This window comes from Lichenostomus cassidix, chromosome Z, assembly GCF_008360975.1.
Source record: "Lichenostomus cassidix isolate B80296 chromosome Z, HeHo_3.0, whole genome shotgun sequence".
Taxonomy (NCBI): domain Eukaryota; kingdom Metazoa; phylum Chordata; class Aves; order Passeriformes; family Meliphagidae; genus Lichenostomus; species Lichenostomus cassidix.
Window position 1 is genome coordinate 27,843,090 of NC_139511.1, and position 286,461 is coordinate 28,129,550.

The 286,461-nt window shown below is 44.8% G+C and overlaps 9 protein-coding genes and 3 long non-coding RNA genes across 20 annotated transcripts in view; 6 read left to right on the plus strand and 6 right to left on the minus strand.

Annotated features, from left to right (window-relative positions):
* Positions 1-10,954: 10,954 nt before the first annotated feature.
* Positions 10,955-13,442, plus strand: SPINK4 (serine peptidase inhibitor Kazal type 4). The gene is made up of 4 exons (XM_085042465.1): positions 10,955-11,074; positions 12,103-12,137; positions 12,438-12,550; positions 13,271-13,442. Exons 1-4 carry the CDS (start codon positions 11,014-11,016, stop codon positions 13,323-13,325), a joined length of 264 nt encoding a protein of 87 aa, XP_084898591.1. The 5' UTR covers positions 10,955-11,013; the 3' UTR covers positions 13,326-13,442.
* Positions 13,443-20,415: 6,973 nt separating this feature from the next.
* On the plus strand, positions 20,416-25,527 carry HEMGN (hemogen). The gene is made up of 4 exons (XM_085042681.1): positions 20,416-20,618; positions 22,965-23,058; positions 23,475-23,779; positions 24,917-25,527. Exons 1-4 carry the CDS (start codon positions 20,537-20,539, stop codon positions 25,024-25,026), a joined length of 591 nt encoding a protein of 196 aa, XP_084898807.1. The 5' UTR covers positions 20,416-20,536; the 3' UTR covers positions 25,027-25,527.
* Positions 25,528-37,852: 12,325 nt separating this feature from the next.
* Positions 37,853-38,875, minus strand: FOXE1 (forkhead box E1). The gene has a single exon (XM_085042578.1). It carries the CDS (start codon positions 38,790-38,792, stop codon positions 37,914-37,916), a length of 879 nt encoding a protein of 292 aa, XP_084898704.1. The 5' UTR covers positions 38,793-38,875; the 3' UTR covers positions 37,853-37,913.
* Positions 38,876-38,938: 63 nt separating this feature from the next.
* On the plus strand, positions 38,939-47,669 carry LOC146424577 (uncharacterized). The gene is made up of 3 exons (XR_014846817.1): positions 38,939-39,130; positions 44,702-44,819; positions 46,806-47,669. It is a non-coding gene; the product is annotated as an uncharacterized LOC146424577 (long non-coding RNA).
* A 15,762-nt stretch (positions 47,670-63,431) lies between these two features.
* Positions 63,432-93,804, minus strand: LOC146424578 (uncharacterized). Of its 2 annotated transcripts, none has more exons than XR_014847099.1 (3): positions 93,225-93,556; positions 92,487-92,588; positions 63,432-64,420 (listed from the first exon to the last, which is right to left on the minus strand). It is a non-coding gene; the product is annotated as an uncharacterized LOC146424578 (long non-coding RNA). The 2 variants fall into 2 exon arrangements; XR_014847100.1 differs by lacking the exon at positions 93,225-93,556 and adding an exon at positions 93,677-93,804 and having other exon boundaries at positions 63,434-64,420.
* Positions 64,399-67,797, plus strand: LOC146424579 (uncharacterized). Its single transcript, XR_014847101.1, has 2 exons — positions 64,399-65,608; positions 65,902-67,797. It is a non-coding gene; the product is annotated as an uncharacterized LOC146424579 (long non-coding RNA).
* XPA (XPA, DNA damage recognition and repair factor) lies at positions 93,648-101,807 on the plus strand. Of its 4 annotated transcripts, XM_085043692.1 has the most exons (7): positions 93,648-93,668; positions 94,768-95,056; positions 95,401-95,526; positions 97,601-97,706; positions 99,302-99,467; positions 100,105-100,222; positions 101,580-101,807. In XM_085043692.1, exons 1-7 carry the CDS (start codon positions 93,663-93,665, stop codon positions 101,726-101,728), a joined length of 960 nt encoding a protein of 319 aa, XP_084899818.1. In that variant the 5' UTR covers positions 93,648-93,662; the 3' UTR covers positions 101,729-101,807. The 4 variants fall into 4 exon arrangements, with proteins under 4 accessions (XP_084899818.1, XP_084899816.1, XP_084899817.1 ...); XM_085043690.1 differs by lacking the exon at positions 93,648-93,668 and having other exon boundaries at positions 94,132-95,056; XM_085043693.1 differs by lacking the exon at positions 93,648-93,668 and having other exon boundaries at positions 94,753-95,030.
* Positions 101,808-106,314: 4,507 nt separating this feature from the next.
* Positions 106,315-139,172, minus strand: NCBP1 (nuclear cap binding protein subunit 1). The gene is made up of 23 exons (XM_085043543.1): positions 138,967-139,172; positions 138,764-138,849; positions 137,954-138,054; positions 136,621-136,777; positions 135,448-135,555; positions 134,799-134,920; positions 134,253-134,322; positions 132,671-132,886; positions 131,667-131,764; positions 130,295-130,358; positions 127,267-127,377; positions 125,965-126,029; positions 125,166-125,228; positions 123,780-123,854; positions 122,591-122,694; positions 121,627-121,749; positions 120,306-120,408; positions 118,886-118,979; positions 116,315-116,418; positions 115,526-115,640; positions 110,199-110,342; positions 109,682-109,795; positions 106,315-108,767 (listed from the first exon to the last, which is right to left on the minus strand). The coding sequence occupies exons 1-23, from the start codon at positions 138,998-139,000 to the stop codon at positions 108,654-108,656; spliced, it is 2,385 nt and encodes a 794-aa protein (XP_084899669.1). The 5' UTR covers positions 139,001-139,172; the 3' UTR covers positions 106,315-108,653.
* Positions 139,173-139,219: 47 nt separating this feature from the next.
* TSTD2 (thiosulfate sulfurtransferase like domain containing 2) lies at positions 139,220-153,602 on the plus strand. The gene is made up of 9 exons (XM_085043545.1): positions 139,220-139,367; positions 139,446-139,750; positions 140,643-140,751; positions 142,402-142,527; positions 144,387-144,492; positions 145,771-145,889; positions 146,535-146,693; positions 147,611-147,749; positions 149,101-153,602. The coding sequence occupies exons 1-9, from the start codon at positions 139,266-139,268 to the stop codon at positions 149,358-149,360; spliced, it is 1,425 nt and encodes a 474-aa protein (XP_084899671.1). The 5' UTR covers positions 139,220-139,265; the 3' UTR covers positions 149,361-153,602.
* Positions 153,603-153,800: 198 nt separating this feature from the next.
* Positions 153,801-179,539, minus strand: TMOD1 (tropomodulin 1). Of its 4 annotated transcripts, XM_085043549.1 has the most exons (11): positions 175,619-175,977; positions 168,730-168,893; positions 166,465-166,621; positions 163,025-163,144; positions 160,319-160,408; positions 159,721-159,851; positions 158,042-158,149; positions 156,396-156,539; positions 155,805-155,949; positions 154,575-154,640; positions 153,801-154,014 (listed from the first exon to the last, which is right to left on the minus strand). In XM_085043549.1, exons 2-10 carry the CDS (start codon positions 168,847-168,849, stop codon positions 154,606-154,608), a joined length of 1,050 nt encoding a protein of 349 aa, XP_084899675.1. In that variant the 5' UTR covers positions 168,850-168,893; positions 175,619-175,977; the 3' UTR covers positions 153,801-154,014; positions 154,575-154,605. The 4 variants fall into 4 exon arrangements, with proteins under 4 accessions (XP_084899675.1, XP_084899674.1, XP_084899673.1 ...); XM_085043548.1 differs by lacking the exons at positions 154,575-154,640; positions 175,619-175,977 and adding an exon at positions 179,522-179,539; XM_085043547.1 differs by lacking the exons at positions 154,575-154,640; positions 175,619-175,977 and adding an exon at positions 179,301-179,459.
* Positions 179,540-184,120: 4,581 nt separating this feature from the next.
* On the minus strand, positions 184,121-229,555 carry TDRD7 (tudor domain containing 7). Its single transcript, XM_085043542.1, has 17 exons — positions 229,433-229,555; positions 224,411-224,632; positions 217,082-217,223; positions 215,763-215,976; positions 210,621-210,706; positions 209,251-209,468; positions 196,384-196,964; positions 194,510-194,696; positions 192,781-192,892; positions 191,905-192,107; positions 191,630-191,764; positions 189,883-189,966; positions 189,586-189,720; positions 189,144-189,254; positions 187,203-187,693; positions 186,715-186,875; positions 184,121-184,592 (listed from the first exon to the last, which is right to left on the minus strand). Exons 2-17 carry the CDS (start codon positions 224,615-224,617, stop codon positions 184,372-184,374), a joined length of 3,288 nt encoding a protein of 1,095 aa, XP_084899668.1. The 5' UTR covers positions 224,618-224,632; positions 229,433-229,555; the 3' UTR covers positions 184,121-184,371.
* A 15,708-nt stretch (positions 229,556-245,263) lies between these two features.
* The window catches only part of DGKQ (diacylglycerol kinase theta), a 91,668-nt gene continuing 50,470 nt past the window's right edge, over positions 245,264-286,461 (minus strand). For both annotated transcript variants that reach the window (XM_085043276.1, XM_085043277.1), the window contains exons 8-23: positions 282,366-282,466; positions 280,626-280,849; positions 279,700-279,790; positions 277,520-277,574; positions 276,318-276,379; positions 275,904-276,054; positions 275,043-275,081; positions 273,307-273,422; positions 265,434-265,585; positions 263,928-264,076; positions 263,152-263,333; positions 261,591-261,691; positions 257,323-257,469; positions 256,020-256,131; positions 254,345-254,497; positions 245,264-252,942 (exon numbers count right to left, since the gene is read on the minus strand). In XM_085043276.1, the coding sequence (XP_084899402.1) occupies positions 252,844-252,942; positions 254,345-254,497; positions 256,020-256,131; positions 257,323-257,469; positions 261,591-261,691; positions 263,152-263,333; positions 263,928-264,076; positions 265,434-265,585; positions 273,307-273,422; positions 275,043-275,081; positions 275,904-276,054; positions 276,318-276,379; positions 277,520-277,574; positions 279,700-279,790; positions 280,626-280,849; positions 282,366-282,466 (1,934 nt within the window). In that variant the 3' untranslated portion in view covers positions 245,264-252,843. The remainder of the gene's footprint in view (positions 252,943-254,344; positions 254,498-256,019; positions 256,132-257,322; positions 257,470-261,590; positions 261,692-263,151; positions 263,334-263,927; positions 264,077-265,433; positions 265,586-273,306; positions 273,423-275,042; positions 275,082-275,903; positions 276,055-276,317; positions 276,380-277,519; positions 277,575-279,699; positions 279,791-280,625; positions 280,850-282,365; positions 282,467-286,461) is intronic.

Genomic DNA, 286,461 nt, shown 5'->3' on the forward strand with positions numbered 1-286,461 from the left:
AGTTGACTGGAGAGTAATTAGTGGGACATCGGTGACTCACAGGGTGAGACTGACAGCTGACCAGGCAAAATCGCGCTCGTGGTCTGGCAGACTTGTATGTATCTGGGCTTCGGAGTGCTCCAGGTACACCGCGCGACACTCAAGTGGTTTTCAAGTGCAATAAATAACTCCTGCTAGTAGCCCTTAATGCTGCTGTTCATTTGCTCTCACGAAAGCAAAGCAACTGCAGGAAGAAAGAGAGTCGACATTCCTCTCATTGGTTAAAAGTACTTTGCTACACACACACATGCACACGACGCTCCTACTGTCCTCAGCCCTTGCAGATCTGCTGATTTCAGCGGGCTCTGGTGCTGCCTGGTGGGCTGCCAAAGTGAGGAGAAAGAGTTATCCTGCTGCCAAAGTGCATGACCGGAGACATCTGCTTCCTCTTTTCTGTTCACTTACATGTTTCTCAGTTCTTTCGGACACGTTCTGCAAGTCAGTCCAACAATCACCTTGTGCTTTGTTTAAACCTGATATTGTGAGCAACACGATGGCAGTGCTGGTGTCCAAGACACCATAGTATCATCACTGATGGCACTGATAATCTCAGTCAACATTCAGGCAAGGTTCAGTTCATAAATTGCCTTCTTCAATGAGTAAACCCAGCTTTCAAAACCTTCAGGCTCTCCAGACATCTTTTATAGATCAATTGGCAAAAGTCGAGGCACAGTGTGAGCCAGCAGAAAATCCATTCTTCAGAACTAGCATGTCAGTCCAGCATTTCCATATTTCACTGCTGTCAGAAAATACCTGGATTTGTGCTGGTGATATTTGTCTTTCCCTTCTTTCAGTTTTGAACTGTCCACTTGTAGGGAAAGTTCCCTGTGGTGCATTGTGAATCAGACACCAATTGTGACTCAAGACAGAGTCATTTTGATTTCCCATGACACTATTATGTACGTCTAATTTCAAATTTGTCTAGCAATAGCAAAAGAAGTGACTGCACAGTGTTCAGTAAAAACCTCAGAGGGTTAGGAAATGTCTTAACACATTTTTCCACAGGTCCACTGTAGCTCCTACTGTGAATGCCTGCTATGTTTTATGTGAATCCTATGAAAATATTGCCTTTTTTCCATGGGACGACTGTCTTGCTAGGTCTCAACATGGCTCTGGAAGTAGAGCAAGGCTTTGTGATTAAAGAAGGCTCTGTTGCTGGAAGGGATCATTCACACTGCACCACTCAAGTGTGCAATGGTGTGTGAAAAGACAAATATAGACTTACAGATCCAAGCAGGTAACGGCACACCTATTTTTAGTAAAGAGGTTAGGTGTCTTATTGAATCCATGAACAAGGAAAGAGAAATATAGGCTTTACAGAAAAAATAAAAATGAGCAAGTGCTTATGCAAGGTGTGGTTACTCATACTGCATGTCAGCCCTCTCCAGCTTTTCACTATTGCAGTACACACACCAGCCCAACCTCCAAGGAGTCCTTGGAGATCTCACTTTTCCAGTCACACCGTAGTCCACTTCTAGTTCTCTGACCTCATCATGTTGGTGATGTTCTTTTACAGAAAAGCTGATTTTTATTCTTTTTTCTCCCTACTGCTTGACTATAATGCTTTGCTACACATGAATATATCTGTCCATTCATCATGCCTAATGACTTGTATGTCTGATTTGAATCAAACTGGGCAGTTGGAAGATATTGTAAACATCTGAAATGTGAAACAAGCCATCAGGGTGCATCAGAGTGAAAGTTCATTGGTAATGTGGCAGACATTTATAGTTAGGAATCAAAGCATGAGGAGGAAGAGGGAGGTTATAAGCTCCACAGTCTTAGAAGAAAAGCACTGCTCTCAAGGAGCATGGCAGAATCCAGAAAAGGATGTAAATATTAACCAAATGGGGGTTTCTCAGTCAGGCAGCTCATGGAAGGATTTGTTTCTAGCTTTCCAGGTTTGTGCTGGGGCCACTATTTTAGCCAGAGGGGTAGCATCGTGTATTTCCTCTGGGCAACAACTCCTCACCTGAAAAGCAGCATGTGGTCACCATCAGCACTGCAGGGATGTATCCACATGAAAATCTGCTGCCTCACAGCAAAACATGCCTCATCTGTGTGTGTCTTGCAAAGCTGAAGGTGGCTGGGACAGTGGAGGTGCAGTAGCTGTTCTAGCCTTTCTGAATCAGACCTCATAAGACCTGACCAGGGAGGGCACAGAGAAGCACAGCCCCACAACAGCTCTCCTGTCAGCTTATTCCAAGCTCAGCATGCATCATGTCAGCTTTTCCAGAAAGAATGGGAGTTTGGGCTTGTGACTCTGCTCTTCTGTGTGGTTGTGGCAGCCTTGAGAATCGCTGGGGCAAGAGCAGGTCACACATGTGTGAGCACATCTGGATTGCTCTGGGGTGAAGCCCACAGCCCTAGGTCACTCAAATAAAAGCAAAAGGTACACAATGCACATCTCCAGGGCACGAAAGTGGTGCCTGGGATGAGCACGGCTTGGGCAAGAAGGAGGCAGAGGAGAGGCTGGAAGGTAATATCAGGATTTGGGGCCCGGCCAGACGGAGAGAGCTTTTGGAGAGCAGTGGGTGGCAGGCTGGCGTGCACGCTGCGGTGCGTGGGGTCCATGCAAGGGGTGCCCCGCGTGGCAGGTGCCCTCTGCTGGCACCGTGCTCCCGGGCTCTGTGCTGCGCAGCTCCCCGGGAAATCCAGCGCAGCTCTCTCGCTAGAAATGCTGCTTACAGGGATGCCAGCAGGGCAGAAATAAGCCCCCTCCCTAGCGGTGTGGGCTGGGGGACACAAAGCCTCTTCAACATCTTTGATTCTCTGATTTACAGGACTTATGAAAGTGGTCTGGTAGCCTTCCCTAAGGTATAGCTTTCCTTAGTATCAATACTGGAGTAGCCCAGATTAATGATACTGGGAATTTGTTTTGGCTTTATTTATTTCAGGGTGTGCTTTCAGCCCAGAAAGCTAATTGTACCATGGCCTGTATAGAAAGAAACGTGGCCAACAGGTTGAGGGAGGTGGTTCTCTGGTTCTACTCTGCTTTGGTAAGACCTCACCTGAAGTGCTGTGCCCACCTCTAGGGGCCCCAGAACAAGAAAGACATGGACCTGTTTAGAGCAAGTCCAGAGGAGGCCATGAGGAAGATCAGAGGGCTGGACCACCTCTCATGAAGAGAGGCTGAGAGTTTTGGAGTTGTTCAGCCTGGAAGAGAAGGCTCCAGGAAAAGCTTGGAGCAGCCTTTCAATAGTTAAAGAGGGCTTTAAAAGAAAGAAGGGGACAGATTTTTTTTTTTTATCAGAGCCTGTTGTAATAGGAGAAGGGACAACACTTTTAAACTGAGTATAGATTTATACTGTACTGGAGGAAAAATTTCTTTTTCCAGTGAGGGTAGTGAGACACTGGAACAGGTTGCCCAGAGAAGCTGTGGATGCCCATTGCTCAAAGTGTTCAAGGCCAGCTTGGATGGGACAGCAATCTGGTCAAGTGAAAGGTCTCCCTGTTCATGTCAGGGGGTTGGATTAGATAATCTTTTATAGGTCTCTTTCAACCCAAATAGTTCTATGGGGTTTTTTCTATTTCTCCCTTTAAGGCTTGCAGAAGCCCAGGGATATCCCTAGTGCCTGTCTCTCACTCACCCACTCTGGGGCATGCTGTGAGGATCAGTGGGTGGCATCCCTGCTGCATAGTGCAGCACCATTCAGGCACATTCCTCTGTTTTTTTCCTAGTGCTGTCGTGGCAGCGGTGCAGAGCAGTGTACTTCCGCAGGGCAGGGCCCCAAAGGCATAGCTCCGTGCCTCCTGCAGGTCACCCTGCTGCAGGGACACAGCCTGAGTGTCCCAGCATAGTCCCCTGCTCCCAGGATCCCACTCCACAAGATCACTGCTTGCCCCTGTTTGTGCTGAGGAGCTCTTCTGCCAAGGCACTGGTTTAGGAAGAGGATTGGGAAGGGCTGACTTCATCAGGAGGGACAGGTAGCAGGCAAGACAGACAGACAGCAGAGGAACAAGTAAAGAGAGGCAGAAAGCTCTAGAGATCCAATCACAACATCCAGCTGCCTTTTGCTGAGAGCCCAGAAGAGTCAAATCAGGAGCAGCACTGTCTCCATGGGAAGAAGTCTCATGAGAGACCAGGCCACAAGTCTACAATTTGTAATAATCATTACTTGAAATAAAGACTTGAAGACTTGAAAAAAGAAACTTGGATCATCTTACAATCCTGGAATTCTTTTTGCACTGTTCTGCTGCCAGCAGTGAACTGTTTTTGTGGGGTGTTTTTGCACAGTGCAGCAATTTGGGAAGGGTCCCAAGCAGCCCTGATACAGTGCGTGCTGACGCAGACCAGCACATGCTAATCTCCTTGCCTCCTGAATGGTGCTGGCTGGTTCTGTTGTGGACTGAGAGCATCCCATCTTTGTGACAGGAAAGATGCATGGGGCCTGTACCTCCTTACCCAGCCCTACGGGGCTTATTCCCCCTTTCCTTTCAGTTGTATCCAGTCCTGTAATATTTTTGTGTCCAGTCCTGTGTCTTTATAACCACACAGTGCTAAGCTGTGCCCCATGTCTCTTGCCCCATTTTGTGTATTTGCCTCAGCAGCAAAGTGAGAATAATCCTCTGCATGAGGCATAGAGTCAGGTCTGTCAGAGCAAAGGGAGGTAGCTGCAGAGCTTTGGTTGTGTGTAGGTTGAGGAGAACAGGAGAAAAAAATAACTTCCTCTGCAGAAAAACTCATCACCAGGCAAGAAGACATGTTCTACACATGCAGCTATATTCATCTAAGTAAAGAGAAACTTCCACCATTTCTTATTTATGATAGTTTGATAGTTTTTCATCTGAAAATTTTCTTTATCTGCTTGCATGTTTCTTGGTGTCATAGACATCTTTTTCTAATCACCAGAATAAAGTTAAATGGGCCTTGACAAAATCTGGCTCCAAAGCCATTTCAGGGTTTGTTACTGATGCACTTTCCCAGTTCCTTGCTAGGCTCATCTTCTGTTGGTTTGGGTGGCTTCTGCTGAAGTGCCTAACATGCAGCCTGATTATTCATCATAGAAATTTAATATATTGATCACATAAATACATTATGGGTACTCATGCTTTGTGCTTATCAGCAGTGCATTTGTCTTTTATGCACTGCTTTGCCTCCCTGGACAGACAGCAGCAAGAATAGCATCTGTCCAGAGGTGCCAGGGCCTGGCTGGACCCTGGGACAGTGTATTTTCTGGAGCAGAATCTGGGATGGCAGTTAGGGTTTGTAGTTAGGGTTTGTTGCCACTGTTGAGCTGATTTTGCCTGAAGGTTCCCAAAGGAGAAACTTTGCATCAGCATCTGGCTACTCAGGAGTAAGCTGCTTTCAGTACTTCTAGTTCTGCTGTGATCTGCCAGTACACATCTAGATGATTGCAGTGTTGGAGCAAAAAACAGAGCTTCCGTGAGCTAACAGAGGATATCACTATCTCAATGCAAATGAGATATCTCAGAGATTACAAAGTTCACTCTATAACTTTTAAGAGAAACTAAAGCAAAGGCTGCAGGAATGTGTTCCAATGAACAGGATGGGTGAATGAATTCCAACAAATAGGATGTGTTTCACTGAGGGTGACAGTGCCCTTCTGTTCAGTGGTGTCTATTGTTTCTCCTTCCTGGTGTTAATTCATACATACCCAAGTAGTTAATAGGTCATTTGGAAAAAGTTACAGCTGCACAGTAGGTGGTGTCTGAAGTCAGAAGAAGCAGACAACATCAAGGACACACATTTCTGCTCTTAGTGTCTATGTGTAAACTTGCATCTTCCTTCCCTGGCAGCTTAACTAATGGGGAAGTGCCGAGAAGTGTGAGTGTCTGCACATTCACTGGATAAACAGGACACTAGAGAGCGTTTTATTCCCTGTTTTTCTTCGGAAGGATGCTGCACCCGCAGATGTGTAGGAGAAAGTGGAGACATGGGAATGTTAACCAGGGGCAATGTGGAAAGGTGGCCAGGCATGACTGGGTGACCCTGCTGTCAAAGATGTATGCAAATGCAGCATCACAGAGCAACATCCCCTCAAAATGCAAGGAGAAAAAGAAAGGCTTCCGTGATTCTCTTACACAGTGTCCCTTATTACATAATTTCACCCTGGGGTACCTTTAGGGATTTTAGCAATTGGCAGACTGAGAAGGCCAGGCCTTTCCTGCAAAAGTCAAGGGACCTTCTCTACAAAACTCACCAAGAGCAGCTGTCACTTTGAAGGAGGGAGCTAGCATATGTGATACCCGTTTTTCTCCAGCATGGTGCTAAATGCAGGGTGATGACAGCATTCAGTCCCACACAAAATGGAATTAGCAACACTGTTCTCAGAAGGTATAAAAGGCTGGGGCCCAGTACAGATTTGTTCATTCAGAAACTAACTCCATGGCAAAAGAGGCTGAGAAATCTAATTTTTCTTTTTGTAAATTACAGTGGGTGTGAGTTCCCAGATAAACAAGACTGAACATCAGTGTGCAGGGAACAGCATACCTACCACTGCTGCCAGCATCCAGGTCATCTGTGTCAGCTCAGAGCAGGAGGGGACAGTACCACAGCAGCAAGGGAGCTCTGCCCACCCAGCCCAGCCACATAGCCTCATCCTATCCCTGACACCAGCACTGGGGCTTTGTGTGCTTTGTGCCAAGCATTTACTGGGCAAAAAGTAAATCTGTGGTTTTCAGCTGTTCTATCTACTGCACTCAGGATTTGGTCACCCAGCCCTCAAGTGCGAGCATGTGGAGAAAGGCAGGTCAACACCATCCTGCCAAGGAGCCACAGAGCATTTGCAACTGCAGATGCATTTAGAGCATGTCTTGAAGAACAAAGGCCTGAGCAGGCAGAGGTAAACACAAGGAGAGGAGATGCTGATGCCCTTGGAACAGGGCAAGTTGCGGCAACATCTGCCCAGGTACAGCTGTAAACTGCAGCAGGGGAAAAAGTGTGCAATGGATGCTGTCTCAGGTTGTTGCACTTCTGAGGTTCAGTGCACAGCCTGGCTTGGGGGGAAGCTCTAGTCTTCTCCAGATTGATGCCACCTTGGCCTCGACTGCATCTGGTGAGAGTGTCAGCAGGCAGGATTAATCCATGTACTCACTGTCTTGTGTTCTCGCAGACGACAGTGTCAAAGCGAAATTTTCTATCATAAAAGACATAATGATCACTACTCACTGCCTGACACGCTGCAATATTTACTCACAGTAATAAAAAGGAGGAAGGTGGCCAAAGGTGTGGTGTGAATCTGGAAATTCTTGCAAAACTCCTGGGAAGTGGTGACAGCTGGTTTCTGCCCCAGTGATCGACAGAGATTTCAGGTGCAGGCTTTTGGATCCATGGTGTATCCAAAGGCAAACTTCTGGTGGTCACTTATGTCTCTGGAGTTGTTTTTGGTTTTGTTTTGGTTTGGTTTTTTTTTGCATACGAAGGAGAACAAATTGCTCCTTCTCTCTCTTACTTATGTGGAGATGTCAGAGTATTCAGAGGAAGAGAACAGGACTGTTATCCTCTCTATAAAAATCATCTGGAAGACATGAGCTAAAGATGAAAACAAGCATGGCGCTTGCCCTTCTTTTTGCCTTGCCCCACTGTGCAGCAGGAGTGTAGATGGTGGGCTCTGGGTTGGCTGCATAAGCAAGGCAGCACTCAGCTCTCAGTGCTTGCGGGACCCAGGCATCTGCTGGTAAGCCAAAGCCCTGGGAGGAGCAGCAGAAAAAGTTAAAATATCAGTGTCAGTGCAGAACGCAGGAAAGCCAAAAACAGACATGAAATCCAGGAAAGGTAACAGATAACAGCAAGGAAATGGCAGGTGCTGGATCGAGTGGTGACGACACCAAGGCCACACCACTGATAAGGCCACCAGGCAGACGTGGGGCAAGAGCGATGTGATGCAATCCATTTTGGCTGGCTACCATCTGTGCCCACTGAGATGGAAAGCCTGCAAGCAGAGCTGCAGTCCCCTAGGAGGGGAAAGGTGTAATAAGGACCCGTGATGCAGTGAGCAATCCTGGATGAGTGCACAGACATGGGCCAGTGGGTGCTGCGTGGAAACAAGTGCAAAGGCAGGGGCAGTGCTGCGAGGGAGCAAGCCTGGGATTGGTTTTGGAAACAGAAGTCTCCTTGCTTGTTGCCACTGTCTCCAGCAGACTTTATGTGCCTTGCTGGTGGTGAGACTAGGTCTCCAGCTCTGCAGGCCAATCTGGAGTCTTCACATCTGCCCATCCTACATCTTGAAGCCTCCTACATCACCATCTTGCTGGTGGAAGTGCAGGGAGAAAATGGCAGAGCCAGCTGAAGCTGCATAGCCTATTCAGGGGGAAGCAGCCACCAGAACTCCGCCTGCCCCTCCTGAGGAAAACTTTTCCCACCTCTTCTTCAAGGGGTAGACTAGGCAGGACTTTCATTAGGGGTTCTAAGTTTGTGCTTGGCAGAAAAGCTTGAAAAGACAAAACCAGTTTGCAAGAGGTCATTTGCCCTTTGTCATCTCTTCACATATAGTTTTAATTTGCTTTGTGAAGGTGGTGGAATTTGAATACCACTGAGGAACAGGGTGGAGGAAGATCAAGCCTTGTGTCATCCAACTGCTTTGCTACAGCACCACTGACCTTGCTGCCTCCAGCAGAGAGGGGATACAGATATTTCCTATCCAAGGAGAGTGATCTAGAGCACACAGTGAGTCCCAGCAGTACAGCCCCAGCCTGTTTCTCCTGAGCTGCTGCTGGCATGACCAAAGAACCAGGCCATGCTTGGAACCAAAGGCATCAGAGGTGGCACCAGAGGCATTACTATCAGCATTTTGATGTTTTTCTTGGTGGTAAAAACTTTGAAGAAATTTTTGAAGGCCCAAGACAGCCCTCACCCAGAGCTGTGCAGTGTGTTTGTGTGAGCAGCTTACAGAAGGGGGCTCTGTGTTGTTTGTGTTGTCAAGTGTTGGCTAGGACAGGATTTGCAAGATGTGAATATAAGGACATACATCTGTGTGTGCTGGAGACTGACAGCTGCTTGTCCCATGGAGCCAGGGACTTCGGGGTTCACCCAACAAACCTTGTGCACAGCAGGGCTTGATGAGGTACACGTCCTGCTGAGGCTGGAGATGTCTCACCTCTCTGCTGGTTTGGGTTGTTTACCCTCTGGGGTAAGGTTTCTTTCCTCACTCCTGACCTGATCATCTCAAGGCTGCAGTTTGCGACAGTTGCTTTTTATTCTGTCATCTGGCATCACCAAAAAGAGATCGGCTCCATCAGCTTCCCTTCCAGCAGTTGTAGGCTGCTATCAGATCCCCCTTGGCCTCCCTTGTACTAGACTAAACAAGACTAACAGAACCCCATGTGCCTTGGGAACAACTGCTAATGCAGTTAAATATTTACTTTAGTTGAGGGATTTCCAAAGTGGAATAATAATAAAAGCCAAAGGTTATTGAACTGTGTAAACTCCGTGAAGAGGGAATATAAAACATGTGCACAGCTGCCTCAGCAGTGCAGAGGAATGATTCTGCAAAGGGAAGCCCTGAGCTGGTTCGTTCCTGCTTCCCCAAACCTGGTCACAGCCCTGCCAAGTTGCGTGGAGGGAGCTCCACTGGCAAGAATGTAAGCAGCCTCTTGCAGAGCCCACACCTCTCTGGCCACACGGCGTGCTGAGGCAGTCTCATTTTGTCTCAGACAGACAGGGCCAGTGTGTACCTTCCTCTGAGAGGAAACATCCTAAGCACAGTCATGGTCAGATCCTCAGCAAGTGCAAATATGTGTGCCCCCGTGCATCTGGAGCTCTCCCAGACTGCTGGTGGTTTCTGTGGGACACCCAGCCCCTGCTCACTCCTGGCCCATATGATACATCCCATCTGCTCCTATGGGGAGAGGGGAGGGTCACTCTCTGTCCCTTCTGGCCCAGACCTCATTTCAGCAAGTCTGATCCAAAGGAGTTTTTAGTCAATATTGGCCTTACACTGACTTTATGCCCAGTGGTTCTCTTTCCCACCCTTCACCCTTCACTAAGTGATTTTGTTTCACCGAAAGAAAGTGGGGAAGGATGTGGAAAATCCAGCTTCTGAGAAAGAGGAGATAAGGATGCTCACACTGACATCAAGTGTCCAGTCTTGTAGGCAAAGCAGATGGAATATTTTGGGGTGGAGATTCTTGTTGAAAATGTGGTGTTTCTTACCACTGAGGATCATCTCCAGTCTCTCTGCTCCCTCCCTGCTCTGTGTGCCACCTCTGTGTATTTAATCTGGATATTCATGGACACAGCCCCCTTCCAACACCCTGAATTTTATGATGAAGGTAATTTTGCTCTGTCAGTCTCAGCTGCAGCCAAGGTGGTGAGTGGAGTGAGGTATTAAACCACATCTGACTATGTGGCTCCTCTGAGCACAGGCAGTGACTGCACCTGCAGCTCCCTGCTCCCAAGCAGCTGAATTTTGTAACCCCTAGCCCCTCTGCACCCTCAGTCCATCCCATCCTACCCCACCCAGTGACTGGATGGGCTTGCTGCAGCATGATGACAGGCCTCCTGTTGTGTTTGAGGTCCTGACCAGTGCATCAGGCAGCTGAGTATCGACCTGTCTGGGTCTCATGGGATAATGCTCATTCCACAGTGCCGCCACCCAAATCAGCCTGGATTTGCTGGCTTTTCTGTTTCTATTCTCACAGTTCAAGTGGAGATCTGTCACATATGAAGAACAGCAGCTGCAAGGCTGAAGGGATGGTTTGGGTGAGATACATTCAGAAGTAACTGGCTGGGGTAAGTGGAGAAGAGCAGCTCTGCACAACCCTGACTAGGGTGCAAAGGGATTGTAAAGCAGCCTCCAGTGCTGCCACCTGAAGCTGCCAAGGGGCATGGGGGGGAAGCTTATCTGTTGCATGAGAGTGCCCAAGTGATCCCTTAGGGTGTACAGTACAGCTGCTCCCAGTACAGATCAAAATGCTGCTTTTCCCAGCATTCCTGAGATAACGCAGCGCCGTCCCCTATAAAGGCAGCCATGAGCAGAGCAAGGTGCACGAGCGGGTCTGCCTGAACCAACCATGCCTGCAAGGGAGCTACTGCTGCTGCTGGCAGCAATGGTGACTCTCATTGCTGCTGGGGGTAAGTCTGTTCTGCTGCTGGAGGCTACAGGTCATCGGTGGTAGGTTGGGAATGACCAAGGGACAATGTGGGGGAAGGAAACGCATGGTTGGGCAGAAAGACCTAGAAATTCTGGTTTGGAGAGGAGGTGAGGTGAGGGCAAACAAACAGTGGCAGCATGGTGAGGAAGAAGAACTGGAGCAAACACACCATGCCCTCCTAACTAGTAGTTTGGCGCAAGGGTTACAGGTTGGTTCATCAAATGTATTTCACTTGGGAGAGGTCTGGGGTAGGGGAGAGTCCACAATGTGAACAGGAATCAGGTCCTGGGAGGACAGCACGTACACTGCAACGGCAGCTACTGTAGTTCCTGCCTCCATGAAAACTGGCAAGTCATTGCAAGAACACTATGTGCTCAGCATATTTATGCAGGAAGCACCTGTTTGTAGGTGCTGGAAAGCCATTGCTACCTATGTGCAGGTAGTGATGGTCCTGCAGCTGCCTGTGTGTGAGCCTTCCTGCTCCCAGGACATTTGTGCACCGCACAGGTGTGCTGTGACCTGCTGCTATTGCTCTGCCTGACTGAGAAAGAGGACCCCACCAAATGCTGGTCTCCCTGGAGGTGGCAGTTGTCCAGCTGTGCAATATCACCAAGCCTCAGCCATCTGAGGATATTCCATTCCACATGCAGCATTGCATGGTTTCACATTTCCTGAGACGTGTTGGATGCTCTGTGGAGCTTCTGACCCAGAGACTGGGAGAGAGGGCTGTTGGGAGAGGGTTTTGGGGTGGGAGCAGCCATTCACAGTTTTGTCCCAGCCAGCTCAGCTCTGGATGGAAGCTGTGCATTGTGCTGCTGGCAGGGAAGGGTGAGAGTGGCATGCAACAAACTGATCCCCCCAATGAAATCCAGGGAGCTGATTCAGTCCTGAGTGGGCTCTGCACAACACTGCCTTCCCTTTGGTTTGGATGTGATCGTCTGCCAATATCTTGTGCTTCTGCCATCAGTCACAAGTGTGCCATGCTGATGGGTCTATGCTTTGTTTCAGGGGCAGAGCTGAAAAAAGGGAGTGGCCTGAGAAAGGTAAGAGGTTTCTGATTTTCCTTGTTCATTGCTTGAGATGGGTATGCCTGAAGTGCCTGGGAGACTGTTGCCAGCAATCACCCCCAGCCTCATGGGCGCTGGTGCTCCAGCACCAAACCCACACCAAAATCCAGGCTACAAGTCCCACTGAGGGATGTGCTGGCCCCTGCTCCTCTGTGGGCACACCCTGCTCCATCTGAAGCAGAGGGAACCTGTGGCACTTGCTTCTGCCTGAGTGTTCTGGGAGGAAGAGACGAGTGCTGCTGGCACTGAATGTGTGCTCTGATTTCTCCTTTCCAGCCCGTGTGTGAAGACCTGGTTAATGTGCAGGCCTGCCCCCTCCTGTACTTGCCCATCTGTGGGACCGATGGGAATACCTATGCCAATGAATGCCAGCTTTGTGTGGAAAAAATGTAAGCTCATGCCCTCAGCAGAGACCTCCTGGGTGTAATGTTGGCTGTCTGAAGCTGGGTGCTTGTGAAGTACCATCATTCAGTCTCCTCAGTGCCTGGGGAAAGCCATGGCACAGTGCACTTGCATGGCTAATAACACAAACCACACACTGGGCTGCAGGAGGGGAGGGATGACCAACTTTTCAGGCAAAGCTGAAAGGAAGTGTAGAGGAGCTGCACCCAGCCAGTCTGAGGAAGGGAATGCCTGGGGATACCCAGCAGCAGCCTACAGTTGCAAATGGGATGGAGCCACACTCTTCCTGGTGCAGGTGGTACCACATGGGGCAACAGCCACAAACAGCAGCCCTAGGAGGGTGCAAATTTGACACAGGCACCAGATCAAATGGGTGGTGCACCATGGAGGTGTGAGGGGGGGATTTCCCTTCTTGGGGAGTGGTGGTTGGGGCTCAGATAGAGCCATGGCCACCATAACCTCACTCTAGGGACAGCCCTGCTGTGAGCAGGTTGGGCTGCAGATGTAGCACCAGTGCCACAGGCCCTGGGAGGGCACATCTGCAAGCCGGGACATTGCAGTCACCTCAGCTTTTTAAGACAGGAAAACGAGCAGGTCAATTTTGTAACAGTCAGCTTCATTCCACTTGATGGAATGCATCCAAAGTATGACTCACAGAGTGGTTTTTTTGATCTTTTACTGTATTTTCCTATCCTATATTCTTCTAGGAAAACCAGGCAAGACATCCAGATTTTGAAAGATGGGGAGTGTCAAGATACCTGAGTTTTCTGATAGCTTTCCTGAGCCTAGAAGCAGGTGATTAATTGATCCTGTGTGCTCTGTGCTGATTGCACACTTAAGTTAGCTATGGTGAATAATAAAATGGCATGCATAATCTTATTTCAACAGCACTTTATTTATTCACGGCTGGAGGAAAACAGCATAAGCCAGTTCCCACCAAGGACTACTAAAAGTGCATAGTCAAAACAGTAATTTCAACTCCATATAACAAATCAGGGTGCTCTGCATAGAGTATTATCTCACTCACATTCCTGTGAGAAAGGCCATGGGGGAGTAGCAAGAAACACTAAACAGCAAGTTCTGGTGAAGAAGACGCTGAGCAAATGCACTTTTTTTCTGTAAGAGGCCATTTAATGAAGGGAAAGTGAAGTTTCTCTGGCATGGGAGAAGATGACTCCCTGGCCCCCTAGTAAACTGCTTCACTGCTTCCAGAGCTCATGTAAATTGAAAATAGTAACATCTACATTTCTCATATTAGATGTTATTCTGCTTTTTATCAAAGGCTCTTTCACAGAGCAATCAGATCAGATCAGATAATACATGGGAGCATGGAAGGAGCCTAAGTAGAGATGCTGAAACCAAGGGATCCCAGATGTTTGCTCCAGCACTTGAGAAAAAACCCCAAAGTGAACAATTTTCAGGTCTAGTTTGCTCCTTGTGTCAGGGCCATCTTAGAGATTGTGGCAGGGCTCAGTCCCACCAAGGGAACAGTGTCAGTGTACATCAGCAGACTTTGGGGCTTCCTCTGCTCTTTCATCTCCCACTTCTAGCACATGGACACAACTCATCTTCCACAAAATACCTGCAAAAAGGCCATACAGCTTGGGCATTCAAGGAGTCCCCTTTGCTCACAGTGGCAAAGATCAGAGGCCTCTGGCTAATGCAGGGCTTGTCGCCTGAGTTCTGTTCAGTCCCACATCAGATCTTGTATTTGTACAGAATTAATGGCTGAGATTTCTGATCAGCTTTGAATAGTGCTTCAGGGTGAATTGAAACCTTCCAAGGATAGGTCTGTGCTCACCCACACGAGATCGTGCTGCTCTGACTTGCTGCTATTACTAGTATCCTCTACAGCTCTCATTTGCAGGCGTCTGAGTAGGAGTCCAGGGTGCATCATGTGGTCAAGTGAGCGCCCTGAAGTCAGTGACCATCCTCTGACTCTGGGAGATGTGCCAGTATGATGACTACTGTGCTTGGTCAGCTGGAATTCACCCTCTCACCCAGTTCTGCACCTTGCTGGAGCCACCAGGTGGGACACTCATAGCACCACACTGAACAACAAAGCCACTGCAGACAGATTTAATGTTGCAGCTGGAAATATTATTGAGGAGCATAGAGCAGCCATGCTCAGTCAGATGGATTGCATCCACTATTTTCTGTTCCAGAGGCAGCTGCTGTCATCAAAAGCTTTTTTCTCCTTAGAAAGTTCTCTCCTGGGCTGAAAAGTCCTAGCCTGGCTAGTTGCCCAGGATTGTCCAGGGCTTTTTTCCCCCTGTTTTCCTTTCCTGGACCCTTTCCACTTCTGTAGAGGAAGGGACACCTGTCCATGGCTGCTGCTCTTACACCACCTGCTCATTTTTCCCAGGGCTCTGTAAGCCTGTTTGTCCCCAAATAGCAAGGAAGAGGTGGTCTGGCTGTGTGCTACTCTCTGTGTTGCCAGTCCTTCAATACAGACCTTGTTGTCTCCCCTGCACCATAGGGAAGGGCTTTGGTAAGGTTACAAATCCCAAAATACATCCACGGTGAACAACACAAATGTGTCACACACACCTGTCCTGAGGTTTTCTGCTTCTGCTGCTGCTAAACCAGACAGAGGCAGCATTAATTTGGGCAGCTCTATCCCAGCTTTCTGCCAGGGGAAGGTTATGCCCAGCTTGGCGTGGTGCATAACTGGGGCCCATTCTCCCCTGGGGTGGGTGGGTGGGTGTCACCATCATCTCAGCCCCACGGCTCGAGATGCACAGGCAGATGGCTGCAGCCTGAGAGTGAGTGTGTGCTCTGTATGCCCTGAGAGCCATGACTATTTATGTGCAGAGGCTAGGAAAAAACAACACAGACGATCCAGAAGCTCTTCTGAAGAAGAAACCACATGCCTCCAGCACAAAGTGGAGTGTTTATTCAGAAACTGCAGAACCAAAGCACAGAGTAATAGGCCAGACCTGCAAGGTCAGAGCATGGGCAGCCACAGGACAGGGTCAGTGTTGACTTTACACACAGCAAATTCAGAGATACTGATCCTCCCCAGGGACTTGTGGATTTGCCTGTTTATTTCACATGGCTCAAAAGCAAGTGGCAGACCAAGGGAAGGGTGAAGGCAGTGATTTAACACTACCACAGACCTCAGGGCCTGTGGGAGACCAGCCTGGTGCAGAGAGCCTGACTCCAAAGCCTGGCAGATCTGTGTCTGGCAAGGTCAGGTGAGACTCAGGAGGCAACTGGTGGACACCAAGATGCCTGCAATGCTCTGATCTGTGCCAGAGAGTATGCACATGTATTTGCACTTTTGCATATGCTTTTGCCTATTCAGTTGATCCATCCATTTCTCATCTTTTCATGCTTCAGTCAAGGCAGGGAAGGAAAGGGATTATCTGCTTTCACAGGCAGCATGGTTTGTCACACAGAGCAGTGAGTAGTCCTGCTCCCAGAGCAGTGTGTTGCAACCAGGCATTTCCTCAAGTCACGTAGTGAAGAACAAGCCTGCAAGTTGCTTCTCTGTCATTGTCATGTGAGACAAAACTGGAAGAAGTTCCCTGACACTCTGCAAGGGTGGCAGGGGTGTAGCTCTCCCAGCTGCCCATGTTGATTGGGGCAGCATCTATGACTGCAGGGAGGGATATGTAAGTCTCTGGATATTGCTTTGCAGTAGCCTGGCCAGATATGGGGATCAAATACCCGTGAGGATCATGAAAACCTTTGATTCACACACAGATCCAAAGCCTGGTGTTGTGTCTACAGTGAAAGCAATCCTACCACTGGCAGGATCCAGCCCTAGGAGTGTTTGTGCCTTGGACAAAACTTTCCAAGGACATTTGGGTGTTGAAATCTGTGTGGGGGACTGGCACAGGGAGATGTACCCAAGGCTGGGGGTGTTTGCCTACTGAGCAGCTCTAATGGCATTTGGGGAGTGTGTGACACTGGAGATGCTTAGGTTGCTGAACACTCAGGAAACTGGATGCACCACTGAAAATGGCCCAGGGCTAGCTGAACTCAAATGTGAGAGAAAGGGGAGGGATGCAGCACTTGGCACACCGTAAAGTGTCCAGCTACTACAGTTCATGCAGCTGAGACTGGCCTGAATGTTTAACCTACTTGGAGAAATTCCTCTATAGCAAAGGGGGTGCAGCTCTAGCCACATCTGCAGGAGAGCTCTGATGGAGAAAAAGAGGTTGCTGCATTGCTGGTGCTTGTGGGACACAGTGTCCCTGGCACTGTGGGTGAGACTCTGACTCTCAGTCCCTCTACTTCAGAGCATAGACAACTCAAAAGCGGGCGGTGGGGCCTGTACTTTTCACACTGCTAACTATTACCAAAGTCTTCCTGGTCTTCCTGTGGGATACTAAAATCACTTCCTTGGCATTTAAAGTAATTTACACTCAAAAGAGAAGTCTCCTACAGAGATTTCCTTCCCAAGAGATGCAAGTGCAAGTACTGTAAGATTTTAAAGTCCAGCTATTCCATTAAACACCTCTGAAGAATCTGGGGGCACAATGGCTTCCTTTTACAAATGCTCCCTTCAAGACAGAAGACAGATGAAATGGAGAAACATTCACAGTACCAGCTCTGCAGTGTCTTGGCAATGTTTTGCTGAGTCAAGAGTCACTTATCAGCCCTCACCAGGCTTTAGAGTGACTGAGTAGATGGTAGGTGTGAGAAGATGAGTTAGGCACAGCCTGAGCATGCACCCAGTTCCCATGGAGCACCAAAAACAAACAGGGATTTCCACCCTTTCTTCCATGTTTCATACCACCTACAAGCAGTGCAGAATATAGAATCATAGAATCATTTAGGTTGAAAAAGACCCTTAAGACCATAAATCCAACCATTCATGTATGACCATGTGCAGCAGGAAACCATGTCCCTAAGCACACATCTTTTCATGTGTGCCTACGGGAACAGTGACTCCACCAGTGCCATGAGCAGCCTGACATCCAACCTAAACCTACCCCAGAGCAATTTGAGGTCGTTTCCCCTTGTCCTATTTCTTGTTACTTGGAAGAAGAGATGGACCCCCACCAGTCTACAATCTACTATGAGACAGCTGTAGATAATATGGTGTCCCCACGGCTTTCTTTTCTTCAAGCTACACCCTTGGGTCTCTCAGTCACTCCTCATAGGACTTGTTTTCTAGACCCTTTGCCAGCTTCTTTGCTCTTCTTTGAACACACTCCAAGCACCTCAATTTCTCCACCTGGGATGGGGGAACTCTGAATGAGCCTATAGACTGGGGAATGAGAGGCTGGAGAGCAGCTCATGGAAAAGGATCTGGGCCATGGCAAGCTGAATATGAGTCAGCAGTGCCCTGGCAGCCAGCAGGGTCACCCATGTCCTGGGGGGGCATCAGGCACAGCATCACCAGCCAGGCAAGGGAGGGGATTGTCCTGCTCTGCTCTGCACTACTGCAGCCTTACCTCCAGTGCTGGGGGCAATTTTGGGTGCCACAATATAACAAAGACATGAAGCTGTTAGAGAGCATCCAAAGGATGGCAACAAAGATGGTGAAGAGCCCTGAGATGAAGCCATATGAGGAGCGGCTGAGGTCACTTGGTCTGTTCAGCCTGGAGGAGACTGAAGGGAGACCTGACTGAAGTTACAAGTTCTTTGTGAAGGGAAGAGGAGGGACAGACACTGATCTCTTCACTGTGGTGACCAGTGACAGGACGTGAGGGAATGGCCTGAAGTTGAGTCAGGGAAGATTTAGGTTGGATATCAGGAGAAGGTTGGGCACTGGAACAAACTCCCCAGAGCAAGTGGTCACAGCACTAAGCCTGACAGAAGCTTAGTGCTGTTCAAGAAGCATTTGGGCAATGCACTCAGGCACACGGTGTGATTTTGAGGTGCTCTGTGCATGGACAGGAATTGTACTCAATCTTGCTGTGTACTTTTCAGCTCGGCGTATTCTGTGTTTCTGTGATAATGTGTTTTTTGTAGCGAGGGATACAAAACAAAAACAATGTTCAAGGTCTGATATGTTTCCCTCCTCCACAAGTAATGTTTTGCAGAGTAAAGTATACTGCCAGGATACAGTTTTCAGATGTCTGCATGACCAGGGTGTCTCTAGGGCTGTGCAGTGTCTCTCAGTGTTGGAACACAGACACCCTTGCCAGTTTGGGACACCTTGCCTTCATTTTTGACCGAACTACAAGAAACTGTTCTGTGAATGACTTGGTAGCTCCACATCTCCTTATGCCATCCATGTTCCTGGCCCACCCTCCCATATCAGGGCCTTCCCATATCTGCTCTGCTGCCACCACCCTGCTGCTTCTTTTGGGGCTGTTAGACCTACCCCACCTCTCTGGAGGTACCATGTAATCTGCAGTGGACACAGGGCAGGAGCCCTAGAGCAAAGTGGTAACTCAGGGGATAAGAAGAATGGTGGCAGAGATGACCATGGACCTCCAAAGTTAAGAAGTCCACACGTGTGAAGTTTAAGCTCTGGAGCTTCTAGGGACCTCAAGAGAGATCCTGCTGAGAGCAAAAATACACTAAAAATAACTGGCAAAGATTGGAGGCAGGCCAGATCTGCTAGTCCCTGAGGAGCTGCTTTGCCTCAGGGCTGGTCCTCAGACTGCCCAAGGAGGTGGGATCATCCCTACCACAAAGGGCAAGCAAGTTCCAGAGGACCTGGCGGTAGACATATTACCAAGTTCTTCTACCAACCTTTGAACCACTTTTGAATTCATGGGGGCAGGGAGGGAAGGAATTGGGGGCACTAACACCTCAGCAGTGCATAAGTAGTTGAGTGTCTCATGGAGAAAAGTGCTGATGGCAGCTGAGTGCACTGGAAACTTTCTACAGAGGTGTCTCTGGTCCATTAGAGTGTTATACACAACACAAGCTCGAGCTTTTCTGTGCTATCCTGGCATAAGAAACTATGAAGGCAGTTTTCAGGGGAGGGTAAGACTGTCTCCTCATCTCACATGCACTGATCTAGGGGTCTGGCCATTCCCAGAGAGCGAGGAACAGGCTCTCAGCATTGAAGCCATTGTACCAAGCAGCAGCTTCCCCTTTGCAGCAATACTGGCCCTGCAGATGGTCCTGCAGAGGCTGCATGAGCCTGCAGGCTGTGCAGGGCTGGTCTGAGAGGGGCCACCAGGAGCTAGGAACAGCCACTACAAGAAATCATCCTGTGGGAGCAAGGGAACATCTGTGTCTTCCCCATGGTTTCACTGGGGCTGCCCATGGCCATGCCCATGGCCATCCTGCTTTATGACTGAAGTGCTTTGTTCATAGTCCTGATCCACCAGCGACTGGACCAAAGGGTCTTTGGGAAGGCCTCAACATGCACAGACAGGCTGGCATGGATTGATTATTCTTTCTGTATTTCAGGAAGGTGGTACAGCTCTTGGACAGGTAACATGACTTTGGCAGTCTCCATCCTTAGGGGTTTCAGAAGAACATGAACACAGAACAAGAAGAAGTTTTGGAAGAACAAGAACACAGCCATCCTGACCTCATGAAGCAGCCAGTCCTGCTGTGAGGGGAGCTGGAGGTTGTCCCTTCCCACCAGCACTGCTAGGATCCTGTGCAAACACCTTCACACAGCATATGTCCCATTTCAGACCTCTCAAGGGGTCCTTAAAGACTAATAACACATCCCTGTATCTCACTCTGGAAAGGAGCAGTGAGGCAGTGCCACATCCTGCGCTGCTATGCAGCTTCTGTCCACTACAAAGGAGAGCTTTTGAGTTGCAGTTTAGCAGCAGTGAGTGTAAATTTCCCATCTGAAGTGGAATTATTTGCAGTATAGAAGCACTAACATGTTTTGCAATCCACACAGTAGATACTGGACAGAGACTCACACACCTTTGCACTCCGATAAGGAGAATATTATTACCCTCCTAGTGGCCTGGCCAGATAAGAGGTTTGGGGCGGGCAGTCTGCATTTTTTTCAAGCTGTCATTATGCTACACCAGTATCTCCAGATGCTATTTCCAGGGAACTAAGCTGCTTTCTAATTAAAACTGCGAAGAGCAATGGAGAGTTTAGGCGAAGACCGTGCTGCTTCGGACACTTCCCTGCCACCCTCTGCAGCCCTTGAGGAGTGTGCTTTGCCAGGTAATGATGAGAACATTCCTAACTTCAGTTTTTGGAGAGAGGAGAGAGTTATTTTTGTTACCAGTGTTTCTAAAAAAGGAATTACTAATTACTAGTTTATGCTTGGGGGTGGAGGATGCACATTTAACTGCAAATACATGTGTGTTTTTACATGTTATATTTCAGATCACAAAAGCAGAAGCATATGTAAAGGCTTTTCCACTAAAGTCCTCCAGAGAGCATCAGTAGATTGTATGTTTGCAGACTCACAGCACTGTCTCGTTTTCATAGCTTGATTTTTTTTCCTTTTCATTTCATTTCTGCATTTTTGTATCCTCTACTAAATATTTTTTTCATCAGGTTGCATAAGTTTTACTGTGATGTTTCCTGCTTAGTGCTGGCAGGTGGCAGACAACTTTTGAGCTGTTGTGGGAGTGCTTTTTTGAGCCAGTTAGAAGTGAATGAGGGGTGTTTTCTTAGAATGGACTGGGAAGGAGACTGATTGCAAGCAGCTAAAATTGCTTTTACACCTCACAAAGGTATTTTGAAAGGAAAAGTACCTTGGCTGCAGATGGGATGTGCAAGGGATTATGTACTTCAGTAGCTGAATTGAAGCCCTGTGCAGATCCTGCATCTGCAACTTGTAACCTCATCTTCCCAGGCAGTTTACTGCCTTTTTCTAAGTGGATAGCAGAATCATCTCCTGCTGGCTGAGTCCTGCTGTCTCTGTTACTCCTTCATGACAGAGAACAACCTCCCATGTGTCTTGGAGTATTCTCAACTTCCCTGGACAGGGTCCTGGGCAGTGTGATGCAACTTTAAAGCTGACTCTGCTTTGATGGGGACATTGGAATATAGACCAACATAAATGCATTTCAAGCTAAATTTCTATAATATTATTATTAATTATTAGAATTAATATTAATTATCAGTCCTATGTAAAAGTCTACTTTGGGTAGAGACTGGCTCCTGCTGTCAGTTTTGCATTATTCTGTCCTGGACTACAATTTTTCTTGCATTTAATAAACACCTGGGATAAAAGAGCTGTAATCCCAGCTCATTCTCAAAAGTCTTTCTCACCTTGCACTTCTCCCATCTGATCAAGGGAATGACAAAATGACATTTTTTCATTGATTTCACTACTTTAGTGTGAGCTGAGGCATTTTGTGAAAAGAGCTGGATCTCCTCCTTTCGAAGGAGCAGGTCATAGTTTTGCTTTTCCATTGTGTGTTTTGTTAAAACTATGAAAATCTGCTCTTTTGTCATCTCTTCAGTGTACATTTGGGAAGAATTCCCTCTCCCTCAAGGCCTCAGAGCAGTGGCATTTCTCCTGAACAATGCCCTTTGTCTCATGGGATTGGATCTCATGCTACTTGACTTGAGACAAGTTTTTACTATCACAGCTTAGAGTCTAAGCTAGAAGTCATCAGGGATTGCTGTCTTTTAGGACAAAGACATGGAGAAGTGAAGTTCAGACCATTTGCCAGGCTGGTCTTTGCCTCAGGAAGCCATTTGGAGCCCTTTGTAAACAGTGAAATGGGCACTGCTTAACATGGCTGAGGAAGGCATGTCACAGGGTGACTGGGATCTGGGGAGTGTTCCTCTCTGCTGGTGGCTGAAGGCAGCCTGCACATCCTGCCCAAATAATAAAGCCAGCATTGGAGCTTTCTCACATCAGTTAGTCTTTCTTCAGCCCTGCCATGGTCTTCCTCACAGCTTCAGACCAGCCTGGGGCTGTTTGGTGTTTGGGACCAATCTTCTCAGCCGCAGCAGTGTGTACTAGCCCTGTCTTGGTCTCTGGTTGGATCATCATCCCCCCACAAGGTCTCAGCCTAATGCATGATCATCATGTAGGGTAAGGCTGTGTCCTGTGGCTCATCCTTGCCCCCACAGGGCTGCTCCTGTGTGGAGGACTGTCTGTTCTGTGGGACAAGGCTTCCTGCTTGGCTGTTAGATAAACATCCTAATTTCAGCAGAAGCCAGTTCCAGCTCTCAGGGAAAAAGGGTAACAACAGAGCAAACATGAAGAATTACCTTGCAGTCTGTACTGATGTTTGACCAAAGGCACCAGGCCTCAGGTGCCTACAGCAGGGGAGTAGGTTGGACAAGGGTCACCCCAAGGAATTGCAACTGGAAATTTAGAGTGATTGTCAGGATAGGAGTGTGTGAGTTTTGGGTGCTGTGTCATCACGTCTTACCCACTGAGGCTTCACAGGAAGTACAGCACTCAAGTGGTTTCATACCAAGACCCATTTGGTGACAAAAAAAAATCATGTCCTCTTGTATCAGTGCTCTAGTACCAGGCACAGATGGATCAAATTGTCCCTTGACCAGAATGCCATGGTAGCACTCACTTTATCCTTTCAGATGTTATCATAACCCATCGTCTGAGAGACCGGGAGTTGCTCAGGAAAAGAAAAGCAGAAGCCCTGGAGAAAGATTCAGCTCAGTGGGTTCTGAGGTAAATCTTGCTTTTTTTGTGAAACTGCTTTTGTGGTGCACTGTGGCTGAGCTCAGGCATGGCCCAGCCCCTCCATCTTCACCCAAGGAGAGAGCTGTCAGTCTTCAGTGGGGAAAGGTGACCTGCAGCCAGCAGCTGCTCAAGGTAAGGGGGGCAGAGATGGATGAGGGGGTGGCAAGCAAACCTCAGCCATAGTGTGGGGCTGAGGAAAAATGTGTTGCCCAAGCTCTTGCCCACTGGTGCAGCTGCAGAAGGCTGTAATGCAGGGCTCAGGAGGGGAGCTGCAGAGAGGCAGCTTCTGCCGGGATGAACTGGGTCACAATCACCACAGGGGACCCAGCAAAGCAGCCTTAGGGCAGAAGGGAAAGTCCTTTGCCCTATTCCCAAGTCATCACTCCTGTGAAATCCCCTGGCAGAGACTACAAGAACAGCCAGCAAAGGAGAGCCAGGAGAGCCAGAAGAGCCAAAAGAGGACGGGGCCATCAGGTGGTGGTGAAGGCTGCCGTGGAGCCAGAGCCAGTGGAAGACCCCCAGCCTGACTCCCAGACTGACTCCCAGCCTGACTCCCAGGAGAAGGCTGAGCCAGTGCCCTCTGAGCCAGCACTGCCTGAACCAGAGCAAGTGGAGCAGCCGCCTGTGCTGGCTGTCCAGAATGCAGTCAGTGGGATGCTACCGGCGGCAGTGGAAGGGGAGCTGGCAGCCGGGAGCTCGGACCCTGCTGGTGAGTTGCCGCAGAGCTGCTGGCCCCGTGGTGGCTCAGGGGGAAGTGCAGTGCTGCCTCTCAAGGACGGTCGGCCAAGGGTGCCCACCTTATCAACAACGATCCCACAGCGTCCCCAGGGCATGTGTCCCTTCCCCACAAAACCTGGGTAGCTGAGAAAGGGCGGGGGGATGGTGGGGCTGTGGGGACAGACATCCCTCTCCAAGTCACAGGGAGAGTTAACAAGTCCACTATTTTCAGTACAGTTATTGGGATGGGGTTATGGATCTTGGTCCTTAACAACTCCTTGTCCTAAGAACACTGTGGCTCTGCCAAGAGCCACGTTAGTGCAGAGGAATATCTCTGTCAAGATCTCTTCTCTGTGGAGAGAAGATGTGGTTTTTTGGGGTCAGAGCTGGTCACGGGAGCCAAAGTCCAGACATGCTGTGTCCACAGTCCATCCAGTTTCAGGACTGACATTGGGATGGTGGGAGAGAAAATGAGCACTGGGGCAAGAGGTGGGTGTCTGAAGGTGACTACACCTTTGAAATCTGCCAGGACTGAGGCATGGAGGGCATTAAGCTGGTCTGAATGGCAGGCTGGTGTCTGGGCTGAGAAAAGCCATTAACAGCTATTGCAGCAGGAGTTGCTCCCAGATCTGGCATGGCAAGAGTAGAGCACCTTCACTTTAGCAGTCAGGAGGTCAAGCATGCAAGTTGCTTCAAAACCAGGAAAACTTAGGGTCTGCTTCAGAAGATGTGAGAATCCTCTGACCCTCAGTTGCTGCATTTCCTGCAATGTGCAATGGGGAAGAAAAGGCCTCTTGCTCCAAGGCATGCAGTGCACTTCATGCATCCTGGGCTCTGGGACTGCCTGGGGCACACCACACCAGTCCAGCTTCCAGCCCTGACAATTTGAAATGGGCAACCATCAGGGTTGTGTTTATTGCCTCTGGCTTTAAACTCACCAGGGCTTTCTTTACCTTCTCTAACTCTCCCCTACAACTGGGACTGCCCTTGAAAAGCAGGCAGTCGTCCAGATCTACCCAATATCTTCTCCAGGCAAATGCAGGAGACTGGCCATGGGGACTTTAGCGTGGGACAGAGGGGTATGAGAACCTCCCAATATGAAATGATCTGTCTCTTACATGCCATACAGGTGAAGAGGATGTGCTGAACCCAGCAGGAGCAGATATACTAGAAGAGTTGAATACTCCTCTGGAATATGACCACCAGGATAACGAATTCAACACACATGTTCTGTTTTAACTTTCTGATTGATTGATTTGGGGATATTTTTCTTTTTGACTTCTGCCTCACAAACTTGATAAGTATTGCACAAGTGATCTTGAGCCACTGCTTTCTTGGGAGTAACAAAGCCTGTACTCTCCTTGTCACTCTGCTTTCTATGCTTCTTTCAGGCTAGAGAGGCAGCCCCTAGGGAGCTGCCCATGGCTTAAGAGCCCCCTGCTCTCTCTGCAAACACGCTGCTTTACTTGGGCCCATGGAAGGCTTCACGGTGCTCTGCCACACTACAGTTCAAGCGTACATTCCAGCATCCATCTGTGTTTCTGAAAGGTATTATTTGTGTAAATATGAGTGGCATTGCAAAGCTGACACCCACCATGATTTTTAGCTGGCTGGAGCAGCCCGAGCTTGGGCTTTTCACTGCATCCCATAAACCCTACCGCCCTTTGCACTGTTATTTTGAATCTGAAAGTTTTTCTCATAGCCTGTTTTGCTCTGCAATAAACAGCTTGCTTTCCTAAAGCTGGAAATATTTTTTGTTTTCAGTTTCTGGGCAGCTTCACTCCTACCTTGTTGAGCCACCATGTAAGACAAACAAAAGATGTTTGAAAACAGCTAAGTGTGTTGGGCTGAAACTTGGCTGAATCGTACACTTTTGTCAGGAAAATGCCTTTTTGGGCAAAGACAGGAGACACTCTGCACAGCCATTGTGTTCCTTGCTCCCCTGTCTTCACATAGGATTTCTCCTTAAGCTGGGAGGTAAGGGGCACCCTGTCTCTCTCCCCATGTTTTGGGTGTTGTGGTCCTTGTTCCTGTGCATGGCAAGGGGAGTGGCTTTCTTACATTCCTGTGATATCCTGACACAGAGGATTCTTCTCCTCTTGAGGAGGAGTGGAGGTCATATTGACATTATCTGACTTACCAAGTGCCTGTCTCCCAAAGCACAAAGCTGGCCAGGCCCTGAGGTCACCCTTGATTTGGGGTACTTTTTCATGGCTTTGGACATGTTGCTGCTGCTGTCCCAGAGCCCTCCAGGCTCTGTGTCACAGCATCTGTGGCACCTCACCAGTGACACCAGTAACAGTCTCTCCAGTGACAGGATGGACACCCTTGACATCCCACCCCTGCTCTGGCGCTAGGGATGTCACATGAGGGGCAAGTGCTTGCCAGCTCTTAGCACAGCTGCCCCACACTGAAATGCTGGGGTGACCTGTAGAGATAAACTGCCAGAAGCTCTAAAGCACCTGGTGGGTGTCAAAGCAGAAAGCATTCAGCAGCACCATACCCAAGCAAATGCAGCCCACTCCCCAAGTGCAGATCCTGGAGGGGTGGGTTTCCCCACACAGGTATCCTGACACTGTTTTGGTCTCCACAGACATATCAGCTAACTCAAGGTTTTGCTTTCCCCTTGAGTTGCTGATACCAGTGCCAGCAGAACAAGAACTCTCAGCTTCTGCCATGAACCACTCAGACCTCACCCATAACCTCAAATACCTAAGGTACAACTGGAGGGCCTTGTGGAAGCCCAGCACGGAGCTTCTAGCTGGGAGGTTTGCTCCTCCTAGACCAAGGCACTGGGGAGGGCAGATGAGGCTGCACTGGCCTGAAGTGGTGCCAGAGGCCAGAGGTCATGTTATGGTTGAGCACCATCACAACAGTTGTGCTGGTGCTGCTGGGGTCCTCCTGCAGGTGTGGTGCAACACCATGTCACAGGAATGCTGCGCTGTGGCTGCTGCCAGGCAGGCCAGGAGACCCTTCCACCTGGAGGAGCCCAACATGTGCCATGGCAGGGACCAGCTGGAGCTAGTTCCCAGCTCTCCAATCCTCTGTAGTACTGACAGGGAGGGGGAATCAGCCATGCTGCCCATGCCACATCTGCAGATATTTAGACTCTCCTGGTTTCCAGAACCCTTTAGGTTTTGGGGAGAAGAAACTTCTGGGAGGCTTTAGATTCATGTTACAGCTCACATCAATCAAGGAAGCCACAAAACAACCACATTCCACCTTCTCCAGTGTGAAGTGGAGCTGTGGGAGGTGGTGACAGCCTGGCAGAGTGAGGTGTCCATGAACACGGACAACACTCTCTGCTGGAACACACGTGGGCAGCAGTGATAATCCTTGCACTGGAAGGGCTAGGGGAGCTCCCCGAGGGCAGAGGTGTGCAGGAACCAGAGCAAGCACCTCTGTCCATCTCTGTGGGGATGCCTTTGGCAGCTATGAAGTCCTGGAGTCATCCCAGGTACAGCACACTCTCTCTTAGAACTGCTCTTACTCTGTCTTCTTTGGCAGACAGCAAGAAAGGTGTGCCGGCAAACAACAAATCTTATCGCAAACTAAACAAGGGAAAGATAAAGCCTTTCTAATCGACACTTTAACTTGCCATGCACTGTTTCTTCCTCTGATGAGAGGACAGATAAGAGAGCTCTTGCTTATACAGACGGGGTTCAGGTGTGGAGCTGGATTTGTGGTGCTCCATGTGTATTCCTGAGATAGGTTCTGCTGCCTGAATGGAGCTGTGGACAGGCTGCTGTTTTCCAGGTGCAGCAAATCACGTTCTCCCTCTCTTCCCTCATTCCCTAGTCCAAGACAGATGTCTTCACCTAGACCCATTGACAGAGAGTCCAATAAAGCAAATTTTCACCCTCTGGAATGACAACTATGGTCTGGGTCTGACATGAAGGGGAAGTCTGGGGGAGGCCAGACCTTTAACTGACTGCAGCCTCCTTGACAGCAAAGACGAGGATACAAGGCAAGGAAATGGCTTCTGAGCTATGGGGCCAGCACAGAGAGCCAGGTAAGTGCCTGACACAGTGATCCTTGTGGTGCTGTATGCTGCCTGAGGCTCCTCCAGGATGCTCTGACCTGAGACACACAGACCAAGGCATGTTGTGGTACACAGTGGACACAACCACTGTGGGTGTCTCCTCACCAGAGAGATTCAGCAGGATCGTGGTTAACACCAACTGGACTGGACTGACCGTGCTCCTGTGAGCTTTTCTCAGGGCCTCAGGTCCTCTCCCCATATCCTGCAGAGCATGGGAAGCCACCCTGAGTGCTGACAACCATGACATGACAGCTAAGGAGAGGAAACCGAACATCATACCGATTACCTTTCAATATCCTTTCAGGAAACATGCTTCCAGCTCTGTGGGAGAAGGGAAGTTTTTTAGTTTGTCCACCCTGGCTTCCCACTTCTCAAATTGCTCTTATGATACAGGGTCCCCCACATCTGCAGAAAGTCAGGGGTGATTTGTGGCAGGCTGTTGCTCATCAGTGATGTTTTGAACCAGAAAGGTCTTCCAGTCCTTAGCAGAACTGAAGTCATAGCTGAACCTCAGCAGAAAGAAGTGGGCAAGCAACTTAGAGCAAGAGGCCACCACAGGCCAATGAAAGCCATTCCAACCCATAAGTGCCTGGTCTCACAGAGATAAGAAAAATTTGCTGATTAATTTACTAATATTGACTTTAAGCTGTAAATCCTGGAGACTGCAAATACCCACTCCCTCTTTTGCCACCACTTCCTGCTCAGAGCTTGTTAGCTCTACTCCTTCCCATCCTGTGTTCCCCATTTAAATAAATACCTCTATAATGCTGCCAGGGTTGCCACAGACCAAAGCTGTGTATCCAGCTAGGCTCATCGGTGCTCCACCACATGGCCTGACTTGTTTCACCAGGAAATCATGTAACTGTAGAAAATGTTAATCAAGGAGAGACTCCTGGAGGTCTTAAATCCACCTCCTCAGAGCATGGCTAACTCTGACCAGACTGCTTTGGGCTGTCTCCAACCAAGTGTTGACCTTCTCCAAGACATGAACTCATTCCTCTCTTGTCCCCATCCCATGCCCAACTTTCAAGGAAAGAATATTTTTGCTTACATCTCACCAAGCTTTCCCTCAGCACAGCTTTAGCTCCTTGCCTCTTGCTCTGTCTTGGTGCACTTCAGAGTAGACCCCAGCTTGCTTTCTTTCTTCCACCTTTCAGACTGCAAGTTAGACTCCATGCTCACCTGCTCCCCAGGAGAACAACCCTGATTCCTTCAGCCTGTCCTATGCACCAGCTCCCTGCCTTGACGGCCTCAGCTGAGCTCCAATATAAGAATTACTTTCTTGCACTGGGTTACCCTAACTGGATCCAGTATTCCTTCCAGGTGTGGGCTCTCATAAGGCAGGGGGAATGGCCAGTCATCTAAGCCCACCGGCTGAAATTCAGTCCATCCAGATGGACTTGGGGTGTTGAGCATGAACTGTGCCTGTGACTCGCTCAGACAGCTTGAGGATTTTCACTCAGACACTTGAGGATTTTCACTCAGGACACAGAAAACACAAAGGAACCAGGATAGATTCTGTGGTAAACAGCGTGATCTGAGCTTTGCAGACATAATAATGATCCTTTTTACAACGCTCTCCTCTACAGAACATCTCCCTGGGAACTCACGAAAGCACTAAAATGAAGCTTGGGCACAGTTTTAATTACATGCCCCTGGACACGTCTGCTCGCTTTGTCCAAACTCAGATCGCTGGCTGAAGGCGCAGTTCTCGTGTGCGCCTTTGGAGCTCAGCACTGCACTCTGTGAAAGAACGAGCCTCCGTTCACAGGGGCTCAAACCGGCCGATCTGCTTTTCCAGTGGCGCTCCCCGCTTCCCTCTCCCGGCTCCGGTCTCCCCTCTCCCCGCTCCCCCCTCCCCGCTTCCCTCTCCCCGCTCCCCTCTCCCATCTCCCCGCTCCTTCTCCCCTCTGCCGGCTCCCCCCTCCCCGCTCCCGCTCCCCTCTCCCGGCTCCCCTCTCCCCTCTCTCCTCTCCCCGCTCCCCTCTCCCCCTTCCCTCTCCCCGCTCCCATCTCCCCGCTCCCCTCTGCCGGCTCCTCTCTCCCGGCTCCCCTCTCCCCTCTCTCCTCTCCCTCTCTCCTCTCCCCGCTCCCTCTCCCCCCTTCCCTCTCCCCGCTCCCTCTGCCGGCTCCTCTCTCCCGGCTCCCCGCTCCCCTCTCCCCGCTCCCGGCTCCCCTCTCCGCGCTCCCGCTCCCCGCTCCCTCTCCCCGCTCCCCTCTGCCGGCTCCCCTCTCCCCTCTCCGCGCTCCCTCTCCCCTCTCCGCGCTCCCGGCTCCCGGCTCCCCGCTCCCCGCTCCCCGCTCCCCGCTCCCCGCTCCCGGCTCCCCTCTCCGCGCTCCCGCTCCCCGCTCCCTCTCCCCGCTCCCCTCTGCCGGCTCCCCTCTCCCCTCTCCGCGCTCCCTCTCCCCTCTCCGCGCTCCCGCTCCCCGCTCCCCTCTCCCCTGTCCCCGCTCCCCGCTCCCCTCTCCCCTGTCCCCGCTCCCCGCTCCCCTCTCCCCTGTCCCCGCTCCCCTCTCCCCCTGTCCCGCTCCCCGCTCCCCGCTCCCCGCTCCCTCTCCCTGTCCCCGCTCCCCTCTCCCCTGTCCGCTCCCCGCTCCCCGCTCCCCGCTCCCCGCTCCCCGCTCCCCGCTCCCCGCTCCCCGCTCCCCGCTCCCCGCTCCCCGCTCCCCGCTCCGTCCCGCCCGGCGCGGCCGGCAGTGCTCCCTAGCGGCAGCACCGGATAGTATGGGTTGAAAAGGACCTTAAAGATCTCTTTTTCTCTAGACCAGGTTGCTCAGAGCCCCATCCAGCCTGGCTTTAAACACTTCCAGGGATGGGGCATCCATAGCTTCTCTGCCTCACCATCCTCACAGAAATTTCTTCTACCTGATCTACAATCTTCATTCCTTTACTTTGAAGTCATTCCCCTTTGTCCTAGGATACTGCTCTTGTCAAAAGTCCCTCTCCAGTTTTCCTGTAGGCCTCCTTTAGATAGTGGAAGGTGCTGTGAGGTCTTCCCAACTACATAAGTCTTCCTGGATTTAACTCTAGCTCCTGTTGTGGCATCCACTCAAGTGGGAAGGCATGAAACCATTTTCCCTGTTTTTTTCAAGAGGGCTTTTCTTTTTCCTTTTCTCTAGAAGGGAAGGGACAGAGAAAACCTCAAAGAAAACAAAATACAAAACAAATTACCTAAGAAGGAGCACTTTTTTAAAAACAAATGTTTCCTGCACAAAGGTCAAAGCCCTGAATCATTCTCTTTCTCCTCCATGAAAAAGCCACCAATATCAACAATAATACCCAGGCACGGCATCTCACACCATGGCAGGGTGGCACTTCTCACTTAAGCTTTTATTCTGTGTGGCTTGAACTATCTGTTACTCCAGGGTCCAAGTCTATTGCAGTGGTCAGTCACCCAATGCTGCAGAAATGCAAGCCCATGTTATTCGAGTAGACAATTTTAGAGAAAACAAGAAAAACAAAAAAACCAACCAACAAACAAACAAAAAAAACCAACCCCAACCAAAAAAACCCCAAGCTACCAAAACAATTTGGGAACCACTGAAAAACAATACATGTACAGAAATAAACTCAAGTGTTGCCAACAACGGAGAAGGAAATTATCAGCATCAGTATCATGCCTCCTGATGAAGAGAAGAAAACCTTCTCTGAGAACATCATGGTCTGCCTACTGAAGACATCATGATGCTGATACTCTGTAAGTCTTCCTGTCCCCTACTCTTGCAGCCATAAACCTGAGGACACAGGAAGGGTGGCTAGGGACTATTTAATCGGCCAGTTCTAGGGCCAGCATTCCAGTGAGCATTAGCAGGCTATGTGCTAAAACATAAGGTTGGGGAAGTGATATGAGGCCTAGGACATAGTTTGTTAACCTTAGGTGACAGCCTGGGCTTGTGAGCACCTTGTCCCAAGTGGAAGAGGTGAATGTGAGATGCAGATAATCTCCTTGCAAGAGCCAGCCACAGGAATTATTGACTCAGAACAGTTCATGCACTGAGGAAGCCCTGTCTCAATGATCAGACCAAGAGCTCTGCTGCTGGCCCTGAAAAAAAAGAAAAGAAAGTCAGAAGCTGCTCCTTAATCAATTAAGATCTCTTTGCACAGTTCACACCAGAAAACAGCTATGAAAATTCTTAAATGGCTAGTGAATCTTTCTGACATCAGAGAAGGGATAGCAGTGAGCTCAGTAAGCTTCTCTGAGCCAGCCCACAGTTATTATTCCTACGACCTCCATGGCCATTTCCAGCCGGACATCCGACCCTGAGCATACAATGACCCTGTGGACTTCCTATCATCAGAAGAGGCTAGGATACAACCTCTTTTTCTCTTAGCCCAAACAGTGTGGCCAGCATACTTCACATTCTTCGCATTATTGGTTCCTATATGGCCTAGGGACCACCAGCTGCATCTTGTGTTCAAATGCTGCAGAGACTGTGAGAGTTCAGTCTGGCAGCCCTGAGCTGGGCCTCCCTCCCCCTGAGTCTGCCCATACAAAGAGAGGTTGGAGGACTGCACCACATCCAAAAGTAACTCCCAGAAACAACACCAGACTGCTACCGTTATACCAGGTGGTATAGTGGATGCCACCATCTCCCACCTTGACTTCTTGACCTTGGACATGGTGAAGACATAAATTGTGCCAGCATGGGCCACTGTATTCCCATACACCAGACTCTGTAAAATCAGACCCCCATGAGCCTACCTATGTTCACATTAGCTCACATCCAAGTGCTGCACAAGTGGGATGCCCTCTCTGAGCACTAACACTGACATTGCAGTTCTAGGTAATGGATACAGCTAAAGCCCAACTGTGGCTACACAGACTGACCTCCAATTACAATTCACAAAGCTTTGGACTCCCTCCAAGCTACTCCCTCCTGGCCAAATGGCAGCTGCCTCCCCTGCCTACTCTTTCTCATAGATTTAAACCACTTCTAGTCACTTTCAAACGCAGATAAATCATACTTGGGAGTCTCAAACCTATTGAAGAAGACTTTCCTATCTGCTCTTTGGTAACTTGGGAGACTATCTGTTTCCATCTCATTCACAGCCCTCCAGGCAGCTTGGGCTATTGACAGGGCAGCAGCAGCAGAATTCACTACCCCTCAACACCCTCGAGAAGCCAGTCACCACCCTCTCAGCAGGAGAAGGGGCAACGTCTGGCATCATCTTACCCATGTGCAAGCCAGATCATCATCCTGGTGTGTGGAGCTGCCCCTGAAGGCCTGCTGCACCTCCATTAGTTATGGTTGTTGCTTGATGAATTGTTCCCACAGATCTTGCTGTTGCATAAGGTGAACACAGTGTCAGCCTGGGGCTGCGGGAACTCCATCTCTGCAGCCAAAAAAATAACTGGCCTGAGGTGCAGGAGGCAAGACCAAGCATTTCTGGTGCTGCTGCCACAGGACAGGCAACATAATGTTTCCAGTGGTAACACCTCCTCTAGCTGGCCCAGCTCCATGTTGGAGCAATCAAGGAGTAATTAATGCCAAACACAATTCCCTTGCCCATCTCTGAGCTTCTGTTCCTCTCACCAGTAGTAGCCCTCCCTACCTGTCCCTTTCTCTAGCAGAGGCACATGGGTGGGATGGAGCTTCATGCATTGATATCTGGGGCACACATCACCTGACAGGACACCTTCAGAGAAGACTGGCGACTCTAGGGGTTGCAGAAGTTTGATATGCCACCTCTGCCCTGGCCTTGCTCACCAATCCCTCCTCCTTCCTTCCCTCTAATGTCTTCAGCAGCTCAACAAACCAAAAAAAGCCAAGGTAAGACAGGCAGGGTGAAAAGCAGTGAGCAGCACATGTCACACATCTTGCTCTGCATCCCACCCCATCTCAGGAGTACAGGGAAGGCTTGAAAAAGTAAACTCAGAGACACTTCATCACAAACAAGATAAAGGTTTATTTCCACTTTAAGTAGAAGAGTAAATACAAAAAAATCTCCAATACAGAATATTGTATTCTCCTAGGCTGTACAGTCTAGCTCTTTCTCAAAGTCTGCTCAGGGCCTGACTATACCAGAACTCAAGCAGAACAGGAATTGAAAGGCTCCATCCTTTGAGGAATGAACACTTTCAAAGCCACACTCTCTTCTCATCAGTGCTCACACTTTAGAGTTTCCTGCAGGTTTACAATCCAAATTTATTGGACTCTTCTCACAGAAATCAAAGTATTAATTTGAAACTTAGACTAACTTTGCTAAAAGGAAGGCTCTCAGATATTTACAACAAAACTTACAGAAATAATTTTTTTTTCTTATTCTTGGTGGTGCCTGAAAATTACAAGCAAAGTGCCAGCCAAAAATACGTTGAGATCCAAATGTTTAACATATCCCCATGGCACAAGCATACATTGAGATCCTATCATCTAACATATCCCCTTGGCATATCCCCATATCCTCACACAGAGATCCAACCCCATGGCTCCCCAAGGACATGACAAGTGTATTTCATCTGCCAGTGGTCAGGCAGTCCCATGTCACACATGGGCACAGGCTCAGAGGCAGCACATCTGACTGCCACAAGGTACAGCCTGGACAGACCTGCAATGTTCAGCACACCCTTGGTGTCTGAGCATACATGACTGCTCAGAGAGGTTGGAACAGCCACAAAACCACAGCAGGGCAAGTGGGAAGGGATCACTGGAGTCTTCAGGCCTGCTGCAAGCAGAAGGTTGGAGCACTGCCAGCACTAGCAAAGGGCAGGTTTTTGTTTCAAAAACCGTGAAGTACAGACACCACACAGATCTAGAGTCCCTTGAATGGTCCCAGTAGTTCTTCACAGTTCTGCATGGGGTTTCCAGCTGTTTGAGACAGAAGTTTAAGTAGTTTTTGACCATGTCTCAGGTTCTTGATGCAGCAAGCTCATCACTGTACATGCTGCAAAAATTTTACCTTCTAGATATCCCAATTTCCCCATTTGTAGGTATAAAAGATCCAGAGAGAAACAAGAACAAGCATCTAGACTTTCTCTGCAGACAACACACAAATGAATCTACCCAGTTTGTGCATTCTGAGTCACCAAGATCTATCAGGCATGTCCTCCAGACATTCAGTTTTGCTCCCTGGACTGCCTACAGATACTATCTGAGCTCAGAAGCATCTTCCCCAAAACCTGCATCATCACTGGTGACCTTTTTTTAGACTGAACCCTAGACTAGCACGAGGGCTGAAGCAGAGAAGAAAACCAGAGGAACAAGGACCAGAAGACATCTAGGCTCTTCACTCTCATGACCAGTGACCAGACTTGTGGAAACAGCATGAAGAGAAGTTTAGGTTGGATATCACCCTAGATGGTGGCTGAGCACTGGAACACGCTCCCCAGGGAGTAAACACCAAGCCTGACAGAGTTCAAGAAGCATTTGGACAATGATCTCAGGCACTTTGTGTGATTCTTGGGGTGTCCTGTGCTGGGACAGGAGCTGGGCTTGATGATCCTGATGAGCCTCTTCCAATTCAGCACATTCTATCATTCTATGAAAATTATCTGGTCCACATTGGTAACTGCTTCTACAGGAAGGAAGAAAAGTATTAAAAGGCCAGACAGTTCTTCTGCCAGCTACCCCCAAATGAGCAAGGAGGTCGGCATGACTTGCTGTCAAAGTGACACAGTCCAGTCCTTGCAGGCAATGAAAACAGAGCCAGCAGCTATCAAAAATAATAGGGGAAGGCTCAGCGAGGTGAACAGCTCCTCTTCCAGATGGTGAGGGGAGAGCTGGGAGAGCTGTTAGCACAGCTGCTGAGGAGATCTGCCCGTGGCTGAGACAACCAGGCTGCAGACAGGACTCTGCTCTCTCCAGGACGGTAGCAGCTTCTGCATGTGCCAGGACCAGGAAGAGCAAGGAAGATACAACACAGCTCTTCAGAAGGGATAGGAAAGGAAAGACCTGGGTGGCCTCGGCACAGCAAAGATCTGAGTGGTGTTTGCACTTGCTGTCTGTGCCCGCCCCCCGCAGGTGACAGCGCAGCCTCCCCAGCTCCGGGCACTGACAGCAGCTCCCTGCGGTACCACGCACAGATCTGCACCGACACGGGGCACAGCCATCAGGCCAGCCCCAGCCTCCCAGCCCAGCAGCTGTTTCACCCACCACATGCCATCCCTAGCACTCTGAAGCCTTGAATCCAAAACTCATCTCCTACCTCGCAGCCCTGGGAAAGGCAGATATACAACTTCTCCTGCCCACCTACTGCAGAAGGCTATACTCTTCTCCACATCAAGCTGTGCTGTGAAGACAGCCAACCACCTTTCTGCTCCACTCCATTTCCTCTCTCATGTACATGGATGTGTGGACCGTAGCACCCAGAGAAAGCAAGGAAGCTGCCTCTACACAAATTTCATCCTACTGAGGACTTTGTCTGAAAAATGCCCTGCAGAGTGGAAGGTACAGGTGTTTTCATGGGATCAAAAACTCTTTGCAGCAAAGCACAGCAGTGGGAAAAAAGACACTAGACATGAAATGAGACTAGAGAAGTGCTGAATGGAGGATGCAAGGAGAAACTTCACCCCCACGAGGACAGCCAGGCTGCCCAATGAGACTGTGCTGTTTCCATTATAGGAAGTGATGAAGATTCAACTACATGGGGCTGAGCCTTCTGGTCTGAGTCATAGCTGACCCTGATCTGGGTACCAGATTGGAACAGAAACTTCCCAAGATCTCTTCCAACCTGAGTTACATTATGATCTAGACCCTTCTCTGGTGAGAGAGACCCTAGTGTACATGCAACATGTGTTCTTCCAAAGCTCCTGTTGAGGCTCTGGCTGCACCTTCTCCCTCCCTCTCCTCATGCAAGGCCCCAGCACACTGCAGGATTTTCTCACCAACCTCTTCCTGGCCCTGGATACACATGTTTTCCACCTCCACGGGAAAAAGAAGCTGTATAAGGAGACCTGGGAGCAGGGCTATGTCAGCTCCCTCTACACCCACAGCCCCAAGCAGAGCCCTGGGCATCCACTACTGCTCCAGGCCACTTCCAGGGTGGGGGGATCTGTTGGGAGGGGTATGCTTGAATTGCCCCACGGATCTAGTTTCAATCCTTTGCCTCTCACAGACATTCCTATTAGTTGTTCCCTCTTCCATTAGTCTCTTTTCCATCCTAGTAAAGCTCGAAAGTGGAACAATTAAAGATGAAAAGGCACCATATCCTGTCTCTTGTGTTCCAGAAAAGAAAGTTTTCCCCTGTATATGCCAGTTTCTCTAGGCTACAGACAGAGCTGGGCTGACCTTAGGATCAAAGTAATTTATCAAAGTACCTCCACAGACCTCAGGATCAGGTCTCCACTCAAAACGCTGGATACAACTTCAGAGGCAGATCAGGCTCTGTCCACTCAAGCTGGGAAGACCTCCAAGGGCAGATGTTACATAGCCTCCCCTATGTCCCTCTTCCAGGGGCTGGGCATGTTCATGGTAACAGTTTTTATAGCTCCAATCCCAAGATGTTTCCCACCCCTGCAGCACACAGCATGACACCTGGAAGGATCTGACTTGATGCAATTTCCTGCAGCCCCAGCATCCAAACCTTCCCCAGCCTTGGCCACATTGCTGATGTCAAGCCCAGGGCTAAAGCAATAGCCATCAGGGACATGACACCACATTAGGGCCACACATTCTGCTTTTACAGCTTTGCCTGCACGAGGCGAGGGAACACTTCCTCCTGTCTCCCTCCTTCACGTCACCAACAGACATCTCATTCTCTAAAAAAAAATTAGCAAGAACGGAGAGACTTTTAGGAGTGAAATCTTCCTGGATAAACCAGAAGGGGCCCAGCTGGGTGTGCCGGGAGGGTAGTAGCCTGGCAGGAAGCTCTGAGCACCTGCCCGAGGAAACGCTATAAAAGAGGATTAGACTGTTTGCCCCATCCAGGCACTTGGGAGTTGCTTAGACTTTCTGTTCAGAGCGGACAGGGCACCCCAGGTCCCCAGGGCTGACTGCGACACTCCTCACCAGGAATCCCGGGAAGATGACAGAATGTGGAGGCGCAGCCCAAGGTTCTCTAGCATCTTCCCGGACGGCCCCGGGAAGATCCCCGCAGTCCGCCCTCTGTCGGGCTCCGGTCCGCGCTGTCGGGCCTCTCCGGGATGGCTCAGAGCGCCGGGACGAACCTGTCGGGGCCTCCAGGGTAGGTGCCGTGCCGCGGTGCGGGCTCCACAGCGCCCAGCTGCCCTCCGGCGCCGTAGGCGTGCGGTAGCGGCGGGTAGGGCGCGGGGGAGCGGCGGCCGTAGAGCGCAGCGGGGCCGGACGGCGAGGCGGGCAGCACGATGCGCCCCGACGGCGCGTACAGCGGCCCGTGGCCTCCCGGCGCGTAGGGCCCGGGGGCGGTGGGCAGCGGGGCGTAGGCGTGGGGCAGGGCGGCGGAGGCGCAGCCCTGCGCGGGGAAAGCGGCGGCGAAGGCGCAGGAGGCGGCGGCGGGTGCCGGGGGCAAGTCGGCGGGGGGCGGCGGGGCGGGCAGCGGCAGGAGGCGGCAGGGAGCGGCGGGACGCTCGGCGAGGAAAGCCGGGTAGGTGGAGAGGTCGCTGCGCTTGAAACGTTTTCTGCGGCGGAGGAAGGACCCGCTCTCGAACATGTCGCGGGCGTGAGGGTCCAGCGTCCAGTAGTTGCCCTTGCCGGGGCGGCCGGGCTCCCGTGGCACTTTGACAAAGCAGTCATTGAGGGTAAGGTTGTGGCGGATGCTGTTCTGCCACTTGCGGGGGCTGTCGCGGTAGAAGGGGAAGCGCTCGGTGATGAAGCGGTAGATGCCGCCGAGCGTCAGTCGCCGCTCGGGCGCCTGCCCGATGGCCATGGCGATGAGGGCGATGTAGCTGTACGGCGGCTTGCCCCGCTCCGCCGGGCGCTTGCGGCGCCGCCGCCCGCCCCGCGCCCCCGCCGCCGCCGCCGCCGCCTCCTCTCCCGGCGGCACCGCGTCCGCCTTCAGCGGCGGGGGCGGTGGCGGGGGGCCCGGCGGCAGCCGGCTCTCGGCTGTCATGTGGCCGTCGGAGCGACTCCGCGCCGGACCGAGCCGAGCCGAACCGAGGAAGCGCAGCGCTGCGCGGCCGCGGCTTTTATGCGGCGGTGTCCGGCGGCTCCGCGCCCGGGCGGCCGGCACTCCCCCTGCTACGCCCCGCCGCCCGGGAGGCGCGGGCAGGGCCGGGCGTGCCGCCGCTACCGACGCGGGTAGGGGCAGCACCCTGCCTGGCACCCACCGCCCGCCCCTCTCCGCTGGGGCCCGTCCCCAGCGCCGTCGGGGCGCCGCGGACCCGCCGCCGTCGGGAGCGCGCAGCTTCGGAGGACCGACGGGCACCGACCGGAGCGGCGGTGTCTCCGGTATCCCGGTGCGGGTGTCTGGGCACGGGCATTTAACGCGCCTCCCTGTAGGGCTCCCCGCCGTCGGGGCAGGTTCTGCTGGCGGCCGCGGGAGAGGTGGCATCGATGAGTGGCCGCCGCTGTCGGAGGGGATGCTGCCGGTCCGCGCGGGACGGTCGGCCCCGGGCAACGTCACCCAAGGAGCCCCACGCTCCTTTGCGGAAATCAAGCTGTTGAAACAAATTAACTGATCTGTTAATCGGTGACAGATCTGCGTGGGGAGAGATAGTAAGTGTGGGCTTAGGCTACGCAGTTTGCTTGCAGTGCTGCTCTATCGAATGCCCTGGGGCTGGGGCCATCATCGCTGGTCTCTAACAACGATTTGGCACGGGGCTGGGCTCCCGTGACCCTGCTTTCCTCCTGAGCTGATCTGCTCATCCCTGCTCCTTATGCCACAGGACCCCACAGCTACACGATCCAAGCAGGAAGAATGCCAAGCTCTCCACAGGCTAATGCTGAGACATACCTGCCCACTCTTTCATGTTTGCTCAGATATTTGGGGCTGAGGGTCAGACCCCAAGCTGAGTATGCCAGCTGGTGAGGAATGCTTGCCCAGGACTTGAACACCTGTGACACACACCCACAAGCCTGAGGACGGCACAGCTGATCAGCTGCTGGCATGATGTTCCTTGAAAGGCAGAATATAAAGGAGATGGCAGGTGGTCCTAGAGGTGGGATGAAAAGTGTGTGCAGGTGTGCACAGGTATGTGTGTGCATGGAAGGGTGGGCGTGCACAGCTGAGTGGGTGTGCAAGGGCACTGGTGTGGGGGTGAGGATGTGAGTGAGAGTTCATGGGTGTGCACTGACAGGCGAGTGTGCATACACACAAATGCCAGCACACACAGGTGTGTGGCTGGACTCAGGGCTTGCATGTGGGCATGTGGGCAGATGTGTGTCCAGAGAAGAGAATGTGCACAAGTGTACAGGTGCTGTGCATGGCTGTACAACTGTTCCTGCCCATGTCTTGCTGTCTCCTGCCAGTTCTTCCAGAACTCAAATCACCCGTGCACTGCTGAGTCTATCGTCGTAGGAAAAGCTTCCCCAAAGCCCTCTTGGGCATTGCACAAATGATTTTAAGGGAGCAAGGGGAGGTAGGAGCTGTTTATCCCAGTGAAACACAGCTCCCCTGGAGGTGTCCACCAGAGCTATTTATCTGCTTGGAGAAAAATCAGTGTGTGCGTGTGTCTGTGTGTGTGAAGATCCATTTCCATGCTGCAAACAAACCACAGCCCTGATTGCTAGCTAAATAAGGGACCCAGGAGTCACTGGCCACCTGCTTATTTATGCAGCTTCCTGGCAATCTGGGAGATACCAAAAAATCCTGTGGAGCTATGGAGAATTAACCGCGAAGTGGCACTTGCTGAGGACCCACGTGTGCATGTACTGTGTCCAGTAGCTGGATGCAGACATGTGGCAGCATTTCAAATCACATGCTGCAGAGTTTATGACACGAGAGAAATCAACCTCCTGCACCAACACCCACGTTCTTGAAGCGCACAGCAGACTAGGGTAGTATTACCCTGTAGGAACCTAAAACCCAACTCCTTCAGCATGAAGCTGCCTCATCAGTAATGCTCTGCCTTCTGACTCGTGGGAAGCTGCAGCTGGGAATGGATTTTCCTATCAGATGTTCCCAAAGGCAGTAGTTCAGTCACCTCTGGGGCTGTGTCTTTCTGTGCCATGCCAATTCTGTGCCTCCAGAGGGCAAAGTCAGATCGTGCTTCGCTTTGCACTTGTAGAGAGGATGTGGAATAAAAGAGGTGTATGCTGAGGAGGCTTGGTGTGCTGAACAGCTGCATTTGCCCTCCCTGCTGGTGGTGAAAATCCTTTTCCAAGTAAGCACTTTCCTTGGCAGAGCCCAAAGCAGAGTGAAATGGATACCCAAAGAGTATGTGCTGGCTCTTGTCCCTTCTCCTTTCCACATCACACAGCTTAAACTGTGGTGCCAATATTTGTGAGTGAAGTGGGAGTTGTATAACATGATGCCCTGAAGAGTATCCTCAATCTGACATTATAAGCCTATTTTAAAACACTTTTAACTCTCTACTTTGGGAGCAGGCATATGCATTTTAAGCACTGGTGTCTCCTTTGAGTACCAGTTCCCATGGGGAGTGAGCTATGGAGAACATGAATTTCCGACTCACTCAGGTGGTTCCTAGAGTGCAGATCTCCTCCATCTGTAAATCAAGTGGTGCATGTTGCTGGAGCAGAACGATTGATGTTTTTTGTGTTTGTGAAGCATTGTTTTCTTTTCTGATTTAGCTGGAGGAGGGACAAAGGTAAGTAAGACAGAAAACACCATACATTGATTAAACATTTGGGGTTCATAATGCCATCAAAAATGTATGATATCTATATAGCATTACCCATACAAAATATCCCTTGAACTGTCTTTTGGTGTCTGGGACACAGTTTAGAGTAAGCATTTTTTCTGTCTAAATTTCTCAGCTCATATCCTGCCAACACTAAGGTCTGCAGCCTTCAACTGGGCAAAGTGCTCATTGATTGTGAGGCCACTGCACTGCAAAGTGTACCCTGCACAAGGGTACTGTGCCTTGGCCTCTCAGGAATGGAGTTTGTTCTCTAGCACCTACTGGTACTAGAGAATTACCCCAACCAAAATCCCATCTGCATGGATCGCCAAGAGCAAATTCCACCCATGGAAAAAATCCAGTTTTTTAGGCTTCACTCCCTACTCAGTTGCCTTGTTACAAACCACAAACCATTGAGATCCCTCAAGGGTAGACTACTGGGACACCCTACTCTTTGTTATTCCCATTACCTGAGCTGTGTCTTCCGCTTCAACCAAACTAGGGGAAGTGGACATTAAATATGTGGACAGCGCCTTCATGTGCAGCACCTTGCTAGTTTTGGTTCCACCATCAGAATTCCTCTCCTTTTTGAGGTGAGGAAAAGTTTTGCCTCTTGTGTCCTAGGAAGAGCAGGGTTTTTAATGTGCTCTAAGTTAATGTGTTTTTAATGTGCTCTAAGTTAAGGGTCTGGCAGAGTCAAAATCCTAGACTATATTGGCAGAATACAAATCAAGTGAGAACACATACCCATGGCACAGCCACCACCCCAAGCTCAGCTGCATCTGTGATGGGATGGCAAGTTTGGGATTTTTATTGGCTGTGTGTTTGGTGCCAGGGCTTTGCTTTAGAATACGAAGAGCATCACAGCCAGATACTTCATGACACTTTGTGACAAAGAGTTTAACCCTACCTGCAGCTCGTGGTTAAGATCTGAGAGGGGACCATAAGCCTGAGCCTTTTGGAATAAGACAGGTGATGGCATGACATAATTCATGCACTTTCAGAGCATGTTCCATGAAGAAGTATCCAAGGTGACTGAGCATAAGATGTTTGGCACATAACTGGAGTTAGTGGGAGACAAGAGCAGAGAGGTGACTGCATGGATTTGGGAAACTTTGTGGCTAGACTGTGGGAGGACCTTGGTATGGGGACCAAGGTGAAACCTCTGAGGGAGAACTGATGTGCAGCTGAACATGGAGTATGACCACATGGCAGAAGAGTGACTGGAAAGCAGAATACAAGCATACTGCATATTTTCAACACCTGTTCACTTGCCTTGTCTGGTGGGAGCAAAGTTTCACTTTTCATCAGTGGCCTGGTTCTTTAGTATCAGCTTTATTATGCAGCTTCTCATCCTTTGGTTGAGTTTTCTGCTGCAAGGGAGAAAGGGCTGCAAGGGAGAAAGACATGTTTGCTGAGAGAATCACATGTATGTAGCCAGGTTCATGCAGGAGGCTTGAGTTAGCTGTTGTGATCATTCTTCTGTAGAAAAACCAAAACATTGTGGTGGCTTTAAAATAGGCCATGTCTCAGGCCAGAATTTGGAGCTAGAGCCATGGGCAGCCTTAGCCTCCATCCAGCAAGGTTCCACCTAGGCAGAGGACTAAGCATGCTTGCCTGACAGCCCAGCAGGTTCCCTGGCTCTTGGAGGGAAACAAGACCTGCAGCAGTGAGTTGCAACAGGGGCAGGTGCAGGCGGGCAGGGCAGGCTCTCTCTGAGCAGAACACCACCTCTGACCATTCCCTCAGGATCCTGCCCCACTCAGGGGAATTCAGTGTGAGTGTAATGGCAAAAGGATTGGCCATCCAGTATGGGAGATGTGCAGGGTCGGTGCTCTGGGGTGATGGTAGTGCTAAACTAGACAGAGTGGCTGACACAGGAAGAGGCAGAGCTTCAGCCTAGTGAGGCCACCAGAAATGGGAGCACTGGACTGTTGGAAAGCTTAGGAAGCCCAGCAAAGGAAAGATGCGAGTGGTGCCCTGGGGCAGCAGTGCCCTGTGTGCCAGTCCCAGCTGGGAAGTGATGGTCAGAGTGGCGGCACTGCTGCAGAGGCTCCAGGGAATGCTGTGCATGAGGCTGGACACGGGCCAGGAGTGGCTCTTGCAGCAAATGAGGTGCACTCCGTACTGGGTTTCCTGAGGAGGAGCTTTTCAGGCAAATCGAGGTCTGTGCCAGCACTCCTAAACAGTTAAACATGAAAATTTGCTGTGCACACTGGCAGCAAGATCCTCATTTAGCTAAGACATGGAGCCACAAAACAAAGCAGAAGAAAACACCACATGCGATGTGGGCAGCAAGGAGCAGGCACCTTCTTGGTGGAAGCTGAGTGGATGCAGCCTGAGCTGGATGGGCCATAACACATTCATTTGTTCTCCTCCCAAAGCAGATTTTGGGGTTGGTTTCCAAGAGAATAAGCTGCCCATTCTTGTCTTTGCACCACCAAGATATCATTGGGAGTAGTGTAGATCTGTCAGATGCTTCAAAAGGAGGAGCTGCCTTTTTCTGGAAACATGCAAAGCAGAGTCAGGCTCTCTTCTATAAGCTGAAAATCACTTGCTGTGCTTTTTGGGGTTTTTTTTTTGGTGTGCAGGTGTTACAAAGTTTGCATGGCTCTTGCTCCCCTGAAGCCTGTGAATTTCAGCACCTCATGAAAATCTTCCGGATGGATATCTTTGAATAGCCGTCAGACACTGTTGGCATGGAAATAAGTTCTTTCTGGTTTGCCTATCAAATGCCCTATTTGGGCAGTCATTCAACAGTTTTGAGAGGTTTAATCTCTGGCAGGGTGAACATCTCCTGCTCAATATTTCCCAGGTGCCCTGCTGGGATCTGTCTGCTCTGCTGGCTCACAACAGGCATCACTGGCATCTGACAGAAGCTCCTACAAAGGGCCCACAGGGTCAGAAAGACCCTGAGGCTTGTGGACAGGAAGTGTCACCTGATGACAAATTTTTTTAAGACAAATTAGTATTTGCCAGAGTAGTAATTCAACCCTCTTTGCAGCTACTAGTGAAACCTGATGCTTGATAGAAAATGATGGTATACACTGGTTTAGGGGGAATTATTTATTTCTTGCTTTGGAAGCTGGGGGTTTTATTTAAGTATAATTATTTAATTAATTGCTATATTGTGAACAAACTATATTTGCAAATATCCTGCTTTACTTCAATAAGCTGTGTAGAAAGAAGTATTTTTTGTTTTCTTTTTTCTTTGTTGCAGACAGAACTACACTGTCCTGGATACCGGCTTTTTCTAACTCATGCTTAAGCATGGGATGGAGAGGGGAAAGGTAATTTTGGCCTAATTGTAGAGTTAAGAGGTTAATTTCCCGATGCAGGTGAGAGAAATTTCTTGGTGTTCTTCGTTGGCAGTGTTCCTCATGTTGTTTCACCCAAATATGGATAATTAAAAGTCTCTAACAAATTGCGGTGGAATTGTGCTATAATTTACTAACTGATTTTCTGTCCCAAGACGTGTTCTGCACTGTGGTCTTTGCTGAGCACTTTCCCTGTGGTCACAGTACATCAGCCAAGGAGGGAGACAGAGGAGAGCAAAGGTGTTGGGGGAGCTAGTAGATGGGGGCAGTGGGGTAAGACTGGGAACACATGAAGGAGGGGAAAGAGAAAGAGAAGTGCTGTGGAAAAGCAAGGAATGTGGAGAGGAAGGGTTGGGGGTGGAGCTGGAAGGATATGAAGAGCCTTTGCTGGAACACTGCTTGGGAGGTTTGTTTTGTGGAGAGAGTCTTGTATGGATAGACAAAAAAAAACCTCACCTAAGTTTCTTTTCCTCTGGGTCTTGGTCTGGAATCAAATACTCTCAGCATGACTTTGGTAGAAGCAAAAAAACATGAAAAGAAATGTCACAGCTTTCTAGGACTGGTCTACACAGACCACGAAAAGGTTCTTTTCATCCTTATTTTGTTCTTTAGATCAAGCAAAATCACTATTTAAACTGTATTACTCGGCATTATTAAACAAAACAATTCTTACCCTTACTTCCCTGGAAATTGCAGCTTTTAGCACACTTTCTGTGACTCGATTAACAAAAATAAGGTGTTTCAGTAGGTAGGTTCAGGTACCCAGCCCTTTTTATGTGTCAAGTTTCTGACTCTTTGAGTTTTTCTGGGGAAGCCCTTAGCGACAAGGCAGGTCAGAGGCAGAGCTGGGGAGCAAAGACATCGGGTCAGAGCCTGCATCAGGGATTGCAGGGAGAGACACAGGCACAGCCACAGGATGGCCCTGTGGCTGGAGGCAAAACCCCCAGCTTGAAAATAACTCCCAGTTAAAGGTGAGGAGCCTCTCTGGGCTCCTTCTTGGCCTTGGGCACAGCCAGGTGGATGCCCAGGCTGGGGAGTGTGTCAAACACTGATCCAGGAAAGAAAAGTTGCACTTTAAAAGGCTCCAAAAATGCAGTATTGTATGTGTGCATGTGCCTGAGCACCGCTGGATGTTAAACCATGCCTGGCAGTAGGGTGAGTTGTGAGCACCACTGCCGCGGACGCATTCCTGTCGGGGTGATGCTGATGGGCAATTGGTAGGACCCAGCGCTACCCTGCTGTAATTCCATGCCTGTGGGATGTAAATAGTCTGTATTTGAAAAGCAAAGTGTAAAGTCGGGATAGTTTGAGCTTATTGGCACTGGCAGACAAAATCTGAATACTTTTACAAAGAGCTCCTGTTTTTTTCCCTAGGCCCCTTTGTTCTCACTGCCTCTCTCTGACCCTTTAGCAATCACCATGGTAATTACCAAGTAATGCCCTATTTACAAGTACCTTCCGAAATCTGCTGGAGTTTTGCTTGAGCCTGTAGCAAAAATGTCTCTCCCCAGATGAGAAAATGGGTTATTTCTCAAATTCCAAGCTTTTTTTAACAAGACTGAAAAGGCAGTGAATAGCTGGCATCCTGCTGAAGCTAACAGATCTGTGGGGATTTACACTAGATAAGCATCTGCCCAGCGTTTGCCTGAGGCAATACCTCTAACCAAAAGTGTGTAGGTCGTGGTAATCTGGAAAGAAAGTAGTGTTTTTAAGTTTTGGGCTTCTAATAAAAAGAGGCAGAGCACTGCGTGTATTTCCACGGACAGCAAAAAGTTTTAGAAATCTCTTTTTTATTTTGCGCAGTCTGATCTTACATGTTCTGTGACCAATCCATATTTCTCTTGTGAAGCCTGTGCCATGGGATAGGTTTCCCAAAGAGATTATGGGATCTCTGTCTGTCAGGCTTTTTAAAACTTGACTAGTCGTGGCCCTGAGCAAGCTGATGTAACTTGGGGTATAACCATGCTTTAAGTTTTTGCTGGACCATAAACCTTGTGATTTCTGCAGGTCTGCCTGTTCCTGTGGTAGAAACACGATTTCCAGGAGTTTCTGTCAAATCAGCTCAATTCCTGTCAATGATACAGGAAAGTGACCTGACAACACAAGCTAAAGGACTTCTCAAAATGCCAGGTGCTCAGATTTTCTTTCTTCCAGCTGGCTCTGATAGTTTTGCTTATGCAGTTTGGGTATTCATATGCAAATCAGAGATTTGCCGACCACGCCGGACCATTATCAGAAAAGAGATCTTCCAAGTGATTTAACAATCACTTCCAGGATCACTTCATGTTTTGGACCTGGAAAGGGAAAGAGAGTGGCATCATTTTGAGACCTTTGAGATTCCCACCCCTTTACTCTGCTGTGAGACAATGCAATATTTGCTATGTGAGAGTGGCCTGGTTTTGGCTGGGATCGAGTTAATTTTTTTCAATGGTGGCTAGTATGGGGCTGTGTTTTGGATTTGTGCTGAAATAAATGTTGGTAACACAGGAATGTTTTTGTTGCTGCTGAGCAGGGCTTATACAGAGCCAAAGCCTTTGCTGTTTCTCACCCACAGGACCAGAGAGGGGGCTGGGGGTGGACACGGAGCTGGGAGGAGACACGGCCTGGATATCTGATCCCAACTGACCCAGGGGTATCCTACAGCAAATGGTGTCATGCTCGGCAAAAAAGGCTGGGGGAAGAAGGAGGAGGAGGGGAGAGGTTGAGAGTGATGGCGTTTGTCTGCCCGAGTCACCCTGAGGCACGATGGGGCCCTGCTGTCCTGGAGATGTTAAACACCTGCCTGCCCGTGGGAAGTGGTGAATGAATTCCTTGTTTTGCTTTGCTTGTGTGTGTGGCTTTTGCTTTACCTATTAAACCGTCTCCATCTCAGTTTTCTGGTTTTTGCTCTTCCAAGTCTCCCCCCTATCCCACCGGGGGGAGCGAGTGAGCAGCAGTGGGGGACTCAGTGGCTGGCCGGGGTTAAACCACAACAGAGAGTGTCTTTATTACTTCAAAAAACAGAACAAGGGAGAGGTGGAAAATTAAACGTGAAAATAATTTTTAAAAATACTATTTCTTCCTGTAAGAAGTGTTCGCTTAGATGAACATAAGAAAAGGTCTGAGGGCAGGGACAGGCTGAGATCTGCTTCTAGTAAGTGAGCAGGAAACTCTCTGGTCTGAGCAAGGTGCTAAACACAGGAGGTACAGGACTGACCTCTGCAGTCAGCAGAAAGAGGGGGCGTCCAGAAGGTACCTCACCCTAAAGGCAGGAGACCACAGCTGCTGCAGCCTCCCCGATGCTCAGACAGCAAAAGCCAGGGCAGTGCACCCCATGGGCATCACATGGTGCCCCATTCCTTCCTAGGGGCCCTTGTAGGTCATCCTGGGGACAGCGCCTCTGGCGTGTGGAGCAAACCGGCATCCCTGTGTGGACTGCAGTGGCGAGGGGGAATAACCCAAAGGAGGGGGGCACTGGTGCACCCCCTTGGCTGAAGCTGCCAGCCCGGTGCTGTCAGCAATGCCGTGCCATGCTGAGGGCTCAGCTGTGGTGGAAAGATGGGGTGGTTCTTGCTGGTTCAGTGCAAATATCTGAGCACTGAAGGTAATTTCTTTCAGTCACTTCTTACACATCCTGAATGGGGCGTGTCAGTTTTTTCTCCTCAGAACTAGTCTGGGCAACACTGAGAGAGGAGTTGAAATATCAGACCTAATCCTGCAGGAATGACTCATTCTGGCATAGGATTTGCAGAGCAAGATGAGAAGTTCAGGTAAAACAAAGGGAAATGGAGGCTGTAGTAAAACACTGTGGTTTGGAGCATGACAGTTTAACTGCTACGAAGTCAAAGCTGGAAACCCCCTCCCAACAAATTGCTGTACTCACAACCTTGGCAATATCTGGAGCAAGTCAATATTCAGGCACACTAGTTCCAGAAACTGAGGCTCTTTCCCATGGGAGCTGTAGGTTGGATTGCTAATTACCATGGGTCTGGAAAACAATTACTATTATTTCATTATTATTTTTAATTAAACACAAATAAAGCAATGGCTGTCCCTTTAAAGTTTGACTTTGAAATATTTTCTGCGTTTTTTAGCTGGGTTTACACTGGCCAAGTCCAAACAGAGAAACACTGGAATTTTGACAAAGGTTTAAGGTCATTTTCAACCAGATTTCTCTAGTGAGGATAATGCAGTAGTTGAGTTGAAAGCACAAGCCCAACCTAAATGTCTGGGCCTGGGAAAGGACAGCTGGATTTCTTGAAGCTATAGTAGACATACCCTTTCACAAGTCTTTTAACTACTTTAGCTTGCTTTCTTCACCTGGTATCTTTGCAGACACATCCAACAGATTGCAGACCACCAGGTCAAGAGAGTTCACCTCCAGAGTGTGGAATAGAGAAGGTGATTTTTCCATTATTGTTTAAAACATTGCACCTTGTAAGATAAATAGGTTGGTGTGGTTACAGCAAAAACATAAATCATCAGGGAGCCATAGAGAAGAGGACACTTTTCCATCTCACCCTCTCCCACTCTTGTTAGTGGAGATGTGGCATTTGCAGGAAAGTTATACTTAGGTTAAAGGATAAAGACTAAGTTTTAAAGCAAGATATTTTTGAAATGCCCAGAACACTGGCAGAAGCGTAACAGCCTTTCAGTAGATGCGGGTCCTGTTCTACAAGCCAGGATGGGAGAAAACCAGCTGACCTTTATGGATAGACCAGCTGAGACCTGCTGGACCTCTTGCTGCTTATGCCTGGCAGGCAGTGAAATGCTGGAGTCCCTGCAGCAGTGCTTTAGCAGCGACAGTTTGTGTCCTGCTGCTCTTCTGACTTCGCTATGGGCATTTCTGAGCTGCATAAGGGTCCCTGGCAGCAGCAAATGGGACAAGGCTTGCTGGAGCTGTAAGCCTGCCCAGGGACTGGTGGGGCTGGGCCAGGGCCAGGCGAGGCCAACGCGGGCTCAGCCGTGCCTCTGGCCAGGCTGGTGCAGCTTGGGGCTGCTGTGCATGCCGGCACATTCTCCCGAGGATTAGCCCTGCAAGGAATGTGGTGCCGGAGGAATGTCCTCCCGGCGCAACCTGAAACCCTCCGTCTGCGACAGCCTGAAAAACAGGGTGGGTTGTGGCAGCTCTGACAGCACCATGACCCCTGAGTTCGAGGCTGGGGGCCGCAGGGGATGCTTTCTGGACTCTAGTCCAGACTCTAGTCAGGACTCTAGTCCAGTTTGGACTCTGGAGAACCTGGACTGGAGCACTGGCATTGCATGGTGCGTCGCTGGGGTGGAAGCAGCTTCTCCCAAAAGTGAAGAACCTCAGGTGAGAGTACTGTTGGCAGGCTTGGACTCAACTCCTGGTACGTTCTGCCAGTTTGTGTGGCACCAAGGCTCACTGCCACTACAGAGCAAGCCACTACAGTGCTTATGGGGAAATGGGCTTTTACTTCAACAATTTGGGGCTTGAGGTTTCTCTCTGCTCTGTCTTATACTCAGCTGCTTGGCACACCTGTCAGTGTAGATGCTGATGTAGCTCTGGAACCACCAGTGCCCTTATCAGAGTGGCATCAGGAGGTGTGTGCTGCTGTGTGCCCTTTCCTACCACACCCCTTCGGCAAAGAGGGTGTCACTGTGGCGAGGAAAACCACATTAGTTCGTATTGCTGTTTTAAGGCCAGCTGGCAAGTCCAGAATAAGACTTGGTCCACATATAATGCTCATCCAAACTGGTTCCAACACTGAGTTCAGCCCCTCCCCACAGTGCTTGCTTCAGACACTGACCACAGCTGGCTTTCTGGTCCCAAGCCTTCCTCTAGCACCAGGTGTCACATGGCTTGCATGGCAGTGAGATAGTGCTGCCTCACCTCTCCACTGAGGGAGGGATGTTTCAGCACTGCGTGAGCCTCCAGGGCCATGGCAGGGTGTGGAGGGAAGCATATCTCGTGCGACTGCTGTGCACAAAGCTGTTTTCCAATGAGCTCATGGCGGGGTCAGTGCCAGAATGAGGGCAAACGGAGCGTAAAGAGGGTTTGCAACCACACGCTGGCCCGATGCAACCTGGATTTGGTAACTGGGACTTAACTCCTGATCAAATTCCTGCCAGGTTATTGCTCAACCTCCTTGCAGGGGCAGGAGCTGTGTGCACGAGGTGAAAGCATTTGGCCTCATGCAGCTACAAGGCAATATCTTTTCTGGTGCTACTGCTTTGGGGTTTTTTCCTTCTCCTTGTCTGGAGTTGCTGCCAGACCCCACTGGGGATCCTCTCCCCATGTGGGCAGTTCAGCACATTCCTGGCAACACCCAGCTTTGCCTGTGACTAACCCAGCAGATAGCTTGTCCTCCTGCATGAACCAGAGACTTAAGAGCTAATCCAGTGTTAAATATGCTGGGGCCCTAAAGCTCAGAGCTTCCTTGTGCTCCAGACTGATGTAGCCAGATGAGATGTCATAGCTGCCCAGCTCCTGTCTGAGCAGCTAAACACCAAGGCAAAGACCCAGCTAGTAGTTTGGAGACCCTGTGAGATGGAAAGCTGCACATTTGGCTCATGATTTGTGTGAGCCCACCTCCAGCCCTTTTGCACTAAAAAGACCTGGGGGCAGGTGACCCTGCAGAAGCAGGTAGAAAGGGAAAGAAGGAAGGAAGCTCCGAGGACACCATAGAAAAGCCACAGCAGACTCAAGGAGTGCCATTTCTGTCATGGATGGATAGAAGGAACAGAGTGTGGTTCTTCCTTCCTTGAAATACAGCAGCAGTTGCACACAGCCATGTGCTCCAGGATGGCCCTGCTTGAGCAATGAGGTTGGACGCTAAGACCCACTGTGGTCTCTTCCAACCTGGCCCATTCTGTGATTCTATGAATTTGGAGTACCAACCATCACAGGTGACCCTGGGACTTGCCAGTGACAGGAGCAGCTGGACTGAGCTGCCCCCTTACATCTGTGGCCCCAGGCACACCAAGCACTGCCAAAGAGAAGTGGAGTCTGACTTAAAACTGATGTGCAGAACAAAGCCTGATAGGGCTGGGGGCACAGCCACAGAGAGGCTGAGGCACTTGAACAGGATGGCCCCCAGAGGCCTCAGACAGATCTTCCAAGGCAGATCATTGTTCTTTTGCTCTGCCCTCGTTCCTTTACCCTTACGAAATGGTTCTGCATCACTTTCGCTTTTCACCCTACCTTCCCTCCCCTGCAATCCAACAGAGCAGCAATGGCTATGAGATGGTGATGAACAGTTTTCCATCTCCCACATCTTACATCTCAAGGAGTCTGAAAACTGTATGTTTTCACTCCAGACCCTCAGCCAGTTCCTGGCATTATCCTGAGCATATATTCCTGCTGCTCAGCTGCTGTTTCCTTTCTGTGAAGAGGGATGATGGTTTCCCTTGTCCTTCCCCAAGAAGGTCTGGCACATTGGGCAGGTACTAGGTAGGAAACATCTGAATCCAAACCTCAGCATTGACTCATTACCAGTCAGGCCCATAAAATGTTCCCGTGCAGCGGACTGTTCTCCCAGAACCTTTCCCAGCCTTCTAGGCATTAAGCATAGATGGCACAGTGCCGGAGGAAGACACAGTACTTTCCTAAATGGTGCCTGAGGTTCTTCTCCATTTTTTCTGTTTTCATCATATTCCATTTCTTTGATTTTTTTTTTCTTTGTTTGTTTGTTTTGGAAGCCTAGAGGGCTTTCAGGAGAGGTCACTTAGGGAGAGAGGCAGCAGAAAGACAGACATTTCTTTCTAGTTTTATTCTGAGCCAGAGTAGGATGTTCAGTGCAGAGATTTTTGAAAGAATTTGGGACATAAGTCTGCTGCTCAAGTAATTCCCTGGGCCCAGTGATGGAAGCACCTGAAGCTCGTAGGCATGTCACTTCTCCCAAGCAGCTATACCCTATACTGTGGTGCAGGGTAGCTCTTGGGCAGATGGAGAGCACATTACCACTATCTGAAGTCCTGGAGCTGAGCTGGGAAAGACCACCTGCTCCCAGTGCTCAAGGCAACTTCACTGGGGGTGCCTGCCACCTGCAGCCTCCAGGCCTCTCCCCCTGTAGGAACAAGGACAGGCAGGTACTAGGATTACTAGGGCTTCTGGCCTCGTGGGTGGCTAGATTTATGGCAGGTCCTGTGGCCTCGGGGGTCCACACAGGGCACAGGGTGGTGACCAGATTAGCAGCAGCACCATGAAATGCACACCCCAATGGATAAGGATGAACCCAGCAACAGTTCAGCTCTTTTGGCAGGCATGGGGGACAGCAGCTAGCACTGCTCAGTGCACTCACAGACCACAGTGGCACTGGTGGTAGGTCCCTGAAGTAGCTGGAGGAGTACAGGAGTGGCTCTTCTGGATTGGCTAGCATCATCCTCCTCACCAGGCTAGTGTCCACTGCAGAGGAACCAGTCCACCCCACCATGAGCTGTGCTGTGTGCTGCTCCGGGCCTGGAGGAGCTCCTGCCTCTTCCTGGCAGGACCTCCAGTCATAGTCCAAACAGCACAGAACGCTGGGGGTGTGCCTGGCAGTCCCAGCTGCCCCTGCCAGAAGAGGTCCATTGTGCCTGTCCTGCTCCAAGGACTGCTGGAGTTCTGTAAATGAAACCGCCAGAGCATGAAATATGTAAATACTCCTCTGAGCAGTGGTGCTGACCCTTGGTCTCTCTTTCTGGCCCACTGATCTTCAAATAGCTTAGCCTTAATGGAAAGGGGTCTGACACCACCTCCTTATGCCCTCCCACTAAGAGGGCAACATGTAGCCTGAAGGAGCAGGAATTGCTCTGTAATGGGGGGGAAGGTGGGAATGCCTAGAGTTCCCCTCGGGCAAGAAAAAGGGTTGACATGGGGGCCCAGTGCACGGGCTTCTGGAGTGCTGGGTTTAGGAAGGAGAGTGCTTTCTGTTTAGGAGGCAGAGCAGGATTAGCCTGGGGAGAGGGCTGGTGTCCGTCTGACAGAGTGCAAGTTTGCGCTGCGGAAATGCTCCTGGGGTTCCCTGTTGCCCAGCAGAAGCTGGGTCCACACGTCTGCTCACACCAAGAGCACCTCAGGCTCCACGTGCCCCAGCATCTGCGGGGGAAAGGCCTGGTTTGGGGCTGGGCTGGGTTCTGACAGGGGAAAGTATGCACACATCAATGCCTGAGTTTCATCCGCTGTGCTCAGGCTACCATTACCAGCAAGCTGCTGAGTAACTTCTGGGTAGCATTAAACAATATTTCCCAAACCAGCCCTGCTGTGATTCATCAGAAAACTCTTATCTTCGCCTTTCAAAAGCTTTTGTCATTTTAATGAAGAAACAACTTCCTGCTGGCTGGATGGGCGATTACCCAACACAAACTGCAGATATTCAGAGGGAAGGGCCTGTGATCCATTAGTTGGCTAAGGGCTATTCTTTAGCCCGAGAGCCAGGATAATCCTAGGTGGGAACATCCACAAAGGGGTCAGCTGTTAAAGGAATTTAAGTGCCTTTACATTGGCATCTAGAGCCCTGCTGGGAAGCTCAACCCTATGGAAGACCTCCCGTGACCTTTTTCACAAGTCTTGGGGGAAGGCTTCTAAATCACTGAGGCACGTCTGAAGGCTTCGCTCTCTGTTTTCTCCATCACTGGGCTTTCAAACAATTGCATCCTTGTCACACATTTGTCAAAGAGAAAGGGGGAGATGAAGAAAGAAATTTCAATAGTCTCAGGGCTTTGCTTACGGCTGTGTTAATGCTGAATAGCACGCGGAGGTGGAAGGGATATCCTGAACAATGTCTGGTCTCCAGGCAGAATCCGTTTCCCATGACAGTGCCTTTCTGAAGCAGGAATGCCAGCATGAAGCAAAACTTGTTAAAGTAGTAAAAGAAGAGGTCTCTATTGTGTCCTGTGTGACAGAATAATCCTCCCTCAAGAGCAGACTGCTGTCTTTTTCCCTCCCATCTGTGAATTTTGGCTTCAATCAACTTCGTGATTTTCACAAGGTATAAAATTAAAGTCCTACCCCTTAAAAACAGCCAGCCAACCTTGCAGGATCTTCCCACAGACATGCCCACAACTGTGAACATAGTTTTCCTGTACAGACTCTAAAATGTCTGACTGCATTAACCTGAAATAAGGTTTCCTGTTAGGAGTTACATTTGCTAAGAAGAAACAAACATTTTTGATATCTCCATCCATTTCACTGGTTAAACATCATTTCCCTTTCTCAATGATTTATTCATAGGTTATCACTCTGCTCCTCAATTTTCTCCTTACATTTCTCCTAAATTTTCACTTTAAAGCTTTTGTTTCTGAAGTACCTGTGAAAACCAGCAGACAATTATTTAGACTTACCATATGAACAAAGCTATCTTGCTCCTCTCTTTCCAGCTCCTTGTGCCCAGTGCTTGTTCTACTTTTCCTTATACCCCGGACAGAGGTGTCTCATCTCACAGCTGAGCCTCTTAATGATTGTATAAATAATTAATCCCAAACGTCATCAGTATTGTCAGTATACCTATACAGGAGCTGAAGATACCAAATTAAAAGTGAAACAAGGCTTTAGCCAGGGAACAGGGCTGTTCTACTCTCCTGTTTTATTTCAAAAAGCTACTGATTGTCATGTCCTTTCCACTTACCTTCTTTTTTAATTCCAGCAACACTCATTGGAGGCTGTTCATAATATGCCTGTGATTTTGCCATCAAAGAAAAATGGATTTGCTTTTTCCTGGGGATGGATAAAATCCTAGTAATAAGTCTGGTACTGCAATTAAACAGTCTCCACTGGAGCAGAGCATCTCTCCAGGTCCCTGACCACAATGGAAAGGAGGCACATAGGGGATGCCCAGCTATTGGAATCCATACTCGCAGCTCCGCAGACCTAATAAAAGATCCTGGAGGCAGGGGTTTTAACTTCATGTGCCCATGGTGAGTGCAAGTCCTGGACACCAGCCACCACAGAAGAAAGGGGACCTGGCCGCCGTCACGTGCAATCACTGCCCAGGAACCACTGGGCAGGTGCGGTGCATGTTTCGGTGTCCTCACATTCCTGTCTTGTGAGATCAAGTGGGGGATCTGTAGCCTGGCATATTTGGAGGGAGACTACCATGTCAAAGACCAGTGCCAGTGTTGGTGGGACCTTCACTTTGCTGGTAAGTGCTACCCAGATGTGGCTCTGGCACTTGAGGCTTAAGTGACTTGTTACAGCCTTTGCACTTAAACAAAACAATTCCTCCTACCTTTCACATCTCCAAATCTGATGACAACTCTGCACTGTTTACTAAGGGATTTCTTATGTTTTTGAAACAGAAGTCTATCAGCAAGCACTCAGACTATGGATCTTGGTTACTAGTTTATCAGTAATTTAATTATGTAGCCTTAAGGTTCAGACTGCCTCTTTCTGAAAGATGTGCTCTAGCTGAAGCAGGCGGGTTTGGTAAACTGTACCACAGTTGGAACTTGTCCATTTAGCTTCACATATAGGGATGCTCATAAACAACCCCCTCACCACACACAGGAGCACTGTGATGCCAGACGAGCAGGGTCAATATCACAGCTGGAGTTTCCAGATGCATGCTTCAGACTGTAAAGGTGTGCTTTGGTGGCAAACTAAATTACTTCTTGAACTCGATCCAAACTGACAAATGCCTTTAATTGAAAAGAGGAGAGTAAAAGTTCCTGAAAGCAGAAACAACACATTTTGACACTTTCCAAAGGAATTCCTTTGCTTTCTTGTTTCATGGGGAGCTTTCAGTTTGAAACAGACCCTGACTGTTTTCTTCTTATTATTATTTTTCTTTTTTTTTCTTTTTTTCTTTTTTTTTTTTTTTTAGTTAGTGGAAAAAAAACCCCTCAACCCTCTGATAGGAAGAGGAAAGTTTCCTTTTGGTCCAGGTGAAGTGGAATAAATACTCTGGCTCACCTGCTGCCATGCACAGCCAGAAACCTACCCTGCACAGGCATTTGCATGCTGTGAATAAGTTTTCAAGTGCTCTCTTCAGAGGGAGAAGAGAGTTCAGGAGAAGCAGGGTGAGATGGGTGCACCTCTCAGGCAGGGTGTTGTAAAAATTGTTCTTTAAAAACTCTTTAATTACCAATTTCTTCTAAGTGTGGAGGGATGTAGTTTCTGTTCATAATCCCACCACCACTGTACTGTTGTTACAAGTAGGCTGGTCTATCTGTACTGAAGAGTCCATCCATGATACTCTTAATTTAGAGCTGCACAGACAGGAACACCCACTCCCGTGGCTCACCTGTGGGCTGAAGTGGTTTCACTGAATCATTCTTATGCATTTCAGTGAGTCCCCACTTTCCAAAAATTGCTGACAGTAGTGCATCCTCCATGTGTGGGAAGTGTGACACAACACGTTGTGTTTGCGTAGGTACCAGTCCACTTGTGCTTCTATCAGCTGTAAACTTCACAAGAGACAGCATCTTCTCCTACCTAGATCTTTGGCTACTTTACTTTGGAGCAATGCACCAAGAACAGATGTCTGCTGGATCTGTGTCAGAAATAGTCAGAAAAAGAACTTTCCACAGAGTTATTTTTTATCAGTTGCTTGCTTTTTAATCCATGTGACAAATAGATCACAGATCTTCAGGGGATACTAATTAGGCACTTAAAATGAGATTAAGTGGACTGGCAAAGCCATTTGGCTGCTATAATTATCATCCTCCTATTTACATTGCATCTTTAGCTGAAGGTTGGGTAGGACTGATGAGAAACCAGGATCACTCATGGGTGTAAGTTAGTGTTAGTCACACCTCCCTGATTTCTGCATGGCTGCTGCAGATTTCACATGGAAGCCAAGTGGAAAGGAGATGAAGCTTAGTTCTGCTTCCTCCAAACCAGGCACTCTTACACAGTCAAGATGTTTCAGCACTTCTGAGGCAGTTCATACATCCTTGGGGTTGTTGTAGGTCTTCACATGTGATGTCCTGGCCACCTTCATTGCACTATGAAATCTCTAGTTCCTGCAGTTTTTTTCAAAGGAAGGGGGGAACCCATGCCCCTCTGAGGAGTATGCCATGGGAATAAGCTCAGATAGCAGTTGCTTGGCTCAGTTTATGTAAGTGAAATGCCATACATCATGATGGAAGAAGTATCAAATAGAATCTTCTTAACGGAGTTAGCCCACTCTGACAATGATGTCAGGTGATGAGATGGCAAATGGGGTACTGAGACCTAATTATAGCTTTCTGTTTCTTTTGTGCTAAGACACAGTTTTGTTTCAGAGGAGATTGGGTTGCGGTGCATGGACACAGTCCCTACGCTACCCTGCTAAGGGTGAGCAGCAATGGGAGTCCAATCTGAGAGGCAGTTCCTAAAATCAGTGGACTTAGGAGAATGGTGCAAGACTGGTGCCAAGCTCCACTTTGTTAGCCCTGGGTTTATTAGGTAGACAGAAGAGTCCTCAAAATTTGTCCAGAAAAGTTTGCATTTGGAAACAGAGGCCTTGAATGGAAAAACTGAGATGTCTGACAGAGAGTATGTCAGCAAGCAGAAGGGATGACTGCACATGCATGGGGGTGTGTGCATAAATTTTCCATTTACATAAGGACAGTTGGCAAAGGCTCTCTGGGCTCTGGAAGGATAGAGGCCCAAAAGCTCAGATGACATTTGCTGGAGAGAAGAGAAAGGATCTTGTGGGCAGGCCTCAAACACATGCAGTGTATTTAGCTTGTCATCGTCATTTCTGGTGCATTTTGGTTGTGAGGGGAGAAATCCTGGGGACTGGAAGGCAGCTTGTGCTTGTGATGCCAGGCAAAAGTGAAAGACAGGTATTGTACTGAAGTACCTGTAGGTGGGTCATCACCCTAAATTTGCCTTGGGTGCAAACTCCTTAAATTTGAAAAACAAAAGAAGTGTAACAATCTGTCCGATTAAGACTTCATAGCAGCAAGGATTACTCTGTGTGTATGTGCCACTGTGCTGGGAGAGCCGACAAAGAGAAACTGGCAGCAAATCTGCAATGACCAGCCACAACAGCAGCCTGGGATATGACAGCAACCAACCCCAAGGACTTCGGGGAAGCAGGTGAGGAGAGCTTGAAGTTACTACACTTTAGGAAAGGACTTATTACTCATTACGTCCTGTCTCTCTGTTCTCCACTTCCTTTGTCTCTTCTGGGCCATGGCGCCCTGAAGACTTTTGAGTTTAATTTCCCTGAGACTGAAGCCAGCATAACATCAACAGCCCTAAAATCTGATTTTTGTGCTGTTGCAAGCAAGAGATGCCAGCTGCTCAGTGCTCTACGCACCCAAGCAAGGCACTGGATGCCTGGGTGCTATCTACCAGGGCAGACTGCCCTGCAAGAGAGCATGTGGTGAGCCTCCCTGGCAAGGTCTTCAGATGCCCCATTCCCCTCCAGTGTTATTGTGTCACCTGTGTCTGCTACCCCCAGGAAACCACAAAATGATCCTCAAACTCCTTCCCTCTGGTTTCTGTCTCATGGCACTGAGATTAGAACATGTTTCAGCTTAACATCCTGCAATTTTGCCTGGCTTCCCTCCCAAGGAAAAGGGGTGGAACAGACATTCAGAGAAGTCTAGGAAAGGCTCAGGGGGAAGGGGAACAATCCATCACTTTGTTGAGAGGGAAGTTCCTCTCAAAAATGGCAAATCCTTTGTTAAAAGGTGATAAAACTTCATGGGGGTGGTGTTAAAAATAGTTGAGAAATTTTGTGCAGAATTTTTTAAAAACTATTTATTGTTGAAAGATAAATGTTTAAAGACTAGTTTAAAAAAATAAAAAAGAGGTCTTCTACTGAAGCTTGAATTCAGCCTTACACACTCATGGAGAGCCAGAGAGCCACTTCCCAGGGGACTGAACTAGCTGCAACTAGGTACTGCCAGATAACACCCTGTGTTATCTGGTGCTGTGCTGTGCTCTGCAGTTTCACAAGGACGGCTAACACACAATTCTGCGTCGGGGGATTCCCGCCTGGGCTGTTCCTCCGGCTTGCTGGTGACTCACAGGCATGAAAGACAGAGTTGCGAAATACGCTGCCAGTGACAGCCCTCATTACCTCCAGACCATCTCTGTAGGCCTCCAGAGCCTACCTAGGTCATGCCTGATTTTTCATTTGGCTGTTTATCTCCACCCTTCCAGAGATGTGCAGTGATGCCATTGCTGGTCAATCTGCTGCTAAAGCCTTATCTTTTTCCCATCTTGGAAAAACCCCATCTGGGTTTCTCTTCCAGGAAAAAGGATTGCATCTGGTTCCCTCTTGAGGAGGCAGGGAAAGCCAGACCCCTCTGCTAGTGCCTCTCACACTACATAAGCCCAGGAGGAGGCCATTCTTCTCTGAAGTAGTCTGTTAGCTTGAGGCCTTATTAAATAGTGGAGGAACAGAAGCACACACCTACCACAAGGTTTGGCATTCAGCCAATTAGCTTGGACAGCAGCTTCTACCTGTGCTCTGTGCAGCAGAGACAAAACCTGCCTAGGTTTCCTGACTTTCATTCCATATGCAGCCTGTAGTGCAGCATCCTGCTGCAAGCTCAGCGGATCATTTCCAAGTCAATGGAAACTTCCAGCTCAGCAACTTCACTGCTGCCTTTCCTGCTCTGCAGAGCCCTTGCTTCTCCCTGTTCTTCATACCTCTTCTCACCTGCTGCAGAGCATGGAGAAATCACCAGCAGCTGAGATCTAACACTATTTTGGCTGTGTCATGGCTGTTCCTTCAAAGATCAATGATGTGACAGGCTTTGCTACATACAGATCAAACACCACTAGCATGCATGACATAATATTTTTACATATGGCCATGAAGCACCTGTGGTGAAATGTTTAGCTTTGCTTTCTGAGGCCTTTGCAGCAGTCATCAAGGGGGTGATGGGAATGACAGCAAAGGACTGTGTGGCACTTCCCCTCTCAGCAAGATGTATGTACACACCTATATCCCTACATCTCCCCAAGGTCCAGGCTCTATCCTCATACAGGCACCTGTGCAACATTTTGTTGCTGCTCATGGGATGGGGAGATGCTGCAGAAGGATCACTGTGGAGTTCCTTGAAGAATTGCAGAAAGGTTTACATCTGGTGTAAACCTTAAGCCCAACTACCTGATCAAAGCAGTGCTCACTAAAGCTGGGTCATGTTGCCCAGGGTGTATCTGGAGACTCTCCAAGGACAGAGATCTCACCACCTCTCTGGTGCCTGTCCCACACCTGCACTACTCTCATTAAAAAAGGAGTTTTTCATATGTCCAACCAGAATTTTTGCTGTTGCTACCTGCACCTATCGCCTCTTATCTTTTCCCCATTGATCTTGAGAATAGTCTGTGTGTCTCTCTCCAAGGTAACCCTGTGGGACAGTAGAGTGGATGACAGCAGCTTGGTACCCTCTTGACCTGCTCCTGTCCAGGCTGAACAAGCCCAGCATCCTTCTCTTCTGCCCCTTACTGTTTTTTAGGCTGTGCATACTCTCTCAGACATTAAAGTTTTTTGGAGGTTTTTTTGCCACCTCTTCCTTGTGTAGTTATCTCCTAAACGCCTCTCCCATCATGGGTCACTCAAGTGCAAAGAAGTTGCTTCTGACCACTTTCAATGAGAAACTGAACCACCCTGAAGAAACAGCCCAGAGACCCCGCCAACACCCCACCGTCAAGATCAATGGAAATGTGCTGCAGAGAAATGGTAATCCCGAGAGAAAGCCCTCAATCTCCCTGTAGATCTCTTTGGTCCTTTATTTTTGTCCTTCTCAAACTCCTCTTGCTGGTGCTTAGCTCTGAAGAGATGCACTGCTCTCAGGGCAACAGGCTGCATTACCATCCTAAGGACACTCTGTCTCCAGCAGATCCTCTCTCCAGTCTCCACTTCCGTGAGCTGTTGAGTGGTTAAGTGTGGATTCAAGCCTCCTTGTCATAGCTGGCTGGGAAGGCATTTCACTGGCGACGTCAGGTGCATCCTGCTGGAGAGGTGAAGGCCCTTGAGACAACTGGAGTGGGGGAGCACACAGACTGCAGAGAATTCTCTTTTCCACTGCACTTGACTACAAAATGTGCCCTGGCCCTAATCACGCACAGCTTGTGTCTGTGACACAGTAGGATACAATGTGACACACAGCCTTTCTTGAACCACAGAACAACTGTTAAGACTGTGTATCTGCAGCTACTTTTCCAGGATGAACCACAAAATATAACCTAGTTAGTGAATGGGAGGACTTAGCTGGTGTCGATGCTTGACAGCAACTCATTTCTGCTGAAATCATTGGAGACCCCCGCTGCCACATGGATCAGGCATCCTAAGGCCATGGTTCTCCATGCTAAGATTCTATAATAAACTATCCTGATGCATCCTGGCAGCCTAGGTGCCAGGTTACTAAAGACTGCGTGCCAAAAAGTTCCAGGTACTTGCTGATGCTGGACAAATCAGTGGGAAAACCTGAAAAGACATTTTCATGTAAAAATCTTGCCTTTCTCATCACTTTTTTGTGCAGGCCACATTTTGTGTTGTTTGATTGTCCAAGGAAAGAAAAGTACTGAATATTCAGTGATCAGATCTAATGCAAAAAATGGATTTTTGGGGTTCTTGAATTAAATTGAATAGGAAAGTGGATATGCTCTGCAGAGTGTTGTGGATATCAGAGGCAGTTGCTGCAGGTTTCTTGCACGTGCTGTGGAGAAGGGGATGCAGGACTACAATGCGCTACAGAGGGACACAGCTTTTCTGACTTCCCTGTTTCCTAGGTTCTATCCTCTTTTCTGTGTTTTTTGCTTTGTGACTGCAGGAAAGACAATTTCTTTGAGAGGGTCTTGAAAACTCAGAAACATGGATCTTTCTAAACTTTCCAGTTAAATATTTACTGTCCCGGACACAAAACACTTTATTCATCAATTGTCTGAATGTCCCCACCTTGAAAAGAGGCACAGAGCCTCAGAGATCTTTCAGCAAACAAATTCCTTCTCATTACTGACTCTGTGGGCATGACTGCTCTCAGAAAACTTGAAAGTCAAGCTGCTCGGGAGTGCTGCCCATACATGTTTACCTTGTACTCCAGCTTCCCTCTTCAGACTAAATCAGGTACTTTTTGTCTGGTTTGCCTAAACAAGTTCAGCTGAGGAACGAATTCTGGAGCATTCCTGGGGGTTCAGCCAGGCTAGCCCCGGGTTTCTGACACTCATTTCTGTATGATTCCTGTAAACTCCAGGTTAACCAGCAACACCTGCATGCTCCTCAGCACCACACAGAGATACCAGAAATGCTTGTATATGTGTATTTTTTATGTACTTGACCTTACTCCTACACCATGCTTCAGGCTTGTTCTTTCACATGAAGTACAGCTGACATCTGCAAAAAGCTACTTTTTAACCCAAGGTCAGACTGTGGGCTGCCCTGCCTGTGGAAGCAGGTATTTGAGGCCTTGAACTTGAGCTGCGTGTCTCTGAGAGGCCATCAGGCTAAGATGGATGCTGCAAAGGTGGCCGCGAAGGGCAAACCATTTCCCCTGCAGCCTGGACTGGTCCTGTCCGAGCTTCACAGGAAGCACAACCCCATGGTGTTCCACAGAGGTCTGGTCACCATCCCCTGAGCATAACAGGCTGAAAGATGCTGCGTTTAGCAGGAGTAAATAACTTTGCAATATGCTGGGTGGAGGACATAACTGCAGTGTGATGAGAATATTTAAAATATTGAATGAGAGAAATGAAATCAGTGCAATAGGCTAGAACCACCCAGCTAGTGAATTTGTGAACAGTGTGTGTGCTGTGTTAAAAGTCAGCAGTTTCAGTGAAATTTCAAAAATTCATACCAAATGTTTTCCTTTCTCAGCAATTCAGTTTATTTCATGCCTCAGACTTTAGGTTGTATTGACATATTTCAGAGCATCACAGACAGAGCCTGTGTATACTTCTGCTCAAATGATAACGTGAATTCATATGTGTTATGATTACTGTGGTATTGGCTGGCTGGAGTAGCCCTTGGGATAGATCTGGCCCACAGATGTTGCAGCATTGCTCAACAAATTTTGCAGCATTGCTCAACAGATTTTGCAGCATTGCTCAACAGTTACTGTCTGGAGCTTGTACTTATACTGGAAAGCAAATGGCAATACTGCAAGAAAATGGTCATTTTCCTAAGCCAGGCAGATTTATGTGCAGCTGATCAGTACTTGGAGCCAGAGCATCATCATCATTACTCCAATAGCCAATGCTTATTAAAGAAATGTACACAAGAGCATTTTGTCAAAAAAAAAAAAAAAAAAAGCAAATAAAGGGAAAAAGATAAGAGAAAAGAAGCCAAATTAATAAAAGAGAGAGCAGGACATGTAACAGAAGAGTAGCACACCTTATTTATATATTTGTTCAGTACTGACATGGAAAGGGATCAGATGAAGGTTCTGCCCAAGTGCCAGGATGAAGTCCTGCTTCTAACCTATCACCAGCTGACCACAAGGTCCTGTGCTGCCCACACTCCCTCTGCATAATGCCTTGCATGGCAAGCAGCACTTCTTTCCCATGTGAGCTCCCGCTGTTCCCTCTTTCAGTCTCACATGCGAGAGGACACAAGCCATCATTGCAAGGACCAGTTCTAGTCCATGAACAGACTGGTACCTACAGCCATAGAAGCATTAGAGTATCATCAAAAGAACGTTTTTGTGTTCTCAGGGTGGTCACAACTCCTGTGTACACATCAGGGGTGCAGGCAGACATCACTTGTTGGCAGACTGACATCAGTGCAAGGCCATGGAGATGGTTGGTGGGTCTGGTGCATCTGATGTAGAGAGGAGAGATGGAAGGAATCAGGCTTTGTTAGCTTGGAGAAGGGGCGTCTCATCAAAGCCCTAACTGCAGATGTCCACTGACTTACAGACAGTTACCAACCTTCTCTCAGAAGTTCACAGGGATATCTTGTTTTTAAAAGTCTTGTTTTGATCCTTGTCATAAGAGACAAAAGGGACACATTGCGGCATGGGAAATTCTGTTTGCACATAAGGAGTAAAACAACAGTGGTACAACCCTGGGACAGCTTCCCAAAAGAGGTGGTGGGATGACCATGGCTGGACATGTTCAAAATTTAGCTGGTCAAGGCCCTGAGCAAGCTGACCTTGCTTTGAAGGCAGTTGAGCTTGGAAAGGGGGGTGGGAACAAAGACCTTCAGATGAGCCTCCCCACCTGAATGTTTCTGTGATTCTGTGTGCACAGCCTGCAGCTCCCAGTCATGTGTTAATCATGCCTTAAAAAATAATTTCTGAGTAATCCTGAGGATTATTTACGTGACCCTGGGGCTCACTCATGTGAGTACCAAGTGTAGGACTTGCTCTTAATTGAAGAGCTAAATATAAATGAGCAGCCCAGCAGGATTACTCAGTCTGCAATAGTGTCTGTCAAATGAGCATGTGTGCTTTCCATTCATTCCTTTCAGATGTTGCTCTGATCTAGCATTTTCTGCAACACAGTGTAGCTACATAAGAGAATGATTGAAATAGGCAATTTTTCATTTGTTCCTGGTAGGAAGGAAGGTCAGGTATACTATCAATGTGTGTTTCAGGTTTGTTTCATGTCAGGTTAGAGAAGTGCTACAAATCAAGTTTTACTTCATTGACCTCCTGTTGATCTCTATTATCAAAATGTTTGGATGCACACAGAGGAATCCCTAGTTCACCTTTGCTGGTGGTTTGTGATTGCTTGGCAGTGGGTCTTCTCAGCACCTCTGCAATCAGTTGATCTGCCTCAGCTTTTATGGACTAAGAAAGTCACTTTAATTCTAAGCAAACTGGTTTTACTCACTCATTCACAGATTTTCCCCTACCCACTCTGACACGTGTGTTCACAGGCACAGAGAGTTCTAAACCCAAGCAATCTGGTCAGGATCACTTGAGATGGCACAGTGGATGAAGCTTTTCATTTCATGAATCAAGATTTTCCTTGAGTCTCCTGCAGCCCCTCTTGGTTGGTGATGGTAAGCTGGTTTTTGGGCAGGTCTTGTGTACTGTCTAGGATACATGTGTTGCTGCAGGGGGATAGTTTTGCCTCAGCATTCTGCTTTCTTCAGCATAATTTCTCCTTGGTTTGGGTATGATGAGGTATCACAAAGAGGCAAGACAGAAGCATGTTCTGGGCCCTTGTTGCCATCTTCCTCTTGTCAGGGAATACGGTCTCTTTGTAAGTCACTGCCTAATCTCAGCACAGGCCTCCTGGGCATGGCACAAGAAACTGCCTTCAATCAACCCAAATTTTCCATCTCAACTTTAGGCCTGCTACAAGAGTCTTGTGAAAAGCAAATAAAGGAGCTCAGCAAAATTCAGATTGGAAGGTACCTTCAGAGGTCCCAATTCCAACAATCTGCTCCAAGCATGACTGACCACAAAACTAGATCAGGTTATCTCAAATGATGGAGATAACCCTGATCCAACCACCTCTCTGGACCACATCCAAGGACTGTACCATGCTTGTGTGATGGTTTAATCTCTATTTTCTCAAAAATTCTCATGGACTGAATTTAATTTGGGATGCTGCCTGATCAATGCCACTAGCAGTGGGAGACGGACTTCCCTCTGCTGGCTTTCAAGGACCACCCAGGCACTGGTCAGCCACCAGGGTCACAGCTGATGTTCCTTGCTGACTACCAGGATTGCAGCCCTTCTGTCCAGACCAAGGGCCTCATTCTGCACCACTACTGGGCTCCTCCCAGCCACGGGCAGGACACATCCTTTGCTCAGGCTGTGCTCCAGGAGGTTCATGGCATGCCATTTCTGCAGCCTGTTGTGGCCTCTCTGAAGGGCTGTGTTCCCCTCCAGCTGCTCCCCCAGTGTGGAACAATCCCTAATGTCCTACATCCTATCTTCTAGGTTGTTGATAAAGATGTTAAAAATATTGGCCTGGTATTAACCCCCGAGAAATGGCACATACAACTGTCTGCCAGCTACTCTTTGACTGATGGACTTCTAACCCTTGAACCTGACAGCCCATCCATTTTTCCACTCACTTAACAGTTCACCTGTGAAATCCATAATTTCATCAGTTTAGCTGCAAAAGCAATGATCAAAAATTCCAAAGTAACTCTTGCAAAAAGATTTTGCTTCCTAAAACATCATTCATCATTTCCAGATAGAAACTGTGTTTTTATCAGTTTGATTCTTTGGTGTTGGCCCAACCTTGGAATCAGCATGTTGGTTTTGTGCCTGCTGCTCTGAATACCCTGTTGTTGTCAAAAACTACACCCACTTGTCATTTAATACTGGCACCAGTAAAAGGAGTTTGTCATATGTGAAAACTAGCAGGGAAATCCATCTTTTGTAAACTCCTACAGTTAGAAAGTTCATGTATTGTTGATCAGACAATAAAACAGATATCATGAAGGAAAGGGACTCACAGAGCCTTGTAAACATGGTTTTACTAATTAGAAAAAAAGTAGCATTCATGCTTTTATTATCTTGGGACAAAAAGTGAGCTACTGGAAGGAGTTACAGGCAGCAAAGAAATATGGCTTTATCTGCAGGTTGGGTGTGCTTTAATCTGACATCCTGACAATGCTGTATGGTGAGTAATACCTAGAGTATGTCTGCCAAAGCTCTAGAGCCAAAGCACAGAGTCTACCTGTCACTCCAAAAAGGCCCAAATGAATAGCAGGACGCTAATCCCTCGGGCACCACACAGCCTCATGCATCTGTCTGCTACAGTAGGGAGGAGATGATGCTTCCTTTCAGATTACTACAGGTGTGGAGCTCCCACACACAGAGAAGAATGCACCACTGCTAAAGCTTTCTGGTAATGGAAAGTAACATGCTTAACCTCCCAAGGCACTTGCAATTCACTGTTTCAGAACTAAAACTTGCCTTTCCCAGGATGATCCCATACCCCCATGCATTTTGAAGTTTTCTTTGCTATGATGAAGTACTAGGTGAAAAGTTTAGACATTATTTCTCTGCATGCTTCTGTAAAAGTTTACCTGGTTTTTAGGAAAAAGCATTATACTGAAAATTCCATTACTAGCTCATGTAACTACTGAACACCATAAGTATTAGATCTGAACCAATAAATGCCTTTTTCAAATTATAGATATGAAAATTTTGATTTTGCTTTACGGGAAATGTATCTGTAATGCTTTTTACAGCACAATAAAAGTTAAGAGAAGATGTTACCGCTGTATTTGGTCTTTTCTGTAAGTCATTATTGTTTCCATACGGGTGCTTACTGAGCAGGGGACCCGCTCAATCAGGGGTCCTTCACAGGAGTTCCTGAAAACACCCAGCATCACCTTCCTCCTGAAGGGGTCCTTCAGCTGGGCTTTTTCTATCAGTTTCTCACTTCAATCACCTTTATTTCCTTAACTAGCTATGAGTACTGTGTAAGCTACCTGAATAGGTAGGAATCTCTGCTAGTAGCTAAAAGCTGTGGATTTCACCTATTTTGAAAAGACAATCACATCTAATTGTATCTAGAATGACTCCATTGCAAACTAAACAACAAAAATAAGCACTTGTTTTTGAGAATTTTCTGAGTTATATCACTGTAGACACAGTATTGTCCTATCAGACAATATTTTGGAAAAAGTGTTTGCAGATGGATAAAATGAAAAAACTGGCTCAGTCACTGCTCAGTCACTGGGTACAATAGATTTCAAACCCATTAAATAGCAACAGGGAAGTTTTTTTGCAATTTTTCTCAGAACAGAAGAATTAATTTTAGTGCAGAGTCAACTTTTGATCTCTGCTTCTTCCACTGCCTGGAATGGCAGGACCTGGATTTGTTTGGATCATTTACTTATTGTTTTGCGTAGGAGAGATGGAAAGAGGTGTCTTTCGGGAATGATCAGGCACATATTTAAAATTGAGTTCTTTTTGTTACCAAATCAATGAAGTATATATGCTATCACGGAGCAAAACATTTCAGTGAAAAGGGTGAGGCTGGAACATTGTACCTGCCATCAGGATGAGCCTCCCTGACTCGCGTTCCTCCCTACCCAACCCCAAATCTCAGGAGTACAAAAATTTTGAATCCTGCTTTTGGGGTCACAGATTTGAGCTCTCTGCTCGTTCAGATGCAAGAGGTGTGAGAGATGCAAAGCTGAGGGTCATCCGCAGACACTGACCTTGAGTGGCTTACCCCCACTAAACCAAAAGCCCTCTCTGTTGAATACTTATTTAGTAGATCAGTGACAACAGGGTACAAAGGCTTTACTGGTCAGAAGGCACATTTCAAACTCCACCCTGAAACCAGAAGCATGCTATGCTGTCACATGCACGCAGAAAAATACCCAGCTTTTAGCATGGAGCTGCCATATCCTGCCCCATCTTCAGTTTTCAGAGTGATTTAAGGTGGAGCTCACGTGGAGTGGCTGTGAAGTTACATCTCCAGGTGATAACTGCCCTGCTGATGAAATGCAGTGTCAGCACCTGAAAGCAGTCTATTGGGTAGTAGGAAGAAAAGAAGAATCGTTGCTACTCATTGCTACTCAGCCCTCCAGGAACAAGAAACCCAGCTCCTTTGCCTGGAGAGAGCTGCAGCTGCAAATGCAGACACCTCTCAGCTACAAAGCAGATAATGCTTTATCCCTGTCTTCCAGGAACCAGCGAACGTCCCGTCTATCACAGCTGGATTAAGCTTTGGCTTGTTTCTCTCTTCTAGCCCCCAAGCTCATCCCTGTGCCTGTGTTTGGCAGCTGCAGTAGAGCTTGGCGCTGCTGACAGTACCTGGAGATAGTGCTGAGCCATGCAGAGGGAGAAGTGGGAGGGTAAGGGGGGAGAGGTGGTGACTGCCGGAGTCTGCTTCACTGTGACTCCCTGCACTAGCAAGCTCCCTCTAACAGGAGTGCTATCAGCTCTCTTGGACAAGGAGGGATGTGACAATTAAATTATTGGCCCCTCGCAGATCGGTGTCTGCACGTGGACTGTTATAACTTTTGGGGTTACTTAAACTTATCCCATTCAACAGTTTTAATTGTTGCACTGGAAATATGTCTTCTGCTTATCTCTGGAAGCATTCCTCCACCCCTCACCCCACCCTCCCCTGAATTTTCAAGACTTAAGTTTCAAGTTCACATCTATCAGTACGAAAAAACAGCAGGACATGCCCTATCATGTCCTGGACACCCTAAGCCAAAAAATGAGGGAGCTGCACCCTTTTCCCCCTCATTAAGATTCTATCTTTTATATGCACTTAAAACGTTCACATAAAGCTTTATCACGCCCAAACCATTTCCGAAGCAATGAGCAGTCACATTTACTATTAGAATTTTGAAGGACTGTAATTCCAGGGTAATTTTACCACTCCCTCTGACAGTCTTTTGTATTTCTGATACTGTATGTGCCTCATAAACAAAACAGCCCAGAACATATCAATCACATTATCAGCACAGAGAGGATTACTTAGAAAGGCACTTAGAATTTGCTCTGCACTCCTGGCAAGTCCAAAATAGCAGGTAGCCCATCTTACTCTGTAATAGGATTAACACTGATGGAAAAAGTGTTAGTAGCTTTCTGGTGTCCATATAACTCAATTCTCCTATGAAGTTTGAGATGAATAAAATAACAGATATGTAAGTTGGATATGTATTAAAAAACCCTCACATTACCCACCCATTCTTTCTGTAAACTTCAAAGTTTGAGCTGAAATGGTATTTTCCCTTGAGCAGACTTCAGGACTGTATGCTGGTTTGGTTTGTGAGCCCTGAAGTTTTACTACTCCATGTTTTTTTCTGCCAGATAAACGTTTTATTTTGCTGTATTGTGGACCATTACTTAAAATGGCTTAATAGCTTTGAGGCTCAAAGCTACTTCTAGAAAGCCTGTTTTGGGTACATACACACTGAGGATCTCAAGCACCAGGGAATTCAGTCCCTTCTCAGTTTTGTAACCACAATGCAAAAGAGCCCATTGAGCTTTAACTCCAGGAGCTAAATAGTTGTAACCAAACAAGTGGAATTTAGTTTTTGCTGCCTAGTTATCACCTCAGGCACATAAATGTGAGCACTTTCACAACAATGAAATTAAGCTGAGACACAAAAAGTCATAAAGACCTTGTGACTATGGAATAGTTAAAGTCAGGAGAAAAGTGATTCACCCCAATCAAGCCCAGAGACGCTTCAGAGACCAAGTCAGAGTAGTGGGTATTTGCTTTATTCGATGCACCGGGTGTGTGGGAATTGTTTCCACCAAACACACACCTCAGTACCCACAAAGACACAGTGTTAGAGGTAAAATTCATGAATATTCATTGCATTCTTCAGGATAGGAGTGGTTATATAAATCATTTCTCAGAAGTCATTAATATCATTAGCATTCTCTATATGTCCTGGTGGTCTTTGGAGACCCCCAAAGCCCCCTCCAGGGTGAAGGTCTTTCATGGGATGATTCAGCGGTTTCTGTGCTGGTTTCAAATGCATGCATAGCTGATAAGCCATCAGGCCAGAGCTGTTACCTACAATTTGAATTTGAATTAAGAGTTCAGCCTTCAGCCCTGGAAGCCATGGACAGGCGCCTGTGCTGGTGGAAGGGGGGCAAAAGCTCAGAGAATCTTTCTCAAAAGCATTACCTTCCTCTCTACGTACAAGCAAAATTTAATTCAAAACCCATGGGGAGTATTTTCTTAGAACATGGCTGCAGTATTGCTAGACACAAGTCACACCCCAGAGACAGAGGCATGTTCTTGGATTGGGAAGTCATCTTCAGGTCCTGAAGACCCCACAGGGTCCATCTGTTAATCATCAGGTTATTATCAGACAACTATGGTAAAAAGGCATGACAAAAGATATTTCTTGACTGTGTAGCAGACACAATCTTCAGGAAAAAGCCTTACAGATTTTTGATTTTGATCCGAAATGTCCGATCCAAACAGCAGCAAGGTTTTCCTTGATGTGCAGAATCCCACATGTAAAAGTCAGAGCAAGAAGTATCAAAGAACAGTTCATGATTCCCTTTCACCTTTCTCAGTAAGAGATCAGGGCTGCAGGTCAGTGCCTTTCTGCTGAACACCTGTGAACCTTGTGCACTGGGTCATCATAGGTGTATTTCCACTCTCTCCTGAGCAGGACTTTTGCACCTTGGAAAGGACAGGGATGACCTTGGTGATTACACCTGGAACCTGACTGGAGGCAGGATCACTTGCAAATCATGTCTTCTCACATGGCACCCTGTGTGCTGCTGGTACATGTCTCATGAGCTGAATAACTCTCAGTGGGGCTCAGTCCATATAGGCATCCATCAAACAAGATGTGCTGCAGCATTATGGCAGCCAACACAGGTTCAGGGTGTGCTGCCACAAGTTCTGCCAGATTTGTTGGAGTCTCACATTGCTCCATACTTTTCTAAAAGCCATGTTTCCGTGGACATAGGAGTACATAAGGATTTCCGCTTCCAACTAGTGGTAGGGAAAGCATGACATTTGAACCCAAAGATTTGGAGGAAAAAGAACTTCAAGTCCTGTCTTGAATGCCTAGTGGTATTCCATGATGGAGTGACTCCATCAGTGGATAAGGGAAGGGCTACAGATAACATTTATCAGAATTTCTATAAAGCCTTTATAGTTCCCCACAACATCCTTCTCTAAATTGAACAGAGATGGATTTGATGGTTCGACTGCTAGATACTTAAGAAAGCAGTTGGACTGTTGCATCCAGAGGGTAGGGGCCAAGAGCTCAGAGTCCCAGTGGACATCAGTGACAAGTGGTGTCCCTCAGGGGTCTGTATTGATTAATAACACAGATAAACAGATCAAGTGCATCCTCATCAATTTTGCAGATGACACCAACCTGAGTGACGCTGTTGACCCTTCTGAAGGACAGCATGCCATCCAGAGAGACCTGGAAAAGAATGAGAAGTGTGTCTATGGGAATCTCATGAGATTAAACAAAACCAAGTTCAAAGTGTTGCACCTGGGACAGGGCAACCCCCAGTATCAGCACAAGCTGGGGATGAACAGAGCAGAGCAGCCCTGTGAGAAGGACTTGGGGAGCTGGTGGGTGAGAGGCTGGACATGACCCAGCCATGTGCACTGCCAGCCCAGAAAGCCAAACGTGTCCTGGGCTGCATCCAGAGCAGTGTGGGCAGCAGGGAAGGGAGGGGATTCTGCCCCTCTGCTCTGCTCTGCTCTGGTGAGACCCACCTGGAACTCTGCATCAGCTCTGGGGTCCCAGCACAGGAAGGGCATGGATCTGTTGGGAGAGAGTCCAGAGGAGAGGCAACAAGATAATCAGACAGCTGGAGCACCTCTCCTATGAGGAAAGGCTGAGAGAATAGAGTTTATTCAGCCTAGAAAAGCACAGGTTTTGGGGTGACCTAATTGCAGCCTTCCAGTACCTAAAGACAGCCTACAAGAGAGCCGGAGAGGGACATTTTATAAGGCCTTCTAGTGACCAGACAAGGGATAATGGCTTCAAACTGAGAGAAAGTATATTTAGATTAGCTATTGGGAAGGAATTCTTTACTGTGATGGTGGTGAGGCAACAGGTTACCCAGAGAAGATATCGATGCCCCGTCCCTAGAAGTGTTCAAGGCCGGGTTGGATGAAGCTCTGAGCAACTTTGTTTAGTAGAATGTGTTCCTGACCATGACAGGAGGATTACTTTAAGGTCCCTTCCAACCCAAACCATTCTATGATTCTGTGACTATTTATTAAAAATTCATGGTTACAAAACAACACCTTGCCTTTCAATATGCCACTGCTTCGTAGAAGAAAATATAGGGCATAATGTCACAATCAGATATGGCTGTGCATGCATTACATTACAAAGGGAAGACACACATCCAATTTAACTACAAGCAATTATGCGTAACTGCGCACTCTTCTGGGAAGATGCATTTATGTGGAGTTCACTCTAGATGCCTTTGCTGCTTATTTGTGAAGCCTGCTTGTACAATAATGAACTACCCCAAACACACAAACACAGCTTGACATGACCATCTTCAGGGCATCTGATCTGTTTCTGGCATTCAGAGATAAAAGGCACTGCCAAAGCACAAGGAAGGAAAAGAATCAACTTGTTACATATTCTTAATAGATAAGGTCCTGGGATTTCAGCCATTCTTGAAAATCTGTTTAATGAGAATGGATGAATGATCTTCTCTTCTGACTACTCAAAGCTTGAAAATAACCAAGAAGTCATTGATTTCCAAAATGTAAAATAAAGGTGCTCCTAAACTCCACTTCCCTTGTGCAATCCTGAAAAAAAACCAAACTTGGATGCAAGAAAATATACATCAACTTTAATACTAGAGAGCTCAGCAAGATCACTTCCAATCACCTCTGGGGAAATGCAAACTTGCTTTGCAGTGTACAGAATTTAGTCAGCTAGCAGCTTACAGAAGTGCCTCCTGGTTTTGGACTGAAGAGCCAAATCTCTTAGCTATTTCTGTTAGAAAAAAAATATTTTCTGCATTAAAAAAAATTATTGGGGTAAATGGAGGGAAGCAAGAGAGCTGTACAACAGACTTCATCCTTTTTGGTTTTGGTTTTGTTGTTGTTTTTTGTTTGTTGTTTTGGGGGGGTTGTTGTTTGAGTTTTGTTTGTGGGGGGGTTCTTTGTTGTTGTTGATTTTGTTTTGGTTTTGCTCACGGTGAGAGCCTTTCACCTCTCAGAGACAGATGAATCTCCTGGAACCTTGTCTCTTCCTTGTCTTGTACCACTACATAAACATGAGACAGTGAACTGAGAGCTGTATGAGGAGGCAAGTCTCCCATTCAAAGGCTGTTTTAACCTCCTCCAACAACCCATTTGTCGTAGTGGAATGAAGCAGAAAGACCATCTTTCCTACACATAGGTTAAAGAGACAGCTATGACCATGTAAAACCTGTGCCATATACAAAATCCCTGACTCTGGTACATCATCTATTGTTTTAACAGAGGGCTGAGTACACAACTGCTCCTGCTGCTCCTCAAGCAGCCTCAAGCTGTGCTTCTCTGAGGAAAACCAACTGAAAGCTGGGAGCAGGCTTCAGTGTGCTGTGCCACTGAGAGTTGGTCAAATCTAACTGCATACACGGGGAAGTGTATCCCGCACTACAGCAACCAAAACCAGTGGGAAACAGAAAAATGTAGGTGCAGCTATTTCTTCCCCACAACCTTTCCTAATTAGGTCTAGAACTGTCTGTAAGGCAAGCCCTGCCCCATCTTTCTGAAACCAGTCACTACATGTGCTTGTCAAAAGTACTTGCATCCTGTTCTGTAAATGAATGCCAGTTAGAAAATGCAAGAACATACAGTGAAACAATGTAAATATCAAATAATACAAAGTCTTTAAGAAATGTTTCTAAACATAAGGAGAGTAGCAGTATGTCAGGCATATTGTATTTGCACAGAGGATTTCTAAAAAACAGTTCACGTATGAGTGTAAGACAGAATATATGAATTGGGCAAGAAATACAGCCCTGTGCTGCTAGAGGTTTGTACAGAACTCTCAAAATTCATACAGCAAACAACAAGAGCTCTGAGCCAGTGTTGTGTCACTGTACAGGAGCCTAATCCACTGTTCCTAGATGGCTTTCAGCAGCAGAAGGCACAAACTGTGAAGATGTGCCATCACTTTCCTTTCTGCACAGCTCCCAGACCCAGCCACAAAAGATGATGGCAGCACACATCCTGAAGACTACCTAGCTCAAAGCATACCCAAACACTGCAGAGAATGACTGTGCCCCTCTGCTCAGCACATATGGAATTTTAAAGACAAGTTTTGGGTTCCCCAAGAGATGAGAGATGTTGATAAGCTGAGGAGTTCAAACACAGGATCACAAAGATGTCCCAGGGGCAAGAGTGCAGGACATTATAGGAAGAAGTGGAGGAAACTGGTCTTCTTCAGCCTGAGAAAAAGGCTGCAGTTGGATCTATTTCCAGTCAGTCATAGCCTACTTGAGCAAGAGGCACCACTTCTCTGAGGTGCATGAGGAAATGGTGAGACAACAGGCATGAGTTGCAACAAGGGAAATTCTAGTTGGATATAAGAAAAACATTCTTTCCCTCATTGAAGCAGACAAGGCCCAGACAAGAGGTGATGGGACCTCTGTCCTGGGAGGTACTCCAGAGCTGACAGGACAAGGCAACCTGACCTAGCTTTAATGAGTCATGCTTTGAGCAGGGCATTGGACTGGGGGCCTCATTATGTTCCTCTTCTAATTCTAAATTTTTCCGTGTTTTTTATGACCCTCAGGTGTGGATTTTACAGTTGTTTGATTTGGGGATGAAGCATTTCTGAGCTTCATAGCCTTTGGAGTAATTGAAACAGGGCCTGTTTTGCATGTCTCTGAACTCAGCAGGGATCTGAGCATCCTCTCACTCAGCCACTGCTGCTGTTTGCTGTGAGGCTTTCAGAGCCAGACCTTAATGAGCATTTTGGACATAAGATACAAGTTTAAAAGCCCCCACTCTTTCCATGGCCAAAATGAAAATTACTAAGTTGTTTGTCCTCTGCTGTTCTTTTGCTAGCTCCAGTCCCTACTTTCTGCAGTGGCCCTTTGCATCTTGGTCTGCCCACCAGACCCAGAAGAGCCTGTCCTGAGCCTCCCTGGCAGCCAGCTTGGCCAAGACAGGGACACAGACCCTGGTGCTTCCTCCCACCCCACTGTCCCCTGTCCCAGATGTTCAGCAGCAGGGCAGGATGGAGGTGCACCATGGTGGTGTGGGGCAGTGCCATTCCCCTCACACCCCTCAGCAGTCCCCTCATGAGAGGTGGCTGTTAACAAACCAGGCTTTTGGAGCCACTTTGGGCTACCCAGGGAGTAACAGTGTCCAGGCGAGTGAAGCTGCTGCTGGAGAGATGTTATCTCTCTTAGTCTTTGTGGTCCATGCCTTCACTCAGGCCTTTCTCTTCCCTCAACCCCACTCACACATTTCAATGCCCTGCTGCAGCTGAGGCACCTGCCTGTGCTCTTTTCAAAGAGAAGAAGCCACTCATCTTTTGGCTTTTTACATGTGTTAACCCACTTAACAGCACTGCTGAAAGGAGACCAAAAATCAAAGTCTGGAAGGGAAATACCTCTCTCACTCATCTGTAGTTAAATTTTTTTCAACTAGAACATCAGGCACGTGCTAGTCTCCCTCTTCCTTGTTTAACATGAAGCAGAGTTGGAATAAACTAGTAGGACACAGTGCAGGAAGCTTGTGGGCAGAGCCACTGGCCAGAAAGATTTGGTTTCAGAGGTGTGTTTCTTTGACTTGAAACATTATTATTATACTCTAAACGGATTGACAATGCAAACAAGCACAACTGCTTTGTAGGCAGTCAGTATGGATGCTGAAAGCAGAGTCCCTTTGCCCATCCCTTCCACAGACAGCTACTGCCTTCCCACAATACTCCCAGTACAGAGCCTGTCTAACATGTTATTTTGTATGAAGAGTTCAGCCAAATGAACCATGAAGCAATGAGACAGGCAAAAATGAAGCAAGTACAAACCATGCCCACAGCAGCAATCAGACAGGTTGAGAACTGTCTGCTCCTCCTTCATGGATGCTGTGATGAAGACCTGGCTGCACCAGTGCGGCAGAAGGACTCTCTCATGAATGTTTTTCTCACCAGGAGCAAAGAGGAGAATATCAAAGAAATAAATACCCTCCTTTGCCCTTTTTCTCCCTTGCTGGCCCAAATTCCCTTCTCTTTGGTTTTCAGCTCCAGACAGAGCTAAAGAGCATCTCTGCCTCCCCAAGCAGCCAGCCAGCACCCACCGTGGGCCAATCCTGCACAGTGCCATTCCTGCAAACTAAACGGTTGTTTGGGCTGCCAACAGACTGGCAGTATAGACAAACCTGTTTTCACTATCCTTATCCTAATATTTCCTGCATATTCCCAAGAGCTGGGCTACACGGCAGAAGAGCTGAAGCTGTCTGGCAGCTGATCATTTGTGTGGCAAATCTTACATCTGTGGAAGGCACCACAGCTGTCCTTACCTGGGCAAGAGCATGAAGCCTCCAGACTTCCTTCCCTTTGGTGGCTAAATCCCCTATGATGCACAGGAGATTGGGAGGTTGCAGGGGTAGAGACTCTCAGCCAGCTCCAGGGGATAGCCCTGGAGGATGCACCTCAGCAGGCCATGCTATTCCAGTGTTATCAACACACTGGTGTTTATCAGTTCCCCACAACCCTGGCTGGCACGTGTCCTAGCTCCTGCATGATGCTGACTTCAGGGTACCCCTCCTAACAACCTCTCACCAAAATACATGTAGACACTCACACCATCTGTTTTGATAGTGTTGGTGCTTAGAGGCTGGCTTCAGTCAGTGGAAGGAAGAGGGAAGGAAACGGTGCCCAAGGGCTAGTTCAGGTAGTCTGCTGGAACACCTGTGCGACTGGGACCTTATGTGGGATTGAAATGGGCCTGACTTTGAAGGGATACATGTGAGGATTGTTCCAGGAGTTTTCTAAAGGTGCTCCCAGGCCTGGGTATTGTTTGGGAGTGTCTGAGCCTAAGCAGTGGGAAAGACAGTGACAGACACTACACAGAAGGAGTGGTGGTGGTGTAGTCAGGCCAGAACCCAGGTCCTGCCACACTGTAAAACACCCACACCCTGAAAAGTGCAGCTAATTCTCCCTTCCTCCACCCCAGCAATCTCCATGGACTTAAAATGGTGGTGGAACTGCTACCACGCATGGTCAGATAGATACACAGTTGCAGAGACTGTATGAATTATACATCCCTGCACCAGTCATCTTTCCTCCAGCCCTGAAAGTCTGAATGCCACCTGCCCCAGTGTTTCCTCTCATGGCATGTCTTTCACTTGCTTCCAGGAGAAGCAACTTTGTCCTGCCAGGACTTTGAAAGAAGGTAAATCTCCAATGACTCCTTAATCAAGAAAACAACTTGATTCCCCCTGTGGACATGCATTTGCTGCAGGGAATAATAAGGGAGCACAAAACCTCTGTCCACTTTCTGTGTTTGTTAAAACACATCCTTTGATATGCAGCCATTGGAAGAAGCTTTCATATGCAGAGGACCCCCTGCAGGATTTGGTGGAAGTTAAAGGAAACACAGAGCTTGTATTTAGGTGAAGGTTTGGGTCATGAAGCAAAACGGGGGGGGATGGGGAAGGCCAGATAGAAGGCCAAAGCATACCTGTCAGGTCTTTTCTTATCACAGATGCATATCTGATTGCACTACAGAGCTGCCTATTGTATGTGTACCTAAAGTTGTATGTGCATCTAAAGTATCACAGTAATGGCTGTACCTTGAACTGTGGGGGTAGCTCCTGGGCAAAGACACCAGAAACAATGGTTTCAAAAAACGTTTTACATAAAAATTTGCTCTTTGGTGCTTTCTGGGCTATTCTTAAAGCACAGTTTTACCTTGTCAGCAGTATTATATGAATTTGAAAGATAAAATATTGTAACAGCAAGAGAGGATAATTCTGTAAAAAGCACAGGGCATCTCACTAGCATAACATTCCTAGTAGAAAATTACAGACTACTGCTTCATCTGTTCTCCTGCTGCCCCCCTGAGTGCCCATGGCTTATTTTAGGACAGACACATCTGCACAAAGAGCAGCTCTTGCTCTGAGTGCCACAAGCCTCACACAATAAGCTTCTGAGCTCTGGGCTGTGCCAGCAAAAATGGTGGCTGACTCCTACGCCAAGTCCAAAACTGTGTATTTACAAACATTTAAGAAATGCTGAAAGCAGGTAGAAAATCCTGCCAGCCTTCACCCATCTAAAAGCTGAGTGCTTTTCAGCCTGAGCTAAATTTCAACACTACTCTCAAACACTGCATCTCCCTCTCAGTGATTTCTTTTGCAGAGAGCAACTCAGAAAATAAAATAGCTCAATTTCTTCCAAAGATGTTTGAGAAGCCACTTTCTAACAGTAAAACTGACAGATTCAGCTGCTTTAATAACTGTGGTATTACCTTGACCTGAATTGCTTTCAGGGCTTGAGGATTCTGCTGTGACCCTCACACATGAAACTGCTTGCAGGGGGAATGACTCCAATGTTACCTGCTGTGGGGCCTCCAGGGTCCATTGCAAGCTGCTGCAAGAACTCTCGTCTCCTGCCAGATGTTTCTCCAGCAGCCTCACTTTATGGGTCACATCATCTCCAAAGGGCCTCTTCTACTTTCCCGTCTTCCTAGTCCCACTGTAGAGTAGCTCTCATGGGTGCCCCTGCCTTAGAGGCCACCACTGAAATGCCCTGCATCATCTCAACACCTGGACCTGACAAAGCCATTTCCACACATGGGATCAGTCTGGACCCTGAAACTGGCCCTGGCCACAGATATGGAAAACAACTCCAAGTACATCTGTGGCGCCATCTGTGTTACTCTCCTAGTGGCAAATGAGTGAGTATTCAGAAGCCTTGAGCAGTACCTTTTCACCTTTGTAGGCAGGAAAGAAGAAAACTAAATAAAAGGAGCAGTTTTTCCTCAAAAGTGCTCTCATAATACAATTCTCCTCCTTGGGGAAGGGGGAGAGACTGTCTCTGTTTCCAAGTGCATCTTGGCAGGCAGAAAATTAGGTAACATAGAAATGGTCACAACACTACTGAGACCTTCACTGAAGATGCCTAAACTACCAGGGCCTGGGCAAAGGATACAGTGACAGTGGTGCTGGTAAATTCTTTTCCAGGTCATAATTTTTGTCTACATCATTGAGAAGCCTTTGGACAACGAGATAAAACATTACATAAACAATCAGCAAATATCCAGTTCTCTCCTCCTTGCTAAACATACCCAAACACCTCCTTTTAAATCTCCTCTTTCACATGCCTCTCTCAATGCCAATGGAGTAATATTTAACTTTCAGAAAGGAGAGGGAAGTACTGGAAAAGGACAGAAATACATAGGGAGGATAATGAGAAGTAAGGAATAGCCAAATATATCAAGACATAGTGGTCTAGAAAAGAGATGACTAGCATGAAAGCAGATCCCTTCAGCACTGAGAGGCAAAGAGAAGGTCAACAGGCAGTAAGTACTCATGTGTCTCTCAGTACAAGAATAAAAAGGCAACAAATGAAACCAGCAGACAGTAGCTTCACATTCAGCCAGAGCATTAACTTCTTCTTACCATACACAATCCAGCTGTGTGACCCATTATTGCTAGTTATTGTAGATCCAGTTGTCTTGCCTGAATTCAAAACCCACAAGACAAATTCACAGAAACAGACAGACGAAGTAACAGGAAAAGACAAAATTCACCAAAGCAAATATTGCTGTGATCGAGAGGATCCAGAAAAGAGTAAGGAAGAGCATGAGACCCTCTCCTGGGGCAGCACCCAAGGTGAACCATTCAGTGAGAATTACACACAGCTGGATTGTGTACGGTAAAAAGAAATTCATCCTCTGGCTGGACGTGAAGCTACTGTCTGCTAGTTTCATTTGTTGCCTCTTTATTTGTGTTGCCCCTCTTTATCCCTGTGCATTATTAAATCATTACTGCCGTCACTGAAAACTGGCCGTGGTAAATTCCAATCAACACATTGCCTCATGCCTTCCAAAGAAAATGTGCCCTGCCTTCACATTACCTGCTGCTAGCTCCTGATTGGAGGTTAACTTATTCTTGACTGTGCTAGAGAGCTGTTCTCTGCTCAATCCACTCTCCAAAACATATTTTGCTTAGCATGGAAAGGAGACAGCTGAGGAGAGTCCTAGTTACAGTCTCCCACTGCCTACAACGCATTATAGGGAAGGCAAAGCCAGACTCTTCTCAGAAGTGAATAGTGCCAGGGCAGAAAGTCCTTGGGGCACAAGCAGCAAAAGGGTTTGGATGTGAGGAGAAAACTTCCCTGTGAGAGCACTGCCCTGGGACAAACTGCAGAAAGGTGGTGGGATCTCTGTCCTTGAAGATGCCAAGCACTCAAGCTGATGAGGGCTGATGAGCTACCTGATCTAGCACTGTAGTGAGCCCTGCTGGGCACACAGGGATGTATTGAACACTTACAGAGATGTCTCCTGACACAAATCACTGTCAGATTTTGGGAACCGTATTCCATCCAGCGTGACCAGCTTGCAAGACAGAACTGATCCTCCATGTTTAATCAAAAGCATAAGTGCTATTGACAGGGGAACAACATCCTCCATGCATGATTGTGACAGCAACTCACAGACTTCATGGGTGGTTCAGTGCTCAGTCATCACCTCCTTTACTCACTCAGCACCTCTGTACTGCTGTCTGCCCTGCAGTATGGGAAAGGATCTGCATGAGGGAGGAGCTGTACCTGGCAAACATCTGAAGCAACTTCAGACACCTTTCTCACTGTATCATTGAAGAATTACCTGTAATAGTAATTCACACAAATGTCACAGGTGTTGCCTTGTTCATGGTAAGGGCAAGAAGCTACCAAGAATCATCTTTGGGATACTGCATGTAGCAGCAGCCTTCATGTGGTGCCCTCTGGGGAATACCTGAAAGTTTCAAGCAGAAGCAATCTCTCTTGTTTCTAATTACTCTTTAAACAAAAGTATCACTACCAGTTTTCCCCAAGCTCAGTGACACATTATGCCAGGTGCATGTACACCATCATTTCCACTGCTCTGAGAAACTGTGGCCCAGACAGAAAAGGTGGGAACCAGCAATCCTGCTGTCCTACATGGAATCAAGTGGACAGTGGAAAGTGGTTCACTTTCCACCCCTAGAGGAGGGAAACAGGCAGCTCCTGTGATTCAGCCCTTCCTACGACACAAATTCAAATCATCTCCCATGGACTCCAGGTAACAGTCCCATAGATAGTTTAAAGGACCAGCTTTGATGAGAAGCCTGAATTTTTGCATGGCTGAAAGAAGTGGGCAAAATCATCACTTCAGAGACATTTGTTGGAGCTAACAAAAGAGGTATGGTATGCACATGAAACGCAGATCAGCAGCCTTAGCTGAATCCCCTCATAAGAATCCCCTCTACCTTCTCAGTAATAACAACAATATTATTTTTCTATCTCTCTTTCTCCCTCTTCTGTCTGTAATTTGCTCTTGCTGGTGGAAGGAAAAGGAAGCATAAATTGTTGCAACACTGACAAGTTCTGAACAGCATCTTCTGTCACTACCAGTAAACCTTAGGAAGCAGAACAGACCTCTGACAGGGCTTTAAGGAATGTGGAGATGCTATCCATCTGCTTCTTTACTGACTGAAAACATAAGCATGAAAGCAATTCAAAGCATGTCCCTCTTTTTCTGTCTTTCTTATTTCCCCAGTTTCTGACACATCTCAGGTATTTACTAAACAAATTCACAATTCTTTAGCAATGAGTGTACTGAGATCTAATTACTCAAGCAGGCAAGCTAAGGTAGATTTGCTGTGTCCTTTTGCAATAAAGAAACTCAAATCACTTGCTCTTCCTGTGCAGCTGGAGGGCCCAGAAGTAATTCAAACTGATCTAGCAATGTGTAGACTGCAGTCTCACAATGGTGGTCAAATGTTGTTATCTTGTGAAAGATTCTTTACATGGTTGTGGCTGGAGACAAAACGCGTCAAGCAGAAATCTGACACAGGATTTTTTCATCCTCAATCAGACTCTCAGTTGGGAGTAATAACATAATAATCACTAACAATTTTTATAAGGCTCCCGTATTTCTACCAGATGACAACAAATTTGTGCTGTACAGCAGTTCTGCAGTGAGCACTACATACACATCCTGGATTTACTGAGCACACATGGGAGGATTTTACATGTGTGCCAAGAACACACAGGACTGTCTGAGCACAAGCAGTTGACCCACAGAAATCATGAACCAATGTTTTGCAGCTTCCAGGTCAGTTTGGATTCACTAGTTGCACACAGAAAAAATAGGTCTGCACACGTGTCATGGTTGCCATTCAGGATGAGTGGATATTGACCATGCCTTCAGAGATTATTGCTGCCACAGTACCACTCTTCCAACAATCTACCAGACACTTACAAATGCTGTAAAAACAGCCCAGGTTGTGGCTTTTGACTTGGACAAAATTTCTGCATGGGAGAAAGGGCATTGATTAGGCATTGATCAATGCACATATCAATGATGATCAATGCAAATGCAATGATCAATGCAAAGGGCATTGATATACTTCCCATATACTGAGGTCTCCAAAACTTAAGAATGGCTACACTTACATTAAACTCATCCTGGGTGGTTGTGTGCTTTGCCTCATAAACTGGACTACACACTACTAATCAACCAAGCTGGTGTATGAAGAGAGAAAAATGATAAATGACAATCCACCAGGGAGCCGCTTCCCACAGAAGGTGATAGAAGGTTGTGGTGTCTCCCTCATTGGAGATACTCAAAAACTGTCTGGATACAATCCTGTGTCGTGTGCTCTGGGATGACTCTGCTTTAGCAGGGATGTTGGACCAGATGTGACCCCTTGCAACCTGACCCATTCTGTGGTTCTGTGATTTTAATGTAAGGATTTCAAGTTCTTTATGGTGCTGTGAGCCAGCAGGAGGACACCCAGCACAGGCTCTGTTTGATTTATTGGTTCCTTGCTTCTCACAGATATCCAGAGATTTTTACTAGAACTGTGCCCCTAATCTTTTATACCGTCTTGTATCATCTTGCCAGCAGCTGTCTTCACTGGTGTTAGACACTCCCAACACAGAGGTCACTGAAGAGACATCCTGGCAGCTGGAGAACGCTGAATTATGTGCCCATGACTTATGCAAGACTTCTGTGCTGACTGAAAGTTACAGAGGGATACATCACTGTTTGCTCTGTGGCATGCACAGAAAGGATGCACTTTGCTCATCTGTTTGCCTAAAAGACCTGTTTTTTTAAACATTAGAGAAGGTCTGGGAAATATGCTTCAACAAACAAGAGCCAAAATAGACATAAAGTACTGATATGGACTAATGAATGGACATTTTGGAGTAGCATCAGGTCAGCAGAGCCATCTCTAACATGGCAGAACGACTCTGCACTGACTATCCCTAGCACTGCCACAGCCATAGGCACAGCACATGTCCCAGCACTGGCTCCCCAACATTGCTGCAAAACTCTTGGTAAGGATGGGACAGAGCCTGCACTGCATTGCCATGCTAGGTGGCAGCTTTAAAGTGCAGATAAGCCATGGACTTCTGACTCCAGAGTGACATAGCTATAGTTTGGGTTAATTCAGCAGTGCAGCAGCTTTCACCCCAGTTGCTGTCCTCCCAGGGCTGCCTCCTTTCAGTTTTAGAGAAAAAGAGGAAAGAACCAGCCAGAAGCCGGCTGTCTCATTCAAAACTGCACGGTGTGACTTACACCGGGAGTAAATTTCATCAGTTTCAATTTCTACAAAGGCAAAAGTCTCTTCTTTTAATCTTGATGATCTTTTGTCAACATCATGAACACACAGAAAACTGAACGTTGCTGTCATTATTTGAATCTATTGTTCTATGAATGGCAGACTCAGAGGAACAGTATTTTAAAAAAGAAAAAAAAAAGAGAAAAAGGAAACAACCCAAAGGTCTGTCAATTGTGCAAAATGCATTGCTGCACTGCAAGGTGGGTGGTCTGCTTGGAAGCTGTTACGGTTTCAGCACAAACTGCCACAAAAGATTAGCGATGTGTGCGCAAATATAGCAGTCTGATCGCCGCATTTGAAATGAAGTGGCTTACCTGTGTATTGAATTATGTTTAACACAAGCACTCCACTAACCGGCCATCAAGTGGGAAGCGCCACTTCATGCGAAAGTGGCACTCTAACATCGCATCCATTCTCTGTCAGGAATTTAAGTGGCATTTTAAAACCGAGATGAATACGCTCTCATTTCCCGCACACAGAAACAGAGGCATAAAGCTCACAAAAAATGATGGATTCGGGAGCGGAAAATGAGGAGTCTTTCAAGACGGGACAGCAAGTTAATTGTCCAGCTTTACTGATTAAACTACTAACAAGGCGTAAAGTGAAATCAAGCCAATCAGTAGGTCGTTTAGTGCACAAACCCGACTCAAGTACTTGCAGTACGAAACACAGAAATTATTTTTTCTTTTTTGGAAAACGTCTGAACATATTTTCATTTGGAAATTGACTTTTTTTATCAAGTACGAAAAATTTTATTATGTACTCGGTAGGTATGAGAGCTGTTACTAAAGTAAACGAAAATTCTTGCTATTCTTACAAATACAAAAATGCAAAGAACACACAAGAAAGAGAAGATGAAGATATTGCCTGGTTTAGCTTCAAGTTACAGGAAAGTGTATTTGGGTGGGGATTATACGGTCAAGCATTATGGCTGGTTTCAAATAACTTCGGTAGATTCCACTTATGACTAATTCACCTAATTTTTTTAAATATTAAAATTAGTTGTCCCATTGGCTCTGAGGATTGAAGTCCAACGGCACTCACGGAACAGTAATTAAGAGCACCCTCTTGTGGTCATTATTATGGATGTTAATTAAGCCTTTTATGGTAAGTGTTAATAGAACTGCTCTCTCATGCCAATACGGTATGCAGAAAGTTTATTAAAATATGCACATGAATGCGCTGTACATTATTCTTTCCATATCAGCCCAACACACACAGCTGCAAGGCTTTATCTTGCTCATTCACCAAAAATTGTATGCTTTTAAATAAAAATATTTTAACATTTCATGCAGTTTAGGGCAAAGTAGTTCCTTTATTTGCCAGTTTGAAAATTGGTAAGGAAACCCTCAGAAAGGATACAAAAAATGATAGAGCAGTAAGTTTGGTCTCCATACCAGAGAACTTAACAAAAACTATAACAGAAGGTGGAATTATTATACAGCTGCACGAACACAATCTGTTGAGAAGGAAGCCATGTGGCTACTGTAAAAGTGAGTCATGATTTACTGATCTTTACAGATCTGTTGCAGTGCTCTGAAGCAACCATGGAACATGCAGACTTTCCATTTAACTACAACTTTTCTTAAGATGCCTAAGTATGGAATTTAATACAGAAATTAATGCCTGATAGTCATTAAACTAAAACACAATCAGAACATTAAGTACTAGGTGGCAATGTCTCAGCAAATGATGGAAGATCCAGTCAAGTTAGCTTTGGTTAGACTTCATGAGAGTTACAGCATGAGAAACTGTCAAAGGTAAGGGACAGATGGAAAGAGTCTTTATGGAAGCAGATTAGGAAGAGTATCTTGAATGTTGAGTAGCCAGCAAACATGTTTTGTCTGCATTTAATTTCCAAGCACACCCGCTAGACGTGTACCACAGCACAATAATTTGCCATATCATATTAGTACCACACTGGTCTTCATTTAATCGTTATGTTGCATGATTAAGTTAGTAATTAAAGTTCTTGCTACATGCTACTATGACAGCATACTACTTACTGTGTCCTCTGGGATATGCCACATATATGTATGAGTCAAGAGAACTGATGTACCATATGAAGAAATTTGCAACCAGAATTCTGCCTCAGTTAAGTCAATTTTATGTTGTATAGCAGATTAGTGCAGTTCCGAGCAATCACTTTGGGAAAAAGTAAGAAAGAGCAAGAAAGAAAGTTTCACAGTCTGAAGTCCATCAATGGAATGATGAAACAAACAAGGAAACTATTCAAATTATCAGGGTATTAGGGAAGAAACTGAGGTTGTACTACACAGCACTAAGACATTTCTAAGACACAGAGACACAGAGACACAGAGACACAAAGACATTTCTAAGACACTAAGACACAGAAGACATTTCTGTGGACAACAGGAGGCACAGACTCAGAAAATAAAAGCATTGGATAAAACGTTCCAATACTTTTGGATGTACCATGAGAAATTACATTGCTCAGAGAAGAGACAGGATGGCTAGTGCAGATAAACAGTCCAAGATAATGGACATTTGAGGGGATTTGTACAGGCACTTTCAGATTCTGGTAGACACTGAGGTAAAAGTTAATGAATTCGTGAGATGTTACTGGGACTTCAACAACTCTGTTTTTCTTGCTTTCTCAGAAAAGAGAAGGAAAAAAAATTTGAAACTAGTAAAAACACCTGAAACATAAACAAGGAATATGTGCAACATTCAGAACAACAAATGCACCTCCAAAACCAGAAAAAATGAGAAGTGAAAAATGGGACTTGAGGAAGATCCAAACTCTGAGAGATGAAAATCCAAGCTGGTTGAGTTTAGCCATACTGACACACCCTAGAGAGACCTGGATCACCTGCAGAGTCATGAACAAGTAACATGTCCCTCCTGGCATGGGACTGTTCTGGTGGTACATCAGTTGCAATGGCTGGCAGCTGAGCATGTCGGGTCTTCAGTCAGGGAATGGTCAGATGCTAGATGGGATGCTTTCCTAGAGAGGTGAGGATGCTTTCACTCAGTGGTGAACAGTTTCATTGCCTCCAAATTCAAAGACGGTGCTAAAAACTGGGAGCTGTTGACCACAGCTGTAAAGAAAACTCTCGCTGAGCAAAAACCAAGGAAGTGCAGTCTCTCACAATGGAAGTGTTGTGCCACTAGATCACTAACTAGATTCCAAAATCACTCCACTAGATTCTAAATCTAGTCAGGAAGAGAAAAATCTCTTTTTCCCCCTCTTTTTTGTCTTCACAAACTACTTCCCAAGTTCTAGGCTATAAATATCATGGTGTTTCAGGAAAAAAAAAGGGGCTCCAGTAAATGGCAATGCTCAGTGTACCAGTGCTACAAAGAGAACAAATTCTAAAATAGCTTGATTTGGACAGCTTAGTCAGAAATATCTGGATGAAGTGGAAGTAACACAGACATGTAGTATGTGTCAAACCTGTAAGAAATTAGTGAAGAGCATCATTAATTCTCTTTATTTTCTTTTACTCATAAACAGTTTGAACTTAATCAGAGGTACTAAAACCTCTGGAATCTATTCTTCCCTGTTCCAAGAGAAAAATCAGTTAACATCGCATGTTAAATTGCTATGGTCACTGCTCCTCTTTCTGGCAAGGCAAAGCCAAGTTTTCACGTGCAGAGGGAGAAAAGCAAGCAAAATTAATGCAACAAAATTAACTAACTGAAGTAATCCAGGTAGCAAGACCCTGATCAGAAACTATTTTCTGGTCATGTTGAGAGGATACATTCAGATTATGTTCAAGATTCAAAATCTGTGGACTGTGAGGGCACAGTCCCTCAGAAGCACCTTCCATCAGTCCTGCATCCCTAGGGGGCTTAAGCCATATTTTGCTCCATTATTTTTCTCACAGGTAGGCTGGTGTGAACCTAAAATGCATAGTCACTAACATCAATTCCACATTTTCCTTCTCCTCTCATGCTTAAATGTGCTGAACTGGTCACAGCTCCTGGTGGTGTCTGTCCTGAAGAGCAGGACCAGGGCCTGAAGTTTCACATGGACAGTACAGTGAGATTAACTTATCATGTGATTGCTGCTAACATTGTGAAAGCAAATTGGAGAGAGAGATCTGATCAAATGGATAATGGCACCAAAATGTCTTGCAGAGATTTCCAAGGACTAGAAGAAACACATCTTGCTTAAATTCTGGTAACTGGGACATTATTTTCTTGCTACAGCAGACTTTGTCAGCTGTTTTATGGTTTTCCATTCCAGGTACTCTGTACACAGGAACAAGTCAGGCTGACTTGGAAGCAATAGCAAAAAATCTCTTTATATTGTGGCTTGGAAAAAAAAAGGTATAATACACTGCATGATATAAAGTGGAAATTTGAAGCATTTCTTTTTAAATACTTACATTCCCCATCTGCTTAAATACTTCAGAAAGGCCTGAATTTTGAACTTTTCTCCAAAACAGTCAGCCTTTTACCATCAATACAGCTAAAGCTCATGTTTTGGAGACTATTATAATAGATGATGCACCTATTTTCTGACTCAGAAATGCCTGAGATCCTCTTAATAGAACAAAAAAGTGACTAAAGCATTCAGCAAAGTTTCTTAATGTTTTAAGTTGCTACAGGAAAGGCTCTTGCATGGTTTAAATAACTATCCATATAGAAATACTAGGAGGGAGCATAAATCTGTCAATATACAGATCCCTTTCACATCATATGTGAATATTCCTACACATGACAAGCCTTGCATATTTGGAAAAAAGGCCCCGAAACCTGAATAGCTCAACTTTATGACAGCTGAGACAGGTCTTCAAAACCATTTCTGTAAAAGCTCCTCTTCCAGCCACTGGTGGGGCAAGAAAAATATCCCAATACCTTAGTTACAGAAAAAAGATGTATTTTCCTACAGTGTAGTTTGTCCTTTGTATTGAAGATACCGAATCCCCAAAGGCCACCACACCTCAGTTACAGAACTTGTTTGCTGTTTTGCCACAGTTTCCCCACTTTTTATGAGCATGGAAGAGAAAGATGACTTCTTCTGGTGAAATACTGAAAGAGGATTTCTTTCTGGATTGCCAGTCAATAGCAAAAGTGTGCAGTCAGCTTTGTAACAAGCTCTGAAACAGTAAAAAGCATTTTTTGACATGTCTTTACACTTTCCTGTTCACATATATGAAACCAATGTTTTCTATTGATATTAAAAACCAACAAATTAAAGTCCTATTCGGTAAACAGAATAAAACAGAAAAGTCATGTACAATGCTAGCTAAATAAACGATATTTACATTGTAATTTCACATTCTGTCATCTCCTGTAATGAGAAAATGATAACAAACTTGCATTAAGGTCTCCTGTCAGAGAAGAATGCCAATTTTTGTCTCTAAACATTTGCACTTTGATTCTTGCCTACCTTTTCTTTTCAGATGTGTTGCTTAGGCATTCAACACTTTATGTGTTTTCTCCATCACCTATCTGTTCAACCAGGATTACATACATCAATTGGGGTACAATAAATGGAGCATGAAGACAGGGCACATTACTATGAAAATCCTCTCCTACAGGTAGTGAGCAAAGGAGAAAATCTCACAGAGAGATGACAAACTTAATTTACTCTGCATGTCCCATTCTGTCCAACAGGATGATTCACTATGTATCCCTGATCCATGAGCTACAGCATATGTGAATTCAGAAAGAAAACATACAAATCCAAGCAGGCGCACTCTCTGATTTTAACAAGTTTTCTTTGTTTTTCACAGGTCACATGCTTCTTTTTCACCAAGAAACCAGCAATATTTCTCCATTTATTTATTTAAGGTAACATAAGAAATGGGTGTATCAAACTAAAACCCTATGGAAACAAAATCACAAAGGGCATGGTATTTTTTGTCCTACATTCCTAAGGATGCAATTGAACTGTTGTTTCCCATTCAAAAAGCATTTGAAATCACTGGACAAAATCCAATGCCTTAGTCATGCTGAGAGGCAGCAGCCCAACACCCTGCATGTACTGGCCAGTCAGTTTCTGGCTACTGAATTTAAATGTGGCTAAAATTGATGCTACCACTTGAACCATTAAACAGAGGGAGAGGGAGGAGTAAAGAGGTTTTGCTCCACAGTTGCTCCTTCAAAAGACAAACTCATATTAAAATAAGACTGTTAGGTCTGTTTCTCTGTTTCTCATGGAACAAATATTTTCTACTGAGGAAGGACAAAAGGATGGTTTGGTTGTAGGTATGCAACTGCAATGCAGCTGTATGCATATTGCTACTAAGATTTTGAGGACACAGAGAAAGAAGTACATCATGAGGCAAAATAAAAATATATGCCCAGCAGCTGCTCTATAAGTAACTCCTGGTCTAGATGAACAGTGAATCTGGTTTGGAAGACCTCATCACACAGGCTTACTGCTATTATGTGGCTCCAGGTGTTTCAGCATGATCCTCCATGAATACAGAGGAAGAGGTATACTGCCACGGATGAAGAACCCATTCAGTCCAACATCCTGTTTCCACCACAGGCCAAAGGCGAACGTCAAAGGAAGAGGAAAAGCAAGGCAAATATATGATATCTTCTTTACAACACTCCCACAGCTTCCAACTGCTTTCAGCTCTGGGAATTTCCTGAGCGTGAGGGGGTGTTCATTCACTAACTCTCAACACAGCCCTCTTCCAAATACTTGGTCCATCTTCCCTGCACCCCAGAGAAACCCTGTACTCTGTGTGTCATTTGGAAAAGCACTGAATGAAGACCCATCTCCTCTTGTTTATTTAGACTTGGGCTCCTGCTACCACAAATCTGATGGTTTGTACTCAAAAAGTCAGCTGGCATCGACCTGCTGGAAGTCATTTAGGATGTGATGGGCCTCAGGCATCCTCCCTCTTCAGTGAGAACTCCAAGCCTCAATTGTCCCTTTCAAGGGACACAAAGTCAGAGAGCCAAGCATCATTGTTATTCTTTTTTAGTTCCAGCATTTTTGTTCTAAGAAGCAGAGAATGCAACAGGGAACAGTGCTCATGGTGCGAATCCACCACAGATTTCTGGAGTCCCATAAATGAGTTCTGTTTTGTTCTACATCCCTTTCCTTGAAATTTGCCTTGCTTTTTCCAAACACCAAGCTGGTGCTCATCAGGACATACATACTCAGAGTCTCACTCGTGAGTGGCAGCAACGAATTCAGGTATTCCTATCTTTTATGTAAAGTTATGTAAAGTTAGGTTTCTGCACATACATCACCTTGCATTTATCTACTCTGTATTTAACCTACTTTTTTACTGCCTAATCACCCTCAATTTTTACAGATGACCCTCACCCCTGCTAACCTAAAAAAGTTTTGCACAGTCAGCAAACATTCTTGTCTTGCTGCTCACTATTTCCTCCATGGGAGTCATGAATTGTGAAGCACTGCTCAGCTGCCTCCTTGTACTCAGCTGCTCATTGATAATGCTCTCTGTGGCTATGAAATAATGCACATCTGTGCTTGACAATTAATGGCAGCATATCTTCTAATATATGGCTACCAGCAGCCAAGTAATACTTGATATTAGTTGGCATACAGAACATGAAAAACTGTCTAAAACACAGGTACCATTACAATTATTAAGTCATGTGCATCCATTAAGCCACACGTTTAATATTAAGCACAAATATTATCGCATGACCAGAGCAATGCATATGAGATAGTTTGTAACTCTTTGCTAATATACAACTATTAGTTTTATTACCTTCTCACAGCCATGAAAATTAGGAGCATTGTATTTGACTCATTCTGGTCAGAAAGAAAGCTGGGGAGGATATTCTGCTTTGACCGCCCAGTCAGACTGCCCCTGAGAAAAAGAAAAAACCAAAACCCTCTAGTATATATTTCTAAAACAGATTTACTTAATAAAATACTAATTGTATGGCATAGATAGTTGCAGCCCACAGCCGATTTCATTTGAAAGCCTTGCCTCTGAATTTGCTTTTGTTTATGTATTCTGATTTCCTTTTAATCCTAATTCCAGTTTGGTTGCATAACAATAATGTCCTTCTGCCCTTAAAACCCTTACACAGGGTCTCAAACTTGGCTTCGCTTTAAAGCAGTTTTGGTTTATGAATGATATGGAACTATTTGTTACCCCACAAGCACAACTCAAAAAGTTCACTCCTCCCAAATGTCTGCTCCTACAAAACAAGGAAGAAGAGACTAACACCAGAATAGCATAAGGAATCCAAACATAAGCGTGTCGGCTGTTCAAGCAAACATTTCCATTTCCAAGGCATCTAGTAAACACACTTCTTGAATAATTTTTTATTTCACTTATTTCTAATGCGTTTATTAATCTGTTTTTAACTCTCCTGTCAGTAAGTGTGCCCAAAAAAGGGAGTAATGAGGTTGGAGAAACGTACACTCATACTGTACAATTGCATAAGCTGCTTCCTGTAGGCTGGGGTTACGATTTGCATTTTCATCTATTAGATACCTTGAGTTCTAGATCCTTCTCTCTGACTGTGAAACGTATTTGGACATCTCCACTGTGGCACTTTTCCAACTTTATACAAACACTGGAAAGCAATCTCGCTGAAAGCAGACGGTTTAGTATGACTTGGTTATTAATTTTTAAGGAAGAGGTTCTGTGATCTGCGACAAGAGAAGTATTTTAATTGACGGGAGGAACTACCTACCACTCATGCAAGTATTAGAACCACTTAAAATGTCTTCATGTGCATTTCTGTACATAGGTATATATGTGTATATATATATATATGTGGAGATATATATAAAAATTTCCCAGAAGCAGGATGTTCTTTTCACAGCGTTCACAGCACACTCTGCTGGCTGTTGTCGAAAGTTAATGCCAAGCGAGGACGACAAGCTAAAAAGAAATAAAATGTTTTAGGACACAGGAGAAACGCAATCCATGCAGGTAATTACCGCGGGCATTTGAACGGAGAGGCACAAGGGACGTATTCTAGGAGTAGCAGGGAAGGGTTGGCAGGAAACTAGTTTAGTTTCACGGAAGAGAGCGAGCTTTTTTTTTTTTTTTTTTTTTTTTGGGGTGGGGGGGAAGGAAGGTTTCTCCCTGTGCTGAGGTCATCCCGTTTCAGCATGGAGGCAGGGAGCACGCATCTGTGCCAGTGCCTCCATTTCCGTTCCTTCAAGGACAGGGCAGGCACTGCCTAACGGGCGGGCGAGGATCACTGGCTGCTCGGCATTAAGTGGCTTTATATGAAAGTGGCTTAGAGCCACATTTGCATGACAAAGCCATTTGCGCGCCCCTCGTCAATAAGGGAGGCTGCAGCCTCCATTTATCCTCCCGTGCGCGGAACACGCGAAACCATTAAGGGCAGGACGGGAATTTTGGTAGGAAAGTGTTCATTCCCCGGGCCATGCGAGGCTGGGATCACGCCGGGCTGCGCACAGCAGGAGCACGGAGTGGGGAGAATGCTAGAGCAGAGTTTTCAGGGCAGAAAACGTGGCCGGGGCCGTTTCCGGCCGAGAACCAGCCTCGCGCAGGGCTGTGGCGGGGCCGGGCCGGGCGGACAAAAGGGGCATTGCTGGGTGACGCTGCTGAGGAATTCCTGCCGGGCGGGGCGGGATTTATGGCTTTTTTTTCCACGGGGCCGCTCGGGCCCGAGGCGGGGGACGGTGCGGAAAGCGCAGGGTCATCATCGGCTCCCCTCCCCCAGCCCGTCCCCTCCCCGGTCCCGCCGTCCCGCCGCCGGTCCCGGTCCCGGTCCCGCCACAGCCGCCCCCCCGGCCCGGCACCGACCCCCCCCCGGCCCGCGCGCCCCCCGCCCCCCACCCCCGCGCGCCACGCGGGCCGCAGCCCCGCCCCGCCGCCTGGCCGCGCGCGCCCCCCCACCCCCTCCCCCCTCGCGCGCCCTCCCGGCGCGCCCCGCGCGGCGGCGGCGGGGCGGGGCCCCCGCCCTGGCGGCTCGCGAGGAGGGGCGGGGCGACCGCTGCGCGCCTGCGCGGGCGGCCTCGCCCCTTCTGTGGCCACCCCCGCCCCCCGCCCTGCGCAGGCGCAGTGCGGCGGCGGCTCGGCGAGGGGAAGGGCGAGAGCGGCTGCCGGAGCGGGGGGGACCACGGGGCTCCGCCGCTCCCGCCGCCGCCATGGCGGGCGCGGCTCCGGCCCACGAGAAGGACCACGAGCAAGAGGCTTCTGCCGCGGCGGGCGAGCGGCTGTACCTCTCGGCGGCGGCGCTGGCGAAGATCGAGCGGAACCGGCAGCGGGCGCTGGCACTGCGGCAGGCGCGGCTGGCGGCCCGGCCCTACCCTGCCGCAGGTCGGGTGGCGGCGGCGGCGGAACGGGCGAGTCCCCGCGCCCTTTTCTCTTTCTCAGGGGGGAGGTTTCGAGAGGGGAAAACGTGGGGAAAGGGGGGCGCCGGCGGGCGTGAGGCGGTCGGGGCGGCGGGGTGGGGGGGGCGGCGGTAGCGTTGCTGGAACGGGGTGGGGGTTGGGGGGGAGAATCCGCCGCGGCGCGCGAGGGGCCCCCCCTCCCCCCACATGTGTGGGGGAGGGGGGGGGCCCTTGCACGCGCGCGCTCTCCGCGCGGCCCCCCGCCTCGCGCGCGCGGCGCGGCGGGGGCGGCCGCGCGCGCCCCCTGCCGGCGGCGGCTCTTTAACAGAGCGCCCGCCTCGTTTGTGCTCCCGCAGGCGGCGGCGCGCGGGCGCGGGCCCTCCCCAAGGTCGTGGACACGGGAGGGGGATTCTTCCTGGAGGAGGAGGAGAGTGAGCAGAAGGAAGAGCGCGGCGCCGGCGAGAAGATCGTGCACCCACCCGGTAATTAAGATAAAACCTGTAGGGAGCGGCGGGGGTTTGGCGGGGAGGCGGCGGGAGGAGGCGGCGCCGCGTGCGCGGGGCTGGCGGGGGAGGGCAGGAAGGCGCGGGGGCGACAGTGAGCCGGCTCCGGCCGCGCCAGCGGGGCGGGATGGATGGGCGCCTTTTTTTTTTTCCCGGGCTTTTTTTACCCTCTTTTCTTACCTTCTTTTTTCTTTCTTTTTTCCTTTTTTTTTTTTTTTTTAAATTTTTTTTTATTTTTGCCACTCCTATTCTTCTTTCACACGTTTTTCTGTACGTGCTCGATTAGTGGCGCGTCCGATTCTTTTCAGCATTAAATCGGCTATAGCAAATGCGCGGTAATTAAAAATGAAGAATTTTAAGCCGCGGAAGTGGGACACAGCCAGTGCCCTTGGGTATAGCACGTTTTAATTTTTTTTTCCCCCCCCATAAACGTTATTTCTGTTACATCTTTCGGGGAATTAGACTTTTAAGACCGACATGAGAGTAAATTTGTGCGGCTTCGTTGGTTGTGGGAATTTTGGGATTGATGTGGCTTGTGCCAAGACCGGAGCGCTGCTGCAGTGCCAGCTTTTATCGTTATAAAACGTGCTGGCGCCAAGTTACTGATCGTTCGGTGGAGGATTTCAGCACATTGCCTTGCGATATTCTCCCTCCCAAAAAAAGCAAATGGAGAAGTAAGGGTCCCAAAATAGATCGACTTTCTTCTCTGGGATTGTCTTTGTCTTGCTTTGTTCTGCTTGAATCAGCTGCGGGGCTCTTGGTGCAGTGTATCTCTTTGTTAGAAATCAGCACCAGATTTCATTAACAGTGTAAACAATTAGCAGCCCTGCTTCTTTTGATGGGCTAATGTTTAGCAATAAATTAAAGTAGATCTGGGATGCCTTTACACCGGGCGTAATTTTTGCTGTGTAATTCATAACGTCATTGTCTTAATAAAATGTCTTCGTGTTCGGGAGCACTGCCTTAAATGATGGAATGTGATGTAAGAGTATGAAATGACTGTGAAGTACTGAGCATCCGGCTGTCGCTAGTAGGACTGAATTTACATAAAATGTCGTCTTTGGCGGATCGGATCTGCTATAAATGCGAACGCAATTAAAATATATGGTGCTGCATGTCATGCATTAATCTTCTGCTTCAGGTGTTCTTAAAATTCCACAGCTTTGCCTCACTTCCAGATTTCAAAACTATATAGAAATGTTAATTTTCTGATAGAATTCCAATGTTACTGTTTAAAGAATGTTCCTTATAGCTGTTGTTCCCTGAATTGGTGTTTCTTGGTGTCCTGTGGAACATAAAAGCAGATGGTGATGACGCTGGAGGTGATCCGCCCGTTGAGGATGCGGCCAGAAGCAGTGGCTGGCGCTGAGATGAGTCTGGGCTTGGAGCAGTGCTGAGAGGGCTTGGGGAGAGGATTGTAGTGGAGCTCCATCCCCATTCCACTCCTAGCAGCTCTCTGGCCATCCACCTCCGTTTCTGCCAGCTGGAAAGGACAAGAACCTTGCCAAGTGCCCCAGGCCTCCACTGAGCTCGTTTAGGGAGAGGCAGGTGTGGCTGAGCAAGGAAAAAAACTGGAGCAGAGCTGAGAGAACTATGATGCCAGCACAGCTCCTGTAGTTTTCTGCTTTAGCCACCCTCTTCAAACTGAATCACTTCTCTGCTTCCTCCCGTTTCTGCCCACTTGTCCTCTATAAATGAGGGCATATTTTGGGAGGGTCAGAACGGAGGAAGTGGCAGGAGGGATATGAAGCACTTAAGAGAGAGAAACGTGGAGAATTTTTTTTAACAATTGCTAATTTAAATGTGTACATTTAAATGTTGAAATTAAGTACTTAACACTGAATTTGCCAATAAGAACAGAAACATTTTGACTGATACGGGGTTGCATGGTAATGGGGTTTGAATTTGTACTGTATTGTTCTGAAAAACTTTCGTAGAGTGAAACTAGATTGTAACATGCTTATGTGAATTCTAGTAAAATCGCCTGTAATACCAATTCTAGATGCTCGTTTTTATCATTGTAGTCCCTTTAAAAAATATTTCTTTCCATTAGCGCCCGTACTAGAATTTGACTATCTCATCTGTGGAGACTGTGGCAAAGAATTCATGGACTCCTACCTTATGCAGCACTTTGATTGGGCAACATGTGATAATTGCAGGTATTACAAATAATCAGGAGAGGGAAGGACTATTTTACATAAAGATCGCTTGCTATAATTCAGTGAGTTACAGCCATTTAAAGAGGCTGTCAGCAAAGAGACGTGTTTCAGTTACTTTAAAAAAATGTAAATGAAAGTTGACTGATACCCTGTGTGTTTTCCATTATGGAATTGAATCACAGATTGTCTCATAAGCGTGCCTTAGGATAGGGGGGATTTTCATATGACATTATGGAAATGGGATATCATGAGAGCAGTTGGTGTGTTTGTCAGTGAAAATTTATGTCTGGCTGCAGACTAGAGCCATTTGAAAACCTGGTGGAACACAAATATATGCTCTCTGAAGTACAGGAGGGATTAGGAGAGTGTTTGCAGTCCCGGTGTTTTAACCCGAGTGAAGTTGGTACTTTGGTCAGCACATGGGCATGCTGGAAGCGCAGCAGCCAAAGGGCAGAGCCCCTGTAGAAGGTTACTGGTTGGCCTGCAGGGTAAGCAGGAGCTCGACCTTGAGAGGAGAGCAAACTCTTTAACAGAAAACGCTCCAAAAGCCATCAAGATAACCAGGGCAATGAAACTAACTGCAGCAGCCGGCTGCCCATGTGTGCAAGAATGAATTGGGTGGATGGAAAAAAATTGCAGTTAGGAGTTTGTTCTGGGAGCCTACTCATTTACTGCTGGGAGTGGTTAGGGGTGTGCACGTGGTGTAGGCAGTTCACAGGCATGTTGGAGGCAAAGTTCTGTTTCGGAAGTTAAGAGTGGGCAGGAAAAGAACGTGAAGGACAGGACTTGGAGCCTTTGGAGTACTTTCCCTTTGGTCTGAGCTCTTGTAGCTGATCACTGCGGTGTCCTTGGTGTGTTAGCTGTTAGCGTGAACTTTGAATTGTAGTAAAGCTACGTTTACAGCAGTACTTCCTTGATGACCGTTGTTAGCACTTAGTGTTTGGCAGATTGTTCGGCTCGAGCAATTCAAGTTGTACTTCAGTCAGGATTGCGTAAATGTAATTTTTTCCATTAACTCATAAATGCGGCTGTGGTTACAGAGTTTTTCATTAGCTGTCTGGTAAAAGCTACAGTCTTTTAAAAGTGTTTTATGATTCCTCTGCCTACTGTCTTGCATTATAGAAACAAGTGCTCTGTGTTGCTAATCAGTTTCTGAGATCTAGAAGCATATGGAGTGTGTATGTTCTCAGGTGATCTGACCTGTCTCACATTACGCATTCTTTGTCTTGACCATGTCAGGCTCGTACTTCTGTCCTCTTGGATTGCATCTGTGTAGGTGAATACCTGAAATTTGTACTCATTTTAAGTTTCAGTTATTCCCTCTTCTAAGAAAACAGAAGAAAAGGCTTTCTAGAAGAGCAGGCTTTTCAGCCTGTCTTTGCTAAAGTAGGGGGAGTTTTAAAACACTTAATTTCAGTAAGTGTAGTCTGAAGTTTAGCTAGTCTGGGGGAATCCAAAGTTATTTGCATGCATAAAAAACTGAGGGGGTTAGGGCTACCTGTATTTCAGGAATGTTAGAAGGGATGGGAATTCAGATGTTAATTCAGATGTGGTTTTAGGGTGTAGCTTTCTCATCATTATTTTACATCTTGCAGAGATGTTGAAGATAAACATAAGCTTATAACAAGGACAGAAGCAAAAGAAGAATATCTCCTTAAAGATTGTGACTTAGACAAGAGAGAACCAGTGCTCAGATTCATTGTGAAGAAAAACCCTCATAATTCACGATGGGGTGAAATGAAGCTTTATTTAAAACTACAGGTACAGAAACTTGCTCTGTTTCAAACCTTTTTTTACCTTTGTACAGCTTCGGTTCTCACTTGATATCTCAATGATTTTTCCAAAGCAAAGTGTGTTAGATGTAGCTTGTTATAGTTGAGTGGTTGTGGTCCAAGTTGTGAAAATGCCTGTTTTTGAGAGCATTTTAAAGATGTTCATTGAGCAGAGAACTTCAGCAGGTTGCTCAATTACAAGTCACAAAGCACATGGCTCTTCTGTGCTAGTCTCAAGTGCATGGGGCAGCTGCTGCTGTGTGTGACCGTTTTTAGCTGTGTTCACAGTTTTGCCTGCAGAAGCAGCAGGAAAGGCAAGTGGATTTCACAGGGCTCTTGTCATTTCTTTGCTACTTCACAGGAATCATATTGCTTTAATACAATACAGGCAAAATTAGAGTTGCATTTAACTTTGGCTAAGTTACATCCAGCTGATACTAAAACCAGTGTTGCCTCTTCCTATGGAAGAAGTGCAGTCTTTTGTGAGTCAAGAGCGGACACAGGTGGGAGGCAGAGGACAATTGGTTGATTTTATGTATGTGTAAGGGAAAATGAAATTTGAGTTAGAATAGTTTACTTTTATCGTTTCAGGGAAAAAAAAAACGGCATTTATGTCCATCCTGTAGGTAATTAAGCGTTCACTTGAAGTCTGGGGTAGCGAAGAAGCATTGCAAGAAGCAAAGGAGCTCCGCCGTGATAGCAGAGAGAAGATGAAACAGAAGAAGTTTGATAAGAAAGTTAAAGGTAAAGAGTTAAAATTACATACTGCAGTACATGAAGTGAAGTGCAGTTATATTTGAATCTGTGTCTGTATCTGATAAAATTACTGAGAAGATCTCCAGTGTGGCAAAATGGAGGTTTTCAAGACTGAGGTTGAGCCTGGAGCAGTCTGGTCTGAGCTCATAGCTGACTATTTTGGACTAAGTGTTGGACTGCAGGACGGAGGTCGCTTCTGACTTGAATTCCCCTGTTGTCCTGTGGACATCATGTGACAGAAACCAATTGCAGTGGTTCATTACAGTGTTTTTCAAATTTTCAGGTATTACCCAGAATGTGCCATTGATTGTTCTTGATACCTGTGGAAGACAGGCATTTTTGTGGCAGTGGGTTATAATTCTGATAGCCTTCAGGTGGAGTGACTGTAAATGAAGATAGAAAACAGGTTTTCCCGTTGGTCAGAGCATTCGTAGCTATTGTCTTTACTGCATGTCACCCTTCGGGTTTTTTCCGTGATAAGTTAGTGTTTAGAAGAGTATTTGATGGTTGTAACTTTCTGTGCCACCTGTAGCATCCATGCTTTGCTTTGAGGTGGCATTTATAAGGGCAGAAAGCTCAAGCTGGCTGTACTGGTGTTGTCTGGAGGAGGCAGAATTTGAGCCTTCACAAATAACCCCTGTCTGGGCCATTGATGCTGTGCGCACAGAAGGACTGGCAGCAGACTGTAGCCAAGATGCCAGAGTTCAGTGCAAGTACAGGCCTTAACGTGACAAAGTTTGCAGCCTGAATAGCTTGGCTTAAAATGTGGCCACATTTTGCTGTTCAGTATGCTTGCCACCCGCTTGCAACATCCGGATAATATCTTAGGCTCTGCTGCCAGCTTGTGTGCTCTGGAGAACCCGTGGATTTCACTGTGGATGCTGCAGAGGCAACTCATATTATTGGGCATAAAGCTTAGAGAATGCCAAGTCATTTGGGAGGCCTACTGTGACCTGAATGAAAATTACTCTTTCTTGGTCATGTAAAATAAATGAGGTGTTCTATAAAAACTTTTCCTTTGCATTCCACCGACCCCTTTTGGATACCTTTGAATGGCTCTGTGTAAAAAGGCAGCAAGCGACGTGTCCTTCGTCCAGATGGAAAATCTTTGCCTGTGAGATCCTATGGCAGTATAGTTCTTGGCCTTTAAAATATGCAAACAAGGTGACGATTGCAAGGCAAGTCAGCGCTTGTTCTTGCGAGAGCAGACACTTTGCCAGAATTTGTGGAAGACAGGCAGCAAGCACATTGTCCATCTGTAGGCCTCAGGAAGCTGGTTAGCTTGAGTTTTTTTGAACATTAAAGACTTTAATAAACCTTAAAGTTTTCTTGGATTTCTTACCAGAACTCCGCCGTGCCGTGAGGAGTAGTTTGTGGAAGAAAGAAGCTAGTATCCATGAACATGAGTATGGACCAGAAGAAAACATTGACGAAGATACATATAAAAAGACATGCACTGTATGTGGTCATGAATTAACTTACGAGAAGATGTAGTGTTAACCTGTTTTTTAATTTGTACTTTGTTTTTAATGGTATTTTGTATTGAAGTCAAATAAATGCTAATTATGAACAAGCTGTTGCCAGATTCTGTGAAGGGTTATATTTTTCAGTTGTAGGAAGCTCTGTAAAGAACAGTAAGCTTTGGCTTTTAAGGTAGATCTTAGGGTAGAATATAGCACATTTGCAGCAGTTCAACAATTGGTATCTTCTCTGCCAAAAGATAAGTTTGTACTTGATGTGCAGGTGAAAAGAAGGTGAACTTCCCACTGCTTTTCGTCAATCAGGAGGATGGCTCTGTATTTTGTCCTGACTGTTGTCTGGTTTTCAGTTACTGGTCATGGGCAGGCAGAGGGCAACGAGCTGATAAAGCAGCTGGCAGCTGCTTTTGGCAGCTGGAGATGGTATAATGAGGCAAGTTCTCCTTTGGCTTGGATACGCAACTCTGTAAAGGAGAATTCCCTTTTCAAAGGCAAGGTACTTGCTCCTTCGGAGGTTCTGACACATCTCTACGGTATTTCATAGGCTAGAGTCCTTAAGTGTGTTCTCTACATATTTTTTTTTTTCCCCAACTTTAGCACCAAAGACCAAGGCAAGGGTCAAGACCTGTCCTTGGGGCAAGAGGGAAGTAGCATTTCATGGCAGAGCTTTTTAAATGCACCTGGGTGGTGTTTGCTTTCAGTAGAAGGTGGATTTACTTCCAAGTTTAAATTTCAAATTCTCATTCTTGTAGCTGTTGGGGAATGCATGTGGAAATTGCAGAAGTGAAGGAACATGCTCTAGGGTAGTGGCTCTGCATTTATTTACCATTGTAAATATGGCAGATTTCAGGGAAGTCTCTGGAGACTACTTTGGTGAGCTTGGGCCACTGTGGCTGTGCAGAACTGAAATGTTCAGCAGGAAATCTATGATGTGTTTGCCATCATAGAAATGTGGGATGAGTCCCATGACTGGAGGGCTGCAATGATGGTTACAAGCTCTTCAGTAGGGACAGGCAGGAAAACAGGCCGTGGGGTGGTTCTGTGCATTAAGAGGGAGGGTTTTGACTGTACAGAGCTCAAGAACAGTGATGATAAGGTTGGGTGCCTGAGGGTAAGGATCAGTGGGTGGCCAACAAGGCAGATATCCCAGGGGTCTGTTACAGACCACCCAGCCGGGATAAAGGGGCAGATGAAGTGTTCTATTAAGAAGCTGGCTGGTGTTTCACAGTCCTCGTTCTTGTGGGAGACTTTAATTTGTGGGATGTCTGCTGAAACCAGTGGAGAGGAGGCAGTCTAGGAGGTTCCTGGAGTGTGTGGAGAAGAACTGACAGAGCTGGCAAGTGAGTTGTCCTGGTTTTGTGCAGGACAGTTATTTTTTGCAGTAGCCAGGAGGGGCATGACCAGACTCAGAGGTTACCCTATACCACTTCACACCATACACGGGGTGGGCAGAAAGGGTGGCATTTGGTTTCATGGGGATGGCATTTGTGTTGTGAATTGTCTTGCACACTTCTTGATACTGTTAGTTTCTTACCTAATTGCTGTTTCCAGTAAATTTTTCCTATCTCAACCCCTGATCTTTATCTTTTGTGCCTCCAATTCTCCTCCCCATCCTGCTGGGGGGAGTGAGCAAGTTGTGTATGGTTTGGAGTTTCAGTGTGAGCACTAAATTTGGAATACCATTCCTAAACTACAATATGAGCATACTGGGGTGGTATCCTGGTAGATCTGCTGTTTAGGAGCAGAGAAAGGCTGCTGGGAGATGTGGTGGTTGGAGGTTGTCTTGGGCACAGCACCCATGAAGTTACAGAGTTTTCAGTGCTTGGTAGGTAAGGAAGGGGGTCAACAAAACCTCTGCCTTGGGTTTCTGGAGGGTAGACTTGGCCTATTCAGGACACTGGTTCACAGTCCCTTGGGAAACAGTCCTTAATAACAAGGGGGTCCCATGAAGACTGGCCATGCTTTAAAGAGGAAATCTTGATAGGGAGAGGAGCAGATGATCCCTGTGTGCTGGATGGTGAGCCATTGTGGAAGACCAGCCTGGTTTTCATCCTGGCGGGACAGGATGGTTTTGCTGAAATTCAGGGAAAAGAGGTTGTGACCCTTGAAAGAAGGGGCAGACAACTCATGAAGAGTACAAGGATGATGGTAGGTTGTGTAGAGAGAAAATTAGAAGAAAGCTCAGCTGGAACTCAATGTGGCCACCACTGAAATATAATAGAAAATGTTTTTATAAATACATTAATAACAAAAGGAGGGTCAAAGAGAATCTCCATTGGTTATTGGATGCATGAGTGGACATTGTCATCAAGGACAAGGAAAAGGCTGAGATACTGAATGCCTTCTTTGTCCCAGTCTCTAACAGAAAAACCAGTTATCCTTGGGGCAACCAGACCAACTGTGTACCCAGCTGGTACACAGGGACAGGGAACAGCAGAGACCTCCTGTAATCCAGGAGGAAGTTGTTAGTGACCTGCTGTGCCATTAGACAGACCCAAGTCCATGGGACCAGATGAGATTCACCCAACAGCACTGAGGGAGCTGGTGGAAGAGCTTGCTAAGCTCCTCTGCATCATTTATCATCAGTCCTGGATAACCAGGGAGGTCTGGGATGACTGGGTTGGCCACTGTGATGCCCATCCACAGGAAGGGTCAGAAGGAGGATCTGGGGAACTATAGGCCTGTAAGCCTCAGTGCTGGGGTGGAACAGATCATCTTGAGTGTGATCACACAGCACATGCAGGAATACCAGGGGATTGGGCCCAGCCAACGTGGGTTTGGGAAAGGCAGGTCTCTTCTGATGACCTGATCTTTTATGACCAGATGATCTGCCTAGAGGATGAGGGAAAGGCTGTGAATGTTGTCTACTTGGACTTCAGCAAAGGCTTTGACACTGTCTCCCAGAGCATTCATTCTCCTGGAAAAGCTGGCAGCCCACAGCCTGGACAGGTGCATTCTTTGCTGGGTTAAGAACTGGCTGCACAGCCAGCCCTAGAGAGTGGAGGTGAGTGGTGCCACATCTGGCTGGGGGCTACTCACTAGTGGTGCTCCCTGGGGATCTGTTCTTGGGCTGGTCTTGTTCAACATCTTTACTGATGATCTGGATGAGATAAACTGTACTCAGTAAATTCACTGATGACACCAAGCTATGTGGGATGTGTTGATCTGCTGGAGGGCAGGAAGCTCTGCAGAGGGATCTGGACAGGCTGGACTGATGGGCCAAGGGCAAAGGTGTGAGGTTCAATTAAGGTCAAGTGTCAGGTCCTTCCCTTGGGTCACAGCAACCCCATGTAGGCTGGGGCAGAGTGGCTGGAAAGTGACCAGTGGAAAAGAGCTTAGGGGGGCTGGTCAGCATCTGGGTGGGAGTGTGCCCAGGTGGCCAAGAAGGCCAATGGCATCCTGGCCTGTATCAGCAACAGTGAGGCCAGCAGGACCAGAGCAGTGATTGTCCCCCTGTACTCAGCACTGGTGAGGTCACACCTTGAGTTCTGGGCCCCTGACTTCAGGAAGGATATTGAGGTGTGGGAGTGTGCCCAGAGATGATTGATGGAGCTGGTGAAAGGCCCAGGAGCAGCTGAGGGAATGGGGCTTGCTCAGCCTGGAGAAAATGAGGCTCAGGAGTGACCTTACCACTCTCTGCAACTCCCTGAAAGGAGGCTGTAGCCAGGTGGGGGTCAGTCTCTTCTCCCAGGCAACCAGTGAGAGGGCAAGAGGATATGGGGCCTAAAGCTGCACCAGGGGATGTTCAGGTCAGGTATCAGGAAGATTTCTTTACAGAAAGGGTGACTGGACATTGGAATGGGCTGCCGAGGGGGGTGGTGGAGTCACCATGCCTGAAGGTGTTCAAGGAAAGACTGGACAAGGCAGTTAGTGCCATGGTCTAGTTGACACAGTGATGGTCAGCCATAGGTTGGATTCTGTGATCTCAGAGGTCTTTTCCAACCCAGCAGTGGCTTTGTTAGAGGAGACAAGGTGCCTGGGAAGGGTACATGATGTTTCCAAGAGGTCTTCACTTTTCCGATGCTTTCTCATCAGCAGCTCTGCAGTAACCTGCCTGCCCACCATGCAGAGAATTTAGGGCCTTGCAAGACCTAGGAAAGTGGCATGGGGGCTTGGCTAGTGGGGGGAGGCATGTCCTGGCAGGGCTTTTGGAAGTAGTCCTCCCTGTCATGGTTTCATGACCCAGTGTTGCCTTGGGTTCCTAAACTCTTGTGGGCAGGTGGAAGGTGCCCTACCGTGGGCACGCTGCAGCATCACCCCCCACCCCACAGCAAGCACCACCAGCCCACACCCTCCTGACCTCCTGCAGCAGCACCTGTCCTTCCCAGAGGACAGGAGGTGGCAAAAGAGATGGAATATTTCTACATCAGCACCTCCTTGCACCTAGCAGCACATACACTTGCCTCACACGGCTGTGGATGGAGAGTGTTAGATCAGCCGTAGTGGAAGGAGGTGAAATTTTGTGTGTTAGTCAGGGTACCAGCACGAGTGCTGGGAAACAAACCTGCTTCAAACCCCTCTGCATTTAACACCAACATAATCCAGTGCAACTGCTTTGCTTCAGCGTCCCCCAAAGAGACTGGACAAACACTCTCGGCAGCATCCTGCTTCACCTTCATTTATTTTTGTCTTTAAGTGTGCATTTTTTTCCAACCACACCACATTTCTACAGCATCTTTACACTATCCACTTCATGCTTCAGCAGTTCCAAGTATCTTCTGTTAGCTGCTGGTATCACTATGTAAGCATTTTACTCTCTTTCCTACAGATCCAGCCAGTTTCCCAACCAAGTCAGGTGTACACCATTAGACCTAAAGGTGAAGGTGTCCAACAGACTCAAAAAACGCAAAGCCCATGCTCAAAGCTTGGCATGATTGGAAGTTGAATCAATTTTGAAAGACATTGCTATTTGGTTTTAAAACACAGGATTACACTCAAGCATTTGCAACTGTATCCCCAGCATCAGTATTTGTCAAGGCTCAAAAAAAGTTACAGGTTTGCAAGTTCTATCTGGATTACCAGTTTTACAGAAGTCACATTTATAGTCAGAACCCTCACCATTAGTTAATATCAGAACTGATACTGACCCAAGCCAGTGAAAAAACTATTAAACTCCAATTAAACCTTTAAAGTATTAAATGTTTCCTAAAAAAACCAAAAAAACCCAACAACAAATCCTATTTGATTACTCAAGAACGTTAACAGAGAAAGATCTGAAGCATAAGTCCGTGCATGACTGACAAAACTCTTGCATAAAGCAAATTTACAACAAATAACAGTACACCCTGAAAGAATCGGCAGGGAATCAGTCAGAAAGGGCAAGCAGAAAAAGCAGAAGTAACAGATCTAAGTCTATGAGGATATATTGGATTGCTACAGGCCACACACAAACTTAGGTGAACAGTCAAAGCAAAATGTTCCATTTTTTACCCTCCTTGCTTGGTCAGGAGGTCATTGGTCAATGTACAAATGAAATGCATTTCTAGGTATAATACCTGAAAAAATAATTTGTGCAGGAACAAAATTACTCAAAGCACATAATTTTCTATGCTAAAACTAAACAGCACTGGGTATGAAATTCTTTTAAACATTCACCTGCAAAACGAAGAGACCATACACAGGTTGGAAGCCCCCTGCACGCTGATGGACCTGAGCACCTAAGGCAGTGTCTCTGCCGTTCACCACTGCTCACTGTGCTACAGACTGTTCTGGTTTGGCTTTCATGTACCTCACCTTACTTGCCTAACTCGAAACTAAGCCCACTCTATATTCAGGTTGTATTCTCCCAGTCTAAGTCTCCTGTAATGTATAACTTAATTCAGCATTAAAATGCTTTCTGAAGACGTGGGAGCAACATGCTGATGTCACATTTTAAAGCGAGGGAAGTGTAGCAGATGCAGCAGTTGTGGCCAAGCTAGATGAGGTGAGAGCACTTGGTTCATCCATTGTCACTAACCAGAAAGATTTCTGACATCCCTGCAGGCCTGCAGGTCCAGCCCAGCGCAAATGTGAGAGTCCAATGAGTAACAGGCTGACAGAAAAAAACAAGCTCAGCACTGTCCTATCCTCTTCCTGGTATTTGGGGCTGGAGCTCCCAACACCCAGGTAAGGCTTGCAGCATGGAAGTCAAAAGTTTGTTCCACTCCAACTCTTGCTTACTGTCTCTAATTATCAGTGAAGACTGCTACCAAGAGCAGTTCATGATTTCCTGACCACACTGCAAAAAAAATTGCATTTTTCAGAAGTGGTCCATGAAGTTTCTCTACTAACTGTTTCTAGATAATGTAATAAGACACTAGACAATACATTTTCAAAACATATTTCATTGTATCACATGTTCTTTTAAACTGTGAAAATCTATCTGGCTTGGTAATAAATTCTATGCTACTTTGAAAACGTGTTTCACATGCCCAAAGTTAAGACAGTTTTCCTATGCCATATACTAGAGAACTTACCACACTGCTCACTGAGAAGGTGCATCCCCTTTCATACTCACAAAACACTATGAATTGTTCCTCATTTCTGCAATTAATTTGATTCAAGCAGAGGTAACAAATTCAATTGTTTGGGGTTGGCTTTTTTGTTATTGTGAAGTTAGGAATTTTGCAGGGGGGAAGGGGTGTGCCTAATTTTTATTTTTATATAGGCAAGAGGGGAGAAACAAAATTGCTATCATGAAGCGAAGAGTCAAACTAAATTAAAAGACAACAAAAAAGATTAATACTTTACTTCACAAATATCCCCTATTAGTCATATCTTTTAAGGCTTACGATGCTTACACAGTTTGTTTTTTTAGAATTCTCTATTGTTTTATATAGGAGCACATGAAAGCCAGTTTTAGTCAAAAAATTCTTCCATCCCCATGTTAAGTTTTGCCATTAAAAAAAAAAAATTAAATTCACTAAAGTCCTGCAGACAAGACTCTGTCCGTGAATGATCCCTCAGGCCTGCAGAGCACAGAACTGCTGAAATACAGCCAGAATGTGGTGGTCCAGTTCAGCTGTAAACAGGAGGTTCTCTAGTGTCACCATGTACTGCTGGATTATCTGGTGGTGCTGGCAGACAAAAAAAACAAAAGCAAACCACAAATGTTTACTGTTTTTATATTTATATCAGAATAGGCAGAGAAGTTAAGATATGTAAGAACCACAAATGTTCTTATCTGAATTGTTTAGCAGATCTCACTTCCACAACACAACAGCCATAGATAAGAAAAGCATAATGTAGAGCTACTGACTGCAAGAAAGAAGGCTGTGCTGAAATCCTTCCTTGTACTCCCTGTAACTCTTCCTCACGGATCCTGAATTGTGTGCAGGACACAATGCCACTGCAGGTATCTTAGGAGAATCGTGGTATTTCCTTTCCTCTGAAGGCACGTCTACTACTAGGGAAGGGTTCATCCCAGGGGAGAATTGTATCACCTCTCCCATTCCTCAACACATCTTTGTGCTCGCACAGGTGTAACTCCCTGTGACAATTTTCATCCAGCCACCTGTGCTTGTTAACTGATTTAATACAGAGCCAAGTATTCAAAAATTATTGTAATAGATATTTACGCACCTCACTAAAAGGAATCCTGAAATATTTCAACTGACTTACTTAAAATACATCTATTTTAGCATTCTTGTTCACAACTTTTCCCTTACTATAAACACACAGTTAAGTAGAAGTCAGTGGAATTCATAATCCCATCTTGAAATATTTTTGCAGTATGCTTACAGTGAGGGAATTCTCCACTCAGGAGAATCACTCCTCTCCAGTGGAGTGACTCTCCACTCAGTCACTCCACCCGACTGTGACAAAGATTTGGCCAGAGCCAGGGCTGTGACCTGGCCCCGCACCAGCCTGCAGGGAAGATGTGCTGCTGCCACCTACTGCTACTCTTGTGGAGCGCTCAGCTTTCCGTCAGTGGAGCTTTCCCAATCCAGCACGGCTCCAACAGCCTTCCAAAACGAGAAACGAAACTTACCTGCAGGAAGATCTGCTGCAACCTCTCTATACAGCTCTTGTACCAAGGTGTAAATACATCAATTCCACCAGTCTCGCAGCGCACTAAGTGCTCCGTTAACAACATAATGAAACGCTGCAGTAGAGGGGAAGAAATGCAAACTTACTCCATCTCATCAAATTAAATAGAATCCTAAGATCAGGTAAGAGCATCTGGGGCCCAGAAGCTTTGAACAGCACTCTCAGAATAATTATTTTGCTTGGCAAACACTGAATTTAATATGGAAATAAACCAGTTGTTCAAGAAATTCTGCGCTAGCAGAATTCCTCTGCTCCTAAGCACTTGAAACTGATCAGACCCTGCTCAGAACCAGTCTTTGCAGAGGGATGATCAGGATTGACTCTAACCCATGATAAACTCATCAACCCCTATCCACATTCTTATTGCAAGAAGATGCCCAAGATACCAGTGATGCTGAAAGCCTCTGATTCAAATAACTTCTAAACCTAAAGTAAGAAGACATTATGCCCATCATTACCTGGAATATAACAAGGAAGAGATTCTTCTGCTCACTCTGGGCTGACTCTACTTTTTCCTGCAAGCGCTCAATCTGCTCCTCCAGTGGTCCATCTTCCCGATCAGTGCTTCGGTCATCATCATCATCGTCATCATCACTGTCTCGCTGTAAATGACAACAGAACAGGACTTAACCAGTAATCTGGCAGGTATGGATACTGTTAATACCCTCCAGTTCCATGTGTGGAAAAGTCTGCAAAACAACTGATGAGCAGCACAGAATTCCAGGTAAAATTTTGGAAGGAAAAATGCCAGTATGGGAAAGCCCTGAAAACAACCCATTAATATCAAGACTTCAGAGAAACTAGAGCAAGTGTAAAGATTTATCAGAATTAAGAGGTTTTCCTTGAGGAAGGTGCCATGGCTGACAGCCCAGCTGAGGTGCCTCCTACACCAGAGCATATAACACGGGCAACAAACAGGAGGAGCTGGAAGCACATTTGTGCTGATGGAAAGGTCTAACCTTGTCATTCTTGAAACTTGTTGGGATGGTTCCCCTGACTGGAGTGTGACTAATGATGGCTACAGGCTGTCTAGAAGGGGCAGGGCAGGAAGGAGGGGCAGAGGGATTGCTCTCTACATCAAGAGCTGGACTGAATGTGAAGAGTCTGAGGAATAGCCATGAGCAAGCTGAATGCTGGTAGGCAACAATCCAAGACCAAGTAAAAAGGGAGCCTTTTGGTCTCTGTCTCTGACAAACCCCCTAATCAAGAAGAGCTGATTGACAAACCCTTCTTGCTCCAGCTACAGGAGGCATTGTGCTCACAGGCTCTTGTGCTGCTGGGGGACTTCAACCACCCCTGCACATACTGGAAAAGTAGCTGCAGGCACTCCTTGAGATTCCTGGAAGGCATGGAGGATAACTCCCTGCAATAGGGGAGGAGTTACTCGATCTGCTGGTCATCAACACAAGGGGCTAATGGGGGGTGTCAAGATAGGAAGCAGCCTGGGAAGCAGTGATCATGCCTTGGTGGAGTTCAGTGTCCTGAGGGATATGGGCCATGAAAGGAGTAAATAAAGGCCCCTGAACTTTAGGAAAGCAGACTTCCAGCTTTTCAGGGTGATAGTCAATGAGATCCCCTGGGAGACTACCCTCAGGACAAGGGAGCAGAACAGAGCTGGCAGATCTCTGTAAGAGAGGAAGAGCTTGCAATCTCCAGGAGCAAGAAATCAGACAAAGAAGGAAGCAGACTGGCATGGCTGAGCAGAGAACTGCTGGCCAAACTAGAAGGAAAGAAGCAAATGCAAAAACATGGAAAAAAGGACATGTAACTTGGGAAAAGCATAGAGACAAAATCTGGTTGTGTACGGATTGGGTGAGGAAGGCCAAAGCAAAGCTGGAATTGGACTTGGCAAGGGACACAAAGAATAACAGGAAGGGCTTCTACAGGTATGTCAGACAGAAAAGGATGGTCAAAGAAAGTGTGTCCCCTTATAACCAGTGCTGTACACAGGTAACAAGGAATGAGGAGAAGGCTGAGGTACTCAACAACTTTTTTCACCACAGTCTTCAATGGTAACCTCTCTTCTCACACATCTCAAGTGATGAACAGCAGATGGGGACTGGAGAGGCAAAGTGTCCCCCCACTCTAAGTAAAGATCAGGTTCATGACCATCTGAAGATCTGGAACATCCCTAAGTCTATAGGAGATAATGAGATGCATCCCAGAGTCCTGAGGGATGAGGCCCATGTAGTTGCCAAGCCAGTCTCCATGATATTTGAAAAGCTGTGGGAGTCATGTGAACTCCCAGGAAACTGGAGAAGGGAAAACATTGTACCCACCTTTAAAAGGGTAGAAAGAAGGACCCCAGGAACAACTGACTTGTCAACCTCACCTCTGTGCCTGGGAAGATCATGGAACAGATCCTCCTGGAAGCTGTGCTAAGACACATGGAGGACAGGGATTTGGGACAGCTAGCACATTTTACCAAGGGCAAGTCCAGCCTGACCAACTTTCAGGTCTTCTATGATGGAGTGACTCCACCAGTGGGCAAGGGAAAGGCAACAGATGTAATTATTTATCAGGACTTTGGTGCCCCCCTAGCATCCTTCTCTCTAAATTGGAGAGAGATGGATTTGATGGGTGGACTGTAACAAGGATAAGAAATTGGTAGCATCCAGAGGGTAGTGGTCAAAAGCTCAGAGTCCCAGTGGACATCAGTGACAAGTTGTGTCCCTCAGAGGTCTGTATGGATTAATGACATAGACAAAGGGATCAAGTGCACACTCATCAGTTTTGCAGATGACACCAAGCTAATGGTGCTGTTGACCCTTCTGAAGGACAGCATGCCATCCAGAGGGATGTGGACAAGCTCAAGAAGTGGGCACATGGTAATCTCATGGGGTTTAACAAAACCAAGTCCAAGGTGGTGCACCGGTGTTGGGGCAACCCCCAGTATCAGCACAGGCTGGGGATGAACAGAGCAGAGCAGCCCTGTGAGAAGGACTTGGGGTGCTGGTGGGTGAGAGGCTGGACATGACCCAGCCATGTGCACTGCCAGCCCAGAGAGCCAAACGTGTCCTGGGCTGCATCCAGAGCAGTGTGGGCAGCAGGGAAGGGAGGGGATTCTGCCCCTCTGCTCTGCTCTGCTCTGGTGAGACCCACCTGGAACTCTGCATCAGCTCTGGGGTCCCAGCACAGGAAGGGCATGGACCTGTTGGAGTGAGTCCAGAGGAGAGACACCAATATAATCAGAGGGATGGAGCATCTCTCTTACAAGGAAAGGCTGAGAGAACTGGGATTGTTCAGCCTGGAGCAGAGAAGGCTCTGGGGTGACCTAATTGCAGCCTTCCAGTACAGGACAGGAGTCTCCAGGAAAGAGGGACTAATTACAAGAGCAAGCAATGGTAAAACAATGGTAAATGGCCTTAAACTGAAAAAGAGTAGGTTTAGGTTAGAGCTAGAGAAGAAATTCTTTACTGTGAGAGAGGTGAGGTACTGAACAGGTTGCCCAGAGAAGCTGCGGATGCTCCATCCCTGGGACTGCTCAAGGCCAGACTGGATGGAGCTCTAAACAACCTGGTCTAGTAGAAGGTGTCCCTGCCCATGGCAAGGGATTAAAACTAGGTGACCTTTAAGGTCCCTTCCAACCCAGGCCATTCTATGATTTCATGATTTCTTTAAGAGAAACACAGTGAAAGGTAACACACCTGCTAATTTTGTCATTACAAGGTAACGAACAAGCTTTTTAAAAACAATCTGGTATAGATTTTTTCAAATTGCATCTACTGCAGCAAGACATGTAATTCATTAAATGAAACGTTCTGAAATCTCACGGCTTCAAAAAACAATGCACCTGATGCAAATTCTCTCTTGCACTTTGTGCAAGAACTCAAATTAATCCAGCTGGCTAGCACAAGAGGAAGGCTAAAGACTGGGGCCAGTGCTGTTGAAGTGGGGACTCCCTATATTCATGATCAAAAGGGCTACTCTCAAGACTAGGAGGGGTCAGCATGGAAACTGACCTGCTAACTAGGAACATGGCATGCTTCACTGTATCAAAAACAACACACCACCACCATCACCCTCAAGATACACCTAAGAACCAGTCTTGGAAGCTCAGGTAACTGTCTTAAACAAGACTACAAGGCATATAGGAGGAAAGGCGGGATCTGCTGGATTACGGTAAATTCAAACACGAGACACTGCTTTAGTCTCATATAGTTGTTTCTGTGCAAAAACATCCATAAATTACCAGCTCAAAACTTCAAATATCTGTACAAGAAACATGTGCTACTTGGGACAAGTACAGGGCCTTGTGTTGACTCACCTACAGCATAGGAAATGAACTTCACAACCAGAAGACAAGTATAGCTCTGAATCAGCAAAAAAAACGAAAACGACTTACCAGAGCAAGTGAGAATTTTATTTTATTCCCTCTATAGGAACTTGCCTTTCTCCCATCTACAGAGGGTTTCTGAACTCAAAACACTAAAGGACCAAGATAAATCATGCAAACCTTGGACTCATTCCATGGTAAGGCAATCCCCTTCATGCTGGGGACATCAAAACTTGGCAGCTGGCTTCCTCTAAAAGGAATGGTCATGCAGCAGAGCAACAGCCTGCAGAACTACTCACTGTTGCATACAAATGTTTCTTCCTGGCACAATACTCATTTAAAGTACTAAGTAATAAAGAGCTGCAGCAAGAGACCAGGACAGAAATTAAAACACTGGTATATTTAGAGATGCCAAAGAAGCTCTTTGCCTCACAGTAAGATCAATGACTGCATCCAAGTCTTCAATAATCACAGGCATTTAACTGCTCATCAATGTAGACTGAGGAGGCAAGCAGCTAGGATGGCTGTTGCTGTGAGTGAAGGAAACAAGATGAAGGGGCTGGCATGAACCAACACTGGCAAGCTGTGAGTTATTAGTGATTTCTCAACAGAAGCTTCTGGACAAATGACTGACTTGAGCAGCTTTCTTCAAAAAACATCAGCAGCCTCTGTGTCACATTTTGACATTAACCTCATTCAAAATGTTGGAGCTAGCTAAGGATTTTATGCAGGTAAACACACTTACAGACCTCAAAGTAACACAGAAATTCTCTCTTGCTTTCTGCAACTCAGCATATTTATAAACTGACTTAATTCTGTCATAACTAAGTAGTGCATTCAGCCAAACTTCCTTGGGCCCCATCTTTTCCTGCTGCCACAGACAAAGAAACTCACCCCACTTTACTGTCCCACTGGAGACAACAGAACACAACAGCAGCTGCTTCCTCATCAGTTTGCTGTATTTAATAATGCAAGATCATGCAACTGTATTCAGGAAAATAGGCTGGAAGAAGGAACTGCCATGCCAGTGTCAGAATCCAGCAGCATCCATCAGAAGAACAGTAACAGCCAACTTCTCAATTGCAAATAGCTGTTTCTGTGCACTTCTGCATGGAAGCTACAAGAGCACTCTTTAACAGAATTTACTATAAATAATTTGTAACTGTTCTTACTGTTCTCTAATAATGTAATTGGAATCCAGATTAGAAGGCAAGTGGAAGACATGCTTGTATTGGAAGAGAAACTTGTGAGAGCGAACTTGAATAGATCAAATATATACAAACGCCCTTAAAAGATTTTACTAAATTAAGTTACAGCTACCATTAGAAAGGTGGACCAAGAACATGCATCTGATTTTTGATGTCTCGGTGTTACAGCTGACCACGTCTCTGAAGACACACTTCCTGAAGAGCCATATATATTCAGTCCATCCCCAAACCAACTGTGAGTCTGTCCGTCAGTGTGCAGGATTGTATAACTTAGTTTAAAATTTACAAATGAATTACTCACTCTTTTGTGCTGCCTGGCCAATCTTGCTTTAGTCTCCTCCAGTTCTTTGTGAATCTTCAGGACGTGCTTATTCATCTTACGAATTGTGGAATGTAAGATCTCCCAGATATAAAACCTAGGAGAGACACAAAGCTCAAAACACTACATGACACACTACTCCAAAATAGGAAACTAAACGTAGTTTCTTATCAGAAAAATGTAAGTGGGAGAATTTAAAAATCTAAGCATCATTTAAGGAGACATCTACCAGAGTGAATGAATACTCAGTATATAGGAAAGCAATGCAAGAAATTTCTTGTAATGCAAGAAATCTTAACAATTGGTTCTTTCCTATTTGTTGCAGTACGCTTCAGAGCCAGAATTTTATTTCATGTACACACTGCAAGACTACTAACACCAAACCTAACTCCTCAGACCGAAGAGCTCTCCTGATCTCAATATGCAATGTATCAGTGGTGGTACAAGTTACATAGCGCACTCAAAGACCAGGACAGCACCAAGCTAGCAGTTCTAGACAGCAACAGGCTGTCTAGAAACAGTTCCAGTGCTGTTGCACATCCGCAAGTCTAGATACTACTAGTAAAATGACACGCTAGCAACAACCTTGTGCTGTCACACGAACATTCATACCCCAACTCTGAAAGAAAAATCTTAAAGCACATATTTTATAGAAAGAGCAAAGCCTCATTACCTTATTCTACTACTGAGTTTTCATAGATTAAACTAGGTACTGGCAACTTAAAATAGCAAATCAAAGACAAATAACAACCCCAAAAAAGTTCTTGTTACCTAGTAAAATCATGTGCAAGCTCTGAAGAAAAGATCCAGTTTGCTACTGCAGCACAGTCAACAATTTGTGTCCGAATCATCTTGTCCACAAGCACAGCAATCATCTGTAATTTGTGAAAGACAATATACACATAATCTGTGTAAAATATTCGAGCCTCAGATAAAAACAGGGATGCTTTCACGTAATTCTGTATCAGTGGTATTACTGAGTAATTTCAAATACTTTAGCAAACTGGGTAGTCTAGCTTAAAACATTTCAAATGAGAGGATCTGCATCAATTATGTAAAGCATTCTAATTTTAACAACCTTACCTACTTCTGAAAGTATCACTCTTTGTTAGCATACATCCTCCCATACAAATGCAAAAAATACAAGAATCAGTGTTGGAACTGAGGCCTTAGGAGACACAAGTCCTAGTATTTGACATCAAAGTACTCCAACCAGAGCATATATACCTGTCAGATCACCATAATGAAGGAGCTGCTGTTAGCCTACTCTCCTTGAACTGCAACAGCCTTCAAACATTGACAGTAAGCTTTTCTCTACAGGGCCCATTAACTTCAGGACAGAATGAGCATCATGTAGTCAATGGAAAGGCTTACTTGCTACAGGCACTGCCATGATTCTGAGAGAGTTGCAAGCCATCTAGCAGGCAACTGCAGAGAAGAGTTACTGACTAAAGAAGATGCAAGCTGTTCAGAAAAAAGGGCTTATCTTAGTTACTCATGTGATTGAATGCCACAGTATCTAAGAACCACAGCCTGCACTGTATTTATCCTTACAACCACCCGTTGTCAAATGAGGAAGTGTAACAAAGCTCCTTTTAAGGAAGGAAAATTAAAATAACTGAATGAATCATACAGAGGATTCAGCACTCAACTTTCAAGTCCCAGGATAGCATCCTATGCTCTATTTGTCTTTCTGCATTGCCAGGAAGAATTTCTGATTACTTAGCCTGGTCTTCCAAAAAACACACATCCAGGATTTTGAGAAAACACTAATTTCAATGCCAGAGTTTCTCTTTATGAAGTCACCACCATGATCACCTTGCTTTTAAGCCCAGGGACTACTGACTCCTGCTGCTAAATCACTACCTGCAGCACAGATTACTCATTAGTGCTTTAAGCCCTGCAAACATTGCTGGTAGTCTGAACCAAATCAAAGGGTGTTCCCATGGATGTGGGAGTCGGGTGAACAGCCTGCAAACAGACTGTGGACAAGTGCCCTGCTGTGAAGGCGCCATTCCTTCTGTGTGACAAGGAGGTTGAGGACTCAGGAGTAAGAAAAAAGTAGAGTGCTTCATCAGAAGCAAAACACTGAACTGCAGTAAAAGCAACAGAAGAAAATTTAGGTTCCATGATCAAGTAGAACAGCACACCTTCCTAACATTCGCACTTGACATTTTTTGAAGTGATCTTGATTTATTCATAAAAATCTAACATGACTATTTAGTCTGGGTGTGTAACCTCCATCTCAGTTTGGTCATGCTGCAATACAAAGAAACGAAGAGGAAGAAGATACAGATATTACATTGCAGTAATGAAATTTCTTCTGATCCAGTTAAATGGCAACAAAAAGTAGGTCAGACTGTAAATGTCACATTTTCAAGGTTAGTAAACTGGGTAATAAGTTAAATATATTTTAAAAAAATCCTCCTCTATATTTTTAAGAGAGGTAACAGCTTGCATAGGTATCTTCTAGGTGCTCATTTATTCCACTAGAGAATAGACCACAGGTCTAGTAGCAGAAGCAAGGATTACTTTTGGTTCTCAGTAGCATCACTTATAGTCTGGCCTGTGCAACTGAGAGGTACAGTCCACTTTCCAGCACAGGAGTCCACTTTCTAGCAACACAAACAAACCAGCAAGGAATATGTGAAGTAACTAATGCACGCAAATTCAGCCTGAATTCCTCATTGATTTCTATTCAAAGAAAAATAACAGCTGAGGTAAAACACAATTGCTGTGAAGAAACTGAACAGCTTAAACAACTCAGGCATCTTTTGTAGGTATTTTAGGGTGTTATTTCCTCTGGCTCAAGAATGAACATTATCACAGCACTGTCAGACTGATCTCTCTGGAACAGCAACCACTTCAGCTCTACTCGCCCTGCCCACACACAATAGTGACTCCAGCATGAGCTCTGTGTAATAACTAGATGGCTTTCACTAGCAATTGCTGGGAAAAAAAAAAACAGCAGCAGCACTAAAAATCCCTAGGCTTCCACATTTCTAAGAATGTGGCCAGTTTGTTTTAGATATGAGATCTACTTCTTATTTAAATTTACATATCTATGCTATTTTCCAATTTTGAACAAAGAGATGATTTCAGCAGAAGTTATTCTCTTGTACAACAACCAGCATAATATGAATCTGAGTCTTAAAAACAGCCTTTGTCCTCTCACAGTGAAATCTTGAAAAGGAAGCAGCACTGCTGAGGTATGTATTTTATGTCCAGTCTTCATTTTAGTAGTAACAACACTAAATACAATCTAAATTTCCCTTAAAATAATAACCAAGTTATTTTTAAATGACATAAAGCAAATGGTGCTTTGACATTCCAGCCTCTTACCTGTGGATGATTCTTCCAAACCTCATATACAACCCTTAGAACATGGAGTTTCCCCTCATCACTTTCAGCAAGTGTTTTGAAGACTTCATGAAACCTTTTAATAGAAGTAAGTAGTCAATGGAAAGGCTGGGATCAGGTCACAAGAGCAGCAGATATAAGGCAAGTGGTTTAGATTGGCCAAGAGAAAATTATTTTACTATCTACAGCATTTCTTCGACAACTGTTCCCTGGAAAATATAACCAGCCTGAGCTAAAATAGTCTACAAAGAAATGACATCTCCTTAAAAGCAACTTACATCTTCGTGGTAAACCTGCTTCCTGAAGCTAGGCTACATTCCGCATGCTCTCAAAAGCAGGAGGTACTTTTCTGCCTCATGTGTTTATCTCTACACAGCTGAGCCAAAATTTGCTGCCTTTCGAGCCTTAGACCTTCCTCTTAACGTGTTTCTGCAACTTTAGACACTTATCCTAAGTGCCTCTTTTCAAGGAGAGGCTGCTGAAAGCATCTATTTTAGCAGTTACGCTGACTGCTACACAGCATTCATAGCCCAGCTTATTGTAATGTAACTATAAAGCATAAGAGGCTCTTCTTGATCTCTTGACTGCCACTGCTGTTGTGCAGCGGAGAAAATACCACAGTCGAAGTATCTGAATCACCCTGCCTCTTGTATTTCTGACTGCAGGTTACTACCTGCAGCTTCTTATCAACATTGCCTTCGCAGAGCTTTCAGATGCCTGTTTTTGTAGCAGCTCTATCTATCTTTAGGGACAGACAGAAAAATAACTCATTAAGATGCATGTAACTACCTTTCATGTAACAAAACCCTTAAAGCCAACTCCAAAAAACACAGGATTAAAAATGTTATTTAATTTTGCTAAAAATGGTACAGTAAATTCTTTACAGTTCCAGCATATCTTTAAGAGATAAACTCTAAAGTATTTTAGGATGGATTTTATACTGCTTTGGTAGACAGAAGAAATTTACAGCAGACTGTTTTGAAGTTTCATGTTTTTTTCCTTTCTTTTTTCATACAGATGTAATTGTCCTAGATTCATATTCATAGGATAAGATATTGGGATGACAGCTACCCAGTAATTGAAATATCAGGAGAATGCCTTGTTCCTCACCATAATCTGCAAATGAGGAATACAAAAATGAAATAATTTTCCAAACCTCTCTAACTTGCTTGATATACATCACATGGCTGCAATGTATGTATTTCTCTTAATTCCGTTCACAATCTACAATTTACACTACCATTCCTTCAGTGAAGCAGTGTCATTAGTTCTTGTAGTCATATTGCTTTGTGGAGTACCTAAAACACTGCTGAAGCTTGCACCCCTCTTCTTTTATCATGCATTTCACTGTCAGAATTAAACTGTTCTGTAAGCTCCAAAATAATGCACATATTATACTTACTTTGCCAGGGCACTGAAGGAGTGGCTAAAAGACTTCGCAGCTAGATGGAGCAGAGTCTGAACAAAGACTTCTATTTTCAGAGGGTTGAAAGTAAATCCTTCACCTGCAAGTCATTTGATGTTGAAACTAGTAAATTCTTGAAGTAAAGCACGTAAGCTACTCATACAACTGTAGAGATAACTTATAGTTTTAGCTTATTTCACAAGAGTTCCACCATCAACAGACAATGGAACAGAATAGTTTTGCAGGGCTGACCAAGGAGCTAGTAAAGACTCTTCCAAAATGCGCAGAGTTTCAGGCTCCCATTTTGCCATGGAGAAAAGCAGAAAGCTTCTTCACCAACCTGGAATTCTATCAGAGACACAGCCACCCCACCAACACGTGACAGCACTGAGGGCAGCACAGAAAGTCAGCAAAGGAAAACTGCAGTTGTGCATCACGATACGGGCCTGGAAGACCATAAAGAAGGGGGCTTCGGTGCCCCTTGGAGGGGGGAAGGTAAGGATTATTAACATACAGAAACTGACCATTTAGGATATAGGAGAAGGGTCTACCAGGTATATACAGCAAATATGGCTACTAGGCTGAACAGTGTCAGGCACCCTCCTGCAGCTGTAGACAGGCAGTAAGGAGAGCACTAATTAGTGGGTAATGCCTAAAGCAAATCAGGAAACATGACAGTGGATCCCAGGGAAAAAAAATCCACCAGATCCATTGCTGCACTTTCTCTATGTAGCTGGACCCTTGCAAATACTACAAAAATAATGAAGCATTTGCCATTGTTTAGATCACTTCTAACTCTCTCTCACTCTCCCCATTCCATACAACACTCAGGATTTAGGAATCAGTGCTGCCTGTGGCTGCAGAGCTAAGGAGAATGTGAGCATTCCCACTGTGAGTTTTCATCTGTGGAACATGCCAGCCAGTAGGCTGGCTGTCTTATCTCTTGTGGGACTGCACTGAGGGGAAGGAAGCTCTCAGGGCAGAAGCACTGAATTTCAGGGGTGAGGATGACAGTAGGAACTGCCCTCTGCTGCTGAAGGCAAAGGGGATATTAAGTTCTTTTATTCTGTCAATAATTGCCAGAAAACACACCTCAAGCACCAGGTTACCTCTGATAGGAAAAACAGGCCAGCCTCTGCATGTAAGATATTTACAACAAAACTAACTATGGTGTATTTACTGATAAATTGAAACGACCTACTAGAAGGAAAAGCATACAGTTCTGTGAACCAACACACACATAGCTCCAAAGCATGGCAGATCAGGCTACACACAGAATAAACTACAGTCCGTCAAAACCTAACAGCATGTATCTTACCATCATCATCATCCTGGTTGGGATTAGGCACATCTTTTAAAATGCTGAAGATTTCATCATTGCTGGCCTTATTTTTAATTGCAATTGTTAAACAGAGTGCCACAGTATATCCAGGAAGAGATCCTGAACAAAAACAAAGAGGTCAAAAATATGGAAAGGCAAGCCAGTGAGGATTCTTAACATTAGTCTGCCTCACAGAGAAACAAGTACCTTTCACAGCTACACCTAAAACTAGGTGTTTCCAATACCACTGTCCACATCAATATGCCATAAAATTGCTCAAAACGTTTTCTGGTCTTCATGTTAAATTCAAAACTTGGGGTAGAACCTTTAGAGCTGAGCTCAGGCAATCACTTTCCTGACTAAAGCTCTACATCAGTTTCCACCAGTTTTCTAAAAATACAATACTTCCTTGTTTTTCCTCACTGTGTCTTTGATGATGACACTTTTATACTTAGAACTGTATTTACACCAAGCAATAAAAGGAATAATAAGGTACCTCTCTACCTCAACCTTCATGGTATTTGTTCCTTCTGTATGCTCACTAAATCAAGTTAACTGGTAAAATATTCTAGTGCTTCATGAAGCTCAAAAAATAATTTCTCATTATCACTTCATATGCTGACTTTTCCACAGTATTGTGCCCAAACAGGGGAAATAGATGAATTATCCAATTTTAGACTTCTGGCAAATAATACTGCACAATATCACAGCCACTTCAGCAATAGTAGCTTGATGTATCTGGATTTTCTTTTCTTCATAAGTAGCAGAGAAGGTTTTATTGGAGAGATACAGGCTTAATACACATTAATTGCTCATGTGAAGTATATTTACCCATATGAAAATCATGCATATTTATTTGAGCTGTATTCTTCTTTATGAAGACAACTCATATTACAGTCAATCTAGCTCCCTTGCTCTGAAACACTTCTTCGAATTCACCACTAGTAATTTTAATACTTACTATTACTCTCATCTCCATATTTGTAAATGCACACTGGATTAGCAGGACTGAGGACAGAAAAACTTGCAGGAACAATGTCTATTATTCGCTGATGGTAGGAGAGTCTGGAAGTAACAAGTTTCACAGTAGTAGAATTAAAATGTTAATAACAACACCGGCTAATGCCTGCTTTATAATGTTTCTTCTGTACTTAACCTCCATAGAACAAAAGCTGGGATGCTCACACAACAGAATGGTAGTTTCTACTGGGTAGTAAGAGCTCAGAAAACCAAATTTACTAGTAGATGCTTTCTATTTTAACTCTGTGATGCGAGAGTTTCATCCTCACACAATTAACCTGCCTTGTGAAAAGGCTGTCTGGTAAGAAGTTTTACGCAAAAATTTAAGATGTGCTGCAGAAACCTAGTAAGATGTTGGTATTCAAAACAGAAAAACTATTAAAGCAGACATCTTCATTTTGCTTTCCAGCTTAATTTCACTCCCACAAAGGCTTAATTTGCTACCAGAGTTTTCAGTGAAATGGAAGAGTGCCACAAAAAAAACCCCTTGCATTTGTTGTGCAGCACAATACTCTCACAATTCTGATACAGAATTCATTCAAACCTGGATTCTTTTCATGTTGGATCCTGAATAACACAGGCCTTTTGGACATTTTGCTCTTTCTCTCTCCTATATTATCCTAATCTCAACAACTTTAAGCCCAGACTACTTATCTGGACTGCTAATTACGTAGTCTTGTTGGGTTTGGAGATTTTGTTTGTTTAGACAGTTGTTTGTTAGTTTAAAGTGAACCAACATCAGAGGCACCTAGAAGAATCAAGATTAGATTCTCAATTTTCAGTATGATTAATGGTCAGCTCCCTCAATTTCTGTGAATGCTGAACACTTTCCAAGAATATAGCCTAAACTCTATTTCTTTCCATGCCTGTGGTGAAGCATGTCTTTTTGTAACTACAGGTGTGCATGGGTAGCTCACTACCATCTGCATCACCTGTTTCTCCCTCTCTTTAAAACAGTGTCCTAAAGCAGGTAAATCAGATTAAAAATCATACATACAACAGACTCATCTCTTAACTGAAACTGAATTGTAAGCACAGATGTGCCCAAGACAACAGTTAAGTTAAAAGGACTCTGACAGCATTCAGATGAAACTTTACCTTGAATGCAACTATGGAAAGATCTTACTTACCGCATGCACTTTTCCAAAACCTCTCTCACAAATTTGGGTTTGGGTTTTTCAAGATCCTGAGTAAGACAATCTGACCTATCAAAGGACAGAATGCGACGGCTTTTAGCAAAAGCATTTAGTCTCTTTAGTCTCTTTTTGGCTTAGTCTAAGAGTACAGAACAATCACAGTCTAAAGACAATGGGATTGCTTGGCACTTGGAGTGCAGGCAATTTTAAGCCATTGAGGTAAGTTAATCACTACTTCCTTATTGGCAATCAGCATTCCTGGAATCTCATCTCTGTGTGATAAATTTTCAAATAACTTCCCTTCCCCCAGCGCATTAAAAATAATTTGTGGCTGTGGTTGGCTGGCTTTCCCTTTCCTTAGCAAAGGAACCTTGTGTGATTTCATGGTCTGTTCCTCCCTCAGCTTTTCTGGCTGATTGCAAATGCATTTCAGATAAAGAAAAGCCCCAAATACCATTACTTGCAAGATTTGTGAAACATGGCACTTTGTGAGAGAGATCCACAGGAGTACCTCCATCAAGGAACATCCAGGCAAACTAAAATCAGTTCTTTGAAGACTGTTGCCTGGTCAGTCAACATGGATGTATGCCAGGATAGCCACTAAACACTTAACTCCACGAAAGGACAGTACAGAAAACGTAAGTAAAGCCTTAGAACTGTATCAGAAGAAGGGCTGCACCACTCTCCACAAGGACTCTCAGGCAGATCACCTACAGAATGCGTGGAAACTACTGCATGGAGAACTTGGCCTCAAGAGGATCTCCCTTGCTACATGGGTGCCAGGAATGGAAATCTCAGGGAACCTGTGCTTAAGACATTGAGGGACTCCAGGGAGCACCTGCTAGAGATTCAAGTTCAAAATGTGGCATAGTAAGAACAGGTGACAGGGCAGATCTAATGGAACTTCAGGCACTAAGATTTGGCAGGTGGGAAAACAGACCACAAGGTCTCAAGGATAAAAGTCATAATGAAACGTTTAGAGTAGGACAGAGAGCAAGATTACAGAATAAATACAGGATACAAAGAGTCAGCACAAACCATCAAAAGTAAAAAAAAAGCTTTGGGGAGTAATTTTGGAAAATTTGCCTGCAACTGACAGAAAATGCAGGACAAATTAAAGCAATCACATTTCTGCTTCCCCTCTTTAAGGAATACTTACACTAGCTTGAGATTTATCACGAAGTTCACTAGGGACAATACAGTGACTAAAGAGATTATCAAGATAATCTACTACCGAGTCCTCGTGGACAGATTAAGAAAGGTCTCTGATAAGCTAGTGGAAAGCAATTAACAAAGCAACCATGCTGTAACACTTTCCAACTATGTTTGAAATTTTATGGTTTTTGCAGTATCAGGTTTGAATCATGGTGATAAACTTACCAGTCTTCCCAGCTCCAACGGAACTGAAAGTTGCTCAAGTGGTGAGAAAACCAGTTAATAAATCTTTATTAAAAGAAAAAGAAAGCTCTGTTAAATGTCAGAAGTGCAGGAAACTTTCAGTTGAGCTTTCCTTATAGGTGCATTCTACTTTTCAAAGACGAGCCTGAACTCTTTAGGCTATTACAGCATATTCACAGTAAATTTATGTTGACAGAAACAAAAGACTCATTTGGGAGAGTCAGGAAGGTTTTATGGACAAATAGCTTGTCATGCTCTATCATTTCACATGAAGAGATGAACTATTAAACTACCAATTAAAACATAAATTTACTGTGAATATGCATCTTTCAAATTTTTGATTAGTCATTAACTGCTCTCCTACACAAAGGAGACTTCACTGAAAGGGCAAAATCACCACCATTCTTCTCTGAGCAGCACATACGCAATCAACTTCCCTTCCAAGTCACGCCCCTGACCACTAGGGAACAGGCACAGTGCCAGGTAACAGAGTGCTACACAACCATGAACAACTTTGAACACGGGAAAGTCACCAATCTTAACTGTCCTGCATAGACAGCTAGACTTGTGACCTCCAGGGGAATGTTCTTGAGAGGAGAGACAAGTAGTAAATCCTTCACCTTCTCTTTAGATTGCTAAAGCCAGAGCCCACAAAACCTTTTGAATAACATCAAGTAGTTCTAACAAGGCTTTCTGATTACTCTTTTCACAACCTCTTTGTTTTCTTCCACATTGGCTATCGAGGAATGTTTTCTATCTATCATCTCCAAAACACATTTACCTGTCCACACATGTTGTATTCATTGTATCCAAACGCATGTAGAGCATTTCTGTGGCTTGTGCAAGCTTAAAGTTTCTCATTAAGGTTTACAGCAAAAAAGTTAGTAAGTCAGACGTTATTCCTTTCAGGTTTTTAATAGAATGTCATCACCTTTTTGTACTAAAGCTCCCTGAGTCTATTCCAAAATCAGGTAAATCAAGTAAATTCACAGTGGAAAAAATTAATAATATTGAGAGTTCCACCCTCTAATCCCAGCCTTCTTCCCAGTTCTTCTTCCATTATTGCAACAAGACTGCTGGCTTCTTCATCAGGACAGAATTCACACCATGAAACAAATGACACTGAACTGACATGAACAGACATCAGCATCCTTATCGAGCACTTCTGTAATCTCATCAGCCTAGGTTATGCAAAATCAATCTTTGATTACTGAAGGCATCAGAAAATACATCTACATTGACTTTACCCAACAAAGCCTTTATCCTTTCTACACTGTCTCTATTAACACAAAGAAATTTATGCACAGACATATACCCAATTTGAGGAGGCATCTGGCTCTAGTCATTGAAATGATGTCATTTTCAAACAGTGAGTAGTATCATGAAGTAGAAAGGAAATACAGGCACGAAATTACCAGTGGATAGACATCTATTGACTGTCCTCCATTCCAAGCCTACAGCCAGAACTAAAACAATACGTAACGATGTAAGGGGCAATGCGGCAGTCAGAACTACCTGGGAGCCATGCCTCTTTTCTCAGCATGTAGCCACCCCTTCTGAGCTCACACACAGCTACTGACTTTTTAAAAACTCCCAGTGTGAGCACCAAGTGGGAACTCAGACAAGATCCTTTAAATTACCTGCTACACTTCCTACTAACAAAGAGTAGGAGCACTCAAGGAGATGTTAGAATAAAAGATCGAGTCTGTCCCTTCCTTTCCTTCTCAGCCTTTAATGTGTCTCTGACCAGGCCACACACTGTCCGAACCCAAACAGGCAGCAGTGATAAACAATTATGGCATTTTTTCCCCTCACCAAGACAGGACTTCTTGGGAAGGTTAGAGGAAGTACCAGACCATTGCTCAGTATGCTGAAGGGTCTTGCCTACTTGGCAAATCTACATCTCTGTTAAGTGGGTTGTGTTATTCTATCTCTTCGGTGTTACAGCCTAAATTTCCTGCCACTACTATAAAATACTAACACTGTAAAATATTAAGAGTATTTATTACTAACCCATCAGCTACAGAGGAAACAAAATGAAGACTGCTTTCATAAATGTTCCTCAGCAGCACAGAAAGGATACAACTTGTGGTAAAGAGCCAGGCTGAAGTTTGCACAGCTCAATCAGGAGTGTTGTGTACATGACTTCAATATGTGGTGGAGATGGCAGTTGAAACAACTCCGCAAATATTACCTGTAGGAGGGGAAATCACACAGTAAGAGCATAGTCCAATGTGCCCTGCACAACTCTCAGCTCCATAATTGTGGCCATCAATCCTAAAGAACTGGCTATCCCAAAAGACCTGTATTCTTCTGTTGAATGCAAGTTCCAGGAAAAAGAGACAGAACCAATAAAAGGCAGTCGTACCACAACTCTACTAATACAGTCCATTCTAACTGCCCTTATCCTTTCATGCTAACACAACACCAGCACTACACATCTATTATGTCTAACAAACATAGCATGTAACTCTAGAAAAGAGCATAGTTATAATACGACCTACTGCACTGATACCATACGATCTGAGAAATGCAGAAATAATTTCATCCTAGTGAATAATAAATATTGTATTTGTTAAATGATGTCTAAGCATTTAGTGTGAAAGAATATTTGCATTAAAACTACATTTATATGTTTTCCATTGTGTCCTCTTTTTTATACAAAACTGCATATAAATAAAGTTGCAACTTTAAACTGAGACTTACAACCAGCATTTCATACAACAAACAGATATGCTCACCGCCCCTTGGAAGAAATCCTTCTAAGAAACCTGAAAATAATCTTGCAGTCAGCACTTGTGTTTTTATTTTAAAGTTTGCCTAAAATAACAGCATGTCAACCTCTGAGTGCTAGAAAAAAATAATGTACCACATCCACCTCTGAGTTTCTGTTTATTTTGTATTTCATTCTCAACTAAATTTAAATTACATCAAAGAAACTGGGAAACTTTGATTCATTATAGGTGATCAGTTTCCTCTTTAAACTTCTGAATAAAGCTTAAAGGACTTTTTTTTTTAGAAAAGTCTTACTTGTGTAAGAAATCAACATCCATTTATAGATTCCAAAACCTGCACATGAAAACACATTGACTAGAACTTGTTTTTCTAAGGAAGGACTTGAAAGCATAAGGAGAGTATAATCCTGGGGAACCTTTCTGTGCCAGCATAATTTGGACATATTGTTAAGACAGATATGGCCAAAAGGTAGGGAGAACCCTGTTAGGCAGAAAACGGCTTCATTTTTCAAGATAGGCAATAACAACTGGGTAATCAGCTGCTTTCTGTTTGAGATACTACATAAAACTGTATTTCTGACATTTATCACACGTTCAGTACCAAATATCCAGCTTAAGTGTTTCAAACTGCCATGCCATATTTCGCAAAAACAACAATGCCACAAGAAACAACAGCAGACACTGATGCTGTGGAAGTCTGAACTGTGTTGAGTGCGAGTTGTACTAAAAACTGTTGAGCACGAGGCACAGCAGTCCAACGGGCCCATGACGCTGCACAGACATTTTCTCTTAATGGCCACCACAAATACCCATATGTGCACATAGAAGCAGCTAGTGAGAGAAAGCTGCCACATTTCAGTGGCAGTATTTCACACTGTTTCAGGCAGTATGGAGCATTCTGTGATCAACAAACTGCAAAGTCGAGCCAAAGCTAGAAACACTTGGGAAGGTATCAGCAACTACTCTCAGGCCACCTTTACTTCTTGCCTAACTCTAATATTCTGAACTCTAAATAACATTTTCTTGTATTTGTTAGACCACATTTTTTCTACAGTTCTGTGACTTACTGAAAAAGTTACTGAAGTTTCGCAGATTGAACAGTTGTTGAAAGCTACACATCACCAACATGATTATTGGTGAGAGACTGTCAGAGAAACCTTAGTAGTAGAATAAAGAGAAGCACAAAAAACCCCATGCTAAGCATTAAAAAACCTATATCTTCATTAAAAGTAAGCAGTCAAATTATGAAGTGAATATTCTAAAATAACTCAAAACTGCAAGAAATAAAAGGAATTATTACAGTGTTAGTCATAGAATTTGTACATTTTTTGTTTTTTCATCAATTTTTACAGCACTTCAAGATACTGGATGTAAAATCACTGAATATATTTCTATATTAAGGCATAAAATTACTCCTAATTTTAATGCTGTTTAATTTAATAAATAAATTCAATACTGTTCTGAATTCAGAGTGAAAAAAGAACAAGGTGACCAAAACTCACATAACTTCACAGCTATTAGAATATTTGGCATTTTGGTGCCAACAGGAATTCTCAATCCCACTTTAAGATAAATCTGCTACATAAGATTATTTCTTGTCATAATCAGCTCTGAAATTCATACTTAATAGTTATTTCTTCATAAAGCCTTTATACAAGTTACTGTAATCTGTTAATCCCTCTCAATTTTTGATGAAAATCAATGAAGTTCTATACAGCTCTGCAACTTGAAAACAGACTTCTCAAAGAAGGCAGTAAAAGCAAACCTATGCTACTCTCCTAGTACATGTTACGGTTATCTAGAATTCTCTAATATGGAGAACGTCCTGGAGGAAACACACTGCTACTTCCCTGCAAGCTCTTTTCAGGGCTATTAGGTCAAAATAATTTAGAAGATCCAAACGTAAAATCATGCAGAATGGCTGAGTCTAACTGGAGATCATCAAGTCAAAAGCCCTCTGAATACTGCAGGGTCATCTGGAGAATATTGCTTAGGGCTGTGTCCTGCTAGGTTTTGAACTGCAAGGATACAGACTCCACAAGTTCTCTCTCCAAACTCTTCCAGTGCTTAATCACCTTCGCATTAAAAACAGATTTTTCTTATGTTTAAATGGAGTTTCTGGTATTTCAGTTTGTGTACATTTCCTCTCGTGTTTTAGTTCAAAACTGAATGCACCAAGTTAAAATGACAACAAAAGCACAAGACTATCAGTCAACTGTATATAATCTGCTCATTTAAAAGCTGCTGGTTTAATTCAACAAATTCTGTTTGATTCCCAAATCAAACTGTAATTTAAGGAACCTGTAATGGAACTAACTGTGATGTGTTACTCATGAAATAATGGAGCTCCAAAGACGTGGTCAATAAAATCCATACCTCTACTATATGGTAGTTCAAGGGGATCTTGTTATTTCCTGGATAGCTCAACAGCTGTGCAGCACTGCAAAACCACAGAAACACGGATATAATTCAGACAGAACAAAGCAAATGTGACATTAAAATCAAGTAACAGAATTACAGAAAATGCTTAATTCTGGGCAAAAGTTCCCATAAAAACAGCAACAAACAAATCCATTATCTTTCCAAAGTCTGTTATTCAACCCATAGAGCACTTAAAAAACAAACAGCACAAAGACAGGCTAGCATTGCCTAAATTATGGTTTGTAACCATGTACTCTCTATGCAGTAGTAGCATGGCTTGAACATTATCCTGCTACCCACGGCTTAGCACAGAAAGTCACAGTGATCTGTAATTGTGGCATGTGTACATGAAAAGGGGAAAAAATTACCACAAACAATTAGATGTCCGGAATGACATGAAAGCCCAGTTAAGCTAATGGTTTATAGATGAAACTCTCATATTTCAAATGCTTCATCTTTTAATCAGATCATTATCACCTATCATTAGTGCAAAGCAAACCACTACCTCTCTGGCACATCCTGTATCTCCCCATGTCTTTTACTTTCCTCTGAGAATTAACAGAGACTATCCCAGTAACTGCAAGAACACTGAATTTCCAGTTTCTGCTGGATCAAACAGCTGCAACCACAAAACTTCACCACATGCCATCACCAAAAACATGATTTCTGCCCATTGCTTGCATATTACACAGGGTTTGGTAGTTTTCATACAGAAGCAAGACAGCTGTGGCAAACTGCCTCGGTTATCAATTACCCACATCCTATAGTGCTCGGGCAGAAACGAAGAAAAACGCTCTGCCTGCCTCCTGGCAAAGATAAATTGAAACTGACGAAATCTGGCCCTGCAGTGACTCCCCAGAGTGAACTTAATTATCTCTGCCTTGTAATTCCCACAGGAAGCAAAACAAGGAAGTGTCCAAAAACACCAGTGCTCAGTTCAGCTGCGGATGAACGAGCTCACTGCCCCAACTAACCAGCATTCCTGGAAGCACAACACAGCCACATTCTCCACAGAGCTCCCATGAGGAATAAGGTGTGTCTGCATGCTTTTTGCAGCACATTCTGTATTATCAAGGGATTCCCTTCCCAAGAAACCACTGGCCCCCCGATTAAACAAACTCTGTTATCTGGATGTTATGGATACACAGTATTCCAGGCAACAGTTTCACTACAGCTAAATGTAGTAAATAAACTTTCTCCACGAGCTTCAGGAAACGTTTGATCTCGAGCTCTTTCCTACCCAGTGCAGGACATATCGCACTGGCAACAAAGCCCCAGCAGCACTTAAAAAGTGCCTTGGGCCCCACTACTGAGCTCCTCCTCATACCAAGTCTTTCTCTCCTTCCAGTGCGATTTGATGATGCAGTGGAGGTTCTCTTCTATTACAAATCTTTCAACGGAGTGGCTGCCAGGCATGACAGGACCCTGGTAAGAAAGAATGAAGGCTCATGAAGACCACTGCTAATGCAGTGGTACCACAGGCAGCAAGCTATCCTAGATACAATTATAGCTAGAAAAAAGGAGCCCAACTTCCATATAAACACCATGAGGTCTCAACTGCCCTTTATCCTTTAGGAACGCAAAGCTGGTATGATACATTTCCACACAAACCTCAGAGTCACTCACATTTAAAACAAAATGAATACTAGGACTCATTAAAAGAAGAAATAGGAACAAAATTAGAGAACATGATTCTAAGTTCACAAAGCATTTACTTCTTCCTTTGCTTTGTGGAGCAACTGGGCAGGCTACCATCATGGAGCCTAGAAAGAAAATCACAGCTGAGCTACACTATGATACAGAAATGAAACCACAGAGTGGAAAGACAGGTCTTGTTCACTGCAAAAACCAGAGGCCAATAAGCAAAGGTAAAAGGCAGCAGACTCATGCAAAGGGAGGTATAAAAGCATTTGGAGAAAGCAGTATGTATGTTTTTCCTGCACTCCTTTGTTCCATGCATTACAAATTTTAAGAGATGATAAACACTGCAACAAATACCTAGTCTGGAAAAAGACTTGAGTCACCAACTTTTTGGAAGCAAAGTCTAACTCTGCGGATGTTGTTTTAGTCGAGACATTAGATAATTCAGTCAACATTGTCCACTAAATGAAAGCACCACAGTATTTTACTCCCTAAATTCTGCTCTTCTCAAACTTGCATTTTACAGTAACTTGGTCACTTAGTCCATTTCTGCAGAAGTACCAAAGCAAAACTGCTGCTGGCCTTCAAACAACTCACTATCCTGGGAGAGAGAACATAACATTTTGACTAACACTGCCCCAGGAACCCCACTGTGAAATCCACTCACCATTCCCCACAGCAACCACGTACCTCAGGGTCATCCGTGTAGTCAAACATCCTAAAAATAACTCTTGGCATCGGGTATACTGAATCTTCAGTGTGAGGTGGAGGGGTGAAGGGAGGCAGATTGTGTTGCAGTGCCTCACAGAGAACGCTGTCAAAAGCCAAGTAGGGCCTCAGGATGTGCCGCTCTTGCCAACGGTCTTTTTTCAGCTTCTGAATCTGAGACCAAAGGCAGTCCAAATACTGAAGGAAAAAGGTCAGAAACATCAGAGCTGCTGAATCTCCAAACAAAAAGGGCAGTTTCCTAAGATATCTGAAATGTATAAATTCCATACCACATTCAGAAAAAACCTAAGTTTCTTAAACTGCTGATTCAGTAAACCAACAAATAATTTAAGAACTCTAAATGCCAGTACTACTCCTAAGTCCACACAATTCTGTGTCAGTAAAATTTAGCTGCTAGCAATTTTTTAAACACCAACAGGCACCTCAGGAGTCCCAGTGAAACTACAGCACTAAACAGTCACTACTCTTTGGTGGTATTAAAAGAGTCATAATATCCCAGCATTCTCACAAAGGTGGCATTGACACCTCTGCAAGGCAATAGCCTTGCTTTGTTTAATTGCTCCAAGTAGTCTGGAGGCCTGTGGCCTCTACTGAATGCAAATTTCAAGTTATAATGTTTGCAAGAAACATCTTTACATGGAAGGGCTTTGCATTTACTGAAATTATCACCCTACAGAACTAGTAACAGCTAGCACCTAAAGTGAACAGTCACGTCTGCAAGTACTCTGGGTCTCAAACACAGTCAGCTAATCTCTCCTCTACTTAACTAATATTCAGATACTGGGCAGGCAAAATACTCATGTAGACAAACTGATCATACTCAGAAAGGCCATCCCTCCAAACTATGTCTAACAAGATAATTTTTAAGACCATGATTTAATCAGAACAGTGAACACAATCTAAGAGGACCAAGTCGCAAAATTTCCCAGAAAATCAATTTAGATCCTCCTTTCCAACATTTGTCCTGAAAATTAGGGCAAAGAAAAAACCTCAAGAATATAAAAAAGGCAAATCCCACCCCAAACTAGCCACATGCCACCTTCTCTCTCCAGTATTTTTTGCATTATTGGGAAAGACAGCATGGAAACTTCTGCATACATTTCCTATATATTTTTTAAGCACTTCCTAAAGTTGAGAAAAAACAAAGCCACTAGAAAGATTTCTTTCTTGCAGAGGGGAGAAACATTTAAGGGTAAGTAAGGAATTATATACATTCTGCTTCACATGAAAAGCCCTTTTAACATGAAGCCCTGTAACCTAACCTGCAGTTCAAAACCCAGCAGTACAACTTTGTAACATTTCCTCAGGGGCCTGTCAGGAAACAACAGAACACTCTCCTTCTTACTCAACTCAACCTCTTATTTCAGCCCAATATTTGGAGAAGAATTCCCCACACACAACTTGGTGGAATCAATGGCAAGCAGCAGACAATTCAAAGCACTCATACTTTTAGAGATGCCTTTTAATTTCATGATAAAAGAACACCTCAGTAAAAAATTATTTTTCAAACTTTCTGAAAGAATGCAGTGTAAAGTCCAATCACCTCTTCTTGTGGATGTGGTTTATCAGCAGTCCACACTTGTAGCATGGGCACATGAATCTTCTGGCGGCGTCTGTTTAAACAGGAAAGAAAACCTGACCTTTAATAGACTAATTTAGGGCAGTTCTGTTTTTATTGTGAGTGTATGACTATTAGTTCTCTTCAGCTGATGAAGCCTACAGTATACAAAACCCAGGTTTGTGATTACTTAAAATATCTCTATTACTGTGCCTTGACAACAACTTGAAGCACCTAGACAGAAAGCAGTGACACTGCGCAGCACTAATGCAACGATCTACCAGCATTAACAGCACATTTGCAACTCTAGCTGCTCTAGAATGAGCAGAACAAGACCTTCAACATACCCTAGAACTAGACAATTAAACTTTTCAAATTCAAGAATCTCTTCTCCTACTGTATTTTTAGGGCTTTGCTCCCCCCACATAATGGCTCAGACCTAAAGCATTTACAATACTTTTAAGTGAGCAATAATCAAAGCTATTCACACTTAGACACCAATGAGATTGTTTCTAACCAGTTACAACTTACTTCAAATAACTTTCTGTCTGAGACAAGAGACGATCCATTTCAGCATCCTTTTTCTCATACAACTCCTTTCCAACCCAAGGCAAAGATGACAAAAATGCAAACATATACCAGTCACATCGCACCTACAGGAAAGTAATATAACAAACTCTGAGTATACAAGTAAGATCCAACAGATTTTGTACACATGCACACTACCATTTCAAACATCAGCAAATTGTTTTGGGGGAACGTAAAGACCAGCAGTTGCACACTGGATAGGTAAGGCACCAAAAAAAAAAAAAAGGATTCATGCTTGAAAAGTGTGATTTTTCACCTGAACTGTGTCAAGCAGACTTAAAAAATGGGATCACTTTCAAAGTTCTTCTGCAGATGATCAGTATAGCAGAAAAACTAAGCACTCTGCAACTGACAGAGTAAAGTAAAATAAATTAAATTTGGCCACTTTGCTATGACAGACCATGCTTTCCTACTGTACAAACACATTTCCCAATTGCCACAGGCTCCTTTTACTGATGCTCAGGAAACCATATGTGTCAATCCATTTAGCTTGCTCTCCCTAAAATCTCCCTGTTCTAAGCACAAGTACAGAACAAACGGTACAGAGAAATTGTGAAAATAGCCCCGGGGAGTCTACAGATCTTTTGCTTACTTGGGGTACATCCTCCTCCTGTGTTACACTCACAAAGTTCTCAAACATAGCTACCATTGAAGGTGCAGCTATTACATGACAATTCACAAGATCAGAGAGAAAACGAACCTAAAAAAGAGAAAAAAGGTGTTCTAAATTAATAATTTTTAAACTGGCTTCACAAGAACAAATTAACACTATTGGAATGATTAAAACAAACCACCAATAAAAGTATAATACTCATTCAGTACCACAAAGGCTGAAATACTACACACTCTACAGACTTGCCTTTCAATGCTAGAAAACAATTCTCATATGTGCTACCAAATATATTGCTCATTATAATGTTCTTAATCTGTTCCAATTGTAAGGATAATATTCCCAATTAAGGAATGGTGGGAAACACCAGTTTGTACTCTAAGACACGCAAACTCATACTAAAGAAGAAAACTCTTGTATTTGTATCTACTTTATACAGTATCAGATTACTAAAATAACTGAAATTCTAGCAATTAGATCTTATTAGCAGAAGTGTTTTACAGTTGATTGAACACCAGCTTCTTGACTAGAATCTCAGTTTTCTCCAGTGGGTTTTCAGAAGTAGGTGAGAAACTTGGCTTCTAAATCAGACACTGCTGAAGTTCTAACACCTTTTAGCAGACAAAATCTATAAGGAGCAAGAATGGAGGAAATGGTTTCAAAGACAGGCAGCACTTAAAGCTGCCAGCTTGATCTTCACCCCTCATCAGCAGAATGAAACCAGCCATCAAAAGTAGCTTCTAAGACCTATGTTGTTCATTTTGTTTTCAATTCTTTATCCTTGGGAGCCACAAGATCATCACGTAGCTCTGAATACAATAAAAGGGTATTGACTTTCTTTTATCTTTTACATTGACTCAAGAACAGCCAGGGAGAAGCATCTCTGTTTAACACAAATTCTTTTTTTCACTGTGAGAAAGATACAGCTGTAAGTAAATTTTGCAAATGTAATATGATTCCTCGCCCCTGAAGAAGAAAATACTTCTCACATAACACACATTTCCTCTTAGAATATTTACAGTGCACTGCACGTTGACGGCAAAAGAGACTGTAATACATTGCAAGGCCCAGGTCTTCCATAATAAAAATGAAAGGAGGAAAGAAAATTGATGAGGAAAAATGTGAAACAAATAAGACAAACAAAACTGCACTTACTAAATGCACAGCTTCGTTATACATATTTACTTTCAGACATTCTTTAAGCTGACGAATCATGGCTTCTACAAATTCTCCACCAAAATTGTAGTTCCTGGCATTCAACAACCCCACCAATGTTGTGTAAACAGTAAGCTTTTCTGGCAACAGACGTGCGCTGACACAGAAAAAGAAACACTGTGTTAGTTGTTTATTCATCATGTGCCAATTGGCCACTGCATAGCATCTTAGAATCTGCTTGTTGTAAGTTAAACTTGCCTCACGATGAAATAAACGACAGCTAAGTGTGATCTTACAGTTCCATCCCATGGTTAATACCTACAGAAAATATTTTTTTAAACATCATAGCTATTCAGTAAGTCAGGTGCCACTTTCCAGTACACTTAAAGTATTTGCTTTTTCTTTATATCTAATTGCTGAGGATTCCAAAGTGTTGGACAAATAACATAAGTGACAGAATTTACTGCAAGCATGCAAGAAGTTTTAAGTTCACAATTTAGACGTAATGTTATTACACAGCATAGGGAGGCCAGGTCTAACTGTAAAGAATGAATTTCCCTCTACCATTTTTGTATGCATGTAGCTCTGTACTTTCATAAGTGTCCTTCTGCTATGGGGGAAGAAAGTACAGTAATTGCCTTTTACTTAAAACAGTGCTACAAAATACATCTAAAGTGTTTGCAAAGCCATAAGCATAGGCTATGTAGTCTCCACCAAACCCTTCCCTCGTACTCGTCTCACCTCCTGCCACAGAACCTGCACAACCCCTCCCACAGCATTAGTGACCCTGACATGGCACCTCTGCTCCAGCACTTTGCAAGGGAGAGGAAGGAGAGCTGTCAGCCACCAGAGAGCCTGCTTTCTGCTCCTCACGTTCCCAGCTCCCCTCCTGTAGCAAAGGGGCTTACAAACACACGGGCACATCATTGCCAGGGGAAAGAAAGTAGTGAGAAAACATCACAGATAACGCAGGTAACTGAGTGTCAGCAGCCAGTAACTTAGGTGGTCTTAAGCATCTCATGTGGAAACAGGATATTGGTCAGCATTGCTGTGCTCCCACAGCTACTGGAGAGCAGTTATGGCATTTCTCCCACCTGCTTTGAGCCTTTGCACACATTTCAGGTCAAAGCAATGTAAAGAGGTACTTTCCTTCAATTACACCCAGTACATAATGAGCTTATTCCTCTATTTCTTTCGTTTATAGTAAGACAAACTCTACGCTATGACAGCAGTCAGGAACTAAAGCCATTCTTGGCCTTCAAGCTACTTTAAACACTTAAACATATAAACAAAGAAAACATGTCCCATATTCCCAGACCTCCTCCATACGTACACAGTACACAGTATTCTTAGTATCTTGCTTTTGTAATTTGGCAGATCAGCTTCCAAAACACCAGCTAGTCCCTCCAGGTTGCTCTCCAAAGATGAATTACTCTAAAATAAAAATATAAAAAACCATTTCATCATCAACCAGGCAAAACAAACTGGTTGTTTGTAAGACAACGAAGCTGGATGAGAGCACCCTTTCATGTCCCCTCTTTTTTCAGGGCAACAATCCGCTTCCATCAGCAGTGAGGATCAGTTCTCACCTGCCTGAGAGCAGCAGCTACTCCTCCGAAGAGCTGCACCCGGCCGCCAGCCTCCCCGCTAGAACTCCAGTTCTTCCCAGGGATGTGAAATCTGACATCACCTCAGGAGCATCCCGCTAATGCGGCCGAGCATTGATTCACAGCACGGCAAGAAGCAAAACACCTTGTTTTTCAGAGCACCATCACCTTTTGCTCTTTCACACCCTTTTCCATTAGCCCCAAATTCTGCCGGGACTGGAAACTTGTGCCACAGGCAGACCAGTTAATTCCTTCCCACCTTTCGCAGACTAGAATCAGCAACACCATCTTTAGACAGAGTGGTGGCTATTCTCTGGCTGTTTATCGCTGATTGGGAAACACTCCGCTACGATTCAAGCACTTGCCCGCCACAGCACGTGGCTTTGCAAAACCCGGCAACTTTCCACCTATCTCATAAACCACGTATTTTTTTCTTGGGTCGCTCCTAGAGCCGAGGTGTCCCCAGACGCGCCCGGGAAGCGGAGGGGGCGGAGGGAAACCAGGCTTTAACTCCGCCGAGCCGCCGAGCCGCCTACCTTCTCGCCCACCCTGCAGATGAGCGACTCCAGCCTCTCCTCGATCTCCGACGGCTCGGACGTCCTCCGCCTCTTGTGGGGCTGCCCTGCTCCAACAACACACCGAGCACAGCGTTACCGACGCCGGAGAAACCCTCCCGCTGCTCCATCTCGCCCAATCCCCCCTCCCTGCCCGGGCCACCTCGGGGGGACGCGGGGCTCACCATCGCTGTCGTCGCTGTGCCGCCGCCGCGACATGGCGGGGAGCGGCGTGGAGGAGCGGCCGGGAGGAGCGGCGTGGAGGAGCGGCCGGGAGGAGCGGTGAGGAGCGGCGGGAAGCTCCGAGAAGCGCCGGGCCGAGGCACCTCGCGCGGGCCGAGCGAGCGCGCTCCTTCCCCGCCCGCGGCGGCGCTGCTTCCGGGGCGGGCGCGGCGTCTCCCGCCCTCTTCCCTGCGGAGCCCGAGCGCTTCCGGGGCAGGGAGCAGGAGGAGGGGAGCGGGCGCTGCTCGGCCGAGAGGCGGAGATGGTGCCGGGCGAGGCGGCGCCGCCCGGGCCGGGCTCGCCGCGGGGCAGCGCCGAGGGGGCTGCGGCGGGCAGGAAGCAGCGCGCTGCCGCCCGCAGGAAGGTGGGTCGGGGCCGGGCGCGGCGCCGCGCCGGGTAACGCGGTAACCTCGGTAACGCGGACGCTTGCCGTGCGTTCTAGGCCTTCTCGCTGTTCGTCAAAGCCAAGGAGGTGCCGGCCGCGTCGCGGTGTCCCGGCGGCGGAGAGGGCGTGCGGTGGCGGTGCTGCCGGCAGGCGTTCGAGGAGCTGGCCGGCATCCACAGGCACGTGGCTCTGCAGCACTCGGCGGACGTGGGGCGGCAGGCAGCGCTCGGAGCGGGGCCGGCGGAGGCCGCAGGCAGCCCCGAGAGCGGCCCGGCCCGGCCGAGCGGGCACTCCTGCGGCAGCCCGGAGATCTCCTGGGCGCTCCCGGACACGAGCCACCTCAGCCATGGGGATCTGACCAGGTAAGGAAGCCCCTCGCCGCCCTGGAGGTCCAGAAGTGGAGTGTTTGGCTGCTCAGTCTTTACGTGATTATCTATCGGTAGTACTTGTTAAGAGATTCAGTCAAGCGACCCTTTTAAGGTACAGAAAGAATGTTCCCCAGTATTTCTCTACGTCTTCCGATCCTTGGTGTATCTTTTATATAAAGAGTTAGATCCACTGCATTTTTTAATGGTGGATTGAACTACCCGAGCTGTATAATACTACGCTGTTAAAGCAGACCTGCGCGGGTGTTGCTTGACAGCTTGGATCTGTCAGGAAGGACCATAGCAGAGAAGAGCAGAACAGCAGGATGTGCTCTACATGGGTTCCTTTCTGCTGCTCGTTCGGGTTCCTTAAGGGCTCGATTAGTTACGAAGTAGGTTCACAAAAGTATTTCTGACTATGAGAGAGTTTGGCTTGTGCTGCACAGAATGTGGGAACACACAGTCTCACAAAAAATTCTGGCTTTTTAAATTTCGATAGCTCAAATGCTTGAGTCTTCAAGTGCCCGTTTTGCAGGGTGATCATTTAATGGCATGCTTTTGTGCACAAATGTCTGCAATTCTTGTGTCCTGTGTAGGGAGGGGCACATGCTACTGGCAGCAATGTCCCATGCAGCACAAACGAGTTCATGTTTTAACCAGTACCAAGAACTAGAAGTGTGGAAGATTTTTTTAGTTAATATTCCTTCTGTTTGAAATAAATCAAACCCAGCAGTGCTAATCCCTCCAAAGTTTGTTTGTTTGGGTTTTTTCTCCACACATCTTCCAGAAGAAAATTGTCTGCCTTTTGAATGGTTACTGCTAGTAGTGTAATTTTGTTCTTTGTTAACATTATTTTTCTATTTGTTTATCTTTGTCATGCTATGGGCAGCCAGGTGGGAGAAGTACTTCTGTATTACTGTTACTGTGAGGTGAAAGATCCAGAGAAACTCTGTGCTTGGCAAAAGGCTTTGTGCCAGCATCTACATCTCACTGGTAAGGTAAGGTTTCAAGCAATAGTTATATTCTTAAGGAAAAAACCCACATCTTTATTTAGTACGGAATGATGGGGTATGTGGAGAACCAGCTGTGTTTTGCACCAGAAGGTGCTAGTCTGTTATGATCCCATTAAGAGAGGCACTCAGACTCTGTAAGGTATCTTTTGGAATTCTATTTAAGAGCTAATACAACAAAGAAAAAAACCCACAGATAATGTTATATCCATTTAGGAGCAGGGAACCCTGGGTTGTGTGCCACTGAGTGAGCCTCACAGACAGCAACCGTGCAGACCCTGTCCTTGCAAGGGTTACCCCATTTCCATCACTGTTACACATGGAAACAGGAAAATTAGTCTTTTTATCACTCCTGCTGTCAAACAGAAAGGATATTCACATGAGAAATTAATGATACCCTTTTAGATGAAGGCAAGGAGATGAAAGTGGCTTCGTTACTGGTGTCAGCAGGGAGCTGGTGTCTCAGTTAGCTAACTGGTGTCTCAGTTAGCATTAGCAGGCTGGGTGTATCCTGTGGCTGAAGGACACGTGCAGCAAAACACAGCCTGGGGGCCAAGCTGGAGGGATAGCATGGGTTTGGGCCTGCTCCAGCACTGATCACAGAGATCCTCCCTCCTCGGTGCACAATGGTCTCCCAGTCAGAGTGGCTACACCAAGCTGTAATCCACACTGTCAGGAATTAGGTGACAGCAACCCACAACTCAGACCACACCATAGCACAGCAGTGCTCATTCCTACACAGTCTGTTCTCTTCATTCCTGGCAGGCCAGACCAAGGACGTGAGTTGCTTGTGTAGCTGCATCTGGAGGGTGTGGGGGAAGGTGAATTTTAGCCTCAAAAAGCTGATGTTCCTAGGCTATCTGTGGGGAGAAAGAGGGCAACTTGGAGTAGGAGACTCCTTTCATCTTTGACTTGTCTTCCTAAGTAGCATCTTGGTCTCTGCCAGTGGTACATCAACACAGGTCTGGGGGGTGCAGAAATGATAGATTCACTTCTTTTTCTGCACAATTAACTTGCTGGTGGTTGGTATTTTTCTCGAGTTTCTTTTCTTTCATTTTTTTAATCTCATCTCCAAGACAGGTACAGCATTTACTTTCCCAACCAATTGGCTTTTTCCTTGCCTCTTATATTCAATCTATCCCCCTTCCCACCCCCACTTCAGAGCTTTTGTTCATTTGTCAGTGTTGGAGATAAACTGATTCATCCTAAAATTTAATATTAGGTACAATGTTATGCATATTCACATTTTCTTTTTTAGCTGTGTGAGTCATGGGGCACAAGCCTATTGTTCTTTCTGAGGCAACTTCCAGTGGGAATTCTAATGCTGACTGCAGGATTTGCAGACAGCAGTTTCTCTGTTTATACTGCATTTCTCTATATATTGCTTGGACTCTTCTGACTGTCCTGATATGATTCTTTTGAAATGGCTCAGAAGTGATTACTGGGTTGTTGGGGTTTTTTTCTGTTTATGTCTTCATGTTCAGCTTCAGTATGACCATATTTTCCTTCCTTATTCAGTAGTCTCTTTTCTGAACATACTCCTGTGCCTGCCTTTTATCAGTCATATTTTGCCAATTTCAGTGTGATCTGTTTTGCTGTAACTAAGGCTCAGCCCCAGCTTCTCCTCTTGCCTTCTAGGTACGAGTTGCTTCAGAAGGGATTAATGGGACAGTTGGTGGAAGCAAAGTAGCTACCAGTCTCTACATTAAAGTTATGCTTTCCCAGCCTCTGTTCAAAAACATTTTGTGTCAAGAGGATTTCAAGGTATGAAAAAATAATTTTTACATAGACATTGTTAATAACGGGTAATTTAATTTTTAAGAAGTAAATACATTCCTTCCCGACAGTATTACTTCTGCTGTAGCGGTTCTGCTCTCCCAGCACTTACTACGTCAAGAAATTTTAACCATACCTTGTTTAAGAATCTTTGCTGGTTTTTACCAGAATTAGCAGTTTTCATGAACAGTGATAGCATCTGCTACAAGCTTTGGCAGCTGTGGGTGCAGCTGCAAAGCCCCCCAGTAAATGTAAGCAAAGAAGTGTGCTTAAACCCCATTCTGCAGCAAGCATTTGCTTCAGACTGAGCAACACGGCATACACTTAGCACAGCAAAGTGTTTCCACATTGTCCTCTTCACCCTGATTTGAGATCCCTAACTGGAAGCCTGCTGGTTTAGGTTCATGCAGGCTTTAGCGTCCATAGAGGTTCACTGTCAGTTCCGTGGATTGGCTGTCTTCTAGAGAAAACACACAGAGTGTCAAGAGGTTTCTTCCTGCTCCACTTAGTGCTTGGCTGGAGCATACATGCTGATTGCACTCCTCAGATGGCGAGGGCAGAAGTGGCTGCTGCACTGTATGGTGTTGTGGTAGGCTTTGGCTGCCCACCACTGTAGGTTCTGGTTTCTCTGCAAGGAAGAAAAGCTGCTGCTTAAGCAGCAGGTCTTCCCAGAGTTTCATTTGCAGGGAGTGCTGTTTTCATAAGCAACTAGATCAAAGGAGCCAGTGAAACTCAATTTCCATGTTGAGCTGCTGTGATGATTCAGACTTAGCTTTATATGTGTCTATTATTGTTGGCTGAATTTCAAGAGGAATTATGTTAGTTACAGTCATATGTAGATGCAAAAACAGAACAGGGATGGAATTTTACCCTGACCTTGGCAAAACATTCAACCTTGCATGATCTCTCTGGACATCAGTGTTCATGCATTAGTGGACTATGATGGCTGTCTTACAGTTCCTCCTGAATGCTGTATACTCAAGGTAGTGAGGTTTTCAGGTTGCTGTGCCTTGAAGACATGGGATAGAGGAGTGAGAACCCTGCTTGGGGCTATGAACATTCCCAGTGGCCACTACAGTTACTGCAGATGGATTTCCATAACAGCTGGAGCAGTGCTGCGCACCACTGCACTTTTCTTTGAGTGTTTATATACTTGATGGTGCCTAAGCTGTATTTGAGGCTCAGCCCTGCAGAAATTCTCACTCTCTCTAGTCTACAGTGGAGGTGCCTACCAAAAAAGGGCTTGTCAGGAAGGGGAAATCCCACGCTTGAGTTTGGGGGTGAGGGGGAGGTGCCACCTTCCACTGTTAACAAATCTTGTGCCTGGCTGACCTCCCGTATGTCTCCTTCACACCCATGAACACTCCAGTTCCCATTACACACATCACGACTGGAGGCACAGCTGTGCTTGTGTCTGGTGCTAGAGGGATGAGGAAGACTGCAGGGCCCAGATGTGGCAACATTACTGGAGATGTGATCCATTACTGGAGGAGGTTATTTAATATTCCTGTCAGCATGCTTTTGTAGGGGCCTCAACTTTCTCACGATAAGTGCTAGTAACATGTTTCTGATTAAGATTTGTTCTTCATCCCTGCACCTCAAACCAAATCTGTCTCACCTGCAGAGTAGTCACTGGGTCTAAGACACCTGTCTTCCAGGTTGTCTTAGGGATCCACTGCCTAAATTTCAGGATTTAGATTGTGGATTTCAGCAGGAGAGACATTTCTTGCCCTCCGCCACTGAGATATTTTCATATTCTAATGACCTGTAGAATTAAAGTGAGTGGGTGATTTTAATCTTGACACTGGGGGAATTTTGGTGAATTGTTTTTGTGTTTTCTTTCCTAGAGCAGTGCAGGAGGAGCTCACTGTTTCCCAGACCTTCGAGTTGGAGTATTCAAAGAAATTGTACCTATGGGCATTGATCCAAAGATAGTGTCTTATAAGGAAACTGGTACGTTTTTGTAGTGAAAAGTGAAGCCTCTCACCCAAGTGAGAAGTAAGCAGAGAATAAAATACCTTCATCAAAAATATTTCCCTTTGCACAATGGCCAGGACACAGGAAAAATAGATGAGGAAATTGATTTCTTACTGGTAGTCAAAAGCTACTGGTGCAGAGAATTTGCTGGCCCAGGTTTTGGATAGCTAAGTGTGTAGCTGCCTCAGAAAACTTCAGAATTGGTTTCCCATTTTGTGGGAGAGTTTAGATGACTTGAAGCAGTTACCTTGTTGTGGGAGAGGGACTGCTGGCTTGGCTTCACTCATTTTGGAGCTAACAGCCATCCTCCTGCCTTTTGCACTAAGCAGATCCAAGTTCTGTATGAGCTCCATCTGACTGCATTTGTTTTGTGCTACTTGTAGCTGCTTAGTATGGATTATGTGTGATCAGGTGTTCCTGGCTATGGATTTACTGTAAGGATGCTTACATGGGTGGTAAGCAGGAGCACATCAAATAGCAATTAACAGAGCAGCTTTGGGCTTTTGTTTTCCACCAAGAGGTTTTGTTGGTGCCAGACTTCTACAGCATCATTTTGTGGATTTGGAAGAGGATTGATTATTTTTTGTTCCCATTTTTGGTAGTTTGTGGGATGTATGTTTGGCTATTTCTTTCCTTTTTTTCCTGTTTTCATCCTATTTTGCAGCATTTTATGGAGATAGTTCCTATTACTCTGGCAGGTTGCTTGTAGGGCTATTTTTTAGTAAAGGATTTTGCTGGGGGGGCTTTTCAGTTTTTCAGCAAATTAGAAGTCCTAAGTCCTGAAAGTTGAGAAACTTTATGTAAATTGAAGTTGTACTGAAAATAATACATGTTTATGGAATTTTTCCATTGTTATAAAGAATTTTAATTTTAAAAATTGTATTTCTGCACCTCTGAATGTAACGACAGATGAGCAAAAGAAAGTGGAACATGTCACTCCCTCTTTCACAATGGTAAGAGTAGCCAGGGTAATGTAACAAGAAATCATAGAGATAGGTACCTGTCTGCTGCTTCTTCTGTTATGTGGAACAGTGTTGTGTTTTCTTTCATTTGCCAATAGGAAGTCAAACATGGATAAACTTGGCTGATTGAGTTAGGATGAAAAGTCTGTGAACAATCATAAAACATTTTTGTTTGGAAATTTGAGGAGAACCTGGATCAATGATCTCATATGTGACATTGTTTCGTAGTTCTGCTTTTCACTTCTCTTCCCCTCTCCTATTTCTTTGTTTTTTGTTTTTTTTTTTGTTAAAGGAATCCATTTATCCCCTCAGGAATTTCATAGAGAAGTAGAACAGTATTTGTCTCAGGCCAGTCAAGGACAAAGTGATACCATCTTGCTGGACTGTAGGAACTTCTATGAAAGTAAAATCGTAAGTGCTGTTTGCCTGCTTCTTGCACTATATTACAGGTGTTGGAGTATTTATGATTGTGAGGGTGTAGCCTTATCAGAAGAAGAGATTACATATTCCAAATTGACTGTAAAGTGTACAAAATGCAGTTTAGTAATGAGTATTTGACACAAGCTGTAGAGGACCTGCCCAGCAACTCAGAAAGGGAGCCTGCCTGGCCAAGTGCTTGTACAGCACGGGGCAGGAAGAAAACTAAATGGTCCCTGCAACATGAGCGTGAATGTTTGAAGTAGCATAATTTGTATGGATGTTTTTCAGCATCTTTTGTCTTGCCCCATATGTCAGAAAGAACAGGGGCATCCTGCTGTCACAACCACCACCCCTCATGCACTGTTGTGGTTTGTCCTCTCTCTGACAGCTCTGCTTAGATCTCTCTTCTGTGTTTCGATGAGTAGACTTGCTGTGTCCAGAATCCTGCTTCAAATTTAACATGTGTTTTGATGCATGTTAATGCATAATTTTAATGCAGCTGAGGAGTTGCCTAAAACAGCTACAGTGAGCTGAGTATTCCGGCCCAAGGGTTTGTTACTTCCTCTAGTTTGAGTCACAGACCTTACCAGTAACAGTGCTTGTAACCAGTTGCATGGCCATCTGTTGTAATTGCAGGGTCATTTCCAGGGCTGTCTGGCTCCAGATATCAGGAAGTTCAGCTATTTTCCCAGCTACGTAGATGAAAACCTGGAGCTTTTTAAAGACAAGCGTGTCCTGATGTACTGCACAGGAGGGATTCGTTGTGAAAGAGGCTCTGCTTACCTCAGGAGCAAGGTAAGATGTCATTCTGAGGGCACAAGTGTCGGGAAGTTGAAGCTGCTTTAAGGACACCTGCCCTTTGTCTTGCTGGTGAATTCTTAACTGTGCACGAACTGCCAAATGCATAGATGGGGAGATAAATGCCTCTGACACATGCTTGATTCATGCTGTCTGTGAGGGACCTGCATAGTTCAGTGTGGCTCAGAATGACCTGTGTGGACTAGTGTCACAGCAGTGAAAATAATTGCATAACCCATTCCCTGAGAAGAGGTATTTGTAGGACTGTTTTCGGAGAGCTTGAAAATACCCTGCAGTGTTTCCACAGACTGTCTAGGTTATGCTCTGTGGTCATTACTGCACAGCTTGAGCATCTCAGAGTGGTGAAAATCAGCCAGTCAGTGCTTTTCCCAGTGTTGTGGAACTAAATCCAACACACTGCATTGTTCTAATTGTGCTTTCCATCCCACTCTTCTCCTGGATCCTTCTCTCAAGGATCAAGGGAACAGGACACGATCTTAGAGATTTAAACCTTGGGGTTCTTTTTTTCTGCTGCATCAATATGAACCCTGCAAATTTCTGCTTCTACTAACAGTTAATTAAATAAAAAGAGAATAATAAGCAGCAGTTCATGGAGGTTCAAAAGCATTTGATCTGTGATTCAGCAAACCTCCCTCAGGTGAGGAGGGTTATTTGAGGAGTGTAACAGTAAATAAGGAGTTGGGTTCATGTCAACAAGCCAGCATTGTGGAGCTGCCCAGTACTCCCTGGTGGCACTGTCTAGAGCTGTGGCTGCACATGGTACCATCTGATGGTCACTGAGAGGCTGCTGCTTTTCACTGACCCCTGGCATTTACAACATTTGCTTTGGGAACTCTGGCACACCACCACTGCTGTGGTCTCCTTCAGCTTTTCTGCTAATATGCTTTAAACAGGCAGTGTGCAGAGAGGTTTACCAGCTAAAAGGTGGAATTCACAAGTACCTAGAAGAGTTTCCAGATGGATTCTACAGGGGGAAGCTGTTTGTATTTGATGATCGTTACGCCATTTGTTCCAATGAAGATATCATCTCAGGTAGGACTAGATAATGTAAGTGCAGAAGGCTGGGAAGCTATTGCAGTCATTTCCAGAGGTGTGCAGGATAGGGACAGCCAAACTGGCTTGTGTAGTTCTTCCTCATACTTGGTTTGATCTTGTGGTGCTGTCACTTCTTGTGATGACTGTCAGCTCTATGGCTTTAACATGTAAAACAGAAATGACAGGAACGGGGGTCACTAACAAGAGTTCATTAAAACTGGAGCAGTAGAAGGAAGTATCCCCTGCAGAACAGCAGCTGTTAGGAGCCATCTACACCTATGGAGGTGTATGTCCAGCACTAAAGCTGTCATTACCTGCTTGTTGCCCAGAGTGCCAGTGTTGCCCACAGTACCAATCAGACTGTGGTTGGCCAAGTGACCAAAGCTTTAAATAGTTCTACTGCTGCCAGCAGTCCTCTGCTCCAGTAGCCTCACAGAATATCAACAAAGACTGCCAGATATTGGGAGAGTAGTGGGAGTATGCTGTATAGCACTTTGTTTTCATGCTTAAGAAGTTTCTGTATCCAGTAGGATTTCAGTGGCCTCTAGTTGAAGTTGTTAAGAACATTGCCTGATCTTCTGGCTGGGATTGTTCTTCAGTTACTGCAAATTAAGTAATCTCTTATTTTGCTATCAGTTGCCAGGTGCAACAAATATCTGGAATTTGGCTCTAGCCTTTTAAGGAAGCAGTGCTGTTTTTTCGTTGAGTTGGTAACTTTTCAAGCATAACCTCCCATTCGTCCTCTGCAATTAATCTATACATCTTGAAGGGGTCTGACTTGGTGTGGAAACAGAACACACTCTGGATACATCACAGCCATCCCTGTGGAAGTTTCAAGGGGAAGTGCTGTGGTATGCACCTTCTTGGTACAGCTAAACTGAGCTGTAGCTTTCAGTTAAAGAGTTAAAACCTTTGATGTTCTGGAAGGACTCTGCCAGGACTGCAAATGGCACCCTATCTGCACTCTGTCCTCCTGCTTGCAGATGGAAGGAAGTTCCATGGCATCCCCTTTGCCAGCAGGTGACATTCCTGCATACTGGCTTAGTTGCCACCTGCATGTCTTTCTTCTTTTCTTGGCAGTAACAATCTCTCTCTGTTCAGAACTAGAGAAAGCACTAGTGAGGACTTTCCTCTTTTCCAGAGAGAAAACTGTGTGAAGTATGTAAAAAAAGAGATGTTTTAAAATGAACTAGATTCTAGAAGATCAAGCTAAACAGAAGTTAGAAACCTGCAAGACAATAGGCACTTAAATGAGAGCTGGCAGCCCCCTGGTGCCTTGGCAAGCCCTCTGCAAGGGAACAGCTGGAGCAGGATGGGTGTTAACTTTTTCTTTTCCTCCTCCCTCCAGCATGCAGATACTGTGGGGTGCTGTGGGACCAGTATAAACTTTGTTCCAGTCAGCACTGCCGGCAGCTTGTCCTGACATGTCCAAGTTGTTGCAACAAAGGTCTTACAGCTTGCTGTCCTGTTTGTCAAGAGAAGGAGCTCAAGGTGACTTCAAGGGCTTCAGGACAGACACTTAAAGAGGAATGTGAATGTACAAGGAGACGACCAAGGGTACCAATTGAACATGTCTCACCAAGGATGCTGGACACAGGAAAACATTAAGCTGCTTCACAGGTTAATCCGGCATGTGATCATGTGAAGGACTTCTGTAACCAGATATCTGTTAATCAGTTAGGTTTGGAAATTATGAAAACGTGTTGACTTGGAAAGTCTTGTTCATATGCTGCCTTTAAACCTAGAGTATGCCCTGAAAACCATCCATTACTTGCCTGTAACCTACCAGAGTGCCCAACCCATCACCAGCACTACAGGATTCCTCTCTGTGGGTACAGTCTTGTAGTGTGGCCTTTACCATGGGGATTTTGGAGCAGCATGTCTGCAACATGACAGAGCTGCTCACAATTCAAAAGAAACTGAAGGAACCTAAGAACAATTCCATTTTTTTCTTCCTGCATGGAGATCAACCTGTCTGACCTCTCCAAGGATCATGCATCTGCTTCAATAGCTTGTAGTAGGGTGTGCAAACAGCAGATTTATCAATTTGGTGTCAGTATGTGACCAGATTAGATCCTGAAGATATGTTCTATGTGCACGACGTTTACCTGCATCTCTTGCTTTATACCAGTGAGAAGCAAGAGGAAGTTACCTGAAATCACTGACTCAACTCTCATGTAAAACTGGCTGAAGGTGGCATAAGGAGCTGGAGCAAAGGCCCAGAGATATTGTTTGCCCTGCTGTACTTGTGTAACCTGTGGGAAGAACAGCAAACCCAATCTTCTTTCCAGTACTCAGTCTCCCTGGGAGCTGTTTTTTCCCCTCAACTTGTCAGTATATGAAATATGCAGGGCTCAGCTCTGCTTGCACTAAAAAAACCTGACAGCTTGAAGCATGTTGAAACAGGCACAGAAAGAGGGGAGCGCAGAGACTGTCAAAATACCAGCATTATGGCACTGGAAGTGATGCATGTGTGCATAAATGTGAGCAACAGCTATGAGGAGACTGCAAGATCCTTTATTCAAGTTAAATAATTCAAGTTCTGGGGAGCACTTGTGCTTTTTAAGTATGACTGGAGTTTTTTAAAAGCTGCAAGATGTTTATGCAATTTCCAGCACCTCTTAGTGGAAAAAAGGTCTTTGAAGGGACCTACAGCAGATGAGCTTAAAATACTTCCCCACGTGCTGTTTTGTGTGCCTGATGCTGTAGAATGTACAGAAAGGATTTATTAATAGTGTGGAAGATGTGTCTTGACTGAAAAAAGTCTTTGAAATTCACTGTCATTCTGGGAACTAAACAGTAGTTAGTCATTAGGACATCAAAGTCACTGGGTTTAGGGTTTTTTTACTGGCAAATACTTTTAAGACAAGAAAACAGTTTCTTAGGTTTCTGCTGTTGCTTAATAACAGGGCTATGTTATTTTCGTATAGATTGTAACTTTTTTCCCACGGTGCTATTAATTCAGCAAGGCCTCGTTGGCTTGACTAGCAACTTAAATACATGGGCATTGGTTTCATTAAAGCCATGACAAACATTTCTTCTTGCTTCCAGTATTGCCACCGTGAAAGCAATGGTTCACCAGCTGTCCTCATGACAATTCCATTAGAGGCAAAACTTTGCAACTTAGGGGTATTTCCTTTGGGGATCTTTCTAGGATAATATTTAATAGTAAATCTGTGAACAGCCCATTCTGGAGAAGAAATTGGAACATTCCCATCAGTAGACACCTTCAGCAGAAGTCTGAGTGGTGCCAATGTCTCCCTGGTTCCAGGTCACTGCTAGCTGGTTAACCTCTGTGGTTTTAGGAAATTACTCTGAGGACTGGAGTATTTGTGAAGAAACATGCAGGTCTTGTCTAGAGCACTGATGGGGAGTGCTCCATGATCTTCCTGTGTTAGGCTAAAAATAACACAATCTTGTTATTCAGTCTATCGGCAGGTCTGGAACACTGTAATCAATTTGGAATGCTGTTTCTTTATCACTTAGCAGTACAGGATGACAACAACTGTATTTTATGTGTAAACTTCTGAAACATCTATGCTGAATAACCTTTAGGGCTTCCATTTTAATTTTTTAAGTACTGCACAAATACACTTCACATGTTATGTTGGAGGTGCTTAATTCTGCAGAGGTGAACACTGAAACCTAGCTAGTCTGCCACGTAGTAGACCTGGCTACAAAGTACAATTCTCCTGAGAGCTCCTCACAGCTGGAGATTCTACCTCAAAGGCAGAAGAGAGCCATGAGACCTCTTCTGGTCCCTGCTGCACTAAAGCAAGGGAGGAGAAGGATTTGAGAGGTACATATGGAGTCCCATAAAGCCATGTTCTCTCTGCTGCAGAGAGCAGAGAGGGGTTTAAGAGACGTCCTTAGCCTGCTTCTTGCAAGTTAGCCCATAAGGGGCTCTCTGTCCTGTTTTCTGGATTAATTTTTTCAGATTGACACAAGTAAGGATTTGCCATGTGAAAAGCTGTGTAGTGGCATCCAGGCATCTCAGTGGTAATGCTTGAGAGAAGGCACATGAGCTCCAGGAGAGGGAAGAGTTTTCAGCAGGGTGGGCTGTGACTGCCAGATGCTGCAGTCACGAGATGGCTTTTGCTCCCTTTTTCTGGAGATCTGCTGGGCCAAAGAGAGATACATTTGCTCCTAAACACCTTTTTGCAGCTCCATTGCTGCACAGCTTAATGCCTTTCACCACACAGCCTGATGCCTCAGCGCTGCCTGTCTCTGCAGCACCACGTTCAGCTGTCAGATGCATTCTGCAGCAAAACAGCTCTGTGAGGATCAGCAGAGGAACCTGGAATAATCCTGACAGCTTAATACACCTTGGGGTGGCATGGTTAATTTGGGTGCTGCTACAGTGAAACACAGGACAAAGTTCTTGTCATTTTTTAAAGGGCTGTAGTAGTATCCATGGTAGTGCTCCTTGGTCTGTAGATGCATCTTGTTGCATGTCTGTGTTTCTTAGTACCATCAGGATTTTCCAGGATTAGATGCATTTACAGTCTTCTGAAACCAAGGGAAGAGATGAGCCTGTGTTGTGCAAATCCAAGTGGATGGCGCAGCTGAAACTGTGTGGCTCTGATTTGATGATTGAGTTGGTTATATCAAAGTCTTCACAGTGCACATGGAAGAAAGTACTTTTTCAGTCTACCAGTGTTTTTTTCATTTTAATATGTCTTCAAGTGTTTTTTCTTCTGTATTCATTGTCATACAGAACTTGCACAGTGGAGGAAACAAGCTATAGCGAAGCATTTTATGAAATACCACTGGCACATTTATTAACATTTGAAGAGCAACAAGTGTGTTTCCCACATTGCTGAATAGTGTTTCTCTGCTTCACTGGTCAGAGCTACATCATCAGTGGTGTTCGTGCACAAGCTCTGAAGAAATCTGTGGGACTTTTGCCAGATTGTGTGTAAAAGGCTGAAAAACTTCACTCTTTAACAGACATTTAAAGGCAGATTTCTAGCAAGAGAAAACATTTTCTAGCGTGTGTCATCTGCCCAAGATTAAGGTTTCAGTACAGCAATGCTCCTTCCAGGAGACATCCTACTGAGCAGGATCCCACCCACATTAACAGTGGAAGTTTTGGATGTGTTGGGTCCAGTCCACTGCAGCTCTGGGAGACACACAAGCTTATGGGGAATTCCTCCCAGGCTGGATGATGAGCGTAGACTGACAAAAAGCTATGAGATCACATGAAGCACAAGTTCAAATTTGGGGTGTTTCACTCTACAGCTTTTCTAGGGCACAAAATTTATTCTTGCATTTATGTGGACATAAGGGACAGCAGTAAAAGAAGTAATTCCTAGCAGAACAAAATTTAATTAATGGACATGGTCATCTAGACAAAACAGCAAAGGGAGAGGATTTCACCTGTCTCCAGTGAATACTGGACAAACACTTTTAACATTAGGAAACTGAAATGAGTGAGGAGTATAAGAGAAGGTTCTCATTTGCCAATTAGTTTGGCCATCTCTGGAGGTTAGGATTTGCATCACATTCTAAAGAATGGGTGTTTTCTTCATATGTGTATGGGATTGAAGGGTATCGACCCATCGAAACCACTTGATTTTTGAGAAGCTGTTTTATATTTGGTGGCCTTAAGTTCCATTTGATCAGGGGGTGGAGATCAGTTTTTTCTAAGAAACACTGGGATGCATTTGAAACAACATCTCCAATTAAATGGTTCAGCAAATATTGGTAAAAAATTGTGATTCACAATTCTTGAAATTAGCCATGGTTCCAGATGTTAGAAGTGCTTGTTAAATTAGTTACTCCTCTGTAGTTACTTGAGATCAACTTTGAAAAAAAATAAAATAAAGTATTTTTTTAATACTTCTATAATTCGTGTGAAACAATTCTATCTTTCACTCATGCATACCACACCCTAACTTTATGAAACACCGTGCAGTAAGTTTATAGAAAAATTAATCCCCATTAACAGTAGGTTGTACGCTAAACTGAGATTGCATAAAATTGACAGGTTGGTTTGAATAGTGTCCAACTCTACTGAAAACATCAACAGTCCTACTGGATAAAATATTCATAAAAACTAAAGCCACTATTTAATTTAAACTGTTAGTGCATAAAACAGAACAGAGGCACCACAAATACTCTGTCAAGGCACTTAATTGCCTTTAGATTTCCACAGTATAGCACAGATCACCAGGAATGACCTCCATAGCCAGGAACTACACTCCAGTTCTGCACTTGGGAAAAATAGGCCCATTCACCTCTGCAAGTCTTCTCTTCCTCACTGAAAAAGAAGAGAAAGAGGAGTCAGTCATGGCAACAGGAGAATGTGGATGGCAGACTTTGCCTTAGACAGCTGTAGAAAGGAGCTGAGAGATGTGCTTTCTGCCAGGAAAGAAAGAGGATAGCATCAGGCTCTGAATTCCTGCTTTAAGCAGCAGGCTTACTTTACACAGTAAAATCAAGGAAGATGAGATTTCTCTCCCTATGAATGTTTAAGGCCAGAAGCTACTTTCAGCCTTACCTCCCTTATTCTGTAGTTAATTATATTTCATGGTTTGTCTTTGTAAAAGTTGATTCACACCTCTTCACAGCTATACACTCATGACTTTACAAGGCAGGTGCGCAAAAAACCCCAGAACAAAAACGTGTAAAGAGGATGCAGAAGTTAGCTCATGAGGATGAATATAACTTCACAGTTGGTTCACACAGAGCATCTTAGGGAACAGAAGCTATGGGACCAAAACCGTGTTCTGGTAGCATCAGTTGATAGGCAAGAACACTGGAGTGGAGCATAAGCAGAGAGCTATTGCTGACAGGGAGGAAAATAAAGTTTTTCTTTACTTATACATTGTCCAGTTGTAGAGCTGAGGTGCTATTGCCAGAGACCATCAGATCGATGAATACGAGCTGCAAACAAGAATCAAATCAGACCAAAAATGCAGATCTTACTGGTCAAAGAGGCAAAATACACAACTCTTACATGGAAGGCAAGTTGTGAATTCACCCCCTTAACAGCAGGAACAATCAAAATACTAGATTTTGAATCTTTGAGCTGATTCCTTTGAAAGCCAGGTGATGCAGAGTCATTAAAAATCATACTCTGTTCCAAAGGACAGAAAATAGCAAGCCTTTCCCAGTGCAGTGCTTGAGTGACCAGGAATGCAACCACAGGCAGAATAAATACCCAGTGAACTCAGTGAATACTGAGTATTTTGTGTGATCCCTGAAGAACTGGAACATACCCCTATGCTTGGCTGTGCTTCCTAGGAGCACAGTACAGACTGAAGCAAGTGACTTTTATTATCTGTTTTTAAAGCACAACAAATTTATCATCTGCCTAGATATGACAGCTGCTGAGTACAGCATGGTGGGTGTGTTAGCTGCATTCAGCACTGGTCTGCTGGCCTGGCTTCCAGTGCTCTACAGCAGCTTGTAGCTGAGCAATGGAAAATATCTGCTGCGTGCTTTGGCTGAAATGGCATTTTGCAGACTTGCCCACTTTTTGCTTCACAAGCACTTCTGATCACTTCATTGAGGGTATAAAGATAACTCCAAGCCACGTGGATTCCCACGTATCCCTAGAAACAGTTCGTTTTGCTGAAGGGGATGGGTCAAATCCTACTGCTGTCAAAGTTCAACTCTACTACTTTTCATCTCCTTGTTAAAGTGTGAATAAAGCTGGAAGAAGACAAGCAGTTGGCAGGAATCACAAATGCTAGCAGCTCATAACCCGTGTGCCGCATGGTGTATCACAGCCTATACCGAGCCACATCAGTGGCTCTTGCTCTTTCCCAACAATACTCACTGAGAAAACATTGTCTGTTTTGGGAGTTTTAGCTGTGCTGTGTCTCCCAAGTCTGGAGCACAACCCATTCCCTAGCTGACAACACCTGCATTAAGGAACCAGTTGGTGAAGGCTGCTTTCCTCCTTGAGGGGCAAAGCATCAGGCCCTTCAAGAGGCACATTCTAATTCATACACATCTTTAACATGAGCAGTTCTGCCCTAATCCCACCAGGAAGTGCCCACAGGACCTTCCCATGCTTCCTGGCTTGCAGCCAGCCTGACTCACCCAGGTCGTTGTTATTCATCATGGCATTGGAGGCGCGAAGCCGGGGACCTTGCTGAGTGAAATGGTACCCAAACTTCAGCAGGGAGGTGTTCTTTTCCAATATATTCGCAATTTCCATTTCTACTTTGTTGCCCAAGGGCTGACTCTTTGAAAACAGAAAACAGAAAAACAAGCTGTGCAGGCTAGAGGAAGATTCAGAGCAAGCACTTAGGTCTGCAGTCTCCATCCTTTCCCTCTTTTTCTGGGCCTGTGCTTATTTGACATTTCTGACTTGGAGCTGGGAAAACAAACTGCTGGCCTGTTCCTGTACACTCGCTACAACCAAGTGGCTCCAACTCCTCCAGCAGACTTTCCCACAAGTCCTTTTGCCCAAAGACTTTATTTCTTGGACAGATTAGCAGCTAATGGAATCTGGAGAAACTAGGACTTTGGTCTCCCAGTCAGCTGTCCCCAGGTTCCCCATAGCTCAGCTGTTTGAAGCTCTGGGTTTCTTGGGGTGCTACACTTGCTCCAGCCTCTGTACCAAGGCACACTCAGTTCCCCACAGAGGCCACGTTCACCTGAGTGGAGCTGTCACCCACAAGCCTTTACCTGGTTGTCAATGCGCAGCTCCACAAGCGATGTGTTGCCCTCGAGCGCTTCGACAATAGCCAAGATCCCTGACCCAGAAATGAAGTTTGACTCCACATTCAGGCTCTTCAGTGTGTTATTGACCTTCAGCATTTCTGCCAGGGCCTGTGGACAGAGGTGGGCAGGGAGAGCTGGCAGTCAGACAGGCAGGGACAAAGCACCACAGGACAGCAGGGCTTCAGCTCCCCTCACCTCCAGAGCAGTCCAGGAGGATCCCACATCCTGAGCAGTTCCGCTGCCACCAGATGGAAGTGCTCTTTGTGGAGTGAAGGGGGTTCCCTGCTGTTGCAGGGGGATTCTTGAACCTCACATGGACAAACACTTGGGGCTACCTCAAAAGGTGACAGTCCACACCTGCAGCTGCCCTGTGACAGCTTATCTGTCCCACTTCTAAAGCCAGCATGGTGATGACAAGGATGCTGGCCAGCACTGGCCCTGCCTGCATTCTGATGAGTCCCTGCCTGCCCTGCAGGGGTTGAGATGCTTCCCATTACAGTAGGCAGAGAGAGGAGCTTCTGTCGTGAGCAACAGGGGATGCTCCATATCCAAGGTGTCTTCCCAAGCAGCCTCACAACTCTATTAATAATTTCAGTTTCCTTTAGTAGGTGAGACCAGAACGGGCTGGAATACTCATAACTCCCCAGACCTGATTAGATCATCTCACTTCATATAAACTGCAAGGGAGGATCCATCTGCATCATGAAACAGAAGGACCAGAAGGTGATGCTCACATGGTAGGGCTGACCTGCACCCACAGCACTTAGCCCCACAGCTCACCTAGCCCAGCACAGTGTCCCTCAAGCTCTCACATGGCACCTGTCCTGCCTGCACATGCTTTCTCCCCAGTGCAGAGTGCCTGAAATAATGTAAGGGCAGTATTTGCCCTCCAGAAAGTTTCTTTTTCTAGCAGGTAACTGGTGTGCACATGTGTGCGTGTTGGTAGGTAGGCAGGGGTGACGTGGGTGACTGAGAGGAAAAACTGAATGCAGTGGTGCTGGAGAAGGGTGCAAAGATGAAGCCTGGAAAGCAGCACAAAGGCTAGGCAGAATGGCTGGCTTCTCTCTGCATCCCCACTGATATTTCAGATCACTCACAGCAGCCAGAAAGACCCTTTATCACCTACAGAGGCCATGCATTAGGACATGCAGAGTTCTGCTTCTGCACACATCTGTGCAAAGAATATATGAGAGGGAGCTGGAGCAGACATGTGTGAGGGGAGCAGAGGGTTGGCACACCTTTGTACCACAAAAAACAAATCTCAAGAGAGAGAGACAAACTGCATTTAGGAAATGCTGTTAGGGCACCAGTTCTTGCCTCACGCTCCTTTTCCAGGAACTCCTAGAGGACAAATATGAGACTGCATGGGACTAAAGGACTGCACCCTGAAATCTCCACAGATGAAAAATGAAGTGAAAGAACCAAAGTGTGTCTGTTCCTGGCTTCCATTAGTGCTCCTGAAACCGAAACACTTGCACTGAACAGCCAGAGGTGCGGAATGTGCCAAACATGACACGAGGTGCTGAAGCAGTCAGTCAGTAATGCTGAAAATACCTTGCCCGAGAACAGCTCCTGGCACAACACTGAGATGATGAGCCCACAGTACTTACAAAAGCAACAGGATCATTGCTCCGTGTCCCAACTATGCTGAACTTCTTCACATATGTGTTGTTTTTCAGTGCTTCTGCAAAAGCTTTTAAAGTTGGTATGGGAATATTCTGTGAAAAGAAATGCAGAAAGCATGGGTTAGGCCGTCATCTGTATGCAATAAATATGCAACACATTTAAAAGATACTTTTCACTTCTCATCAAGGTCAAATTACCAAATGCACTGAAGTAATTCAGGAGGGGGTTGATAAATGTTTTCACAAGTTCTCTTTTTATAACCAGCATGGTCTAAGGAGTATGACAATGTCTTCATCTTTTTTTGTTCTCTGCGGAAAGCTCACTGCCTTGATTTGAAGCCACATATCTGCTCTTTAATTGCCCAGGAACTCAGCTACCTAGGAATGCAGGCGTTATGAGGATGTTTGTAACCAGGATCTGAGAGCCTACAAAGCACTGCTCCTGTGCTCTCTGATGTGAATGACAGCACTGAGACACATTCATGTCACGTTCAGAAAACTTCCGCCTACATGACTGATCCAGAAAGGCCTGAAATTATCTCCTTGTAACACAAATCACAGACACTTCTGACTGCTTTATACAGCATCTTTCAGGCTAACATTTGCCATGCTATGCCTGAGCCCAGAAACAGATCTGTGCTGCTTATTCCTTCAAAATGAGTATTTTTCACTTATCAGGCACTTTAGATACCGTTTTTAGATGTGAAAATTTTCACCCAAAATTGTAAGTGGCATCCTCACCTTGGAGTTCTTGCCACACCATTTGGATCCCACCATGTGGAATCATCTATACTCAAAGTCATCCGCAGAGCCATAACACAGCACCAGTCAACATCTTAGAATCTCTGCTGTCACTCTCCAGTTCTCCAAACACCGTCCCAAATTCATGAGTTCAACACACAGAAATAGTGCCTGCCCGCCAGATCATCAGCCTTGTGTCCTCAAGGGACAGGCTCACTAGCCTGAATCAAATACATGCAAGTAAAAAAATGTTTGTTTCAGAAAGGTGCAGGTAGCATGGCAAAAATGTCTTTAATATCCACATCAAGTTAACAATGTTCTTGCTGTTAAGCTATGTCATCATTCAACAGGCCCCATGAAATAGGAACTTTATTTTTTAGTATGTGTATGTGTCCCAAAGGCAACATAGGAAGTGGTGCTATGTCCTGATTTGCTTTCTACAAGAAGTAAAAGACCCCCACAGAAGGGATGGGTGGGAGACAGACAGGGCCAACTGCAAGAAGGGAGGCTTCTTCATATTTTCATGGCAAGTGTCTGGATTATGAAGCCTTTTTCCTCCCACCATCTTATGATACACATCAACATCCCTCCATCAACTATGCTTGACTAAATCATTAAAGCAACCCAAAATGGCTTTAACCAGACAGCCAGTTTTGGGTCTTCCCAAACTACCCTTGACACAGCTCCATTCTTCCAGGCACTTAGAGGAGTTCTCATACTACCAACCCCATGCCTTTGTCCCACAGCAGGTAACGATCCATTCTGCTGCCCACCATGGAGATGGGAAGTGCTGGTATTTCTTGTCTGGCTACATTCAGTGTTATGATACTGCTCTGAGCAGCAAAACAGATGCAGTGTCTGCCTTCTGTGTATCAGATACTGAGTCTTGTTACTAAGAGAGGAAGGTAGAAAGGAGCAAATACCATGATATTGTTAAGGTTGACTTCCTCAAGGTCAGGATCATTGTTTTGTATTCGTTTCAGAGTTTCCTCCACATCTGTTGAATTTGGCTCCTCATCAGGGACTGGTTTGTATTTTGTGGGCTTAATCACACCTGCAAATGAAAAGCAAGATGTGAAAATGAAAGCACCTTGAGCAACACTATCTTTTCACTGAGTGTGTTCCTCCTCTTCCAGGAATGGAGAGATGGAAGCATTGGAGGTGGAAGCATGACCTGACAAACAGACACGAGATGAGAGGCCCCTCCACTGGGTCCAGCCAGCACAGGACAACCAGTGCCTGCTGCTGTGTGCTGTCAAGGTCCAAATCTGAGTGACAGAAGGCACACTGCCTGCAAGGGGCTGTCCCCATGGCTGTGCTGGCTCCCAGATAGCACCAGGGAAGTGGCTGAGACTGCACTGGCTGGCACAGGGCAAGGATGCACCAGACATGGCACCAGCAATCACAGGCTGCTCTGACATGCAGGGCTCCAGCTTCCAGTCTAAAAATAATTACCACTTCGTCTTTGCTAGCAGCTTCAAAGCCAAATACTGCAGCCTGCTACCACTCTAAATCACTTACTGTTGAGCCCTTCTTTGTTCACAATGGTGCTGCTCCCCAGTGCCTCGTAGTACTGCTGGTTACTCATCAAGGTGTGCATGCCAAGGATGGCTACAGAAAATGAAAAGGAGAACATGACTTATTGCAGGCTCCAGAGCCAGGAAAAGACACAGATGCTGCCAGGCATGGGAGTTCACAGCATACTACCTTTCCCTGTGCAAGCATAGAACATACAAAGGCAGGACAAAGCCCCCTGGCTGACATAAATATACAACAATGCTCAAATGTGTTCCCTTGTTTATTCCAGTGTACCATTAGCCATAGGAGAAGAGGAACATCATCTTGTGGACAACAAACAGACAAACATTCAAGGGTTCCCTGTAGCCTACCTGACTCAGCATTACATGAAAATAATGAGATGGTAAAACACAGAAAAATGCCATTGGTAGGCTTCAGTATAAGGCCAGTTCAGCAGGAGCCTGCACATCCTCGTCAGCCTTGCTCAGTGGGAACATGCCACACACTTCCACAGCTTTGGAGATGAGCTGTGTCCCACACGGAGCCAAACCGACCCCAAGGCAGCAACACAGGAGGTGACTGTCACCTGAACTGTGGCAATGCACATACTTTGACTCAAAAAGAAGCAGGGGTGGTGAGCTTGGTACAGTTGGAACGTGACATTGTGAGAAGCTAAAGTTCTGCTGGCCTGAGAGTGTCAGGCCAATTTGTCAGGCCAAATGTACATCTCTTAAAACGTAGAGAGTGGTGGTATGAACACAATTCAAATGCTGTAAGAGCCCAAAAGCCACACTCAGCCCATTTGAGTCTCTCAAGACCGCAAAGCCAATATGCAAATGTACATTGGACCATGTCTGGGGGCTCTGGTGACAATCCTGGCAGCTGCAAATGACCAGTAGGAAGTCCATGGCTTTGGAACTTTTGGGCAGAGTCTGTTTCTGAAAATAACCCTGCTACTCACAGAAAGATAAAGTTTGAAAATAAACTGATTTTTTATCAACAATTTTTTTTTTAAATAGCTATATGACTTGCTGAAGAAAAATGCAGACAAGTGAGTACTTGTTAAAACAGACCCATTTAAACAAGTCTTGACCTCTGGATAGACACAGTTGTGACAAGAATAAATTTCTCCCTAAAATCCAAGCATGCCACCACAAAGGCACTTCTTAGGCTTGGTTGGCACCAGTCTGTCACCATGCTCTGTTGCTTTGGCCAAGAAGGGCTGGCATTTACATGCAAAAGGTATCCTTGAAGCCCAGGACATGAATAGGATCTGTTATGGTGACAGCTCTTTGTGACTCTGTGTCTGGGTTGCACAGGCTAGACAGCCAGCAGCACAGTGCATCAGTGAACTTCCCCACAGACCTCAGCACATCCCCAACTGGATCTCACAGAGCCAAGCAGTCTCCACCTGAAAATCAGAGTGAGGTTGGGCACTTTGAGTTCGCTTGTATTTTAGCTGGCTTTCTTCTCTGCCATTTTCTTGCAGATGGAATTTTCAGGGGTCCAACACAGCTTGGAAAAGTACTTTGCAGGCTCAGCATTTTGGGAACACAGATACTCCCCTAATCAGCTTATTTGGACAATGAAATCTCTCCAGCAGCCAGGAGTGTGAATGTCTGTGCTGCAGAGAGAGGCAAGGATCTGCTGTCATGACCACAGATTTTGGGGGCTCAAGTTTGTGTTGGTAGACAAGAGAGGCCCACTGTTTCTAAGTGAATTCCTTTGGAAAATACACAGTAAGCACCAAACAGAACTAAATCATCTAATTTCTGCCTCCCTCACTGGACCAAAGGCATGGTAGCCCTTGCAGGACTACTTGGGAGCCACGCTCCTGGCCCTGTCAATGGCCAACACACCACAGCTCACAATGATCCCTGTTAAACAGGCAGGAGCAAAACAAGCTCCTGCTAAATGAGCTTTGCTAAGCAGGCAGGAGCAAGGCTGATACTATCAATATTGAGATATCAGCACAGCTTGTATCACATCAGTACTCGTGCTGCCATTTAAGTGTATTCTCCCAGCAATTGTAGAACAAGCTGCCCTGAACATTCCCTTGTGACAATAATTGCTGCAGGGATCTGGAGCTTAGAAAGGCAGATTTTATAGGATAGGGCTTTATAAGACTCTAGGATTAATGGTAAAAAGGCAAAATCCAGAGATGGAATGCTTGGCCAGGGTGGGCTTCAGCATGATACCAACATCGTCATCTGACTGACTGACTGACTGGCCACACCAATTGCAAGAAATCCACCATGTAAAATGTGTTGAAAAAGCTCCATAACAAGCAATGGGCCTGAGTGCCACTGAAAGACTTCTATAACCTGACAGATTCCTTTATAGGTTGCACAAGAAATCCACATTCCCACTGGGTCTTTACTGTTTCTAAATATTTGGTTTGAAGAAAGCTGTGCTGTTGAATGTACAGGCTGGAATTAGCAACAGTCAGTGGCAGAGACAGAAGAAGAGATCAAACCACACACTGTTCCCGTGTTAAATCCTTCTTCTCCCTCCAGCTTTGGTCCACACTCCTAATTAAATCACATTGGCTGAGAGTAACGTCTTTTAACAAATAAATTCTCTAAGCACTTACAGCATTTAGACAAACAGCAAAAAGTGCGACAGCTCATTTCCCACAAAAGAACAAACAAAAAAAAACCCCTAGTAGCTGAACAAGTTGAGCCCCCAGTTATTGTGAAATTATTTTACCAGCAATGTCACAGAGCTCTGCATCAGAGGCATTAGCAAGGGCTTCCTCCAGTTCCGGCTCCAGAGTCACACTTTCCAAGACAGGATCCATTGGCTTCTGCTTGGGAATCCAGGCTTTTCCTATAAATGCAAAGTGAGGTCACTCTCAGTACAGCTACAGCACCCAGTTCACAGCTACCTGTGCAGACACATTTCCATGGTGGGAGATATGAAAAGTAGAAAGAACAGAGAGGGCACAAGAGAAAAATCAGAGGAGACCGTGAATCCCTTTCCATCAGCTTGGTCTGAGTCCCTGCTGTGATGCAAACGGGGAGGCACGTGCCTGGAGCTGAGCCTTTCCATCAGTGCAGCATCTACGGAAACCCAACAGCACATTGGTGCAGGATCACAGCTGTTCACAGCACAGCACTCAGAAAGCCATGCACAGCCTGACCCTGCAGGTCTTCACTTTGAAGGCTGCATAAAAGGAGTGAAGCATTGCCAGCACTCAAGAGAGGCCACTAGCCTGGACCCAGCACTGTGCAGGACCAGTCCTGCCCCCAAGAAACCTCCTGCTGCCCACTCCAAGTGCATGTTGGCAGGGCAGATGGCACATTAGTTAAAAGAGGGTGGAAAGGAGCTGGTGGAGTGGTCTGGCAGCAGGCAGAGAGAGCGGTTTGGGGAACAAAGGGGATGCAAGGAGCAGCAGGCTTAGGGCAGCTGGTCTAGCTCAGTCTTGCTGCAAAGGACATGCCAGATGGAAACTCTTGTGCTTTATCTCTCTGGACAGCAAAAGGCCAGAGAACAGATCTATTCCCTGCAATTCAAAGGTGCAAACCCACAGGTCCAGCTGGTAATGCAAACTTGTCATCTTAGATGCTTGCTCATGGCCTTTTCCTAAGGGGGGTGCCCCACATGGACAAGAGGCTGGAGCTTTGAATGGATTGGGCTCCTTGCCAGTTCCCCATGGTGGCCACTGGGCAAACCATGACTGTTTCTCTGCCCGAGCTGGCTGCATCCCGGGGAGGCATGGGGCAGTGGACAGTGTTGATTGCCCTGGACAGCTGCTCCCAGATCCTCACCACTCACACAGCCAATGGGCAGCAGATTCTTCTTGGAGGCAGAAGGGTCAGGTCTGAGATTTCACAACAGGGCATCCACCTGTGACTGCCCAAAAGAAAAGGAAGAGGCCTGTGATGTTTTAACACACCACAGCAGGGAGCAGTCTTCTGTGTGAACCCAGCATTGCTGGGACAGGAGTAGGAGGGCTCTGGGAACATTTTGCAGCAGTCCCCTCCCCTAAAATAGTCCAGGATCGCTGCAGAGATAGCGAGTGCAAAAGGCTTGGCCTGGCATGCCAGCCAGCACTATTTTTGTCACCTCTCTGAAACCAGAGTCAGCAGCACCAAAGGGGAGGAACAAGCCTGCTGTTCAGGGATATGCAGAAAGAAGGGGCTAAATTTAGCCTCAAGGAAGAAGCAACTGCACCTCAGGCTCCCCTGGGACAAAATGGAGGCTGCCATAAACAGCCTTTTGCTCCCATCTCCTGCCTGTGCGCTGCCACCCTGACAGAGAGGGCAGGAATCTGCCTCCTGGGACACAGCTGTTCTCACAAAAATAGGCAGTGTCATTTGCCTGCACAGCCAGGCATCTTCTGGGTACTTGGTAGCAAAATGTCTGCCCTGGCTTGGTGTGGAGATCTGGACCCCTGTCCCATCAGATGCATGGCTGGGCAAACTGTATTTACCATGTGGTGTGTGCAACAACAGCAGGGAACAGGAGAAACAGGGCAAACTTAATTCTGCTGTCACACAGAAACTCCTTCTGACACCTCAGTGTTATCAAAACTTCTGGGATTTAATTCTAGCATAATTTTAATTATCCAATTTAAGTTAATTTCTAATTCTTAGCAAGTTTTCTGTATAAGTCATGCTTTGTTGCAAGATGGAACTTTATATTAAATGGTGCATACATGACAATGACAATGCATGACATTTTATGTCCTAACAGTATATCTGCACACCCCAACTCCCACCCTGCCCAGCAGCATGGCCAGGGAGAGCACCTCCCATGGCATACTAGTAAATCACCCTCCAAACTGTGAACATGATGATTTATTTACAGCTTCATCACATCTGTGAATATGTAATTTACCATCTATGGCTCACAGTCAATATAAGTAGTGTCTTCTCTCAATAGCATGTTACAAATTGAAATATGTTTAATACATTTGACATAACAACAGACTCAAGTATGACGAGGTCAGACAAGAAGCTGCAGACTCAAAATGCCTGAAATACCTCCGTTGCCTGCAGAACACTGATTCTACCTTCTGGGCTAGCCAGGTGGGTAAGAAACACTGAACTGGGGCACATCTGAAAGGTACCAAACCAGTCTTCCTGACGGCACTCAATTTACTCATTTACTTCTCTCAAGGAACACTTCTTTAAAACTTCTAAAAATACCACCACAGGTTTTATTAAATGAACATATTTAACACAAGCTCTTTTTAAGAGCCATGTAGGTCAGTAAGAGGCACCATTCAGAAAGACCTCAGTTAGGAAACATGCTCATATGCCCACGTTTTCATGCTCTTCTATTTTGATACAGGGCAACCATTAGCAAGAACAATGTACAACCAGATCTTCTACTGCAGTGGGATCATGGTATGGAGGAAGACACAACACCTGAAAAAAGCTGCTGAGAAGCTCCTGGAATGCAGAGACAGGGACCACACCATGTCCCATGTCAGATGATATTCAGAGTTCTAATGGGAACAGGAAAGTCACTTGGATAATGCGTCATGTATGAAGAGAACAGGAAAAGATGCCAGAAGGGCAGGAAGGAAAAGAGGAAAACCCTTGCTCACAGGCCTCAGGGCCATGCAGAGCAGGAATGCAGCAGCTCCCACAAAGCAAAGTGCAGGAAGAGACAAATACGCAACCTGCAGGAGACTGGGAGACTAGGCTGGGGTTGTCAAGAAGTGATGAAAATTAGATGGGAACTGCTGTGACTCATCACAGCTGTGGAGAGCTGTGTAGCTTCTCTGTGGTGAGAAGCTCAGAGTGTTGGGATGGAGTGTGAAAGGCAATGGTGAAACATGGACCATAGCATGAGGAGCTCACAGGAGAACAGGGCAGAGGAGGAACGAGAGAGGACACGAGACGAATTCTTTCCCAGAGCCTGATGGCATGGGGAGAGGCTGCACAGTGGTATAACTTCTGTCCAGCACTTAACAATGTATCAGGAGGTGCCCAAATCAGCAAACACAGGGACCTCTTGGGCACACCCCAGTTTATCAGCCAGCCTGGGCTGGGGCTAGACAGCAGAGAGAGCAGATTCACCACCCCAGTAGTGTGAAAAAGAAGTTTTATCAATACAGGTCAGACACAACCCTTCTTTTCTGCGCCCACTGTGCCTTCATTGTGACACACCTAGCATGGTGCAAAGAATGACCATACCTCTCTTTTCGCCTGTGAAAGGAACCAAGTCTTCTCTGTCTTTAATGTCCTTTGCCTGCTGTTCTAGGTGGGCCATGAGCTCCTCCCTTTTGAATGGACCAGTTGGTGGCTTTTGCGTCTGATCCCGCTGCCTGAGCCCTGCCGGCAGCAGTGCATTCTAGACATGGAGGGGAGAAACACAGGTTATCTCTGCAGGCCATAATCCCCATCCATCAAACACTCTCCCCTCTACACTTCCCTCATTGCACCACCCTTCCTCCACATTGCTGGACAGTTTGGTTCTCCTCGTGTCAAAGGTTATCTTCATCCAGCACTGTGGCTAGCACAGGTCTTTCCCATGAGAATTCTTTTTGTGTTTTATAAATAAAGATAAAGTTTGGATGTTATTAAAAACAGTGTCCCAAGATCTGGACGGTGCAGGCCTGGCCAATCAGGCCTAGGGGGAGGTTTCTGACTGACCAATCTGGGTGACTTTTGAAAACTCTATATATATGATGAAATCAAAACAATAAAGGTCATTCCTTCTTGCCACTGAGAACTGAGTTCTTTACTCTGCTAGCTGCTCAACAGCGACACAGCACCACTGATTCCCACATCATCCAAGACATGTGATGCTCCTTCCCCCCTTCAGTTTCAAACGCTGCCAAGTGGATATTTCTCTGCAACATCAGCTGCAGCCCTTTCTGTCTGGAGGCTCTCAGAATCTTCTCCCATCTTCTCCCCACTATATGAGTCTGTCCAAGTGCCCACAGTGCCCCATGTGTCCCAATAAGAATCAGTTCAGTTAAATCTCACGGTTTTCCACAGAGCAGACCAGAGAGTTACAGTGGTCTCTTCTGCCTTTCATGATCCATCACAAAGCTACAGAGAGGGTCTCACAGAGAAGGTCACTTGGTTGCAGAGCAAAACCCCTGTGAACCTCAGCCCTTTTTTTAACTACCTCCTTGTTATTCAGTCATATAAGCCACCATGGGAAGTTGGTTCGTGCCTGACAAATACGGCACGTAAACACCTGCTTATATTTAAATATAGAACAGCCTTAATGCAGTAAGGCTATTCCCAGATTTGACACTAAGCATGTTCTTTAAAGCTTTACTGGATAGAAGTCAACATTTACTTTTTAAGACATCCAAGGTGATGTTGAACACCACACTGATTTTTCCAGATCTACCCGATAAAAGTAGTTCATTATAATTTATATCTGTATCAGTGAAAATCTTTGGAAGGAAAATAACTAATAGGAAGCAGTTAGACCCAGGCAACCTTGGAGGGCAACAGAAGAGAAGTGTGTGAATTGCACAAGCAGGGAGGCATAGGAGACAGCTTGCTTCCTCAGGCTTCATGCTGTGAGAGGCAACCATGCAATCTTCAAGCAGACTGCACCTGCACTGACAGATGTCCATAATTATTTTACCTTTCTGCATCTTTCACAGAATGCTGCCTGACTCTGTGTCTTCTGAGATGGCTGTAACCAGCCCACCAGCCCACACGCTTAATCCTGGGAGCTAGCTTGCCAGCTCTCAAATATTTTCCTGCATTGCAATTAAAAATACTGATGATGCAATCGACACCACCCATCATTTACTCCAGAAACACTAACTGCATGTTGCAGGAACAATTTCTCACTTGGCAGTGCCCAAACTCCTCGAGTAACACTGCCGTAAGCCAGAGGCCTGCCAGTTGGCTCAGCACATCCCCTGCTACAGGACAGTGCTGGCTCCAAAAACCTTTCACCAGCTTGGCACCAGCAGACTCCATGTTTGCGTATGTGCAGCTCCTGCTGATGTTAGGAGGTCGCTAAAAATAAACTGTCCCACTTTGCAAAACTCTGGGATTTGGATTTCTGCCTAAATGGAGGAAAATACAGACCATTTGAAGTTTTTTACAAAACACCAAAAAAACCCCCAGAAAACCCTCCAACCAAGCAACCCACAAAACATTCCCTCCAAGGTGGCCTGGTTAGAAACAAAGATCCATTTTCCACAGGATCACTGCCCTGCACTAGCTCTGGCTCATATTGGTGCTGCAAGTCACTGTTGCTTATCACATTTGGAAAAGGGCAGGAAAACAGAAACAAGGACACACATGTAGACTGTGCTTCCAATGGCAAAAAATTCTTCTGCTCATCTGCAGCCAGTCTCTTCCATTCTTGCACCAAGTACCTGCTCTGCAAAGGATCCCACTGAAATACAGATTACTAATGCAGCCCATTCACACACAATTACTAAGAGTTACTATCTAGCATCTCAATTATAAATTACTTACGTCAGGATCCAGCTCTTCCAGTTCATTCTCTAACTTCCTGAGCTCCTCCTCTGTCAGAGCTCCAAGGATCTGATCTTCATCTAGGTCTCGGTATTTTTCTAGCTCCTTTCTGTAAGACATCTTAGAGGAGTCTCGTGGATCTCACTTTTATGCTGAAACAGAACCTGATATAGAAACAAGAAGTGTTAACACTGGACACATGAAGCATGATTCTGCAACCCACCTGGCTGGGGAACACTGAATACCCTAGAGCTGCAGATTTATGCTTAAAGCACAGCTGATTTCAAAAGGTTGCTCAGGGCCCCCCATCCACAACCTACATGCACATAATGGCCCATGGACATGAGTGTGGCGCAACTCCGGTGGCACACTGTCTCATCGTGGATTTATGGGGCAGGACTGAGGAAATTCTTTGCACAAAACCCTGGCTAGAGGTGTCTTTCTGCAAGCAGAGCTAGATGTTAATGAAGTGTCCTGGGCATTATTTCCTTGAAGGACAATAAATCAGAAGTCATGAAGTATACAGCTCTGATGTCCTTACAAGCCCCCAATAACGCTGCTCCGCACATGGCATTCCAGAGAACACTGTCACCGGATAGGAAAACAGATTTGTAGCACCACTGAGTACCTCTGAGCCCTGAAAACCTCCACGAGGCTACAGTGTATGCACTTCTTCCTGTGTTTTAAAGTTTTAAAGCCACAAGGAGATCAGGAAGTATTATCCACTCAGGTTCAGGAGGCTGCCAGTTAAATGTGCTATTTAGTGACCCACCTTCCTGAGAGAACACGTTTGTACTGCTGCCAGCTAAGCAGCTGACCTGTGTGCTACTGCACGTTCTAAACCAATCCTTCAAGAAGAGAAGTGAATGGTCTATCTAGATAATCCCTGCTGACCCCGAGGTTTGGCCTATGTCTCCTAATATAACATGCTATACACAATCACATGCCTGTAACTAGACCTCTGCAAGCAAAAGACCTCAGAGACAAAGGTCAATGTGCTTAAAAGACACAGGTGGGTTAACGGTACACTCAGTATGATACACAACTGTCTGCTCTTTTGCTGACAGTCTCCTGGTCCACAACATTGTCTGTACGCTTACATTTTTTTCGGCTCAGTTTTTGCAGAGAATACTGAACCCTAGATAATTTAAAGAGACTTTCCTTAAAGTTTAGCTGTTCTTCTGAGTGACATTTACATTACAATACCACCAAGACCTGTGCATTTTTTAAGGAGCCAGACATCTTTTGAGTTCCTTTAAATGGTCTCTTTTCAGCTCCTGCAGAGCATTAGAGCCCTAACCTGAGTCACATCTCTCCAGCTTTGCTTGTCCTCTCAGGACAGATTATGCTCTTATGACCACTCTTCATTAGTGGAGAAGTTTCTTTATACAAGTTACAACATAGCTGCTGCTCCAGATAGGAAAATTATCTTTAGCTTGGTCACAAAAGGGCACAGTAATGCACACACGCTTGCTCAACAGCAGGCCCTTAAATTTAGAGCTGTCATCTGGTTGGACGTTTGGTTCCCCACTAGTGTGGTGGCAATTCCTGCATCACTCGCATTCCTGCCACTCACCACTTAGGAGGTGAAGCACCAGGAGACAATGCCTTCTTGATGGGAGAGAAAGCCCCTGAAGCTCCCTCAGCTGGGAACTGAGAGGGTGAAAATGAGCTTTTCATTGGGCTGGTTTGCTCCAAGCAGCAACCATTAACCTGTGGGCACTGGAGCCAGGGGCAGCCAAGAGGGTGAAGGGGAAGCAGGGGCGATGTGGCTCAGTGGGTCTGGCTGAGTGAGGCAGAAGGAACCCCACACTCCGTGCTTCATCAGTGCCCTGCAGCAGTCAGTGCAGGGCTCCCTGAGCTGCATGGCTGGCAGGCAGCAGCCACACACCAGCCAGCCTACAAGCCATGTCCAGCAGCTCAGCCCCTGCAAGCCTGGCCTTCCTGTGGGCACAGAGAAGGGCAGAGCCTTTACTGCAGTTACCCAGGCACACTGATGCAGGAGATCCTAGAAAAGCAGCCTGGGCTCAGATCTGGAGATGTGCCACTGCGGCATTAGATTGCAGTGCATGAACCACGACAGTCTGGATTTCATATGCCATATACAGGTTTGACCATTCTGCTGTGGAGCTGGAGCTTGGAGCAGGCAGGAAGGCAGAGAATAACCCATCCCAGGATGCTAAATTCTCTGTAATGGCTTAAAATACCCACACCTGCCACACACATGGCAATCTCTGTCTTGGCTACATGAGGACAACTATTCCCAGAGGTAGCCACAGACCATTCCCAGGAACGCAGGCTAGTCTACAAGCAGGGGCCTGTCTGGGACCAGAGCACAGCCCTGCAGGGCTGACCTTGCTGCCTCAGGCCAGAAGGACAGAGATGTCAGCACCGAGAGGCGAAATGCAGGACAGACATCGGATGTCAGTGCACACAGGCAATGCTTCTGGAAAACGCTTCAGGTTTCAAAGCATCTTGCAGAGATATGAAGCTGGGGCTGCATATAGCAAAGGCCCTGAGGGTTGAGGACAGGTGCAGAGCCTGCTGAAACACAGCTGAAATCCCCGTGGGGCGAATTTCGTTTGCCACATACCCTGAACAGGCGCAGTGCCCTCCCAGCCTTGTTGGTGCAGCCGGACAGCACTGGCTCCTTGTACAGCTGCCACAGAGAGCACACTGGGTGCTCATCAGGAGCACCAGCCTTGCCCGTGGCAGCAGGACATTCTGTGCTTCTCCCCAGCCAGAGAACCAGCCATCAGCATCGTGTCCTCCAGCACAGCCTCCAGGACCAGTATGTTCATTGGCTCTCCCTTATCTCCACATCCCAGGCCTCTTCTACCCTATCTTGCTAATGAGTGCTGGGAGAAAAAGCAAAACAGCCCATCTGCTGTAAATGGCAGGAGGACTTTGTACTGCCTATGATAAGAAAGCAGGTAAATTCTACTAAGTAAAATTGTTTTCATTTATGCAGAGTACTGAAACACCCACCACAAACAGTTCTCCCTGACTTGTGCCACGTACAAGCACAGTTTAACATAGGTCCCACCTTCACCTGAGCTCAAACTAAACAACAAGATCCTTCAGCACAACTTGAGTTCTCACTTTTTCATTAAACCTATCGCTTTGCATTCAATCAGAAATCAATAAGGACACATCACAAAAGAATATATGTGCAATATACAAAAACTACACTGGACTGACACTATTGCAATTTGAAGTCCTCAAAACATTGAAATTCATATTGATTACTAAGATAGCAAGGTATTAAGTCTCCTTATTCAAAGTACTTTTCAGACACGTGGGAAGACAGCCCAAGCACTTGCACTTGGTAAGTCTGAAGAGCACACAGGTTTGAATACACAACGACCATTAAAACTGTTAAAGGAAAAAAATTAAATTGGATGGGAGATAATGAAAGGTCATCTACAGGGAAGACTGCTCTCACCATGAATATGAGAAAATAAAACAAAAGAAGACAACATTTGTGATTGTGAAGGGGTGGAATAGTTTCTTCCTAAAGGGTTCAAAAATACTGAACAAACAAATGGATGCTGAGAATAAGTGAAAATGAAAAGCATTTTGTATGACACGGGAAATAATCCTTTCACAGTGCTTTGCACTGGTACAGCCCTCCTGCAGCACCATAACCTTTTTGGGTTACCGAAACCTGAGAGCAGGACCAATGTCTGCACTGGGAGACAGCAGAAAACTGTCTGGGAAAGTGGCCCAGGTTGGACCACTGTGTTTCACCCCCAGCTGAGGGCAGGCACCAGTGCTCTTCAGGTGGGCAGGCAGGGAGGGCAGGAGCAGGGCAGCAACGGGGTTAGGCTGCAGAGCAGCACCCTTGCTGCCAAGTCAGAGGGTCTGCTGGATCATCCCCCAGCCATCTGACAACCCCAGGAAAAAGAACAAATGAGAAAGAACTGGGTAAAGTGACAGGAACAGCAGCGAGACAAATTCCAAGAAAATACAAAAATGTCATAGTGAAAACCACGGGTGCTGTGTCAGGCGAGCTGTGTGACACGTCTGGCACACGCTGTGCCAGGCAGCCCACCGTCTTGCCACAGCTGCATGCCAACACCAGGACAGCACAGACAGCACTTCCTTTCACACACACGCTGGGACAAAGAGCAACTAACCTCAGCGAAGGTGCAGGGCTTTCCAGGGGTAAATTCTGGTACCAGCCCAAGCCAGCCCTGGTGGCTGGTGAAGGCTGCAGCATGGAGCCACCATGCCCAAGGCTCAGCATGTGGAAGGGTATGGTGCATCCCTAGTCACTGCCACTCCAAACAACCACCAAAGGCGGAGGAAGGGAATTCTAAGTACTGTGCCATACAATGAGAGACATGGCTGAAAAAATTAACATCCTTGCCCCAGACAACCCTCAAATCTACCACAAAACTTTTTCTGTGCTCTGAAATGTGAAAGCAGACCAAGGCGCTTGGGTTTTGGGATAAGGAGGTAGCCAAGCGTGACCAGCACAGATATTGATGGTTCTTGGAAAAACTGCCAAGTTTGAAGGCAGAATTCTTTTTAGGATGAAAGCTGTTTTTAAGGAGCAGTGAAGGCAGGAATTATTGTTGTGAGGGATGGCTTGAGAACAGTTTGACTCACACAGGGTTTTATGAGGTTTTTTTTTAATAGCTTAAGAATAAACCTAAGTCAAAGTTCAGAACTATTATTCTTGCAGTATAAAAAAACAAATCAATACCAACCAAGCCCTCTGTATTTGCTACAATTGCCTTTTTTTTTTTCTTTTTTCTTTTCTTTGATTTGCAGCATAACTTTAAAGTTTAATGCCAGGGTTTGGGGGGGGTTTGATGGAGGAATTATACATATCTCAAGTGACGATTTCCTATAAACTCAAGAGAGTTAGGTACTTTCTGTGCATACACTTAAACCTCAGTGAGTCACCCAGGTGTACATTCAGAGATGCATGCTGTGCAGATAAGAGGAACAAAGCAGCTCCAGCTTGTTCCTAAATGGAAACTGTATTTTTATGTGGTCAGTCTTTTGATAAACCTTAAAGCCATTAGCTATTCCTAATGAAATCTCATGCAGGACTCAGACCCTAATTTCTTGGGAAGCTGCACATGTGTGCAAAGGGTCTGTCATCCTAGAGATCTCCTTTGGCTCACAGTCAGGAGATGGAGGAGAGCTGGGGCACTTGCAGGGTGGTTGAAGGGAGGGCAAGTGGTACCAGAAGCACTTGGAGAAGAGGTAGCTGTTACACGTGTAGAGCTGGAGCAGACACAGTGGGGATGTAGGGATGAAGGAGATCAAACCACCAAAAAGTGAGTCTCTGCTGATTCTGCCCCTCATGGGACAGCTTTCAACCCTGAGCTTGCATTCCAACATACCTGGGTGCTGGTGTGCAAGAACCTGACTCCATGGCCACCCTGCTTTTTGAGCCGCTGGGCAACCAAACATAACCAATTCCCTGGAGTTTCAAGAACTGACCACCAAATGATGCAGATCCAGCAGCACCAAAGGGAAAGATGCACATCAGCTCCTATTGAGACCACATTTAAAAATGTGAATCTATGTGAATTTTGCAAAATGCAGTAAGAAATCAGAGCAGAGGAGAAGTTGGATCCATCCCCAGTGTCATCACGCAGCCATACATAACTGAATCCTTCACTGCTGGGTGCTTGCTATCACTATTTACCCTGCCCATGAGGGAAGTCAGTGTAGGTGTGCTGCTACAGGAATGTCTCCTCCCAAAACTGAGGTACAAACATCACCCCTGGGTGCCACAGTCCCTTCTCTCACAGATACAACCAGAGCCCAGCAGCTCTGGCCTTGCAAGTGACCACATGCCCTGCCCTGAAGTACAGATGTTCAAAAGTTTACCTCACTTCAAATTAATATTGTTCCCCCTAAAAGTCAAGTCTTTGGCTCAAAGAAATGAAAGGAAGATAAATACCTAAGGCCAGTCCTTTAAGGGAATGGTCTCCTGCACACTTTTGTAGATCCCTTTTCAGGCAGATCTCATTTTCTCAGTCAGAGAGGAAAGCATCATTTTAACAAGCCATAATCACAAACCCAGGGTGCAGCATCAAACACTGTTGGCCTGCTTGGGCTCTGCATCACTACCTTGAATGTACAAGACGTTGAAAACTCTTGTTAAAGCTACAAAAGGCTCTATAGACTCTGCTCCGGACTTGGAGACCAAGCTGCATTACAAAGTGTCAAGTCAGCAGACCCACGTGAAAGATCTGAAGGAGACCCTTTGTTTAGCACCACTGAGGCTGCAGCTGGATGCTGTGTGCAATTTGGTGTCCCCTAGTAGAAGACAGGTCTTTCCAAGCTGAAGAAAGAAAGAGGATTTGGCTTTTTCGCCCTGGAGAGGGGAAGGCTGCAGAGGGATCCAATTGCAGTCAGTGAGTCACATGCTGCCTGAAGAGAAAGCATTTCTAAAGAAGAAGAAACACAAATTCATGTCCTGGATGAGGAGAGCAGACAGAGAAAAGACAGAGGATGCTCCAGATGGTGAGAAGCTCTGTCATGTCAGATGTGGAAAGCAGAGCACACGTTCTCATTGCTCCAGGCAAGTCAGCTAGAAAGACTGAGGCACTCTCAGCCTCCCTGCAAGAGGCTCATGCTTATGGAAATCCAAAAGCAAATCTGCTGTCCCTTCAGGAAACTCAAACTTCTCCAAGGAAGGTCTAGGTTTCCTCCCAACCAGCAGCTGTTAGAATCTCATTCTTAAATTACTATTTGAAAGAAAACATCTGGAAGAAGGCATTTTGGGTCTATCACAGCACACGACTTCTGCCTCTCCAAGTGACGTGCCAGACATGCAGAACATTGTAACTTTCTTTGGAGTTATTGTCACCACCCAAAACCCTGCAGCAATGAAGTTCAAGAGGACACAAGCAAGACTTACTCATGATGATGCTGCTTCATTCCTGTGGATACCCTCATGCCAGAGCTGACATTCCCATCCTGGCACTTGACAGCTCCACAGCAAATGGCTTATTGTCCGAGGTCATGCACACACTAGAGAAGGCTCCTTGTGCTTGAGGTAAGTGACCTCTCCCTTTATCCACTTGTGCTGAGCAAAGTCTCACACTGCTTGCACTCTCCTGAGTCGTCTTCTCAGCTCACCCAACTCCTAACCAGAAACTATCTGTATCTCCTGGCCCTCCTCTTGTCAACACCCCTACAGCCTGCAAGCCACACAACTCAATACTGGCTCTTACCAAATGGTCTTTATCATTAGCAAATAGCCTGGATGTTTGGTGACCAGGCCAACATCTGCCAAAGCCCAAACACAAAGCATCCCAGCCGTATCTCCTCACTTTACATATTTTTAAAGCACACTTGTAAACACAGTTATGTGTTCTCCTATTTGGGGTGAGATTCTCTCATGCACCTGGCATGCACTCTATTGCTTAATCACTAATCCCTGTGAAAAGCATGTGGGCACACTTGGGTCATTAGTGACACTGTGCTCTCAGTTCCTGCTCTGTAACTTGAACCCTTCCACTTGGAAGCTTCACAGCCAGCACAATCTCCTCTGAAAAGCCATCCTGGGTTTCTTGCCTGAGTTTCTCTCAGTTCGCAGATGGACACCCCTGTTTCTGAGGCACACTCTGGTTTTGCAGGGAACCTGACGGGTGCAATGTGAACACAGGAGCAGAGAGGCTCCTGTCTTGCACTGAGTGGTGCCTCAGATCCTCAGACAGGGAATGACTATGTCCTGTAAAAGAGCCCTGCCAGACTGCCAGAAGCAAAGCACAGCAAGCTGTTGATAACACACCTATGTCTGTGTGCATGATCCCACCCCACTGCTAGCATGGCTGAAGCACAGGGAATGGAAGTGAAATGCCCCACTAAGGTGCAGCTAATAAGCCCTAGACAGGTTGGTGCTTAATTAACACTGAAACAAAATGAGTACTGTTCCAGCAGCAATGAGTATGTGGTGTGCAGTGTGCACCAAATCGGAATGAGACACTTAACAAAGGCAAGACCCTCACACGACCATGCAAGGCGTCTTGCAGAAACAAAGAAATGAGCTCCAGCTGGGAGAGCAACCAAACTGCACAGTGCCTGAATGGTGGAGAGCTCTGGGGAAGCACCACTGCAGCCTTGTTTCCATGCTTCTCCCCAGTATCCTGGAATGTACAGACTTTGATCTGACCCAGGATAGCCTCTGTTACGTGTTCTTCTCATTCACCATGAAAAACGTTGGAAGAATTCTCTCCCAGGAGGGTGATGCAGCTCTCAGACAAGGCTCCAGAGAGGTGGCTTCTCCATCTTTGGGATCTGCAGACACAGGCCATATGAAGCCAGAACTTCCCTGTGTGAGGAGAGGTCTGCTGTGAGCTGGGGATGGGCTAGAGTATCACTGAGCTTCCCACTGAGCTGCATCCGTGTGCCCAAGACCATGGGGGCATTTAGCACCATGGAGTCATGGAACACAACTTTACATCCTGTTTCTTCTGAGAGCCTGGTAAATTTTACCAAGTAAAGACATTTTGTCTGCAGGTCTTTGCCTGAACAGAGAAGTGAAGACAAAGTCTTCCTAGCTCATGGTTTGGAAATGGCTTTCAACTACAGAGGGAAAAAAAATCAGAAAGCAGATCATAGTTTCCTTCCCCCAAGCTGTGCTTGCACAAAAACTCCACACACCTGAAAAATAGTGAAACAGCACACAGAAAAGTAAAACAGTTCATCTGCAAACATTACATTTAATATCACATCACACTGGGGAATGTGAGCTACACATCTGGCAACAGGAGACTGGTGCTTCTTACAAAAGGATAACTCAGGATCTTTTGTAAAGATAAATAAAATGGTTCTTTGGGTGAATGAAAGTAAAACTTGGGCAAAGAAAATCAGTAATGAGATAGGCCAGACTGTTTCCATATCCGTTTGACTTTCCCAAATACACTAAGGGGGGTGGGGGGGACAGGCAACATATTTCCAATGTTATGCAAAAACACAGTATCTGGAGAAAAGGCAGCAGACTACCACAGCTGAGAAGTGTGTGGAGAAGAACAAGATGAGTCAGGCTGGAAAACAATGCAATGCTGAAGGAGGGGTGGGGGAAGAGCCATGACAGGGGGAAAAACAGAAGAGACTTTGAAATGAGAAGCAGTGAGCTTATGATGCAGTGTGCTTGCTGGAATGCCCAGCTGCATCTACATTAGGGCAACAGGTACAGAAGCTGTCAAGAGACAGCAGCACACTTCTACAACACTGCAAAAAGCTTTTGGCTCTGGGCACTGCAGTGCCAGCAAGATGGTGTTTGGCTCTAATGCTGTTCCCCAGCTCCTCCGTTCAAGAGGGCAAAAGACTAAGAGCTCACTACTATAACCTGAAGGAAGGGCTGTGTGCCCAAAAAGCTTGTCCACTATTTGATCTATCAGCTAGTCCGAGAAAAGGTGCCATCTCTCAGCACAAATCTTGTCTCTTTGATGAGAAATGAGGAAGTCACTCTTCACTCCTGCATGACCTGATGGGTCACACAAGAAAAAGGGATTTTATACAAAAAAAGAGAAAAAAAATAACCTCAGTCACGTGGCTGAGCACTGAGCACTCTTCTGGCTCAATACCCAAGGAAAGATGTAAAGTAAGGAGAGAAGACCTCCACATAAGGATAGAGCAGCTGGCTCTGAAGGGAGCAGAGGGCAATGGATTTTTCCCAATAAACCATCCATGACCATTTCAAAAGCAGAGGGCGATAGATGAGCACACCAGGATGGCACGAGTGGGAGCAGAAGCTGTGTCTATCTGAGTGAAGAAAGGTTATCTTCGGGACAGGCAGTGCCTTTCAATCAAGGAAGTGACTATTTCAAGCTGGAGAAAGTACAGCCATGGAAAATACATCGCACGGCTTCAAGGAATCTTTCCCCCTGCTAATTTCCACTTTTCCCTTACAAAACCAGCACAGCTTTTTAGTGATCCATTTTCTGGAAAACCATTTCCCAGGAGAGCTCGCCGGATTACAACTGCAACAGCAAAACAAAAGAACTCTCCTTGCCCTTTGCAACCCGCTCAGCACGGTGCAAGGCCCTCTCCTCTCACCGTGCCAGCACCCCCGATCCCCGCCGGGATCTGCAGCGGACACGCGTGAGCGCCGCCGGCTGCATCCATCCCAGCGCCTCCGCCGCGGACACGGCAGCCCCGAGCCCGGAGCACCGCCTGCCCGCCGGGGACACGGCCGCCCCGAGCCCGGAGCACCGCCTGCCCGCCGGGGACACGGCCGCCCCGAGCCCGGGATCACCGCCTGCCCGCCGGGGACACGGCCGCCCCGAGCGCGGAGCACCGGGTGCCGCAGCGCTCGCCGCCAGCTCCGCGCATCCCGGCGCAGTGCTACCACCTCCGGGCACGGCTCCCGGCAGGCAGGCAGGCAAGTGTGCTGGCAAGCAGGCAGAGATGCGGGCAGGCATGGAGGCAGGGAGGGAAGGAGGGCGACCCAGCACCTAGGACGTCCCCTCTCCTGCGCGCTGTCCGGACCGGGGCGGCCGCCGCCGCTATTTCTGTCGAGCCGGTGCCGCCCGGTGCCGGCCAAACATTCTGCCCAGATATGGGCCGGGCCCGCCACCCCCTCGCCCGCTTACCGCACCCGTGCGCCGAGCCGAGTCGTTCCGAGCCGAGCCGTGCCGAGCCCGGGCGGCGCGTCCTGCCGCGCCGGCTCCGCCGCTGCCGGGGGCGGGGGTCCGGCCCGGCCGCGGCCCCGGCCCGGCCGTCACTCAGCGGGGCCAGCCCCGCCGCCCCTCCCGGCAGAGAACAGCTGCGCCCGGCTCGGCCCCCTCCCGAGCCCCGGTTTGTGGGTCCTTACCCTCCGCCCGCACTCGGGATAGCGAGCGCGCTCTGTCCATCCCCAGAGCAGCTGCGGGGCGCTGCGGAGGGCGGCAGCAAGGGCAACATTTGCTCCCGAAGGGTCTTTCCTTCTTTTCAACGATTCAGACACGCTGGAGCCTGCCTTTTGTCCTTGCCAGGCGCCTCGGCAAACTGCCTTTTTGGGAAATCCCACAAGATGTGCGCACATCTTCTTGGGGATCCAGGACACTGTAAAGCACCGAGACTGCGGCTGGAAAAACTCCTTCCTGGGAGCAGTGGTGCAGCATTGGGACAGGGTGAGCAGGGGGGCCTCAAGGCTCAGCCAGACCAAGTCATGGCCAGCCAGGCCTCTGGCTGGATGGCCCCACTACCAGCCCTGCTGGGGACCTGTGCCTGCAGTCATGCGCATTTTATAAAAGCTACTTCCCCACAAACGCCATTTGTATCAATGCACCTACTAATGCCATCTCTTACTTTACTCCCTGTCAATTTGCACCATACATCCAGAGACAGCCACCTTCTAGAGCTGTTCCAACTCTCCCATCAGCCCAGGAGAGCTGCCTTCCAGTCTTGTGGTATCAAGTTTTAACATTGCTACCAAATCTCCTTTCCCCTATCTCACCTTTGAGTCACTTTAAAGCGCCATGGATTTGTCCTTTAATAACTTTTTACCTAATCTCCCACAAAGCATCAGTCCCAAGCTCCTCCTTACCTCTGCTGTCTGGTCTTCACCAGCAGCCACAAGCCAAGAGTGGAGAGGCCCCAAGGTTACCAGAGGTGGCTAGTCCACCTGAATGTTTCTCCAGCCTCATACTTCCCAGACGTAGTGATGACCTTCATCTGAAAATGCCCCCAGTTGCCATGAGATGGTACTTAGCTTTTTTTTGCATGACCTGGCTGGCACTGAAATTCCCTGTCTGGTGGCATTTGGAGTAAGATCTGCAGTTAGCTCTGAAAATACTACTCACGGCTAGGACAAATGAAGGACGCAAATGAGGGCCATGCCAAGCACTGGATTCAGTGCATGTCTCATTGAGGTGAGCAGGATTATGGCCCAAGTCACTGGCATCATCCCAGCTGCTGGCAGAAGAGGGAATTTAGAACCACCCAAATTCAGGCTGAAGAAGCCTGATGGGTACAAGATCAGCCACATCTGGATGCCAGTTTCTATGCCACCTGTTTACCAAATGCCTTTTTTCTTCACCTTTCTTGCCTAGCACAGTCAGCACACGAGAATCCAGGCTCTCAAAGGTTTGCCTGATGCACCACTATGAGGACGAAGGATAAGTGTGCTGAAAACACAGAGACCGAAGATCTTTGCAACAAAAGTCTTTCCAAATGGGGAAAGATGAGTCCAGGATTGGAAACCCTCAGACAGGAATTAATTTTGAGATGGCAAAGAAGGTTCTCTTGTTTCTGTGACAAAACACAGTTTCTCAAATGACCTGGGGTGAACACTGGGAGACAAAAATAGGTAAACGTAAACTTTGTCAACTTAACAAAATACAGCTGAGAAGGAATAAACAGAAAAGAGGCAGTTTGAAGGAGCTTGTTGTTCACAGCCCTGGGAAAGCAACAGACCTACTTTGTTTGGTTTTTCTAGTTATTACTGTGTTATCTGTTTTCTCTAGGTAATCAACGATCATTTTCCATTTTACAAAATTCACAATGATCCACAAAACACATCTAACAAAGCTGCATTCCCTTTTTCTGGTTGTAAAATTATCCTGGGTGGGGTCCCAAGAATTACACATTCCATATCCACACTTCAAGGGAGGATCAGCTGGAGCTTCTGCAGATACATCCTACATGGTTTTGGCATTTATAGTGAAACTGAAGTTCCAGTGAATTCCCAGGCTTTGCCCGTTTCTTCCTACAATTACAGCTTTTACATATTTTATCTACATATAAAAACTGTTATCAGTGAAAACTTCTGGAAATGTTTCCCTCCTTAGCCTTCTTCCATCCGGACCGACTGCAAATCCTACTATTTAAACCAGACCTTCTAGATGTTACTTTTATCTGGATTCTCTGTGATTTTCTCTGTGTCTTTCCTGGAGGACAGTGCCCAGAACTGCACACAGGGTTCCAGTGGAGGCCTCTCTAATAGCTGTCAGAATGGAAAGTAACTCCACCACCTGCCTGACTCAGACACAGGCCGTGGAAGCAGCCCTGGTGAAGTACCATGCATTCGTGAAAGCAGAGAAACCATTCACAACCACCCTGCAACACTGACTGCTGAAAAACTGAAGTTAAGAACCATGCAGCCCTCTGTGTGAATTAACAACTTCCACAGTGCAGACGTGTCTAGGGACCTCTACCTCCCAGGGACAGCAGACTAACTACTATTGTGCTATTTCATGGCTTGGAAACGTCAACAAACTCCAAGTGTTCAGTATTGAGCGTGCCCAACGTGTTCTGCACATTTTTCAAAGCAGACCATGAAGCATCTCAAAGAGCACTAGCAGGTCAACTGGCAAATGTATGATGGGATCTTACATGGGTAAGAGAGTAACACTAAAGGCAAGTGTAAAGTCATAATTCTGCATAAGGAGACAGCAGTACCATTACTGTAATGGACTAGCAATGGAGCTACTGAAGGCAGGGATGGTACTGTATGGTGGGAATGAAGATGGAGACATGTCAGTGCAGCCCCTCTGGATACAGTGTATGAACTGAACGCAGCATGTGTCAGTAACTTTGGGTTGGGTGAATGCTCCATGCATGCACAAAACAATTCACCACATGGAAAGTGGTGCCCGTGGGTTTGTGGATCAGTTAGACTGTACTCTGTTTTACCAACACACAAATTAGCCCCTGTGAACTCCAGAAGTGAGCTGTGCAAATGTGTGGGACTGTAGGAATGTGTCCTCGCTTCTGACCTGGGCTTTTTAGCCACAGACAACCAAGGAGAGGGTGAGGTGTATTTCAGACGGGGCACACAAGTGTGAAAACCATCTTGAGTCTCTTGAACATCTCCCAGGGTCTTTCCTCTAATATTACAAATGAAGAGTCACAAACTATGCCCCATCAGTACACAGGTGCAAATAAACTTCTGGCAAAAAGCAGATCCCCAGGCCTTAAAGGCTGCAAACACAGCACAGGTAATTCTCATGAAACCAAACTTCAAAATAGTTCCAGCAAAACGCTCTATTGCCATGAAAATGGCTTGTAGCCATCAGCCTGCATGATTGTGAAGGTGAGATATGCTCTCCGACACATAGGAAAACTCTCACTCTGCTCAGGAGCTCAGGGGAGTGCTTGTCTCATCCTACTCTCCTACGTAATTCAAATTTCCACACTCAGAACCCATTCTAAAAAGGGAAACTTTTTGTGGAAGTTTATCTTACAGTTAACTGTTCACCACCACACGGACTCCTTCTCTTGCATTCTTCACCTTCTCTGCCATGGCAGCTGAAGAAGTTGATTAATATGGAAAAATATTAGTATCTTCATTGTTAATAATATCTCTCTCTCACGTACACTCAAGAGACAGCCTCAGCACACCTAAATATGGAGAGGACCATGTTAAGTAGCAATTTGCATCTGAATAGCAGTTTGCTAGTTTATCACTACCCACTGTAATCACAAGGGCTCTGCTACACTCAGTGTACATCCAGGCAGAGACACACTCACCAGACTTCCCAGAGGACTCCTTGCTGCTTAGCCCAGACCTTCTCCGGAACACCACCAGAATTAGACTAAGTGAGTGCAAATATAAGTCTTACATGCTGAAACAGCTTGTTTGCTCAGAGTATTTGTATGTATTTTTTCTCTCTCACCCTACTGTTGCACAGCACCTTTCAGTCTTGGCTCCCTTTCTGTCCAGTCTCCTGCACTCCAGCAAACTGCATTATAGCTGAATTTCTTAGCTTGCCTTGTGTACTACCAGAAATACTACACAGCCATGCATGGCAGAAAAAAATCTCATTGCTAGCATTTGTCGTGCAAAGCTTTAATGCTGTGTTTAACAGTCTAGAAGCAAGCAAATTCAAATTGAGGCAGCAGACTATGAAATATAATGATGTCTATACCTCCTCTAAATATTTCTAAGGCCAGAAATAAAGTAGATTCTGAAGTAGGCCAAAAATACTGTGTTCAGAGGACTTTAAGCATCCATCCACATGATTACAGAACAGTGCTTTCTCCTGTCTCCAGGGAGCAGAAGTCCTCTGAAGTTTCTCAAAAGCATACATGAAAACAAGCTATCAAAAAAGAGGGAAAGGAATGCTGTGAATTTAGCAGCTGGCCAGGGGGGTGGTGTGAGGAGGGGACTGGAGAATCCAGAAAAGTGGTATCATTGCTAAAGGACAGCAAACTGAGCAGTGAGTAAACAAAGTGCATATGCTTCTGTGAACGCTCAGCCCCACAAATGCAGCATTCCAAACAAGGCACTATTCAAACCGTACAAGTTAAGGAAAAGGGAAAAACTCAACAACAGTGCATGTCTCTGACTATAAATTCAGAAATACTAAGGACTCCTTTCATGTTTCCCAAGTAAAAAAATGCTTGTTAAAGGAAGGACTACCCCATAATGGCTCTGAGCAATAGCTATAAGATAAAGAGCCCTTCAAAATTAGGGAATTATCACGAGAACAAAATTCAACATCGTTTTATTGATAAATAACTTTTAAAATAATTTAACTCAAATATTCTAGCATTACAATGGTAAACAACGTGAAGATTTTCAGAAAGTCAACTGAAGTCAACAGAACCCAAACTTGTTAAACAAACACAGATTTTTCAATTTTATCCCCATTATGTCTTCAAGGCAATGTAGTAGTTTTATTTCTCTTCAAAGCCTGTTACTTATTTTATTGCTAAGCTGCTACATTTCAGAAGTGGTGATTAATCACCCTTTGAAAATTCCACAAGACTTTGAGACACAAAATCGTGAATCCATGTATCAACATGTGGAAGAGATGTGTCCACGAGAAAAGTCACTATTTTTCGATCCCAAGAGTTAGTGCTGTCATTAACTGCCTGTATCTGTGCCACAAAAGGTTTCTTCTCTACAAGATTCCGAAACACTATTGATGCCTCTTCTGACCACTGCTGGTTTTTCACTCCTAGGACAAATGTAAAGCAAAACAGAAGGTCATTTATAGACTAGATTAATCTGATTATAAAGAAGTGGTGTGAGTTTAAATATTTGAGAAAACAGATCTTAAAATGCTAATGAATGTAACTTAAATCTAGGAAAGAAATATAAGCTCACTCATCTTCTGCACAAACAAGCTTAATTATCACACAGACTAGAACATTTATTTTTTCTTGAAGTCTAGAGATATGGACATGTTTACAGAAGTGAAAGGCAAAATCACTGACTCACTGAGCAATTCAAAGAATATTAGCTGCCTTGCATGACCAGGGCTTATCAGGAACCAGGACAAAATGGAAGCTAAAGATCCTTTCAAAACAAACTTTGTCTTCAGCCTGAGGGGACTGCAATAACTTGTTCTGTTGTCCTTTCTTTAGATTAAGTTTTCTACATCTCCAAGCAGCATCAGTTACTAAAACACCTACCAAACCTTCAAGTCCCAAACTAGACATACAGAAGGCAGAAACAAAGAGAAATGATGGCTAAATGCCTCACAACTGCTCTTCCTTTTGTCAGAGCAGCATCTCACAAAGTCAAGTCTGCTGGAACCTAAACGGGTTTTTGAATATGGTTGTAATCCACATAGAAATAAGTGGCTCCTGCAGACTTAAGATTTAGTCTCCCCAGACCACTGCTGAGGTACAGCATCTAGACACAGGGGCTCAAATATCATGCAGGAATACCCAAAAGCCAGTTTATGGATAAAAGAAGCAGAACAGCAAAGTGAAAGTACTTTGTTTTTACTATTAGCAGCAGCTTGCCACTGATAGGACAACACAGGAACACAGCTGCCTGCAGATTACAGAAGGAATTAAAAGCCAATAGTTAATCAACACTTAAGAAAGGGTATTTAATGCTAGAAAGGGCTATTGTGGAAGCAAATGGGATTTTAAAAGGAAACAGATCAGACACTTAGCCATGAGACATGAAAACAGGGAGAAAAAAAGTGGAAGAACAGCAAGACAATAGTTACTGGTCTTCCAGGCTCAGCTGGCCTGCTTTGACAATATGAAGCATCTCAGAGGTAACTTGACTAGCTACTTGGGAGACTCTCTGAAGCAGAAAAAGTGGATGACTTGCAGGCTTGCTGAGCTGGATCTGTACTACTCCAGAAGACAAGACAGCTAGAAATCCACTACAGCAGTGCAGTCCAATGACCCAGCCTGTCGGTAGCACATCCATCACAGATCACTAGTTTAAAGCAACCCCTAAAGTCACACTGAGGCTATGCAGGAAAACAGATCCACTAAATCTGTAGCCTGTCACTTCCAAGAAACATATTCTGTGACTGAAATCTTGCTAGTGACCAAACAGCATCAAAAAGCAGCAGCTGACTAAGACAAGACACATACATCTGAAAGCAATGCAGAAACAAAGGAAAAATTTTAAAAGGAAAGATAGCAGGGAGAGATAGTTTTATTTTTTAAATTCTCTCAGATGTATGCAGAGTCTTTATGCCCCGTATTTTCAAGGAAATTATCTTATGTAAGCTTATTGAAAGACCCCACCCCCTTGTGGAGTTTTTTGTTTGAGAAAACCTATGTATTTCAGGCAGCTCTGCATTCCAAATAGGCACTGGAGAACTGTAAATTACAACAGGGTCAAGATATATATTAAAAATTTCTCTACAAATTCTGCATCTAGGTTCCTAATTTTATGTAAACTATGCTAATCAAAACATTAAGTTCTTATCAACAGATACAGCATAACTTTCACACTTGTTAACTGGTTATGTTAAAGGATCAAAAACCATTTAGTTTTCATTTCCCTTTGTCCTTTGCATAGTAGGTATCATACACATTAAATGGTAAATTTTATGACAATGAAAAGCAGCTGCTGAGAAAGTTTAAGCAGTCTTCATTCTCAAACATGGTGACTTCAAGTATTGCATTAAATTAAACTAACAAATAGTAAAACACAATCATCACCATCTATGCCAAGAATAAAAGCAGAGCAACTTTGATGACATAAACATGTAGAAAAGACCTATTACATAACATTTGACTTTGTCCAGTTTATATTTCTGCTCGTTTTATATCCCCGCTGATGTAAGACTTCAACAAAAACAATTGCAAATACTTGATACCTACCTGCAAGCTGAGCTGTGATAGCTTGGAAAGGTAGTCTTCTAAACGTATCCAGGAGTGGCTGTACTTTTCGCATGCTGACAAACTCATGTTTGCCATAGTCCAGCTCATACACTGATAAAAACCCATTTCTAAGAATTCCTTTTATTATGACCCTGTACCACCTAAAAGGGGCGAGAACAATAGAGAATCTGAATTCATTCACACACTGTCAAAGCACCAGAATAATAGTACACAACCAAAAGATCTTCACCAACATATCTCAGGCTTCCCAGATCTGGGTTTAGCTGAATAAAAGTCAACTATCCCAGCTACAATCTGGACACATGAGGAGACTGCAACCTTATTTACTCCCTTAATCTCTGAGATATCATTGGACATCTGCCACCTTGTTAACAATGCGGACTAAGCAAAGCTAGGCTTGTCTAGCTTAGCAGAGTTAAGCTTGCTTTCAAAGATTTTGTTTTTAAGTAATTTAAGCATCTACTTACTCATCTCCAATTTTAGCTGCATACAGCTTGTTTTTTTCAATGTTCACAGGTTTCTCTTCTGCCCTGCTGTAGTACAAGATCATTTCTTCCATTAGGGCATAGAGATTGTTTAGCTCATTCCAAGGCTGGACAATGAAGTGACCGGGATGGCAGGCCACCGAGACGTAGACATCCATGAGCTCGCCCGGCTTTGGCAAGGGTAGGGGAGGAGGCATATCAGTGGTGGACACTGCACTGCTGGGCTCTCTGGCTGAATCAGGGAAACTCTTCTCCAGCTTCCCACTAGATAACTGTAGAGCTGAAACAGCATCACCTAGAGCTTTTGTGGAGGTAGTCCCACTGGGTGTCACGCTCAAGAAAACATCTTTCTGATGCTTCCACAAGTCTGCATTTTTGATCTGTCTATTGATGCTACGATCCATGTCTGGGAAATTCTCTGGAGCAAACAAGTAAACGTGTGCAATTCCCTTTGAAGCATCCTGTTTAATCACCTTGGAACACAAAATACATTTTAACACCCAGTTAGTAACTATTAAAGGCACATTTGATTTTGTCCAGAAGACTGCAGCAGCAACAGCTCATTGCAGTTATGCACAGAAGCATTTTCAAGGTTCCCCCAAAGACATTAATGAAGTTGTGGGTAATAAGCCATTCATAGCAGATAAAAAGATAAAAAGGCCTTGCAGCTATTCCACTAATTTAAAGCAAACACAAAACTTGAATTGAGCTTTGTTCCATCCAGCAGGTTCAATCTCAATACTGGGGGTACAATTTTAGTTTTCAGGGGAACAGTAGCCAGTGTCCACACAGATCTAAACAACAATTAAATATTAACACTTAATCCTTCCAAGCATCTTCCTGTCATTATGGGAAATGAAGCCTGCTAAATTAAGAATGGGAATGAAATTAAAGAAAGAAAGAGAAGATGAAAAAAGCTTCCAGGCTTCTATCATGCACAATTTTTGAGTACTGCCAAGAAAATATTTCCTATTTAACATCAGATATGCTAACATATTAATAGTAAACCACTTAAATATTAATTTGATAAAGTATGTAACACTTCTCTGGAGATTCTTCTGTTGATGTTCCTTTCCAGGAATAAAAACTTTCTGCTATTAAAGCACACATCTGCTATTATTTAATCCAGCAAAAACTAGCACCAAACTCAAACTCTCTTGGAAGAGAATGCCTAGAAAAGCCAGGTACAACAGGTCTAAGTCTTAGACTAGAGGTCTAGACTAAAGCAAGCAAAAACATTAAGGAACAAATTCCAAATTACAAAGAACTTTTTCAAAGTGTCTGACAGTATCTGGAATCAAAATTTTAAGAGGACATAATCTTTGTTTAGTCTGTAGTTAGTAATAAATTTCCTTTAGGAGGGTATTATCAGTTAGTTAAACTGGTTAGGATACACTGCAAATGGAAATTATTTTCTCTCAAAGATAAGAGAAATTCTAAGTATACAAAGCATAAACTAAAACAAACTTGATTAGAAAAATCAAACAAAAAATAAAACTGCTTTCAAAGACCAGAAGGGGAAAAAGCTCTGCTCACAAGAGGCATAAAAGTAATTCAAGAATAACTCAGAAGCTGCATATTTTTATATGCTGAAACATGAACAACATGTTTATTTCTTACCAGAGGTAAAATAACTCTAGCTGAATATTTGGCCTTGGACAGCAAACTGTGAAAAACTGCTGTGAAATTCACAGCAGAGGGGAAAAGAGAAGATTCTAACAGGCTTAAACAAGTAAGTTTTATGACAAATTTCCTAGGAAAAGAATTTTGTATAAAATTTATGTCCTATAGCTCGTTACAAACTTTTACACTTCTGTAACAAAAATCAGTACGATGAGTTGTTAAGCTTTTAAAGTTGTTCTTCCAATGCTCTTTTCACATGCCTATGTGATATCAAGTCTCATAGGCATTTTGACTATTTACCTTCATGCTAAATTCAGGACAATTCATTACAGCATCTCTCAGCCACAGTACAGCATCTGGAGTCCACATGCCAGTGTAAGGAGGCAGATCTGCCAGGCAGCATTTCAAAGCCTAAGAACAGAATTAAACATATAACGTATAATTTAGTAATACAAAAGCTGGTCCACAAGTTTCAATTCAGAGAATAATGCTGACAGTCAATCACATATGACAAACAGAGACACATAAAAATGCAAATCCAACACCATGACACATAAACAACATCCTGCCCACCCACAGGACAACACTGTGATTTATTTCAGACAAAGATGCATGAGGAAATACACTGCAATGCTGAATGCTATGAAACAAACCAGAGTTTCATTACATAAACCTTGAAGCAGAAGCACTACAAACACTGCCAAGAGATCTAATACAGGTTAACTTTAACAGGTCTTTATACCTGAGGAGGTATTGCAATTACTTCTCTCAGGAATTGTGGCGGGATTTCTTTGAGCTCTGATACTTTTACAGTTGCAACTGTTCCACTATCCATAAACTGCACATCCAGTGCCCGTCTAGTGTGAATTATTTTTATCTGAAAGAAGAAAGCAAGGGCATCATTTTGAGGTTAAGAACCCCACAGTGAATCACAGATTATAAAATGTTTCATGGAAATGAAAGATTCAGATTGAGTTGAACGAATATAAGAGACATTTCTATGTAGGCAAACTGTAGCTGCTTTTTAAATTCCTCTTACCTCTACACGTGCCAATTTTCCTTTGGAAGGAAACAAGCAGATTTTGCCACAGAAAGGCAGTGATACATGGAACTCAGATGTCTGCTGCAAATTCAAAAACAGAAGTCAAAAAGCTATTATTATGGAGCTATTACACAGAGCTATTACTATCTGCCACTCAAGTAACCATTTCAAAAGCAACGGATGGCATGAACAGTACTGAGAAGCAACAGCTCTGTTTCAAATAAAGAGCATCTTTCCAGATTTAGAAGCACTTCTAATCACATTGCTTTAAGCTTCTGAAATGGTTAATCTTTTCATTCCAAGCTTTGTATCTTACAGGGAAATTGAGAGAATACAAAGTGCCAGGGGTAAAAAGCAACATTTGGAAAGAAAATAGGAAATCACCAACAATTACTTGACTGTTCTGAAAAGCAGGGGCAGTTAAGAGCTATGACAGATAACTGAGGGAGCTCCTGGATTACATTCTAGAATATACAGTTTCTTAAGATATCTAACAAACCAAATTTACAACTGACTCAAATGAAAGTCTCATAGGGGTGACATTCACCATGACAATCCTGAATAAAATAACAAGACAACAGCTACTCTATAAAAAGCATGGAGAAACTTCATTTGAAGAACAAGCAACACCTTACCTGGTTTAAATTCTCAGGCAAAATTAATTAAAACCCTCAAGATCAGCTGCAAGCCTGATACTAAAAGAATCTGAAGAACAATCTCTTTCTTTGATATCAGCAAGAACATAACAAGTACTCTCCAAAGAATACAAACTCTTGAAACACCTCTCTGTCTGCTTTTGTGTCTTTATGTTGATAAATCTTTTAGGGTTTATACTTTCTTTCAGTGCTTAGCCTGCTTGAAACAGAATCCTCATAAATGGAATCTGTTCAGCATAAAATATTTCCAGATGATCCCACAACAGGTCTAAAGCTCAACTTCTATACCTAAAACACTTTAATAGAGTAGTTCCACGAGCAGCAGTTCTAACAGGACCTTCAAGGATCTGCACTGCATGACTTAATTGTGTCAGGCTCAGTTGAATTACCAAATTGATTATCTTAATTCTTACAAATTAGATTCTCTTAAGATTTCTTCTCTTTGGCCTAAATTCTCTGGAATCTAATAAGGATTTTTGCATGTGTCTGTAAATTGCTGGTGGAATGTCAAGCTTCTCTGCCACATGCCTATTTTAAAGCAACTTAAGACTTTTCAAAATATGTCCTATACAGCACTTTGACGTTGATGTAAGCCACAACATTCAAAAGCTAAGGGTGCAAGGACAAGATATGCAGAATCAGATATATAACATCAAAACCACTGAATCTCCAAAGAAGCCATATTAAGGACAGACCTTGATTATGCTGCTTTTATTGCCACTTTGCACAGACCTAGTTGTTTATGCACCTCAACTTCATAGTGTAAAATATCCAGAAATCCATATTGTTAAGAGGCAACATTCAATTAGAGGCAATTAGAGGCAACCATTCACTATTCTAACTATTCACGTAAAGTTGTACGTAGTTACTGAAGTCTTAAGGAGTGCTTGAGAAAAAGAAAGCATCAAAAGACACTTTTCACGCTGAAAGATGCACCCCAAAAAACCCCAAACTAGAAAGAGACTATTTAGCCTTTTTGAATAGTCTATGGCTACCACAGAAACTTGAACTTATATGCAAGGAAAATCATTGGTACTCCCTGGAGAAATGCTGTATGACTTCACCACTTCCCTCACCACGGAACTTACCTTGTAAAGAAAGTAGTCTTCTATTTTCTGCAATATTTCAGAAAGTCTAGACAAGCCTTTGGATGGCACTTGGCAACACAGGCTTCCATCAGAGAAAACAGTGGTTACTCTGACATTGGTATATAGCGCATCTACCTGCAACAGTAAGAGTTTGACAAGGAAAGGGAAAAAAACCACACAAAACTTAGCAAATTTCGGAATATTGTTTTTTGTCCATCTAAGACCTCAGCAGTCAATGATTTTTAATGATTAAGGAAGAATGAGGACAGTGGTACCTGTAGGTGCAGTTCAACGGACTTGTCATACAATGCCTTCAGACAAGTAGCATTGATGTTGATATCATCTTCTCCAGAAGTGTCATAGAGAACAAGAAGAGGAATATCACTCTTTTCCAGTATTTCCACAGCAAATATCTTGAAGCATGTCTGTGATTCCACAGCCTTTACCAGGACAGGATCATCACAGAAGGCTTCCAGTCCTGTAAGACACACAGTACTGTTTGTGTACAGAAGTTGTACTGCACCCCTACTACTTGTACTCTACTTAATTTCTACCTTTTCAACAAAGAAAGCCATGTTTGGGGGCAGGGCAGAATAGAAAAGAAAAAGACCCTCTTCAGAAAGAGCTGAGGCAAATGTGCAGAGAAAAATGGAATGCATCCATTATAAAAAAAAATCCAAAAAAAAGGCCAAGCTCATTCACAGCAATTTCACATATTTAAAATTTAATATTTTTAAAAATTAAAAAGGCCTACTAGTTTTAGAAAGGAAAATAAATTCCAGCAGAGTGTAGGAAGTCTGCAAGTATGCAAGTACTGAAAGGGGAAGGACCACTCCAAAATAATTAAATAGACTCATATTTAGAAAATACGGCCTAAACAATTAAGCTCCATTACAGAGATACAGGATATAATTGTGTTCTAATATCAAGGATTCTCTGTAAAACTCTTCTTCACATCCTTTCTTGCTTCCTTTTCTTTCTTTCCATGCATACCCATGTCTGCTTAGACTAGCTGTGCTAGTCTATTATACACATACAGAACTATTACTAGCCAGGATCAGAACTCCCAGACTCATAGAGGCTTCAATCCATAAGTTGTGCCAACAGTAAGCATAGCAGTATGTGTGTAGTCAGCACTGGCTTTCTCTTACCTGCCAGTTTACATTTTGCAGCTTGAAAAGGAAGAGATCTGAACTGTTTCTGTAGTCTGCACACACTGCTGCTTTCAACAAGCTCAGTGAAGCCATGATCAACATAGTATACCTGAAAAAGGAAAAGGGAATTAAAAGCACAAGTTCATGAATATAATTGTAAATATGTTTTCTTGAGTCTAGGGAAAATATATTCAGTTACCACATTCTCTATGCAGCCATAAATTACTTTTTGCCACTTTAGTACCATTAATTTCGTGTTTATTTCACTGCTTGAATGTTCAGTTTTCAGGGAAAGCCTCCTTCTCAAGATCTCTATAAAACCATCCTCTCCAACTGTTCTACAGAATCTCAACTCTTAATAGGAACCACGCTGGAAAAATTCAGCATGTATTATCTCAAACCATGTGAGAAAAGGTAATAGAGTCGTAATCTTTATTTATAAAGTTCTGAAAGTGTTGGAAAGTCAAATACCACGTAGGTGCCACTCTAAGTTTTGCCTATTGTTTTTACAGCATTAAGAGAGTAATTATGATTGTAGCTTGTCTTTACTTTGATGCAAATACCATAATCAATGCAGGACACTAGTAGGGAAACTGCTGATTGGCAGCAAATAACTGGTGCTAAAGTGAGAGAAAGGAGGTTTTGATGGGACTTGCTATAACTTTTTTTCTAAACTCTATCCTGCAAAATGTCTGTACAGCAAATATTGAAAGGAGGTCTGAACACTGTTTAAGAGGATAATCAGCAAAAGCTGCAATAAAGCAGTAGCCTTCTTTTGGCTGACAACTATAACTAGGGAGAAATTAGAGGCAACCATTCACTAATATTCTTGCCAATTCTCTAAACCCTGTAGTCTTTCACAAAACCAAGTTCTGACACCCCACTCCAAGTTCCAGCTGAAGGGTATCATTTTAACTTTCAGAAAAAAACTCAATTCTAATACATGTGCTATTTAAGTATTTATAAAATGGTTCAACTTTGGAAGTATGTTAAGTAAGCCTGGGTAAAAAGTCACCTAACTGGGGGAAGAAACAAACAAAAGTTAAAGAAGTATCATTAATGTTGACTAAACAAAAAATAATTGGGAAGTTTTAAACTTTTTTTATACTTCTAATTTCACCACACGACAAGAAGACTGTGCCTGACACAGGAAAAGTTTAAGAGAGAAGTTAAATAATCACAGTGGGGTCTAAATAAAATGCATACTACATAACTCCCAGAACATCAGATCTGCCTGGAAGGGGAAAGCATGTATATTTTTTTTCTTTTTTTTTTTTTCTCTTTAGTGCATGTCAATGATACCTCAGTATAAGACTTCAAAGAAGATCTAGGAGGAAATGAAGTTTGTTCTTCCCTTTCCCTTCCTCTGTCCAACTCCAAACAGCGTAAATACACCATTCCTCCTATCAAAGCTACATTTTCAAACCCCTCAACTCAAACTATTAATGGAAAAAACCCCAAAAGACCATTTAATTTTGTCAATCCTATAACTTCTACAAGGTCTTCATTTCTCATATATTTGAAATATATATTTATATTCAAATATATATATATTTGAATATATATATATTTGAATATATTCATTTCTCATATATCTGAAAACAGAAACACTTTGGGGCAAGAAAAGAAATAATGCTAGTGTAGCATATTTAAGAATTGACTCTCTATCTAAAAAACAATTGTGTCTCAATTCTTTCTCCAAGTGCCAAAAGAGGTAACTGCTTGCCTTCACTCTGTTGTCTTCTAGAGAAATTATCCGAGCACGCAACCAGGCATCTTCTTCAGCATTTACTGCAACAAGTTGCCCAACACTCAGAGAGTGAGCTGGTGACACTGTACTGTTCTGACTGTAGTATGCTTTCATGTCATCTTCCATTTGTTCCTGGGCAGTAGAATAATCTTTGCCCACGTACCTACAATATTTTACCAAAAAAACCCAAAACACAACAAAAGTTAGGATGCAACTTCAAAAAAGCTGAATAAAAACATAAGAATATTTCCATGCATATATGAATACATTATATACATTTTCTAAGCCCATTAGTGTCCAAACTCTTTTCCCATTAACAGGCCAATAAAAAAGAAAAGTTACTCTGTCACTAACAAACACCATCTTAATCTGGTTTTTACTAAGGTTGATCCAAACCAAAACACCTAAAATACCTTTAAAAATCAAGAGTTAAACCAAGTGCTGTTTACTCTCCTACTCCAGATTTATCTTGATATTAGGCTGCTGACCTAATGGTTCGTACTAATGCTGTCTGTGTTACAAAGGTCTTTTCAAATAAAGTATATAAACTTTCTGAAAAATCCAAGTGGGAAGTTCTGAATGCTTCAGAAACAAGTCAGATTAGAGCAAAAGGAAAACTTACCCACAAATTTGTACTAGTAGCAACTGTTTTAGCTTCTTCATAGAGAGTTTGATACTGCTCAATTCTACCCCACAGTTTAGCCCAGATACAGTGCAGATATCATATGCTATGGTAACTCTGTTATAAATATTAAGTTAAATCTGATCACATTCCAGGGAACTGTGATTTTCCTAGAAACAGCCTTTTTGATTCTGTGCAAGCATTAGTCTACTTCACAATTGAGATGAAGTGCTGTGACAATCACATATGTGTTACTTCAAAGTTTCTTAAACATTTGTTTAATAAAGACACCTAATAGACAGTTGGAGTAGCTCAACAGAAAGTAGAAAAATCTTTCAGAATTTCTCGCCTCATTATTTTATTCATTATTTCTTGTGACAATTCAGCTGCAGTACCTAGCATATCATCTCTCCCTTCAATCACTCTGTTGTGAATGCCTAGCAAGTATCTAGGAGTGTTTCTATCACCTCACTTTTATTTTGACTATATTAGAATTCTTTGAGAATTGATCCATGTCTCAAAACAGAAACAGCACCAAACCTTACAGCTTTGCCTTCATTAGTACTGCACTGGAAAGGTTTCAGACAAGAAACTAAGAACTGCTACTCCACATACACAGCAAGTTATAAATGATGCCAACACTAAAAGGTGTACAGGAAAAAGGAGAAAGTTTTGTAAAGTTAAGTCACGTGTGCACAGCACGCTGGAAGTAAGACATGTAATGTAACAATCCACTTACACTGTCACCTAAGACTGGGCTGATTAGGAACCAAATCAAGAAACACTAATAGTTTATTGCTGGATGAAAGCTCACCTTTCCAAAAGTGGAATCTGAGCACACTCAAGTCATGCCTAGTTAGTGTAAGTCAGTTACAGAATTAAGAAGTGTTTTGATATGCACAACAATAATATCTGAATACCATCATGTTTTGTAGTAGGGTTATTTCATGAAGTCTTCCATTGGCAAGTCAAGAGGCATCACAGTGCCCTGATTCTCAGACAAGCTAAAGCTAATGATATAAGTGACAAGTTCAGGACAGAAGAAGTTTCAGAAAATTTCCATTTAAACATGCAAACAAAAGGATTTTTAATTTACATTAGCAAAGTAAGTAAATAATCAAGTCCTGAAACCTCCTGTTCATCTATTCTTTTCTGGCAGATCTGCGCAATATAAGCATGTGGATTTATAAATAAAGCAAAAAAGGTAGATTCCAAAATACAAACTTGCCTAATTAGGACATCATTAGTGTTTTTCAGTTCCAACACCATGATGGACACAGATCCTTCCGACGGAATGATTAGAGAAGGAACAGTTATGCTTTCCAGATACTGGTCCTTGGATTCTTCATAGTGCCGTTCAGCTGTGGCCTTCACACCATCATGCCTCTTGAGTTTCTCAGTGACATTCAGATTTTCATCAATGCATCTTTGGGGTTTAGCATAGAGGATCGCCTTTCTGGGGACTTCACATACATAGTCCACAGTACACACATCTGACAGCAACTCTAGGTTATTTAGCATGTCTTCAGGAAATTTGACTTGGTAAGTGTCTTGGTACACTTTGGGAAGTGCATGAGCCCAAAGACCATTGGAATACTTCAGCAAGATGCCAACAACTTTCTCCTTGAAGTCGCTACTAAGTGATGCAGGTGTGGTCTCCGTATTTGGTTTTAACAAAGGGTCTGCTTTTGAAGAAGTAACATTCTGAGATGCCTTCTCTTGCTCGGTATCACTTTTTGCTGCTGGTGGTATTTTCTTAGCAGGATAAAGAAGTCCATCCATCTGATCTCCTCTGGGATTCTTTTCCACCTTGGGAAACAAAAAATAGAGTCAATAATCAATTGCATCTCTAATACTAAATTGTTTCACCAATTACACTTTTATAACATGCATTTTATATGGACTTTGAAGAGAACATCCACAGGGAGTTAAAGCCAAGGCAGTTAATACAGGTTAGTATTTCCTGTAATGCTTCCTGCTCTGTTTTGAAGGGTACCAAACTCATACGACTACATGAGTAATGGGCAAGTATTTATAATCTATGCAATAAAACCGGGACTTGCTTCCAAAGAAGTGCAGTCTCTCCTTCCTTCTAGGACCAGAAGATGATGACACCCTTCACAAATTTATGTGTTTTGCACATTAACCTCCCCAGTCTTCCCCACAGGTGAGCAGATCATAAACAAAAGTTTCTGTCTCAGTTTACTGAGGGAAAGGAGATTTGACTCAATACTTCAGAAACAAGAGGACACTTGCCAGACAGTGCTGTCAGGCAGGCTATCTGCTGTCATGCTCAGGGAATTATTTTGCTTTACAAAAGTTCTGAAATTAAGGAAGAAATTTCTGGTTCACAATAAATTTCATAATAAAATTTATTAGACCCTTTAAAGTCATGCCCTCAGCCTTCCCCCGAACCAGATATTTTGCCAGTCCTTATGTCTCCATCCTTTGCTAGTTTCAAGAATAAGAATCTCACATAGTCTGAAGTCACATTGAAAGTGCTGTCTGAGAACTGTAGCCACAAAGTCACAGTAAAATTTTGCTTCCTAAAGCTTTGCAGTTTCAACCTAGATTGATCTAGCCCTAGCTTAGCAGGCATCTATGTAAAATTGAGATAACAAAAGCTCTTAGTGTATTTACATTGGTCCCAAAGTAAGAACAACAAAGAAATTTATTAAGGTTTATGTAGCTCCACTTTGAAGTTCCTCAGAGGAAATAACTCTAATCAAAGCAATTTTCAAAAGCAGATCAATGAAAAAACGTGGAGCAGCTGAATTACTTGCTACTACTCAGAGGTAGCGTTCACCATGCTGCTGATGTCCATAGCCACCAGAACTTCATAAATCTTGCCCAAGAAATTCTTTGCAGCTTTGTCCTAGCAACATAAAATCCAAGCATAATGAACAAGAATTCAGGCATTATCTCACAGAAGAAGAGTAACACATATCACCCATTATCAAGATAACATTAACACGAAACAAAAACTGAGTTACAACACATAGAAAAAAATTTAAATGGCCTTTTCTGTGTCTAGAACCATGTATTTTGTCCTATGTGTACCTCATCACACTCAGCCCGAATTGCCACATGATGATCTGAGTCACGAAATGCACTATGTAAATGCATTTCCATACACTTGCTCTGCATTACATTGTCTAGGCTGGTCCCACAAGCTGTGAAATGGCTCTTGGGAATAGGTCCTGGTAAACTTCCACAAACACTAGCATGACATAAAGGAAATAGTTTTCATAAATATAAAAAGATATTAACCGTGTTACAGAACTGTCACGCATTCCTGGTAGCGTGCCTGAATTATTATTTATCAGTGAAAACCAAAATAGAAATACTTTCTGCAAGAATAAGACATAAGAAAGCAAAGTTCTTGGGCACCTCTGCTAGTCAGCTTGATACAAGAGACAATAAAACATGTCTGGCAGTGCAATCTAGAAGGACCAAAGACGCCTTCAATGACTCCTGACAGAGAAAACCTGTATTTGTACCCTCTGGTATGAAGAATCTCACTGCGCCCTTTGTACCATGGGCAAAGAAAGGAGCTCAGTTCAAAACAGAACCAAACAAAAAATGTACGCAAAAGCCTTTGCAAGTTGCAAGGCTTTGATACAAGGAGACCAAAGTATATCAAGTCACACAAAGACAAAAAAATCAGAGCATGCCATCCTGGCAGATAATGACATCCTAGATAGAGAGGAATCAATAAGGATGTCCCACGTGTCCATGCAGAAGTTTGAGGAATTTATTTACATGATCAGCCAAGGAAACTTTTAGCTCCAGAAAATACTTAACATTAACAAGACAATTATTATCTCAATTTGTTTGAGAAGGCTGTGTTGGAACGTATGGCAGTTCATCTTGGAACAAGCTGGATGCAGAGGTCTACCTCTATGCATTCTTTGTCTTGGCTAGTGCTCTTTAAATAGAGCTGCAACAGAGCTGAATAAATTTTTGCTGACAGGACTATAAACCCTTACACACTAAAGGCAGCAGACTGAGGAGAGAAGATCCTCAGAGGTCTTTAAGCCTCTTAACTCCAACAATAGCTCTGGGGTTTTCCAGGCATGAAGTTCAGTTTTGAAGAGGTTGTAGATGCTGACTGAGCAAACCATTTAGAGACAGCTAAATGCTGTTTCAGTAAAGAGTTTCAGATGTCTTCAGTATAAATAAGCACAGGTTGACATCACTAGAATCACAGAATCATAGAATATCCTGAGTTAGAAGGAACCCACAAGAATCACTGGGTATAAGTACTGGTTCTGCACAGGATATCTCCAGGAATTACATCACCTTCAAGGCTACACAACATCACAGAGACTTTTAATAACAAGCAAACAGCTTCACTTGTGAGCAGCACTTCAAAACAGCCACCCTTTCTTTAGCACAAATACCTCAATCAAGTTTCCTTGAGTTTATAGATTTGCCTTGATGGTACTTGTCATTAGTATGGCTGACAGACCAGCTCTGAAAGCACATTATTAGTCTGCGAGACATTGAAAAACACCTGAAAGGCAACACAGTCATTCACCACAGCCAGCACAGGTTCCTAAGGGAAAAGTCCTGTTTGTCTAACTTAATTTCATTTTATGACAAGAGAACCCACCCAGAGGATCCAGTGGAAATAATCTCTTGGCAATTCAGTACACCTCTTCATGCTGGCTCTCACAGTGTCCTTCTGGACAAAACGTCTAGCACACAGCTGGATAAACACATAATGTGATGGGTGAGCAACTGGCTCGTGGGTTGGGCACAAACGGTTACAGTGAAGGGGGTGATGTCACACTGGTGACTGTCACTGGTGGAGTTCCACAGGGCTCCATCCTCAGCCCTGTGCTCTTCAACAGCTTCATAAATAACCTGGATGCTTAGTAACCCTTGGAAAGGGTACTAAGCAAGTTCACAGAAGATACAAACCAGGAGGAGCTGCTGACTCCCTCGCAGGTATGGAGGCCTTGCAGAGACAGACCTCGATCAATTAGAGGGCTGGGTAACCACCAACAGTGTGGAGTTTAACAAGGGGAAGTGTTGGTTCTGCACCTGGAAGGGGGCAACCTTGGATGTGTTATAGACTGGGGAACAAGAGGCTGGAGAGCAGCTCCATGGAAAACAAACTCAGGGTCCTGGTTGAGGGCAAGTTGAATATGGGTCAGCAGTGCCCTGGCTGCCAGCAGGGTCACCCGTGTCCTGGGGGGCATCAGGCACAGCATCACCAGCCAGGCAAGGGAGGGGATTGTCCTGCTCTGCTCTGCACTGGGGCAGCCTCACCTCCAGGGCTGGGGGCAGTTTTGGGTGCTTCAATGTAAAACAAGACATTAAGCTGTTAGAGGGTATCCAAAGGAGGTCAAGGAAGATGGAAAAGAGCCTTGAGGGGAAGCCCTATGAGGAGTGGCTGAGGTTACTTGGTCTGTTCAGCCTGCAGGAGACTGAGGGGAGACTTCACTGCAATTACTACTTCCTTGTGACAGGAAGAGGAGGGGCAGACACTCATCTCTTCACTCTGGTGACCCAGTGACAGGACCCAAGGGAATGGCCTGAAGCTGAGTCAGGGGAGGTTTAGGTTGAGTATCACAAAAAGGTTCTTCATCCAGCAGGTGCTTGGGCACTGGAACAGGCTCTCCAGGGAAGTGGTCACAGCACCAACCCTGACAGAGCTCAAGGAGCACTTGGAAAATACTCTTAGGCACACAGAGTGATTCTTCGGGATGTTCTGCACAAAGCTAAGACGTGGATCTGATGATCCTTGTGGGTCCCTTATAACTCAGAATATTCTGTGATTGTGTGACCGTGACTGTTGTCATCTCTCCATTACAGAGCACAAAGCAGAGGCAACAGCTGAGGGAATGTATTATTAGGGCAACAAGAGAGTGAAATTGTTCTACACAGGAGAATAATATGTTTGTCCTGGGCTTGCATAACAGAGGGAGCTCTTAAAAATTGAAATCTGGAGACTAAAATAATAGAACTTCAAATTAAAAAAAATACTCCCAAGATAAATACTGACACTGCTACTGAGTGCAATGCAAAAGAGAAGTCCACTTGTTTTGACATACATATAGAGAGGACAAAGGAAGACATGCTCCTGTATGTGTTGGTAGGACATAATATATAACACATATAAACTAAAGTATCCACTTCGCAATGCCAGGCTTGTTTAATTGTGCGTACAATGATAATCATACACTAGTAACCTCCTGGAGCATCAACAGTGTCCAGGAAGGAACTAGAGAAAACACATCCTTGAAATGAGAGTTTCTAGTCAGACAAAATGTCTTTTGCTTTCAAGGTTACATTCAAATTAGCATACGCAGTTATTTTCAACCATTCTTCTTCAAGGCAGGAAAAGAAAACACTTCCAGCAATGGAAGTTAGAATTTAATGTCAGTGACAGAGTCTCATCATATGTGGCAAATGAGAAGTCTAGCTCCATGGTTCTTGGTATCCAACAGGTTCTCAAAGATGGCTTTAAAATATGGATATGAACTATCATTCTGATTCATGAGAAGAATTCGTCACAAGTGTGGTGCAGGAGTTCTCTCAGATTGCATTTAAATATGCAATATGAAAGCCAACTACCATGGCATACACACCACAGACTGTACACAGATACATTTTATTGACAGGCACCTTAGACAAATGCTTCAATGTGAAGGCAGCTCTCATCTACCTGACTTTCCTTAATACTACATGAAGTTCAACTGCTAGCAAGCTGGAGCTTGAAGTGTGAGGAAGGTGTATAGAATATACCTACCTTTATACCTATATATAGGTATACCTTCCTGGCCTTGATCGGCACTACCTTGCATCCACACATTGGCTGACAGCATCTTTTCTCTGTCAGTGGCAGCCACCACAACTTCAGGTCCCACTGGTTTTGCCCATCCTTCTACAGTACAGGTTTCCACAGACAATTGTGAGATGCTGCTTCAGCATTAACACTCAACTCCTCCCTGCTCTTCCAAGTAGCTGCTTCTGAAGGCAAGAGAGTTTAAGCTACCAAATGGCTGAATACGTGTGCAGAGCAACCAGTTCTGGGGAAAAAACAGACTTGGCCAATGTTCTTGAGAGGCTGAAGATCCCCACTGCACAGGGTGGCATCACTCATTAAGGAGCTTTTCCTTACAAGGATGTGGAAGCTTCTTACATCATCCAGTTACAGCTAATCCTTGGAATCCACTCCAGCTTTTCTAGTCTGATATGCAATTAATTGTTTTGCATGGGAAACTATGATAACTATCTTACCCTAAACAACAGAAGAACATATCAAAAGGCTTGTTTTTACCAAAGCCTCATGTCAACTGGGAAGTTGGAACAAGACTAGAATGTGTTTGCCAGTAAAGTTGTAGCATGTCCATTTTAAAAACCATGACTGGACACAGACCTGGGCAGACTACAGGTGACCCTGCATGAATATGGGGGTTGTATTAGGCAATCAAAAGAGGTCCCTCCCAACCTCAGTGATACTGTGATTCTGTCTCTGGTTGTCACTTCTTCTGTACTTAACTGAAATGTTAGAACACAAGTCATACTGGGAATATTTTTGTATTTTCTATTGTTAGATTAAAGGATCCCTACTGTCAAGATATCCTCTGTTCAGGTTCAGCTCATGTGTCCAACACCTTACCAGACATCCAAGAGATTAAGTAAAGAAAATGAAATTTTCCTTTACTCTGTAAAGCCTCCTTCTCAGAATAGACAGCCAGGCAAATGTTCTCCAGTCTGAGGAGCCTTTTCACACAGCATCAGCCAACAGAGTGTTTAAGGTCAGTACAGAATATGCTCACGTGTTACATATTCTTGAGCTGTATTTTTATTAAAAAGCAGTAAGAAACCTGACTGAAGAATGATAGATTACAGAGATGAAACTGTCCTCTGGTAAACAGAGATTAATAGCTAATCTGATGTGTAGCCAGAGCCAGTAGGATATTTTACAAAAAAGAACATATTTGTTCTAAAACTGCTGAAAAGCAAATGTATCTCTTCCAGTGCAAGTGGAATTTCAAAATACAGAATGGTAGTGTTGTCTACCAGTCCCTTCAGAAAACTGAGAGAAAGACTAAGGCAATCATTACCACAAGAAAACTTTAGAATCAAGTCAAGATGCATACATCCCTTCTTTCTGACAATGAAAAGGTGTCTGCCTGTTATTCATTCTACAAATGTACCAGCTCTAGGATTGGTGTTTTCTCCAAAACTTTGGGGTTTATAAACCTGGAAGAACTTCTGAGGCACAAAGTATGATAGGGTCCAACAGGATCCATATGTCCTGATGGGTGAAATGCATTTCTGGCTGTAAGTGACCTGCCGTGCCACTTAGACACTCACAAGTCTATGAAACAGGATGGGATACATCTGAGAGTACTAAGAGACCTAGAAGAGGCACTCACCAAGCTGCTCCCCATCATTTATCATGAGTCCTGGATAACTAAGGAGGTCTGGGTTGACTGGAGGTTGGCTAATGTGATGCCCATCCACAAGAAAGGTTAGAAGGAAGATCTGAAGAACTACAGGCCTGTCAGCCTGACCTCTGTGCTGGCAAAGGTTATGGAACAGATCATCTTGCACATGCTAGACAACTAAGGAATTTGGCCAGTCAGCATGGGTTTGGGGAAAGGCGGGCCTCGCCTAACCACCCTGATATCCTTTTATGACCAGATGATCTGGATAGAGGATGAAGTAAAGGCTGTGGATGTTGTCTAGCTGGACTTGAGCAAAGACTTTGACACTGTCTCCCATGGCATTCTCCTGGAAAAGCTGGCAGCCCATGGCCTAGACAGATGCACTTTTTGCTGGGTTAAAAACTGGCTACACAGTCAGGTCCAGCAAGCGGAGGTGAGTGGTGCTGCATCCAGTTGGCAGCCAGTCACTAGTGTTTCCCTCAAGACTTAGTATTTGGCACAGTCCTGTTTAATATCTTTATTGATGGATGAGACCAACTGTATTCTCAGCAAATTCACTGATGACACCAAGCTGTGTGAGAGTGTTGATCTGCTGGAGGGCAGGAAGGCTCTACAGAAGGATCTAGACAGGCTGGATTGATGGGCTGAGATCAACTGTATGAGGTTCAATGAAGCCAAGTGTCAGGTCCTGCCCTTGGGTCACAACAACCCCATGCAGTGCTACAGACTCGGGGCAGAGTGTCTGGAAAGCTGCCCAGTGGTAAAGGACTTGAGGGTGCTGGTGAACAGCACCTGAGCATGAGCCAAGAGTGTGCCCAGGTGGCCAACGCAAATGGCATCCTGGCCTGTGTCAGCAACAGTGTGGTCAGCAAGAACAGGGCAGTGATTGTCACTCTATACTTGGCAATGGTGAGGCCACACCTCAGGTTCCATGTCCAGTTCTGGCCTCCTCAAGAGAAGAAACACATTTAGGTGCTGGAGCATGTCCAGAAAAGAGCAAAGGAGCTGTGAAGGGTCTAGAAGGCAATTCCTGTGAGGAGCAGCTGAGACAGCTGGGGTTTTTTAGCCTGGCAAAGAGCAGGTTCAAGGGTGACCTTATTACCCTCTACAGCTCCCTGAAAGGAGGCTGTAGCCAGGTGGGAGTCAGTCTCTTCCGGAAACCAGTCAAGGACAAGAGGAAATGGACTCAAGCTGCACGGTGGGGGGTTCGAGATGGCCACTCAAATTTCTTCACTGAAAAGGTGGTCAGGCATTGAACATACTGCTGAGGGAGGTGGTGAAGTCACCAGCCCTGAAGGTGTTCAATAAATGACTGGACATGGGACTTAGTGCCATGGTTGACAAGGTAGTGTTTGGTCAAAGGTTGGACTTGATCTTGGAGCACATCTGAAATATTTGTTGCACACCTACACACACAGTGTGAGAAACAAACAGGAAAAACATCAAGCACTGGTCAGTTCGCAGTGCTATAACATCTTTGGTGTCAGCAAGACTTGGTAGAAACAAGTGCCACACCTGGAGTGCTGGGATGGAAGGCAGCAGGCTCTTCAGGAGGGACAGGTAGGGCAGGCAACATGGAGGAGCTGCACTACATGAAAAGGGGAGGTTTGACTGCAAAACTATTACCATTAGCAATGATATGGTTGAGAGACTCTGGTTTCAAAGAAGATGTTGTAGTGGTTGTCTGCTACTGACAGGCACTTACTAGAAATCTCTGGGGTGGAATCTCCTCCTTACGGGAGACTGCAACTTCCCAGACATCAACTGCAAACACTACACTGCTGTAACAAGCATTTGTGCTTCACAAATCTCCCACAAATTTGTGAAGTTTGCAGGAGATAACTCCTGGTCACAAGTACTCAGTCAGTCAATTAAGAAATATGCCCTCCTAGGCAGAGGACTGTGTCAGGGGAGGCTCAGACTTGATGTTGGGAAGCATTTCTTTACCACGAGGGTGGTAAAACACTGAAACAGGCTTCCTGGAGAGCTGGTTGATGCCCCAAGCCTGACAGTGTTCAAAAGGCTTTTGGACAATGCCCTTAATAACATGTTTAACTTTTGGTCATTCCTGAAGTGGTTAGGCAATTGGACTAGATGATCACTGACAGAGTTCTTCCAACTGAAATACTCCTTTTCCATTTATTTTGCAAATACTTATCTGTTGCATTTTTCTGTACATAGCCAACATTTGCATGAAGCTATTACAAATGCCAAGATCCCTTTTTCCCATGCTTAACACAGAAAAAGCCCGTATTTTTTTAATGTAGTGAGAGTCCTTTCTGTCCATGGCTGTAATTAAGATTACATTGAAATTTTACGGGCCAGAAACATGGTATGAGGAAGTCACATACTTCTTCAGAGAGCCGTGGTCTTTATAACCCTGAACAACCCTACATTATTAGCCAGATGAACTTGTATTTGCATCTTTTACCAACTCATTACAATTCTGACCAGCATGTGTCCAGGTGTTGCCCTTGAGGAATCCCACCATGACTTCCTGCCTTTCTGAAGATAAATCATTCCAGGCTTGCTTCTTTTCCAGTCTTTACACCAACTAAACATCAACGCAAGGATGTTCTCTATATCCCCTAGGACTGCCTAATTCTCTAAAAGATTTTGGAAAAGAACTCTGGAAATTCAAGCAAATGTTTTGAGAAGAGATTTAAGAATTTAGGCTTTTCTTGCACTGCCATATTTGAATCACCATCACACCACACCTGAATCACTCCCAGAATTCAAGTACCTGAGGAGAGCTGAGCATGTGCAAGGAAAAATTCCCTTAAACATACATACAACTCAGTAAGGATGTTTATATTTAGACTGCAGAGGGAACCATTTTATCATGTTGCCAGTCCAAAAAAAAAATATTATTACTTTTTGGGTTGTGACTTACAAAACAAAACAAAAACCCCAAAACTTTGAAGTTTACATGCCTACATACCTCTCACACCTCTGCTGCAAAGTTCTCTCTCTCTCTCTCAGGGGTTCAGCTGCCTGCGTCCAAGGATTCAAGGCCGAGCCCAAACACAGCAAAACAATGTAACTTTGGCTAAGAATTCTAAGAAAACAGCCAAGTTGTGAGAAAGACTTGTAATAAAAATACGTAGAAAGATAAGAAATGAGACAGCAGTTGGAAGTCTAAACCAGGGATCACCAGCTGCTCAAAGACGCATGACAAAGTAATTAGTAAAACAGAATGGTAAAATACTCATAAACAAAGGTGAAGGTGGGAGAGTCACTGCCAGTCATCACTTTTTTCAAAGCACTGGTTCGTAGGTGAAAGCAAACAACTCAGCAACACTACAGATCTGCCCAGAGCTGCTGAAGCACATTCCTCTTCTCCTGGCTGAGGTCTGTCTATGCAGCAAATACTTGTAAGCATATTTACTGTCAGCCCCAATGCTCATAAAGGCTGGGTTATAATCTGTGACTGCTAGCCACTATTTTCTAACTTTGACTTTTGCATTTAGCTGTGCAAAAGCTACTGCTCCAAGACGCTCAAGCAAGCTAACCTAAAGAAGGGAGGTAACACACCAACTGGAGACAAAGTCAACCTCAATTCCTCCTGCCAGAACAGTGAAGCCTGGAAACAAGATCATCAACCTGCAACTTACAGTGACATTTGAACTTACTAAACAGGAAAATTTTACCATTACTCATGGTTGTAAAAACATAGGAATGACCATTTCCTAGATAAAATTCCTTCCTTTCGAAGAGAAGTTTAAAGATGCAAGTTATTCAGAAGTGATACTCTCCAAAGCACAGTCCTCAAATAAAAAACTTGGAGACACTGACAATGTATTAGGTTTATTGTCTGCTGGTTTGTAACTATGCTACTGCTGATCAAATGAGTTCAAAAAGAGTATGTTCTACCTCTTTAAGAAGATAATGAGAGAAACTCCAGGCATTTTTTCTCTTCTCAGCTTGGCAGACACTCCCAGTGTAAGTAACCAACAAGACAGAAATAATTCAGAAATTAGTCATGGAAGCATCTTTACTTTTAATGCAGAGTACAGTCTGTCTTCTGCATTTCAACGATTTTACAGAGCTGTACACCTGCAGTTGGGATGTCTGAACCAGGAACAAACACTGATTATATATAAGAGGTGTATAGTAGCTTTCATATAAGAAGTCCCAGTTCAAAGTTCTCCATGCCTGAGCCGTAATTACAATTTTGTAAGTCAGTAAGCTGAGACGGGCTTTAGAGGCTCATTAACAGTTCTCTACAGTAAGACTGACTGTGCCAAGATAACTTGATGGTTCTGACTGCTGTTGTACTGTGCCCATTGTATTGCAATGTTTCCATGGATTTAATCACTGCTTATTTATGCTTAAATGACTTTATTTGCATGCTAGAAAGAAGAGATAGACCTAACAGATAACAAGCAAATGGGTAACAAACATAGAACAAAGATCCTGGATGAACAGGACTGACAGGAACATTAGCTACAAAAAAAGACTAAAATTTGCTGCATGGATTAAGCACTTCAAGATGAAACAGATTGCTCCATAGATAACGCAGGAACCAAGCATCAACCATCAAAACAAATTGCTGCTGACTGCATACATTTCTAGTGTCTGTAGTAAGGTGTCACAAACACATTTTATGTATCTGTGAGAATACCATACATGCATGCTAATGATGTTAATCCTGAAGAGCAGTTATTTAACTCAATTAAACCTTTTTTTTGCATTTAACTCTTTTTAAGTCTCAGAAAAGACTTAGTAGGATATACATGAAATGCACTTCAAGAAGACAAATATTCTCATTACTTCAATATTCTCCTATGTCACAGTCTGACAGATACTGAAGAAGTTGAAAATGTTTATTGATATCACTGGCCTGTTAAAGTAAAGCTAAACAAAGCTTTGATGCAAAGTTGCATGACACCATAAATGATGCATGAATGCAGAAGAAGAGACAGAAATATAGCAGTTGAAGACTCTCAAACCAGTGGGTTTGAGCTCATGATGCCAGACGGCAGCTCATGTGTCAGACCTCTAAGTGGACAGTCAGATACCAGTTCCTAATACAAAAGGCAGATACCCTTGGTAATCAAGGAGTAAGAGACATCAGAAGGGCAGGAAGGGGCTTAGTTGTAATCTCTCCCCCTAGCATTACACTCTTCAATTTCATCTATTATTGTATCATAAGCCTAACTCACACAGCAAAATTCCTTGCCTTAAGATGTGAGAAAGACCTTTGGAAAAGTCTATAGAAAGATAAACACAGTTAGACCTCAGACTGTTCACAAAGGACCTGTTGGTAGCTTATAGCTTTAAGAGGAGATAAACTCACCACCAGAAAAAAAAAAAAAACAACTGGGGGAAAAAAACCAAACCAAGAACAACAAATATGGCATGCAGAGTACATGTCATCGGCTGCTTGGGTTGTCAGTACTGGAGTCAAAGGTGGCAATGCAGCAACCCCAAGCACTTGCTCCAGGACACCGTAGAGGCTTACCTTCTTTCTCCAAAACAACGTTAGTCCAATCAACAGCGATTTTCTGGGTTCCAAAAGGCATTGTTACAATTTGGGAGTGGGGTGGTCGGGATGTGGGGCTTTTCATTACTGCTACAGAGAATGAAAGGAAATGCAGGCACACATAAAATAACATTTGGCAAATGGACACTCAGAAATCTGTAGGGTACTGGCATCTTCCATAAAAATGGCATTCAATACTTACTGTGCACACATGAGGCCAATTCTCAAGCTGATAGAGCACTTCTGTGCTGAGGTCCTCCCAGTACATTTCCCGATAGATCTGAGGCATCTTTGACATCCTCACACCACTGCTGTACTTGCTCAGAAGCTCCTTAATGCGATTTTGAAGTTCATTGACATCGGCAGCAGAGGAGCTGGGGGCAACAGCACGTGTCTCTGCAGTGGATACAGTCAAGCCATCTGTAAAAAAAAAATACAGCCCCCAAGTAAACAACAGGAAGACGTATGATTATGTCCCTACTTAAAAACTAAACATGGGAGCTTCCAGCATAACACCAACTCTAAAATGTGGCTCTTCTGCTCAGCATGGCTGGTTCAGTCACTTTGTATGGCAAAGAACTATGGAAATCTCAGACATTTAGTAACTACCTAAAGATGAATTTTCAATGACTGTAGTTATTTTCATAAGATGTTGCTAAATGTTACTTCTGAAGGGATTCTGGAAGAGGATACAGAACCCTCAGCCCCACCACAGTAGAGACACTGCACTAAGGCAGTACCCCAAGAGCAGCATAAGGTAATTTCTTTATGAGTACAAACACACCAAGGACATAGCACAACAACCAAGAACATTCTTCTGTATTCAGACAGATGTACAAATCAGATCAATGATTTGCCTTTCATTCCAAGATATGTCCTGAGGAACTGTCCACCCAGCAGGCAGCCTTTCTGTGCTACTGCATCCAAGGAAGCCCTCCAGTGGAGCAAGGAAAGTGACAACTGTTCGGCTGCAGTTCTCTGGGCAGTTTCATACACTGCGTGCAGGAATTAGGCAGTCATTACTCCAAGGGGAGGTTCACATCACTAGCTTACTTGCTCCCTCATAGCTACTCTTCTCTCTTCGGTGGGGTGTATCTGCTGCCAGACCTGAAGCTTCACAGATCAGGCTAACAGATCTCAAAGAAAGCAACCATCATTTGGCAAGCCTATCAGCTGCAAAACTTGAGCTGGGCAGGCAGAAGAGTATTTTCTGGACAGATACATTAGTAACGCTGCTTACTCCTGAAAGCCAGGATTTTATCCCTGTACCAGATTCCTACACCGGCAGTAAAGTTAAGCTTACTCCTTCTGTTTCCAAACTCCTCACGCTAGCTTTGTGATTGGCTTTGACACTTACTACCCAATGTTTTTCCTAGCAGACTGAAAGCCAGACAAGCAAACACACACATTTCTTGAGCACAATGAAATTAGAGTGAAAAGGTTCACTCACAGAACTTGGTTTCTCATCCAAACCAATCTTCATTCAAAACAAGTACAAGTACAAGAAGAAGGATTTCTTTTAAGGTGACACCCACTCTGAGCAGTCAACAAAGAATTTCTTAATGAGCATACCACTTGACTCTGTGGAAGAGCTTCTGGACAGGTGAACTTGCAACTCCTTTTGAAACCGTGATGGGACAGTCAGTCTCTTCTCAGGCCTAAAATTGGAAAGAAAATTGCTGAAAAATCACTCTTCCATCTCTAAATAACATTCCATTTGCTTCTAAGACCTATACATGAAATAAAATGCACTACACACACTCCTAGAAGGCCTCCTGCAGAAGAGGAGTACAAGTACTCACAATGTCCTTGCTTGGAAGACAACCTGATCAGCAGTAACAGGTCAGATCAATGGGTAGTTTCTAGTTTTTATTAATTTTTCTCATTATTGCAAGAAACAAGACATAGTAAAAAGACATTAGCAAAAGGAAAGCAAGTAGGAACACACAGGCATTCAAAGTCTTTTTGTGGATGCTGTTGTCACACTGGTTCAGATTCTTCTCTGAAGATCTCTCCCACTGAAAGCACACAAATGTGATGCTTGCAGGTGTTCTTCTAAAGACCCTCAGAGAGCAGCAGCTTTTACCTGGGCGAACAGATACCAAAATGAGCTCCTGACACTGAAGAGAGCATATCAGTAGCTCACTAAGACCTGGAAAAAATCACCTGTGGAGTAGTTACATACACAACAAGGGAAAGGGAACAAGAGTTGGAGAAGGGAGTTCAAAGACTAGGACTAAACACCTCCCAAAGGGAAAGATGCACATATCCAAGGAAGCATTGCAGTGTAGAAGTCAGGGTGGCAACATCACCACAGCACAGCAGGTTGCTGTGAACCAGGCATCTCCTGAGCAGAGCAGACCCTGCACATGCACTGGGCAGGCTTTGCAGATCTCTGCCCAGGGGCCAGAAAGGAGACTGGTCAACTTCGCAGTTCAGAGACAACAGTGGAGCAAGCCAAAAACCTCACCAGCTGCAGAAACGCTAAGGATAATTTTCACAGCTTCACCTGGACTCTCAGACGGTAGGACAGCAGTTCAAGTACACTGCTGAGGATAGTGGCAACAGGAAGTCAAGACCAAGTAGCCCTATGTGTCATCACATTGACTTTTAATCAGAGCATATCCACGAATCAGAAAGAAACCCCCACACTCACATATTTCCTAAGGAACATCTTAAAATACTTAACATTGGTTTGTTTCCCCTGCTTTTTTGCTGTCCCTGTTAGACAAAACCATTGCTCCTCAATCAACTGTGGGGTATGACTTGCACCAAAGACCATACTTCTATTCTGAGTCATGTCCAACAGCATTAGCTGTGAAGACAGGCACTGCCTGACTCAGCAATTCACAAAACAAGAGTCATGCCCAAAAGTGCTAGGCAGCAGCAAATCAATTACAAGCACATTTGCAAAACTCAGAAACTACAAAAGCAAAGTCATCCACACAGAATCAAAACTTATGACACCTGGCACTTGCTGGGTATCCGAAAAGCCTCTTCCAACAATTCATCTGCATTACAGAAAACCCCACTGCTTTCTGGGCACACCTCAGATGCTCACATGAAGCAGCAGTAGTCTTTTCTTAGAAGGTGGCTGTGGCTGCCCATGCAGATGCTACAAGAAATCCAGGATCCCACTTCTTTGTATGTGTATTTACCAGAATGGACAACTCCAAGCTGAACAGATAATCAAGCTAAAAAAAGTACTCTTAATGGAAGCAGACTCAAAAGAGACTACCATCATTGCTAGAAATACAATCCTATAAAATAGCCACATAGGTAGTGGAGACTGTCATGCTACTCCTGCTTGCCAATAGGAATCCTTAGCTGTGTTCTAGTTCTCGGCACCACACACACTTGTATCACCTTAAGCCATGTGTCAGGTGACACAAATGACATGATTGCAGGGTAGGCCAGAAGGAACTGCACTAAAGTTTCAGTGAGGAAGAGGGCCGAAGTTCCCCACTCAAGCCATGTGAATACCCTGGAAAGGAACCTAGAACAGAGGACTGATGAGTCCTTTTCGGCACATGTGAAAGCTAATTGGATTTGAGATCCTCTCAGTATTAAGAGACTTCATGTAGGGTCTTCCTGTGCTTTCTGCTGTGGTTCAACAGCTTCCCACACTGTGATGCTTACATCGGCTTTGAGCCCAGTCATCATGCGTTTCAAGCCCTGCAATGAGACAAGTATCATGTGATGTGCTGCTTGCTTTCACAGATCTCAATGTCACACCTCTCCAACGAGACGGAATACAGCCAGACAGTGGCAGGGCCAACACACTTTCCTCCAGTGCGCAGGTACAGACAACTCAGCTACTTGCAAGGCCTCGCATTCCTCAGCTGCTGCAAGCCTACTCCCAGCAAGAGGCCTCCTAGCCACACCAGCAGCCTGGCCCTTCACAAACGCCTGACCAGCCATGCAGCCCTGCCAAGTCCCCATGCGTGGCTGCATCTGAGCAGCCAGTCACGTCTCACTCCCACACATGACTGCCTCACATGAAAGGGGGCAATGCCCTTCCCTGACAATTGCCTTACCTTGGGAAGGCCTGTGCCACCCCAGTCTGCTCTTTGGCCCTTGGACAGTGCTACCTTAACCAACAGGTCCAGGTGGTGGCCTGCTGCTTCAAGCAACGAGGTCACCACACATCTGAACCTGTTCTCATCCATGCTGCTGCTTTCCAGCTTCAAAGATCTCTGCAGTTAGCCTTGCCAGCAAGGTCTCTCCCTGTTTCTGAGGGTTTGCAGGTCCACAGCAATTATTGTCAGGATAATTCGAGAGGGTGCTACTATGAAGACAAGCCTCTCAGACCCTGCAACAGCATCTGCAAGAAGGCCTCAGCCAACTGCAGCTGCCTTCAGTACCTCTGTTGTCATGCGAATGTAACTGAATGGGGAAGACAAAAACATCCTGCTCCCCTTCCACCCAATGCTACATAGTGGCAAGCCCCTGAAGCTGTGGTCATCAAAATATATGAAAAAATTATCACAGAATGCTACAAAGGTGAGACGTGGACTTTTACAGTCCCAAGGGAACCACCATTTGCAGCCTCACTGTGAAGCTTCACTACATAGTACTGGGTGGAGCCCCAACACCAGCCAGCACTCAGACAAAATCTGTCACTGGCAGGACATCTTGTCAAGGCAAGTAACACACATCTGCCATAGCAGGACAGATGTTCAACAGAAAAGGAGAAAACAGAGATGCCTGTATGCAACCATGAGAGTATGGATGTGTTTTCCTACAACTTGGGTAAATGGAGGGGCAGGGTGGGTAACAGAAAGTCTCAACCTGCACCCAAACAACGGCTCACTCCAAAATGAGAAGTGGGGCAGAGAGTCTGTCATCTTCAGGACTTGTCTCAGTCAACCTGTGCTGTGAAAGCTCAGCCACTCTCACAGGCAAGCACTGGCACCCCTGCTGGAACAGTGCCCTCGAGTCTGTGCCAGAAAACTATGAGGCTGCTGTCAGCCCAGGATTTCTGGGGATGCTGCTCACAACTCCATTCATTTGCATGCTGTTTTGAGGTCAGGACCTCCTGGCTCAAAGAAGCTTTCCCTCTTGCAATTCCCAAAGCACAAGCAACTACAGCAGTGCAGGAGGTACAAAACGTCCCCAGCAGCAAGGACACTTGGATCTCGCCAATCCTGCTACAAACTGGCCAAGTTGAAACAAATTAATCCAGTCACATGGTCACTACACAACCTTGCATTCAAATAGAATATGAATCTCTCCTCCCCGAACTCTCCCTTCACTGTGTTGTAAGCTAACAGGATAGCATTTGGACTCTTTGCAACAGCAGAAGCTGTCTTCTCCTCGAAAACTACCTGGGCCACAAGCAAAGCAGACTTTGCTTGTAGCTTCTCCTACACTGTAGGGCAGAAACAGACAACAGAAACAAAAGCAGAACATCTACCTAAAGGGAGCTCAAGAGAGACTGCCAGAGACGAACAAAGATAACAAGATGTAGTAGACTACATTAGGAATAGCCAGAAGAGGGTTGACGTTCTAAACCTACCTGATTTTATTTAGTGCATTACAAATCTTCAAGTGCTATAAAATACTTCCTGACCTTACAGTAATTAACTTGGACAGAACTGTAAATGCTCTTTTTGCTCTGCCTGAGGCAAAGTGCCTCTGCCTTTTAGGGAAGTGCCACTTAAAAAAACTCAACTCATCTGCACACACAGAAAAGAGAAGGCACTAGCACACCTGCTTGCACATTTCTGAGTCACAGCAGGATGGCTTGGCCCTTGTCTCCCCTGCACAACAGACTCCTGATTGCACATGGAACTCATACAGGTGAGTGGGGCAGGACGTGCCTGCATTCTGTGGGTCTTCCAGAAAGAGCAGGCACCACAGCAGGATTAAGCTGTCGCGCTGCTCTGTGCCACTTCACAGCTATGCTGCTGTGGAAGCAGCACACCACTGCCATTTCCATTCAACACCAGCCTGGCTTCCAACCCAGCCCGGTGACCCGCAGAGGATTACCACCACAATCACAGCCCCGGCAGACTTAGCACAGCCACAATGAGCAACAGCAAACACTTTCTCACTACCATCAGCTGACGGCCCAGGGCAGCTGAAAACAACACAGAAAGAAATGATGGGGCAGCAGCTGGCTAAGCCACCCGGATTAGAGAGGCTCAAAAGGGGCTGAAAACCAGCATGTACCGCTAACCCAGCAGAACTGCAGCTCCAGCCCTCATCTCAATTCACCCAAACATGGTCAGGTGCCTCCTGGCTCCGAGATTGCTGAGAAGGAACACAAACATCAACGCTGCAACACAGAAGTCCGGCAACAGGGAAAGAGCAGCCACCTGCACACAACCATCACCCGCAACAAACATGCACATCACCTCTTGCACACAAACCTGTTCCTCCTGCTCTCTGTCATACTGGCCACAACAGCTCCCTCCTGAGCCTGAGCAATAGCCCCATGCTCCCTTGCTGTGACACTTTTGGTCATATTTCTCCCCAGAAGACATGGGAACAGGCCAAGAGCACAGAGTAGCTACAGTAACATCCAAAAAGGCAAAAGGTCATCTGTCTTCTTCTTGGGATACCATCCCACACTCAGACTTCACCTTCTGCCAGGGCAGGAGCCTGGATTCTCAGTGAATCCCAAAAGGCACTGCTTGCATGGTAGCATTCAAGGGTCCACCACACTTCATTTCCCCTTGCTCATGCACACACACACATGCACACACTGACCTGTTTACCACAGTGACGTGCCTCTGCATGGGGATTTCTTTAGGTGATCCACTCCCAGCAGCTGAAGGTAAGGCAGATCGGGCACTCTCCGCAACAGGTTTCACACCTCCACATGCCACTTCTCTGCCTCGGGGCAGGCGAGGAATGGGCCTCTTACTGCCTTCTTCTGGCATGTTCAAAGACCGTGGCTGTCGCAAAGTTCCTTTGGGCTTTCCTAAAGAGTTTGTAGGTACAGCCGTGAATAGCATTCTCCCAGAATCTATCTCCACCTCCCCAGGCACCTCCTGTACTGCCATCCAAAGGGTTTCTTCTCTACTCTGGCTTGAGGGCACCTGAACTCCCACCACACAGCAGAGGTGACCAAGTAACATCCACAGGGGAACACACCACATTAGCATTTAGGCCATACTGGGATAAACAAGCTCTTGGTCACTTTGCTGTTTATGTGCTGGATGCACCGCATCAGTTTTGGAGGTTATGGACACTTCCAAGGGGACTGATGTGCAAGACAGAGAACCAACCTGCCTTTATAACCCCTGTTGTTTAACTGGGATATGAGCCACCAGTTCAGCTTCCCAACTGGCATCCTTGTGGAAGAGCAAGGAACAGCAAACCCTTCATTACAGATAACAACAGGGGAATACACACAAACTATGAGACACACCGCTGGCTCCAAGCTGCCAACCTGCATGCAAATAGTTCTTGCCTGGGCTTGATTCTGCGGCCAATTCCACTGACAGTCACACAACAACAGCACAGCAGTAAGACGAATCTGACCCATACTTTTAGGAAAACACTGCTACAACAGCTTATGCAAAAGGTAAGAGGTAAAAAGGGAGGGAATGGGCATCAGAACTTTTGGCACTGTAGCACTAGCATCAGCAACAGGAGCCACTGAAATAGCCACAGATGATGCTGCAGGGACTCCTCTCTGTGAGTGCATGGCTCACCTCTGCCACTCCACAACAGGCCAAGGCCAGCCTTGAAGAACAAGCAGGCTCATTGCCACATTTCTTGCCTCCATCTGAACTGTGTTTCTCACAGAAGCAGGAGCACATGGAAGTGAAGCCAAGTATCCTCCAAGAACATCTTTTTTTCAGGATCATTCACATTTCACACACACACTTGAGAAGGGCTTTCTCTCTGACCATGGCTTTCAGACATACGCACCCTTGTCAAGAACACTTCATCTTCCCACACTCTCCACTTGGACCATGTAATTCATGGCCATTAGTGATGCACCCTCACAGCCACGACTTTTGCTGCAGCAGCTGCACAGCTCTTTCATAAAGGCAGACCTTCTAGAGCCTACAGCTTACCTGATAAACTAACTGGAGATGTGTTCTTCAGCCTCATCTGACAGTTCACCTGCCGGACTGTTTTCTTCTTGGAACTCCTCTGTCGGGCCACAAGTTGAGCAACTCGCACAGTTTCACTGCAACTAACAGCATGGCAAATGACCTTGATGGAGCAGAAAGGGGACAGGGGAAAAAGCAGTCAGTGAGGCCCAAGCTCATCCACAGCTATGAGCATCACTTGCGTTCCTTTCCGAGCCTGTAACTGCTGAATAATACAGGCTGACAGGCAGTTCAGGAAAGGCTTCAGCAGCAGACTCAGATGTTGGAGACTTCACTCTCCTTTTGTGAAACCTCAGAAGAAATCCCAGGAACCTCAAAAATCAGCGAAGCAGACAGCCAGAGCATCTCCATCAGCTTCCCACATTAGGCTGGACTCCTCTGAGAAACAGCCTGGTTCCTAACTCCATTCCCACAGACCTAAAATCTCACTTTATTACACTGGGAAGCCACAGGGCTGCAACCTACTCTTGCTCCTCCTGCCAAAGCTCACTAGATTCTCCGGCAGCACTCTGACCCTGTAGAGCAGGGCTGCCTTTGCCCCACTTACCCAAGAACCTGCATGACTATCCTGGCTGCACCAATCACCTTGCAGGTCCCCAACAACAGCCCAGCCTTGGATAAGCCCACAGCATTCTCCCTGCTCAACTCCAGGGCCTCTTGCCTCAACATCCTCTCACCACAGGCCATCCCTTGGATGGATACAGGAACCTGGCCTTCTCAAGACCCCAAACCACATGCCTAGCATGCACTTTGCCTCACAAAGAAGATGCAAGCCAAGCCTTTTGAGTAATTCAACTGCTGCAAAGGCAGCTGGATGCATAATCCTCCAGGACTCCATAAGGACACAGGAACTCACCCCAAAGCAGTAAGTTAAAAATGGAAGTCTGTGGTCTCAGCCAAGTTCTATGGTGGTGGCAGAAGTTAGGAAAGAGCCCCTCATGGAGGCACTATCGCTCCTTTCCAACCATGGCCCCCAGGAAACACCACAGATGACCATTTTGCACAGGAGCAGGGCAAGAGAAACTCAGGGACTTGACCAGCACCTCTGAAATTTAGCTAACACCAGCTCCAAAAAGGATCTTTTCTCACAACCAAGACAGAGCAAACAAAGCAGAAAAACAGAGTGCCAGGACAAGAAAAGCAAGCAATTGCTAAACAGCAACAGCTTGTTCCAGGCACCTCCTCAACATTCTCAGGGTAACACAAACAGCCCAGGAAAATATCAGCAAGGGATAACAACACTAGAAACCAGGCAACTCCTCCAGCACTACACTCCAGCTCATCCTTCCCCCTCCTCTTCTTCCTCCTCTGCTGCACACCCACCACCTTTGCTGGGCTGGCTCAACATAGAGCCACTGCAGGGTGGGCCTCTTCTTCTGAGGGACAGCTCTCCTACCCCCAGAGCTCCTGATTAGAAATCAGACAGCGTACCTGCTGCACAGTCAACACCTGTAAAAACAGCAATCCAGCAGCCTCACCACTGCAGTGATTAAAAAATTGAGGCTGGAAGACAATGCTACAGTCCATGTCATACAACACCTTGGCTCAAAGATAGACCTAGTCACTCAGTCAGGTAGTGGAATATCTCCAACAACAGAGAACTCTCAACCACTCTGGACAACTTTTTCCATTGTTCAGCCAGCCTCACAGTAAAAAAAGTGGGGGTTTAATGTTTACAAAGGACTGCTTTTATTTCACTCTGCTTCCTTTGTCTCTTGTCTGTTCACTGCATACCACTGAGAACTGGAGATGGAATCTGGCTCCACGGTTTTTTTACTCCCTTCAACAGAGATAAGCACATATGGCTAAGATTCCCCTGAGCTTTCTCTTTTCCAGCACAAACAGACCCCACAGTCTAAACCCTGCATCAGAGATGTTTCAGTCCCTTCACAGTCTTCAGCCATTCAATGAACTTGATTCAGTGTGTCTGTGTCTGTCTTGGTCTGGGAAGCTTGGAACTGGGCACAGGTTCCCAGATGTAGTCTCACTGCTGCTGAGTAGAGAGGAATAATCAACCCCATCAGAGCACTAGCAACACTCTTCCTAATGAATCCCAGTATGCTGTTGGTTTCTCTTGCTGCAATTGCATACCGCTGCTCACTGTGAACTCTGCACCCACCAGAACACCAGGGAATTTCTCTGCCAAGCTACTTTTCAGCTGCTTTTGGTCAGCCCCAAAACTATACCGGCACATGGGGTTATTCTTCCCCAGGTGCAGGACTTGGCACATCCCTACATTGAACCTGACGGCATTCCTGATGTTCCATTTCTCCAGCTTCTTGAGATCCCTCTGAACAACAAGCACACGGGCCTGCTCTACCAGTCTCTCCTGTCATCTACAGACTTGCTGAGGATGATCTCTGTCCCACCACCAGCCCATTCATGAACATGTTAGACAGCAGCTCCTGAGCATCTACTCCCAGCGCACATCACTTGTAACTGGTCTCCCAATGGGTTTTGTGCCACTGTTATGGAAGAGACTATTACAAGCCTTACTAAAATTCAGATGAACCACATCGAATGCTCTCCTCTCCACTCAACCAGCCATCTCATTTTGGAAGGGTGTTGATTTGGTCACATGTGATTTTCACTTCATAAATCCATACTGACTTGCCTTCTTGTCTTTCAGACATCTGGAACAGCTTTCCAGGATTAGATGCTCAACAACGTTCCCATAGTTCAAGGTCAGGCTGACCAGCCTGAAGCTCTTCCTTCCCACACCTTCTGTTGAAGGGTGGTGCTTTCTTTCAGTCCTCAGGAACCTCCCACAAACTACCATGACCTCTCCAAGATAACTGACACCTGTGGGTGCATTTCCACAAACCCATGGACTTGTGCTCACTCAGCTTGTTCAAATGCACCCTATCCTCCCACAACAAGGCTAAGACTTCCTTGCCCTGCACTTTCCTCTGCATATTTCCATAGTATCTCTGTATCCCTTGAAACTCACCCAATTCTTCTGCCTCCTGTGTGTATACTCATAATGATAGATTTCAGTCAGGAGCTCTTTCTCCACCCATGTGTACCTCCTGTAACCTTGCTTAAAGTAAGAGAGACTTTGTCATACAGCAGCCTGTACCTGAGTCATAACCCATCTCTGTGAAACATGAACCTGAAATCCTTCACTCTTCACCTTTTCACAGATGTCTCTGCAACACTCTGCACTCAACAGTTTGAACATGGGCTTGATATGGCTTTAGTGAAGTGAAACACAGCAAAAGGCTGAAGGTCTTCATTTGCTACACATTCTTTCTTGTAGTTTTTCTGTTGTCCCTGTGTTTTCCTCCCGTTGCCTGTACAGTTAACCAGCTACTTTAAGGACTTTCTTTGGAAGCATGTTCTCAGAACTGGCAGTGCTCTAGGAGCTGTTCTGAGGGATATATGACTTTGTCTTGGTCTTCAAGTCGTTCATCTAGTCTGTAGTAAATGCAGTCTTACGCCTACGTATGTTTGTTTGGGCAGCTTTTGTACATTCCTCCCAGGTTGCTTCTCCCTGCTCCCACCTCATGCATGATTCCATTTTATGGTTCAGTTTTGTCAGTACTCCTGTCCCCTTTGCTTTTTTCATCAACTGTTGGAACAGACCATTCTTGAAACTGGAGAAAGCAATCCTTGAAAGTCCACTACCTTTCTTGGATCATTCTCTTCTCCAGGACTGTATTCCATGAGTTCTCCAAGCAGATTCCCGAACAGGCCACAGTCTGCTCTCTCAAAGTCCTGCATTGTTGATCCTGCTTTTTGGTTTGTTTCCCTCCTTTCAGGCTCACAGACACCACCATCTAGCCACTCCAGGCAAGGCTCTTCCCAGCCTTTATATCCGCAACTGCTGTTCCTTGTTTTCAAGGACTGTGTTCAGCAGAGCACCTTTCCTCATTGTTTCGTCGCATGTGTCAGGATGCTGACAACAGCAGACCACTGAAACATCCTGGATTGCTCATGCTTGGATGTCTTGTCCCTACAGTTTGGTCCAAGTCCCCCATGAGGATGAGGGCCTGCAAATGTGAAGCTTCTTGCAGCTGTCAAAAGAAAGCACCATCTGCTTCATCTACCACTTATTCTCGCCTAAGACATTTGTAACAGCCACCATGTTGCCCATACACTGGTCTGTCCACTACTCATAAGCTCTTCCTGTCTCATCTGTCCCAAGATGAGACTGCTCCCAAACTTGGAAGGTCTTATGGGAATTGTCCTACTCACCACCACAGCCCATTACTCCTCAGGAACCTGAACAACATGAACAACACAGACCTCCAGCTTCTCCTGGTTGTATCCCAAGCTGTGGACAGTTATGTACTGGCACTTCAGAGAGGTACCCAGTTGTGTCCACTTCCAGAGAAGGGTATGAGAGCTTTTGTCATACTACCAGCTCACAGGAGTGGATGCATGGGATGGATCAACTTGAGCCTTGCTCTATTTTCAGTCTCAATATAAAAGGTTTTTTGTTTCTATACAATTTATCATAGTTTTATAAATGCACAGTTTCACATCATTGGTACATTTCAGGTTTTTCCTGTCACTAATGTTCTAAGTAATTTCCAGCATTTCCTTCCTTTGTTTTCACATCACAAATTTAACAAAATGAGTTAGAACAAATTTAGATGTAAAAAAGGATGAGGTAGATAAGCAGAGCAAAACAGCCTTCAAATTTCTCCTTCTGAAGGGGCTTAATTATTCAAGCAGAAGTCCAAGTTTTCTTGGAGGAAGGTGCAGCTACACACTTCTTGTAAATGAATATGAAGCAAAGCAACATAGCGTTCCTTGAAATGATGCAACCACCTGTTGCAGGCGCACAGTATTTCAATGAGTACCCTTGCAGTGTTTTCTGTATGCTGAATTTAATTCTCATCTTCTGTGGAAACTGGAGAACATGCCTACTATATGAAGAAAAAAAATCATCAGCTTTCATCTTTCCCACATTCAAGACAGCTAAATTAGTGTTCAGGAGCAAGAGGAACAAGGGACAATTTATACCACTGCCTTCCCAAGAGAACCAGTCTGTTCAGCCACAGTTACCTAGCCAATATTCACTTCACACAAATACTTATGGCACCATGTAACACATGGTGCTTTGAGACCAACTTGTATTATTTACTGTGTACTTTATAGCATTCCTTGTTGAATGTGTTTCTTCCGGTATGTCTTAGACAGCTGCCCTAGCAGTAAGCAAAGTCCTTTTAGGACTATCTACACTGCAGTCAGGATCATCAGCTGCTGGCAGACCCCTGGACGTGCATGCCTTTGCTGTCCTGCCCTACTGTCCCCAAATGGATTAAAGGAAGAGGTGAGAGTCTTGACAGACAAGTTGGAGGTCAGAGTACTCCCAGAGCCATGAGGAAAGACTGCCTGACTGCATGCTCTTGCAGCAGCCTTGTGTGGACTCTGAGCTACATTATAGTCTCAGCCTATAATGGAGCTCAAATATTGTGGAGAGAGGTGAACAAAGGGCACAAGCTTATAATGACGTATGGCCCAGGTCCTGTATCAGGACAACATGTGGGAGCAGTCCCAGGTAGCTACCAGCCCACATCAGGAAATAATCATGCTTGGCACCCTCTGCTTCATGTCTGCCTTAGGGATACTACGGACAGTGGCAGCAGGAGGGTCATCAAACAGCAATGTGGGCTAGTCTTTGCAACTCTCCTGCCTCCCAGGAGTTCAACAAGATGCTTCCTCTCAGCTGTCAGTTACACAGAGCATAGCTGGCACTTCTGAACCAGAGTCCTCCTCAAGTACCTCAAGACCCCTGTTCAGTCACTTTCTCCTTTTTCACCTCCTAAAGCCACATTTAACTCCCTTGTAACAGCTGCCACAGAGAAGTCACTGCCTTTAGTGCTATCCAAGAGTTCACAAGGCTCTTAGCACACATCGTATTAGTGGATAAACAAGGCTCTCAAGGGAATGGGAGGATACCAGATTACATGCTGCAAGGCCCTAGTTAGAAACAGATGGCTATCTGCCAGAACCACCACGAGGAAGCATTTAATTGCAGGATCACAAATGTTCCCAGACCTGAGGTACCTGTAATCTTGTTCCTGATGTAGCTGCAGCTGAGGCAGGCTTTGAAAAAAGGGAAAAAAATCCCAAACTCACTTATCTGCTGTAAAACAGCAAATTCTGATGTAAATATGCAGCAATGAAACCTCTTGCTTAAAAAGAACCATGTTTCCAGGTATCATGACAAAGCCCAGGATACCTCTCACTGTATTCTCACTCCACAGCTAATGAGGGAGACCTAGTTCTGAGCTGCCAGATACCATCCTGATCCAGCTGAGCAAACAAGGAAGCTCAGCCTTAAATCCTGTCTCTCCAGACCTCTCTGACAGCCATACATTGTGCCAAACATCCGTTAGCTTTCTGCTCTGCCCCAGGCTACGAAGACTTCAGGAACCCAGACACAGCTCCAGCAAGGGAGAGGCTTCAAGCTTGCCACTCTGACCATCTGCAAGTCACACAGCTACATCAGCTATCACAAGAATGCATTCTGACTTCAAACCAGGAAGTCTAGACTATTGGACAAAGAGGTCTGTGGTGCTAGCAAGCAGCTTCCAAGGTGGCAACCACCAAGAGTCACAGGCTAGTGCAGCAAGACCAAGGAATAAGGGACAACTCTTCTACCACACCAATTCTCTGCTAAGATCTGCTCCTTCTCCTCGATTGGAGTGATGATTCCTTGCCCCTTGCACACTTGCTAAGCTGAGGCATTGCAACTCTTGCAGCAAGGCACCTCACTTGCACAGGCTCTTCCTCAGCCCAGCACATATTTGCAGTCCTGTTGCACTGCAACCCTTAACAAACTAGAGTCCTAAGTCCAAAGCAAGCATTGTCAGACTCATAAGCAACAGCACCTAGGAGTTTCACTGTAGGAAAACAATGGTGCTGTACCCCACTGAGAAGAGATGATCAACACACACACAAGCACAAACAGGTATACACACAAATTAACCTTCTTTAAGGTCCCAGGACAAGCCACTGATATCTCCTCCAGAGTCACAAATGCTGAGAAAGGGACCAGTGCTCTACAGTCACACAAATGATGTTTACAGACAGAATTTACATTTCCTGGAAAAAGCCCTCCAACTTTACACCTTTTGCATATACAACTTCACGTCTGGAATGTAGAGGTAGGAAAATAAGAGACACTTGGTATCTTATGTCACAGCTTCCACTTCTCTCAGAATTAGTACACCATATGCATGCCATAGAAATCCACAGCAGAAAAAGAGGTAAAGCTATGAATCATGAACACTTCACAAACACAAAAGCCATTTCTCAACTGGAACGGATTCTTACCTCTCCCATTTTGTTCTCTTCCATTCTGACCACTCCTGGGATACTCTCCAAGTAGCCTTCCAGTGTGTCATATCCCAGGTGCCTGAAGGGAATCAACTCATTGGTCAGGGATCTGTATTCACTCTGGAGTTCTGACAAACGTACACCATTTTTAAAGGCATGAAGAACAGCTCTCAGGGCTTTTGCAACAAGTTCTGGCTCCTGCATCTTCACCTATACTCTCTCTCCAAAAGAAAAAAGAAGAGGAAAAGAAAAAAAGCATTTTTACATATACAGACTAAAACCACCACCTTTTACTATTCAAGCTCCCTCCCCCAACAAGCTAGAATTCAGCAGCTCAGTGGCTCACCTTTGGAGACTGTGATACTTCTGGGTAATGTTGTAGGGCCATGGTTGTGCAAACCAAGCATAATGTGGTATGGAATACACAGGGCATGACATTGTCAAAAAGTGACAAAGGAGTACAGTAGCCATCACACACAGGCTGGCTCTACCAATCACGAGACACCACATGGCCAGAAGAGGTGCAGGGGCTGCTAAGCAATTGGACCCCCAGACAAGTGCTGGATACTGCACCTGGGACATGGCAATCCTGGTTGTGTGTATAACGGGGAAATGAGAGGCACTGGGGAAAGGGATCTGGGGATCCTGCCAATGGGAAGCTGAATATGAGTCAGCAGTGCCCTGGCAGCCAGCAGGGTCACCCATGTCCTGGGAGGCATCAGGCACAGCATCACCAGCCAGACAAGGGACGAGGTTGTCCTGCTCTGCTCTGCACTGGGGCAGCCTCACCTCCAATGCTGGGGGCAATTTTGGGTGCCACAATATAACAAAGACATTAAGCTGTTAGAGAGCATCCAAAGGAGGGCAACAAAGATGGTGAAGGGCCTTGAGGTGATGCCATCTAAGGTCACTTGGTCTGTTCAGCCTGCAGGAGTCTGAAAGGAGACTTCATTGCAGTTACAACTTCCTTGTGAGGGGAAGAGGAGGGGCAGACATTGATCTCTTCACTCTCATGACCAGTGACAGGACCCAAGGGAATGGCCTGAAGTTGTGTCAGGAGAGGTTTACGTTCAATGTCACAAAAAGGTTTTTCATCCAGAGAGTGTCTGGGCACTGGAACAGACTCCCCAGGGAAGTGGTCACAGCACCAAGTCTAACAAGAGTTTGAGAAGCGTTTGAACAACGATCCAAGGCACATGGTGTGATTCTCTGAGTCTCCTGTGCAGGGCCAGGAGTTTGATTTCAATGATCCGGTTGTGGCTAGCACAGGTTTTCCCATGAGAAGTTTTCTTGTGTTTTGTAAATAAAGATAAAGTTTGGATGTTTTTGGAACAGTGTCCCAGAACTTGGGCAGTGCAGGCCTGGCCAATCAGGCCTGGGGGAAGGCTTCTGACTGACCAATCTGGGTGACTTTTGAGAACTCTATATATATGATGAAATCAAAACAATAAAGGTCATTCCTTCTTGCCACTGAGAACTGATGCATTCATTACTCTGCAAGCTGCCCAACAGCGACATTCCGGTAGGTCCCTTCCAATCAGTGATATTCTATGATTTAATTACACCTTATGACCTACATAAGGAAGGGCCAGAACTTCCACCAAAAGTGGGGCAGGGCTCTACCAGCCCCTGCTGCACAGCACCCCACACTCCCTCCCATGGTGGTACAGGGTGTCTCTGGTGACACCACAACTGCTCCTCCAGGCCCTGAGCCTGCACCTGCACCAATGCACACCGGTGCACTGGTGCACCATAGAAACCGCATGCACCTGGGACATGCAGTGTCTTACCCATAATTACTCAGCACCTTGATTGAACAGCCTATCTTCACAGAGAAAACACAACTTAAGTACCTAGTCACATGATTATCAGACATTAGAATTTTGTTCTGGCCTTATGTTTCTTCAGCCTGTGTCGATCATGTCTGGTAGGGCCATGGGATGCCCCGAGCCTGCCCCAGGGATAAGCATTTCATGACCATCCCACTGGGCTCTGCCTGGGCACAGAACCTTTTCAGCCTGCATCAAGGGACACATCTCTTCTCTTCTGGGGACATGACAGCCTGCGTGCTGGCCACCTCACACAACTCCACAGCCATCAGGCATGTCCCAATGCTCTGTGACACCTCTTGGCTCCTCCCCAAACAGCTCAATGCTTTTTCTGCAGCCACACAGAACCTGCCTTCTACTTATCTGCAATGTGTTTTATTCACATCTAATTCCATCAGCTCTGAAAAAAGACTGCTTTATCTACCTCAGGCTTATGATTTTACCATTACAAATGTTTCACTTAGGTGCTAATTATATACATTTATAGAGGTAGATCTAAGTCTAAATATACTGACACTCTCCTTCATACAGAGATCTCTAACTAGCTACATACCGTAGCTATGTACTGCATATAAAGATTTTGATATCTGAGCACTTCCTGGTACAAGGAAGCAGGAGCTGCCACACTGAACAAAATGGCAGCTCCTTCCCACAAAATGGTGGCAGAAACCTTCCAGCCAGGGCTCCGGCCTGGGAAGCCTGGCCAGCAGGAGGAGGTTCCAAGGCAGGAGCCAGCGCTACCTAAAGCCCTCCCAGCCCCTCAACTCACCCGCCTGCACACACTCAGGGCTTCTCCAGGAACACCCAGCTATGCCCATGCAACGCCGGGGAGCTCCAGGCACAAGTGCTGCTGGGCAGGCTCTGTGCTCCCAGGCTGGTGTCCTGCTCCCAGGCGCTCGCTCACTGCAGGAATGCTCTCGCCACAGGAACCTCCCAGCCACGGCGCTGGACCAAAGCTGGACGCAGCCCTTGCACAAGCCAGGAACAGCCCTGCTCTCAAAGCGTGTGCTGAATGCAGGCTCCAGCCCAACTCTGAGCACCATTGCACACCTCAACACCTCGCCTTCGCCCCCCAGCAGCTAACGTGCAACACGGGCAGGGCCAGTGCTTCAGGAGAAGGCCACCTCACTCTCCTCAGCATGCTCCAGCTCAACGCACAACACCTGAGTGCCCCACCTCCAGCACACCACGGTGAGCAGCTGCTGCCCACATACCTGTGCAAGGCTCTCTCCAGTCTGCAGTGCTGCCATGAGGGACCCCGTGAAAGGCTGCTCTGCGCTACTCTCCGCAGAAGCTGTTCCTCTACTGTCACCCCCTCCCTGCCTGGGGAAGTCACCCTGGACAACAACAACACACCAGCTCCAAAAGGAAGACAAATCCCAACCCTCAGCCCATGTCAGATGCCACGACACAAGCTTCAGTCTCTCCTTCCTGCACACAACTTCGCAATGGCCCAGCCAGGAGGCACGGCATCAACTCCTTTTCTGTTCCGTTCCTTGACAGTTTCACTTTATGCACACTCAGCACTTTTGCTAACCCCACTGCATCTCTCCTGTGAACACTTACATTTGCACACAGGTACACCCACATCTCTGCACCTATACACACAGCACTGCTGATACAGGTGTTCACACACACGTGGTTCCTGAACCCTGCAATTTCTGCCCTTGCTGGTCCAGACGGTTTCCCTGACTGATCCTCCAACAATCCCTCAGCAACAGCTGCCCTCATAGCATCCTCTGCTCAACTACAGGCACAGCCCAGGAGGAGGAGCACATGCTGAACCTGCACATCTCCACACAGGTGGAGATGGACAAATCTACACTGGGCACTTGCATCCTTCTCTCATCCTTTCAGAGCCTTTGCAGCTGGTGAACTGAGCTTCAAAGAGTGAGAAGATGTGATTGTCACCTGCTAGAAGAAAAAGACACAGGAGGTTCATATCTGCTTTGGACCCACTCAGTGTCGAGATGTCATGTGCCACAGAATGGTGTAACTGGTGTAAAGTTCTGATCAGATGTAAAAAATCCCAAACACTCAAGTATTGAGAAATACAGCAAAAATTGTAGTTCTGTCAACAACTGAGTTTCAAGCCACATTCATTAAGGAGACATGGCAAAGTTGATGAGAGGCTTTTTAGGGGCCTTTTTCTCTACTCTTTCTCTTAAATAATAGACATAATTTCTTATTTGGCTAACGTGGCTCTTGAAAGTTTTCTTATCTAAATCTCCTGAGTTTATCTTCCTGCTCAGGAAAAATTAACAGTGTACTGACTACAACTGGACAAAGAGTGATGAAAAAAACTTACAAAAACCTGGGGTGTCAGTTTCAAAAGTTGATTCAAAATAAGAAACTTCACTTTAAAAGAAATGGAGCATGAGCATGGGGCATTGACACCATGTCGGTATCAAACAGGTTAGTTGTATACCAATACAATAGTTGAATTATACCAGGAATAGCAAAGGCATATTGTTATATCTACCCTCCTAAACTATATTGTGAGGAGTAGTCACGAAGACAAGTTAAACGAGGTGACAGATACTAGGATACAAAGGTTAAGCTGAATCCAGTCTCAACCTACACCTTACAATCTTCCCATTCCTACAGTGAACAATAACGCAGAAGAGTTGCAAGGCAGTAATGGTGACAACATGGATACATTAACAGAAAGCTACACAGCTCAGAGTAGCTTCCGAAGCTTTTTCAAAATCTTTTTTGTAGTTAGCTGCTTGAACATTAGGCTATTCAGCAGTTATGACATTTTCCCGGCGGCTCACTGCCTCCAGACAGCAGGACACTTCAGTGGAAACACAGCCCCAGCCGCCCCATCATCACTAAATCAGCGCACATAGCTCAAACTACCTCTGCTAGCATCTGAACCGAAACTTTTTTCAGTATGTTCAGAACAGATGATTCGCGCTGCGGTTCATCAGCCAAGGCAAGGGGAAAAAACGAAGTGCGGACAGCTCTCCCGCTGGGAGGGATACACTCCCTGGCAGCCACGCTTTTGGCAGACTACAAACACCCTCCTGGGGAACACAAGTCTCCGAAGGCAGAAAGCAGCCGCTAACCCGCTGAAGTCAGGACACTTTTCCTGTCACAGCGCAGACACTGAGGAGGAGCAACCCCCCGCCGCCCGGCAGCGCCCGTCCCTCCGCGCTGTCTCTCCCGTCAAACCGCGAGGACTTACGCCCGGCGGGGCTCCGCTGCTTCTTTTCCACTTCCTCCACCCGGGGCTTGCAGGCTCCGGCCAAAGCCCCTTGCCGTGTCGCTGCCGCCGCCGCGGGCCGGGCCGGGGCCGGCCACTGAGGGGCTGCGCGGTCGCTCCCGGCGCCACTGCCCCGCCGGCCCAGGCCCCCCTTCCTGCTTTTGCGCGGCCCTGCCCGGCCCGGCCGCCGCCTCCGCCCCGCCCGCGGCCGCCCCGGGCGCCTGCGCGCCACCCGTGTCCTGCCGCTCCCGGCAAGGGCCACGTGTCCCCTCGGCCGCGGGACACGGGAGCCGCTCTGCACTCGGGCCGGGGGCGGCCCTGCTGCAGCGCCCGTGCTGCCTCGAGTCGCAGTGCTCTGCTCGCACGGAGCTCGCGGCCGGCGAAGCCTCGGCACTGTTACAAGGCGGCCGCCAAAATCGCCTTCTTGAGGGAGCGGCTGAGGAATGACAGCTCCGTGCTTCTCTTGTGCAGAGAATCAGAGAACGTTAAGGGCTTAGAAAGGACCTTAACGATCATTTAGTCCCAACCTTCCCTGCCATGCTCAGGGACACTTTCCACTAGAAAAAGTTTCTCGAGGCCTTACCCAGCCCTTGAACAGTGGCAGTGCTGGGGCATCAACAACCTCCCTGGGCAGCCTGTCACAGTATCTCATCACCTTCAGAGCAAAAGATTTCTTCTTAATATCTAACTTAAACTTCCCCTCTTTCTGTTTGTACCTGTTTCTCCTTGTCCCACTGCATTTCCTGACAAAGAGTGCCATTCTGGCTTCCCTGTACAACCCTTCAGATACCGTTTACAATGAGGTGTCCACAAAACTTTCTCCAGGTTGAACAGCCCGCAACTTTTCTCAGCCTGTCTTCGTTGGGGAGGTGCTCCAGACCTTTTATCAACCTCATGGCCTTCCTCTGGATGTGTTCCAACAGTTCCATGTCCTTCTTATGTTGGGGGCACGAGAACTGCATGCAGTACTCTAGTGGATCTTTAATTAATTCACTTAAATGCCTCAATTTCAGAGTATCCACTGAAACCCACTGAATTTAGTTCTGCAGCTGGAGCTCTCGTCAGCTGTACAAAAACCATTGCACAGGTGCACGTTCCATCAAGGAGATGCTGATGGATGACTGCACTGCCTTGGGCCTACAGCCCTTCTCAGCAGGGCTGTGGCTGCACAGCCCATACCTAGGTCACTGCCAAGCTCCAGGTGCTGTGCATCTGTGTCAGCACCTCGGGCATTGCTGCGCACTTGAAACCTGTAGACCGACAGGTTCGGCTTTTGCCGTGCCCCTCAGCATTCCAAGCACACGGCTCATTTGTTCCCCACACAGGTGGTTATTAGTGATGGAGAGCCCCTCAGTGTCCGGTATCAAGGGACTCTGCCACCCTGCAGCTCCCCTGCAACAGCATTCCTCTCTCTGTAGATGGCCACTTCTGAGAGTCAGACTGGAGGCAGCATCAGGTCAAGCTGCCGGATCACTGATCCATGGAGGTCTGCCAAAGCCAAGCCAGAAGTTGCCTCCACAGAGGGACTCTTTCCAGGCACATGCCAGGGGAGAGGTGGAGCTGCTGAACCTCACAGGGCTGTGCCTGCAAAGGGCTCCCAATAATGAGTACCACCACTATTTAATGACAAGCACCTTCTGCTATGACCACTACAGCCTCCAGAAACTGCTTCCCATCAGAGTCCAGAGTCTTATTCTCAGACCAAGCATTTTTCGAAAATCCACACATGGAGGATCCAACGTTTAATACAAAACTTAGTCATTTGAAGCTATTTTCATTTACAAGGGCTTTCCATTTAGTAGGGTGATACAGCAGTTACAGTAAAAATGCACATTCAATTTTGCAGACTCTTGCGTTTCCAATATATTGCTGAATCACAATACAGTTATGAATCTCATAAATATTCTCAAGAATAAGCATATTGTTACAACACCGTCTTTAATTGTTAGGAGGGGAGATGTATGTTGCATCCTGCTCAAGCCAGGTGCACTTTCTTTAATGGTCCTTTGTTTTTGACATTTTTGTACTTAGTTGTGCTAAATATAGCTGTCACAGCTAAAATAAGTAAATCAAGGTTGTAGGCCAAGAGAAGTACACGCAGACGAGCTTCACAGCCCCCAGGCTAGGCCTTGTAAACTCAGTACCTATGCCACTGCCAAGAACACTATCCTGGACCTTGAAAAGCAGCTCTTACTTTGTTTTACTTCTCCTTCTCTTGGTCCAATGTGGCCATAATTTTGCACAGAGAATTGCTGGATGCACTTACTCCACATCAAATGTGATATTTGCAGCACTAACACAATGATGTAGTGAGAGAAATGTGGGCCAGCTCTGAAGGCCTTGAGGAGCAAGAAGGACAGAGAAGTACAGGCATGAAGTGTGAAGAGATGGTGTCACAGAAACTGCAGGAAAAACAAACTCCTACAACATCTTTTCACTATTAGAGATTTTAAGCATGACTTTATTCTGGCCAGGATGTTTTTCGGACCAGGATGTGCAACAGAAATTATTTAATCCAGATATGCCTGGGTTGTGCAGTGAAAATCATTCCATCACATGTGGTTTTTACTAGACTTTACACATATTTATACATACAAAACCCAAAGAAAGTCATATTCATTGGTCTTAAATTACACAGTTCTTACTATTCAATTTCCTATTGGTTATTGATCCCTTCACCTTTGATGCTAATTACGTCTTCATTCTTCGGTTCTCTTACCAATCTTTTCTCAGCTCAGGTGTCTTCAACTGAACTGGGGGTGGTGGTAATGGTCGTTAATGGTTTAACCATTTTTATATCTTTTGGGTACTTGCAAGTTGTAAATGCTAAACTCACCAGGCCTTGCCCAGTGAACAGAGTCTTTTGAAGAGAAGCTTCAATTCCCCTCCCCCTGGGCAAAGGCAAACAAACCACTGTCTGAAGTTAAAAAAATAAAAAATAAAAAAATGAGAAGTTGAATCATTTCCAACAATGGGACACAGACTTCACATTGCACACTCCATGGCAATAAACTCAAGCAGACCAGTGTAGGGAGTGTGTATGTGGCTCATCCAAATGATAAATACAAGCTTGGAACTGGTACAGGTAAGTGACTTCTTCAACAGGCAGCAGAGTGGGGAAGAGTATTTCATCCCTCTTCACCCTCTGGGTTTGGTGGATTGACCTGTGTGTACGTGGAATTTGAAATTACAGCTACTGTGGAATGAGGTTCTTCTGCCACAGTCACAGGTGGATTTTCAGCAGGCAAAGTCCTGTGCTAAATAACTGTTCTAGTTACCCACATTAAAAAAAAAAAAAACCAACCCAACCTATATATGTAGTTAGATTGCAGTCATAAGGTCAGAGCATTAAACAGATCTAATGCATACAATTAGCAGTGTTATTTTGACAATAAGTATGCCCCCAAAACGAATTCTGGTTGAAATCTGCATTTCTTAAAGTCAGAGACATTTATGTAACTGTTCCTTATGCTTAGCTGATTCAACGAGTTTGTCTGAAACAAAGGCATCCTCCGGTTCCCTCTGGTATTGAAATTAGTTGGGTGTGGTTAGTCACTCTATTAGTGTCCACTAAACCCCAAGGACATGGAGCCTCTCCTAAACTTCCCAAGGTATGCTTTCCATGCTAAATGAGGGGGACTAGGAGGAGGGGCAAAAGGGTCCTCGTGTAATTCACGATGTGCAGCAGAAGTTAGGAACCTCTTTGGAGCCCACCAGGTACTAGCAACTCTCCTGCAGCTTCAAGTCCTAACGAACATGAGGACATACAACCTGGAGAATGAGGCTACTGCTGAGAACATAGAGCTGTTTCTTTACGAGTCACACTAACCACTTCTTCCAGTAGCTTATCAGCTTTCTCTCTCTCTGGTCCTAAAGTCCAAACACAGTTTTAGGGAAAATTACGTGATTTCTTGAATGTGAATAACTGCTTCTGTTTCTTCTGGGTGTGGATCAGAAAATTAACACTTTTGCCATCTGTTCCCAATGCTTCGCTGTAGGATTGATCACAAGACGGAGAAGATGCAACAAGCAAACTTGAACAGCTGAGAGGCAGTTCAGAAACCTGCTTCTGGGCATTTTGCAGCTGTTGGTGAGTGAGTCACAGAGCTGGAAAGGCTCCCCTCCAGCCTGAATTGAACCAAGGTCTTGTCGCTGGTTTAGTGAGGAGAGGGTAGTGCTACCTTTGTGAGGTGTCTTACTCTATGGAACTCTGGGAACACGTCCGTTTTTGCTAGTCCATGGGATATGCAGCATGGCCTTGTGTTGCAGACCCAGCCAAGCACAAGGAGCAAATACAGGCAGTTACTTGCTGCAATGGTTTGGTTTCACTCAGTATGTTCCATGCCATGCAGGCAGCTAAGAGCAGTGGAATCGTCTGAGATATCTCACCATGTTGGGTAATGTCAAACACTTATGGGTGGCTTGTATTTGCCCAGATCTTGAAAAGTCATATTCTCAATAAACACACAAAAAATACAATAGGACTCAAACCCACTTTTTGATATTCACTTATCTAACTTTACAAATATATTTAATAGAGGATAGACAATAATACCATCACTAGTGATTTTTTTTACATAATCCAATTACACTATCACTATTACATTTACCCCAAAATAATGCTATCGTGAAACCAACCACAGGATCAAACCAAGGGATCTTGCTTTGAACTCACCAGACGTGGGGAATGAGACGTCTCCCCGGTTAATATTTTCCATGTGTGCTTGAAGCTCCTCACAATCCCAGAATATACAGAGCGTCAACAGCAGTGTTCTTTGTGGTCACCAAAATTGTCACCGAAACTGGGAAAAACAGAAACTCTCCAACAGCATCGTTTCAATGATAGGGAATTTAAGCATGACTTTATTCTGGCCAGGATGTTTTTCTGACCAGGATGTGCAATAGAAATTATTTAATCCTGGTATGCCTGGGTTGTGCAGTGAAAAATCATTCCATCACACATGCTTTTTACCAGATTTTTCACATATTTATACATAAAAGACCCAAAGAAACTCACCTTCATTGGTTTTAAATTACACAGTTCTTAGTATTCGATTTCCTGTTGATTATTGATCCTTTTGCCTTCGATGCTAATTAGGTCTTCATTCTTTGGTTCTCTTACCAATCTTTTCCCAGCCCAGGTGTCTCTAACTACACTGAAGGTGGTAATATTCGTTAATGGTTGATAATGTTCGCCAATGGTTCATTAATGGTCATTAATGGTTCGTTAATGGTTTATCCCCTGTGTACCTTCTGGCTTCTCCCACTCTGTAAATATAAGCTCATCAGGCTTCCCTCGGTGAACAGAGTCTTTTGAAGAGAAACTTCAATTATTCTCCCCCTGGGCAAAGGCAAACAAACCGCAGACTAAAGTTACATACAAAGTTGTATCACTTCCAACAATTTCACAAAGGTTTAAGGCAGGGTTTGATTTGCAAAGGCTGCTGTTGGCCCTCTGCCAGTCTGAGCAGGTGAATGGACATGTTCACCCAGGGCACAGACTCTTGCAGGCTTGCATTCCCAGGACTGTGAGACAAAATTCCAGACCAAACAAGTTTCACAACACAGACCTCATGTACCTTGGTAATCAGATAAACCGCCAGTAACATGACTGATCAGAAATTTGTGCTGTGGGAAAGGCACATGGCACAGCTATGAGAGCAACTTCTTCCAGTCCACCAAGTCCACCGTGGCTGTGGTTTATTGGATAGTACAGAGCTAGAACCTGCACATGCAGGGCAGGTAAACAGAACTGCTGGGAGTGACAGTGCATGGTGAGTTCCCTAATTTCCAGTAATGCTGTAGCATCCATGAGATACCCTGACAGCCTCAGGATGGGAAAATGAGCAGGCAGACATAGGAGAAGAAGACATTGAATGCTTTTTCCCATCAAAGCTTTAAAACCAAGTTGACACTTATGGATTTCTCTGGCACATGGCATCTCCTCGACACTGAGTGGGTCCAAAGCAGATATGAACCTCTTGTGTCTTTTTCTTCTAGCAGGTGACAATCACATCTTCTCACTCTTTGAAGCTCAGTTCACCAGCTGCAAAGGCTCTGAAAGGATGAGAGAAGGATGCAAGTGCCCAGTGTAGATTTGCCCATCTCCACCTGTGTGGAGATGTGCAGGTTCAGCATGTGCTCCTCCTCCTGGGCTGTGCCTGTAGTTGAGCAGAGGATGCTATGAGGGCAGCTGTTGCTGAGGGATTGTTGGAGGATCAGTCAGGGAAACCGTCTGGACCAGCAAGGGCAGAAATTGCAGGGTTCAGGAACCACGTGTGTGTGAACACCTGTATCAGCAGTGCTGTGTGTATAGGTGCAGAGATGTGGGTGTACCTGTGTGCAAATGTAAGTGCTCACAGGAGAGATGCAGTGGGGTTAGCAAAAGTGCTGAGTGTGCACAAAGTGAAACTGTCAAGGAACGGAACAGAAAAGGAGTTGATGCCGTGCCTCCTGGCTGGGCCATTGCGAAGTTGTGTGCAGGAAGGAGAGACTGAAGCTTGTGTCGTGGCATCTGACATGGGCTGAGGGTTGGGATTTGTCTTCCTTTTGGAGCTGGTGTGTTGTTGTTGTCCAGGGTGACTTCCCCAGGCAGGGAGGGGGTGACAGTAGAGGAACAGCTTCTGCGGAGAGTAGCGCAGAGCAGCCTTTCACGGGGTCCCTCATGGCAGCACTGCAGACTGGAGAGAGCCTTGCACAGGTATGTGGGCAGCAGCTGCTCACCGTGGTGTGCTGGAGGTGGGGCACTCAGGTGTTGTGCGTTGAGCTGGAGCATGCTGAGGAGAGTGAGGTGGCCTTCTCCTGAAGCACTGGCCCTGCCCGTGTTGCACGTTAGCTGCTGGGGGGCGAAGGCGAGGTGTTGAGGTGTGCAATGGTGCTCAGAGTTGGGCTGGAGCCTGCATTCAGCACACGCTTTGAGAGCAGGGCTGTTCCTGGCTTGTGCAAGGGCTGCGTCCAGCTTTGGTCCAGCGCCGTGGCTGGGAGGTTCCTGTGGCGAGAGCATTCCTGCAGTGAGCGAGCGCCTGGGAGCAGGACACCAGCCTGGGAGCACAGAGCCTGCCCAGCAGCACTTGTGCCTGGAGCTCCCCGGCGTTGCATGGGCATAGCTGGGTGTTCCTGGAGAAGCCCCGAGTGTGTGCAGGCGGGTGAGTTGAGGGGCTGGGAGGGCTTTAGGTAGCGCTGGCTCCTGCCTTGGAACCTCCTCCTGCTGGCCAGGCTTCCCAGGCCGGAGCCCTGGCTGGAAGGTTTCTGCCACCATTTTGTGGGAAGGAGCTGCCATTTTGTTCAGTGTGGCAGCTCCTGCTTCCTTGTACCAGGAAGTGCTCAGATATCAAAATCTTTATATGCAGTACATAGCTACGGTATGTAGCTAGTTAGAGATCTCTGTATGAAGGAGAGTGTCAGTATATTTAGACTTAGATCTACCTCTATAAATGTATATAATTAGCACCTAAGTGAAACATTTGTAATGGTAAAATCATAAGCCTGAGGTAGATAAAGCAGTCTTTTTTCAGAGCTGATGGAATTAGATGTGAATAAAACACATTGCAGATAAGTAGAAGGCAGGTTCTGTGTGGCTGCAGAAAAAGCATTGAGCTGTTTGGGGAGGAGCCAAGAGGTGTCACAGAGCATTGGGACATGCCTGAGGGCTGTGGAGTTGTGTGAGGTGGCCAGCACGCAGGCTGTCATGTCCCCAGAAGAGAAGAGATGTGTCCCTTGATGCAGGCTGAAAAGGTTCTGTGCCCAGGCAGAGCCCAGTGGGATGGTCATGAAATGCTTATCCCTGGGGCAGGCTCGGGGCATCCCATGGCCCTACCAGATAAGATCAACACAGGCTGAAGAAACATAAGGCCAGAACAAAATTCTAATGTCAGATAATCATGTGCCTGTGCATAGTGAGGAAAAGACTTGCAGGGGATCCTCTAAAAGTCCACATGTCATTCTTTAATACTTAGGTGGCCTCTGCAGATAAAACACAGAAGATTCAGCATGCATTGAAGACTGTCGTGTTGGACAACAGTCACTGCAACGCCCATAAGGACCAGAACTCCTGAGGAAAAGGCAAGTGGATCATTTTGAGCACTGGGGTGTTGCAGAGGTTTTCAGCTCTGTCCATGATTATTTTGGGGCTCAGAGGAGCAGGATGATGGTGATAAAAGAGCTGGTGAGGCCTTCAGTTTTGAATAACATGGATTATTTTCTGCATTTTTCTGAGTCTCATGGGGCACTTGGCTGTGTTTGGTCAGACAGATGCAGAACTACTGAGCAAGGCAAAAGGGTTGCATGGTAGACTACTGTGGTCTACACAGAGAAGGGTCACACCAAGTCACATCCTCTTGTTGGAGGATGAGCTTCATGTTCACGTGCCCATCGTCTTCCTGGCCGGGGGGATTTTCAGGCAAGAGACAGTCTCAGCTTTCTCAAGGCCTGTTTGAATCCATCAGTGCAAACACAGACTCTGTCCTGGGCACATACTGAACAGGGCTGGTGAGTGTAGCTATGCATTGGCATGGGCTAGTCACAGCTGGGACTACTCCTGCATACTTTGTGTGCCCCTTTGAAACATGGAGGGAGAAAGAAGAAGGGATTATTTGCCTCCTTGCGGTCATGTTGCATATATGCTTTGTGCCTGCTTGAGTTGAACCACAGGCAAAACTGCCTGTCCAAGCTCTGACACTGCTGGATTGCTGTTTTTATAGGTGTTGACTGTGCAGCAGGTACGCTGTCTGATTTCTAATCAGGAGCTCCGGGGGTAGGAGAGCTGTCCCTCAGAAGAAGAGGCCCACCCTGCAGTGGCTCTATGTTGAGCCAGCCCAGCAAAGGTGGTGGGTGTGCAGCAGAGGAGGAAGAAGAGGAGGGGGAAGGATGAGCTGGAGTGTAGTGCTGGAGGAGTTGCCTGGTTTCTAGTGTTGTTATCCCTTGCTGATATTTTCCTGGGCTGTTTGTGTTACCCTGAGAATGTTGAGGAGGTGCCTGGAACAAGCTGTTGCTGTTTAGCAATTGCTTGCTTTTCTTGTCCTGGCACTCTGTTTTTCTGCTTTGTTTGCTCTGTCTTGGTTGTGAGAAAAGATCCTTTTTGGAGCTGGTGTTAGCTAAATTTCGGAGGTGCTGGTCAAGTCCCTGAGTTTCTCTTGCCCTGCTCCTGTGCAAAATGGTCATCTGTGGTGTTTCCTGGGGGCCATGGTTAACAAGGTAGCAGTGCTGGCCCCATGAAGGGGCGATTTTTCAGGCCGTACCACCACCTTATAGGCGGAGCTGAGGCTTGCAGAGTATCAGGTGTGCAGTTTTGCAGAGTGAAGCCTGTGTCTGTCAGCTGTGGGTGTTGAGCTGTGGTTTCCACCTGAGATGTAATCTGTTGTGGCATCTCCCAGGCTGTTCTGAGACTATAAGGGGAGATCAGTCTCTTTACTTGTTGCGATGTGATGGTGGAGATTGTGGTTTGTGAGTCCCTGGGTGCAAGCCACAATGCTGTAGCAGTCACACCTGGTCTGTGAGTCTGTACCCCAGAGACAGATGACCTTTTACCATTTTGGATGCTGCCATAGCTACCCTGACAGGTAATGTGCATGATGAGGGTGATGGTTGTGTACAGGTGGCTGCTCTTTCCCTGTTGCCTGACTTCTGTGTTGCAGCGTTGATGTTTGTGTTCCTTCTCAGCAATCTCGGAGCCAGGAGGCACCTGACCATGTTTGGGTGAATTGAGATGAGGGCTGGAGCTGCAGTTCTGCTGGGTTAGCGGTACATGCTGGTTTTCAGCCCCGTTTGAGCCTCTCTAATCCGGGTGGCTTAGCCAGCTGCTGCCCCATCATTTCTTTCTGTGTTGTTTTCAGCTGCCCTGGGCCGTCAGCTGATGGTAGTGAGAAAGTGTTTGCTGTTTCTCATTGTGGCTGTGCTAAGTCTGCCGGGGCTGTGATTGTGGTGGTAATCCTCTGCGGGTCACCGGGCTGGGTTGGAAGCCAGGCTGGTGTTGAATGGAAATGGCAGTGGTGTGCTGCTTCCACAGCAGCATAGCTGTGAAGTGGCACAGAGCAGCGCGACAGCTTAATCCTGCTGTGGTGCCTGCTCTTTCTGGAAGACCCACAGAATGCAGGCACGTCCTGCCCAAGTTCATGCATGTTTCTTGGGGTTAGTCCCATGTGTCTTTGGGTTAGGGTGCCAGAGGGGGAGAGGAGGATGTGCTTGGAGCACTCATGAGAGCAGCAGCTGCCCCAGTGTTTTGTTGACAGCCGACAGCACTGCCATGTAACCTTCTCCCCAAAGGGCCCTTTGCTATGGCAGTGCTCTGCTGGGTGTGCTTTTTGGGCAGGTCCCCATTTGGTGCTTATGGAGCAGACAGGTGCCCTACGAGGAGGCAGTCTTGGGGCTGTGGGGTGGGTCTGCTGGGGCTTTGCTCTGGGCCAGGACTCTTCCCAGGGGCAGGAGACACTCCTTGTGTGTGGACTGTGGCTGTAGCTGCAGCTATTTGGACATGCCCAGGCAGAAACTTGGAGCAGCTGGGAGGTGGATGATGATGACAGCAGAGCCAGAGGCTGTGAAGGTGAGGTGAGCATGAGGAGATAGGCATCAGGAGCAGGGAGAAAGCCAGAGGAGCTAGCAGCATCTGTGTAAGCAGTGGAAGGCTTGGAGGTAGGGGCTGGGGAGGAAACTTGCTGAGTGCAGCAGGTGAGGGAGTGAGGCTTGTGCCCCAGCAGGAACAGGGAGATTCGAGCTGGGCCTCTGTGTGCACCACACACATCATGAGAGTGAGCTGAACTAACCCCTGTTCTGGTCCTGAGCAAGCTGGGTGGAGCTGCAGTGGAGCAACGTGTCACCAGCCCTGTGCTCTGTTCTGTCAAGGATACTACACACAGAAGACAGAAGGACTAAGCCATCCAGCTGCACAGGAGAGATTTATTCTGCAGGTCCTTCCACCTCAGGTCCCCCTTGAGCCAAGTGCTGTGGGACCTAGTCCTCAGTCCATGTAAACTCTGCCCCACCAGCTTCTTGGCCTGTTTACCCAGGGCCTGGCCCTCGGGCTCTTGAGAGCTTTGCTCCCCGCCTTCATCCAAGACAGGACACCTGGTATCTGGCTGGGGTTGTGCCATGACTGTCCACCACCATGCACAGTACTGCAGGGCCTGGCCTTTAGCCATGCTGGGCCATGAATTTCAGGCTCTTGATATGAGAGTTGTGACACTGTTTCCTGAGGGCACGCAGACCTTTGCCACCAAGGCTGTCTGGCTGTCAACATCCCTGGAGCTCGCCCATGAGCAGTGCTGGGCTTTGTTCTCCACTGCTGAATGCTGTGGCTTGGCCCTCATGCTGTCAAATGTCGACCTCCTCCCCAGCTGTATGAAACGTTGTTCCCCCATGTCTTGCTTTAGCCCCAGCTGGCAACCAAGCCCCACACAAAGCCACTCCCTCACTGCCGCACCAGTGGGACTGTGGAGAGAATCGGAAGGGTAAAAGCTAGAAAACTCTTGGTTTGAGACAAAGACAGTATAATATGGAAAGCGAAGGCCATGTGTATATTAAAAAATCACCAAAGAATTCATTCATCACTTCCCATGGGCAGGCAGCTCTTCAGCCACCTCCAGGGGCCCCATCACAGCTCATGGTGACTTGGGGACACAAATGCCATCACTCCAAATGTCTCCTTCTTCCTCCTTCTTGTGCCCAGCTTTAAATACTGAGCTTGATGTCAAATGGTCTGGAATACCCCTTTGGTCAGTTTTGGTCACCTGTCCTGGCTGTTTTTCCTCTCAACTTCCTATGTACCCCCAGCTTCCTCACCAGCTTGGCAGTTTGAAAAGCAGAAAGGGCCTTGTGCAAGCCCTGCTCAGCAACAACTAAAACATCTCTGTATAATCCAACCCCATGTGCAGCACAAACCCAAACCAGATCCCCATTCTAGCCACTGTGATGAAAATTAACTTTACTGCAGTGGAAACCAGCCCAACCCAGCTCACCTGAAGGGAAGCACCACTGATGCTGGCTGCCGGGCCATGCCTTGTGCTGCCCTGTGTCCCTTTCCAGGCAAATTTCAGAGAACAAAACTCCCCATGCCAACTTTCCCTCCAAGGGCGACTGGATCCCTTGTGCCCTTCCTGTGTTGGGCCACCCCCAGGGCACAGCTTGCCCATACTTTCCCAGCATGTGCCCCTCTCCAGAGGAAAACGGCACCTGCAGAGCAGCATCCCACACCTTTCTGCTGCTCCTCCCAGCAATGCTTCCTTCTGCTCCATGGGCTGGACTACCTCACTGCCCAACCAGACCCAGCAAGACCAGCTGGTGACACATGCCTCAGCAACACTGGGAGAACAGTCTTAGAAACCTGTGCCCTCAGTACCCCATCACAGTGCCATTTGTTTTCTTCCCCGAATCAATAATTTCAGAGGAGCATTACTTTAAGAAAGATGGAAAAAACTTTTAAAATCCACGAACCAAAGAGTTAAAGCATAAACAGCTTTGCGTAACTACAGCACAGTGTTTCTCTTAAAATAATTTTTAAACCATGGTGATAGCAGATCCAGTGTATGTTCAGTTCTGAAAGCCTTTCCAAAGTCGGGGGGGGTTTTGCTATCCCCAGTCAGAAAGCAAGAGGGCAGCAACCTCCAGTTTAACAGTGAGTTAACTGGACAGGAAAATCATGAAGTGGTCTGTCCCGCGCAGCAAATGTCCTTGTTTGTATTAAAAAAGAATTGCTAGAACTAAAGTTTCTGTTTTAGTAGCATGGTACTTTAATGACACTGCTTCGTTTTTGTGCCAACACTCATAAAACTTGGTAGACACCTGGAAGGATATTTATAATTAAGAGAAACTCAAGCAGCTCCCCCTAACAGGCAGGTATAACAGGCTTTGCACAGGTTTTAGCAGGATGCAGGTTAAAGTTTATGACCAAAACTGCTAACACATCACAGTTACAAACTTCAAAAGACTGGAAAAAGTCTTCCCAATGTTCATTTGTAACCCAAAGAAGCCTGAAAAGAGTGTTAAATGTTTCTGGAACACAGTAAATATGGCAAACCATTCTACAGAGCAGTAATATAGGAGCAATGACAAGTTCTGGGAAGACAGTGGCTGATTAGGAGTTAGGACGATGATGGAGGTACCAGCAGGGGCCAAAGGCTGGGAAGCTGAAGTGGGAGAATGCAGAAGAAAAACGTCACCCAGTCAAGTGAAGCAGTCTCCTTTCTGAAACAATTCTGATGGAGTCTCTTCAATTCTGGCATGTCCTAGATGAGTGCTGTTTTCACACCTTTGTTGCAGACATGCTGAGACTCTGTCAGATGGCCTCCTTAGCATCCCTAAGTTTTTTCTGGCCTGTAGATGCTGGGGTTTGGCTGTGCAGACTGGGGCTTATGAGACTGAGAGTCCTAGGAGACTTGCTATTAGCTCTGCTGTATGTTTTGTAGGGGAGGCTGCTGTATCAGAGGACATTCCTGTTGTGATAGGAAGATGTGGGAGTAGGACCTTCGATGCAAGGTTGTATATCCATGTGACTGGATTAGTTTGTTTCAACTTGGCCAGTGTGAAGCGGGACTGGCAGATCCAAGTGTCCTTGTTGCTCGGAATGTTTTGTCCTTCCTGAGCCGCTTGTGCTTTGGGAATTGCAAGAGGGAAAGCTTCTTTGAGCCAGGAGGTCCTGACCTCAAAACAGAGTGCAAATAACTGGAGTTGTGAGCAGCATCCCCAGAAATCCTGGGCTGACAGCAGCCTCATAGTTATCTGGCACAGACTCGAGGGCACTGTTCCAGCAGGGGTGCCAGTGCTTGCCTGTGAGAGTGGCTGATTGTGGTAAATAATCAATTTGATTAACAGCACAGCCTGGCTGATGGAAGCCCTGAAAGTGACAGAGCTTGTCCCTCCCTCATTTTCAGGTGCAGAGCGAGGTGCAGTCTGTGTGCAGTTTTTCACTGTATGCTTTATCTGACACGTACCCTGACCCCAACAATCTCCCCCCAAACACCCCACCCCACCCCAGTCACAAGGGCCCTGTATTAAGTCAGCTGTCTTCTGGTCAGAGCACTTGTCTGGGCAGACCCTGTGCCTGATCCATGCAGGCTGTTTTACCTCTTTAAACTCTCTATAACTATTTTGCTGCTGTTGGTTTTCTCCTCTCTCTCTCTCTGTTTCTGTGGTTCCGTGGTAGACTTTGAAGCTGGATTTCTTGGTTTCCAGAACCTGAAAGCCAGGTTCAGGATAGACCAAGAGACTATGGTGCCAGATACAAGAGAAGTCTGGGGAAATTGAGAGAGACAAAGATTGATTCAGGAGTAAATGTTGAGCCCCATTAGTTGGTGAGGAGGCACAAGTTTGGCCCATTTGTATTATTCATGACAAGGCTGCCTGCCTGTGTGTGTGTGTGGGCACCTGCATGTGTCTGCATGGGTTGGTTTGCAAGATGCTGCTGCTGCCACTGCTGTGTGTTCCAGCATTTGGTCATTCAGCTCGGGTGGGAGGGGTTGCATATGCTACAGTCCACCAGTTGTCCACAAGAAGAAAGCCCTTGTTGTAGGGGCCCAAAGCTGTCATCTGATGATCAGTTTGATGTCCAAAATGGTTCCATTACCCTTAAATTTAATTTCCTTGTGATTTAACTATTTTTCTAAAAGTTTTGCTTAGCTGTGCTTCTGAGAGTATAGTCTAACCGGTGACTAAACCCACTTTGAAGTTAAGCTGGGATTTATCATAGTCAAACCCATCTTTCCCCTTCTCAGACACCACTTCCCCTTGATGGGAGAGTGGTATAGCCAGATTGCAAGGCACAATCCTATATGGGCAGGGAGGAACTGGTGGAAGTTGTCTTCTCCTCTTGCTGTTCACTACTCTTGCTCTCTCAGCTCAGAGCAGGGCAGGGATAAAATTCACTTCAGGTTTGGATGTTTCATGGGTTTGGGTTTCTTTTTCTCTGTATGAAGGTCAGTATTTTGTTTGCTTCCCCTCTTTTCACAGAACAGTACCCTCAAACTGAGTTTTTCCATGTATGGGTTTTAAATGTAATTGTAGCTGCTTCAGAGCTTGTTGATTTGCCATCCAGCAGGGAATAGTAAGGTTTACCCAAGGGCGCTGGGGCACAACCAAGGCCTCCTCAGTTCTGCAGCCAGTTGAACAGAGCGAGAAGAACCAATTGCTCATTGCTAGAGGCAGGGTTACTGCAGCAGGAACATCCCAAGTGGAGGTGTCCAGCTGATGGCCTCCCCACCATCCATGAAAGGCAGACCTTAACCTCCGAGTATGGGTGGACTGTCCACCCACAGTGGGGCAGTTTCCGCCTGGGCCCGGCTTACTGGACAGCCCTTCCACTTGTCCCAGCTGATTCCCTCCAAGCTAAGGTCCATGAGGTCTGGCCCTTGAGTTGTGCAGTTTTGCAGGTCCACCACTGCTCACCTGAGCCAAGCACAAGGCTACACATGTATCTGAAAACACCAAGTAGTTTTTCTAGAAGCATGCAAACAGGGCAAGCAATTGTACAAAACTACCTTGGAAAATCTGGATCATCATTAAAGTAACTCAAAACACCAGAAACACTTTACACACTGTGGTACTATCCCAACAAAGACTTTACTGATTACATAAGTGCGATCCACAGATATAAGGGGTCTAGAGGTGTTTGAATGTTGCAGGGATCGAACTCAGATGTGATCTTATAAATGAAAACATGTGAAATCACACTCTTAGAACACAGCCTCCCTTTCACTGGGCATGACACAATCTTAAACAGCAAGGCTACAGAATTCCTATAAAGGTAGTGCCCAGCTGACATAAAGTATGTTTTTCTCTCTGCAGAAGTGTATTGCACTATTTTTAAAGCATAACTACTCCACAAGCATCCAGGGTAGAAGAGATGTTGTATTTTTCACAGACAAATTCTAGTTACAGATCTCTGGAACTTGTAAATAATACTTAGAATACAATATTTCATATTGGTGCAAAATGTACAGTCAAACACAAAACATGTACTGCAAAATATACACAGAATTGTTCTACGAACAGAATCCCAAGGACAAACAGATGTTTAAATATAAGAGAAAATGCCATCTTTTATAAATTACTTTAAAAAAAATCTATTAGTACACTAGGTATGTTATTTGTAGACAAGTTACCACAATATAGTGACATGTCTCATTTGCTAGGCAGACACTAAGAAACAAGTTACATCATTAAAAGCTAGTTTTTCAGACCAATCCACAAGTCAACGTGTGATAATGCATTACTGGTTTGAGGCACACAGTGTGGAAACAGTTTTCAACCACTTTAATGCTTATACTTAGGCATTTTTTTTCCTGAAAATTAGGCAGATGCACAAAGAATAAGCACTAGACAATAACTTGTCAGCTTACATTAGTTTATTGGGTCAAGATTATTTATTACTGATGTATTAGAACATTCACAAGAAATGCTATGAGACACCTTAAGAGTATCTTGGTAATACAACAGCATTCGCACAACTGCAAAAGTTAGAGAGGTGAAAAACAATTATTTAAGCAATAGTTAAGTCATAGTTTGAGAAGAATTAAGATGCCATCAGTCATTCATAAGTAGGAGGGATGCTGAAATCTACAGTGAATTACAAACCTATGCTTTGCATTCAAAGCAGAGATGTTCTCTTCCAATATTCAGAACTTGTAGCTTCAAGACATTGATTCCTACTAGCTACACCATTGCTAACTGAACTATCACAATGATAACTTGCTTCAGGCATGTTCGGAATGCTGGAGTTATACAGCTATTGCTATGCTACAGATCCCCAAATTTTGCTTTAAAATAGCAGTGAAGGCCTTATAAGCACCCAAAATTATACAATAAATACTCAGTAATACTTCAAGCACCTCTTGCTACCCATTTTGGCAAGATAAGCAGCACAAAGAAATGGATGCCATGGTGAGACAAGCTTTTAGAGTTTGACTCGGGCACTCTTGATTTGTGCTTGCCTGCTTTCAGAAAGCAAAAGAGCTTGTGTGGCACACCCTGTGACAGTGAGAGAGAGGACTGTAAATGACAGGCAGTCACCAGACATATAATCTTTCTGCAGTCAAGCACAAAGGCAGGTTCTCTGCTCTTCAACCTGCAGTGATCTGTATGGGGGAGAAGTTCTGCATTATTTGGCTGATGTTTATATTAGAAGTTGCCACAAGAGGTGTAATAGGGGTATGCACAATATAAATGAAGCCCTATCTTCTGAACTCAGGTTGTCCCCTAAATAACAAACACACTTGACCAGTGCAGAGTGACATGCTAAATGGGTATGCTGCCAGAAGAGCTCAGAGGGATAACTACACCAGTAACAGTGCCCTATTACAAAATACTTTGCTTTGGGATAGATCTTTAATATCTACACACATTTATTTCAAGACCTCAGACCAACTTTTTCAGCACTAATCTGCTATAAAACCTTCTCATAAATTATCTTCACAAAAAATAAAGTCACTCTTTCAGAAAACATGTTCAATATAACACTTGTATCAGTAGAAATTCTGTCCTGTGAATCCATGGCAGAGAAGTCATAACCCACGCTTAAAAGTCTCCAAAGCAACATAACCATGACTCTAAAACCAGAAGGCAACTATTCCATTAACTATCATGGTAAGCAGAAACAATGCTTCCAAAACACATGAAGAGTCACTGTTTCAGCAGACATGTATGGGTTTACAATCAATAGTCACTGTCCTGTAAACATTGAAACTGCTGCTCTAACTGCAGGTTAAGATTAGAAATTTGCATTCATTTCACTGCACTTCACACATACAATGCCTACATGGTTAAAAAACAAAAACAAAACAACAAAACAAAACCATTAAATAGCAAAAGGAATGAAGGCTTTGGGCTGGATGTCTCCTGCAACTAAGCATCAAATCAGCAAGTGTTGATATTATAAATAAAACTTGAACATTATTTTATGCATTATAAGAAGCAGTCTAGTAAAACCTAAAACTTAGAATAGCAGCAAATTTGCTCAAAAACTTACATGAACTTTCAGTCAGTCAGCTATAAATACATTCTGCGATGGAAGGAAGAAGCCATCTCTATCCCCAGACGGACTTTCAAGGAGAACACAGTGTTAGACAGGGATGGGGATCAGGAACACTGCAGTCAGAGAAACTCCTAAACAACTGTATTCCACAAACTTGTTTTCATTGTTTCAAAGTGCACCTTTGTATCTGTAGAATCATCCCCATATTTACAAAAAAATTACAAACATTGCAATTTTGCCACACCCTAAGCCTATCTAACCTGCATTTTCTGTTAAGTGCAAAAAGTATAATGAAGTTACATGTGCTTTGGTGCATATAAGATCAAAGCCTGAAAATGAGGCAACATTGTCACTGGTGAATCCAAGACAGTTCAATAGTTGCCAAATCTTTGCTGTACAGCTGTTAGATGGCTAACGTAGATGCTGAAGTAGAAACTAAAGAAAGAATAGTCTAAGCCAAACTGACAGAACAGCATTGAGAGCAGGAACTCCATTCCCCCACTCTCCACACACATTTATCAGCACGTGCTCATACCTTCATTACCAGTTCCGGTACAGAGCTAGGCCCAAAGGGCAGGAGGGCAGCCTGGCAGAAAGACAAGGATGTACAGTCACTCTGAAGGTGGCAAGGAAGAGATACTGCATACAGACTAAAAAAGTATCTACTGCCAGGTCTCTCAAGTGCACAACTCCAATAATCCCTAACACTGGTGCTGGAATATGGACTGGAGGCTAAGCAAGACAGAGCATACATACAGTTGGTACATTATTATATACATAAGCAACTATATCTGTTGTGTCTTCAATGTAAGCCCTTTTCAAGTGTCACAACAGCTCCTTTTACCTTCTCCCCAAAAAAGAGGTTCCATTTGATAATGACATTTATATGCCAACAGACTGCTACAGAATCACAGGTGTGCCTAAATACTTAGCAATTTTAAACAGTTGATATTCAGATCAAGTACATGATTTGCTCTTCAAAGAAATGACATCTGTACAGCATTTGTAAGAGGGTAACTGTGAAGATTAACAACAGTTGTCTATAATGGTTCATTTAGTTTCATTCCTTAGTGAAGCCCTGCAGTGGACAGCTTCTTCCTAGCTTTTACAATGTTACAATAGCCATTGCCATTAGTTCTAGACACACAGATACTTGACTAAAATCTAGAAAGAGCAAGCAGAGGTCTAATTGTATACATGCAGAGACTGTACTCTAAATACAATTGTGCTTTCACTACACTGCCATCATGTCTTGCTGGAAAGTTCAAGTCCTGCCTCATGTCCAAAACTGGTGAGAGAAAGATCCAGAACTGAGTGCTGTCAAAATGTTGTAACAAGGCAAAAGCTGTACAATTAGGCACTGTGGAAGGAAATATAATAAGGCGTATTCTTAAAGGGTGTGGGCACATGTATGCATACACATGTATGTACACACACATATAAACATGTATATAAACAAAAACGTTTTGGTGAAGTAACCATTTCACTAAAAATCAATGCAGTGAAAACACCAGCAATTTAAACTGCACAAATCAAGGGTAAAAGCCATAGGGTAAAAGCAGCAAATTTTCTGAAGTAGCACCTGTATCTCAGGGATGAGCTTTTGAATTTTGGTTCTAATTCAAGACAGAGGTAATGTGTTTATCCATCAAAACCGATTTTAACGAACTGACCACCTACACTAATCTGCAACATTGGGGCATTTGAAAGGAAGCACCGTTTTCAGGACCCTTCTCTCCCCAGTGCTGGCAATGCCTAAGTAGGACACTAGTAAAAGGTCAGGAGAGTGTTTCTCAGCAGGAGAGAGGCTATGTGTGCCTGCCGTGGTTTATAGGCAAGGTAAAATGGCAGTGGAGAGATGATGAAGGAGTGTGCTCAGGATAGCAATGAGCCTGAATCTCATCCATGTCCACAGTTACAGCTCCTGGTCCTGTGTCCCTGATGTTCATTAACACCAGTCTTGAGAGAACTGAGCCTCTTCCCCAACACTTTTGTTGCTGCAGGATTTGAAGTACTTGGCTGTGTGACTACACAATACTACTCAAGGAGTCAGTATGGAGAATCATCTATCTGCCCACTACCACGTAAGTTATATTGCGTTGTTACGTTCAATGGAAAGGTGAAATCTAAATGTTTCATATTAACTACAAAGAGTTATCCCCTCCCTTCATGGAGGCCTTACATATCACAGAAGAAAATACTAGGCCTTCTCAGACATCATATGCAGTGAAAACGTGAGAAACCACACACACACATATATTCTGGAACATCTTAATGGAGAGGTTAATGAGTGAGTTGCTCATTCTAAAAGGTTTACAGGGGTTTTCCTATCTCAACTGCCCAGGCATCTGTTTTGTCATCAAAAGACATTAAGCATCATCTTATGATGCAAAGAGGCCTTAGATGCCAAGTGTGTTTTTCTTAAGGTATGTTTTCATTCCAGTCTGGCACTCATCTGCTCAAACAATATATGGCAGTTGGTTTCTGGAAAAAAAGAAAAAGGAAAGGAAAACAAAACTCAGAGCTTTCTTGTCCTCCACCAGGACCCTCACTGGAAGCTGGGGGAAGAACACACATATACTTCAGTGTCACCTTGCTACCACGATGCACCCAAAACAGGCTTGTACAGAGTTCCAGGGATGGGAATTCTCCAGGAAGAATATGCCACAGCAAAGGGCCCTCTAATTAAAATATTGTGACCTGTGAGTTTTGTATTATTTCAGAGAACAGATACAGAGCAAAAGGGAGAGACAGCCAGGTCCTCAATGAGCCAAGAACTTGAAACACTGTCAGCTACAAGCTGCAGGATTATATATGCCTGGAAAAAAAGTACGACAGGTTTATTTATTTGGGCTGCAGAAGACAGTCACTACCAGCAATCTTAAAATTTATGCATGTTTTCTGTAACAAAAAGTCCAGCTTCCATTACTGAGTCAGCAATTGGAAAGTAGACTATGCATTCTTTCTGCTGCCTCAAGAATACAAAGCAATTTCTGTCTTTCTAGACAATTATGAAGCAGCAGTCTATTTCAGAATTCCTCTTGCACTTGTGAGCTTCATTCAGAGAGTGCACATCCTGAAGTACAACACTTCCTTCTACCTTGTCATGCTTGTAATCCATACTTGTAATGCTGGTACCAGGATGCCAGAAGAGGTCCAGCTGACCCTTCATACCCAGGTTCTAAAGAAGACAACCCTGTGTTGTTTCATTTGAAACCCTGTATTTAATGATCAGGAAGACAAGCGTTTTAGGTCGGTACTATCCAAACTCTGCTCTCCATAGCATGAATCCAGTTTTCATGTTGAATAAAAGTTAAGTTGTAGTCCACACTGTGGGACCTAAAGAACATCCCCATATTTAAATTAATAATTTAAACAATTAAGAAAAGCTGTCACTGAAAAGGAATCAGTGATTCAATCAGGGATCCAACCACATCTCTACCAGAAAACTGAGAAGGAATCACTAGATTGAAAGGAGAAGCTGCAGGCATGTGCCATTTTTTCATAGCTGTTTTGTCTCTCTTTATAGCTCTGGCTGCATCATTCTGTTGCTATAGATAACTGTCTTGTAGGACATTCACACCCTTGTTGCACCATGACTGGAAAGTAGAAAGCACATGTAATGATCAGCTGTTGCTGAAGCGGCACAGAGCTGAGAGTACCGACTCATCAACAAGAATCAGCAAGAACTGCCTTAGCATGTAACTGGTGCCATCACAAAATGGCTTTTGCATATTTGAAAGTTACACTTCCCCTGAAGCAGCTAGAGATGATTTTTCTGGACACACTAGCAAGAGGAATGCTCCTAAAGCTGACACTTGAGTGATGAATTCATGCCACCCATATCTGAAACAGTTATTACTGTGCAACAGAGGACAAGTAAGCCCACCATCTGGCTAAGTGGGCTAAGTAGCCAACATGGCTTAAGTAGCTACAAGCAGCAGATGCACACAAGTGGCAAAACCATGCAGGCCCCATCCCCTGCCCAAAGTGGTTCACAGTGCTTTTTGAGAATGATGTTGACCCAAAGTGAAAGGTTCAGTCCCTGGGGAACCACAGGGAGATGAGACCAGAAGAGATATGGGTAAAGAACAACATGACTACAGCCATGGATAGCAGATACAGATAGTGTATGGCAGGACCAGCGTGCAGTGCCACTCTCCAGCATAAAGGTGAAAAAGGAGTACTGGATCCCCACAACTTCAGCAGATGGGCAAACACAGAGAGGTGATCACAGGAGCTGACACAGAAACAGCCTCTGAAGAGCACACACTCAATCCAAATGAGAAAAGACAGTCACTATGTCCCTGGGCCCGTATCTAATAACAATACCCACCAAGGACTTGAGAAGCTTGACCAGGTAAGTGAATTTTCATGACGCCTCTTGCATTCCCAGTTATTTGAAGCCTATGGCATGTTACATGCACACTACAGGCTTCACTACCTGCTAAGGCTCCTCAGCAAAGCTATGCTTTACATATCATTCCAGCTCTAACATATGACTGTGCTAATTTACTTAACTAAACACTAAGTGGTACTTCTTTTATCCTAATTAGTGATGATTCTTGAGCTTGCTGTTATGTAACAGGGTAACTTGACAAATTAATGAAAATGAAACAAGTCAAGACAAAATGTCTGATGTCAAAGACAATGGTTTCAGTGATAGAAAAAAATTGGTATAACATAATACTGCCTTGGGTATTCTTGGGATTTTTTTTAATGTTAGAGTTGTAGCTGATGGAATTCAAATGCCTTTTAAAACCGGCTTTGGCTGAATAATTAGAAACTAAGCTGCAGTTGAAAAAATGCTCTACAGGCTGTTTCCCCTTCATTCATGCTGTCCAAATACTGTTGAAGTAAACGCTCTGAAATATTTTGACTCAACTGTTCTAGTACTTTCTCTCTTTCCAGGGCACTGGGCTCCTTTTATAGAAATAATCTCTCCTGTGTTTTGTGTTTTTGTCTTTACACTTGTACTGTTTCAGCTGTGCTATTTGGACTGAAGGAGTTCTCAGCAACTAATGTCTTTGCCTTTTTTTGGTTAGGATGCTATTGTGAGCATTAATTTAAAGGAACGCATTTTCAGCTATGGAATAATTAAAAAAAAAATCTATGGAATGATTTTCTTTAAGAAGGAGCTGGGAGGAGGGAAGGATTCTTTGTGAAGGCAGGTGCAGAAATCTCAGCATCTTGGAATCTCTGTTTGGCTGGGAAATGGCTTACGGAAAAGCAACCCAAAGTATACATTTCAGATGCGACAAGTGGTACATAATAGTTACTTGTGACAATGAGGCACTATCTTTGAAAGACAAAGAAGAACCCACTACTATCAAAATGTAATGAAAGGCACGCTCATAGGCAACACTCTTCATGAGTTGTCTGCACTCAGTTTTACTGAACCAGCGTGGTATCTACAGTTGGCGTGAACACAGGTCTCCACTCAGCGTCCTCCTTCAGAGACTGACATGCTATCCACTTTCACCTCTCTCAGGCTTCCAGTTTTTTTCTGCTTCTGCTTGGATTTTTTCAACATATGGACCTAAAATTGAAAATATTAAAAGAAAGTGCGTGAGTATTAAAATATCTGTGGTCACCAATAAGCTGATCTAAGGCAACTAATTAGTAACCAAGTAAAAATCTGGAACTGTAACAGAAAAACATTTAAATACACAATTATTCAGTGCACCTATCCTTATAAAGCTGTAGGATTTACTGCCTTTTTTTACATAAACATATGCACATTGTGCATATGTATGTGTGTGCATATATATTCCTGTACAAACACATACACATCTCCACATACAGCACTAACGCTACTAGTCAGTAACATGGTAGTAGAAGTGTTTCTCACTGAAGGACAAGTTACATTTGTTCTCTCTCTTTCCATTCTCCTCCACCTTCTTCTTGTGAAAAGAACAAAGTTTTAACATATTCTGTAACTCTGAGGTATGACTTTCTCTTTCACTCATTTCTCCTCAGCAAGGCAAATTGTTCTGGTAGCCCTTCTAGTACAGCTGCATATCCTCTGAGATTGCCTGTGGCAACAAATTTCTGTGCATTGAAAAGGCATCCTCTTAAGGTTGTCGCTGTTGAGCCGCTAGCAGAGAAAAGGACCCCAGTTCTCAGTGTGGCAAGAAAAAGCGTTTATTATTTTGATTTCCATATATATATATATAGACTTTTCGAAGGTCGCCCAGATTGGTCAGCCAGAAACCTCCCCCTAGGCCTAATTGGCCAGGCCTGAACTGTCCAAATCTCGAGACACTGTTTGAAAAACATCCAGACTTTATCTTTGTTTATAAAACACAGCGGAATGTTCTCACGAGAAAGACCTGTGCTAGCCACATAAGGTAGCAGGAAAATGTGTAGACTGCTGTGCACCACAGTCACCTACTGCAAGATGTTTATTTCAGAGTTTCAAAGTCAGTAGAGAAGTTAAATTCTTAGGCAGCTAATGCTGTCTTTCTTTTATGTACACATTGAGGTAATCAAGAAAAAACTGACACTGATTACTCCAAAGTCTTTTTCACAGACCCCGCTCCTCCTTTATTCATTTTTCTCCTTTGCTACTACTGTCTGACAGACATTCCCTTCTCCAGCAGACTGACTGCACACTACCATGCACACTGTGCTACTACCATGGCCTTTATATCTGTGACCTGCTTCAAGACAAGCAACACCACCTGCAGATCTCAACACAGGAGAAAAAATTAAGTCACTAGGCTGAAGCTCAGGGACTATTTTTTTAAACGTGAGCCTCATCTGAGCCACTGGAGAGAGCCCTCAATCCATCCTCTTTAGAAACTGCTGCGTTAGTTACCACACGGTGCTGAGCAGCTCCTGTAGGGTTAAGCATCAGAACATATAGACAAGCAAGATAATATGGTAACATGCAATGCGGGAATGAAGTCAGCTTGCTCAGAGAAACCTACTGCCAGTACCTTTGGTCCTGCAGCAGAAATTATAATCTGGCCAGGGGCTTGAATCCAGGGCTCTCCATCAACTTGAACTGGAATTGGCTTTAGGAGTGTTACACGGAAATATGAGCCTTGGGCTATGCGGATTCCTGATCGAAAACCACCTTGGACTTGACCCTGTAAAAGAATAAAAGCCAGGATATCAATCACCCCAACTAACAAGAAGTACAAATACTAGCTGCAATAAACTGGGTGGATCTTATTTTATTCTCACCCAATGTTTTAAGTTTCAGCTAAAAAAGCTGCTTAGGCAAAATCTGCACAGGAGGCCTTTACTGCCTCAGTGTTAATTATTTCATTTAGTACAGGAAGGAGAACTTGGATACCCCTGCAGGCTGCGGGAGGCAAAATAACTTCCACAGCAAAGCCGTTTGTACACAAAGATTGGTCAAGGAGCATAAAATCACAAAGGTCTTGTTTGCTTTGGCGTCACCCTCTGTGACACAGTAAATACTTTTAAAAACACGTAACTATACACATGGACATCAGCACATGTGAAATTCTGAAGTCTAAAGGCACTTTTTTAATCAGAAAGAGTTTTCCCAAACTCAATAGCTATGGAATTTCCATATAGCTATGGAAATACATACACACACACTCTGAACTTATACACATACTCAACTACAACATAAGAGCTGAGTTAACTTTTTAGAGTTAACTGCAAAAAGTGATGTAAAGTGAACTTTGCTGCTACAGATGCTCCTAGGAAATGTGTGCAGAAACACATATATATTCCACACATTCTTAACATTTATATTCCAAAGCTGCTCCTACTTTCACAAATGATTTAAGGATCTTTTCCAAAATACTTCTTTAGTGTCTTTTAGAAGATCCAAATTACGAAATGGTAAAATTCACCAGGACCAAAAATTGAGCTGCATAAAATTTTAAGCACCCACCTTTCCATTTTTGGTGGTTTTATGGATTAGTTATCTCTAGTTACTGGACCACATGTACTTTTTCAGAAGCAGATTTCTTTAAATAGTGATTAAAATATGAAGAAAAGACAAAAATAACCAACCATCCCACAGGACTGTTACTAATAGCAACCATTGTAAAAATTTGTAATACATGAAAGAATTAAAGTTGCATAGGTTGAGTCATAATATTCTTTGCAGAACAGCATACCACCTGCTTGATGTAGTCAAATCAAGAGCAGCGAGTATCAAGTTCTAAGTGATAGGGGTTGGAAAGCCAGTGTAAAATAATTATAAAGCCACCTGTCTTGACAGAATCTCCACTGTGATTGTGATGAGGTACAAAAAGATTTTTCGCAAATACACCAGGTGAAGAGTGCATGTTTTTGTAACATGAGAATAAAATCTTGTTTTCATCCCATGCACTGTTCCATTTGGACATCATGATACCTGTTACAAAAAAGCTAGTGCATTCCATAACACATACATATATTTGCATTTATATATATACACACACATGGATGTTTCTGTACTCGGTTCAAAGTCTAGTTAAGTCATGAAGTATTTCCCCATGGGTTTTTACCAAGTTTTCCCTTCCTTTCCAGCTTTAACAAAGAGGCACAATTTTTAGGACTATGCACTTGCAATGCACTGTTTATTACAGAAATGAGCTGTCCTATAAAATGTACGTTTCTTCTGTGCTTACTGGGATTCCAACTTACCATGTGAACGACGCCAGTCACACCAACCACTTCGAGCAGGCCGTCATCGATGCGTGGTTTCTCAAAGCGGTTGTCACTCTCAGACCCCCAGAGGTCAGCTCCGGAGCCCCAGCTGTGTGGAGAGCACACCAGTGACCATCTGTGGGCCTCTGATCTGTCCCAGGGCACCCTCTCTGGTGCCCTGCTAAGGGTGGCTGGTTTGCCAGGCTTCAAAAGCTACACACTCTGCTCTCCCACCAGCTGGAGGGAGCAGTTTTCTTGCATTGTAAAAGCAGGAACTACTTTCCTAAAATCTAGAAGAATTCTGATGAGATCTTTTAGTAATAAAAGGAGTGAAATAAATAGTTTCCATTGGAAAGAAAAGGTGTGAGTAGGAAGAAAGCATTTTAGTTTCCTGGGAAATACAGGTTACAGCTACACTAAACCTTAACTTTCAAGACTTAAGAACTTAACATAACTCTTACTGGTCTTCAAAACATTTACGGAAGCTACTGAAGAGAAACTAAATCTAAAACAAATATCAAGATTTTATTCTTGTACCTGGCCAAAGCACTTGTAGTTAGGCGTGCACTTCAGTCCTCAGAAATGCTTCTGACAATTAAAACCGTGCTACTTTTTGTGCAGTACTGACCCTCCCCATTCAAATCACTTGCTTATTGTTTTGCTGCATCATTCAATTTGGATCTTTTCTTCTCCGCAGCTCTCACATGCAACGTGCATTTGTGTACATGTGCAATGTATGTGCACATGTGTACATGTAAAAAGACATATTTGAATAAAACATTTTCAGACTAAAATGCAAAGAGATACAGATGGTTTAAGATGAGATGGTACTTGAAAAAATAATAGTATGGCAGCACTAATTACCTGCTGCTTTTGTGCAAACAAAAAACCTGCCTCTACCAACATGACATCTAAGGAAGCCAGATGTCCAGTGGATCTGGCTTTCATTCTTCCACAACAGTAGCTTGAGCTCCCTGCAGGTGTCAGGGAAGCATCACAGGCCTGCAAAGGTATCTGAACCACGGGTTTTCCACAGCTAGCTTGGTAGCATCACACACTTTATGTATATTGACCAGCTGCCTGTAGGACCTAGGCAGTGTTTGGCAGTTAAAACCTGCCTGGCCTTCACTGCAGGATCTGCTTAGGCACCCAGCCCCTAGCATGTCAGAAAATGTGTGCAGGTCAATTTTCTTTGATCCTGTTACATAACCATTTGACATTCAATGATCAAATACCAAGCAGCAATTCTACACGTAACATCAGGCATGCATCCACAAGGGATCCTTCCTCTACTTTTTACCTGGGTATATTAATAAAAATGAGTCCTTCTATACTTGGTAACTCCACCTCGTGCTGGTCCACTTGCAGCTTTATGTCCTTGTGAAGGTTTCTAGTATGACTTATCTTCTGCAGCCCAACTTTCACATAAACACCCTTGTTGTGAAACCTAGGAGCAGACAAGCATCTTGTAACTAAAACGTAAGGCCAGGCATAGCACTCTTCCCTTTATGTATACCACTACTGTCCTCTAGCAGGAATGTTTATAGAGTATTTCAATTAAAACCCATTTCAAATTCTTCTAGCTTTACTACAGAAACAAAGCATAAGCCATGCACTGGTATTTTATGTACCTTTACTTCAGGGATGATTCTGCTGTTGAGGCATGTGCTGATTGTGAAATTTTATTACAGAAAAATCATCCCTTCTTAAAATGTTGCCTGAATACAATGCCTCTTTGAAATGTAAACTCCTGGGATGGAAGATTACATTTTTGATTAAGACTTAGAGGTCGTCCTGACCCATTTTAAATTGCTTTCTCATGCAATGCTACAATACTTATGGCAGAAAAACGTTTGAAAATCTTTGCTTTACACATTGCTAATTAATTTGAAATAAACTTAGCTGCAGAAATTTAAAACAGGCTTAGTAATCTCAACTGTGACAGAGCTCTAACATCTCTAATTTTAGAATAAAAAAGATGAGGAACATTTTTATGACATCCCTAGAAATGGCAAAATATTTTACGAATAACATAAACAAAAGATAGTTAAACACACAGACTATTTTCTTCTATAATGGAAACCTTTGGATACGTGGCCTTCATGGCAACCTTAAAATAAAAAGCATAAATTTCCATTATTTGACCCTACTAGCATAGGGGTGTCATCGGAATTCAACTCTGCAAAATCTCTCCAACGTTATGTCTAAATACCATAGACATTCACGTGGGGGAGACAGCCAGTGCGGGTTACAGCCAAGTCTTCAGACAGAGATTTTTCAGTCATCTTAAATTATTACATTGGGAATGATTAGTCCTATGTCCTAACAGTTTAAAATATCACCAAATCAAAGGTACCTCACGTAACAGCATTTAACATACATTTCTCCTCCAGACAAGATGTGTCTATGACAGGTTTTGTCTAATTTGGATACAACTGAAAAATATTGGAATATCGGTAGGAAACACAACACTTTCAATATCCTCAAGAAGTATTACTTTTTATTGCATGAAGAAGGAAGCCTTCAGAAACAGAAAGAATACTTCACAGTGCCCTACCTACAGAACAGTTGTGTATCTATGTAAAATAAGTCTAAACTTGCATTAAACTATGCTGAATATTCTCTCTAACAGATAGGAATATAGTTGCAGCTAGGAAGCTGCTTGCCCCAGCAACCTCCTGCCATTTTAGATGGCACAAACAAGATGTGACCTCTTCTGGGGTCTAAAGACCCCAGGATCCCACGGGAATGTCTTGGATGAAGAGCCAGATGCCTCCTCAGCAAGTTCACTGACAACATAAAGCTGGCAGGAGTGGCCGACACCCCAGAAGGCTCTGCAGCCCTTCACAGAGATCTTGACAGGATGGAGAGATGGGCAGAGAGAAACTGTCTGAAATGCAACAAAAGCAAATGGGGGGGTCCTGCTCGTGAATAACCTCCTAAATAACCAGGGGTGTCCTGCTCCTGAATAACCCCATGAACTGGAAAGCAGCTCTGTGGAGAAGGACCTGGGGGTCCTGGTCAATCACAAGCTGTCCATGAGCCAGCAGTGTGTCCTGGGGGCCAAGAGGCCAGTCGGATCCTGGGATGTATTAGGAAGAGCATTGCCAGCAAGTCAAGGGAGGTGATCCTGCCCCTCTAACTCAGCTCTGGTGAGGCACATCTTCAGTGCTGTGTCCAATTCTGGGCTCCTCAGTACAAGAGAGACATGGAGCTCCTGGAGTGGGTCCAGTGGAGGGCAACAAAGACGATTAAGGGACTGAAGCATCTCTCTTATGTGGAAAAGCTGAGGGAGCTGGGTCTGTTCAGCCTCAAGAACAGATGGAACCTCATCAATGTCTAGATGTATCTGAAGAGAGAGTGCCAAGAAGATGGAGCCAGGCAGCAAGCAAGGACAAGAGGCATTGGGCAGAAACTGATGCATGGGATCATGCAAAACTTGAACATGAGGAACAACTTCTTTACTGTGCAGGTGACCACACTCTGAAACAGATTGTCCAGAGAGGGTGTGGAGTCTCCCTCACTGGAGATATTCAAGAACCATCTGAAATGCAATCCTGTGCCAAGTGCTCTGGGATGACCCAGGGAGGTTGGACCAGATGACTCACTGTAATCTCTTCCAATCTGATCCACTCTGATTCTTTGAATGAAGGCAGATGCCCTGATCATTAAATTTTACACTGTGAAAAAAACTCATATAGTTTGGCACTCAACAATGCAAAGACCATCACTGTCACAACATATGCTATTTTTATCTGCCCGGAAATGCAAGATCAGCTTTAAATTCCTGCAGGGAAGTCATTGCTGCACTTTGAGCTGCTAGATAAAGGTAAGCAGTTCAGAGCACGTGAAGAGACTCTACTGAGTGAGGCCAGAGAGCACACAGCTTTTGTGACGTTTAAAAGTTTAAACTCTTGCTTCAGAACAGCACTCAAGCCCATATATCTTCCAAGGACTACCTGCAATTTCTGTTGGCACAACCTGAAACTTCCTGTTCCGCACTCAAGTGTAGCCAAGTCACATTCCAGTGGCTGCTGCATCTCACATTAAATAGATACCCTTTTCAGTTAATTTACTAGAAATAATAATTAAAAAAAAAGCTAATATTACTAACAAGAACATATACTTGCTTGTCATGGGGAAGCATAAAGTGAACCATTTTAAAAGTCATTGTCACGGGAAGTCAAAGGTAAATATCATGTGTCAGCACTGTTAGCCTGCACAAGCTCCTTGTCTTCTGCAAAAATGTATCTCATTATTAGTATACAGCCCTTCAGATTTAAAAAAAAAAAAAAAGGGCTTACCCACAAGCCCTTCAAGTCACCCTGCAAGAATGACACCAAGACATTGTACACTGCACTACGAATGCTGCACATTGGGAAGTGACTGACTGAGATGAAGATTACAGGGATGAAAAGCACACAGGGCAATAGCAATGAAACTATATCCCTTAAATGCAGTGGCAAAAAGAAGAGGATGCCTCTGTTGAAATGTTGCAGCTTTGCAAACACAGGGTAGTATATTTTGAAGAAAGAATTAACATAACCCTTACATTATATTAACTACAGAAGTCCATTCTAGAAAAATTTCATATACTAGAATGGGCACTGCCATACACTAACTTATTGCCTGACTTTACTGCCTTTGATGCTTTTAATCCAGTGTATTGAAAATGCAAACCATTGCCCAATAGTAACTTATGTGCCAGGCACCACCAATGTTTACATCAACAGCTGTATTGCTCTGTTTTAAGAAAAACACCATGAGCAATGCCTGTAATGATAGACAGAACACTACAAGATAGGTCAGATTACACATCATTACACTCATAACTGGTCAGAGAATATTTTTACTAGTTACTATTTGAACACTGCATAGTTGTAACTGGCTGTAACTCTGGCAATGAGGAGACAATTTAGAAGGCATTTAATCACAAGTGCAGGGCAAAGCAAACAAAACCAGTTTCTACAAGGAATTGCTGGTTAGATGTGATTTCTTTCGCTCATCAATTTCAGTGAATATGGGAAGGAAAAAAAGTCCCATTATTGGTTGATGTGTGTGCCAGAGAGGAGGAAGGTGCCTCTCAACACATTTTTAGTAACATTCTCACTTGAGATACATAGAGTTTTTTAATCCTTAATACCAGCATGCAGGTGCTACCCCAGCACTAAGCAGAAGTGGAAAAGGTACAGAAGAAGTTCTGAACACTTCTGAGCACTTCTGAACAGTGCTTATTGCTCATGTAGCAGCACTACCCTCATTCCTGCTAAAGGCTTCCAATCTCTTGAGATTTCATTAACTCAACAAAGCAGTTATTGGCAAACTACGAATACTGAATAACAAGGACATGGCTTGCAAAAACTGATTTGGTGCTCTCTCATGGTAGAGGAAAAAAACCCCAAACCAAACCCAAACCGACAAAACACAGTGACTTCCTGGATAACTTAGTTCCTCCTTGTCCCAGCTCTGCCACAAGCAATGTTAGTCTGTGGACACCTGAAGCATTTAAGATTACCAACTGTAGTATAAACTGGAAGTAATGCAATACCACAGAATTAACCTTCATACCTGCTATTAAATTTCCCTGGTTCTTCTTCTCTAGCATGATGAAAGTCCAAGCTCAACTCTGCGTCAATGCCAAGACCACAGTAATTGTTCATCTGTACAATCTGACCAAAAGGGAAAAAAAAAGGTATGATTTCCTGCTTACATTTACAAATGAAAAATGAAGAAGTTCCAAAGCTTTTCAACAAAAGCAAGCTTGGCAGATGATTCTTCCAAGTCACTTGTATCTTGACAGATTTGAGAAAACATTTTCCAGAAACACCGCACTAAAAATAAAGCTGTATGAACAACTGTTGATATGTGTAATCATTATTTCCAAAGTATCAGAAACTTCAAAATTTAACCTTAATTAAAAGTAACAAGCATAATAAGGCAAAAATAAAAACAAATGCAGAAATAAAACCAACTCAACCTCTCAAAGCGATTCTATGTAGTAACTTCACAAACTGCTGAAGATTAATGCCACTATTATTTTTGGCATCAGCCATGGATTTTTATTACATCATTGGGAAGACACTCTTACTTACTTTGGAAGGTGACCAATGAAGAACTTGAATGAAGAACTTGACTTCACCTACTCATCTGCATTTTAGCTAGCTCCCTATATGCCAATCTCAAGTTTCTACAGATTTCGACCATTGCTTCCATTAATTCTTACTCTGCATGCCAGTCCATTCCATAGCTCTTTTACCGTAGTCCTTACTCTCCCATCCTCCACCTCTTACAAGCAGATTAGGCACCCAGGGAAAATTAGCCCATGTCTCCACCAAGTCAAAAATAGCTGGAACCTGAGCATCTTAAATCCTCCAACTGACTCATAATGCCTAGGATTTTCCAGTGACCAGACTAAAATCTTGGACAATTGCTACCACTGTTACAATTTCCTACTTTATTTTGCAAGCTCCGTGTCCAATTTCTTCCTTTTGTCTAAAAACAGACAAAACCAGGATTCACATAAAGCTCTGAAGTCACCATCTACAATCAACATTTTTATTTTCCTAAACATAAACACGTTATTATGAACCAATGGACCGTGACTTTCACTCAAAAAAAAATACAAATAATAGATGGCACATATACAGACATACTTTTGTCATCTTACGGCAGTAAGATGACAAAAGCATTTACTTCCTATATTTGCTAGCAACTCCTAGTAATTTCTTAAACTATGAAAGGAAAGATGAGAGTACCTTTTGGGGAAGGGAGTGTTTTTTGGTTGACACTACAGTTTTACAAGTGTTTTGGAAAGTGTTTTGGCATTCCTTCCAAAGCCTTTTCTTATCTGAGAAATAATTTTCTTTCCAACTGAAGCAATTAGGAATGCCATTGCCATGTGAATCTTTTCATTAATCCTCGATCAGACACAAAACATGCTCTGCAGTCAACCAGCCCTGCCAAAACTGAAACACTAGATTCAGACATGTGCTGTATTCACTAAGGAACAGTAAGATCCATGTGCAAAGACAAGTGAGCAGTAAAAATTAAATGTTAATACCCATCATCTTTGTGATTTTCACTAGAACAACAGTTCCTAAGAATCACACCCACATGGTGCTCAGCTCACCTTGGGAGGCTCAGGTTCTGCAATGCCATTTTCTGCACCGTCAGCTGGCTCTTCTGCATCCAAAAGGATAGTCCAGCGATCCATAAGAACATCATCCGCCTCATCCACAGAAACCAGAATGGAGTATGGGTCCTCCCCACTGTAGCCAGCTCCCCAGCGCAAGACCCTCCCCAAGTCATTACCTGGGCAACAGTGAAGAACACCAAAACATGGCTGTGTTTCGTAATCAGTGCATCAGCCCTGTTTTACAAACCACATTGCATTAAGGGTCTCCAAACAAGTCACAGAATTACTTTGTTTGGAAGGAAGAGTTAAGTAGCACAAAAAAAGAAAAAAATCTAAATTTTGTTGTGTCTGCACATGTGCTTACTATTGCATACAGACACACTGTCTCATCTGGAACATTTTCACAAAAAGTGGTAAAAAAACCTTTTATGGAGTTGAGACATCAGGGAGCAATTGAGTTTTCTGTTTTACAGCAATGGCTGATGAACCTGTGGTTGTCAGGAGGAGGATATTTTGGCCTTGCAACTCTGCCCACTCACGCACACCCATATCAACACTCCTAATGCTTGTTTGTCCTAATGCTGTTTATCAGAAAGCATGACTGACACTTCCTTGAAAAGCTGATATTGCAGTTTGCTTTCCAGCATAAACCAGAACTGAATCTCATGGCATCTTGGCTGCAAAACTGAGTCCTGTGTCAGATAGATAAGAGATGAAACCTTCTGGAGGACTTCTGCCCTCAGAACAATGGTTCTTGCTGTGATTCTCACCTGTTCCTAAAGGTAAGATGGCAACTGAGGGCTCTGAGCACACCAGCTTGTGCCTGATCTCCTCAAGTGCACCAAGGACCCAGCCAACGGTGCCATCCCCTCCGCAAACCAGCACTCGGAAAGAGGGCACCTTGGAGAACGTGTGAAACCTCCATTGCAAAACAAAGCACAGGGGAAAAGAAATGTTACAATGGAATACAGGAAATGCAAAGTCCCGATATGCTATTTAAAATAACGCAGTATTGTTTGATTTCTGCCCATGCACACCTTTACTATCAGCTTCTGGATCAACTTCAACAAAGTGAATGAAAAAATATGAAGTTTTCTATAATGATTTTAAAAAGAGTGAAACACATATTCCTCTGAGATTCTTCACAGACAGAGTTAAATGGTTAATCACTTCCTTTTTCAAGGGCACAGAGACCTAACTAGTCCTAATTTCAATGTGAACATCTGTAACTCTCTAAATCCTAGTGGAGATGTTGATTAGTGGTGGTGTTTTTGTACTTAGTCATAGGAATGACAGTACATTTTCTTCTTCAAAGTACTGTTTTCCTGGTGATGCTTACCTTTTGTGGCTTTTCATCCTACATACCAAGATATCATGCAAAAGAATGGTTATTTCCCATTGCACAAGAAGCAATGAGAACAAGTGGGAGCATTTTGACATAAGGCTACAGAAAGATTCCAAAGCCAAAACAAAATGAACTAGTTACTGAAGTTGCAGCTTGAAGTGCAGTAGAAATACAATAGAATTATACAGTTCTGACAGAAAAATTAGTTTGTGTAGCTTGTTTATCTTGCCTCCTACATAAGCTGCATTTTTCCAAAAAAGCTTTTGTTCCGAAGATCTTGTCATGACAAGTTTTTTATTAAAGCAGTGCTGAAGGAATGAGGAATATGCTACAACCATTGCTTTCAGTTTTATGAAGCTGTATCAAAGTGGGGTTGATTAAATCAAGTCATCAGTTCCTGCCTTCCTACAAGCACATTATGTTCTGTTCCTTGTAGAAATGTTGCAGCTGTGATCAGGCAGGCCCTGTTAATTCTTCAACTGTGGCCAAGTTTCAAGAGTCAAGAAAGAATATTTTATTATACTTCCCTTGTAGTTCCCATGAAACAAAAGAAGAAATAAAAACAAAAATCCACCCTCACTGGGAAATGTGACATTTCTCTTTCCATCTCCATTCAAACAGAAAACTTTTTTATTTTTAATAATTACTAAATATGTGCTATTGTAAAGTGCATATGATTTTCCCAGGGCCAGACTCTGCTAGGTTTGACAGAGATATATACATCAAGAACTACTCTATTCTCTTTTCTTTAGAGAACCTCAAAGTTTAAATCTCTTCTCACAGTAAGTCAGAAGGAAATGGTCCACTGCCCTCGTCTTCGGGCACAGAAAAGAAAAATTTACATCTTCAAAATAAGTGAAATCTAATCCACCCTTTTAAAAAAGGAGAAAACAATGTAAATTGAAACAAAAATTAAAACATGATGGCTTACCCCGGCAGTGGGCCCCCATTGGTAAGTTCAAAGACTTGATGGGGGTTTAACAGCTTTCTAAAACTGTACAGCAGATCCCGACCTTTTAGACCACCACTTTTTGGATTCACAAATACAAGAAGTGGGCAACAATTCCGTGGTATCTTGGAAGCCTGAAAGAAATCAAGAAAAAGATTAGTCAATGCCATGAAAAGGCAGGAAAATTACTACTGCGTCTCAGAAATATTACCTGATGTTTCCTGATGCTCAGTAAAAGAAATCCAGATTCTATAAATAAAAAGATTCAATGTCCAGACAATGGACAGGTTAGCTGCTGATCTTTCTTCCCTAGGAACTGAAGGCTCCTTAACTCATTCCAAATACACATTTGAGCCTAACATTAGAAACAAAGGCATTGTAAGTAGCTCTTCCTACACATTTTCAGTAAACAGTCTAGGCCAAAGAACAGTGTGAGGGATAAGAGTGCTATACAATTAAAACAGTTTCCTTGAAAAGTCAGAGCTTCTCCCCAAACCAGTTGAAAAATTTTTGTTTAGTTTTGTGATTGTCTTAGAATGCATGTCAATTTACAGGGACAAAACATAAAAATGAAAATGTTCGGGGCAGACACTGGTGTACCTCCCCTGTAAAATAAGAGGCTGAAAGCTTTGTTTAAAAATATGTAAGTAAAGCCTTTACATTATGAGGATTTACTCAGGGGTGCCAGTATCTTACAACCCAATGCTTCTCAAAGCCTCCAGAAACCACAGAAAAGGAAGCCACTGGACATGGCAGAGGTGAAATTTCCCAGGGCAGTCCATGGACTGCATTGAAACAATACCTGCAGTCTTACTGAAGGTCGAAAGTTCCAGCCAACAGAAGCACCCCCTTGGGACTGGTTTTCAGCCAGTTTGCCACCCCAAAAATTGTTCTGTAATTTGTAAGTAGTTCTAGAAATATCAGAAGACACCAGCACACCTTCCATCCATCCTGCCACAGAGCTGGGGTGCAGGTACATGCCAGAAAAGTCCATTGGACAACTTCAACAAGTGCACTTCGGAACAGAAATATCTGCCATAGTCCCTAAGTTGTGGTAATTCTTATTTACAAATTGGACAGCATTCAGGGAACAGCAATTTGTCACGCAGCTGACCGGATGGATTCAGGGAACAGAACAACAGTGCTAAATATAAGTCAATTTAGACAAGAATGATTCAGGGGGCGGTGAGGCAGCAGCATGACCACAGCGTGCAAGCATGTGGAGAGATACCAACAGCTACAGACGGGAAGAGACTGCACCCAGAGAGCCTTTCAGCTGTGGCCTGTGAGCTACCATCAGAGACCATGTTCTTAGGTGAACAACAGAGAAATCAGGTCAAATCAATGAATTAAACTTGTGGGGATGCAAAATGGGAGTCTGACATTGAGATACCCCAGACCTGTAAGCTGATTTAGGCACTTAAAAACAAATGATTGCTTGGGTCTTCACAGTACTTGAGAGATTTCCTCTAATTTTCTGTTCTTAGAAGAGCTGGGTGCTAATCCTCTGCAAGTCACACCCTGCCAGATGTGTCAAGATTCTGACAAACACATAAAAATCTTTCTCCTCTAACACTGCCTGCATGAGACATGCTCTCTGCCATCCAGTGAGACTTGTTTCTTGTCAAAGAGAAAACACAGAGAAGTGGAACACTAAGCAGGTATGAAGGCTGGTGAAGCAGGCACATGCTGCCCCTTCTTTACTCATCCTTCAGATTCTACCAGAGACATTCAGTTTAAAAATATATCTGTTTTTCTGTACAAAAAAAAAAAAAAAGCCAAACAAGGGCTGTTTTGGGGAACAAAGAGCCAAAAGAACCTCAACATTTTATTTTACTGGAAAGGTTCCACTGCTGAGAAAACAAGTAGGTTGGTGAGAAAGAGGCTGGAAAGCTGTGCACACAGCTCTCTCCAAAGGAACCACCCTCATGCTAAACTGACAACTGAGGTCAAAACACCTTTTGCCTCTACATTCATGCCTAACTGAAAAGGGGGAAACAATTACTCAAAGCATAGCCAACACATAATAAGGGTAATGTATTCATTTCTGTTAAGTACATGGAAAGGATATTTGTAGGCAGCAAAGGAAGTCTATGGAAAATAATGCATGCCACTGTCACAAAGATTCCTTGAGTATTAAGTCAACAACTCAAGGATCCACACATCTCAAAGAGACAAGTGCATTTCCTCTCCTTGAGCAATTCCAAGCATTAACAAAAGAGTAAGCAGAGCTCTATTTTTTTCAGAAGTAAAGGCCATCTTGCTACTCCATCAGTTTCTGCACCATCAGCTGCCATATCCCACTTAGAACAGTCCTTTGATAATCACAGAATCATCCAGGTTGGAAGACAGCTTTAAGATCATTGAATATAGCCAACCAACCAACACTGCCACTGTAATGCCTAAACCACTCAACCACATCACCAGCACCAGTTCCACATGCTTCTTAAACACCTCCTGGGATGAAGGCTCCACCACCTCCCTGGGCAACCTTTTCCAATGCCTGATCACCCTAACAGTCAAAATCTTTTTTTCTAACAATGAATCTGCACCTCCCGTCTCAGTTTAAGGCCATTTCCTCTTGTCCTTTCCCTGCAGGCACGGCAGGAAAGCCTGACCCCACCTCACTGCACCCTCCTTTCAGGGAGCTGTAGAGAGCCATGGGGTCACCCCATAGCCTCCTCTTCTGGAGACTAAACAACCCCAGCTCCCTCAGCCATTTCTCAGAAGGCATGTTTTCTAGTTCTTTCATGAGCCTTGTTTCCTTCTCTGGATAACACCCCAGCACCTCAATGTCCTTTGTAAATTGAGGGGCCCAGAACTGGACACAGAGCTCGAGGTGTGGCCTCACCAGTGCCAAGCACATGGGAACAATCACTGCCCTGGTCCTGCTGGCCACACAGTTGCTGATACAGGCCAGGATGCCATTTGCCTTCTTGGCCACCTGGGCACACTCTTGGCTTACGTCCAGCCAGATGTCAACAAGCACCCCCCAGGTCCTTTTCTGCTGAGCAGCTTTTCAGACACTGCCCCCAGTCTCTGGTGCTGTAGGGGGTTAAATCCCACAAGCAACAGAAGGCAGAGCAGCTCTGAAAGGAAATATCACATCCCATGGGGTAACAGAGCAAACTGTTCCCTTTCAGCACTCTTTGTCCAGCTTCTACTCTGCCCTACCCACTCTCCTATCCACTTCCCATTTCTTCATCTTCAAAGCTTTTTCATATCTAAATTTAATGTCCAGCCATTTCAATTTTATGAACAATAGTGGCAACCCAAAACCTCAGGCTTGGTATAACGCTTGGAAACCTGTGGGGTTTAAAAAAAGGAGGTTAACAGGATAATAAAAAGAAAAAAAAATGAAGTTCTGTAGCTCAAAGTAAACAAAAACTTCTTCAAAAAAGAGTAAGAGCAAAAAACCCAGCCCAACACTTAAGTCTAAAAAATACATTACTTGAATGTAGCAAGAATATTTCATTATCTTCTCTTCTTTAGGAAATCAGTTTCTAAAAATACTGGTTTGGGACATTTAGAAGTGACATGCTGAACACATGTTTTATATTACTTGCTTTTACAGGCACATACTAATGCACTGGGTTTAAAACCAAGTAACTAAAATAATTCAAAAGCAACTTAAGGGAATCACAATTATTTTTGAGACGTGGTACACTCTAGAGCATTCGAAAGCACAGCTGTGTTTTGTAAAGTTGTCTGAGATCTTACCCAAGTAAACATAAATTGTTGCAAATATGTATTCACAGTTTCTACAAAATTGCCAACTAAATTTCTTGTCAAGTGTCAATATTGTACCAAAAACCCCCAAATCAGTTAAACATATACCCTGAATGCTACTAAGATTCACAAGCAGCTGTGGCAAATACCTGGAGCTAATAAACTATCTGTATATAGTGTAAACTGAACAGTCCTACTACTCAAACCCACCTTTGTTCAAGTATCTCTTAATGTAAATTCCTAACTATACTCATTCAGTAATAGATGCACTTATGCAGAATAGGAATAATTACTAGAGAAAGTGCTTATCTTTACAGTGACCTTGCATCCCATCATGACTCTTTGTTAAGCTTAAAGCTGTAAGAAACACTGCTAAATCCCCAGATAAAGGCCAACTTCTAAGAAAACAATTGTTTTTTGGAAGGCATTAAAAACTCTTGACAGTTTGTACAGTAGAGCAGGGCTGCTTGCTGTGCTTTCTCAAGAGCACACTCTGTTACAATTACAAACAGCCACAAGAGTAGCACCCTTATGCTGCGCAATTTTTTCAAATTCCTTAATAAAGCGCCACTGGGGACAAACAAGTGAGTTTGTTACTGGGCAGAAGAGAGTATTTGACTCACAGCCCGAGGACTCCCTTCCCCCTTCAGCCCTGGCTTCAGTGCTGTGCTTGAGGAGTGAAATCTGCAGAGGGGTTTTGTGTTGGCTGGCATTCAGGAAGGAATTTATTGCTCCTTTCTTAGAGACAGCTGAAGGAGGCTTCGTGATTTAGACACTCTTGACAGTCACTGTGAATTGCTTAATTTGTCAGGAGTAGTACAACATGGCTTTAGACTGGGGCACGATGTTTATTATCCATGCTAATCCCCTTTCCATTGAGTGCACTGTGTAATCACATCTCATAACAAAGCAGAACAAGGCATTCTGTGCCACCAGCCCACCAGTGTGACAACCACAGCACATCTTCCCTGGTGCTGGGCTGTCTTCAGGAACTGCAGCTACCTCTGACAAGATTCAATATTTGCAAGCAGCTGCCAGCAGCATTTTCCATGTGCAAAGACTCATAATGCCCCAAGCACAAAATTTCTCCACCCTGGCCTGAAAGGACTCATTTTCTGATGAGTAATTATAGGCAAGGTGTCACAACACAACTGGAACGGCAGCTGCATCAACCCACAAGCCTTGTCTTTATTTTTTGGCATATTGCAGAAATGGAAGAATCATAGAATTATTGAAGTTGGAAAAGACCTGTAACATAATCGAGTCCAACCTTTGACTGAACACCACCCTGTTGACTAGACCACTGCACTAAGTGCCATGTCCAGTCACTTCTTGAACACCTCCAAGGATTGGTGACTCCACCACCTCCCTGGGCAGTCTATTCCAATGCTTGACAACCCTTTCACAAGGGTGAAAAGGGTGAGAAGTAATCACTCATGCTGTTTTTGCTAAAAGGCTCATTTAACTATGATGCTTTTAAGATGTAAATATTTGTGTGAGGATTTAGTGGAATGAATGAAATGGAAAGTTTCATCTCTTTGGGAAACTTCTACATCCTTTTCTGCTACTCTTAAGAAATCTAAACACAGAGTATCAGAGGGCACTCCACTAGTAAAAGGCATTAGTGATAAAGCCACAAAAACCTGTGCTGGTATTGGCCTCATACAATTCTCTGCTGACTTCCTTGCTTGCCAGTGCTGCAAAAGAAGTTCTGGTAAATTAGCTCTGAATTGAAAGGTTCAGTCCTGCAATGTCTTTCACCTTGACATGATACCAATGAGTGAAACCAAATTGTCCATGCAGTTCCTTACACACAGCAGCTAAACAGCTTTATAAAATACTGTAAGTTTTTTTGACCCTTCAGTGAAGAGAGTATTTTCATTTATTTGAATACTGTGAAATTAAAAGTGTTTGATTAAATTCTTAAAGGTCTGAAATAGCAAAACAGATCAACACATCTGATAACAATAACTGCTTGACTTTCTAACAAGCAGCTTATGCAAACTGATTCTGCACTCAAACTTTTCAGTAATGGTAATAAAAGGGTGAATTGCTTCGGGTAGACCTGAGCATGACAGACTAGAGCTGTGCCTCCTCCTTAGATGGTATGTCAGATGCAGAGTAAACAAATTTCACCTCAGAAAAATAAGACTATGACTAGCAACCTGCTAACCACCAATACTTCTGTGCTTTTATCAGTTTTTAATAAGGGCTATTTTGGTTTGATGGTTTTTCATTTGTTGGTTGGTTGGTTTCTTCTTCAATTTAATTGGCAATTAGGAAAAATCATTAGCCCTTTATTCCAAATTTCTTTGTATTTCACTCACAAAAGGAATATCAAACATGGTGTAAATTTAGTATTGTGTCAGTTCCTGTGTATTTCCTGGTATTGTATTTAAATCATCACCCATATAAACAAAGACTATCACAGGCTAAAATGATAGCCTGGGTTGGAAAGTACCTCAGGAGGTCATCTAGTCGAATTGCTACCCGAAGACAGTAATCAACCATTAGTTTACCCTGGGCAATTAGTGAATGGTATAAGCTGGGTGGCCAAATAATATTTAAAAAAAACACTTGGAAATATCATTTAGATTAACGCTTGGCTTCTTTTGGTGAGATGACAAAATATAAACAACACATGCTAAAATGGAAACACAGTGTTTGTGCCCATGTACAGCCCCTCTCTCCTTACGTATTGGAAATTAATACCTAGTAGTCCCCCAACCTGGAGTTTCTAAAAAATATCTTCCATCAGATAACAGATGGCAATATCCACATTATTCTGGCATCAAGAACTCCTCTTCAAACATGTCCAGAGTAAGAAAAACAGACATATGTAATCAACAGAGTGGAGTATGTTCCACTTCATACAGCAGACATCAAATGTAGGCTCTAACACATTTGCCTAAAAAACAAAGAAAACAAGTATCCAAAAAGGAGAAAGCTTTCTCTTTCTCCTAACAGGCATTCTGAAACCTAGTTTGGACAAGGGGAGCCTTGATTTCTAAGGACTTCACAAAACATTATTCCTATGCATGCATAAGGACAAGGCTATCACTTTTTTTGGAAGGGGTATAGCTTTTGATTTTGCCAGTTGCATGTAAGCACAACCACTATTATCTGCTCATATAGAAACCATAATTTTGCCTTCAGAAAGCCCTGACAAGTATAGGACTCATTTTTAAACAGTGAAAGCAGGTATGTAAGTAAGCAACTATGGCTACTGAACTTGAGACCCTCCTATCTAAAACTGTTTCATAATTACTTCTAATTACACAATTTAAAAAAGTTTTTGGGCTTCCATGAAGTTCCAAGAAGCTAAACCAAGACCTTGACTTCACTTGCCATGATGCAATTCCAGAAAGATAGTAACTGCAAGATACACAACACCTCAGCAGAAGGTAACTACAGCAACACTTTTTTTGACAAAACTTATATAATCCTGGTTAAAAATATCACTTCACTCAGTTAATAATTTTCCTCTTCTCACCTTGACTCTACTTTATTAACATGAAACCTGCTATTAAACCAACTGATTCATATGAAAGTGATTTCTAACAATAAAAATTAATAAATCAGAATCAAGCTTGAATTTGTGAAAGGATTTTTGCACTAAGTCTTTCAAAAGACTATGTTCTTCTGAAATCCTCAAGGGGTAAACAAGGTCAAACTGCCTGTGATACAGAATGGGGGAAATGAAAATACTGTCAATGTGAAAATTAGCAGGAGTACTTTACCTGACAGTTAGGGAGGAAACACATTTAGCTTCTATAACGAAGTTTTGTAAGCATTTTAAGACAATGCCAGTTGAAACTGAAACCTCACTTAACTTTTTGATCATTACAAGAAACAAAGAGGAAAAAAAATTCATGTTCTCCCTTTTATAGTTGTATAGTTAGAGAGCTGTACACTGACAATTCAACAGTAACAGAACAAGTGACTTAACTCACTGAATATATCATACACATGAACTACAGGCCCTGGAGTATTTTTTTTTCATTACACTACTTAGAATATAGCCTCTTCAAATAAAACATATTTTCAGTTAGCTCTAGCAGAAAGAGTTTTATGGCAGTTGGTTTTTTTTTAAAAGATATATTTTAAATCCAAATCTGTCTCTTACCATAACTGCAGGAATCACCACAGCATTCAGAGGCTTGTCATTGACAACAGTATCTTTAACTAGCATATATATTCTTTCAGCTTCAGAAAAGCATGAAATTTGGAGTACAACAGCACCTGTAAAGAGGCATCAGAACTGCTTTTTATATTTTCTATTATTATTAGAAAATAGGTCTCATATTATAGCAAAGTTTACTCAGTTTACTGAAGACATTATTTAGCAAAACTTATTCTGCAGTCGTTTGTTATCAGTTGAATTGTGTTGTTCTGTTTTTAAACCTTCCTTCCTACCCTCAAACACACCTCAGATTTTTGTTAAAGCAAAGCAGCTTGAAAACAAGAACTGATGCATGTTTGAAGATCTCCTTTGAGCTTCAGGGCCTATTTGCCTATTCTATATTATAATTAACATTCTGCTCCCATCATGGATAAGTGACAGAGCTTTGAGGTTTCATTTTGTATCCCATTATTAAAAATCCATTGGTTCTGCTCATTAACAGTATGTCAGTAAGAATTACTGCAAGCAAAATTTTGGGCTGAGAATCAAGTTTAGATCTTTATGCTGGCATGGGCTCTGTATGGGGAAGTTGGGGAAGAAGGGAAAACAAAAGAGAAAGAGCAAAACCAAACACTGACAAGTTAGTGTAAAGTAAGATACTCGGTGAGGAGGAAAAGAGGGCAGGATAAGATGAAAATGCATAATGGACAGCATATGAGAGGTAGGCTGGTAACATAACCTGGCTGCAACACAACGGGAGAGTTAGAAAGTTAGGAGAACTACAAAAAGAAAAACATAAGAAAGTGACAGTAAAAGTCACATACAAGCATAAACATCTAAAAAACACATGCATGCAAATTTGGTTTAATGATATTGTGACATGAGAGGAATATCACAAAAACAGGTATTTTCCACTGAGAAATGTGGAAAGAAGAAGGCACATCTGAAAGCTTTACAGCCTTTCCTATGAAAAATCAGTATCAATTAGTCATGTGAAGACAGCAAATACACAAAGGAAGCACATATCAGTCTTCAAAACCATGCTATAGAAAGATCCATTTAGCAGACATGTGGAAGTTAAGCCTGCCAAAGGATGTGAAACATCTCAACTATAGACACCTAAACATACAAAAGAGAAAATTTCAGTTTCTACCAAATGTAGTCTCTCCTGACCACTGCACTAAAACTGCTCAGAGCCACTGCTACTCCAGCTCTCAGAAACCTCATGGCTTCTCTGATCTTGCTGAAATAAAATTCATACAGCAAAAGCAAAGAAACAGCTCAAAGGATTAATGCAGTGATGAATGCATCTATATTCTTCAACTTTCAGCCCTTGAACTCTAGCTCTTAACACTGCTAGGAAACAATGACTATGAAACAGACCCACTGAATCCAAAAGCAGTATCAAATTTTAGCATTCTTGAAATCGAAGAGAGAACACTTAATTTTTAACAGTTCTGTGGTGTTAGATTACTCAGTTGAAATGTAACTTCAAAACTCATTTTTATGATTAAATATTACCACCCTCTGGTACACAAGGCATGAAGCCAACCTGTTAACTTTTTTTAATAAGGTAACAGTAATCCACTGCTCTTCATGAATACAATGTGTTACATTTTACCTGAAGGACTTTTTGCTTATGCAGTAAGACTAAAATACTCTGAGCTTCCAGCCTCTAGTATTAGGCTGCAGTTTTGAACACAGACATTGTTTGCAAGACTAAAAATCTTAATGCTTACCTTGTGCTTGATAAACATGACTCACAGATACTACATTTGCTGCAAAGGGTAAAAATATAAACACATAAAACCTTGGGTACATTTAGTGTAAATATTTAAAGTATTTTTAAAAGTTACATAAATATAATATAAATAAATATTAGAAGTTATACAAATATAGGGAGAACCTCAAGCTAACACTTTCCCTCTCAAGTTTACTTTGCAAGTAAGAAAAGCTAAACTGATTTTCATAAAAGGTGACTATGAGTTTTTTCTGGCATTTCAAGTTTAATTCCCCTTGAAGTGACATAAAAGATTGGGAAAATTGCTTTGTTTCCTGCAACAAAAAGCATGACACATTCCTGACACTGTTAATACAATGTATTGGTTGAAGTATTATGAAAATTCAATTCCACTTCTTTGAAGAATAAAAATAAATTCTTTTCCCTGTGTGCGCAGACACTGCTCATACTTCTCCACGACCAGACACAGAGCTCACGAATAACAGGGAGAACAGCTCACACAAAAAATGTCAGAGGTTAATAAAGGCAAGGGACATTCATGCACCTCGTTTAAGATATGTGTAATTCCTCTAAGAAGTGATGCTTTTTCACACACACGCGCACACACACACACACACAAAAGGTGTAGTCACAAATAACTCAAGTAATAATTACTCTGTAAATAATGAGCTGTCACATCTCTCCTGCAGCTGTGAGCATGTTAAAATGATTAAAAAAAGCCCACGTGAGAGTACAAGGCAGAATGATTTGTTTAAAATAAGGTCCAAAAAATTGAAATTATAATAAAAAGGAGCAATAGATGCTACTACATTTTGTTCTGTACAAGTTAGTGTGTCTGAAAATGCACCTGTTTACTTACTTTTGATAGCTAACTCTTCCTTGAGAATATTTGTATATTCTTCAGGGGAAAGCTGAGGTGGAAGGCCACCAATAAATAAATTTACTTGTACAATGGATTTGCTGTTTTCCACAATGTAAAATCTTGTTTGATTCATCTGACGTATTGAAGTCTACCAAAATAAAGGAAAATAAATGACGAGACATTTGGCAAAAAGATATTGTGAAGCAAAATCAAAAATAGTTCTGCACTTAGCAATCGTGTCCTCTATGCCTAGAGAATATCACAAACAGAAACAAACTTCACTTCAAGCACTTAGCTTCTCTACCGTGAGTCTGCTTAAGGGGTAACCAATTACTCACTTTTTCTGCAAGAAAGGGGACCCTCTACTTGTTATTAAAAAAAAACAAAATCATGTTTCTTTTTCAGATTTACCTTTCTTATGTCCTTGAGTCTGTTAAGAATAAGTTCCTGATTGTCCAAGGCCATACGCTGAACTGGTGAGGTCAAGAACATTAACCATGTTAGAAAGCATGTAAATTATTATCAGGCTCAATTACACAAAAACAATAAGAAAAAAGTTAGGGAAAAGGCACAGCTCTGCATACAACTAATTTTAATGTAAAGGACCATGCAGACTCGAGCTACTTATTATCCAACAGAAGAAACTCAGAAGTGCTTGGAACAGTCTGACCTTTTTTACAGTTCTTACATACCACCCTCGTTTAAAAAAAGGGAGAAACAGCCTGAACCCACTCAAAAGACAAGCAGTACTTTGGTAACAATCTAACTATTTGACAGAAGACTGTAAAACTGTATTCCCCAATAAATACAGTAATAACCAACTTCTGTGTTTTATCAAAATATTAAAACAATTCTAACAACTTCCAGTTAAATTAAGGTTGTAAATGATACTTTAAAACAGAGCATCAGAAATCAACCAAGGTTATGACATTCACAAAGCTACAATAACCTTATAAAACAAATTCCCAATAATGTTCACAAATAAAGCAAAGCATCAAGACAGTATTTGAACTACAAAGATATTTACTCAGCTGTGGTCAGAGCATTAGACTATTTCAATGTCTTTATTTATTCCTCCATTTAACCTTACATATACTGAGGCACAAAGGGATGTGAACTTGGAGAACAGCAGCCCAGCTCCTGCAGGATCACATAACACTGGAGCAATGCTAGGACTGCAGATTTCTGTTCTTCCTAACACAGAAACATATTATTGGACTGTCTTAGGACTCAGACTTACTCTTCTTTGGGGGCTGTGTCAGGGGAAAAGAAGACAGAGGAAGGGAGCCATTTAAACTTTAGAATTAATCTTTAATAAATAACTGCAATTAGGAAAATTATGTCAGTTAAACATAGCTCCCCAAAACAGGGCCAAAGTGTCAATACCCACCAGAAACAACAATGAATTTTTATGTAATAATGAACGGGAACCTTGTTCCCACAGGACACACAAAACTGAAAAGAACCAGCATCACTTATGATTTAGTATTTCAACATCATCATGAAGATTCATTTGTGTTTTTTATTGTAGGAATTGAACTGTGACTGTGTTAGAATGTGGAAAAAAACCCACATAGATCAGATGTGCCTTTGGCCAATGCTCCTTCACTTACCTTGCTTACTGCCCATAAGCACTTCCACCAGTTTGAAATTCTGGAGGCACTCCGTCTGCCAAAAGATGCAGCATGTAAATGCAACTTCTGAACAACATAGTTTTGCCAGATGTTTATATTATTGTGTTATATACCATACACTCTGTATAACAGAGCATGGAAAACTAAACATTTTTTAAAAATTAAATATTTTAAAATTAACCATGATGTTCTTCTTCTAACCAACTCCTTCCAAGACAGGAATAATCTTCATTTCACACACTCATGGCAGCAGGCTCCCATGCTCCTAAAAACATTGGCACCCTCACAGCCACATTGTGAAGGGGCCCTGTACAGCACAGTTAATCCCATTCCTGCTTCAGTGATCCGCAGCTCATCTAGCATATTTCCTGAGCATCCTTCCAGAGAAAGCATTCGGTGAGCATGGCTGAATTCGGAGCAGCAGAATTGTGCTGATCTGCTGGTGTGCTCATAGGACCCAGGTGCTGAACAAAATGGGCACAGTACAGCTTTGTGTCTCCATACTGGTGTGGCTGGGGCTGCCAATGGCTTGCCATGCTAGTGTAGTCTGCTAACATGTTTCCTGAAAGTCATGCTGTTTTGGCACCAACCCTAAGAAGGACAGGCAGACTGAAAAGAGATTATCTTCCAAAGAAAGAATGTGCATCTACAAGATTACAAGACGTATTTAGAATTTTCCAATGATGTGGGAAGGAATGCAGACAGTAAAGAACATGGGTGCTGTTTCAGCCTTGAGTCCTTCCTTGCAGCCCTTGAAGGCTACAAAGATGCTGCTTACCACTGTAGGGAGAAAATTTCTGCAGTGCTCTGTGATGTTTTCATAAAATGTCTGGATGATGGAATCACATGCACTGTCAGTTTCCTGATGGAACTAAGCTAGGAAGAGCTGTGTACTCCCTCAAGGATAGGGGATCCTTACAGAGAGATTTGGATACACTAGAGAGCTGGGCAATCACCAACCATATGAAATTTAACAACAGCTACTGCCAGATTCTCAACCTTGGATGGGGTAATCCTGGTTAAAAATATGAACTGGGGATAAGAGCAGGAGAGCAGCCCTGTGGAAAGAGCTCTCATGGATCGGGTCAATGGCAAGCTGAACATGGGTGAGCAGTGCCCTGGCAGCCAGGAGGGCCACCTGGGCCTGGAAGGCATCAGGCACAGCATCACCAGCCAGGCAAGGGAGGGGATTGTCCTGCTCTGCTCTGCACTGGGGCAGCCTCACCTCCAGTGCTTGGGGCAATTTTGGGAGGCACAATATAAGACAGATTCAACCCTTTTGTGTGTGTCCAGAGCAGAGAGACCAATGTGATGAAAAGTCTTATGGTCAAGACTTGGAAGGACTTCTCTGAGGTCATTTGGCTTATTCATCCTGGAGAAGAGGAGGCTGAGGGGCCTCATCATGGTTAACAGCTTTCTCAAGGTACGCTGTGAAGAGAGAGGGGCTGATTTCCTCTCTCTAGTGACCAGTCATAGGACCCGAGGAAAAGAGAATAAAGCTGTATCAAGGGGAGTTCAAATCATATGTCAGAAAAAGGTTTTTCACTGAAAGGGTGGCCAGTCACTGGAACAGGATCCCTAGGAAAGTGTTCATGGCTCCAAGTCTGTGAGAGTTCAGAAAGTGTCTGGACAATGCTGTTGGTAATACACTTTACTTTTAGGTAATGCTGCAATGAGCAGGAAGTTGGACTCAGTGATCTTTATGGGTACTTTCCAACTTGAGATATTCTGTGATTTTACTATTTCCTTTGCAGAACAACACAAACAATGAGGAGACAAGCATGATCATCCTAACAGTGATTGCCAGTTTCCCAACAAGATAAAATTAGCAAAGTAGCTATGTACGTGTGTTTTACATATTTCAAGACATAAAAAACGAGTAAAAATATGCTGCACCCCAAGAATCACGGTGCTCATGCGCGTAAATCTGCTTGATCCAGAAACACCAGTGGCACCCTCTAGTACAGAGCAACCACACCTACCTACCCTGAAGACAGCATTAAGCTTTGAGCAGCATGCCAGTAACAAAAGATCATCTACCAAATGCTAACAACATTTGCATTAACTGTGAATGAAGGGATTGCAATTTTTCTGATGAAAAAAATGTGCTTCAGGGTGACTCAGGTGGTATATGGATGTGTTTAGCCTCTTTCCCTTACCTGTCTTCCAAGTAATGGGAGCACTTCTTTGATCACAGTCTGCACAGTGCTATCCTTATTTACTCGGAGAGAAACATATGCCATTCCCACCCTAAAGAGAAAAATACTTATTGCAGGACAATCATTTAACTTATTCTGTGTGTACCTTTTTTAACTAAGTATAAAATTTTCCCTGGGGGTAGGTACATATTTGCATTAGTTGAAGAAAGTTGTTCACTGATGCTCATGATGCGGTATCAGCGCCACAGAGAAGAAAAAAAATGCTCATCTCAAGGAGCTGCTAATTACAATTGTACAATTATAAGTGCAGATTAGCTTCTTCCTAATCACAAAGATAACCTGTAAGTCTTTCATAAAACTTAGCAATGCAGTCGCAACAGCAAGATGAACACCTTGTTAAATTTTATCCCACTGGTCTTCACAAAATAGTAGGTCAACAAACCATTTTGTTTCCACTGCTAAATATGCTCAAAATTTATACTGTCTGAGTGGCAAATTGAACAGGACTTTTGCTTTATTTTTTCCTCCTCATCTCACATGGGAAGTTACACTGTAGTTTTCCCTACTTCACATTTCTTCTAAAAAATCCATTGATTTTTCAAGTGATTTGTATGTCATCATTTGTTTACAGATGTAGTCAGTGTAAAGGTGTATCTTTCTGACCAAACACATGATAATAGAACTATACAAGTTGCACAGCATGTTCCATGCATGTTAAGAAACCCAAGAGTTTTCAGGATGGAAATGAACAATATGCATACTACCCACTCAGAAAAATGAAGAGAAGAATCCTAAAATACCGAAAAAGAAACTACATTCTCCGTTATAGTTCTTCAGCTTCAGTAACTAAAACAAACAAGGCTAGACTAAAGAGGACAAATGTAGCCAAGCAGGATAACCTTGTGATCAAGAAGGAAAATACTCACTTTAGCCAGGCTGGATAAATTCTGATCACTTCCTCGTCCTTTGGTTTGGCTCTGATGATCCAAGCTTCAGGAACAGATACTCGGAATACTGAGCCCAAGTTGCTGTCCTCCGCAGCATCGTTCCTGTTGATAACATCATCAGAGAGCAGCACCTGCTGCGTAAAGGTCTGGAGCTCATACTCCTGCTGGTCATCATTTATGTAGTACGCCCTCAAAGCAGCCTCCTAAAACACAGCAAGATAAATTAACATTTACTTGAAAAGACACCATTACTATACAGTCTATACAGCCATAGACATTACAAATACCTGATTAATGAAACAAACCTTTAATGCACGTTCTAACCCCAGAGCAGTGGATACATAGCAATGGCAAAAAAAAAAAAACAAAGCAAGAGTGAAACTTTGAAAACAAATTTTAGAGAACATGAAAGAAGCAAACTTGATATATCAACGTATTTGAACACAGTCCACAGTATTTTCGGAAAGTGATAGTAATTTTAAGATCAAATGTAAAAATTCAGGTCCAATGAATCTACACTCACACATGTAAAATTTACTCCACAAGGAAAATGGCAAATGACACTTGATGGTATCCAACTCTGCCTATTCAACCTTCTTGCATTAAGGGGATGCTAAAAATTAGTGAGCTTCTCAGCCACAAGGCTGCCCTGAACCCACATGCCTGTGAAGAGGAAAGGGAAGGACTGTCCTTGCAAGATGTCCTTGCAAGATGCACACAGTCACAGGAATTTTACTGTGTGCTCATTTATTATGAGCTCATGCGTGCAGCACCTCTGCTAACACAGATGCTGCAGTCAATATAGCTCACTCATGAGAACTTGTATGCATCTTCCCTGACATTAAAAACACCAGCCTAGTAAAATGTGCTTGAAAGATGAGTAGCATTCCTAAATAAAAGTGTTTTCAGTCATGTACATAGTTTTTCTTAAAGATCTTTGACATGCAGGACACTACAAACTATTTTCAAAACTAGTGTTGATTTTGAGCACATTATCAAGATAAAAATCCTAATGATCTTTAGCCTTAAATTGTCACAATTCTAACCTAACACATTCTTCAGACTCCTCTGCCAAGTCTGTTATGACTCTGAGACCTCACTATGCACAATTCTACTGTGCACCACCCTATTCTCCCTCCAGGATTTATTTCTCACAGTGTGGGGTCTTCACCTAGCCCAGTAAATAAAGATCTGTACAGCACACTTGATTTAGTACTAAGTGGCTTTCCCAACCCAGCTGAAGCACTGGGAAAGCTAGGGAGTGGCGAGAATGTGATCAGTAATTCATTACTCTCACAGGCAAGGGGCGAAGATAACTTCAGCAAGCTTTAGTGTTCAAAGCTGATTAATTCAAGTGCAATATTGGTGGCAGTCCAGGATAAATATCAAACAACTACTTCAGAAAAGGAGCAAGACCTAAGGAGCTGGTTATCCAGTATTGCTCGTATCAGTAAAATCAAAGTAACACATGGAAGCAGAATGACTGCTTAACATGTGATACTGTGGTCACCATTATGCTACAGATATGTAAACCACCATTTCTTCAGATGCTCTAAAATAAGAACACTACATGAAGAAATCAAATTACATCGTATTATTATAGCCCATTTACAGATTTTTGTTGTTGTTGAGTTACATTTCTAAAACTTAGCCTTTTACTTTTGTAATATGTAATTATATGTATCACACTGGAAAATTGACCTTCAATAGGTTTCTTACCACAACTTCTTCATTTTTTGCAATCCTTGGAACTGAAATCAGTCGAAATTGATTGCGTTTCACTGCATCATTCCCATCAAATATCTTTAGAGTTTGTTTACCTGAATGGAAACAATTATCATATTTCATTAACACACACCTCGAATCAGAAAGCTACCTGAATAGGAAGGGTATAAGGTAACTATTAAAAATCTGCTTTTAACCCACTGAAATATTTCTTCATGACAAGCTTTTGAGGCTGAATATTTTGATTTTTGTTTTGTTACTGTTTCTTTACAACAGGGGTACATTCAGAGAGGAAAGAGGGACAAGTAATCACAGTTTTACCCTGGCTTTTGATACTACTGTTATAACTATATTGTATTCGTTATCACTTCTTTATCCTCAGCATTCAAGACTGCCTTTACTATAGACTAGTTGAACGACTTGAAGACCAAGACAAAGTCATATATCCCTCAGAACAGCTCCCAGAGCACTGCCAGTTCTGAGAACATGCTTCCAAAGAAAGTCCTTAAAGTAGCTGGTTAACTGTACAGGCAACGGGAGGAAAATACAGGGACAACAGAAAAACTACAAGAAAGAATGTGTAGCAAATGAAGACCTTCAGCCTTTTGCTGTGTTTCACTTCACTAAAGCCATATCAAGCCCACGTTCAAACTGTTGAGTACAGAGTGCTGCACAGACATCTGTGAAAAGGTGAAGAATTTCAGGTTCACCTTTCACAAAGATGGGTTATGACTCAGGTACAGGCTGCTGTATGACAAAGTTTCTTACTTAAGCAACTATTTTAAGAGCAATAGCAAAGTGCAACCGAATTCTCATAGAACTGCCAGGTTTTGAGAGGTTTTCGCTAATATTACCAGTGCATTACACATGTCCTTACTGCTTCTGGAAAGGAAATCAAGTTAATTAATCCAGACCAAAAGGAGATTCCATGAAGACAGACCTTGTGTTCTCTCCTGATCACATCTTCATGAAGATACCTGATGAGCTGCTCAGTTTTGCAGGTACTCCCCAGATAGCTGATGCTTTACAGCAGACATGGCTATTCTTCACTGACAGAACATGCCCTTTTTATTGCAGTGTTGGACTGAACTATTAACAAAAGTCACTCTTTGTGTAGCACACTGTTACAGAGTCTGGTCTCATGACAAATCTGTACACCTGCATTCATCAGCAAGTAGTAAAATCACTAGAAGCTATCACTTGCAATTCTTGAAATGTTAGAAATATTAAGTGAAAGCCACATACACCAGCTGCAATGTCCATACAACTGGTTAATCACACAGTCTGTTAACACATATTGCAGTTATGTTACATGCTGGAGCCTACTTCCGTACTTCCCGTACATCTTGGAAATATTTTGTAGTAGAGAATAAAATACTGAGAGCCTTTTGCTCTCATAATATCAGCATTTACGTTCAACGAAACACATGAGCAAATTGCCATTTACTACTGTAGAAGGATTAAAAAGGAGAACTGGAACTGGAGGAAGAAACAACCAAAACATCCCTAACTGATGACTGAAAAAAAGCAAGCAAGAACCCAGACAGAAATGTGCATCACTGGGAATCTCAATGCTGCAGTGACCAGTGCTGCAGGAAAGACTGCAGAGGAAAGACTGCAGTGTATAACTACTTTGCAAGGACATTTCAGTGCTAGCTTTCTTAAACCACCTGAAACTAAGTATGTTGTGTCTAATCCACCTACTTCTGCTTCAGTGTACATTCTCCAACTTCAATCAAAAGCAGACAACACAGAACTAAAGGATTATCTAACACTATGTTTGAAAGTATTGAAGTCTTCTAAAATGAGGTTCTAACTCTCAAAGAAAAATCATGATACCTTAACTCTCATGACCTTTATTTCTCCTTATTATGAGAGGTGACAGGTGTTATTTGGACTTCTTTTTCAGTGTAGACGTGTCCACTTCTCAAGGCCTTTCTTCATTATCAATTCCACTGGTCATGGCACAATGTGTGTGCAAGGACATTCTCACTGGGTAACATAAACCTCATTGCACAGCAAAGCAGTCACCTGCACAGTACAGTGTACACCAGTACACATCCTACTCCAACATCATCCTAGTCCCTCCTGGAACAAAACTGGCTATGTCGACTGGGCTATGGGTAGGTGTCCCTACCCATGTCAGGAGGGTTTGGATCTTTCTAACTCAACCTGTTCAGCGATTCTATTATGATATTCAAAACCTTACTGAACATGACAAACTGCTCTGAGTGACCTTGCTTGAGCAGGGGGGTGTCCCAGATAACCTCCATATTGCTTCTAACCTCAGCCGTGCTGTTACTCTGTGGAGGGAAGCCTTTACAACACATGCATGTACAAAGAAAAACAGACAGAGAGAAACAGAATAAATAAAATCACAGATTCATAAAATAGTTTGAGGTGGAATGGGCCTTCAGGTATCATCAAGTACAAACATCTGGACATGCACAAGGACATCTTTCACTAGATCAGGTTGCTCAGAGCCACACCCTACATGGTATGATACATTGTGACTTTTCAATTATTTTTGTTAATATGAAAAGCATATTACCGTAGATTCTCAGTTTTCCAATTATCATAGTTAATTTTTTTGTCACAATACATGGAAGATTTAAGTATCAACTCTTGCTTCTAAAGTACCCTTGAAACTCAACAGTCATTGAACTGAGACTACAGCACACATCGGAAAATGATCTACTCCTTTAAATTCTGCTGGATTTATGCCAGAAAGAGTGGAAACCTCTTAGAAACAGATTTCTGTCACTGTGATCTCCATGGTAACAATAGCATAGACAAATGCTAACCAAAAGACACACTGTGTCCTGGGTGACCTTCCTTAGAGCTAACACAACTTGAGAAAACAAGTGAACACTGGTTACTGACAGCACAGCTGATGTTCTAAGTATGAACTTTCATAACACTGTCAAAATCTCTACTGTTTTTTCTAGCAATCCAGAGAGCAGACAACCATCTGAGAATAAAAACATTCATCCAATTCTAGTACTTGTTTTCATTTGAAGTGCCTTTGTAGTCTGCTCTTATGAGATACTAGCTGGCCTAAGAGAATCCCCAGCAATTGTAACTGGAGAGTTTTTAATGAGGTCTCCATGTCTTAAGAACAGTCAAAGAATAGCTGGATTGACTCTTAAAATAAACTGGTTTACAAGGAGAAGTTTAGATCTACAGACCAGTAGCAACACCCTAAGCTCAGGCATATTTCTTAGTTAACTAAACATAATGCTGGTAATCTTGTATTCACCACACAAACCGCCCCCCCTCCATTTTATCAGTGAAAAATCACATTTAACTTTGTCACTGTCCTCCTCATAGGGGACACTTTTACCACAACCCAGTGAGAAATGGCTTGCTTGCACATGAGCTTCTGGAAGCACATTAACAAAAGAACGAACAGCTACATACTGCAAATTAGTCATCCAGAAATACACTTCTCCACTGATTCAAGAGCACATCCAATACATATAAGTTAAGGGGTATCTCATGCCAGTCTGATTTGGCTAACTATAACCACTTCTGAAGTTAGACAAAGCTCTTCCTTCCACCTGTTCCAATTTTTAAATATTAGAAAATAATCTAATTACTGAAGTCTACGTACCTCTACTTAGTGTATGTATTAAAAATCCCTTGTTAATATGCAACAGATGCGCTTATCAAATTGTGGTATTTAAAGGAGTTACTGCCTGTTTTGTAACACTGGCACCTCACTGCTAAATGTCTTTTATCTCTTCCTGTTGGATCAGAGTACACAGTATCAGGCCTTTCTCCTGAAAAACACATTATTTTTTTCTTACCATGGGATACTGAGCTGAAAATAACCTGTTATTCATGCTTACCCTTTTCAAGAAAAAATAACTACCAAAGGTTAACTCCAGGCATAATTTACAAAACAGTGGAATTTGATTTCAGAAGCTATGATACCAAGTTTTCCTGGGAAAAGGATAAACAGTATTGGATGTGTCTGAAGTTCATGTTCCCTTTGACTTCCAAATCCCCACAGACAGGACATGGCTTCTGAAAAGCCTTACACGTGGCTTGTGACTGTGATAAGAAAATGATTTAGTCCTGAATGGTT

Excerpts from the sequence above, each read along its gene's own strand:
- TDRD7 (XM_085043542.1), bottom strand. The coding sequence starts at position 224,617 with ATGCAGGAGCCAGAACTTGTTGCAAAAGCCCTGAGAGCTGTTCTTCAT. Across the intron at positions 189,255-189,585 it reads TAATTGCAATACCTCCTCAG|GCTTTGAAATGCTGCCTGGC; the intron begins GTATAAAGACCT and ends TTCTGTTCTTAG. Across the intron at positions 186,876-187,202 it reads GCAGCTAAAATTGGAGATGA|GTGGTACAGGGTCATAATAA; the intron begins GTAAGTAGATGC and ends CGCCCCTTTTAG.
- TSTD2 (XM_085043545.1), top strand. The coding sequence starts at position 139,266 with ATGGTGCCGGGCGAGGCGGCGCCGCCCGGGCCGGGCTCGCCGCGGGGC. Across the intron at positions 139,368-139,445 it reads GCGCTGCCGCCCGCAGGAAG|GCCTTCTCGCTGTTCGTCAA; the intron begins GTGGGTCGGGGC and ends CGTGCGTTCTAG. Across the intron at positions 145,890-146,534 it reads ACTTCTATGAAAGTAAAATC|GGTCATTTCCAGGGCTGTCT; the intron begins GTAAGTGCTGTT and ends TTGTAATTGCAG.
- SPINK4 (XM_085042465.1), top strand. The coding sequence starts at position 11,014 with ATGCCTGCAAGGGAGCTACTGCTGCTGCTGGCAGCAATGGTGACTCTC. Across the intron at positions 11,075-12,102 it reads GACTCTCATTGCTGCTGGGG|GGGCAGAGCTGAAAAAAGGG; the intron begins GTAAGTCTGTTC and ends GCTTTGTTTCAG. Across the intron at positions 12,138-12,437 it reads AAGGGAGTGGCCTGAGAAAG|CCCGTGTGTGAAGACCTGGT; the intron begins GTAAGAGGTTTC and ends TCTCCTTTCCAG.
- NCBP1 (XM_085043543.1), bottom strand. The coding sequence starts at position 139,000 with ATGTCGCGGCGGCGGCACAGCGACGACAGCGATG. Across the intron at positions 122,695-123,779 it reads GTTTTGGAAAAGTGCATGCG|ACTCTCCTACCATCAGCGAA; the intron begins GTAAGTAAGATC and ends TGTTACTTCCAG. Across the intron at positions 121,750-122,590 it reads ATATGGAGATGAGAGTAATA|GATCTCTTCCTGGATATACT; the intron begins GTAAGTATTAAA and ends GTTTTTGTTCAG.
- FOXE1 (XM_085042578.1), bottom strand. The coding sequence starts at position 38,792 with ATGACAGCCGAGAGCCGGCTGCCGCCGGGCCCCCCGCCACCGCCCCCG.
- XPA (XM_085043690.1), top strand. The coding sequence starts at position 94,132 with ATGCGAGGCTGGGATCACGCCGGGCTGCGCACAGCAGGAGCACGGAGT. Across the intron at positions 95,527-97,600 it reads GAAGATCGTGCACCCACCCG|CGCCCGTACTAGAATTTGAC; the intron begins GTAATTAAGATA and ends TCTTTCCATTAG. Across the intron at positions 100,223-101,579 it reads GTTTGATAAGAAAGTTAAAG|AACTCCGCCGTGCCGTGAGG; the intron begins GTAAAGAGTTAA and ends ATTTCTTACCAG.
- HEMGN (XM_085042681.1), top strand. The coding sequence starts at position 20,537 with ATGGAGAGTTTAGGCGAAGACCGTGCTGCTTCGGACACTTCCCTGCCA. Across the intron at positions 20,619-22,964 it reads TGAGGAGTGTGCTTTGCCAG|ATGTTATCATAACCCATCGT; the intron begins GTAATGATGAGA and ends TTATCCTTTCAG. Across the intron at positions 23,780-24,916 it reads CGGGAGCTCGGACCCTGCTG|GTGAAGAGGATGTGCTGAAC; the intron begins GTGAGTTGCCGC and ends CATGCCATACAG.
- TMOD1 (XM_085043548.1), bottom strand. The coding sequence starts at position 168,849 with ATGTCTTACAGAAAGGAGCTAGAAAAATACCGAGACCTAGATGAAGAT. Across the intron at positions 159,852-160,318 it reads GAACAAAGAAGGGCTCAACA|GTGTGATTAAGCCCACAAAA; the intron begins GTAAGTGATTTA and ends TTTCATTTGCAG. Across the intron at positions 154,015-155,804 it reads GATGAATAACAACGACCTGG|TGAGGAAGAGAAGACTTGCA; the intron begins GTGAGTCAGGCT and ends CTTCTTTTTCAG.